Source organism: Zosterops lateralis, assembly GCF_965231275.1.
Source record: "Zosterops lateralis genome assembly, chromosome: 6".
In the NCBI taxonomy this organism is placed as follows: Eukaryota; Metazoa; Chordata; class Aves; order Passeriformes; family Zosteropidae; genus Zosterops; species Zosterops lateralis.
This window is the reverse complement of record NC_139761.1, coordinates 53,893,894-54,152,920: the sequence shown is the minus strand read 5'-3', so window position 1 is coordinate 54,152,920 and position 259,027 is coordinate 53,893,894. Positions and strand designations below refer to the sequence as shown.

Below are 259,027 nucleotides of genomic sequence, written 5' to 3'. Positions count from 1 at the left end.
AGGAATATTTTCCCCAAAAACTCAAGGCATGGCTGATCCAATTCAATGCTGGAGGTGCCCAAGCCCAGCTCTAGGGCCCAAAGTTGCCCTAAACTTCCCTCCCAGCTGTCATCCAGCCCCTGTCTCCAAATGCCAGCCTTTGGAATCACCCCACTAACCTGCAGTGTCCCATTGATCTCTACTTTGAGGTATCAGCATAGCTGATCATCTCCCTAAATGCATATTCAGCATGTGGGACATGGACTTTGCCTATGGGTACATTCTCTGCTGGACAGAAGGAGGCTGGTCACACTGAATCCCTCTTGCACTGCAAGAAATAATTGGAAAAAAAGCCATAAAATTCAAAAAACAGTGAAAAGCAGGAGCCTGGGCACACAGGAGGTGGGTAAGGATCTTCAATATCCACGTCATGCTCTGATAGAGCCACTCCTCTGTGTGATCAAGTTTATTTTTCTTCCACAGAAGCCTGCTTCAAATACACCTGGAATTCACTCATTTTCCCAAATATACTCAAAAGGTGTGCTCTTGCTACCTGGAAACCACACACAGCCTCAGGTGGGAGAAGCATTGCTCAGCACAGGAGGTGGCCACACGCAGCACCAAAATTATCCTGGTAGTTTTCCCCGAGATTTAATTTTTTCATTAAATACAAAAGTTCCCCTTGGGTATAAGCTGATGTTTGTTTATCTCCTGGAAAATCCTCTCTCTGCCTCCCTGAGCGTGATGCCAGGGGCCTGGAAATGCTGGATATGCCCACCTGAAAACACACACACAAACATTTCACCAGGAAAACCCTGGAAAAAAAATGCAGCATTCAGTGTGGATGGATGTTGGTGGCAGAGCCACTATTTTGGGATAACAACGAGTAAGAAAATTCAGACGATTTCTCCTGAAATTTAAAAAAACAAAACCAAACAAACGAAAAAACCAACAAAAAACAAAAGGATCTTGGAAATGTGCAAAGAGGCTAGAAGTCTGAGGGGAGAGCAAGTGCCTGTGGCCAGCACTGCCCTTGGAGGTCTCTGTCCCAGAGCTGCCCAGCCTGGACTCAGGAGGTCTTTACAAACACAGGCACCTCGGCCAGGCTGGCAGAGTAATTCCTGAGGGTGGTGCCCCCATCGAACACTCGGGCAGTGTTGGTGTCCAGCCAGAGGTGCCCCTCTCCTGGAAGGTAGATATCCCTCCACGTTTGTCCCTTTTCTGTTATTGGAGCAACCAGGACCTGCAGGGAAAAGGAAAAAGAACTTCAGCAGAGGGAGGATTAGCCAGGATGTACCTGTGGAGATGAGATGGTCATCAGGGAATCCTGGAATAGTTTGGGTGGAAAAGGACCTTAAAAATCTTCCAGTCCCACCTCCTGCCATGGGCAGGGACACCTTCCACTGGTGTTTTCCACCAGTTTTCCAACTCACATCCAGCCTGGCCTTGGACACTTCCAGGATAGGACAGGCACAGCTTCTCTGGGCACCCTGTGCCAGGGCCTCAGCACCCTCACAGGGAGTTCCTTCCCAACCCCATCTATCCCTAACTTCTGTCAGTTTAAAAACATTAATGCAGTGCAGTGACATTCTTTTGACTGGAATTTGGATCATCCCTGCCTGTAGCTGCCCCAAGATTCCATTGAGTTTATATTTTTGAAAACCAGAACGAAAAAACCCATCAGAAATTTGTGTTTCTTGCAAAACCTTCTCCCCAATGACAGAGCCAATGTAATCTCACCTTCAGGGAGCACTTTTCCCCCTTGTTTTGTGAGAAAAGCAGTTCCCAAAAGTGGTTCACAACATTCTGAGACTACTTATTCCTGCTAAATCATTTCACTTCCAAAGGTGATAGAGGGTTTTGGAACCCTAAATAAGAGTTTCATGAGGAAAGCCAGGCTTCTCCAAAAAAGTAAAAACCCCAAACCCACAACACTCAGCTGCTTTGGCTTGGATTTAAATCTGCTCAAACCCAATCCCTGGTTTGTACTTGTGCAGAGCTGGATTTACAGGAATAATGCAGAATTCCCACCTCATCCCCAATGAGAAACTCATCCTCTATGGAGAATGCAACTGGATCCGTGGGGCTGAGCCACCAGGCAGGACGGAAGATGGGGTATCCCAAACTCTGCCACTCCTCACTGTATTTTAGGAGCAGCGGCACAACAAAGTCCCGGTGCCTCTGGATGCACTGCCGGGTCAGATTCAGCACCTGCAGGTGAGGGACAAATCCATGAGAAGCCCAACATCCAGGAAACAGCAAAGCAGGCAGAGGAAAAAAAATTTAAAAATTAAAAGCAAAAATATATACTCCCTTGAGAAGAGAAATTACTTAGTTGGAATGTCCTGATCAAGTTATGGTGCAAATTTGGCTGATATTGGATATTATTGATTTGACTATAAATCTACTGGTAATACATTTACATTCATTGATAATGGACATAAATCAATTTGCTTTAAATCCATGGGTAATTGTTGTAAGTCCACTGGATTTAAATCTATTGATAACAGATACAAATACATTGTATTTTAACAGATTTAAATCCATTGTTAATTAATTTAAACCCAGTGGATTTAAATGAGTCTAAATACTCTGCTAATGGATACAAATCCATTGGATTTTAATGGTTTTAAATACATTGATAATTATTATAAATCCATTCCATTTAAATGTATTGATAGTGGTTACAAATGCATTGGATCTAAACGGATTTAACTACCTTTATAGTAGATATGAATCTATTAGATTTAAATGTATTTAAATCCATTTATATTGAACAATAACCTAGTGGATATAAATGGATTTAAGTCTACTGATAATGAATATAAACCCACTGGATTTAAATGGGTTTACATTCATTGATAAGGTATATAAACCCATTGGATTTAAACCCATTGATACTGGATATGAGTCCATTGGAAGTGAATTTAGATCCATTGACAATGAATTGAACCCATGGATTTACATCTACTGATAATAGTTATTAATTAATTGGATTTAAATGGATTTATCAATGGACATCCATTGATAAAGGACCTTATTAAATTTGATTTAAATTCCACTGATAATGCATATGAATCCAATGAAATGAAATATAATTAAATCCATTGATAACAGATACAAATCCATTGGATTTGAATCCATTGGTACTTGAATCTAAACCTGTAGATAATGGATTTATTCCCACTTCAATGCAAAGCTGAGGACAGCAGCTAGAAGGCCTTCCATGGCTTTTGGGGCATTGGGCATGTCAGAATCCCAGTGTCCTCCCAGTGTGGGATGCATACCCAGGTGTCACAGCAGAGCCAGGGCGGGGTCCCAAAGGCCATCACGGGCAGGAATGTCACAATCTGCAGCCACCTCACAAACAGCTCTGGGTCCCCCGGGGTGGCTCCAGCCACACTCCCTCCTGCAGGAACATGGGGATGGAGTGAGGGCCTCACATGGCATGAAAGGTTCTTGGGAAACTCTAGAGCTCCTTCCAGTGCCTAAAGCACCCCTGGGAACCATGGCTCTGAAAACCTGGCACAGCTTCCCTGGAAATGGCACAAACCCCCCAGAACCGAGGGCTCACCCAGCCATCCACAAATTCCTGTTTCCTCCAGAGGCTTTTCCCAACTCTTGCAGCTCCTAGGCTGTTGGGACAACCCCTGGCAGCAAACTGCCCAGCTCTCTCTATGCAGGAAGATCTGCACTCCCATCCATCCAAGTCAAGGGCTCCAGCACCTCTTTGGGAAGCAAACTCCCATGATGGGATTGCTTGAGCCTCATTTTCTAAGGAAAACAGGCTAAAAATAGAGGCCAAATTGAAATATTACTCTTGATCCCTATTTCAGGGCTGTTGTTTAGCTCAACAGTCCATGTTTGACACTTCTGCACGGCCCCTGCACACTCAGGGTGTGTTTTAACCACCACTAACTCCATAGCTCCATAAAAAAAGGGCAAATGCATCCACTTGGCCCTGATTAAAGGTTGTTTCTTGCCCTTCTATAATGCTTTTATTTAAGGATTCCTGCAGCCATTTTGCTTTGGAGCAGGGGTGCTGGAGTTTTAGGAACATCCATTCTCCAGCCAGGAGATGCAGCCTGGGGATGCAGATCCTGGTTGTGCCAGGTGGGATTTAGCCCAAGCCAAGCCCTTCAGGGGTAGGCTGTGGTGGAGCTCTGGGAGGGGCATCCCCAGAGACCTGGCTGCTGCTGGAGTTGCCTGGCAATATTTACAGCATATCCTTTTGGTTTTAATTCCTCACTTTTTTTTTTCCCCTGGTAACATTCATCCCAATCAAGCCAGAACAACTGAAAACTGAGGAGAAAAAGTCTCCAAGCCTCCCCACAGCACAGATAAGGTGCAGATGTACCTCCTGTGCCTGGAAAAAGGCTGCAAATCTCACTGCAGAGAAACAGGTGGGGGGAAATGGAAAATCCTTACCTACTGCATCAGGGATGAAGAAGTTGTAGCCCAGGAGGCTGTAGTGCAGCACGGAGGGGATGAGCCCCTTCAGCCCAGCGTGGCTCCAGTCAGAGTGCAGGGGCCTCATCTGGACAAACAGCGGGAGGTGACTGGATCTGGAGAAACAACACAAACCCTTCAAGGTGTTTAGAGGGTTTCAGGAGCTGAAATTCCATGATGCCCAGCTGTTTTGGGACTCACTGGGGCCAGATTATAGTCCCAGAATGGTTTGGGTGGAAAGGGACATTAAAGCCCATCCAGTCCCACCCCCTGCCATGGGCAGGGACACCTTCCACTATCTCAGGTTGCTCCAAGCCCCATCCAACCTGGCCTTGGACTCTTCCAGGGATGGGGTGGCCACAGCTTCTCTGGGCAACCGATGCCAGGGGCTGCACCACCCTCAGATCCCACAAGGATAGTTGTCTCCAACACGCTGCCCTAGCCCAACTTCCTCACCACTTCCCTGGGTGCCAAGAAGCATCTCAGAATACCAAGAATGTATTCCAAGCACCAGTTCAGCCATCCCCCAAACTCCTGTGCCCATCAGCTCCAGCCAAGCCTTTCCCTGGTGCCCACCTGGTCCCGGCACTGATGATGGTGCCATTGCCCAGCGTCGCCAGTGCCGCCGCCAGCACCTCAGAGTATCCATCACCCTCCAGCTCAGCGGGAGCAGGGACATCCTGCTCCAGGAAAGAATTGCCCTCTACTCCCTCGAAGGCCACGTAGGTGGCCCCCAGTGCCTGCTGCAGGTGCCGGGCACGAGCCAGGTACCATTGCAGTGCTGCCTCGCTGGTGACGTTCAGGCGGGCGCAGAGCTGCCCCTTCCAGGTGGTCAGCAGCGGGATCTGTGGAGGAGGAGGATGCAAATCCCTGTCAGATCCATAGGATACTCTGCTGACCCCAGGGTGCACGGCTGGGGGATGCCATGCTGCCCCCATCCCACCCTGCACTGTCACGGTGCAGCGCATCAAGGTGTAAACTCTCCCTGAACCTCCCCAAAAATCCCTGAGCTGGTGGCAAAGGGGTCATTAAAATGACCGCACAAAATGGAGCTGGGGAATCTTCTGGACACTGGAAGTGGAAATTTTAAAGCTGCTTCCATAGGAACGAAGAGATATGCTATGGGCAGTGGGATTGGGCTGTGTCCCTTGATAAATAATAAGCCTGAGGGGGGGTTATTCAGCTTTAATTTTGGTTTGGGGGCGGAGGGGGTCCCGTACCGAGCTGGCCCCGGGTCGGGGCTGGCGGCTGAGCCAGTATCCCTCGGCCTCGCCGCCGCGCAGGGAGCGCAGGAAGAGCGGGGAGGTGACACTGGCGTAGGGGGACAGGGTGATGGAGAGCTCCAGAGGTTCCACCAGCGCCGGGACCTGCCTCCTCCTGCGCCCCGAGGGCACGAGCTCCTGCGGGCGGGAAAGGCAGGAATGAGGGGTTTGTGGGAGAGCAGCACCACCCTCCCCGTGTCCCCGGGGGTGGCAGGACGGCCGTACCGAGGCGGCGAGGACGGCGGTGCCGCGCTCCCCCAGGGCCACCACGCCCTCCTGGAGGCGATGCCGCTTCAGCCTCCGCGCCAGCGACCTCAGCCCTCGCTTGATCCTGGCGGCGGAGCCCTCCGGGCCGTGGTACCGCCAGATCGGAGCCCTGCGGGGTGGGAAAGTCCTCGTGAGATGCTTGGGGCGGTGAGCCGGACGTTTGGGAGGGTTCCCAAGGAGGAAGGAGGAGGAGGGCTCACCCCAGGAGTGCCGTGTCGGGCGGTGTCCGAGCCGCCCCGGCCGGGGCAGTGACCGTGTGCCGGCGGGCGGCGGCCACATCAGCACTGACACACAGCCGGTACTGCAACGGCTCCGCGCCGCCCGCCCGCGCCTCCAGGCAGAACTGCCTCTGGCTCTCCACAGACAGCAGCAGCGACACGTCCTCGGCCACTGTCACCGTCACTCCTTTGGGGGAAAAGTGGGGAAACGCTGTCTCGGCAAGCACCTGGCTGCTCCTGGGAGCCACAGGGATGAGCAGGGCAGAGCCTGTCTGCTGCCAAGTCCTCTTGGGTTGATCCCACCAGGCATCCAGCTGTGCCAACCATCTCCACCCTGCTCCTGCTATTCCCTTGTAGAGTCCAAAATGCCTTTCAAGGGCTGGATTTCTCCCTTGCCTGGCCTTTTCACTCAGCATTCAGCAGCCTCAGCCATGCAGCACAGCTGCGGGTCAATTGGATTAATTTGGGGTAATACCTGTAGTTTGATGTTCTGCTGAATAATCCAAATATGCCCCAGAAAATGACACCAGCAGCAGAATTCCTGCCTGAATCCAGCATCCCACAGCAGCATCAGGGAGCCACAAAGCCACTTGAGTGGAGCTGGGGATGCAGCAATGGGCACAAATCTGGGCTTAAAAACAAACCAGGCACACCGAGAGCACGGGATGTCCCTGGAGTGACTTGGGCCACCCCATCCTCAGGCACTCAGCATCAGTATCACAGCCTTTCCCACAGGGATGAGGCAGTGTGGGATCCCTCCCATGTGCCCTGCTGCTGCCACATTTGCAGGATATTTTACTCCTGGATACATCTACACTGCCCTTAAACCAGCTGCTTTAGAGGTGAGGAGAGGGGCAGAGAAGCACAGGGATTGAAGCTGCTGGGCACTGGGCAGGGAAGGAGGTGGTTACCTGTGGATCCCAGGAAGTACCTCTCCAGGACGGGCCCGAAGCCGTCGGGGTTTGTGCTGAGGTCACCACTGACCAAGGGCTGTGCGGGGCTCTCGGCGCCGTTCAGGGGCCAGTGCTGGGCATGGGTGCTTGGCCCTCCATACCAGGACACATTAGCCATGGAAAAACAGTCCTGCAGCAGGGAAAGCATCATCAAAGAGCAAGAAATACTCAGGGGGAGCAGGAAGGCTATGCTTGGAGAGAACTGTGCTAGTGGAAGGTGTCCCTTTTACAGCGTAAAATTATGGGTTTGTTTTTAAAAAAAATAATAAAAAAAAGGAAAAGCAAGAGATGCTTCCCAAAGCCTGCCAGTTTTTGCTGCAGGAGCACAAATAAAATCAAACTGCCTTGGCAATCACACCTCTGCACCCCATCACAGTTATCAAACACCTCTGAGTCTCAGGTGAAAAGAGGCTGCAAAGGTTTGAGCAAAGAGACTCCTGCAGGTGTGAGTGGCTGTGGGACAGGAAAACAGAGGGGGAAACTCAAGGAAACAGCTTTAAAATGCACTGATGGAACTTTCAGAAACCCAGCTGAAAATCTTTGTATTTTGGTTTGTTGGCTTGTTTGGGGCTTTTTTATTGTTTGGGGTTTTTTTTGGTTTGGTCAGGTTTTTTATTTGGTTGGTATTTTTCGTTTGGTGCTTTTTTCTCTGGGTGTTTTGTTGTTGTTGTATGTTTGTTTGTTTTTCTCTGTTTTACTTTAAAAACACATTAAGCTATCCAGCTGCCTTTCCCAGAGTTTCTGGGGTGAATCTGCAAGCACAGATGCCCCCACATGAGCTCTCACAGAGAGCTTTTAGCCCCATCTTCAGCCCTTACCCTGATGGCACCAGTATTCTAAGGGCAACACATCCTCCCTCCCAAGGCACAGCTTCCCTCTCTCCCGAGGGCTGATAACAAGAATTTCCCTCAAGAGACTCAGTTTGGAGATTTAGGGCACTTCTTATAGGCCTGACAGGGCCCTGGGATGAGGGACATCCCTATCCTTGACCTGCCCCCTGCCAGAAATCATCAGTTTTCACTTCAGAGCTGCTCAAACTTTCCCCTTTCTGCCAAATCGTGGGATCAGCAGGACTTAGAGTCCTCGTGACTTCCCGGGCAGGATGGGCTTCCCCGAAAGCCCAGAGTTCTGGGGCCATGAAGGGGGCCTGAGGTGGTAGAGAGGACTCCGAGACCCCCCCACTCAACCCACCCCATGTTTATTCCCAATCCCAAGGCTTCAGAACCTCCTGGAGTGCTGAGCTCGGGGGCACAGAGAGGTTAAGTCTCTCCAAGGGGTGGGGAGAGGAGATGTAAATTATTAAAGTGGAAACCCTGGAGGCTCGGAATAGCTGTACCAGGTGTCAGCTGAACTCGTTACACCAGCTGGGAAAGAGGGAAAACAGTCTGTTCTTAACTCAGATTTCACTGGATCATATTTTCCAACGGTTTGGTTTTTTTTAAAAAAAGTGAGGGAAAGCCTATCCTCTCTCACTCATCCTCTCAAATGCCTCACACCAATGGCAGTGGAGGAGACCCAGGGTTTGTGCTCAGTCAACACGTCCCACCCACCCCAAACTGTGCCAGCAGGTGATTTATGGCTAAAGGGGGACAATCCTCCATCCCAGAGAATCCCATCCCGCTTCCCTTCCTGTTCTGAGGGCTCCCCACAACTGGACACCCTGCTCTGACAGCGTTTCTCCTTCCCCTCCTAAGACTCCTTCCCAGAGTCTGCTTCTATTTAACTGAGGGAGAAAACAGGGAATGGTACCAAAAATGTTTGCAGCAGCGGACACGGATTATTCCCATCCCGCGGGAGCTGCCCATTGTGTCTGTGCTGGAGGTTCTCGCCAGCATTGTCATCTCCAGTGGGTATTTACTCCGTCTCCATATAAACACAGCTCTCCCACCCCGGGGTCACCAACGTGGCACCACCACTGATTTTGGGGCTCAGCATCAGAGCACGACGCTTCCAAAAGGTTTTTGGAAAAACCCACCCGGCTGTAGAAGACAGGGAGCCACGGACACAGCGGGACCCCATAACTGAGCTGGGGGATTGTGGTCAGGCCAGACGCCCTTCCTTGCGGGATCCCAAAGGATTTGGAGCGGGACAGAGGGGCCCCCGTTACCTTCAGGGTCACGTCGGGGCGCAGCGGGGTCCAGCGGACGCCGTAGCACTCGGTCCCGGGGGCTGCCGGCGGCTCCAGGGAGAGCCGGAGCTCGGCGTCCTCCTCCCAGGAATAGCAGAACTGGCCGCCGTCGTGCCAGCAGCGGTCCCGGGGCGGCGGGGGCTCGGTGGCGGGCACGCTGCCCACGGCGATGGCCAGCACGGGCCGGCCGGCCGGCAGCGCCCGCAGCAGCAGCGCCCCGCGGCCGCGCTCCCACAGCATCCCCGCGTCCCGGCCCCGCAGCACCCACTCCTCCGGGGACTGCTCCAGCGCCTGCCACGAGATGATGCCGATGGTCATGGCGAAAAAGACGGCCACGCCGAGGCAGCCCACGGCGCCTTTCCAGGGCTCCGTCATCTCCCTGAAGCCCAGGGTCCAGGTGGACTCCGGGAGCTGGCCGGTGTGGCGGGAGAGGGGCATGGTGCGATCGCAGGGATGCCGTGGCTCCGCTGCTCTCCCCTCCTGCAGCAGCACAGGAAAGAAAACCCTCTGGGATAGCTCCAGAAGATCCTCTGGGATAGCTCCAAAAGATCCTCTGGGATAGCTCCAAAAGCATGCACAAAAAAAGTAATTAAATTTAAAAAAAATAGTTTAAAAAAAGGAAAGCTGCAAGTCTGTTCTCTCTGCACTGATCCCGAGGTAAAGGGAGTCCCCCCTCCACAGCCTCCTGCACGGCAAATCCCACTGCTGGGCTCGGTGGCGGTGGCTCAGCCCCCAAACCCAGGGGCTCGGCCCCTTGGCACAGCCAGCAGCACCCAGTGACACCGGGGAGGAGGAGGAGGACACACGTGGCCCGGAGCCCGGCAGGGAGATGGGACCATGGACAATGGGAATCGACGCTCCAGCCTGCGCTGCTCTGTGGGGTTTGGCATCACTTCCCTCCTCGGTTTGGAAGCAGCAGCAAATAGCCAGGGGTGCAGGAAAACATCCCAGGGTGGGTCGAGAAAGGAGGGGGTGCCACATCCTCTTTCCATCTCCTCTCTCTATTCCCTGGGAAAGCGTTTGGATAATGCACAGAGCAAAACCGCCTGTGGGCAGGGTCTGGGCACCTGCTGTTCCTCCTGGTGAGGGGTCACCTGTGGTGACAGCTTCGTGGGGTGGCACTGGCTTGCCCCTATATCCCAGGCCCTATCCCACTGCCCGCTGGCAGGTTGGGAATTGTCCCACCTCCCCTGGCACAGCACAGCAACCCCTGCACCCCCCGCCACCCCCTTACCTAAAAGCAGGTTCGGAGATGCTGTCACAGCCCCTGAAGTGTCCTCAATGTTTTTCCCCGTGGTTTTCCCACCAGCAGAAGGTTTTCCTCCTCCTTCCCAGGGCAGTTTTCCCTCCTGGCCGTGTCTGAGACCCGTGGAGCCGAAGGAACTTGATCCAGACTAACCCAGGAGCGTTACTTAAGCCAAGCTCCCTCCCTCCCTCTCGCTCCCCTGCAGCCTTCACGTAGCCACAGGTGGCTGCAACCCCAGCAGGGGCAGGACATGAAAAATATTAATTTTTAAAGGCTTTTATCTATAGGGGGATAATTATAAGGTTGGGTATTTTGGGGTTTTTTTGTGTTGTGGTTTGTTTTTTTTTTTTTTTTTTTTTTTTTTTTTTGCCATTTTGCTGAGGTGGCTCTGGTTGAGTCTTTACTCTACACCTATGAATCCATATATGAAGCCCTGGGAGTGCTGAGCTTCCTCAGACTCCTGCTTTGGATTTTGTTGTTGTTATTATTCAGACTTGGGGGATTTTGTCCCTATTCCTGCTTCACATGAACCAGTGGACCCTCCCTTAGATAACTCCAGGGCTGCCAAAATGGGTCCTGCAGCTAAAGGTGCTGCCTGTGCCCAAAACCACAGGGAAGCCACTTCCCAGGACACTTGCAATCCCCACCAGTGCAAAAACTCTGGAAATCTGAGTTTTTGCATTGACTTTTCCATGCTCCAGTCCCCATTCACACTCATCTCACCCTATCTGCAAGTGATCAGATCTGGATTTTCCAAGCTATATTGCAACCTGTTGGCCGCCAAGATATAAAAAATTGGGGATTTAAAAGTGTTTTCCCGTCCTGCATCCAGGCAAAACCCCAGCAATCTCAAGGCCAAAGGCCTCCTCACCCCAGACTTCAGGAGAGTCCCAGGACAGCCAAATTCACAAGGAAAATTCTCATCTGTGGCCCAAATAAGCCCCTGGTTGGGGGCTTTCCTCTCCAGGATTAATTTTTCATTGCAGGTGGGGCAATATCCAGTGTTGGATGGAGGGGAAAACGGTGGATCACATCAGGATGAAAAAAGCTTGGATATGAGCTAGGAGACTGTGATGTCCATCCCAAAAGGGCTGGGGATCCCCTTGGGACACAGTCAGGAGAGGTTGATTGCAAAACTGTAGGTGATAAACCCATGGGACCCCAAATCTAGCTAAAGTAAAGGGAAAAAAAAATAAAAATAAGGAAGAAGGGGTGTTCTTTCCACCAGGGGTGTTACAGGCATTTGAGTGCCCAACACTCCCCATGACCTGGAAAAGGGGAACAAGTAGGAGTGAATAAACACTGTGGTAATTCAGAGCTGTTCACCCACGGCATCAGCCAGAGCCAATGGAATTACTTGTGAGGCTTTATAGATCCATGTGCCTTGGGAAGAGCTCTGCAAAACCTGCAGAAACGGGGCCGAGGAGAGAAAAAAGGGAATCTTTGGGATGATCTGGGATCCTGATACACTGGGGAGGTTTATTCCTCTGGTCCAAGGGAGAGAAAGAGATGTGGCAGCAGCACCCAGAAGCCACAAAGGCTGCCCAGGGATTGGCAATTCCCTGTTTCCCACCACAAAATGGGCTGAGAGAGGGGCAGCTGATGAGGTTGTTTGGCTGCAGCAGCTGAAGGCAAAGCTCTGTCACATGGCACAAGATTAAATCACATCCATGGAATGGCAGAGGGGCCCCCAAGGTGGGATTAGGGAAACCCCGGGATGGCGTGTCCAGTGGTGTGGATGCAGTAGGATAGGCAGGGACAGGAGGCCATGCCTAGGCAGAACAGCAGGAAATGGGGATGGCTTTAAAAACCTTTTCTTAAAAAGCAGCTCAAATCCCAGGGAAAGATCCTGCTGGAGCTTTTAACAATTCAATATTTGGCCAAGTTTGGGCCCCCCCAACTCTGTACATGGCCTGGGGGTTTGGGCTGAGCCCTCTCCCACCCTCCCAGAATTCCTGGGTTTTGGGAGGAGGAATGGATCTATGACTTTCCTACACATCAAAAATCTCAGCATGAACTGGCTCTCACACGCAGAGTGAAAGCTCCCTTCATCTTCCTCCCACTGCCAACAAAAACCACTTAGCCTTGACTAGCCACAGGGAAAAAAAATATTTCGGGGTGGCTCCCTGGATTCCAGAAGGGTGTCCTGCCCCTCTGCTTCCAGACGGGTCTTTTTATACATTTTTAAATCTCCTCCTATGCAAAATGGAGCATCTTTTCCCTCTTCATGACTTTTCAGGGTTGAAAAGACCTTGAGATTGCTTTTTTTTATATGCAATGGGGCTTTCCAAGCTCCAAGATTGCTGAGGGACCTTGATCAGGTGGCAGGTGTCCCTTCCCATTGCAGGGAGTTGGAACTGGACAGGCTTTAAGGTCCCTTCAACCCAAACCATTCCAGGATTCCGGGATCTGCCAACCCTCCAGGTTCTCTGGGCCACGTGGGACGTGGCACCTGCGGGTGGTCAGCGCCCCGGGAAGGGATGGAGTGAGAGGCTGGAAACACTTTTAACTCACCAGCATCCATAAGCAGAGTTGGAGAATCTGAGCTTTTTGGTGAAACACCCAGAAAACAGGGACCAAGGGTTATTCCCACTGGGATTTAGGATCACTGTCCCCTAAGAGAGGCTTCCATCACTTCACAGCCTATGGATCACACTCCTTTCCAGAGTTCTGTCATCGCCTTTCAGGCTGGTTGGAAGAAGGGAGAGCACAGAGAGCCACAAGGATTTTCCACTTTTGTGGGGTTACACTTGGGGAGGCCCAGCCCTTTCCATCAATATTTTCCTACAGCTTTTTAAGCACCAGCAATTACAGCCACAGCTTCCCAGCCAGACCCTCCTGGGGTTTCTGGTTTGGGGTTTCTTAAATATTATGATTTTAAAAAAATACAGGAAAGCTGTGTGGGTTGGCCAAGAGCAAAGGAAAACTGGTGGGAGCAGCAAAGTGCCTCCAGAACTTGGCATTTCTCCTCCATTTTCCCCAGTGGGGAGCAGCCTCATCCCAAACCTCTCCCCATGGGGATGGATCCCACAGTACCTCAAAGTCTGCACCAAATTCTCATTTTTGTCCTTTTAGCCATGATATCTATAAGCTGGGAGACACAGTGATGAACCAGAGTGGATTCCCTGAAGCTGGCACCATGGATAGACATGGATATTCCATCTTCCTGCCCTCCCAGAGTTTATCCAAAGGGAAAAGATACCATGAGAATCCATCCTCAAAATAAATCAGCCAATGTGCCATGGTGGGTGTTCTCCTTGGGTTTTCCTTCCTCTTGCAGTTCCCAGCCTTGCCTTTCAGGGCCAGCAAAAGCCTTTGGCTGTGCTGGAATTCTCCGTGCCTTAGAGAGCTTTGGGCTCCTTATTGAAGCTGAACTATTGCTCAGTTCAAAAAAAAAAAAAAAAAAAAAAAAAAAAAAAAAAGTGATACAGTTCCTAAATCCCCAAATCTCAGCCCAGATTTCCTCCTGGAAAGCAATCCCAGATTTCCATGAACTCCCCAGCTATTTATAAAGCAAAAAACGAGCAGCAGGGTTTGCACTGACAATGTGGCTTTATTAGCAGAAGCAGCCCTTGGAAACGACCATTGTCCCTTCCCATCCCAATTCTGAACCAGAATTGCCTGGATTTGGGAGCTCTTTGAGTCCATCCACAGCCCATCTGAGTTTTCAGGAGGGTCTCATGTCAAGCAGGAGATTTTGGGCAGAGGGTGGGCTAGGGGACAGCCTGGAGCACCTGAAACAATCCATGGATAGATAATTTTCTAGCTGGAAAGTCGCCAGCTCCAGCTGCCAGTTTTGGCTGGTACCAATGGGATGGAAACAGCCTCTGTGTACCCCTTGCCCCCCTTTTCTCTTCAGGCAAAGCCTGATATTTTGGGGACACCAAACTCAAGTTCCTAACACACAACTTTCCATAAAATTTGTAATCTGGGGAGAGAGGAGCCCATTGTGCTGAGGAAATCCCCCTTCATGGGGCACTCACCCCCCTGCATCTCCAAACCCAGTCCAGGTACCTTAAATCCAGGGAATGTTGCAGCAGCTGGACACCCTCAATGTTCCTGCTCCAAGCTCAAATCCCTTAGAGGGGGGTGAGGGTGCTGATTTGGGATCTCCGAAGGCAGCACCTGCTTGGAAAGGGCTGTTGGCAATTCCACTCTCCCCACCACTCCCAGGAACAGGGCTGCAGTGAGGCCAGATCCAGGTGCTGCTCCTCCAGGAGAAGCCTTCAAAAAGCCTCAAACCTCTATTTTTTAAATTTTAACAAGGCACAGCTGATGATAAAAGCTGTGGCTGTGAAGAGAGAGCAGCTGCACCCCACAACGTCAGCCCACGATTTTGGTTTTCCAGGAAACCCCTTGGCAGAGGGGACAAAGGGGGACAATTGGAGGGCTTGGCATGCCAGGGAGCTGCTGGGGGTGAGCACAGCGAGGGAGCTCTTGGAAAGGACCCTTCTGCTTCATCTGCCTCTCCCAAGCTTCCCAGAAATCTGGTGAGCAGATTTGCAGCCTGCCTGCTGCCAAATTCAATCCCAGCCCTGGAGATGCTGTTTGGATAATGATGAGACCAAAATTCTTCAGCTTCTCTCTGTAGAGCTGAGCCACTGCAGACTGGAAAGGTGCAGGACAACCTTCAGGACAGCCACCTGTCCCCAGAGAGGTGGCACTTCCCAGCTACACACAGCAGCATCCACCCAGCGGATCAGCACTGGCTATCCCAGCTCCATCCATCTCTGTTCCCTGGGGGAGTTCTTAGCAGCCCTGAGGCCTGGTGCTCCCCAAGGACAGTTGTGGTTCTTTTGGGAGGGCTCCAAGGCAAACCAAACCCCAGCCCTCATTCCCCTGGCCTCCATTCCCAAACCTCCCTGAAGTGTGGTTTTAGTGGCATTGCCCTGCAGGTCCCACATCCCCATGGAACTATGTGTGCCTCCAAGGGGCTCCAAGGAGACTCTGGGCACCTCTTTTCCAGGGACCTGCCTTGGACTCACCTGCCTGGGGCTCTGAAACTCCGGGCTCGGCTCCAAGTAAGGCATAGACCTTCCTCTTCATCTTCTTCCTCTTCTTTTTCTTCTTGTTTTTGTTCTTCCTCATCCTTCTCCCTTTCCCAACCCGTGCAGACCTCTCACCACAGGAATTTAGGATTTGTGCCCCCCAGAATTCCCCCCTTCCCAAAACCTCTCCCCACCCCAATGAATGCTGCATCCTCAAGACCTTCCTTTATAAGGGAGAGGAAACTGCCCCTGGAGAGCCATTAGAGGCTTCCACTAATTAGCAATTACCAGTCCTGAAGAGCTGCCTCTGCCTCTCCTAATGAAGTTTGGTGCTAATTATAGCAGACAGGGCCAGGAGCCCTGGTGAGGGGCTGAGGCAGCAACCACACGGAGCCTTCTGGATTCCTTGGGATATTAAAAAGGGCCAGGGTTACTCCAGGACAGTGATCCTGGCCGTGCCGAGTGCTCCTCCATTGCCAGGAGCACTGGGGATGCTGTTCCAGCGCTGGCCTGGCTTCCTGCTCATGAGCTGGTCCTGTCTCATCCATCACTTGGAATAATTCCTGCTGAATATTGCGGGATTCCGCCATGCCTGGCTCCAGCCAGCAGCTAAATCCATCTCCTTGGACAAGCCTTGGGGAAATTTGGGAACTGAGCAACGTGGAATGAGAGCACCCAAATCCTTAATTTGACAGGTTCAAGTGTGTGTTCAGTGTCCCAGTGGAGTCCAGTCCCTCCTGAGCTCTTCTCTCCCCATCCCAGCACTTCCCAAACTGGCTCTTTTCCAGCCAAGGCAACAACACCCACCCCAGCTGCTGATCACAAACCCCCAGCTCCCAGTGTTCGACTCCCTTGGAAATGCCATAAACCCCCTAAAAATAAACAAATGCCACCCCCACCCTTGTCCAGCCCCCTGAGGCATTTTAGCCCAATTTGGGCTCTACCCACACAGAGCCCTGAGCGAATTTTAATTCACTAAATTAAATTTAATTCAATTAAATTGAGATTTTATTGGAGGTGCTGAGAAGGAGCAGCTCCATTGCTTTCCCAGCCCTGCTCCTTGATGGGGCTCATTTTCCCTCCCACAGGAGAACGTAGGTGTATGAAGAGAAATGGAATATAATGAATCCCCTTCCTTGAAGGGAAACCCCTGGGACAGACACAAGGAGCACCAGGGAAACATCCCTGGGAGTTGTAGGAGGGAAAAGGGTGCCTGAGTGGGTTCTGGAGCAGGCTGGGGAGGTGGGATAAGTGGCTTCCCAGGCTGTGGTCTTCCAGGGAAACCTTTTAGGGGTGGAGGAAACCTGGAGGGTGCATGGTGCCAGGGCTTGGGGGCAGGATAAGGGGGATGCCCAGTCCTAATTTAAGGGTGATCCCACACTGTGTACTCCTTTCCTTAGGCTCCCTAAAATAACCTATCCCAGGAGTGCCACAGGAAGTTGGGAACTCGGTTTTTATTGTCACAGGACACGGCAGCAGACAATGGGGTCAGTCACAACAGGGGGACAGGGGAGTCACACCACAGGGTCCCAGCACAGCCACACAGCCCCTAACATCCAGAGGGAGGGAAGGAATATGAACCATGAGCCTGGCTCCTCCCCACACCTTTCCTGCCCCATCCCTGTGCAAAACGACAAGTCCTCAGCCCACGGTGATTTCCCTCTGGGAACAGGGCAGTGGATGAGCAGACAGAGGGGGACCTGCAAACAGCTTCTGGAATCGGCTCCGTTGTGTCCATGCTACTGAGCACAGCCAGGATGGGCTGGAAGGCTTTGAGGATCATGGGGGTTTTACTCACCAGCCACACTGAGGAAGCCACAGCAAGGCTCCATTCCCAGGGAATGGCTGGTGCCAGTCTGGGAGGCAGCACGGCCCTCAGGGTCACCCAGCATGGTGGGTGCTGGATTTGGGGTACAGACACACCAAGCCAGCTCAGGGGAAGGGGAAAGCCCCCCCACACGTGTCTATCCTGGGTCTGAGCCCCACCAAAACATGGCTGAGCCTCCCTGCAAGGGTTGTCCCACCACCACTGGAGTCACCAGGGCCACCTTGGCTACACTGCAGCCATGCCAGAGGGGGAGGAGGGAACAAAGGGATCAGATGGATGAAGAAAACCTTCCTTGCTGGCACAAAGCCCCTTGTAAGAAGAACCACAGGCTTTTGTGCCCCAATGCCACCCTCTCCACTCCTGACCTTCCCCTTCAGAGAGCCAGCACAGCCCCAGCAGCTGCCCCCATCCCGGGCTGCCGCTCACTCGGGAATGTAGTCCCTGAAGGAGTTAAAGCTGAGGCTCCGGCCTGTGCAGTTCAGCGTGGAGCTGGCTTGCATCTTGGGAATCTTTTCCATGAGCTTGGACACTGTCCTCCTCTTGAAGGAGCCCGGGGAGAAGTGCCCCTGCCTGAGCAGCTCCTGGTAGAGGCTGCTGAACACCGCCACCGGCTCCTCGTAGCTGTCCCGGGTGGAGATCTCATAGAAGGGAATCTTGAGGGCTTTGGAGAGGTTCTCCCCGTCCTCGGTGGACACCATCCTGTCGAACTGCAGGTCCTTCTTGTTGCCCACGATGACGACGGGGGGCTGCTCGGTGGCGCCGCTGCGCTTGGGGCTGGCGTGCAGGTGGTTGATGAGGAAGCAGAGCCGCATCACCTCGTCGAAGCTGCAGCGGTCGGTCACCGAGTACACCACGGCAAAGCCATCGCCCCACTTGATCTTCTCCTCGATCTGCAGAGAGTCCTCCTCCTGCCGGGGCACACGGGCTCCTGTTAGCACTGCTGGAATGCCAGCACTGCTGCATGCAACCCCGGAAAACCTCCCCATCTCCATGAAGGGTTTGGGGACAGCAGCGGTAACACCGGCAGCCCAGGGCAGGGATGGGGTGGCTTAGGCAGTGTGGCAGGTGGGGACAGCCATCAGTTCTGGCCTGGTGTGGATATTGGGGGAATCAGTGCTCACTTGAGCTGCCAGGATGCTCCACTGGCACAGGAAGCAGAGCTACGCCCTACACAGAAATGGGGGAATACTTACCCAAAGCCACACTGTAACTGAGGTTACACATAAATTCACCCTTTTCTCCTGAGGTGACCACCACAATGTTCAAGACACCAGGAATTAGGGCAGTGGAAGAGCAGGGACTGCCTTCCCTGGCAGGCTACTCTGTTCCGATGGTGTTTTCCCAGCTGTGCTCACCTGTCCGGCCGTGTCGAGGATCTCGAAGTGCACCATCTCCCCATCAATGACAGCCACATGCCTGTAGATCATTTCTGGACAGGACACACAGGGAAGGTGTGTGAGAAAACCCCCAGGGAGCAGCCACAGCCCAGGTGGCCTCAGTCACCTGGGTGGCCAAGAGGACAGCAGTGACCAAAGTGTGGGAGCAGCAAGGGAGGGAGAGGGGCTCCACTGGAGAGTGGGAGTAGGGGATATTTCTGGGACATTCCAGAAGAAACATGGCTTCAGTGCTCAAAAAATAACTCAAATGCAAAAAAACCCCACCAAAATCCTAGAATTCAGGAGAGCACGGGCTCCAGGGGCTTAGATGCCTCCTGTCCCTTAAAAGCCATCTCCCAGCAGATTGGGAAGGAATTTGAGGAACTGAGGAGGAACTGTTCGTTTGATGGTTGGAATCACAGAGGTCTTTGCCAACCTAAATGATTCTGTGTGATCCTACGATTCTAAATGATTCCATGATCCTATGGCTGAGCCTGCAGCACCTCCCTGTGCAATCCAATGGCTCATCCCAATAGATTTTGCATAAACAACACCAGACAGGGGAAGAAAGCATGCAGGAGCCAGGGAGGTGTCAGGATGTCCATGGGCTGCCTGTCTGGTTGAGGAGGAAAAAGAGGTAATATGGCAAATTTGAGAGTAGAGTTGGCTCTGCCATGGTGACAGCACCAAGGAAAAGGAGTTTTCCTACCTAGGGTTGGGTCATAGTCTCCAATGAATCTCCTGGTGATGAATCGTACGGTCAGCGCTGGAAGAAAACACAACAATCCTGTTGGAGTTGTCAGTCCTTTGGACTAATTTTTCCTCCTTGCAAGGGCAAAGGAGCAGCAGGAGCAGCCACAGCTCAGGCAATTAAACCCCCTCATCTGATTACACATCTCCCTGCACCAGAGCCAAGATCAAAGCCCAAATTGCTGGCAAAACCCTCCCTGGGGCCTTTGGCCCTAACATCTTTCCCAGGAAGCTGCTTTGGAAATGCAGTGCTGATGCCTGGAAAGGGAATTTCTGGACAAAGCCATGGTTGGGAGGGTGAAGAGAGTGCAGGAGTGGAGGGTGGAAGTGGTGCTTGAGCCCTTCAAGGCGTTAATGATGATAATGGGGATGGGAGTGAAAGGTAGTGGAGAGGCTGAGAGCTGGCTTGGAAAGGCAACAGGAGTGGAAAGTGAAATTAGTGGAACAGTGGAAAAAAACAGGGTGGAGGGAAAAAACCCAGAAGAGTGAGGCAGGAGCACAGAGCCAGGAGGGAGAGGAGGAAGGGAAAACAGACCAGGAGTGTGACAGGAGGATAAACCTCACCAGAACTAGGATTTGATGAAAAGCCATCCAGAAACAAAAGGCGAAAAGAGAAGCCAACACCAAGCTGGGGCAACACTCGGAGCTCCCTTTCCCTTGCACCCCAGGGTCAGTTTGTCCCAGCTGCCCAGCAGCAGGTGTAGCTGGTGTCCTGCCCTCACAGACCACACCAAGCCCATCCGGATCTGTGTGTTTATCCCAGGAATGTGGCACTCCACATGGACCAGGCTTAAATAACCACAGAAAGGGAAAGACAGATGCAGAAACTTCTCCTGCCTCCCACACCTGCTTGGCTCGTCTTTGGGGGCTTCACCGTCCTCTCTCCCTCCCTGTCTGTCTCTGGGTTTTAAACCTGCCCAGCAGGGAAGGGATTTGAAGAAAAAAGCAGGTAATTTAGCCAAACTGCTCTGAGGAGATAACCAGGGATCCCGCAGGAGGCACCTACAGGCACCTTCAAAGAGGTGAAGGAATTATCAGGGGGAGCAGGACTCGGTCTCTAGAAAACACCTGATTGTGTGTCATATGTCAGGCAGTCACCCAAAGCTGGAGCACATGGTGTGGGATGAGAAGAGGAGCCAATTAGATTGATTAAAAATTGGCTGGAGCGCAGGAACACGAGGGGAGCTGCCAGTGGGGGGAAGCAGCCGCAGGCGGAGCAGCCGCAGCCACCCAGCCTTATAAGGAGCTTTTTCTCCCCATCCTGAACATCAGTCACCTCGGGAAGGGCTTTCCTTGGAGCTGAAAGGGTTAATCGTGCTTTAAATGTGGGCTGGGGGTCGGCTGCGGGCTCAAGGGGTGATTTACCTGCCAAGGAGTCGGCCGGGCACCTCGGGATGGCACCGAGTGCTGCCCACGTGCTGCCCTGTTTATGCCGCTGCCGAGCGGCTCCAGCGCCGCCGATCCATCTTCGCTCCACGTGCTGCAGGCAGAGCTCTGCTCTGGATTATGGCAAAGTTTACGCTGGCCAGCAGCAGCAGAGGACAGCACAAGCCCCAGCTGGGCTGGATTTCCAGCCCCCGCTGCTGATTCACACAGCTCTGATCTTTAAACCACACGGCTGCACCCAAACCCATCCCTGCTCGGAGGGTCTGGGACCTCGGCTCACCAGATCCTGAAGGTTTCCAAACTGCTCTAAAAGCACCCAAACTCTTGCTGAGAAACAGGTTTTTTTGGGGTTTTTTTGTTTGTTTTTTTTTTTCCTTTTGCAGCTGCCCACGTGGGATTTGCCCTTTGGTTGTTCCCGACCTGGCTCTGTACCCCCGAGATGCTCTGGAGTGGGGCCCACTCACATCCTGCCGGGATGGGAGCTTGGCAGCTCGGGGATGAAATTCACCTTCAGCCTCCCCTGCTTCACACCCTGGCCAGGAGGGATGTCCCCTCCACCTTGGGGACACAGCTGCCTCCTCCATCCTCCCCATAGGAGCTCAAGCGATGATGCTGCTGCTCTTGGCTCCCTCCTCACCTCTCCCACTCTCGATCCATCACCTGGGATGTCACCTGCCAGCCGGGCAGGGACAGCAGGACAGGTGTCCTTGTCCCCAGTGCAGGGGCTGGCAGGCAGCAGGACCCAGCAGCTCGGACACAGCCCCCGGGGAAGGTGACACGCTGTCCCCTGGCAGGGGAGGACGTGCAGAACAGCGCCCAGGGGACACAGATGGGGAGGGACCCACTCAGGGGGCGATGCATGCCTGCCATTCCCGGGGGCTGCTCCCTGTTCCTGGCACGCTCCAGCTCTCCTCTGCACCAGCCACTATTGATTACCTCCCTGTCCCTGATTCCGTGCCCAGTGTCACTGTCACAACCCCCGCTGCTGCAAGGCACGCACGCTGACAGCCGAACTCACCTGGAGGAACTTTTATGAACCCTGGGCAAGATCCCACCCTAAGGAGGAGGCACAAAAACCCCTGCACCTGCCCACAGGAGGGGCCCAAAGCTGCCAGGAATCTGCTGTGTGCCGGGTGGGATGCCCAGCAGCAGGGGGACACACGTGTTTGGGGTGAGGGTGAGCCAAAGGATTCCTACACCACGTACAACCATCTGCTCCATCGGGGCCAAACGCTGCCAGGGATCCCCTCGAGGCTCTGGGTACCCCGGAGCTGAGCCCCATCCCGTGCTCCAGCATTGCTCAGGGAGAGCTGGCAGTTGCTTCCTTCAGTGTAATCAGGGAATTAGGATTTTTCGTTAATGCCTGTTGCTGTACATGGAAACACAATTCCAGTGGCTCTGACAGCCCGGCACAGGTGCCACTGCTGTGGTGCCTTCCCTTTTCCAGAGGGGCAGGACATTCCCTGTCCCCAAGGGCACGGTGGTATAGCTGTGCCCTACCAGGCTTCACATGGATCGTGGATCACTGCAATGTGGATCCATGCAGATCCACGGTTTTCCCTGCCTCTGACCCCAGTCCTGGCACCCTGGGCGCTAGAGGGAACACCTTTGCCCCCAAGTGCTCACAGCTCGGGATGGAGGAGCGGGAAGCAGGGAAGGATGATCCCCAGGAAGGAATGGGGTGAAGGAGGGAGCTGAGGTGCTCCCAGCACAGTATCCCAAACCCCCACCGCAGCAGGCACAGACGGAGAACGCTGAACAAGGCACAGGGAGAGGGAGTTTTTCCTGAAGGAAAACAGCCCGGCGCTCTAGAGGAGGCTCCACAAAGCTGCTGAGGGCGCTGGGAATGAGCAGCGAACTCCTCACAGCCGGGAAAACCCAATCCCGAGGCTGGCTTTTAGGAAAGTTCTCCCGGTCAGTGGTGAGCACCCCTGACCCCCACGCAGCCGGGGACCCCTCGGACTTAAACCCCCCCCGGTTCGGGGGGCACCGGGAAAATGTCCCTCGTCCCGGCTTTCTAAGGGACTCGGGAAGGCTGGTCCCTCTGGCCGGGAGAGAGAACACCGGGGGGATGCTGGGGGAGGCCGGGGCGATGCCGGAGGGGCGCCAGGGCATAGCAGAGGGATGCAGGAAGATGCCAGAGAGGTGCCGGGGGGATGCCGGAGGGATGCGGGCGATACCGGGGGACACCAGGGAGCCCGGTCCTACCTGTCTTGCCCACGGCGCTCTGTCCCAGCACGACGAGGCGCAGGGTGCGGGCCGGGCTGAGGCTCACGGAGCGGCGCAGGGGCCGCGGGAAGCTCATCCCGGAGCCGGGCCGGGGCTGCCCCGGGATCCGCCGCTCCCCGCTCCGCCGGGCGCTGCTCCGCCGGCTCCGCCCCGGGGGCCGGGCGGGGCTCAGCCCCGGCGGGCGCGGCGGATGCCCTCCTCCTCCTCCTCCTCCTCCTCGGCCAGCGGAGGCGGTCCGGGAATTGTGCCTCAGTTTCCCTGCACGCAGCAGTGTCGGGCGGCGCTTCCCGGACCTGGAAAGCTGCTCCCCCCATAAAGGCGCAAAGCCACTTTGGACGGGGCTATGGAAGGTCCCTGTGCATGGCAGGGGGTGGCACTGGATGGGCTGTGAGGTCCCTTCCATCCCAAACCTTCCTGGCATTCCCTGAGTCTGTGAGTGAGGAAAGAGGGAGGTGGTGGAACACCTCTCCAGCCAGAGTGCTGCCTGTCCCCAAACCGCTGCCTGAAACCATCACTTTCCCCATGTTTGTGCACCAGACAAGTTAGTAAAGACAAGAGGAGCTGACTTAGCCCCGGCCTTCCCCCTTGTCCCACGAGCGGGCACGGAGTGAATCCTGGCTCCAGCGACTAAATCCCCATGGATATCCAAGAGCAAGGACTCCACACCAGCCCTGGAACCAAACTTTGTGTGTTTTTGTGCAGCAGCACCACCAGGCTGATAAGCAGCAGTGTGAAGGCGTACCCAGGTGTGCAGGGAATGTGTAACAGCTTGGAGCAGTACTTGGAGCTCACATGGATGTGCCTTGAGCATCCTGGGAAGAAATAACAAGCCTGGCAACACCTTGAGCAGCATCTTAACTCTCTCCACCAGACCCCAGAACGCTTCTGACCTGTGGACACAGATCCCAGGTGACACCAGTGCTGCAAAAAAAGAAGCTGGGAGAAGGGACCTGGCCAAGGGTTTGGAGCCTTCAAACACCCACAACAGGGAGTCAGCCCCTTTTCCAAAGGCTGCAGTCATTTCTCGGGCACAGGGATCTCTCAGCCGGACCATCTGGGGTGACTTGGCACAGACCACTTGGTGCTAGAGGGAACATGAACCCACCTGGTATTTATAGCCCCTATCAAGTGTCCAAAGGGAATGTCCTGGTGCCTACAGGGACATCAGCACTCAACCAGCCACAGGGTTATCGGGATCGCAGCTGCTGCCAGCGGGATCAGTGCTGGAGAGAGGCCCCTGGATAACACAGGGATTGTTGTGGAGGGCCTGGAGAGCCAGCAGACCTCTCCCAGAAACCCATCTTGCCATCACGTGTGTCTTCCTTGTGCATCAGCCCCTGGAAACAGCCCTGCTCCGGCTTCTCCAAAGCCAAAAATCAGGCTCATGGCTACATCTGGACCCCAGAAAACAACAGCAAGGCAATAAACAGATTTTGGGACAAAAGCTGATTCCCAGCTGGGGAAAGGGGGGCTGGGGGCAACAAGAAAAAGAAGCCTCCGTTACATTCCTTCCCTATTTTTAGCCCCATTTCCTACGGAAATGAGATGTCTGCAATCAAGCCCTCTTCTTGCCTGATCCTCTCCAAGACCAGCTTTAATGCATTGCCTGATTCCAGGCAAATGAGGAAGAAGGCACAGGGAAAACCGTTTCCCTGAGAGTTGTGTGACAACAAATGGGCAAATTTCATGGAAAAACAACCTTTGCACTTTGGAAGGCAGGAACTGGCTGGGGGAATGCAGAGTAACAATTCCTGCTGCTCCAGGTTCCTATTGTGCTCTCCTCAGGTGCAGCACAACCCTGGCAGCTGGGCAGTTGCACTTGCCTTAATTCCAAGTGTGTTAACAGCACATGGATTTTTAGGGATGGAGGAACAAAGGGACAAGAAGGATAGAGTTGAAGTGGAAGCACAGCTGCACTCATGCCACAGACTTCCAATGTCACCTTGGGAAAATCAGCTCCCTTCCCACCACCCCCATGACCACTGTGACATTCCAATCCCATACCAGCTGCTCCAGAAAAATACACCCCTGGATTCTTTAGGAAAAGGCCAGTGGGGAATCCTGGAGCTGGGGAGTTTTGTCCCTGACAGCACAGCTGGGAGAAACTCCTGCTCCTCACGCACAGCTCCCCTTGGCGTGGTGGAAGCCACATGCGTGTTCCCACAGGAGCACTCAGCACCACATCCCACGTTTGCCAGGGAATGTTTGGCTGGATGACAGTGGAAACAGGACGTTATCACCAGTGATCGCTGGATGATCCACCTCCAGCACTCTGCAGCAGAGCCAGGTGGGAAAGGTGCAGGAGATATTGTGTCCTGGTGAAATATTTGTGGTCAGGCTATTCCATACCTGCCGGTCCTTCAAGACACGGAGTCTGCTCTGGGAACCAAGCCAGAGGCTCCCATGAATCACATCCCTGCAAACAGAAAATCAGCTGAAATGAAAAGCTGGGCTAAAGCAAAGAGCCAAATCCCCTCAGGTCGTAGCCTCAGATCTGAGGGGGAGGGTGATCCTGTTCCATGGTCCAAACCACTTCCCTACTGGATCAGCAGCTGTTTTGAGAGCTGCCCAGAAACTGAATTTTGAGGCTTTTTAAACTGGGCAATGGGGTTTTTTTCACTTAGGAAAGGAAGATAAAACCCTAACACCAGCCCCTTTTTTGAGATGATCCAAATGCATGGAACGCCAGCAGATCTATGGAGGAGCCAACTCCAGTTCAGAAATGATTGAGGTATCTCAAACTTTGGTTCCCAAAGGTTTAGCTCATCTCCCGAGCCTCCATTTGAAGGGCTCAAACCCTTTTCCAGCTCACTCACCATATTTAATTGCCACTCCTTAATTATTGCACAGACATTCCCATGTGCAATTCCATCAGGGAATGCTTTCCAAGGATCTAACTAAAGCCATACTGCCCTGTCCACAAACATATTTTGGGTTGCTGCAGCAAACCCAGCATGCCCAAGAGTCCTCCCAGCCTTCAGCTGCTCACCTTCCTTGATTCACTCTGCTCTTTCTGACACCAATCTTGCTGTGAAACCCCTGCATTCACATCCAGGAGAAGGCACAGGGACATAAATCCCAGTTGCTCCTCCATTTGCTATAAATAGGGAGAGGGAAAACAGATGAAAGGCCCTGTGTCCATGGCCGGACTTCTCCGTGTGGGATTTGCATCAACACGGACCCACTGGGAACATGTTCCCTTTCTTTTTTTAATAAAAGGCTGTTTTTGAGGTCACAGGAGATAATAAAACCTCTAGTGCAAGAGAAATCCAACCAACACAGCTTCTTGATGTCCCGTTCCTGTCTGCTGCTGAAGCGGATTCCGACACGCGGCCGGATCATGCTGAGAAAACAAATCTGGCTCCACGTCACAGCTCAAAGACTCCTTCCCAAAGCTGTGAGGGATAAAAAACACAGGGGAAGGGGCAAATTAACAGCATTTCCCTCCCGCCCCAGGGCCTGAACAACATGTCCTGAGAGCGTTCCGAGCCGCTTTGCCACTGGAATAAACGCTGGCAGCTCATGGGCTGGCAGAGCGCGTGATCCCAATGTCCTGAGGGAGCTGCTAAATCCCTCTGCTGCCCCGTGGGTTCCAAAGAGAGTGTCCTGCACTTTGTTTTCCCGCAGGAGCTGGCTGTTGGGAAGGAGGACACTGCCACAGCCCCCGTCTGTCAGGCTCCAGCAGGCTCCACAAACAGCTCCTCACGGCAGGAAGCTTCCCCGCTGCGGGAATGGATATGCTGGAAGCTGATTTTAGAACACAGTGCACTGTGCTGAGGGAAGGGAGGCAAATCCCATCGTGGAAGTAACTTAAACCTCCAGAAAGGCTGCAAAAAGCGATCCTGTGGGATGACCAGGATGGGGCTGTTTTACCTTCCACGACAAGAAGGGTTTTATGTGAAACACGAGTCCAAGCCCCTCGAAGCTGAAACACCCAGAGCATTAGAGGGGTTTGGAACAGCACCAGCCTTTGAAATAATGGAAACCTCTCCCCAAAGCAGCTGGAACTAAGGGAGAGGGGAAAACCTGGAGCCACAAAAGGATTCCGGTGCCATAGGCCACTCTGGAAAGGGCAGAGGAGGAGGTCAGGGCTTGGACACAGAAATTAGGGATTCAACCTCTCCCGGAGAGGGGAGGGCAGGGACACACACGCTCAGGGGACACACACCTGGGATCCAGAGAGAAGCAGGGCCAGGGATCCTCTTGGTGCTCCTGCCCAAAACAAGGGATGCAAGGGCACCTCCCGAACCATTCCCGCCAGCTCTTCCCGAGCAAACCTTGCAGCTGGCGAGAAAACAACGCTTCCTTATGATGGGAAATGTCAGGGAGTGCGGAGCCAGTTGTCCTGCTGCCGCGGAGCCCTGCCGGCATTCTTGGAAAGCACAGCGGGAGCAGCACAGGCAGCGGCTTTGTGGCCAGCGGGCAGGGATCAGCGCTGGAATTCACTCCCCAATTCCCAGCACATGCCCTCTGCTCCGGCTCTCCAGCCTCCCTCCCGCACTGGGGAGGGGGGACAGACGCCACAGGGGTGGCCGGAGCCCAGGCCTGCTTCTTGTCTAACCCACGTGGAGCTTCAGCTTTGGGCAAAGCAGCTCAAATTCCACCCGGATCTGTTTTGTCCTGGCAGATAAATTTCCACCATCAATCAGTGCTTAAGGAAAAAAAAAAAAAAAAAAAAAAAAAAAAAAAAAAAAGCCCAAACCTGTTTTGTTGAGAAATTCCTGCTCTTAAACTGTTTTGGTGCTATTTGGCGCCAGGAAGGGTGACAAGGATCATCCCCCTGACACATGAACCCCCTGGAGACCTGTGACTTCACCCCTGAGAGCTGGGCATTCCTGCTTCCACTTGGAAGGACAAAAAGCTTTTGATTTCAATTCTCCTGAAGAAAACATTAAAATAATCCCTTTTTTTTCCTTGGTCTGAAGAAATAATTCCAACAAAACCTGCCTATTTTGCATAATAAACTTTTCAAACCCAAAACTTCTCGATACTAGTTGGATTTTTTTCCCCTCCTGAATTTATGTCCCCCTCAATATGCTGTGAAACCACCCTAATTTTGTCTAGTATCTCACTTTGATCAGAACTACATTCCCAAGGGCTTTTGGGGGGATCAGACTTGCAGAACTTAAGCCCTTTGCTTTTCCTTTGACTCCACAGCAGCCTCTGCCCTCCGTATTGTTGAGCCCTGAATCTCGTGTTATTTCCAAGTGTTTCTTCCTATTTGGGAAGGACAGAACATTCCTGCTACATCCCCTTAAAAGCCAAGACATGCTGTTTCTTAGCCCCAGCGCTCAAACACAGAGGGACTGAGGGTTTCCAGTCCAATTCCTTCGGCTGGCAACGCCGCTTCCGCTGTGGACCAGGAACAGCCTGCATCCGGAGGCTGCGGTCCCTGTGCCAGCCCACAGCACACTCTGCCTGCTGCTGGGATCTGCTGGTCCCAGCATGGAACTGCAATCACCTCTGGGAGAAGGGGAAGAGGTGAGAGATGATTTTTGGAGGGGCCTTCCCACCCCTTCCATTTGGAAGAGGTTGGCAACAAGGATGCAACAATCCAAGCTGTCCCTGCCTCCGTGCTCCATCAGCTGCTAAAAACTGTGTTTAACCTCAGCAGCAGGGAAAGAGCAGCATTCCCAAGGGCTATTTGTGCTAGAGGGTCTGAAATGGGAAGGGCTGAGTCCACCCCTGCAGATCCAGCTGTCTCCAGCGGCTGAAGAACCAGCTTGACCCTGGATCCTTCTCCAGCTGAAGGTGAAATGCAGCCACAGCCGCCACAGCAGTGCCTGAAGTGATCTCCCAAAGGAATTGTGAGATTGTACAGCAGGGCCAGCACCAGATGGAACAAAACTCCCATTTCCCTCAGCACAGGGTTGTGGCAACCTTTGTCCCCCCAGGAGGCACCATGGTGGGAGTCCAAAGAACACCCAAACGTGGTTTTACTGCTAATTTGAAGCAGGGTACTCCCTAGGGAAGCGAGAAGGTGAGCAGGGCCTGTTTTCCCTTCCCATGGTGGCTATCAAGAACCCCACAGTACAAGAAACTCCAGGAAACTTCAGGAAACTTTCCTCCTGGTGGATATCCAGCCTGGAAACACCAGCAGACCTCAGCTGGGTCCACCTGGCCTTGTATGAGCTGCTCAGGAAAGGACAGTGCTCAACGTGCAGCCATAGAAGAGGGAAAAGACCAGGATCTAAATATGGAATACACTCAGCAGGTCAAAACTCAGCTCTGAAATAAGCCCAAAATCCCTCCTGAGCCACCAGTGTCTCATTTTGATGGTGTTACACACGCACGGTTTATTGCTGCTCACCTTCAAGAGGGGAATTTTTCAGCTCCACTTCCCAGTGCTAATTGTTAAGAAGGATTTTCATGCCTTGGCACGATTTAGGAGTAGATCTGAGACCCTGCAGTCACCTGGTTTCACTGCTCTCTTCAGTCCTACAGGCTGAGGGCCTCGCTGTACCCCAGGATATTCCCTGGAGCCACACAATGCCAAGAATTACATGACCAGAATTCCTGAATTCCTAAAGTTCAGAGAGGTGGGGAAGCAAAAAGATCCATAATGCATGAAAAGGCTGGACAGCCAGCAATGGATCCTGGGTGGTTTAAAACTCCTGGCAAATAAACACCAGCAAGGCTGAGGCAACAGTTTAAAAAATATTTCATTATTTTAAAAAGAAAGCACATAGAGATTTCCATTTCCCACCACAGGAACAAGTCCAGAACTTTGCAGTGCCGAGGCAGTTTTATTTCCACAATTGCCTGGAGCCACAATGATTCCCAGGCACACTCCCTCCAGTTAGGACAAGCAGGGGTAGATTTCGATGGTGTTGATCCGGAGGACGGTCTGGGGGTTTGCAATGACTGAAAAAGAAGGAAAAGGGAAAAAAAAAAAGGATCAGGAAACAGCATAAACCTTGTGTCTACCTCATGCCAGGGCTCCTGGAAGGCTGTGCTGGCTGACAGTGGCATTCCATGGGGAATGCCAAGGACAGCAGGTCCCAGAATGGCACTAGGGCAGCCTGGTCAAGGCTTTACCATCCATCCCATATAAAAATAGCCATAATTCTTCCCTCTCTCAGAGAAGGAAGAGTCATTTGGCAACCAAAACCTGGAGGACCCTGTTCGGGCTTGCTGGGAGTTGTGATGATAAATCCAATGTTTAAGGCTTTGGGAAGAGACTGGGATTGCTTTCCTGCCCAGGAAGTTTGGGGAACACAGAAGGAATATTCAATCCTGGTGCTCTGTGGGCACAGCTGGGAGTGGGGCTGGCCCCTGAGGGGCTCTGGGGACACAGAGAATGAGCCCCTTCCTCGGGTCCTTGTGCTGGGATACCTCTCCTCCCACATCCAGCAGGGAAGGAAATGTGTCCTTTCTCTCTTACTTTTCTTCCTCTGAACGTTGTGCCTCCTCCAGAAGCGCATGTTGACCTTGGGCCACGACTCCGTCTTCTCAATCACCGTGGCCTCCACACGGACCAGGTCCTTCCTTAAAAAGGAGTGTCAGAAACATCAGATTTTAGTTATTTACATCCTACTCCTGGGCAGCAGCTTTCTGGGGGAAGAGACAAAGGGATAACACAGCCTGCCTGACAGAGGCAGATGCTGGGAACTAGAGATCCTCCGTGGGAGGAGGGCCACCTGCTCGGGCACAGCCAGAAGCCTCCAGGTGCTGTACCTGGATCAGGAGATGTGACAGGTCACAACTTCCCTGTCATGTGAGGGATGAGATCATTCCACCAGAGCAGGCAGCAGAGACAGAGACCTGCAGGAACTTGTAGGACTGAGGCAAGATAAACTGCCCTGGCACCTCCAGGTGATCTGACGTGCCCTGTTTTGGTTTCAGCATAGGATGAGCTCATCCCTGCTCTAGTCACCAAGAAATCCTTCCTCCTCCCATCCTGCTCCCCACCCAAGTCCTTCCTCCTCCTCTAAAGCATCACAGACAGTTAGAAGAAAATCTCACCTTGTTGGAAACACTGTAACTTTCCCAATAATTTTCCCAATAATTAATTGTTTTAATGAACCATAAGCAATTTTCAATGCTGTAGCCAGCATTCAGCAAGGCTTGCCAGAAGCTGCTGCCGTGGAAACACAATTTTTGGGAAAATTACAGAAACTAAGTTTTGTTAAAACAACTGTAATCAACCTTGATATGCTTCAAGGGTCTCAGAAGGTGAGAACTCCCAGGCAGGATCCAGACTAAAGCTTTGGATAAGGGGGGGTTTTAGTCAGCAGCCACAGGGAAGGAGGAGGAGCTGCTCTTCCATGCACAGCACTGCAGAATTCCATTAAAAGCTCGTTAAGTTTGCCACAGGAAGACATTTAAAGACCATTTTGCTGACAAACGGCTCTGTCTGCACTTGAGGGGGGCAGAGGGGGAAGCCCATCCAGCTGAAATTGTTCCAGCAAGGTCACTGGGAGGCCAAAGGCTTCAGACAACCACCATCTCTTAAAATCCACCCTGGGGGTGTGATTGAATCAGAGATTGGATCCTGGAGGAAACCGATTTATCTGCAGCTAGTGACCAGGCCAGAAAAAAAGAGATATAAAATAATATAGATTTTAAGAGACCACACTGTGACCCTGACATCCCAGCTCCAGGATTTGCTCCAGATCCAACACACTGAACCACATGCAAACCCTGCAACCCTGAGGGAGAAGCCAGAGAGCAAACTGCACTCCAGCCGTGGTTTACCTCTAATTTGGGACTAAACTTCCTGGATTCAAGGCCCTGATGAGTTCTCTGTGGGACTCAGCTCTAGGAACTGCTGGTGGGAGGCTGAAGCACGACAGAAACCGACTTGCTACAGAAGAGCTCGTGGGTAGGACAAATTCTCAGCAAAACAGAGCCCAAGGAGAAAAAATAAAAATCTCTATCAAACGTTTTAGGTATGACTGGAATGTCCATAAAAATAAGAAGGGGGTCACACATTTCCCAGAGCCCGACACAGCTGGGCCTGCTGCCTCCAGCAGCAAAATGTTCCATGGATTAGATTTTTGCAGGAGGTGAGAAAAACTCAGGCTGGAACCTCATGGATCTGAGCTGGGCTGAAAGGTGCTGTCAGGAGGCAGAGAAAAAGATCCAGACAAGTTACAAGCCCACAGGATCATAACTCTTGGAGGTCATAACTCCAGCTGCCAAGCTCATTCCCCACAGGACTGAATCCCAGCCCAGCTGTCTGGGACAAGAACAGGTCCAAAGCCTTTGGCACTTCCACTGCAAAAAGGGGCAGGTAGCAGGAGAAACAGCGAGGTTTCCTAGAGGGAAAATTCCCATCAGCTCTATTTTGTCTAGAAATAAGGCAAACTTTCCCTGCACTCATGCCTAACACAGGCTCCAGCCCTTGTGCCAGCCGGGGCTGGCAGTGACTTGGACAAACACGGAGCCCAGTAGATTCCAGAGCAGGAGCCAGCCAGAAGCTCCCAGAATAGCCTCCAGCATGCAGATGTGGTGTTTTAGGATTTAAAGAAGTGTTGTCTCGGGAGGTACGAGAGGAACAAACCCTGTCCAGCTGTCCCAAACAGGACACGTTTGGGAGCCGACGGGAAGTGGCTCCGGTGAAGTGTCCAGGCTGCGAGCGCTCACTGGGTGTTTATTTATACAACAACAGGAACACAGAACTGCTTCTGTTCTCATCCAGCCTCTTCTCTCCTCCCCAAATGTCTGTGGGTTAGGGGACTGTGTGAGAGAACTGCAGAGCACTTTGCTGGTGACACCCTTTTCCCTTTTTCTTTTCCTCATCCCATATCAAAGAGCTGGGATTTGGGTTATTTCCCTGCATCTCCCCCTCAGCCTTCACTCTTCCTGGCCAGCCTCTTCCTCCTCCCACTGATTCCCGTCAGCCAAAGGCCCTTGGAGTCCAGGCCAGATGTGCAGCCTGGTCTGCCTCAAGCTGCTGCCAACACTTCCCACACCCTCAAAGCACCTGCAGGAGCCAACAGCTGGTTTTCTTCCTGTCCTGGAGCTCCTGGCTATCCTTGTGCCAAATCCAGCACAAAGAGCTGCAAAGAACCACCCACCAGGATCAGCTGGGGAAGGAAGTTGCTCCTCACCTGCCCGACATGGCACATCCCAAAACTAAAAGCCCCTTTCTAATCCTAAAAATGAGATTCCCCTTCCTAAAACCTTCCCCAAGGGCAGTATCTGGCAGTAACTCATAGAATCCTGATTATCTGCTATTCCAGATCCACTTCCAGTGCTGTTACGAGGACTGGCAGCTCCCAAAATCCTGTCCAATGCAGCGACCCAAGGTAGGTACCAGCAGTGCCACTCAAGCCATGTTATCACTGCACAAATAACTCCTAAATATCACCAGCAGTAACACCTGGTCCACATCCCCATTCCTTTTGGGAAGGAAAAGGCTGAGGAACCAGGGGTTCTGTACAGCAAGTCCTACAGCACTGGGATGGAGGCAGTGCCAAGGGATAAACTTCTCCCAAGTTCTGTGACTGCTGGATTGCATGATTAAGAAGAAGGGAAAGATTAGGAACACTGAAATTAGGGTTAAAGCCTGCTGGAGTGAGACAATGGCAAAGGAAAGGGGTTGAAAACTCAATTCAAGGGACTAAGGAAAAGGATTTCTGGCTTATTTCAAGATGACCACCACCAAAATCAGGGTAAGAGGGTAGAGATGTTGAAGAGCAACACGTCCTGCTGGTTTGTGCAAGGAGGAAAAGATCCAGCTGAGGTGAACACCCAAGAGCTACCTCAGAACAGAGACCTGCTGCTCTCCCAGCACTGGGGTGGGGGAGAGTCACCAGAGGCTGATGAGCTGTTTTATTGGTGATTCTTCCAAAAGCCGCAAGGCTGGGATCAAAGTTAGTGCTGATAAATCCCAGTTTCAGGGACTGCAGAGCCCTGAAGCCACAATTAAACACAAAAATGTCATATAATTCCTTTATGAAGCATCTTACCCCAGCAGCGGCCTTCCAATGAGCGTGAAGTCATCAGCACCAACCAGCAAAACCTGGGGGAAATAAATCAGGCACAAATCATTGCTGATTGTCCTGGCAGAAATGCAAACAAGACCTTTCAAATTCTACAGCCATAAAGGAGTCAGACTGCTTCAAACCAGGCCTTCCCACATTTCAAACCTGACGCTAACTGGAGGGGTAGTGGGGAAAGCTGCTAACAGGCTGCAGACAGAGTCATTACTCTTCCAGAGAGCTCATCCCACTAAAACAAGACTGCAGAAGTATCTTCCTCCATGATCAGAACACACTGAACCTCTCTGTCCTGGCTTACCAGAAGCCATAAAAAAATCATGGAAAGCAATCAGGGAACAAGAATAACCTGCCTCGTGTGGGATCTGGACAAATGGCAGCTCCTAAGGCACCAGACTTTTACAGCAATTGGTACAAATCCCATTGGGGAAACAATTCCCTCATTCTCCTCTGTAAGGCCTCAAGATGGGAAATAAAGAAATGAACATCTGGGGGTCCACCAGCCCCTGATGTTTTGGGGCATTTCAGCTGCATCTAAAGGAACAGGCAGGATAAGAGAGGTTACGGTAGGAAAAGGCTGCATTTCAACTGAAATCATCGAGTTTGGAAGAGACCTTCAAGGTCACGGAGTCCAACCATCAAACCCAGCACTACATAATCTTCCCTAAATCATGTCCCCCAAGTGCCACATCCGGAGCCACTTCTCCCAGGACTGCCTCACAAATCCTCTGGCAGCACTTAAAAACCACACAGAAATGGTCATGAGAAGTCCTGGCTTTTGTTTCAGACAGAAAAAAATCCCTTAAAGGGCTCTGCTGTTCAGGCAAATTTTCTCCTTCACTCCCATCTAGACCTTTGCATTCCAAGCTGGCTACACCACAGAAATCTCTGCTGGACACAGGGATGTGGGACACAGCTGAGGACATCCCTAAAAAGCTGTTTCAAAACTGGGCTTCAAAGCAGTGGACAAGCACAAAAACTCCACAGCTCTCCTTAATTACTTGCTTAGCTCTAAAACCAACATGAAGGTGAAGCCAACAGCAATCCCACTCCATAATATTTCCCTTCAGTCCGGATTAACAAGCCTCTGCAAGTCCCTGCTTGTTGTCGAAGCCTGAGGATAAAGATATTATTTGGATCTTGGCAATTCTCCCCTCCATGCCCCATCCCTCTGCCTTCTACCGGCCCAGCATGATAAGGATCTTGCAGAGCCCTGAGGAGTTTACAACCCCTCTGGGAGACCTGCAAGGAATTAAGAGGTTGGACTCGATGATCTTAGAGGTCTTTTCCAGCCTAAACGATTCTGTGATCCACAGTGCTGGAGTCTCAAGGCAAACACAGGCTTTTGCTGCTGGCTCTGGAAACAACAACTGTCATTTTCTTTTTTTGGAAGGAGTTAGGACAACAAAAATCTGTCTCCCCACAGAGTCTGGCAAGACTCACTCCAGCCCTGTTGAACAGAAATCACAATAATATCTGAAACTGAATCAAAACCAAGGGAATTGGAACAAAGGAAAGGGCTGGGATGAAGATGGGAGACCCCAGGAGCGCTTTGGGACGTGGCGTTAAAACCGGTGATGGGTTTTGCCTCCAGGAACATTTGCAGGGAATCTGCTCTGGATTTTTCACCTTTTCCATCCGGATTCGGTCTCCACACTCGGCCTCCAGGATATTGTCCATCATGATGAGGTCTTCACTGGTGATTTTCCACTGCTTGCTGGCAAAGTGGACGACGGCAAAGAGCCGCCCGTACTGCCCCGCGGAGATCAGCCCGTTCACCTTCCGCACCACTTCTGCCGGCAAACAGCGGGGCAGGGGTCAGGGCAGCACACCCAGGGAGCTGGGAAGGGCTGGGAAAACTCCCCCAGCCACCCTGCTCTCCCCCCAGCACTCTTATCTCCTGGGAATCTTTAAGCAAGGATCAACAGCAGCGTTGCTTCCCAGATGTGCGAGCCTCCCTTTGTTAAAATTAATGATTTATTTGTATTTTAGGTGCTGGCAAAGCCACACATAAGTAAACATCTTGTATACACTGTGCAGCTTCTCTACACTGCTGACTCTCAGCCCATTCCTCAGGCATCCCAAAATATACTGTAGTTGGATATAAAGCATTCCAGAAAAGAGCTCTTGTCCATGCATCCAGTGTTGGGAGGAAACTCCCTCCATTTCCAAGTCATATGCAGACAGCCCAGGAGTCTAAGTGGTGCCTAAAGCATGCAGTAACATCGGGAAGGGCTTGGCAAAATACCAGGGAAAGGGCTTCCAGCACATGGCAAAGCCTGGCCCAAGGACTTGTACCTGACGGAAAGGACAAGAGGGACCTGTCCCTCACTCTTTCCCAGAAAAACCTCTTCCCACTTGCATGCAGCGTGGTGCCAGGAGCAGGACAGATCCCAGAGACCAGGTCCTGCACATGGACAAACTGCATTCACTGTGATCAGCTTCCTGGGCAGTCAATCCAACCCCAGTTTTTATGAGAACACCAAAGGTGTTGCTCCCTGACACCATCCCACTGCCAAACAGCAGCTTCCCACCCTGCCGAGCTGCTCAGAAAAACACATTTTCCTCGTTGTCCTAAAAAGTGGCTGAATCATTTTTGGTTTTTTTTTCTTGGAATGCAAACAGAACATCCCTTTGGGACAGACAGGAATCCAGCAGCAGGCAAACCCAACCCAACCTTACAGGAACACTCGGAAAAGGTCCAAGCTTCAAGCCCCAGGATACAAACTTAAAGGTAGAGGTAGGAACACAAATTATTTACAGGGCAGGAGCTGCTGGAGTTCCCACCAGAACAAAGAGCTGTTGATAACTCTTCCAACACCTCCAGTGCCAGGAAACATCAAGTGCTTGCTGACTTGGATCTCAGCACCATGTGGAGAGACCCATCCTAAAATATCCAGGGTTGTTTCCACGGCCAGCAGGAGACAGCAGGCAGAACTGAAATGCTCCCACTGCTGTTCCCTTTGGATAAGCACAGCCAGGAGATAACGATGCAATGCTCAGCTGCAGCAGGAGGGAAGGGGATGGGAGCAGGATGGGACTAATCCCTGAGGACGGGACCCTGCTCCCCACAGGGCTCGCAGGGAGCAGTTTGTGGTTCACTGCTGGGTCATTTCACACGCAGGGACAGGCCCCCATCTGTCACCTGAGCAATCCCGTGCCCTGAGCACGGGGCAGATAAAAAGCAGGATCTAAACAGCCCAGGAGGAGACACAGAGCAGGAGGCTCTCTCCAAAGCACATCCCTCAGTCAGGGACACACTCTAGCCACATGATGGGGGAGATCTGCAGGAAGGTGAGCTCAGCTTGTGAGCCTTGTCACTCCACCCAGAGCACTGAGTGTCCCAGGGGTGGGGACTCCAACACCCCCTGGGCAGCCCCTTCCAGCCCTTTCCAGGAAGAAATCCCTTCTGATGTCCAACTTGACTCTTCCCTGGCACAGCTCAAGGCCATTTCCCTTCACCCAGCAGTCCTGACAGGCTGAGGGGACAGGGACACGACCACCAATGTTCTGTCACGCTGTTCCCCACCTCGGCAGGTCTGTCCTGTGCCCACCATCCAACTGCTCCTGCTGGCTGGATCTTCTGTTTTATGCTCCAAAATACACCAGGCTGTCCGTGTGCCCACCATCCAACTGCTCCTGCTGGCTTTGATTTAGCCAGTGAATGGAAAATAACTCGTTTCTCCTGCCCAAAATGCTTCTCTCATGCTTTAATATTTTTAATGTATTGTTTCATGCCACACATCGTATCACATCAGGTAAGGTTCCTCTGGGAGTGTGACAAGCTGACATAAACTAAAGAGAAATCATATTATATCCAAATCTCTCAAAACCTGGAAAGCAGGTTTGAGCACAGTTTTGGTGGAGCACAATTCCAGCAACACTAAAACACATGAGAAATGAAAAAAAAAAACAACCCAACAACAAAAAAATGAAACACAAATGTCCAGCTGAAGACATTTATGCTCAATCAGGCCTCGAGGCAATGCTGGAAGACCAGATTTGAGACTTTTACCTGCATGATACTTGGCTTCTTCCACTGGATCTGGAAGTTTCACTTCAGGCCATGGGGGTGAAGTCAGGGAAGTTTTGGCAACAAGTCTGTGAAGGACAAGGTACAATTCACTCCAGCAGACAGATACTGCCAAGAGATGGAAAACAGGGAGAGGAAAGAAGGAAAAAGGAGATGGAGTAGAAATGGGTATTACTTACAAACACCCAACCAAAAGGCATCAGGTTACAGTTATAATATAATAGCACAAAACCAATCTTAGATATAAAGAAGAGGGAAATTTGCCTCAGAAAACTCCATGAGGTGAACACAGTGGTTTCTGAAATCTGAAAATTTAGATTTTGTAAATACCATCTCAAAATAAAAAGCAAATACCACCTCCCTGAGAAGGGGGCAGTTCAGGTTTTCCTGCATGCAGAAATCCACACTTTGCCTAAGCAACACAGGATGCACCAAATGCATAAAATATTCAAGAATAAATATGAGATGTAGTGGAAAAAAGCAAAATTTACTCAAAATCCTTTGCAACAATTGATTTTCTCTGTAACCCTGAGCCAAACATCCCAAAGGGCTTTAAATTAACAGGAACTGCAAGTACCTGTGAGTACATGACCACAGGCTCCGAGGCCTCATGGGATTCAGTGAGGATTTTGGGTGCTGCATCACCCAGGCAGAGATCCAAGGATCTCTGATCCTTGAGGATGAGCAGGAAGAGGGAACAGTTCATCCTGCCATTCTCCCTGGCAGGAATTCTCTGCTCCTGCAGCGTCCCCTCCTGGTCATAGCCAGCAGCAGGAGCTCCCAGCACAGGGAATGCACTAAAGGCACAACAAGGGGGCCCAAAGTGCTGGGAAAAGCAAAGCCTGAAGGTCCCACTGGAAGAGGTGTCACAGGATTCCAGAATGGTTTGCCTTGGAAGGGATGTTAAAGCTCATCTAGTCACAACCCAAGGTAGGGACACCTTACACCAGACCAGGTACCCCAAGCCCTGCTCAACCAGTCAACCAGGCCTTGAACATCTCCAGGGATGGGACAAAAGAAAAGGAAAAAAAAAAAAAAAAAAAAAAAAAAAAAAAAAAAAAAAAAAGGAAGGGAAGCATCCTTCTGGGTTCTGGGAAAGGTGACTGAAGTGACTGAAGGTAGGACTGAAGGTAGGCAGAGTCCAAAACATTGGGAAGCCAAGTGTCCTTCCCAGGGGAAAATCAGCTGCCCTCCCCACTCTGCTGAAGCAGGGCAGCATTCCAGGGGGAAGAGGCAAAGTGATGTGGGGCATTACCCTGGCTGGGGGGATGAGCTCTGGGAACTCTGGTGTCGGACCACGGCTGAAAGGAGGGAGGCTGAAAGGGAAAGAAAAGAGAATTAAACACAGGCAGCAGCTGCTGGGCTTCTGCAGAATTCCAGAGCCATTCAGGCTGGAAAAGTCCTCCTAGACCATAGAGCCCAACCTGTGACAGGTCACCACATTGTCACCCAGCCCAGAGCACTGAGTGCCACGTCCAGGCATTCCCGGGACACCTCCAGGGATGGGAGCTCCACCACCTCCCTGGGCAGCCCCTTCCCAGCCCGAGAAGGAGGAGACTGATGAAGTCCCTACTCCCTTCCATCCCATGGATTTTGCTGAAGGGTTTACACCAAGGTGGAAAGAACTGTGTAAAGCTGATTCTCCTTTCTGTTAACATTCCTCGGCTTTCGGGCTGTGGGAAAGACCCGAATCCCTTCTGCCTCTGTCCAGGGCTCATCCTGCAGGTGCAGGGCAAGGATACAGAGGGGCCAGGAGGCAGCAGTGGAGAATCTGGCCTGTTGTCAACCTCCCTCCTTCCCTCCCTCCATCCCAGCAGCAGGAAAAGCACAGCCCTTCCCATCCTTCCTTTCTTCCCAGCAGCTGGCACAGCATCTTCCTTCATCCTTCCTTTCCAGAGCTCCTTCCTCTCCTTCCTTCCCTCCATCCCAGCAGCAGACAGAGCATTTCCCTGCCCTTCTCAGCAGCAGGAAGGGCTCCTTCCTTTCCTTCTTTCCTTCCCAGCAGGAGGCACAGCTCCTCACTTCTCTCCTCCCTCCCTCCCACCCCATCAGCAGCAATAGCCCGCTCCATCCATTCCTCCTTCCCAGCGGCAACCCTGCTCCTTCCTTTTCTTCCTTCCCCACTTCCTAGCAGCAGGCAGAGCTCCTCGCTTGCCCTCCTTCCCTCCCGGCAGCAGAGGTAGACACTGTCCCGGTCCCGTTCCCGGTCCCCGCTCACCGCCCGCCCGCCGCCATCGCGCCACCGCCGCCATTGCGGTGACCTCGCGCCGGAGGCGGAACCGCGGGGGCGGGGCCTCGGGGCAGGGGGCGGGGCCAGCGGGGGCCATGGCGGCCGAGGCGGCGGAGCGGCACCTGGAGCTGCTGAGGGACGAGCGGGAGGCCGAGGTGGCACAGAGCAGGTGCGGCACACGCGGGACGGGGACACGGCATCAGCCTTTGCCGCCGGGGGGTTACGGGGCGGCGACAGCCGGGGGACACGGGAGCGCTGACACGCGTGGGGATCACAGAGGGACCCTCAGCTGGGACCTCTGGAAACCCTGAGGGATCCTCCCCTGGGACCCCCTGTCACCTCCAGGAAACCTTCCTGTCACCTGTGGGAACGCTGTGGGAATCCCACCTTCCTAACCAGCCCACCCCACTAGGACACCCTCCCCACAGGGCTCTGATCCGTGGGGAATCTTTCTGAACGAGTCACCCTGGGTGTCCCTTGGTGAGGGGACAGACACTTGGCCAGCCCTGAGGATGGAGGTGCCAGGAGGCGGGATAAGGTCATTCCGCCCTGTCCCCTGGAGCTGTGACCCTCGGCCTCACCCCGTGGTGTTCCCGCCTCTGTGTGGTCCCCAGGGCATGGCAGGAGAGCGTCTCCCTGAAGGAATTGCAGCGGAGAGGGGTCTGCTTGCTCAAGCTCCAGGTGGCCAGCCAGAGAACCGGCCTCTACGGGCGTCTCCTCGTGACATTCCAGCCCAGGAAGGGGGATTCGGACACCGAGCTGCCCTCCAACAGCTTCGGGCCTGGTCAGTGACACTCCTGTCTCTCCAAAGGAAGATCATACCGTCCTAGAATGGTTTGGGTTGGAAAGGACCTTAAAGCTTATCCAGTCCCACCCTCTGCCATGGGAGGGACACCTTCCACTGGCCCAAGTTGCTCCAAGCCCCATCCTGGAACACTTCCAGGGATGAGGCAGCCCCAGCTTCTCTGGACAATGACACATTTTCCCCACCTCACCCTCTCCCCCCCTTTGCAGGGGACATCGTGGGGCTCTATGAGTCAGCTGGGCAGGGGGACCCGCTGTGCACGGGCGTGGTGACACGTGTCACCCCCAAGGCGGTGACGGTGGCCCTGGAGGAGCCCCGGGATGGGGAGCTGGCCGTGGACCACGAGCGCTCCTTCCGCCTGCTCAAGCTGGCCAACGATGTCACCTACAACAGGCTCAAAAGGTGAGGGCTCAGCCAGGCTCACTCCGCCCAGCGGGATGAGAGGGGCCGAGTTTAGTCTGGAAAAGCTCTTCCCAGACCCTTCTCAGTCTGGATTTGTTGTTCTAGAGCCTCACAGCAGCCTCCGTTTACCCACCTGCTGTCTGGTCCTGCTCTTGCCTCTCCCAGCTGTGTTTTGGTCTCTCTGCATGACCCCTGGGTTCTGTGTAGGGCCTTTTCCATCCTGGCAGGAGGAGTGAACAGCTCCTTGCTGGATAAGCATCATGAAAAAGCACATTTGGCTGTACCAAACAGGGGCAATGGGAAGCAGAAGCCTGACCAGCACAGGGATGTGTGTGCAAGGGTTGGGAGATGCAGGAATTGTGTGGGATTAGTCTTGTAGCATTGTTCAGCTTTGGAAGAGTTCAGTCCTTACTCCTTACAGCCTGTCTCTGGGCACTTGGGAGTCTCCAGAGAATTCCTGCTGTGCCTGTAACCTGGATATTCCCTCCTTTGGCAGAGCTTTAATTGCACTCAAGCAGTACCGTGGTGGCCCAGCCTCTGACCTGATCGACGTCCTCTTCTTTGCCTCTGCTCCCAGGGCCTTCCCTGAAACAAGTAAGGATTCTTTTTTATCAGGCTTGATGGGCATCCTTGAAAATTGCCCACGAGAACACATATAGTTCTGATCCCTGTTTTTATCCACACGTGCAGCCACTTTGCTCTAGCAAAGACCCCAGTGTTCAATGCGAGTCATCAGTGGTGCTGCAACTGGTAGTATTGTGTTCATACTGGTTTATACTGGGCACACTTCCTCATGGGAAGAACCTTGACAAAAACTTGGATATAAGTACCATCCACTCTGTTGTGCTTCTTTGGAAAAAACAAAGATGAAATTACACAAAAGCCACAGGGAGAGCAAAGCCTCTGATCAGCAGCTGTGTCAAATATCAACAGCTGTGTCAAATATCAACAGCTGCTAATGGATATTATCCCTTGACAGAAGAGAAGGATGCAAAAATCAGGGAATGAGAGCTGAGGGTGGGCTGAGGGTGCCCAGCAGGGTGGGCTGTGTCTAAGCCATGTACAGGGCTCGGGTCTGCTCTCCCCTCTTATGCCATCCATCCCTACCAGGGTTCTGCCCCTTTTCCTCCCCTCCACAGCTCCCTGCACTGTTTGTCTTTCTTGGATTCCTGGATTTCGCTGCCCACCATAGTTCATAGTTTGCCTCTCTCCCATCCCCTCCAGCCAGGCTTGACTTCCAATAGGATGTGCCAGGGACAAAAAATGGGTGTTAATGAGTCTTATCCCCATTCCTCTAAGCACTGATCTCAGTCTGAGTCAAACCTTTTAGCCCTTTGGCTGCCTGGGGACCTTGGTGCACTCAAGGTTTTAATATTAAATAAAATAATTAAATTTTAATCAACCAACTTCCCTCAACAGTGCTTTTTCTCCTGAGGGAGCAGAACAGCCTCTAATGAAGGAAAACTCTATTTCACCACATCACTCAGCTGAGCCAGGCTGAGCAGAGATGAATTTTCCATCTCCTCAGCACTGGGAATATTGATGGATAGATTGAGCCACGTTAGACAGACAGAGGAGGTGCAGTATGAACACAGAGGCCTTGCAGTTACCTCCTCCCTTCAGAGCTGCTTTCTCTCTAGCTAGAGAGATGTTGTACCAGCCTGGAATTAAGGGATAATAACTTGGAATAAGCCTGCCCTGACCTGAAGGGCTCTGCCAGACAAACCTCACAGCGCTCAGGCAGCTTTTCCATGTCACAGCCTCTCCTTCCATGACAAAGCACCCATTAGCCTGATTTCTTTGGGGATCTGTCTCATCCCATCCATTACCTGATTTCAAACAAACTTATCAGCAGCAGGCTCTGTCAATAAGCCCTGGACAGCTCATGAAATTGGCTGTCTAGACACACAACTGTGTCAACACCGTTCGGGGATGCGAGACGAGCTCGCTTCCGTCAGAAACCTGGGAGCCACAGGTGGGAGAGGGGGCAACATCCACTCCAGCAGGTCAAATGTGCAGAAGCCTGAATCTGATTTTTTTTTTTTTAAAGTATGAGGGACAAGGTGAGAATCCTGATTTTTCAATCAGGGAATCTTGCAGGTGGGTTCTGACACCACTGTGCATCTCAGTAATTAATTACCAGACAGCAGCAGCCTAACACAACACATCAAAGCTCGAGTCCCTTCAAAACACTTAAATATGCAACAATAAATACACTTGGCATAACACAAAAACATGGGACAGGCCATGAGAAGAATAACCTGAGGAACAGTCAAAAGGAGAGGAAGTGATCTCCTTCCAGTGGGCAGCTGGGGTCTGCAGCAAAGGTTGGGACTGGCACAAAGCACTTCCACACCTCACCTTGCTACATACAGGAAGGTTCCAAGTGGGAGAACAATTTCTCCAAAAAGGGCAGAGTCTGAACTGAGCAGGAATTTTGCCCGTATCAGGTTCCCTGGGAAGCAGAATCCAGGTGCTCACCCATCAAAAACGCCCTCCTTGTCCCCCTTCCACTTTGACCTGCACCTGTGGCCCTGCTGGAGCTTCCACACCTGGAATTTCTTCCAGACAATCCTCCCCTGCTCCCAGCATCCACGTGGGATCCCTGCACCCCTACATTTCAGGAATGAGGAGGAGTGGAGAGGCTTTGCTTGCCAGCAGAGGCCAGCATTGCTCTGCTTGCAGTGCTCCTCCTGGCCATCCAAGAGGGACACGTCCCTCAGGTTCTGCTTTACTTGTGCAGGTCACTGATAGCTGCCAGCTCTCTCCTGTGCTGGAGAAAGTCAGGAATGCTCATTTTTGTTCCTGGCTCCAGAAGGCCTGACTTGTGTCCAGCTCTGCCCATGGCTGTCAAAATATTTGAAAAGGGAAAGAAGCAATTAAAAGTCCTGGTGAAAAGGCAGGAATGTCCTCAGAAAAAGTCAACCTGGCAGCAGAGCACGGGGGAAGCACCAGGGATTTTCAGCAAGGCTTTCTTGGCTTTTTGGCACAAGTGACTTGCAAAAAAACCTGAGATGCTCCTCATCCCTCTGCCTTGTGACACCTCTTGTCATCACAGAGCCATGGAGAGGCCTATGAGATTATTAGGGAAGTCTAAGCAGTCCAGACAACTCAGCTGCCAGATATTTCCTCTGGAGAACAGGGAAAGTTTTAACCCAGGCTGAAGTACCCACCTAGGTTTTGTCCAGCAGCGTTGGCTGCAGTGAGGTTGTACTGGGGAGGAGCTGCAGGTGGCTCTGGATTGCTCTTGGTCAGAAATATACCTTGGAAAGGGCTTCCAGCTCTGGAAAACCTGGACTCTTCCTCTCAGGAAGAGCTGTTCTCATCCATTTTTGGTGCAAAGACCCCTTTCCTGGTCTTGGATATCACCCTCCCAACCCACTGCCCCACCAGAGCTGCTGGGACTGTGCAGAAAAGCATCTCAGTTCCTGGGAATGTTGGGGCACCAACCTGGCCGAGGTGATTCAGTTTCTAGCACTAATAAATGGAGTTGTGCATCAGGGCACAATTACCTGGCCACCAGCAAGACACATTCCAGGGATCTCTTCAGGTGAGGATACCTGGAACCCAGCTGCTGCAGGGAGAAGAGTTTCCATAAGAGGCTCTTCCCTCTTCCCCACCACTGTGGCCAGCCCAGAAGAGGCACATTCCCAGCCTTCCCACACAGCAGCTCCTGGCAGCATGTGGTTAGGAGGGATGAGGGTGGGCACAGGCCTGGAGAAGTTCCTGAGCTCATCCTTGAGCAAGGAAGCATCAATGACTCCCACATCCCGGCTGTTCCTCACTGTGGGAAAAACCTCTCAGGTTGGAAGATATTCTTGATTTTTTCCCCTGGCCCATGGGATGCTTCCTGGTCTTGTGTTAGTCATTAACACACTCACCCAAAATTTACCTATAAACCAAGAGGCAGAGTGACAGCAAAGAGCACCTTTAGCCCCGTTTCTCTCTTCATCATCACCTTCTCAACGAGTATCTTTTGTTTAAGCTCATTTAGTGGTGCTGCTTCAAAAGCCACAGGCCACACACAGGTTCACCTGCTTAAAACCAGAAGAAACTTCCATGTTTTTAATCCAGCCCTTAATGCAAAGAGAGGGATGAACCACATGATGCCCAGCAGGGAAGGATGCCCAGAGACATGTCTTATGTAAGCTTTTGTGGGAACGTTATTTTCAGGAAACCTCGGTGTAATGAGTCATCATCCCTGCTGTAATTAACTCCCATAATGAACAAGGAGATTAGCATTAGGATTAGGGGGGGGATGAGAATAAATTTGGGCCTAAATGAGATAAATCTAGGAGGTTAAAAATCAGCTTTTGAGAATTCAGTCTCCGCAGTGAAACCAATTCTCTTCTAATGCGATTTGCATATTCTTTTCTCTTTTTTTCCTCCCTTTTTAAAGCAGAAACTAATTTTAGTTTTATCATTTAAATTGCTCTTTGTACCTTTTCCTGCCTTCATTCCCAGTCTGGGCTGACCACCACAGGGCTGCTCACAGGCTCTGTAGGTTTTTCTGCTTTTTCACTGGTTTCACTGGCAGGGATTTGTTTGCCAGTTCTGCTACTTCCTCCCCAATTTTCATTGAAGATTTCACTAAAGATGCTGGTTCTCCTGCAAAACAAACCCAGCGCTCCCTCCAGAGCCAGGTAAAACCTACCTGGTTGATGCTGGAGCAGCTAAATGCCTCTTAAATTCTGGGAATTCCTCCACTGACTAGATGAAGGCCAAGTATCAGGGCTGGGGAGGGGATGGGGAAGCATGGATGCAGGATGGGGAGAGATCCTGGGTTTTTTGGAAGCATAAAAAGCTTATTTTTACCTTCTGGGGTCTTCCAGCCCCCCTGAGTGCTTTCCTCCCAAGGTTCTCCTCATTATCAAATGGATTTGGGCTGGCTGCACAGAGTTCCCTGTATTTCTGAATTTTGTGCTTCTCAGCCCCTTCCCAGTTGGGGCTGATGTCCCAGGGACTGTCCTGCTGTCTCCCCAGAGCCTCTGGAGTTCTTCAATGCCAACCTGGATGAGTCTCAGAGGGAAGCTGTGTCCTTCTCCCTGGCTCAGAGGGAGCTCGCCATCATCCACGGGCCTCCCGGCACGGGGAAAACCACAACCCTGGTGGAGATCATCCTACAGGCTGTGCAGCAGGGCCTGAAGGTGAGGCTTGGTGCCAGGGCTGTGGTGACAGAGACAGGGACCACCTTGCCTTGTGTGGAGACCTCAGAGCAGCCTTCCAGTCATGGCAGGGGCCTACAGGGAAGCTTTGCAGGGATTCTTCATCAGGAGCTGGGGTGAAAATGCAAGGGGAAATGCCTTCAAATGGGAAGAGGGGAAATTTAGGTTGAATATTTGGAAGAAATCTTTCCCTTTGAGGGTGGTGGGGTCTTGGCACCCAGGTTGCCCAGAGAAGCTGTGGCTGTCCCATCCCTGGAAGTGTCCAAGGCCAGGTTGGATGGGGCTTGGAGCAACCTGGGATAATGGAAGGTGTCCCTGCCTGTGGTGAGGGGGACCTGGATGGGCTTCAAGATCCCACCCAGACCATTCCAGGTTTCTGTGATTATTTTGCACACTCCTGGGCTTTGTGGCAGCTGGAGCAGCTCCCGTTGGATCTGTGCTAATCCGGAGCCTGGCTTGGCTTGCAGGGACTGGAGACTTCCCCAGCAGCTCTAAGGAGGTGCTGACAGAGCTCAGGTTTGGTGTTCTCTGGGGAGATGAACACCAAACTTCACAGACATGCTGCACTGGGGAGGTGAACACCAAACTTCACAGACATGCTGCACTGGGGAATGAATACCACATAAGTGCTGCAAACCAAGGAGGGAATTACCGTGGTGATGCCAGTGGTTTATTCCCAACAGAAGCACGCTGGTCTCCCTCTGTCTGCTTCTTGCTGCTTGGACACCTCTGGTGCAGCCTTTGGGTGGGCTCAGGGGTGCTAAGGCTGTGTCTGTGCCCTGGCAGGTGCTGTGCTGTGCCCCGTCCAACGTGGCCGTGGATAACCTGGTGGAGCGGCTGGCGGGTGGCAGGGCGCGGCTGCTGCGGCTGGGACACCCGGCCCGCCTGCTCCAGCCCATCCAGCAGCACTCCCTGGACGCCGTGCTGGCCCGAGGGGACACCGCCCACATCGTGGCTGACATCAGGAGGGACATGGACCAGGCCTGGGTGCGTGGCATCCCGCAGGGGTGGGGATGTGCACGGCCTGGGGTAATCGATCCCAGCAGGAGGTCAGATACTGGGGAGAAGTTCTTTCCTGTGAGGGTGGGAAGGCCCTGGAATGGATGTCTCAGAGAAGCTGTGGCTGCCCCATCCCTGGAAGTATTCAAGGCCAGGTTGGATGGGGTTTGGCGCAACCTGGGCTAGTGGAAAGTGTCTCCACCCATGCCAGGGGGTGAAATGAGGTGATCCATGAGGTCCCTTCTAACCCAAACCATTTGGGGATTCTCTGATCATCATGTGCTGGAGGGCAGAACTCTTCCTGCATGAATCCCTCATGGAAGTGGGAAAATTCCAGTCCCTGCTGCTGTGTGGGGAGCTCCTGCCCCTCACATCACCTGTCTGGCCTGATCCGTGCCCTCCTCTTTACCAGAGAAACATTCCCATCATTAATTCACTTCCTAACAAGCTGTCTGCCTGTCCTGATACTCCCTCCCACTCTCAGCCACCTCAAGTAGAAAGCAGAGCACATTTAAATACGCATCCTTAATTTCTTTTTTCTCACCCTAATTTTCCTAACATTCTCTTGCTACATAGCTCTGGTACTTGGGGTGAGGATTTGATGCTGATTAGGTTCTTTTCCTTCACGTTTCTGGTGGCAGCAATGTCCAAAAGCCTTTTTTTTTTTTAACTACTTAAATTATTTTCCATCTTTCTCACTGGTGATTAATTTTCCGTTTTATCTCCTTGGGAGGAGTGTGTCACAGAAGCTGCCCTTGGCTGCAGAGACCTCATCTCCAAGGTCCTAACACATCTTTTCTTCCTCCTGCCTGTTTCTCCACTGCCACATTCCCTACTGTTCCCTGGAACAATTTCTCCCTTTGCAGCTCCACATTTTGATTTTTCTCTCCCCTTCACCCCAGCCCACAGAAAGAGCAGTAACAGAAATGAAAACCTGTGTCCTCTTGAGGCATTTGCTACCCCTCTGTGCCTCCTTCCCTCACCTGGCTTTGAGATTCCCAGGACCTCAGCTTTGTGGATACTCCTTACCCCAGCAAGGTTTCAGCCCCACAGTACCTGAGAAAGAAATGCAGCACAAGTCCAGGGACAGTCCAGCTCCAGGGATGCTGGGCAGGATAAGGGGACAGTCCAAGAGGACAAGGCAGGGAATCCAGGAAAGAACCAGGCTCACGCCATGAGCTGGCCTTAAATAGACTTCCAGACCAGCGAGTGGATGAGAGAGCCCATATGAGGCAGGTGGGGATGATCAGAGCTGATATTCCTAATTCCCAACTAGGAATAGGTGGCATCCAGACTGACCACATCCTCAGGGCCTCTGATCCCGCCCCTGGGGTTCTTGAGCCAATTTTGACCATAGCTGAGAGACACATGGAGATGTCACAGTTTTAAATACCTGTGAGCTCAGCCAAAACAGGGGCCTGGGCTGGTCCATGTTAGACCCTGGAAAATCCATCCATCCATCCATGAATGACATGACTCTAGGAACCAGCAGGTCTTACTGTTTTGGCTGCACATAAGAGCTCCTGTCTGCAGCCTTCTCATCCTTCCCGAAGTCATCAGCCTTACCTCCAGGGAAATAATCCCAATTTCCATCTGGGATTGCTCAGTGAGCTGTAGCTGAGCTGTGGTCCCATGTTTGCTGCTCTGGCAGTGCTGGTGGTTTGGGCTGATAGATACATTTAATACCTGCTAAAAAAAGCTCTGGGCCTGTCCGGATGCTGCTCTGGATCCTTTCCAGCAGCTCAGAGAGGCCAGTTTGAGGTGGCAGAGCTGCTGCTGGGGCCTGGGGAGCCCTCCTGCTTCCAGAAAGGCTCTGCTTTCTCAGAACAAGATAGGAAATCCCAGTCCCTCCCCCAGCAGAGGAACAAGACCCCTCTTCCCAAACATTCCTGCCTGCTCCATGCCAGATGCTTTGGCTGGTCATAGACATGGCCAGAACTGAGTAGCAGCAATTGGCTCTATCCCAATTTTTCTCTTTTCTAGGCAAAAACCAAAAAGGCCCAAGACAAGGGAGAGCGAAGCCATTTTCTGAGTGAGATTAAGACCCTGAGGAAGGAACTGAAGGAGCGAGAAGAGGCTGCCATGGCTGCAGCCCTCAGCCAGGCCAGTGTTGTCCTTGCCACCAACACAGGTGGGAAATCCTCCTGCTTGCTGTTTTTCCTCCCTTTGCCAGGTAAACCACGTGCTCTGCAGGGCACCATCCTGCTGGGATACTTGCTCCAAGCTCCTGGGAGCTCAGCAAAGTCTCCCAAACCTCTCCCCAGTGGAATTCCCCTAGCTTCCACTGTGGCACAAGATGTTGTTGAGCAGAGAATATGGATCTGGAAGGGCCCCTGTTAGCTCTGAGTAGGAGCTGGGAGTGCAGTGAGTAAACAAGTGCTGCTGGAGGTGTCTGCTCCTGATGGCATAAATCACATGGGATTGCTTCCCTGCCTGGACCCTTTCCAGGAGTGATGGAATCAGCACGTGTTTCCAGAGCCTGCTCCCAGGCTGCACATGGCTGGTTCTGCACTCACCCAAATGATGTGACACAGGATTTTAGGGAGCAGTTCCAGGTGTCCATGAGGCATCTGCAGCTGCAGGTGGGAAGGTTTGGCACATGTGGAAGGGCTTTACTGGCTCAGGTTTTTCATACTCCAGGGCCCACTTACAATCTTCAGATCTGGTTGCTCAAGGGTCATTTGTTGAAAGGAAACATCAATCATTTTAGGTCATAAAAAAGCAAGTTACTGGAATGAAGGTTAGTAGAAAGATAAATCCTTCTGTGTCTTAGTCCCTGGGAGTTGGCCTCTCACTTCTTTTTACTTTCCTGAGAGAAAGGGGGAGATTTCCTTCTCTCAGTAAAACTGGTATTTTTGTTGATCGGCTGTGATTCTCCCTGGAACTGGAGCTTCCCAGCCAGCTGGGCATCTGTGCAAGTGGCAAAAGTCAAGTTATAACTGTTCAGCTCACCAGATTCACATAGGCTGGAAAACAGTTTTGGAAGGGAAACAGTGTCTTTGATGGAAAACTGGAATGTCTGAAGTGATGCAGAGCTGTAGAGGCAGCAGGATTTACAGTGACAAAGCCAAATCCCCGCTCTCAGAGCTGCAATAGCACAGGTGCTTTGGAAAAAAACATTTCTGTGAATAAAAATCCCCTGAGCTGGGAGACTGGCTTCTTCACCCTGCCTTCCTCCTCTTTCATCTTTCTTCTTTGTGAACTGCAGGGAGATTTGGATGCCCCTGGGATTCAGATTTCTGATCAATGTATGGATCAGTATCCATCCGTAGGTCTGGGTTAGAGCCGGATGTCTGTAAGGAGACAAATGTTACAAATGGACTTCTGATATTAAAAATTAGCCCTTGCTGTGGCTGTCTGGTTCCAGTCTCCTTTCCCTCTTCCCAGTGCCCTGAGGAGGAGCAGAGGCAGAGGGGTCTCAGCCCATCTCCCCTTCTCAGGGTGTCCCTCAGTTACCAGACAGGTGCATCTCCAGCCAGTCCCTCAGTTGGGGATGAGGAGTTTTGTTGGCACTGGGAGGCAGCAGGAAGGTGGGTGTTCCTTGATCTGCTCCAGATGAAGCACTGGAGCATATTGTTCTCTTTGGCATCTGGGCTTCACTGCTGTTCCCAAAGATTCTTGGAAGCTTCTGGGCCCAGATGCCAGGGAAAAAAAAGACAAATAAGGACTGGCAAAAACAATCCTGACTTACACATATCAATGGATACGTGTTTGGCAGGGCTGAATTCCTAAATCCCTGCAAAGAAATGTTGTTTCACTTGCCTCAATCACTATTACAGCTTATGAGGTTTGTTTCCAGAGCAGGTTCCCCCCTCTTCCTTGCTTCCCTGCTCACTTGGGAACCTTCTCCTTCCTCCAGGTGCTTCCTCGGATGGCCCCCTGAAGCTGCTGCCCGAAACCCACTTTGACGTGGTGGTGATTGATGAATGTGCCCAGGCTCTGGAAGCCAGCTGCTGGATCCCTCTGCTGAAGGCGCCCAAGTGCATCCTGGCTGGGGATCACAAGCAGCTGCCCCCCACCATCATCTCTCACAGGTAAAAATCCTGGCTCCTCCTCTTCCTTGTATAGTTTCTGAATCCTCGTGATTTGAGACATTTCATGGTAGACATCTGTGCTGCCTGCAGGCTCTGTGGAATGCATTTGGGCTCATCCTCAGGCTAATCCAAGTCTTTGCTTTAATTCTGCTTCTGTGGTTCCCACATTTATTTATTTAATGTATTAATACGTGAATTGGCCCTGTGAGATGCTGCATTATCACACAGCTCAGGGATTATAAAACCTCCCAGTCCCTACAACGTGGATAATAAGAACAGTTAGTTCATGGAATAGATCTGTGGATAGTGCAAATTGCCTGTGCTTCCAGGGGGATGCTGAAAAGAGTTCTGAGGAATCTGAGTAATTTAAAACATAAATGTCCTCATGTTTATCTGGTTTAGGCAGCTCCAGATCTGGAATTACTGAACCACAGAAGCAGAGAAATAGGGCTGACTTCATAAACATCCTCTCCTGCTTCCAGAAAATAATGAACAAGACACATATCTGCCATCTCACTTGGATTTTGAACACAGGAAATGAAAAATCCAAGGCAGGCAGCAGCTCCCAGCACATGGCTGAGAGATAGTGAGAACAACATTCAGGGGCTGCAGCATCCTCTCATTTTACCTCCCTCAGATACCCAAAAGCTTGCTGTTCTGCAGATCTTGGCAGGTGATAAACACATGCTCAACTGCCTGGAAGTGTCCAGGCTGGTGAGCTCCAAAAGCCCCTCCAGAGCCCTCCACTCTTGGTGTCCTGCTCTTTATTCCCTGTGAATTTGCAGGCCGGCTCTCCATGCCTGGATTTTCCATCAAGGCATTTTCCGGAGCAGTATCTTGTTGGTGGCAAGAAGAAATTTGCCATTTGGTCCTTCTGATTTCAGGGTTATCATTATTTTCTGTAAGTGGTGCATAATGTTCCTCTTCTCCTCCAGAAAAATTGCATGCTAGCTCCATAATGCTCCATAGCTCTGTAGTGCCCATCCAGCTGGATCCACCTCAGTAGCCTCAGCCTTTTTTTTTCCCAGACTGTCAGATTAAGGGCAAAACACAGTAAAAATCCCAGCTCTGTTACTCTGGAGCGGGGCTGACGCTCAGCTGGTGTCACTTTTGGCTCCCTCTTTTGAGACAAAAGCAGCTTTTCTTCACTCCAGAAACATTATAGCAGCTGCTTTTTTTCTGCTCTGTCATGGTGACTGCTGCCAGGAGCCTTGGCTGGAGCTGGCAGCAAAAAGCTCCTCACGTCCTGCAGAGCTCCTGGATCTCCTCCTGCTCCTGCCTGAGGAGTTGTGCTTTTCTCTCCATCAGCTTTTGACTTGGTGGCCTCGGCAGTGCTGGGGGAACATCAGAATCCATGATCTTACAGATCTTTTCCATCCTGAACAACTGTGAATCAAATAAATGGGATGCTGGAGAGCCCCGTTTTGGGCTTTCCACCTTCCCTGCAGGCCCAGGAGGCAGTGCAGAGGCAGATCCTTTCCACCTCCTTCCGTGGGTATTTCCAGTGTTCCCACAAAGGCCCTGAGCCACCTGCCACCTCCTCTATGGTTCAGGGGAAGCAAGGAGCTATTTCCAGGGATGATTCATGCGGAGGACTCCAACCCTTCCACCCACCTTCCCCTTCTCCATTGATGACAGCGAGCCTGGAGTGGGTGGGCTCCTATTTTTGGGGCCACGGGGAAGGGTCTGAAGTTATCCGGGATGAATCCAGGCTGGCAGGAGGCTCGGCTGTTACTACAGCAGGGGAAGTCAGCCCTACTGAGGCAGGAAGCCTCTGTCCAAGCAGGAACGCTGTGGGACTCTATCCACCTTCCTGTTACCTGCTTTTTCCTCCATGGAATCAACATTTACGTGTTCCTATCAGCAGTGACCCCCCCGTGAGGCCTAGGGAATGTTTGACAGAGGGTATGGAAGCTGCTCCTCTTCCCTGCTTTCTGAGACACCTGGAGCTGTCCCAGGATGCAGAGGGCATCCCCACACACACCTTCCAGTCCATGCTGGCAAATTCCAGCCCCCTCTGATTCCCCCTGAGCAGTTCCAGCTGAGGCTCACAAGCAGCAGGTTCCATCTGGGAGGTCCTCCTCTATTTCATCCTTGTCCCTGTGGGCATCTCCATGCCAGGGCACTTTCTGCAGTCTGACAGGAACATTTGTTTGCCTTGTTGGAGCCCTCATTCCATCCTTTTCCTGAAGAATTTGTCTCCACATCAGGGCTCTGATGTATTAATTTGGTTTTACTCCCCTCAGATAGCGGCAGGTGCTTATCAAACCTCTTGCTCTCTACTTGTTTCCTGAACCAACACAGGGATATTTTGCCATCTTGTTTGTCAGTGGTCAGTCTGGATGTCTGCACCATCCCAAATCCACGTGCTGGTTCCCATGGCAGGTCTGAATGGACTTCCTTTCACTTTGTCACTGAAGTGCCAGGCTTTGGGTTTCTCTGGTAGCCTCCACAGCTGGAATGTTCCAGTGCACATCCATTAATTTAATGTGGAGTTCCTGAGGCGTGAAAACACAGTGACTTCCTTCTCCAGGCTTTTCCAGCCAAATCCAGTGTGTACTGCAGGGACTGTACACACCAGCATCTTCTCTCTCAGGGAGGAATAAGGAAAGATATGCCATGACTGAGGACACAGCTCCAGCCTTCCATGGAAAACAATTCCTGTTTTTCTCCTAGTACTGATCATTCTGGACACGTACAGGGCAGGCTGGCCAAGCACAGCATTTCCTGCAGGCAAAACAAGGTGAAACCATGTTAGCAACAAATCCTGCTTGTTGTGGGCTGGGTTTGGGAATTCTGCCTTTCCCAGCTGTACTTTAGGTACTTTGAAGTAGATATTCCCAAGCATCCCATGCATGGTTTTGTCTGTTCAACATCTTATCCCAGTTTTATTTCTCTAATGCAATCGTTAGGTAAAAAAAATCTGCTCAGGGCACTCAGGATTTCATTGGCAAAGAAATCAACCACCATAGGAATTAATTGAGTGGTAAAATAACAGAAAATTATTAACAGGTGAAATATTCCCGAGCAGATTAATTCCTCATTATTAATTCAGCATATAACCTCCTGCGGTGGGAATGGTGCTGGAAGGGCAGGGAAGAGCATCATTCCTGAGGCTTGCTGTGAGGTTTAATGGCTGTTTCAGGCATGTGCTTGCACCTGAGTGCCAACAGCTCTCCCTGCTAAATTTCCTTCCTGTCCAGGAGATCCAGGCTCCATGGGCAGAGCAGAGCTGGGAGAATCAAGTTAATTCCTGATAACTGGAATGCATCCCCCAACCCCACATCTCCTATGTCCCCTTATCCCATCTACCCCAGCTCACCTCTGGCAAACTGCTGCCTCCCACATCCTGCAGCCCCTGTCCATCCAGAGGTTATTCCTTGTTTTTTTGCCTTTGTGCTGCATCCTATGATTCAGCCAGGAGGAGAGAGCTAATGAAGCCTGGCTTCTTGGAAAGATTTGTCCTTAATTGTCCCTTCTGCAGGTTTAATGACTTGGCAGTCTCTCGTCACATTTCCCAAGTGCCTGTGGTGAGCGTGGCAGGGCTGGCTGGTGCCACAACAACACACGCGCTGTGGGGCCGTGTAGTGCTGGAATTCCCCCGGCAGGGATTGGATGCGTGCTGTGCCCCAGGGCTTGATGGAGAGCATTTTCCTGAGCTGTTCCCTGTCATCATTCCCTCATCTTCGTGCTGCTTCACTGTGTCTGGCAGCCGCCAGCACCCCTCAGTGTCAGCCCCAGTATGAAAAATCTCCTTACACTCACAAAATCCGAGCGCAACGACTTCCATCCTTCTTCCTCAGACGGTGCCTCCCAACAAACCCTCCCGGCCAGGAGAAAGCAAATAGGCTCCTGAAAGGCTGAATTCAGTAGGAATTTGATTCATTTGTGCCACATATATAAAAGAGGGGTACTGCTGGATGTGATGGGGATTTAACGGATGAAAAAGCAACGCGTGCAGTGTGTCCACGCGTTAGTCCAGGGTGAGTGGCCAGGGAAGGATGGAAATGCTGGAGCAGCAGGGCTCTTGATGAAACCAGCAAGGGCTGGCTGTGTGAGCACCAGGCATTCCAAAATTTGGGGCAGAGCTCTGATCCTAATGCAGTGGGTGATGCTGATGCTGTGACTGAGCTTGCAGTAACACCAGTGTCATCTTACACTGATGGATCGCAGAATCACTGAGGTTGGGAAAAACCTCCAAGACCACTGAATCCACCCTGTGACCAATCCTCATCTTGTCAACCAGACCAGAGCACTGAGTTCCAATTGTTCCTTGAACAGTCGTTCACAACTCTCCAGGGGTGGTGACTCCACGGGCCATACCGTTGGCATTGCTTGAGTTACAGGGGCAGGATCCGTGTCCAAGCTCCTCTGATCTCATGGCACGACTCTGTCCCTGAGATCCTGACAGACACACAGGTGGAACAGGGGTGACAGTGCCACCCCAGAGGTGCTGAGCAGGGCTAGAGTGCAGTTGCTCCCAGAGCATTCCTGACACCCTCGGGCACCGATGGACTGTGTCGGGCAGGGCTGGCTGAGTCCCACCCCGCCCTGGGCGGATGGACACTCCCACTCCGAGGTGCCTCTCTCCGTGCAGGGCGGCGGCCGAGGGGCTGTCCCTGAGCCTGATGGAGCGGCTGGCAGGGCACTACGGGGAGCGGGCGGTGCGGATGCTGACGGTGCAGTACCGCATGCACCGGGACATCATGGAATGGGCGTCCTCGGAGCTCTACGGCGGCCGGCTCAGCGCACACCCCTCCGTGGCACAGCACCTGCTCAGGTGGGTCACTGGTACAGGAGCTGAAATGGCCTTTTCATCCCGGTTTGTCCCTTCCCCACAGAGTGTTCCGCTCCTCCTGTGGCTGGGGCTGTGTTTTTGTTTCATCGAGTAGACATTTACTGAGAGGGTTTGTAATTTTTGCTCTGTAACCAGAAGTGATGCAGAGTTGTCTTCTGTGTCTTCCTTCGCTGTGATAATCATGGAATCCCAGAATGGTTTGGCTTGGAAGGTTGGAAGCCCACCCAGTCCCGTGCCACGGGCAGGGACACCTTCCACTGGACCAGATTGCTCCAGATCCCATCCAGCCTGGCTCTTCCAGGGATGGGGCAGCCACAGCTGGTGTGGCTATTGCTGTAACATCAGCGTTGGTGACTGGCCCTTTCCCAAATACCTTGTGCAGGGACCTGCCAGGCGTCTCCTCCACGGAAGAGACCAGCATTCCCTTGTTGCTCATAGACACCGCTGGCTGTGGCCTGTTTGAGCTGGAAGTGGAGGATGAACAGTCCAAGGGGAATCCAGGTACCATTGGCCAGAATGGATGGACTGAGCTGCTCAGCCCACCACAGGCTTGGCCGCATCCCAGAGATGTCTCCCTGGGGAAGGTGGGGTCCCAGAGAGCCTTGCTGAGCTGAGAGATCATTCCCTCCATAAATCCTCAACCTCCAGGGACTCTGAGCTGTGTTGGAGCTCTGGTGACAGTGTCCAGCTTGAGGGTGGCCTCTCGGGCTGCCGTGTCCCCTTGCAGAGACATTTCTCAGTGCTGAGGACTGGGATAGGGTGGACAATCCCTGTGGCAGGTGCTTTACACCAAGGAAGGGCAAATAGCAGCAGGCAGAGCACACGCCTGTTATGGGGAGCTGTGGATAAAGCTCAGAATTACCTCCCAGTCCTCTGCTCTTCCATGAAATCCTGTCTGGCTCTTCTCCATGGATTTTCCTAGGACACCGAGTTCTGTCGCTTTTCACCTGAAAAAATAGATTTCATTATGGAGCTTGAGTGCAAAGTCAGGCTGGAAAACATAAGGGCAGTTTTTACCAGTTTAAATATCTTTTACCTTCTGTTTGACCCCCATCATCAATTGAGTGCCTCATTTTTCCATGCACCATTCCCAGGGCCCTGCTGAACAAGGCTCTTGTTCCCTCACGGGGAGCCAAAAACCCTGGTCTGAGAGAACTCAGGGATTTGGAGCAGGGGATTAGAAGCACATCTCCCCAGATTTGGGAGGCAGCCTTTTGGCACAGCTCACTGCAGAGTCTTGATGTTTATCGCTGTGTTTTGCTGCAAAGCAGAAGCCCAGCCAGTAAACCATGAAATAATTCATACAGGATTTAATTTTTCCCCTTAGATCCCCCTGAACCAGGCACCATCTTGGATAACCAGTTCATGGCAGCTTTTCCTAATGTTTTGGGGGAGGTGGGGACATTCCTCCGGCCTCTATTCCCTGTCACACTCTGTTCCTGTCCCAGGGGAGGTCCAGCTGGTGGGGATGCACGTCCAGGCCTTGGTGGACGCTGGTGTGAAGGCCAAGGACATCGCTGTGGTGGCCCCCTACAACCTCCAGGTGAGCTGTCCTGCTCCTGGCATCCCCCCTGTCCCTGCACACAGAGCACCACGAGATCCCAGAGACCTGCAGAGCCAAATTTAACCAGCATTTGGGACCAACTCCTGCACCTTTGAGCAGCTTGAAGCCATGGAGGGAAGAGCTGTTAGTGAGGTGTTCCACTTGCTGCCTCAGGAGATGCCTGTGATCATCCTTGTGGGTTTGGGAGAGAGGGATTTTCCCCAAAATCGTGCCATTTTAATCCTTTTCACCCATGTATTTCCTTTAAAAGCTACCCTTGGCCTGTTTCTCAGGTGGACATGCTCCGACAGCACCTTTGCCACAACCACTCCGAGCTAGAAATTAAATCAGTGGATGGTTTCCAAGGAAGAGAGAAGGAGGCAGTGATCCTGTCCTTTGTCAGATCCAACAGGAAAGGTAAGATGTCACTGCTGGAGCATTGTTCCCTGGGGAATGGGGAGGAAGTTGTGTAGCCAAGTGCTGTGGTTTAATTGCAGTGCTCTAACACTTGGCTCTGGATGGATTTACTGGCAAACACTCCCTTTTCTGCCTTTTTTTGTTTAATTAATGAATGTATTTGCTGGCAGGGCTGCAGAGGAGGCTCCCATGGTACAGCAGGTTCAGGACTGCTTGATTTGAAGGTTTCCTGGCTCTTGAGGCCTTAGAAATGATTTAAACCAGAGCCCTAAGAATGTCACATCCCATTAGCCCCACATTTAGGGGAGTTGGGGGGTAATTTCTTGGGTTTTGAGCCCACTGTGGGTCAGTTCCTTGCAGAAAGTGAGCAGGAGCTGGCATCCCAGTCCATGCACAGAAAATGCTGCTTTTGGGAGCAAAATCTAGAGCGGAAAATCAAGTTCTTTGCTATCAGCAGCTGCAGTGAAAGTTAATAGCTGGAAAAAAGCTGCTGCCCCGGGGGCACAAGGCTCCTGTGCAGGCAGCTGAAAGGTTTTTGTGGAGCTGGCTGAGCAGGATCGCTCTGTGATCACCTCTGTTCCATGCTGGGATCAATTCCCTTTCCAAACCCACAGCCCTGCGGCCCTACCTGTGCTGCTGGAGGTGAAATGCTGAGTGCTGAGGGCTGTAAGGGGAAAAAAATGTGTAGAAGGAGGAGGTGCCTCTTTTTCCAAGCCTAGAGGAGGAAAAGCAGCCTTGTGGGGAGAATGGAGGTGGGGACAGCACTAAGAATAGTCCTGATCCAGGAGTGACTCACCCCTGTGCTGGTGGGAACTGGTGGCCCGGGAGGGTGAGTGTCCCACAGCCTCTTCTCCTGCACAGGGAGAGGCCAGAGCTCAGGTGTGGGGCAGGATTTGTTTTCTTAGTGGCACAAGGAGGCTTCTCCTTGACCTGTCCCTTTGCAGCTATTCCTGATCCAGCAGGAAACCTTCTTTTAAGAAGAAATTTTTCCCTGTGAGGGTGAGGAGATGCTGGCACAGGTTGCCCAGAGAAGCTGTGGATGCTCCATCCCTGGAAGTGTCCAAGGCCAGGTTAGATGGGGCTTGGAGCAACCTGGGATAATAGGAAGGTATCTCTGGAAGGGGGTGTAACTGGATGGACCTTAAGGTCCTTCCCAACCCAAGCCATTCCAGGATTCAAAGGAACTGGATTTGCCCCTGCAGCTGGGTTAAACCTCATCAAAGAAACTGGGAATTGTTCTCCGAGCTGCAGAGCAGGGAGAGGGGCTCCCCCTCACCCTGCCCCTCAAAGGCAGCACCAGTGATGCTGCTGAGGCAGAGCCAGGCTGGGCACTGCTCCGGCAGAGGCATTAGTCTCTTCCCAACTGGCCCCTCCTCGCTGTTCCCTGGAGCTCGGCAGCCACCCACGCTCCGCTCTCGCTGGCTGATCCTGAGTCATCCCGGCACTGACGGCTCTCGCTGCTGTCTGTGAGCAGAGCAGAACCTCCCCGAGTTCCCAAACGGCTGTTCCTACAGACCCTTAGAGAATTTGGGAGCAAGGGGGATTTCTGTAGGACAGGGGGGAATTCTTTACCTGCAGTCCCTCCTGTGTGGCAAGGTGAGCCTTTTCCTCGCTGCTTCATCTTGGGTTTGCTCCCAGCTCCAAGCTGAGCTTGTGTCGTGGGCCAGGCAGGGAGATATTTCCCCTTTCCACATACCTTCCATCTTCTTCCCAACCCCAGGAGCTCAGTGTGGAGCCTGTGGAACAGAGGTAGGAAAGGGAACAGGTGTGAGCAGAGACCAGAGCCCTGTAAATTCCAACCCTCACCCTCCAGCCAAGAAATCCTTGGATCACTTGGACCAAACCCCTACTCAGAGGCAGCCCATCCCCTCTGGCATCCCTTCCCTCCTGTGTTCCCAGGTGAGGTGGGTTTCCTGGCCGAGGAGCGGCGGATCAACGTGGCGGTGACGCGGGCCCGGCGCCAGGTGGCCGTGGTGTGTGACAGCCACACCGTGGGCAGCCGCCCCTTCCTGCGCCGCCTCCTGGACCACCTGTCCCAGCACGGCCTCGTGCGCTCTGCCTTCGAGTACTTGGATGACCTCGTGCCCCAGAACTACCCCGGGGAGGGCTGTGCCCAGCAGCGCCAGCAGGGCCCCAAAGCCCCGGGCCCCAAAGCACGGCCGGCCCCAGCTGGGAAGACCAAGGTGGCGGCAGCCGGAGCAGGGAGCCAGAAACCAGGAGCACGGAGCTCCCTGAGCACTGCTGGAGCTGGGAGAGATGGCTCGGGGCCAAAGGAGGGTGGGGACAGGTTCAGGGCCATGCTGATGGCCTTCCTGGCGAGTAGCGAGGCACAGCTGGATTTCCCGGCGTCCCTGAATTCCCACGAGCGGATGCTGGTCCATGTGCTGGCAGAGGAGCTGGGGCTGCAGCACCTGAGCTCTGGGGAGGGCCGGGACAGGTACATCAGTGTCCGCAAGAGACTCCCCAAGCAGCCCCCGCAGCCCTCCAAGCCCACCTTGCCCTCTGAGCCCCAGCCCCAGCATCCCAGCAGGAACAGCCCTGACTCTGAAAAGCCCCTTCTCAAGCCCCAGCATCCCAGTGAGAACACTCCGGACCCTGCAGAGCCCCTTCCTGAGCCCCAACATCCCAGTGAGAACACTCCAGACCCTGCAAAGCCAAGAGAAAACAGCAAGGGCTCTGGGAAAGTGGACCTGAAAGCTCTGCACCTGGAGAGAGTCCAGAGGGAGAAAGCCAGGCGGGAGGAGGCAGCAAGGAAGGTGCAGGAGCCCAGCCGTGGCAGCAAGAAAAAGGAGAAGAGCGAAGCCAAAGGTGGGTCAAGCTTTTTCTAACCAGCACAATTAATGCTCTTCCTTGATTGGATCTTAATCCCAGTGGGTTTGCTCCAGACCTTGGGATTTGGGCATGGAGCATGTGACTCTTGGAAAGCTGCAGGGAGGTGGGAACTGGCTGCAGATCCAGGTTTGAGGGGTTTGGATATCTAGAGGCGCACTCCTTAAGTCAAAAGAAAAACACTGGCCACTCTTTCCCAGGAGAGTCTCAGGAATCACATGAGTAGGGAGAGGAGCTAAGGAGAGTACCTGGCCCACACCGAAGAATGTAAAAGCAGAGGCTGCTCTGTGGCTGCAAGAGGGTGGGTTTATTCCCAGGCCCCAGTCCAGGTGTGTGCTCACCTTTCCCAGGAAAACCAGCGATTGGGAGCGTGGCCGAAGAGGATTTTGACGCTCTGATCTCGGCTGCTATTGAAGCTGACAGGATGTGTGGCTTCCCCCGCTGCAAGGCCTCTGTCACCACCCTGGGCCAGCTCTGCCACCACTGCCAGCAGCTCTTCTGCCTCAGCCACCACATCCCCGAGGTAAGGAGGGACAGGATGGGCTTAGCCTGGGATTTTTTCCCTGTGGAGCTCCCCAGGCAGGGTTTCCTTGCAGGGAGTTTGAGCAGAGCCCTCCTTGTCAGAGCCTGTGCTGAGCTCGGGTATATAGGGCTGGCAAGAGCTGACACCTGGGCTCTGTCACTTCTTCCTGAGGGCTTTTCTGTTTTCCTCTCATTTTGTGTCCTTCTTTACCATTTTCTGGCACTTAACACTCTGAGGCCATGTGGATAAAGTGAGGCAGGGACCAGGAATGGAGAAGCACAATTTTCAGGCTCAAGCGAGCCTGGACTCAATTCCCAGCTCTTTGCACATTCCCTCTGCATCCTGGGGACAGGTCAGGCACGGTGCAGTGCTGCCTGGCCAGCAGTTCTGAATTCCCTGTGTCCTTGTTTCCCATCCTGCCGCTTCCACGCCCTCTGGAGCCTCCTGGACCTCAGCGGCCCTATAAATCCTTGGCAAGCTTTTCCCTCTGTCAAGAGCTATCTGTTTCCATGGCAAGGAATAGTTGTATTTATGGTCACTCACCAGCCAGGAGGATGGAGATTTATTCCTTGCAGAATGGCCTCTCCCTTCTGAATTGTAATGAGGCTCCAACAATTGTAAGGATTCAAATCCATGTCAGCCCCAGGAAGGGCTGTCACAGCTCTGAGGGAACAGGCTGGGACCCCACTCCATGGAAACATAAATGTCTTTGGGATGGGCCAAGGAAAGGGATCAGATTTTAGCATCTCACCTGTGAGAGATAATTCCAGTGTTGGACTTGGCTCATTGAAGCAGCAGATTCATGGCTAAAAAAGGTTGCCTATTCCCCAAAACACCTTTCCCAGTTCAATGGAAAGGAGGTGGAAGGAGCCACTTGAACCATCCCAAAGGATGATTTGCCTGCTGTTCAGAGCCCGGGACCTGGATCTTTATATTTCATTCTGTGTGAGAGGAGCTATAAATGATGGTTTAATAAAATACAGAATAATACATATTAATTCTTAATTTTAAACAATAAAAATAAAGACTATATATATATATAAATACAGAATCTAAATATAAAATTAAATTAAATACAAATGAAATTAAAATAAATAGAATAAATAGTAAATAATGATAAATAATAAAATAATTAATTGAAATTATAAAAGTATGTAAGCATATAAAGTAATATAACAGCACAATGATATAATAATATATAACATAATGATAATGGTGGGAGATGACTTCAGGGGGATGCAAAGCAGACAATAAAGGAATTCCAGGCTCAAGGAGGGAAAGCCCCTGGTTCCCACACGGGTGATCCCTGCCCCACTTCCCGGTGTCTGTTCTCTCCCTCCAGGTCCATGGCTGTGGGGAGAAAGCCAAGGCCCACGCCCGGCAGCGCATCAGCCGGGAAGGGGTCCTGTATCCCAGGAGCGGCTCCAAGGACAAATCCCTGGATCCTGCCAAGCAAGCCCACCTCCAACGGCGCCTGGACAAGAAGCTCAGTGAGCTGACGAGCCAGAGGAAGGGCAAAAAGAAAGACAAGGAGAAATGAGGGACCTGAATCTTGCTTTTTTAACCTCAAAGCTGCAGCTCACCCCCCCGCTCCAGGGCAAAGCTGCTGTGCTGGTCTGGGTGGAATAGGGGGCTCCATTCTGGGGGGAAAACCTGGAGCTGGGAGCCTTCCCGAGCTGCAGGGCTGAGGAGGGAGAGCTGCTGTATTGTCCTGGTTATCCGTATGGACACAGTGATGGATGCACTCAGGGGCCGGAGCATGCTGCTAAAAAGTGGCCATTAAACACCCAAAGCTGTCACTGTCACTGTCACATTGAAATGATGGATGCCCAGGAGCAGGAACGTGGGAGGCACTGAAAGCCCTGGGTGACCCTGTGCTCCAGGAAGGATGACTCAGGAAATGGATGTGTCCCAGCCCAGCAATCCTCTGGCACTGCTCAGAGCTGGAGGGACCTGGCCTGTCCACACTGCAGCCATTCCCTCCCCACTTGGGCTAGGGGCTCAGGAGGGGGCTCAGCCCTACTCCAGATGTGCCTGGGGATGGGAGTAGGGATGAGGAAGGGGAGGCTTGAGCCCAAACTGCTGGCACCATGAGGAGCCACTCCAACACATGGAACCATTATCCTGGGAGAGCCATCCTGTGCCACTGGGAGGTCTCTTCCTCCTCTCTGCTGCCTGTCCCTTCCCTGATGCTTCCCAGACCTATCCTGCCCTTCCCAGAGAGCTCCTTGGAGGCTGATTGCCACTGGGAAAGGCCGTAGTGACAGCAGGTGGAGCCATGTGAGCTTTTCAGGTGGCAGGGAGCCTTGTGTCCATCCTGGACCTTTTCCTAATCCTTTACACAAGGTCCCATCCATCCCACCCCCAAAATAGCTCCAGCAGCATTTTTTGTCCCCAGGATGAAGGAGAAGGTGCAGAGGTGCCTTCAAATAGGAATGGCTGGGAGGAGCACTATAAAAATCCATAACCACACATTCCCCATCATTTTGGGGCTAAACATTACGGATTCCAGCACCTGTGGAAGTCACTCACCTCATCCCAAGTAAAGCTCAGCAGTTGGCAGGAGCTGCTGGACAACCAAGGATTTCTGTGTCCATCTCTTCCCAAATACTTGGCTGGGACAGCTAGTCAGCAAATTTTCCCCCAAACGTCATGGTCTGTGAGTACTGGCTGTGAACAACTTCCCACAAAAACTTCCATATCCTTCAGAAAACCTGATTCTTAAAACCCCTCCATCCTTGGCTCATGCCTTGGTGCTGTGCATCACCCGTGGAGGGATCGCAGTGGCTCCCCTGGCAGCAGATGGGACAGGGATGCTCCTAGAGGGAGACGTAGGGAGGAGGAAGTGTGGGAGAAGGGAATCTGGGCATCAATGAGTGGAGACAGCCTGGGGAAGGAGCAGGAGGGGATGATAAATGGGGACATCACAGCCATGTCCCAAAGGAAAGGCCAGATGGGAAGGGAAAAGTGCCACTAGCTCAGAGGATAACTCACCTTGAAGTTACTTTTTAATCAGGGAAAAACAGATAAATCGCTCATTCACACATTTTTCCCTGCTCAGATCATCCAAGCAGCCACATCCCAGCCCATGCTCATCCCATGGTGCCAATTTCATGGCACAGGCCCCCAAACACCCCCAGATTTCCCAGCCTGGCTTCCCAGCAGCATCCTGCTGGCAGGGAAAAGTCAAGGCTCCAGGCAAGGAGGGAAGTGGCCCCAGTGCATCCTCTGCTCTCCAGCCTGTGCCATGAGGGGATCCATCACCCTCCACAAACCAGAGTGGGAATTAGCTCCCCAAAAATCCCAAACCTGGCTTGGGCCAGAGCCCACCAGCAGACAGGATCCACACAGGCTTTTCCCCTCCCTTCTTCCTGAAACAGGAGTTGGGCCTGAAAATTGTGAAATTAGGGGCCTTTCCTGGCTGCCTTGGGTCACAAAGCCAAGATGTTCCTCTCTGTCCCCAAATCTTGGATAAAATGAGTTGTAGGGTAAGTCACAGCCCAAGTCCAGGATTAAGGGCTGGAAACAGCAACCTCCAGTTGTGAGAATTGTGTTAAGGAGCAGGAATTTGCAGTCCTGTCCTGAGCACTCTGAGGGTGTGTTCAGGTTGGAAAAGTGTCTGCTGGGAAAAGCTGCCCCTGATCCTACTGGACCTTTAGGGGATGATTCCCAGCCTGGATCTGACCTCAAACCCAAGAGGTTGGAAACCAATCCCTGCCTGTGCAGCCAGTGGGGATGGGCTGGGATTTACTGTGGGGGGGGGAACAGATGGGAGGAGAAGCCATATGTAACAATTGATTTTCTGCTGTTATTGCTCCCTTTTTCCATTCTCACTGGAAACCTTCCAACCCTGGCGCAGCACACCAAAGTCAGTACAAAAGATCCCCTCAGGATCACCACCCACGCCAGGCTGGCTTTTATCACTCCCCTCATGATTCCCACCCAAAAACCACCTTCCAAAGGATTCTCCCCTGCCTCTCCCTCGCTCAGAGTCCCCATTTGACGATTCCACAGATTTCGAAGCCGTCGGGAGCATGTGGAACGCTCGGGAGCCGCGGTTTGGGGAGGTTCCTGCTGGTTTTGGTCCACATGGGCTCCTCTCTGCAGGGGGAGGTGACCCGGAATGTGCCCACGGAGCCACTCTGTCCCTGCTCCTGGTACTTTGGGCCCCTCAGCGCCAGCAGCTTGGCCTTGTGGGGTGCCACCAAGTCTCTATTCCAGACCCACTGTCCCCAGGCTCCAGCCTAATTCCTGCGGAGCGGGTGCCACATGGAGACAGGCTTGCGGAGCGTGGCCAGCATCTGGTTCCAGTGCGTGGTGCCCATCCCGCTGGCCGCTGGCCCAATGAGCACATGGCCCGTGTTGTCACCGTGCCCGTCCTCACCGCTCTCGGCCACTGTCACCCGCAGGGACAGCTCCTGGGGACAACGGGGCTGTCACCACACACAGACCCCATGCCCCCAGACACATATCCTTGTGCCCTCTCCATGGGCATGTGCACCCACGATGGCAACACATCCATGCATCAGTGCCCAACCTGCCCCCCCAAATCCCTCTGTACCCACCCTTGTGTACCCCCCACACTTACACTTATCCCCTAAATCCATCTTTGCCCCTGTCCATATACCAAACCATCCCTGTGGACCCTGCTATATCCCAACCCACACATCTGTGTCCTCCCCAAGAGTCCCCTCCACACATCCCCCCTCCAACAGTCATTTCCACACATCCACACCTCTCCAAACAGCCCCCACACATCTGCCCCAAACCAGACCCACACACCCACAACCCCCACAGCTCCCAGGATCCCACACCCCCAGGAGCTCCCTACTAGTGGGTTTGGGGACCTTGAGGAGCACTGGGATGTGTCCCCCCTTCCCAGCCCCCCCAGGCTGGGCCGGACCTGGAGCACAATGGCCGGCACGGAGAAGATCATGGCCTCATTGAACACAGGGTTGGTGTCTCCCCTCTTCACTGCTGTCTTCTTCTTGCTGATCTTCCTCCCATCCTGCAGCAGGTACACCTTGACGAAGGGATCTGCTCAGAGGGCAGGAGAGGGATCAGCCACACGGGTCCCCAGCAATGTGAGGAAAGCAGGGGGACCCTTTCTGGTGGCCCTTCCCGGCAGGTCTGTTCTCACAGAGAGCCACTCCCACGTAGCAAATGGGATAAATCAGGACAAAGCCCACCATGGAGCCCCCCTCACCTGCAGTCACCTTCCCGTTGCTCCACACGAGGTTCTTGGCTTTGACCACCACCACGGTGAGCCTCTCAGCCGTGGGCAGGTAACTCAGGGAGAGCAGGATCTCCCCCACCGTGTCCACCGCCTGTGGGACAACGTTCAGGACAAAATACCCGGAACACAACAACGTCCCAAAACCCAGCTGGGAGACGGGACACTTGTGGCTCACCTTGTTGGTGTCCTGCAGGTAGAGCCAGGCGTTGAAGGGGCGCGTGGCCAGGTCCAGGTCAGAGAGTTTGAGCTCTGCCACGCCAGTGCTGACGCTGCGCTCGTCCTCATCGATGCCGAAGACGGAGAAGCGCAGGCTGTTCTCCTCCAGCGCCGCCGGGTCAAGCGGCACCGAGAAGCGCTCGTCGAAGGCCACGGAGTAGGAGCTCCTCTGGATCTGCCATGGGAAAGGGGGATAGTCCTGGCATCCATGGGGCTTGGGGCTGCATCCCTGCTCCACTCCATTCTATGGGAATTGCGAGAAGTGCAGGGAGGGCGTCCCCAGAGCATGTCCCTTCCAATCGGGATGATTTATCCCCGACCTGATCACAGCAACTGCTCAGCCATTGGGGTGAAAATCAGGGCTGTGACCTGCCACAGTGGCTGTTAATTCATTTAATTAGAGAATCAGCGTTGGTCCAGTGCTCTCAGATACATCCCAACCCCCTGGGAGTGTGGATGAACATCCAGCTTGGCCGTATCAGGCAACAAGATTTATGGCTACAGGGTGTAACCCCCAGCCCTTCTCCAAGCAGAACCAACTCCTGAGTGTGCACACTGGGAATGGTGCTGTTTTGCTGATGTTGTCCCTGTGTCACATCGTTCCCTGGGAGCAGAGGCAGAAGCAGCTCCCACAGCTCATCCTGCAGGTGCTGATCCCAAAGAATAGGCCAAGGGGAAATGCTCTGAATTCATGGATTTAGGGATGGGTTTTTCTCCTACTCCAGCTTTGTTTCAGCACCCAAGATGTCACAGGCAAAATAGAGGTTTGTCCCATGAGATGGAAAGCTGCAGCCTTGGATAGCATGGAACAAAGTGGAACCACCAGCTCCCCAAAGCCACCCAAATCTGGGTGGAGAAGGGACCTCTCTGTGGGGCTGTGTCACCCCCAAAGCCCCCCAGGAGAGGATTCATCCCAAGGACTCTCCTGTCTCCTGCCTCTCCTGTCTCACTGTGCTTCTAACCCTGCTCCATCCCTGGGATGAAGGACACAGGCAGCACTTGCCACTCCTCCTCTCCCAGTGGATACCAACAACCTCCAGAGTCCCCAGGGGATTGAAGTTCCTCTGTGTGAAGAGCAGATTTCAAAGCCCTACAGATTTTACAGACTGTCTGTCTGCAGCCCACGCTGTATTTTGGGAGCTCTGGATGAAGTACAACCAAACAGGAGCTGCTATTTAAAATCCCTTCAGAAGCACTGGGAAAAAAAATGCGGCTGGGCCTTTATCCATGGCCTTGGGGCAGCCGAGGAGGTAAATTGTGCTGGTGAATTATAAATAATGACACTAAATAATAAATATCTCCAGAGCATAAATAAAAAGCCAGAGATTTGGATGGAAAAATGGTCTAAAAGGGCACCGTGGAAATATTTTGGAGGCAGCAGCCGGTTCATGTGGATGGAGCAGCACCTCCACCCCAGTGCAGAGGTGCCTTAACAGGATGCAAATTCCCACTCTTTGCTCGAATATCCTGATTGAATCAAACTGGCTCTGCAATAAAGGAGGTGCTGTAAGAAAACAGAGACTCCTGCTTTCCAAAAGCAGCTTTTGAGGCACTTAAAAAGGGAGGTTTTGCCCCAGATCCAACCCTGGTTGTGGCTGCCAGTGCTGCCACATGGATTTTCCACTGCCACATCCTTTGTGGGGAGGGAAAAGGACTGGGGCTGCTGTGGGAAGGAGAGAGACTGTGGAGCCAGGGCAAGACACCAGTAGCACCTGCCCAAACTGCCACTGCCACCCAAATCCCACCCCATCCCACTTCCTCCAGATGCCACAGTGTCCTTTCCACAGCAGGGACAATCAAGCAGGAAAACTTGCCACCAGCCATGCTCAGAGGTCAGCCCAAACCCCAGCCGAGGAGAACACATTCCTGCCTCTGCTGTTTCTGATGTGCAAACCCTCCTGGGACACCTCTCAAAACCCTGTGCCAATCCAGAGCTCTCTGCTCCCAGATCCCATCACTATTGTGGGGAGCTGACACCCACCCCAAAATCCCATATCAACCAAATCCAGCCTTGAACTTCATGCTCCCAAACCCACCACTGGAGCTCCCTGCTCTCAAACCCCACCACTTCCTTGGGGAATGGATAGAAAAATAGTCTGAAAGGGCACTATGGAAATATTTTGGAGGCAGCAGCAGGTTTGTGTGGATGGAGCAGCACCTCCATCCCAATGGAGAGGTGCCTTAATGGGATGCAAGTTCCCACTCCTTGCTCAAATATACGGATTTAAATAACGGAGAAGCAGCGTTGGAGGCAGTTAAAAAGGGAGGTTTTGCCCCCTCATCTAACCCTGGTTGTGACTAATTTTTTTTTTTTTTTTTTTTTTTTTTTTTTTTTTTTTTTAATGGATGCTGCCACCCAAAACCCCAGGGCCACCCAGGTGTGCACGGGGCTCTGTGGGGAATGAGGGGCTCACCCGGGAGATGCCGACTATCTGCTCGGCGGGGAGGAGGCTGATCCGCATGAAGCAGGACTCGAAGCGCGCGTCCTCCTTCTCCAGCAGGTCCTTGCCCTGCAGCAGCGTCACGTGCAGGGCGGCCGCCCTCCCGTCGTACTCCATGGACACCTCCACCTGCCCCACCGTGAAATCCTGCCCGAAGTTGTTCCCGATGGACGAGATGGAGTTGAGGGAGTCGGCCGAGATGGATTTCCGCAGGGGGCCGTAGTGGGCCAGGCCCAGGTCTCTGCCCATCAGCTCCAGGCTGCCCAGCTCCTGGATGCTCTCCAAGGTGTCCTCTGCCCTCAGGCTGCTCTTGCGGGACGAGGAGCTCCGGCCTGGCGCCCGCTGCGAGCCCGGGGCCAGCCCTCGCTGCCAGGGGAAGGAAAGCAGGCTCTGTTATCCATCCATCCCTCCCATCCCAGCCCGGACAGCTGGGCTTCTCCCGCTCCTCCTTGGATGCATCCCGGCCCCTGCCTGGCCTCAAGCTGCCGCGGCAGCGAGCCCGGAGCTTCCCGCAGCTCCCAGCTCCAGCCATCCCCCACAAAAAAGCTCCAGCAGCACCAGGTTGCTGCCTGTGGCTGTTCCCCACGGCGAGGGGATCCAGGAGATATTCCCACCCTCCAGCATCCCGCGTACTGCGAAGGGAAGGAGAAGAACGCAGAAGAATCCCCGTTACCTTGTTCCTGATGTCCGGGCACGCCGCTCCGTATTTCTGCTCCAGGTAGCGATAGTCATAGTTGGGGAACGGGGAAGGGGCCGGGTAACTCCCGGAGCGCCAGAGCTTCCACAGGTTGATGGCTGCGATCCCCAGCAGCGCCAAGGCGCCGGCGGCGTAGAGCCCGATCTCCCACCGCGGCGGGCTGGAGGCCACTGCAGGGGACAGGACAGGGGGCTCCGTGAGCTGGTGACAATCCCGGGAAGGAGCCTTCAGCCCCGGCTGCTTCCCCGCCGGGAACTCGGCTCCAGGCTCCGAGCTCCGAGGAGGGGACAAACCGCAGCTCCCACCAGGGTGGCTGCAAACGGGTCAGGCAGAGGCTCTGCCAGCCAAAAAATGACAGCCCCGGGTCGGCTTTCCCGGGAGATGAAGTTCTCCTGTTTCCCAGCCAGTGGCCGTGTCCCTCCCGAGGTGCCGGGGGTCCCTCTGCCAGCTGCGCCTCTGTCCCGCTGACAGATGTGCCCGGCGCACATCCGCATCGCCCGCGGCCCTGCTGCTGCCCGGGGATGCCAGGGAAAGCCGGGACAAGGGAAAAACCAAAGGAGAAGCTGTTGGAAAGGGGCAGAGCCCCGCGGGTGCCGGCGGAGCGAGCGGGGAGGGAGCGCCGGGCTCGGCTGCGAGCGGCTCCTGCTGCATTGCACCAGCCTCCATCGCCTCCATCACTCCGGCACCCGCCGCCCCGTGCGGCCCGGGAAAAGGGGGAAAGAGAGGATTTCTCATCCCGGGGCGCTGCCGGGGAGTCCTGGGCATCATCACGCCGCAGCGCTCCCTCCTTCGGAGCCGGAAAAAGCCCAAAGCCGGGCTGAACTCCCACATCGCATCCGAGCGCAGGGACAACCTGCTGCTCCCCCCAGCCCTCCTCCAGCGGGAACGGCAGAAGGAGCTGAGTATTCGCATCCAAAGCACCTGCTTTGGGTCCCAGGAGAAGCCCACAGGGATCTCCGAGGTTAAACATTGGGACGGGATCCGGGTCCTGCTTCATTCACCCCCACCCAAACCCCTGAAGGGCTCTGCTGTATCCCTATATAAGGATACTGTGGGAAGAGGCTGGAGGCTTCCCGTGCCAGAGCTCCCAGGCTCCTGCTCCCCCTGTGGAGGGGCAAAATTGGGAATGAAAATAAAAACAGCAGAATATTCTTTTTACTGGCTCCTACCTCTGAGGAACTCCAAGTGCAAATCCCAGCTGAACTGGAACCTGCTTCCCCCTCATTCCTGCCCATTTCCAAGGGCTGAGCACTCACGTTGGAAAACTTAGATGTTTTAAGGGTTTTACCCTTGTTTTAGGAAACAAAACCCAGCGGGCACATGGAGCAGAGGCTTCTCCCCATGAAAAGCAGTGAGGAGCAGCCAATCCTTCCCCCAAAAAACCTCAGTGTGAGCGCCAGCAGCTCTGCCCCGAACCTTTCCCGGGCTCCCTGGGGAGGACTCACCACTGAAGCGCGATCTGCTTACGTGCCCAGTGTCCATGGCAAAGGCTCCCTGCGAGCGGGACAGCCTGGAATGCGCAAGACACAGCGTTAGGATGTACGGGGAGAAGTCAAAAATTGAATGCCTTGCGATTTTCCAGCGGGGATGGTCCATCACTGCCCCCCCTCCATGGCTCCCGGCCTTGGCTCCTCTTCCAGGCGCTGAGCAAAGGCGCTGAAGCCTCTCAGCCCCGGCAGGCGCTGAAGGAGGGACAGGAACCCTCGGCAAGGGGCAGAGCGGCCCGATTTACCTCGGGAGCCTTTAAAGAGGCGACATTCCCAACCTCTCTGTGTGTGGACATCCCCCCTCCAGGAGCCCTCAAGGCCCTTTGCTGCTTTTCCAGCTGAAATCTTCCTTTGCCTCCCGCAGTTTTCCCAGCCTCTCATAAGGCCTGGCCCCAGATGAGGGAGGCAGCCTCATTCCCCCATTTTGGGGGGTCACTGCAGGTTTTAGGGGATGTTGTTCCCCAGGAATCAGCTCCTGCAGCAGGAAAGCTCCATCCCCTTCCCCCCAAAAAGGCTTTTTCCCAGTCAAGTCAAAACAAAGCTGGTCTCCCAGGCAGATCCTAGCACAGACACCACAGAGGCTGAGGGTGATTTATCCAAGCCAGCTAGTCCTGAAAAGGGGGGTTTGGGATCCCCAAAAACACCCAACAAGCAAATCCAATGGGAACTAACCAGCACCCTCCTTTCCCTGGCATCTATGCCAGAGAATCACAGACCATGGAGAGCTGGTGGGATCCCACAGAGCCCCACAGGGACACAACCTCAGCACTGCACCTAAACTCCCCTTACACCCCCCTCAGAGCCCCCCAACCTTTTTCCAGAATTCCCAAAGCCCATTCATGGAGCTGGATTGGCCTCAGATGGTTCTGCAATATTTGGGGCCCACCTTCCAGCTCCCCTTGGGTGTTCACAGGCTCAGGCATTGGGCAGGTGATCAACTCCCCCCAAAACCATCCAGGCTTGGATTTTAACAGGCAAAAGTGGGAGCTTCATGGCATGGAATATTAGCTGTGCTGGCCTGGACCCTTCTGCAGGGGCACACAGCCCATCCTTGGGATAACAGGAGGAAGGGGAGCCTTAAATGTAACTCAAAGTGATGCTGGGATGGGGCTGGGAGATGCCCAGTTCCTGCCCACCCTCCTCCCTCTGGCACAAATCTCCCTGTGCAATGGATAAAACAGTCCTATCCTGGCTGAGAACGTGCTGAGCTCAGGTTATGGGCTGAGCTCAGCTCAAAGCTCACTTTGCTGTTCAGTGCTGAAAACTGACATCTTAACAGAGCAACATGATGGAGATTTACCCTAAACTGCCCCTTTTTATGCCCTGAAAAGCTTCTGTGCCCAAGCAAGGTGCTCTATTCCTCTCCCGGATTCCCAATTATTTTCAATATGAAAATAGCAAAGTTTTCAGGATTGGCTTTCCCTGCAGGAGGACAAACATTGCCTTTAAACTCCCTCATCTCCTCCCAGTTTCTTCTGGAAGCTAGAAGGAAATTCAAATTTTTCTTTCCTTTCAGAGCTTCTCTCCCCAAACCCTCCCTCTCTAATGAGCTGTAAGCAGCCAGTTAAGTAGATTTCTAAGGCATCACCTGGAAAGAGACTGCAGTGCTCAGCACTAGGATGAAACCCAGAGGTATTTTCCTATTAGGAAAACAGCATCAATCTCTCCTGAGCGAGGAAACGGGGGTGGAGGTGCTCGGGGAAGGATTTATGGCTTTTTTTTGTTAACTAAGCTCATCCCTGGAGCATTGCACCGAGCTGCTCTGACATCCCCCTGACCTGCCGCTCAAATCGCTGAGAAATCAAGCCCGAGGCATTGGGAAGGGAAGAGGCACTGCTCTCTCACTGCTGGTAGCACAGGGATTGATGGATTTTTCACCCACAGACCTAAAGATCAGGGTGCAGAGCTCTGGTTTGGGGTGCAGAGACCCAGAAAGGGGTGCAGAGTCCCAATTTGGGGTGCAGAGCCCTCTCCATCCATCCCAGCATCCCAGTGCCAGGGCCAGGGCAGCTTTATTTTCCTTGAGAGCTGCTGCAGAGCTCAGGTCTCTTTTCCTGCTTGGAGGGACAGTAAAACAGCTCAACGAGGGGGAGAAAAACAGCATCAAAGCCACCTGTCCCCCCTGGAAAATGGGGCCCCCAGCCTTCATGGGGTTGTCACCTCACTGCTGCCGAGGCCACAGGCACAGCAACCCCAACTGCTGGTCCCAAAGCACCCGGACCAACGTGCCTATGAGCCCCCCGAGCACTCTGCAGTCCACAAACGTCCCAGTCCAGGTTCTAGCGATCTCCCCTGCTCATCCTCCCTCCCTGTCCTGCCCTGTGGCCGGTGTGCTAAGCCCGGGCTAACCTCAGCTCAGCGGTGGTGCTGGTCCTGCAGCGCTGCTCTGCCAGCCCCTTGCACCCCTCTCCTTCCCTCTCCAGCGCTGCCTGTCCTCCATCCGCAGGGCACAGAAGCGGGATGGAGTTTGCTCCTGGCACAAATAAAGACGCATCCCAAACTTGCCAGAACAGAATGATTTGGGCTCTGCTCTCACCCATCGCTCTCCCCAGTTCTGCAGAGGGAATACATCCCACCCAAACCGGTGTCCCCAGCGCTTTACCTGGATAGGTACAAGTCCTCAGGGATCTGCGGGGAGCGCGGGGAGCCCCGGGCGGCCCCGGCATCCGCCGAGCCGTGTCCGCTCCCACGGAGAAGGGAGGACCCTGCGACCCCCGGGGCCCGCTCGGCCGGCGGTGGGGACCGGGCAGAGCCCCCCGCGCCGCCCGGGGGTCCCCGAGCTCAGCCCCGGGATCCACGGGTCTCCCCCAACCCCGGGAGGCTTCCTGGCCGCGGGGACCGGACAGAGCTCGGGGGCCGGTCCCTGCGGCTCCAGAGCGCAGCCCCGGGATCCGGGATGTCCCCCCCCAAAGCCGGGATGCTTCCCGGCGGTGCGGGACCGGGAGCGGCTCCGCTCCCTCGCCCAGCCCAGCCCGGGGCGGAGCCGCCGCTCATCCGTGCCATGAGCTGGGCGGTCTCTGCGCCCGCCAGACCCTCCCCGGGGCTCGGCTCAACCCAGCCCGAACCCCCCGGCAGAGCGTGGAGACCCGGAGGTCTCTCACTCTGGTTTTCCTGCCAGGCTCCCAGCTTTCCTGAGGAAGTTTCCATTTAAAAAACCCAACAAAATTCATCCCAAACCCCTGCAAACGCACCTCAAGTTCCAGCCAGGAGTGAGGAGGGACAATGCCAGATCCCTCATTCCACACCAGAGACCCTCTGCTGTTTTCTTGGCTATACCAGGCTTCCCCAGTTTCCACTTCCCAGGGACTCCCTGATCCATCCCACTGCACCTCTGCCTCTCCAGCTGCTCCTCCCCATGGACCCTGATGAGTGTTTCTCTCCAAGGGGTCCCATGTCCCCTCCCCTTATCCCTCAAAGGGTGCAGAGCCCCCTGGGGTCTCTGGATCGCCACCCCAAAGCTGAATCCTTGGGTTCTCTCTTGTCCCAAAAAGCTTCCAGCTGTGTGTCCCTCGTGACCATGGGACATCTGGGGCTGTCCAGCAAGACCTTGCCTTTGGATGTTCCTAAGAAAAACCATCAGACCCTCTCCCTCTACAGCAGAAAGTGGAACCTTTTGGGATTTGGCCCCAAAAGCCCCTCAGACAGCTTAGGTCCATGCCCACCACACCACGACCATGGGAAAGACTGTTCCTTCACTCCCTCTAGTGGGATCTTACCTTTCCTGGCCTTCATGGCCATGGCTTCATCCACCTCACCTTGATGTCAGACGACTTCCAGGGCAGCAAGGAAAAGTTTCGGACAGCAGTAAAACACTTTGCTTGGAGAATATGGAATAATTGCTATTTTGTGGGGAACAAACACCCACACAACCTGAGAAAAGGTGGGGTCAGAGGCCACGGAGCAGCGTGACATTCCAGAGGACCTGTAATTCCCAGGGACACCCACATCCAGCCACAGGGGCAGCTCAAGGCTGGCTGCAGGCTCCCTGCTCTGGCAAGATGCAGGGAGGGCAGCACTGGGAGATGCTCCCATGGTCTTCCTGGTAGGAAGTTAATTTTCAGGGAGAAAACACAGCAAGTTTTGACTGTACCAAAAACGCTGCCTGGGTAGGAGAGCTGCCTCCTCCTGCAGCCAAGGCTCCTTCCCATGAGGCCTCCCGGCTCTTCCTCTGGGTACAGCTGGAAAAGAGCAGGCCATGGTCCTTCCTCACTTCCCAAAGCTCGTCTGCATTCTCAGGGACGTAGCAGGATGTCCCTCTACAGGACAGCCGGGGACCCAGCATCCTTCTGCAGGGCACCTCAGAGCTCACCACTCCAGACTCTGGGCAAAAGTGACCCCAGAGCTGGAGTTCCAGATGGGATTGGATCAGGCTGAGGTTTGGAAATCTCCAAGCTGGGCACCTGAATTCATCCAGCCACACACAGACACCAACTCACCTATTAAAACCTCCTCCTTTTTAAAGCCAACACTTACCTTTGGCCAAGCTCTCCATGGAATCAGTGTGACCACAGGTGGGAGACCTGTTCCAGGTGAGCTGGACATTCCTGTGTGTGGAAGCAGGAGCCGGCCACCTCTGCCCTCTCCACAGGGAGGGCCCCATTTTAGGCCACACCAAATGCTATTCCCATGAGGACTCTTGGCTTCTTTCCATCTCATTCCCTATGAGGCTGCTTTGAGCACTGCTCTGAGATGATCACAAAAGTATTCCTAAATCCAGGCAAGTTTGCAATGACCAGAGCCCACCTTTTTCCCTGAAAACTTGGACACATTCCTTACCTCAAGACCCAGTATATCCACCCACCCATCCTGTGTGCTGGAGGGGACAGCCCAAGCCCACTGAGCCCCCTGGCTCTGTGTGTGAGGTGTCAAGAGGATCCACAGACACTCATTGTCCCAAAGAACAAACTAGCACAGCACACAGAACCACATGGACAGGATCCAGACTATCCCTGGGATCCCTTGGATGCAGACAGTCAGTGGTTCATGTATGAGGTCAAAGCTCCAGGATCTTTCTGAATATTCCTCAACAGGTGTCATTGCAGGTAGGTGGCCCTTTGGTGGGAAGAGAATGCAGTGACAAGTCCCCCCAGGTCACCTGGCCACCTCCCCAACTGGAGATTCCCAGCTTCCAGACTGCCCATTGCCCACTTTTTATAGACGGAAAGTATTTGAGACACTAAAGCTGGGGATGTTGGCTGTCATTCCCATACAAGACCAAACCGGATGAAAAACCCAGATGTGTGCTGGGCAGCAGCTCTGCAAGCTCCTGCCACTTCAAAAGTTTGGGGTTGCGCACTTGAGATTGTACTGTGGTGCTTACGACATTTTGTTCTGGATAAACACTTCCCTGAAAAACAGGCAGATTGGATTAAGCAGTGACAGGGTGACGTCAGTGCCCGGGACACACACGAGGGCTCAGAGCAGAGGGTACAGAATCCATGTGTGTGCATTAGTGGAGCTCTCACATTTTGGAATAATAACCTGGGGAAACAAAGCAGCCCAGGCTTCTAATTCCCTTCCCAGGATGCTGAGTCACCAGCAGAAACACTGCCCAGCTCAGGATGCTCCCTGGCTGCACTGTGCCAGGGATGTGCCTGGCCTGGGCCTGCTGCTGGCAGTGCAGACAGGGATGGGGACAGTGACTTCAGGCATCAGATTTCCCAGGAACCCCTTACTCTGGAGCTATCCAGGAAGGAACAGGGCAGAGTGGCAGAGCCCTGTGAGACCCCAGAGCAAAGCCTCTGTGGTGAGGACACAACCCCAGCTGAGGATAAAGCAAAGAACTCCAGACTGATGGGACACTCCCAGTTTCTGCTTGTGACACATTTTACTCCGCAGAGCAAAGGCAGGTTGACCTTTCTCACTTCACCTTCCCTTACATTTAAGAGATGACCAAGACTAAAAGAGAAATTAAAAATAAGAGCTAAGGAGAAGTTGTCTGTCTCCCCAGAGCTGGGACACAGCACCCACGTGGCGCAGGCCGCTCCAGGATGTTGGAAGTCAGTGGGATGCCCTGCGGGAGGGCAGGAACAGCAGTGTAGTGTGGTACATCCTGTGCAAGGAACGCAGCTTGGCCACATGTCCCCGTGTACCCGCAGTCACCTTGCTGAACACAACACCCAATCCTCCTCCACAGCTCCAGGTAGTTCCAGCAGAACAGAATTCATTTCCCGTGCCTGGTCTCTGTACACTCCAAAACAAGTGTTCCTAATGCCCAAACGCCCCGCGGAGCTCCCAGTTTCCTGGGAATGGAGCAGCAGATCCCTGTGTGCCATGCTCTGAGCCCCCTGTCTCCACACCTGGTTCCGAGGAAGACACACAGCAGCCGGTAAAGGCCCCGCCCTGTATGTGGGGTCAGCACTGACCTCCCTCCACACAGACTTCCTCCCCCGGTGACACGAGGGGAGAGGGGGGCTGTGTCAGTGTCATCCTCCCCCGAGAGGATTCCCACACGCTGGAACGCTAACAATGACAATTAGGAGTTAGGTAGGATAAGGGTGGGACTGTGCACCAGGCCCTCTCGGGCACCACGAGTTCCTGTCAGCCCCGTGTCCGCGCTCAGAGCTTCCTCTCCCGGAGTTTGCTCGCGTTGGGCTCATCCAGCAGGGCTGAGTGTCCATCCCCGTTGCTCAGGCACTTGTCCTTCTCGTGCCTGTGCTCCTGCTTCTGCCGCCGGATCTCCTTGTACCGCAGGGTGATGTCCCTGCAACACACACAGCACACAATTCCAGCCTGCAGGAAGAACGGCAAGGGAACCTCTCTGCATGGAGCTTCCTGGGGATAACATCTCACTGGAGCCTCTGGCTGGGCATTTCTACAGTTGCTGATGGCACTGATTCACTGGCAGTTTGTGTTTTGACTGGTGGCCTTGCTCTTCCCACCTCTGCCAGAGCACAACAGCCAATCCTGCAGGAGCAGCCACTGCTGCCCCCTCCACACAGCACGGCACTTCAAACAATTGTGGGATGGTGTGGGTTGAGAGAGATCCTAAAGCCCATCCCATTCCACCCTCTGCCGTGGCCAGGGACACGTTCCACTACCCCAGGTTACTCCACCCAACCTGGCCTTTGACACTTCCAGGGATGGGGCAGCCACAGCTTCTCTGGGCAACCTGTGCCAGGGCCTCAGCACCCTCATTTCTCCCCATACCACATCTAACCCTCCTCTCTGTCAGTGTGGAGCCATTCCCCCTTGTCCTGTCCCTCCAGTCTCTGATATGCAGAGTCCCTCTCCAGCTTCCTTGTGTGTCCCTTCCAATACTGGAAGGCTGTTAATTCCTTAGGCCCTGCGCAGCTGCTTTCCATGATCCTGACAGGAAACTAACAGGATCAGGCCCAGAGAACTCCCTGTTTATTTCAGAACTTGCACCCCCCACTAGGAGAGCTGCGCTCTCTCCCCAGGCACTCCCAGGGATCACATTTGAGGATGGGAGTTGAACAAATCCCCCTAAAACCCTGGCTGGCTCCAAGTGCAGCCCCACTCACCGAATGAAGAAGCGCCAGGCTGTCCAGGTGAGCACCAGGATAATCCCCAGGATCCAGCACTGGGTGATGTAGAAGGGCAGGGAGAGGGTGAGTGTGTAGGGATCGTACTTGACAACGATCAGGAACTCCGTGGCAGTAATAGCAGCAACCAGCCAGGCCTGCTGGCCCAGCTTCTTGTGGAACTTCCTGCAGGAGAAACACAGACAAAAACATTTCATCACTGTAAAATTAGGGATGTGGAGAAATCTGCACAAAAAGACAGCTGGGGCAGTGATTTCATTCAGCTTTGCACAGCCCTCTGAGTCTAGTTCAGATCAGACATGCACTAAGGCTCTGCAGGATGACACCTTCCCTTTGGAGTTACTTCAGTTTCCTCTCAGAGGCTCTAAAAGCAAGAAAAGTTAAACTTCACCAGACAATGCAGGGGAGTGTCCCCATTCCCAGGTAAATCCACATGAAATGATTCTCTGATGAGCCTGAGACCAGCTGATGTTCAGGGTATGGTTCCAAACAGGAGCTTCTCACACACAAGTCCCAGAGCCATTATTTGACACCAACGTGTAGTTTGAGCTAGACCAAACCATCCAAATACACTGGGAAAAAATATGGAATAAATCAAGTGTAGGTGATTGCTGATGCAGAGGGGATGACTGCATTCCTTCTTAAAAGGTATCCTGCCTGGATCAGCTCGGATGAAAGGGCTGCAGAAAATGCTCCAGGTGGTGACAGATTAAATGGGCAGAGACCTAACCCACAGGCAGAGAGATGAAAGGAAGCAGCAGATCTCTCACAGGGAATTCCATTTGCTGGGATGATGAGGGCACTTTCTGCTCTGCTGGGCTGCTTCCTCCTCTGCCATCCTTCCCCTGACAACAGAATCAAAGACAACCCCAACACAAGAGCTGGGCAGCCTCTAAGGCTGCCGAGGAAGAGAGATGGTTTCCTGCCCTAATATTCAGTCAAGATGCAAGAGATTTTTCTTGTGACGGAGCAGATAAAAATTCATGGCCTTGATGCAGACTCCTTGGAGGTGACAGGAAGACTCCAATCAGGAATGTGTGAGTGACTAGGTCAGATGCCACAAAGGCATCAAGACACTCCTGGTCAGGAATATTTCATACATCCAGTCCTTGGGAACTCAGAGGCAGCATGTGGTGTGTGAGGGCTGGAGAAAGCTTCACCTCTCTTTTGGGGCTATTGGAATTTGAGGCACTACATTGTCACCATGTTCAGCTCAAGATCCTGCAAGCAAAGCCTCAGAACTGCCTGCAGATACTCAGAATGCTGAATGGGAAAAAGAATTCTTCGCATTGGAATTTCGCTGCTTTCTAGACCCAACATTGCAGGGCTGGCTGAAGAGTCCTCATCAGTTCATCCCAGACAATCCCATCACTACCAGACAAGGCAGTGAGCCACATTTTTGTCAAGGAAGGGCAATGGAATATTCCTATCTTTGAGCATTAAGAGTTTCCAAAATGAAAAGGTCAGCAAGGTTTCCCATGTGATGTAAACTGGGAGCCTCTGGTACAGCCTGCTCTTCCCAGCAGGAATAATGCACTGACTTGTAAATGCAACCATGGAGCAAATCATGTTTCCCCTGCTCTTCCCTACAACACCATGGAAAGAATCCTGAAGAATCCTTGGCTTGAAATGATGCGCAAGTGAAGCTGGTAAATGAGGGCAGATCCTCTCTGCCTGGATGGCCTGGAATGCAGGAAGGAATTACAGAACCCTCCACAGAGAAGGTGCCAGGTAAGAGTGGGTGCTCAGCTCTGCCCTTCTGCAGGAGCAGCCTGATGTCAGCTCTGGGGGGCATCAAGCAGAGCCAGGAACCCCAGGATGTGGCGACAGTCACCTCCCTCAGCAGGGAGCACAGCAGGAGGTGGTGGCAATGACAGGGATGTGCAGCTCGGGATGAGCTGCTCCGGCTTGCGGAAAGAACGAAAATCGGAACCAGGGATGAGGAACTGGCGAGGGATGGTTCTCCCAAACTCTAGTGTTATGCCATGTGGTTGAGAGGGCAAAGGAGCTTTTCCAACCCCAACACAAGAAGATGAATGGTGCTAAGGAGAGGAGCCAGCAGCAAGGCAAAGACTCTTCTTACCTGTGAGTTGGAGGCACGTCCCAAACCAGTAGGTCCAACACCAAGGGCAGGGCATCCTGCCCCTGTGGAATGTCCTGAATTCCGACTAAGCAATGTGGGCTGGCCCTTCTTCCCCGTTCTAGGAGTCAAAGCCTTGCAAGGGAAACTGATCTTCAGATCATGTTGGAACCCTAAATTCTGAACACAGACACTTTTTTGTGTTGGTCAGCGACACACAATGAACACCCCTGGAAACCAGGAGGTGCCTTAGGCTGAGGATGTGGGCTCAGGCAGGTTGTGATATTAAAAGAAAAGGTGATTTTGAGAAAAAAAGCTTTCTCAGTTCTCACATGGTCTGCAGAAACAAAAGCAGCAAGGACAAATATGATGCTGAGGTGGGAACAGTCTCAAGTACATGCACTGCTGTGTGTGGTGCCTCACCTACAGCCCATCCTGCTAACGAGGGCCTCTGACCTGCAAGAGGATGCCAGGAGAGCTCCAGAGGGCCAGGGGGAAAACAGCTCAAGGAAAGAAGTGCCTAAAAGAATCACATTTTTTTACTCTGGGCCCCGATGTCCCCAGAGGGCACATCCAAGGACTGCAGTTCCTGGCTCTCGGTCTGGAATCAGAGCGCAGCGCTCCTCTGCCCACGAGCCAGGGGCACTCCAGCTCATTTGCACATTCCCTTCTCCACAGAGAGATCATTTACCAGACACTGAGGTTAACACAGTGCATACACAATGCTCTTAACAACAGCTGCTCTCTGACCAGGGGAGTGAGAGTGGTACCTCCAAACAAAGGAACGCGAAGCGGATGCTTTGGGATTAGGCCTTTTTTGTCCCTGACAAGCTGAACTGGTGCCCGAGATGGATGCCAGCAAGCTGGAGCAAGTTCAGAACAAAGCACGTGGAGCTCGACATGGGAAGTACAGAGAGGTGGGGCTTACGGGTCATCCATGAAGTCGTAGATCTCCCTCATGGCCACTCCTCCCACGTTGACAAAAAACACTAGGCGTAGCAGCACCAAGTAGTGTTCGGGGGGCATCCACAGCACAAACTTCAGGTAAAACGTGTTCAGTTCTGCCAATAAAAACTGGGAGAAGGGACACTGGAATTACATTTGGAAAATACTACTGGACGATGCCTGGAATGCCCCCCTCTCTCTGAATGGCTCCCCCTGCACATTTCTCAGCCCTGCTCAGTACCACTGAGTGAAGCAACAGCGCCAACCTGAAACCAATTGGGTTTTTAAACATTTCGTCTACCTTGGAAGAGGCACTAAAAATCATAACAAAAAGCTGGATAAGTAGCACCCTCAAATTTCAAGCAAGTTTTTGAACTTCAAACCAAGAGCCCAAAGTACCTGCACAAACACTGGGGACAAATCCAAAAAGCTGAGTTTTTCCTTTCCCTTTAAAACCCAGCTGAGGGAGCCCCACCATAACAAGAGGCACGAGCTGCACATCCTGGAGGGCTAGGCTTGGTTGTTTTTTCCCAGTTATGCAAACTCACCCTCAAAGCCAACTTGGGAACGTTGATTATAAATTAAGAGCAAAATGTTCTCTCGAGCAGCTGCCCTGGCAATGTGCTTAAGAGAGCAGAGACACATCAGACTGTCACTTCAAAAGAGGTGATAACAAAGGGCATTAAGCACTGCTGAAGCCCAAGCAGTGAGCCAGAACCTGAAGCTATTTACAAACTGTCAGCTGAAGCTGGGATGTGCTAAAAGAAAAATAATCCCACAATCCAGTATAAATTTGCTGGGATCTCTGTTGCAGCAGCACCTAAACCCCAATTTCTTCAAGGTTGCAACCAGCAGTCTTATGGGGAAACATCTATTTTATTTATACTCTCTTAGTGCTCCCACAGAGCAGGCCTGGTGTGCCACGTGAGCTTGGCCAATGTGTCCTGCAGCGGCAATCAGGTGCTAGGAGCTTGTTCTGGCAAAACACAGAGTTCTGTCCCGTGCCACTGAACCTGGTTCATGCCCAGTGCCTCTCGATCACCACAAGTGTCACGGGGGATGGATTTAGTTAAATTTCACAGCTGCTGGGTCGAGATAAGTTTGAGTTGCTCAGAGCAGAGCCAAGTGACATCCCATGGATGGCACAAAGGCCAAAGTCCCCTGGCTGGAAAAGGGGCAGAAGTGGGAACAAAGCATTTAAACTGCCCAGTTTACCCTCCCTACCAGTGTCACGTGGGCAACAAGTTCAGTTTCACAGGCACAGGTATGAATTTCAGATGCAGCATTCCCAGCATAAAACAATTCCACCCACTCAGATGCTGTGTGTGCAGCAAAATGTAGGGGAAAAAAAAAAATCTAGGAGAATTGAATGATTGAAGCAGATCTGTGATTCAGGAGAAAGCTCAGAGGAGCCCGAGGCCTTGGATACAGCCTTTCCAGCTGTAATGTGACCTATACCTGCATAAAACTGAGGGATTTGAGCTACTTTCATCCACAGCCAGTGCTTTGGGAAGCAGCAACTTGCTGAAAACCCGAAGATCCCAGTTTGTATTGCTCCCACTGCTAGTAACAGTGGTCAGCAAGCAAGGGCAACCCTTTCTGCAGTGCATCTGTCACCCGCCCCAGAGACGTGGCCACAGCCCCCTGTTCTGCAAGATTGGGAAGGGATCCCTCCTGGCCTCAGCTTCAGGAACATCCCCAGAGCTGCAGCCTGAGTTACAGAACCTGGAAGCAGGGGACAGAAGGGCCAGAGAGGTGTCCTCACCACGAAGATGATGCCACAGACGGCGAGCCACCTGCGCAGGCTGGAGGCCGGCTTCCACTCGAACTTCACCCAGCTGTACGGGGTGAACTGGAACACGATCCTCTTCATCTTGCCTCTGGAAAAAACAAAAATAACCACTGCAGCTTGGGGGAAAGGCAGGCCAGAGGCATCTGCCAGCGTTTCCATTTGAGACACCAGTTCAGATATGCAAAATGCCTCCGTTTACTCCATTAAAATCACAACTTAATGAGATTAGCTCTGAGCTTGTTATTTTAATTATCAATTTAAGCTTTCATAGACTACACCCGCTGTTTTAAGCAGTTCTGCTCTGCTCAGCAAAGGCACTACAGAGCACGATGGGTCATTACTGGTACATGACTACAACGGATTTATTAAATTTTAATTCCCACTGTCCCAGTTCCTGTGAAGTTCTGGTTACTAGGGAATGCAAAAAGACCAAACAGATCCTTGCTGTGAATGGGAGGGAGTATTGATGCCAGCTTGGATTCCTGCAACTCCTTAAATAACTTCATCAAACAAGCTCACTTCCACAGGATGCCCTCACTCCCAGCCACCAGGCAACGTTTGGGACACACAGGTCTATTTCCAACAATCCCATTCATAAGGTGAATAAAACTCTCCAACAAAGCTCCCTGCAGCAATAAGTCACTGGATCCTGGAGTCACCTGAACACCCAGGAATTTTTTAGTCCATATTAACCCAAACAGAACAGTCGAGCTCTTGAACAGGGTCTCAACCTTTGTGCTGTGCCTGTGGAGTTCCCCTCCTCCCCAACTTACTTGTAGGTTGGAATGTTCCAGAGTCCTTGCCACTTGTAGGTTTTCAAGGAAAGCCAGGACAGGGTCTTCATCCCACAGTAAATTCCTAATCCGTTACATAAGATCACATCCATTATCCACTGGAAGGAGAAACACAGGAATGATGCTGGGGAAGGAACACTAGAGCTTGGGAAAGGGAATCACTACAGGCAGACCTCTTCATTCCAAGGAGTGGGACAGAGTGTTAATTCCACAGGTTTTCTGAAGACTAAATAGCTTGGCTTGATGTCTCTGACAATGCACTGACTTTTGGAAACACAACCATGGAGCAAATCATTCCAAACTTGGGTCTTTCCCAAAATCCATCCAAACACAGATCCAGAGCTGTGTGCCCTGACTGCAGGGAATTCTGATCACTCTGGCATCAACTTACACCTCATAGGAAAATAAAACACAACTTTAAAAGGGTGCCCCTTTAAGCTCCAAGTTTTCCTTTCTCTAAATTTCAAGACTTTATTGCTTTGCACGATCAGCAGATATTTGAAAATGTTCAGATATAGCTTTAGATTCTCCCTCTGGTGTGCAAGGAACCCCAGCAAATACTCAACCATCTCCAAGTGTTTGTAACACACAAAATTACAGAAACAGTGATAAGTGTGTTTCAAAGTGATACAATTCAGCTCTCATCACTTCCTAGCTCTCCCTGTAAAATTTGTATTCCCAAATAAACCCTGATCCCTGCAGTACGTACGTGATCCCACCAGCATTCACTGAAGTTTGGGAGCTGGTGCTCCAGGCTGTACTCCAGGAACTCAAACATGACACTGATGATCATGCACATCCACCAGTCCCGAATCATCAGAGTCTGAAAAGGGAGAAAAAAGTCCTTTAAACAACTGCTAAAAATCATCTACAGTTGTAGATCTTGTCTCCAGTAACCAGAAAAGGATCAGGAAACTCAGGACAATTTTATTTTCATGATGTGATGGTCCAAATGCTCACAGGCCTCTCAACTTATCAACATTACCAGCACAAGAGACAAGAATGACACTGGGGAAAATCTCCTCCACCCCAGCCATTATTTTCTGGGAAAATTCATGGAAAATTCTAGTAAAATTCTGGTAAAACGGGATTCAGCAGGAGGGAAAGGAGTTAAATGCATGGAATAACTGGGTGCTCAACCACCACAGGCAGCATCGTTCTAACAGTGCTCAGAAAAGATTTTTCAGAGCCTTTTATGGGCTCTAAACGACTCCAAAGCCACAGTAATTTCTGATGAATGAGGCCCATTCATTCTCAATATTGCCATCCTGGTGCTTTGAGATTTGGGGAAAAAAATTCAAACACAAGCCCATCTCTATTTATTGAGACAACACACTCAACCTCCAGCTTTTAATAGAGAAATAGGTTAATATTTAACATATTTAAGAGAAAAATATGCTATGGTCCAGAGGAAATCCAGCAGCCAGTCTCCTTCCAGCTGGGCAGCCCAGTTTCTAATGTAATTCCCTTGGAAGAAAAGGATTCAAGTTTCCCAAATTTAGAATTCAGTTCCTTAACAGAACAAGCTGAGGTCCAGGCCTCCCCACACCAAGCAAATTCACTTCTGGTTTTGAGGGATCCCCCAAACCATTCACAGAACATCTACACTTTTAAATGAAAATACAAACCAACAGTTCCAGTTTGTCTTTTAAACAGCTCAGCTCTGTCAGTTTGTTACCTAAATAACAAACCTAAACAAGGTCTGCAGGGGGCAAAATCTCCTGAGTTAGTCAGTCTGCTTGGGTTAAAAAAGTTAATATTTAGACCAAAGTAATCAGCAAAACACTGTTGAATACTCTGCCAGAGACAGGCACAGCTGGAATTCCATCCACAGTTGGTTGATACTGACTAAAAAGTAACAAGAATTAAATCACTGCCCATTAAATCATTTAAAATCCTGATCTGATGCCACTAGGAAAACAGCAGCAACATCTGTGTTTGGGGATATCACTGTCACTGCCAGCCCCACACTACACTTCCAAAGGTTGTTCCAGCATTTCTGTTGCTACAGGAATTAAGTTCTTTATTGATCTGACCTCAGGATGAATCCCTGTGGAGGAAGGAAGGAGCCTGTTGATGTAACAAAGCTCTGGAAAGAAACAAGATGGCCTAACATGGGCAGGAGACAGAAAAAAAAGGGGAGAAAAGGCTTTTCACATATTGAGATGTATTGTCATGTACTATAAGCAGCCTGGTTTAAATCACCAAGGCCTAGCACCACAAAACCAGCAGCAGTGAGGCTTTGGGAACAGAGTCTCCAAGGTGAAATGAGCCATTCTTACCTTTAGGTACCACCCAAAAAAGTGAGCAGGAACAAATCCATCCAGCTTGTCCTATAAACCAAGAAGAGAGTGAAGGTCACAGCCTTTTTTTTTTTTTTCTCTCCAAGAAAAACGCAGCAATGAACTTCTCTTTTTCCCCACACACGAATAATTCCATTCCTTCATCAGGAAGGAATTTAGCAGAGCTTCTTAAATCTTACCAGCTCTGCCAGTCCCTGGGCCTTTCCCTCTACTTCTATAAGATCCCAGTTATTCCAGTTTTTGATGCACTGAAGATTTACAGGGCACACCCAAAGGATTCGGGTGCTCCTCTCTCCATACAACCAGAGAGCTGTAAATAATTCCTTTGCCCTGGAACTTCTTCTAGTGAGAAACCTGATGGGTTTTAGGACTCTGGAAAAGTGCTGTTGGAGCAACCTGCACTAGTGGAAGGTGTCCCTGCCCATGGCAAGGGGTGGAGCTACATTATATTTCCTACCCAAACCATTCTGAGATTCTGTGATGCAGCTTTAGGGCTTTGTGCCTCAGGGTGACTGAGGAGAAGGCTCCTTGAGCACTCGAAGAAATCCAAACTCTGAGGGGAAAATTTGACACCAATGACCTGAGAAAGAAGAGCTGTTGAACAGTTCAGCCCTGGGCAATCAGGTAATTGGGATCCAGAGAGACACACCCCCATCTGATGGACAGGAAAGGTCAAGAGAAGAGAAATAAAGAGGCTGAAGAGTCAGTCACAGGCTGTGCTCTGATTCAGCACTCAGCCAGACTCACAACTGCACTTTGAAGCGTTCAATTAAGCAGCTTTTTACCCAAAAATAGCCTCATTAGTGAGTTTGTTCCTTACCCAGATGTTGTGGAAGGGATCAGTTTCATTGCCAGGGTCATAAATCAGGCAGTTGCCCCCGTAGTCTCTCTCTGGCAGAGGAACCCCTAAATGGGGGTCAATGTACTTCATGAACTGCCTCCCGTCCTGCACGGTCTGCAAGGGAACACAGAAACCCGGGATCCCCCTGAAGGATTCACACACAGGAGGCACAAACAGAATTAAGGCCAACACTGATCTTCAAATCAACCTTTTTTCAAATTTGTTGCGGAACAATTCTTGAAATAAAGCCAGGCCTTGAAGCACCTCACACACACACCCCTGACTTGGAGCCTCTAACCCTAAATATTAAGGGAAAAAGTGGCTACAGAATGATCTTAAAGATGAAAAATCAGTGATCTTTAACCCTTTACCCCAAGCCACTGCTCTGTACTCCCCATCTTTCCCACAGCTCATCCTTCCCAACACCCATTTCCAGTAAGGTCCCATGCAAACAGCAAAAAGAAATGATCACAATGACCAAAATGTAAACACCTCTGCCACTAAATCAGCCACACATTTGCTGAGCAATTATTTCCCAACAGAATCACTCAGTGTTGTGGCCAAGGCTTGATCCTGGAACATCTGTGACAGGCAGCAAAACTGGACAAAACCAAAATCAATTAACAGAGTAATTAAATAATAAAATTATAGAATAAACTGCTGAAGTCACATGAACTCTGGGACAAGTTTCAGCCATGAGCAAGCTTAGATTTTCTGTCAGGAAGTTCAGCCACCTGCAGATTCAGCAGAATTTAACCTTATTTAAACCTGGGCAAGGCAAAGATGTATTTTTAGTAAAGAGCTGAGCAATAGCAGGGAGTTCCTTAACCACTAAATCTCTGCTGACACCACACGCTGCCACAGGGAAGCAAAGCCATTCCAGGCTTTTGGAATTCAGAAGCTCACCAGTACAACCAATAAAAATTACTCAGTCTGACTGCAACTACTCAGGAATATCATGCTTAAGGATGGCTGGAAAAACCCAGGGTGACCAGCCCCACTTCTTCAAGCTCACATGGCCTTTAGAAGGAAAACTTTTTTTTTTTTTTAAAAAAAGCATTTCTCATCCTTCTCTCATGCAAAATGACTTCAGAGTAGCCTGATGAGTACGTTCTCTCAAAATATTTAATCTTAACTTCTGAGAATTGTAGAAGTCAGGGGCAAGTGCTCACTTTACTAAAGAACAAGATATGATAAAATGTGGTCAAAAAAGAACATGGTAAAAACTGTTTAATTTGGAAGCACCAAGGGCACGTCTTTCTATGAAAAACCTCCTCCTCAGCTCCTGCCACCACACAAAGCTGGGTGTGAAATTTTGGTTAATTGCAAAACCCCCACATCTACAAAGAACAGGCCACTCCAGGTAAAAAGTATTTCCAAAGGTGAAACCAGGTGAATTCTCCCCGAGTCACACATGGCCCAGCAGGGCAGAGACTGGACTGTGAAACACCAGCTCTCAAACATGAACTGCCTCATCAGCTCATCCAAAACCACTTCAAAATGGTGTCTACCCTGGGCTGAGGCTGACTGGAGGTCAGAGCAGGTGAAATATTTTTGTATTATCATTTCCCTCAGCCTCATAGTCTCATTAAACAGCCTAATGATTCCATCTCACAAAAATGAGCATCTCCTATAGTCAGCAGGAAAAAAACCACCACAAAGGAGTTGATCTCCACATGGAAGTGGCATTTAGGAACTGGTGGCGTCAGTCACTTACCTGGAAGAGGATGAAGATGAGGAAGAGCTCATAGACCACGCTGACACACAGCCAAAACCTCCAGTAAGCTGCAGAGAGACACAGGGGATGTCAGCAGCTTTGGAGCAAACCGTAAGTTAATTATTCATTTATTCCAATATCACAGGATCCTGAAATGCTTTGTGTTGGGAGGGACCTGAATGTCCATCTCACTCCACCCCCTGCCACAGGCAGGGACATCTTCCACAGTCCCAGGCTGCTCCATGCCCAACCTGACCTGGAACACTTCCAGGGATGGGGCAGCCACAGCTTCTCAGGAAACCAATTCCACTTCAAGAGAGGCTCCCACCACGGTATTAAAATTCCCAGCTCCCAAGCACAGTGCTCCCCACCCTCCCTCAGGAATACAAGCAGAAAGGATCTTCACCTCCCACACAAGCTGCTGTGTAAGTTTGCTGGAATTGCTCAGGCACTGGGAGAAGGAATCCAGATCCAGAACACTTCAACCCAACAAACTCAGCAGTTAAGAAGTGGAAGGGATGTGCCACCTGCAATGCTTTCCAACAGTCCTTGGAGGAGAACCTGATCCTTCCTGAACTTTCTCCCTGTTCTCAGGTGACCTGACCTGTCCAACCTTGGCTACACCAGACACACCCAAGGCAGGCCAGAGTCAGGTTGGGCAGCCCAGCTTTCGGCCTGAGAACAAGGTCGTGTCCCCACGGGGCAGAAAGCATGTCAAAACCCCAAAGATAATTTCACTTTTACTTGGAATGAAATTAAAAGCAAGCAGACCAAAGGTTCAGCAGGTGCTGGATGCAAGGCCTCTGAGATCACCTGGGATTCTCCATAAGAAATGCCATGCAAAGCTCAGCTGCCTCGGAGCGTGTGATTACAGATCTCTGCACACCCCAGCGACACCTGAATCCAAAGGGTGTCCAAATTACAGTGTCTGCACACTTCCAGCTCTCCTGACAGGCTCAGCCCTTGGGTCACAGGCCACCCTGGATGGGGGTTTTGTGCTCCATGAGCTCATCCATACCCCTGATCCATCCCAGAGCCTGGCTGTTGTTCCATGCAGTGACTCCCGGGCTCTGAACTCCCTTAGTGTTTCTGTTTCCTGCCCTGAGGCTGATGCAGAGCCAGGGTGGGTACAAACACAGCTCCAGCAGTTTTCCCTACCCAGGTCCAAGGATTCCACACAAGGGAATTCAGGAAAACTTGACACATTCTGGGTGGATACTGAAACTCCAAAAATGTCATACATCACTCTTGAGATGAGACCTGCCTTCAGGTGTTTCCTGGTTATAAATGGAGCTCTCCTTCCTCAGGTGCATGGGGGTGATGGAGAGGAATCCCAACAAGGTTTGCCAGGAAACCAAGACCCTCACGCCTGACTTGGGAATTTCTCTGTTAATTCCAAAGCAATGTAGGCACTTTGATGTTCAAAGCAGAGCCAGGCATAAATTACACAAGAATGAAACAAACAGAGGATTGCAAACAGAGTTATCAGCTCAGAACCCCAAATCAACTCCCCATGGAGCTCCTCAGGAGATGTTTTCTCCCAAAACATGTCTTTTTCCAGTTCAGCCTCAAGCAGGAAATAAATTCTTAAAAAAAACCCAACAAAAACCAAAACAGCAAAGAAACAATAAAAAAAAGCACAAAACCAAAAATATCAACAAGCTCCACACATTTTTAAAAGCAGCCCCTGACACCATCATTAAAAGAGACCACAATGTGAAAGGTGGGACCTTTTTACAGCAAAGCTGCTAAATTAATTTCATCAGAATAACCTATTTTACACTTCTGGGAAATAAAAAAGAAAAAGGGAAAAAACCCAAAACAACCCAGCAGTTCATAGCTCTGTCACAGCTTTCACCCTCTCGTCTTTCCAGAATGCAGCTTAGGAAAAAAAAAAAAAAAAAATCATCACCACACTTTTCCCACCTTTAAATGTCATTGCCAGACCTAAAAATGTTGTTTTTCTAACCCACAAATCTCATACCAGAGATTTTTACACTGCTCACAGTCAGCAGTGTGACAGACTGGTCCTAAAAGTGATGTAGACACAGAAAGCAGAGAAATCTAAATCCTCGTCTGAGCTTTTATTCCCCTCTGTACACAGGGCTGTGGCAGCTGCTGAGCAGGCTCAGCAAAAAAAGATCATTAAAAATTGAGATCTGGTTCTGATTTAGTGCTGTGGTTTCTCCCCAGCTCACAGAGGCTCCTGAGAGGTTCTCAACATACTCAGTACCTGCACCCCAAATGTTTTCAAGGCTGTACAAACACTCTTCTCTCTCCTCCTGGGTCAGGCTCAGCTTTAGCTGTAAGGTTATTTTTGACAAATCTCCAATACTTGTTTTCTTTTAACTCATTTGCCATTTTGCCTCCCTCCAATCAGGGCTTTCCTCCTGAGCAAGGTGGTCTCTACTAATCATTGACACACCTGATAATTCAGTGATTCCTGTGATCAAACATTAAATTGCTGCCTTGCAGGGATTTGGGAACAGGGCAGGAACATCCCAGAAAACTGAATCCAACCAGCGTCTTTCCCTACTTCTGCTCAGAGTTTGGCCCACTCTGCCTGAGAGAGTAAATTAGTAAAAAATACAAAAATCTGTGTTATTTGCCCAAGGAAAACACTAGTCCTGGAGCTGCTCCTTCCAGTGTCACCAGTGCTGCCCTTGCCTGGTCCCTGCATGAACATTATCCCAGCCCTCAACCCCACAGCTTACTCCAGACCCTCACAATTTACTCCCCGAACAGCTCGTCCTCTCACACACTGCACATTAAGTCAGAATAACTCCTGGCAAAGGCTGGGAATATTAAAAGCTGCTTCTCAAGGCATTAGTAACTGTCATGGAAAATTTCTTTGGAATGACAGCATGGATGTGTTATCTTGACAGAAGCTATAAAGCATCCCTGGGCTCCTCCAACACCAGGCTCCATAAAGGAGCTGGCAGGGAGAAAGAAGAGTATCTCTTATCTGCAAATCCTAAGGAGACAGGCTACTGATGCTGACTGTATGCAGGATTGATTCTACCAGGAAATGCTCCCCAAATTTGGCTGTTCACCCACCAATAAATAAATGGATCCTCAGGCAGTTTAAGATCTCCTGCAGTGTACTGTTCCCGGGCTAAAGTGGTGCCTGCCCTTTGCCTGAAGGTTTGGATGGAACTGAAGCCAGTGGAAAATGGGATAAAAGCAGGGCAAGTTGGTGAAGTCTTGCCTGAACAGTCACACCAACTTATTTCCATGACAATCCTACAATTTTGAATTACAGAGAGGCAACTGGTGTCTGTCCATGTAACAAGTTATTAAACTGAAGAAAACAGGGGCTTGTGCGGAATCAGTAGGGAAATGGCAAAGCTGGATGAGCCCCTGGCTAAAGCTGGGAATGCTGAGAAGGAGGCCAAAAAAAGAAATAAAGCCAGCAGTCTGGACAGGTGCCACTAAGGGGGTGGCTGGGATCAGTTTCCTTAATGGCCTTAATGAAAAGTAGGTTAATGACACACAGCAGGAGCAACAGGGAAGGCAGGGACAGCAGAGAAGATGATCCTAAGGGACTGGAGTGACAGAGGAGCTCCTAACACAGCTCCACATTCTGGAACCAGGAATTTGGGAAGTATCACGTTATCACAAAAATCCCCAAAATAACCCTGCAGCTCTGGAGAGGACGTTTGAAAGCAGAAAGCTCAAAACAATGCCAAAATGTTATGGGGAAATGTTACATTGAGGGCAAGACTAAAACCCAACTTCCCTGCTTTGTTCAAGGGAATAAAACCAGCCCAGACAAACCTCCAAAACCTGGGGCATCCAAGTGTCACTTGGTGTCTTCAAAAGGAGCAACTGATTTTACAGAAGGAACCACAATTAAGGTGGAACAGAAGGAAAGACTAAAACCCGCTATTTAATAAGAAAGGCAAGTTTACTAACCCCCAGGTTTCCAGAGGTGTGCTGAGGGCACTGCTCTGGAACCACACCTGCTCTGGCAGAGGGTTGTGTGGGGTGGCTGCTGGGTTAAACTTCTGGCATAAAGGCCAGCTTTATTTGGCTGTAGGAGAGCCCAATGTTTTCAGAAATATTATTTAAGCCTATATTAATTCCTTCAATTATTTCTCTTTTAATGACTTCACATCTAAAGATGTGAAAGGGCAAAAGATCAAAGCCTTTTAAATATTTTCATGTTTCATCTGCTATTACGTTACCTGGAAGAGGTTTGTGTTGTGCTTTCTAATGTTTTCAGGACTTCCAGTCTTACAAGAAACCTTTAAAATCATAATCAAGGGACTCTAATCTCCTGTGGAAAATGGACATGGAGCTAAGGAAGTGCTCCAGCACCGGATACATTGATCACAAGTGCAGTCCCAGCAGAGAGAGGAGAAAAAAACTAAGGATAAACAGGGGAAGTTCAGGTTTAAGAACCTGGCAGTTCTCACAGAGCTTTTAACCAACAACAGGAAGCCAAACCCGGGAGATCCAAACAGATCTCCAGGCTCCATAGAAGCCCAGCAGGATGGTTATGGAGGAGCCTCCATGATCAGTGTGCAGTGCTGAGGCACCTGTGATTACTGAAATTACAACTTACCTGCTCTCCAGGCAACACAAACATTTACCTTCCTCACAAACCAGGCAGCTCCTCAGGAGTATTTGGGTGAGCCCAGCAAGGTGAATTACCTGGGTGAGGCCTTGAGAATGGTCCATCTTTAGCTTGTGTCACCCCGAAACACAAGAAAACCAAAATACTGGCGACGATTCCTCTGGAAGGAGAAACAGAACACTCTGGTTTATTGCCTCATTCTCCTCCTGAGACTGCAAATTACATTCTTTGATGTAGAAACGTCTGGCCATTGTTTTTTAACTGCTAAGTGTGTCCACCTTAAGTGTATCCAGACACCATCCATAAAAAACAACCAAAAAAAGGCTGGGGATCACAGCAAGCCAAGCACCTCCCTGTGTCTGGGAGCAGCTTTTATTCCCACTGGCTCACAAAGACACACAGGATTTAGCAGTGAGACAGCCCTCACTGCTCCACTAGATTTCCATGGAATTTAAAAAGGAATTGTCAGACTTGTCACCACTCCAAAACAGCTTCTTAGCCAACTAAAGACAAGCAGGAGCTTTCCAGACCACACCAGCACTGCTGCTATTTCAAGAGCTGGAACCATAACACAGAGCCTAAGGAACGTAACAGAGATTTTAAATAAAAATAAATTATTAGACCAGAAGCCCAAATATACCAAAGAACTACGACCCTGGGCATGTTCCTTTAGTTTTAATGGATTTAATGGAATAAAGCAATCCAAATAAGCTCTTTTTACTGCACCTCAACTCCCACTGGATCCTGCTTGCTGTCTCATATCACCTGCTTAAGAGCTGGCTGAAAGGATGGACAACTGGCAAAGAGCTCATTTCATGTTTGCAGAAAATGATGCAACCCCTGACTGCATATAAAATGGCTCAGTCTGCAGAAATCACAAAAAATACCCGGTAATTTTGCTGCCAGGGAGAAAATGTTACAAACCAGAAGCAATAGGAGACTGTTCGTGCTTTAAACATGTCAAAAAAATCTTTCAAAATAGAAGAATAAAGAATTTACAAAAACTATTTTGTAACATTCATCTCTGAGTATAAATGTTTGTGCTTCCTGAAAATAAAAATAGGGTTTACTTAACAGATGTAATTCAGTAATTTTGCTTGCTTTAAACAGTGGGAAGCACACCAGAATTAGGTGCTGAATGGATCCGTGAATAGACAGTTCCATGGGGATTTCCAAAGATCTGGAGGACAAAACCCTTTCGGCTGACCTCCAATAATGAGAATATTCTGCATTTTGAGTCCCTGGCTGCATCTGGAAGCTCCAGTCCTGTGTGGTGTGACAACTCCATCCCAGCTCAGACATGAATTGAGAGGTCCAAAGTATTGCTCTGGGCTTGGGAGGGTTGTCTTCCCAAAGCTGGAATTCAAATCCAAATCACCACAGGAGCTTAGCTGTGCTCCTTCCTCTAAAACCCACTCTCAGCCCAAAGAGCAGCTGTGCTGAAATATGCTGGGGATCCAGATATATTCATTTACTTCAAGTTCACCACAGGAAGTTTGGAAGCAAATCACAAATTTGCATAAATAACCACACTAGCCTTTTTTTTTTTTTTTTTTTTTTTTTTTTTTTTTTTTTTTTTTTTTCCCTCAGTGGTAACTAAACTTCCCTCTTATCATCATTAATCTACCTCCTTAGGAAGCTTCCAATGCCTGAGCAGCAGCCTGGACTGAGGCAAGAATGCTCCAGCACCTGAGAGGGGGGTTCTCTCCTCACCTGGCTGGACACAGCCAATGGATTTTCCTTAGCAGCAAATCAGGAAGGCACAAAATAGCAAAGTGTGCCCACAAAAATCATTTTAGCACTTAATCAAATTAAAAAAAAAGAAAAAAAAAAAAAAAAGAGAGAGAGAGACCCTGGCAGCAGCTCCATCAGCACAAACAAACTCTTGTTTGTGCTGGGAGTTGATTCAGACACACAGGACAATGAGGAGCTGTGTATGGCCCTTTGTCCTGGGATTCAAGGAGGCAGCTCCCACTCCCTGTCCCTTCCCGGGCTGGATCCATGCTGGTACAGCTGGTACAAACCCCTCAGGCTACCACAAGCCCTGGCAGAGGGCTCTGGCCTCCTTTTACCTCCATTTCCCTGTGGGTGCTCAGCCCCAGCAGCACAAGATCAGCATGCAAAGCCACATATCCCCGGATCTGTCCCTGTGGAAAGCAAGAATTGCCTAGAGCTGTGTGAAAAGGCATCTCAGGAGAGACATTTCCCAGCTGGAAATTCAATGTACAACCCTGAAGCACACTGGTGTTTTTAAACCTGAATATGGTTTTTATGGAAGAAAACAAACAAACAAACAAACAAACAAACAAACAAACAAAAAAAAAAAAGAAAGAACTTTTTTTCTCCAAGACACCCTCAGCATTCCAAATATTTGGCAGCTGTGGATTTCTTCCGTGGTATGCAGTGGAGGTTTTTATTTGGCTACTACACTCAGGGCTGGAGCCCAGTTTAGGCTGAACAGAGGAGAATGTCACAGCTGTCAGTCAGGATGAGTTATTCCATGGTTGGAAGAACTGTGGATCAGTTCTCATGGATCAGACAGGTTCACAGCACAATCTCTCCTTGTCTAACAAAGGAAATGTTCCACTGTTCTTACACCGGGGGCAGTTTGATCACGTGTGTGATCCCAGTGAACTCTTACTACATTTACATATAAAAGGCTCCTGCAAGCTTATCTTAAAAAAAAAACAGGAGAGAAGTCATCCTGCAACAGAGCAAACACCAATCTCAGCCACAGAGACCACACCCTGTGAGCTCAAAGGTTCCTGCTCTCACTTGCGTCCATCACTTCTCCTGTGAGTGATTCCACAAATCCACCTCTCACCTTGCCAGTGACTGGATGGAGCACTTTTATAGGGTGATATAATCCTGATTTTATATGGGCGAAGGTGGGACCGTCCCATGACTCCAGTCAGGGAAACACAGAGCCAGCAAATTCGGGAAGTTCACTTCAATTTACTGCTCTGAGCACCTACTGCAACTCACAAGGGCACCTCACGGAAACAAAGGAGGCTGGAGCCTTTGGAAGTGTGTGTTTAGGCTTTGCACCTACCCCAGACAGTGCTCCACTGTCAGTGTGCAGGAGGTGGAAATAAAACCCCATGACAGCTCCAGACTCTGCTCCCTGGTGACAAAACCCCACCCGGTCATTAGGCACCAAGTGTTCCCAAGGAATACCGGCACACAGAGACAGCCTCGTGCTGGATGGGGCTGGGAATCACATTACAACACAGCTCCACACTAGGACTAAGGTCTCAGGAGAAGGGATTTTAAATTATGGAAGCAAAAATACAAAATCTGTGATAATTTAGGCTGTGGATACACTGATGCACACTGTGCCCATCTTATCCTGCTCTGAAATGCCTCCTTTTGTTCAGAGATACGTGAAACCTGGAATATTTGAAAGATGTCCAAGCCTCAGGATGCTGCTTTTCAAGGATTTTTGTGCCAAGACCTTGCAGAGCTGCAGGAATGAGCAAAGCCCATTTGCTGCCCCTTCCCTGGCACGATGTTGTAAAATGAATTTAACAACTGGACACTGGATAAGCAGACAACACTTGTTTCCTGAGAGAAAGATCCACCTGCTGACTAATCTTCCCCGGGTTTGTTTTGATTAAGGCAGTGGAGGCTCTAAGCTCAATAATAAGATATTCCACTGAGTCACCTTAGCTCTGTATTACTCCCTAAGGATGTGTCATCACTTCTCTTTCAGCTTTTCCCCTTCCCAATTCTGAGTGGCCATTCCAGGCCACACCACACCTCCAGCCTGGCCTCTCTCATTATGACTGGGAATAAAATAGCATTTGTTCACACAGAAACCTTCCAGAACCTTTCCCAGCTCCAGACACCTTCCAGCTTGTCCCATGTCACCCCCACGTGTGAAATCCCAGCTCTCAGTGGGGCACAGTGTGAGTTCCACTCCCCCCAGGCATTGTGTAACTGCCAGAACAACAGCCAAGATTATCTCAGGAAATATCCAAATTCCTGCATCTCCAGGACAATGGATGCTATATCCTGAGTCACTTCAGAAACGTACAAAAAGAGGGGGAAAATTTCATCATATTGAAGAAACCAGACCGGTAGAAAACAATTATTTTCTTGCTTCTAGCAATGATGCTTTGCAGCATATTTTTAAAACATACTCAGATTTTTAAAACACCATTTTCCTACCTCTTTTTTCTTCCCTGTTGTATTTTACAAGGGGAGAAATTCAACCACATTGAATCAGTTCAAATTACAGTAGGAATTGACCAGACATGTAAGATTCATTCTTATTTCCCCAGAGCTTCCTTCTGGGCTACACGTTCTCACAGCAATTTTCAACAACAAACAAGGATTTGTATTGAAATCTTGAACAGAATTTTACAAAAAACACTTGAGCCAGAAAAATTTAGACACAGCTCCCAGCATCTTGAAACAATGGTTATTTTAAGGAAAGGTTATTTTTAAGAAAAGGCTGTTTTAAGAAACAGAGGCGGAACCCTTGCCAAAGAAACCCAGCCAGGAGGCTTTAGCAAGCTTTTTGTATTTTGCTTTAAATCACACCACAGAGCAGCCACAAAGCCTGACAGTGACACTAAACTGATTAGAAATTGCATTCAATGATCAGCATCAGAGAAGCTTACGGACTTATGACTGGTTTTGTAACTTCCTAAGGGAACAGGCACTTCCACAAGGGAGTGCAGGGGTCACTGGAGGTCCCTTTTCCAAAACACATCTGGGAATATTCAGATACTGCTCAGGTAATTCACCTCTTTGTGTTGTAGGCTGTGTCCTGGGGAGTCTCTTCCAGCAGAGTTACGTAGCCCAGCGCACACGTGAGGATGAACAGGACTGTCAGGGTATGAGCTCTCCTGAAATTCAGAACAGAAAAAATCAACATTAAAAAGCAGGAAAACTCACATCTCCCCCGACCAGTGCAGCCTCAGGAGGCCAAAACCACAGCCAGCAGTCAGGAATATTGATGTTTTCTGTATTGCAGAGCACAGAGAGCAGAACTTGCACTGCATGTGATCAGCAGCAGCTTGGAAAAAACCAGCAGCCAGTGCAAACACCCGGATCTAAAGAGCTCCGGGTGTCTCCCCAGGTTTGGCAGGTCCACACCTGACAGTGCTGCTCTATTTCACAGCTTACTAATCAAAATTGCAGCTGAGGGAACAGGCCCTTGAGAACAACCAAAGGGAATTCACTCCAGACATGGGTATTACACAAGAAAAACTAGTCATTAAATTAAAAAAAAAAAAATCTCTAAAGGAGAACAGTTGCTGTTGTAAGAACTCTGATGCCACCTCAAGATGTTGGATTTCCAGGGATATTCCTACAGTTTCAGTGCACTTAGCACAAAGGGTTTCTGTGGGAACAGCCATGTCAGCAAAGCCAGGTGGCTGCTTAATAGCAGTAAAACATCCCCAGAGGTTTATATGGATTTTGGTGAAGCACTCGGGGAGAAATTCTTCTGGCACAGGGTGCCCACAGAAGCTGTGGCTGCCCTATCCCTGGAAGTGTCCAAGGCCAGGTTGGACTGTTTAGAGCAACCTGGGCCAATGGAAGGTGTCCCTGCCCTTGGGGACTGGATGAACTTTAAGGTCCCTCCAGCCCAAACCATTCCAGGATTCCATGATTCTATGCAAGCAGAGCGAGCAGAGCACACCCAGCCAGGTGACACCCACACCCTACACCCACTGATCACCACACAGAGAATGTTAATATTCAGTGTCCACATCTCTTCTTACTTCAAGTTGAAAATTCCTAAGGGGAAGCCACTTTTTGTTTTCATTGGAAAACTCCTCTGGCCCCAGCTGGGAAGCACAGGAACTCTGTCCATGTGAGGCCAAAGGACATGCCATGAGTTTTGGTTTAGAGGACAAAATCTCTTAACACAAACTAATAAAACAAACCACGTACAAAGAGGAAGCTTAGGGAGGAGAAAACTTGTAAAAGAAACTGTCTGTACGTGACATATTTGGCTCTATTTCCATTTTCTTTATATATTCTTTTGTAGCAGCAGCTCCTCTCTCCATGTCATGCCAAAGTTTGTATATTCAGGTTGCTCAGTGCACAATAAACCTTGGAATTTCCAAACCATCCACTGACTCACCTTGAAACAACCCTGCAGTAACCCACCTAAAAGTGCTCTGAAAGTCAAAGAAAGGGTGCTGTTGAATGAAAATCCCATCCTACTCCAAATCCCACATACTCCACAGCATCCCTGCAATCCCACTGAGAATGCACACAATACCTCATAAGCAGACACAATCCTCTTCTGCCCCTGCCAGAACTGAGTTTGGCATTCAAGGCTCTCCTTCCTTGTGGTCCTGAGGATACGGACCACCAGCTCCAGGAGAAAAACACAAGGACCCACGAGTACTTCAAGAATTAACAAGGAATCAGTGCGCCAAAACCCAGGGAAAAGCTTGGGAGCCAAAAGCTCCTGCTTGGCAGCTACATCTTCCCAGTGCCAGGAAAGGTGATTCAGCCATCAATGCTCACGTGGGGCCTGCCCTGGATCCTGCAGGAGCTGGAGATCTAAACCCCAGCCTCACCCAGGAGGCAGGACAGCAGACAGGGAACCCACGCTCCAACCACACCACGCTCCTGCTCGCTGCATTTACATGTGGATATAATGAATGGATTCTATGGCAAACACCAAAAAAGGTTACGTGAACTCGAGGCTACTTTGGTATCTCACGCCTTGTTCCATTGTTTGGTTTTGAAACTTATTATTGTACTGTTATATTGTAACATAGCTATACATGTTGTTGTCGAGTTATAGATATTATGTATTATATATAATTGTTACATCATTGTTTATTTTTGAAGAGCCTACAAAAACAAATCAAGGAATCCCACCTTACCCTTTTACCACCTGAACACCCACATCAAGTCAGCTGCTTTTTCAATGTGTTCAGACCCCATAAACTGCAAAAAAATCAGTTACTGCAAGTCCTCCCTTGGACTCCCTTGCATTCCTCCCTGTGAGGATCTTGTAGGACAGTGAAGGGTTTCCCCATGCATCCCATTTCCCATTTATTTGTGGTGCCACAGCCACCAGCCTGAAACCCAACCAGCTGCCCTGTTTAAGGAGAAACAAGAGGCTGCTCTTTCATCACTTCCCTTGTGGCTCAGCTTTCATCTCCAGATGCTGCCAGATTCCCCCCTAGCAGGTTTTCAAGGCAAAGGTGCTTCCAGCACAGCGTGAATTCCAGGAGCTGGGATGAAAGACTCTGGAGATGGGCTTGACTTCTTGAAAGAGCAAGTTGGCAGCTCTGCCAGAGAGCTGTGAGACACAGCAATGAGAGAGAGCACGGCATCACACAAATCCACTTCAGAGAGGAAAAAAAGCCAGGAAATATGGATGCACACCATGTCTTCTCACAGCTCAGGAGTTTAAAAATAAAATAAAATTCCACAAAAAGGAGCAGACTTCCTTAAGGAAGGACTTGTCTGAGAGACCAGGATTAATTTAACGGCACAAGGGGATTGTCTTCATCTCCAAACACACTTCAGAATAACACACCAGGGGAAGGTGAGCTAAGAACAACCCAGCAAGGTAAGCAAGGCAGGAATTATATGGAAAGGCTTATGTTCTCCTGGCCTGGAGCCTGGGAGGCTGAAAAGAGCTAAGCTGGGAATCTTCCCCTTAGAATTACACACAGGAGTTTGGGCAACATGCCCGAAGAAAAGGGGGTACAAACTGCAGCCAGATCTGGAAGATTTCACGTCAAAAACTCTGCAAAGCAGTGCCTGATGTACCTGAGCACAAAAATATCTAAGGCCAGGGAGAGAACTCACAACAAATCCCAAACTGCTAAAAAGCTGGAATATTAAGTGGCTTATTTTTTCTGCCTTTCTGCACCACACACTTGGCTCTTTCCCCACTTAAGCCCTGGGAGACTGAAATGAAATAAATCAGGTTTGTTTTCACACAAGCCCTTGCCCTGCTAATTCAAACACCAAGTGAGAGCAAGTGAAACTCTGCTGCACTGCAGATCACAAAAAAGTGGGTTTTTTTTCCTAGTTAATGGGATTAGGTTCGATCCCAACTTCTCTTTTTCATGCTAGGTCACTCTCCTGTCACACTGAGATGCTGCAGGTCTGTCAAGGAAATTACTAGGAGCACTTTTATTTTCCAGCCGAAGTCTATGACAGAAATGATGTAAGAAAAATGTTTAAACATGTAATTTTTGGGGGAGATTTTGGCAGATCCTTGGGTGAAAAGGAGAGAGTAACACCCAGGAGCAGACAACCCACGGCCTCATTCAATCTCCCACAAATTAAAATCAGCTTAAGCAGGGACCGCACCCTTGTTATCCATGGCTTGTTTGTCACCAGTGATGCAACACCCCCATTAAACACAATAACAACCACTGGAACACAATGCAAAGAATTTATTTATTAACATTTTGGTCAGTCCTCTTAAATGGAACAAAATTCCAAAGGAGAACCAGTCCAGTTTGCCCCTTGGATTAAAAAAAGTTGCATTAATTGCGGCTGCTGGTGAAAGGATCTGTCAGCAAACCCAATTAGTCCCATCAGTGACTTTTTCATGATTTAATTCTTAATCCCAAATAATGGCAAATAAATTAAACCATTCCTGAAAGAGATTTTAAATGGATGTCAAAGCTCTGTACCCTCCATAAATCAACGCATTACCTGGGAATTCTAAGAAAATATGGCAAACAGTACAACAAACCCTTTTCTCCAAAAGCAGCAGAGGGTTTGTATAAAGAATAAGACACAAGAATATACAACAAAAATTAACACTAACTTAAAACCAACCACATTTGAAATAATAACTGTAATTAACAGAAAAACCATTGGGGACAGACAGAGGGTTTGGAAAACTTCAAGTCAAACCCAACCATACAAATACCCCTGTAGGTTTTAAGCTCTAAGTTGTGTTTTAAAATCTGTTTAAACTCTCAGAGTTAATAAAACAGTCCCTATTCTTAGAGCAGTCGCACATCTCCGGCACATCCCTGAAGTCACCCGACGCCGATTAAATTTCCGTGCAGACTTGTGACACTCCAAAATAGCAACGTGCCTTTTCCTTGCCATCTCCTCAAAGAAGCGCAGGAACACAGAGCTCCAGAGACCCAGAACTACAGCAAAGCTTCGGCAAATCTGGGGGTTTCCTTCCAATCAGGAGGAAAGACCGTGTTCCCAAAGTTTCCATCAGCTCTACAGAGCTTGCAAGTTCCACAAGTGCCCTATTTCCATTATTAAGCATTTTTCTGTTTAAACCTATGGAAATGTGTGTCTCAGGAGTTAGTTTAGGGCAGTTCTACTGAGACAGGTGACGGGGGATTACAGGTAACACTCTTTGAGCACATTCTTCCCTATTCGCCTTAAAACTTTGGGAATGTGTTTACAAAAACAAAAATAATATAGAGAACTGGTATCGAAGCGGGGCAGTGAACTCTGACAGGCCCTCTCCACAAAGATATTCCTTCTGCATTCCCAGCTTACTTGTCAGAACCATGCAACCCCTTCCTTTGAGGAAAGGGCAATGCCAATCCCACAGCACAATTCCCAAGGCACAGGCCCTCTCATCCCTGACCAGCTGGCAAACGTGGCTTAGTGGGATTGCACAAGGCCTGGATGTCCCTGCTCCCTGCCCTACCCAGGGCATTCCCACAGGCTGGAAGAGCATGGCAGGGTGACCCAGGACTCTGGGGCAATGTTCCTTTTCTCCAGCACAGTGAATCCTGAGTGGCTTGGCATGGCCCCATTAAAGCAGGGAAAAACCCCATGTTCAACTCCCAGCAAACTCAAGGAATGCTGCCTTGGAAGTGCCACAGTCATCCCTCAGGAGAGGGCACAGAGAGCAGCTCCTGCCAAGCTGCAGATATTCCATCTCCCTAATCTCTCTTCCGGATAAATCCCCACCTCTTCCTCCAGACGGCCCTTAGCAAATCCCGGGTTCTTCAGAGATAAGAGCAATCTCCACCAGGAATGGGTAAGGAATGTTTTGGGTTGAGTACCAATCCCTTCTTTCCAACACCAGCTGGTTTGCCCACACATATCCTCACTTCCCAGGCCATCTGCGAAGAGTCACAACACCAAACACACCGAGAGAACACGCCAGCAGGGACTGCCTCTTCCTTAGCTGCAAATTTCACACTTTTTTGCACAAGAAGGTAGAAATAATTCCTACAAGCACTGCCACTAGCCTATACAATCACTGCCATTCCTTCTTTTTTACTTCTTTTCTTATTAATTTTAACGTCCTGAGCTCCACAGATCTCTGCTGCCACGCCATGACCTCGGGAATTAATATCACATCCACGTGCTGGCAACATGAGATTATTAGTGTGAGAGATAAAACATCTTAATAATCAAAAGGTGACATTAAAGCTAATGAAATCCAAATTAAAGTAAGGCTTTGAAAAAGCAATTAACCCACTGAGTCACATTTAGGGGGCAAAAGTGCATCTGGCACCTCCCAACACTGTCAAATCCAGACTGCATGGACGTTTTCCTGGAAAATCTTCTTTGGTTAAAGACAAGCTACGAAATACCTACAGAAATTTTAGGGAACATCATACACAATATCCAACTAAATGACCCCAGAACAAGCAGGGCTTTGTGTGAAAGTTCCTGCTGGAGGCACACAGACAAGAACAATCCCAGGTGCTGGAAAAAACAGGGAACATGTTCCAGTGGCTTGCCAGGCAGGCCTGGCATTCCCAGCTCTCCGCTAGAAAAATCAGTACAGGGATGAATGATACAGACACCACAGACCTGCCTCAGAAAGCTTCCTCCTGTTCCCTTCCTTTGGCATTTCCTAATGGCAAAGGGAGCTGCCAGGCTACGCTGACTGAGCAGCTTCCCACAAGGGAGTATTTTCCAGTTCCAAATCATTGATTTGGAGTAAGACCAGAGATATTAGCACATAAGTGGTTTTCCAAAGTTTCAAACAGGTTTTAAAGAGCCAGGAAGCCAGCTAGGAAGCTCCAACTTCCCCAAGGACCACATTTATAGCAAGAAAATCACCTCTGCAAATTAAACTATTCCTAGAATGATTTCTGTGTCCACAGATCCCAAATAATTTCATTTTCCCAAAATGAGTGAGCCACACAAGTAACCTTATCCCTAACTCCTGAACTCCAAAGAGAAGGTACATTCTGTATTTTTCCAAAGTCAGAGGGCAGCCACTCTTAAAAATTTCCCTTTCCAGTGGCCACCTCCACAGCACAAAAGTAGTCCCAAGGGTCACAGGAAGGAAATCATTCCTCTGGATAATCTTTATTCTTGGACATGATGGGAACTGAGTCGCTGCCAAAGGATACTCTAACACGTACAGGGCAAAAGTAACACGAGGAAAAACCTTGGGACTTTTCCAGATGTTTAAACCCCTGGCTGCTAGCACGAGCTACTAGGGAAAAGAAAACTGAATAAATAGGAAAGTTAAGGAATACAGTTGTCCCCACCACCCTCCCGGAAAGGACCACCTGACACAGGAAAGCTCCTGAGAGAACAAGGCACATCCAGATTTCCAAAGGAACAAACCACATGGGCAAACTAACTGCATCACAGTGTTTATCCTGTCACCACCACAAAAAGCTGACACGAGGCAAAATTATACAGCAAAAACAGGTATTTTAAGGCTTCACAAAACAACTGGCAAGAGCCACCTTAAAGACGGAGTAAGGAAAGGACAGCTTTACCCATTTTCCATTTAAAGGTTGGCACCGGGATCCCTCGATTCGCTCAGCCTACACGTGGTGTGCCCGCCAGGAAAGGTCCTTTTGTCCCCGAGGCCACCACGTCCCTCGGCTCCACCCGCGTGTCAGGGCTCCGCAGAGATCCCGCCGGGACACAGCAGCATCCCTGTGCTCCTCTGCAGCTTGCACTGGCAGGAATGTCACCTCCTTCATCGGGATCAACACCCTCGGCTCTGCTGCTGCCCAGATTGGCAGGGTGAGAGCCAAGTGCCCTCCCCTCCCACTCCTCCATGCCAGGCTCCAGCCAAATCCCATCGCCCTCGGCTCCTATTCCAAACGCGCGTCTTCAGTGTCAGCTTGGTTTTCCTCATGGAAAGGAACGTGTGTTTAACACACGGGAAAACGCCTCTACCTACACACACGCGTGCTGCTGAGGGATTTATGGAACAACTCAAGCAAGGCCGGGATTTAGGAGCACTTTTACAGGTACGAACACACCTCTCCCTGCGAGGACTGGATTTAACAAAATGCTGATTTTCTCGGCTGGCCCGACACCAGGAGCCCTGGGTTTCTGCACCCCTTTTATGGATTGAGAGACACAAAAATACACAACACCTGCCCAGCAGGAGGGGGGCACAACTTCAGCTTTCTGCCAGCATCACTGGGAAGAACATGGATGGAAGAAGCCTCTTCCAAGATTAAGCGAGAGGAGAGGATGAGGTGGAGTCCATATAAACAATGCTGGTAACTGGAATGAGGCAGGAATGCTCGCCCGAACACAGGGGCACTGGGAAACACCTCCAGAGCACCTACCAGGCAGGAACAAGCCGTGGGGCTCAGCCCTAAGGGTCCTGCTGCTGGAAAGCCGGGGACCAGCACTGGGAAAAGAGGTGCCACCGCCAAAACCCAGCCCTGAATTCCCGTTACACTGCCAGGAAATAATTAGCGGTAGGAAAACACTTGCAGCTGGATTCCAGCACTGGTATCAGCGACTGAAGAGGCATGCAAAGAGCAGATAACAGGGAGCAGATAACTCGGATATCCCGTTCCTTGGGGCCCCCTCTGTATCCCATTCCTGAGGAGCCCCACATCCCATCCCTCAGCCCCTCCACACCCCATTCCTTACGGCCCCCCCGGCCCACGCGGAGCCCCGGGGGGGTGGGGGGCCCTGCCCGGCGCCTCTCACCAGAAGAACGTGTTGGTGCCGTCGTCGTACACCTCGGACTCGGTGCTGCGCCGGGGCCCGGCGCCCTCCCGCTCGGCCCCGGGGGCGCCGCCGTTGGGCTGCGCGGGGGGCGGCGGCGCCGGCGGCTGCTGCTCCTCCAGCGCGGCCTTGCCCGCGTTCCCGCCGTGCGCCCGCCGCTCGCCGCGCCTCATGGCGGCGGGGGGGACCGGGCGGCGGGGACGCGGCGGGGCTGGGGAGGGGACGGCCCGGGGGACAGCCCGGGGGACACGGGCCGGGGCCGGGAGGGGCGGGCGGGGACGCGGAGCGGGAGGCGTGACGCGGCGTGCGCGCGACCCCGCGTCGGCGCGTGCGCGGGGCGGCCGGGGCGGGGCCGGGCGGGGCGTCCCCCCCGTTGCCGTGGCAACCGCGTGGCCTCCGCCCCCCCCCCCCCCCCCCCCCCCCCCACCCCACACACAGCCCGGGCCGCGTGACCGCCAGGCGGCGCCCTGCGGAGCCACCGCCTCCCCTCAGGGCGGGGAGCCCCTCAGGGCACCCAAAGCGCGATAATTAAATAAAATGTCTTCATCCTGCGCACTCTCACCGCAAGAGTGCTGGGAAAAGTGTTGTTTGCCAGGCTGCCGGGCGGCTCTCGAGTGCCCCGCGTTGGGTACCCCATCCCTGATGCCGTCCTGTCCCGATTTCCACATCTTTGTGCAATGAAATGTTAAATATCTGTTAAATATGTGCGTTTTTCTGGCAAAATGAAAATGTGTTTTGCTCGTCAAAAGTTTTCGTTCCCACCCGGAGGGTCTGGCCAGGGCTGGGGGTGATTGCAGGGTGCCCCTGTGCCCTTGGATTTGAAGAATTCTAAAATTCCTCAGCCCTTCCCACATTACCTTGGTCAGGCCCCTCGTCCGGAATGTGCCACGCTGATCCCGGATGGCAGGCAGGGAGCTCCGGCCCTCTGGAGAGATCCCGGCACGGCAGCAAGCTCCAGAATACTGACTGTGGAGGGAAGGCAGAGTCCTGCGGGAGCAGAGAAATTAAACAGGGAAAGAAATTAGAGGAAACGTTTACAGGACGGTAAATGAAATCAAGATGGCCTTTAAAGGTCCCTTTCCACCCAAAGCTATTCCACGGCTCTATGAAATAGTGAATGGGAGCAGGGTTAGATGGGATATTGGGAAGAAATCCTTCCCTGTGAAGGTGCTGAGGCCCTGGCACAGGGTGCCCAGAGAAGCTGTGGCTGTCCCTGGATCCCTGGAAGTGTCCAAGGCCAGGCTGGACAAGGCTTGGAGCAACCTGGGATAGAGGAAGGGGTCAGGGCCCATGGCAGGGGGTGACACTGGACGGGCTTTTATGTCCCTTCCAATCCCAACCACTCCAGGATTCCCGGATTCTGTGGAATAACGGAGCTGGCCACAGGAGGGCAGGAGCGGGCTGGGCGAGGAGCGGGCAAACCCCAGGAAAACTGTCCTGGGATAGAGAACGGACACATCTGCCTGATGCACAATTCCCCTCTCCAGTCTAAAGCATTCTCCTGCACATCCCGCGATGCTTTGTGAGACCTGGAGGCATTCACTTTGTTCCAGGAGATCACAGAACATCCCGAGTTGGAAGGGATCCATAAGGATTAGGCAATCCAGATCCTGCCCTGCACAGACACCCCAGCAATCCCACCCTGTGCCTGAGAGCATTGCCAAACGCTCCTCAAGCTCCGGCAGCCTTGGGGTCTGTTCTCTGGGGAGCCTGTTCCAATGCCCGACCACCCTGTGAGGGAAGAACCTTCTCCCAGTATCCAGTCTAAGCCTTCCCTGCTTGGAATGAGCACCCACTACTTTAATTACAAGCAGGGCTTCACCCCAAACCACGTCTTCTGCTCTAATGTATTGACTGTAGCTCCAGTCCAAAAAAAACCAAGATTTGGATGAAAACACCCTTAACTTTATGAGAGAACACAGACATCTGCTGCCATTTTAGCACCATCCTGTATCAGTGCCTCTGCACCCTCAAAAGGGGAGCTCCCTGTTCAAAAGCATTGCTGCCAGGTGTGAGGTGGACAGGCAGCCTCTATCCAGCCACAGTGGTTTCACACACAAAACCATTCAGCAGCCTCCTCAGGTGGGAATTGCCGTCTCCACATCCAGCCAGGACTAAGAGGTCAGGGAGTGCTCCTGGCGTTTCCCTGTCAGCACACAGTCTGGTCAAACCACTGCCCAGGGTGGCTGGAGTCCAGTGGGTTCAGGTGTGTGACCAACCCAGCACCCACAGATCACAGGCTAAATAATAGCAGATCACATCCTAAATAATCTCCTCTGCTCACACAGGGTTCATGGCTCCCTCCCCAATTTCAACTTTTCCTGCTGCCTTCCTCAGCCCCGGTCACCCGACAGCAGCAAATGCAGGAGGGGCAGAAAGCACTGCAAGGAGGGCAGCATCAACTTGCACGCCTGCCTTGCTGCAAATGCAGCTAAATCCTGCACCCAGATAAAACCTAATTCCTTTTAAAAAGGAACAGCAGCAGCATGGTCTCCTCCCAGTGCCACAAAAGATGCTGCAGGGGCTGGATATACCTCAGCCAAAGCCAACCTGCAGGCACAGACTCGCCTTCCTCACTGGCTGGTGATTTCCATGGGCTTTGGGCACTGCTGCTGGGTGCATGACCTCCTGGGCTGTCTGGAGAACTGAGTCCTTCTTAGGAAGGAGAAGCAGGAGGGTGGGAAGAGTGCCACAGCTGATCCTCCCACAGGTAACCCCATTTCCTCAGAGCACGGCAGCGCTCCCATTGCAAAGGCCTTTGCCCTGCTGTCAGGTGGAAAGCTTCACTCTCTCTCTGGGTAAACACACACACTCTCCCAGAGATACAGCCTGTTCCCCGCTCCCAAGCCCATGGATCACCTCAGGTTAAAGGTCTGCCCGCACCTTGGTTTCACACACAGCAAGACATTGTGAAGACAACTCTTTTGTTCCCCCAATAAAATCCCCAGGCCTGGTTTGGCACCCGTTCAAGGCACTTGGCAAAGCCACAGGGTGATGGTGGCTTAACTGGGAGCATCACTCTAAAAATGCTGGCTGCCTTTCCTAGCAGGACACAGCTGGATTACCACTCTCAGGACTTGTTTATTTTATAGCAGCCCACAGGAATGGGGCTGTTGGAGGGCATAAGGGAATCCAGAGCAGTTATTGACCCTCTGATATTCCCAGGAAGTGCTCTTCTTATTTGAAAATAAAACAGCAAACCCACCTATCCCACCCCCCAAAAAACAGGTGTAAGGCAAGATCTGGCTTACACATAACATTTTCACTCACTTTTCATAATAAGATTATTCCCAGTTCCAAGCCATAGGTCCAGATTGGAGTTGATTCTTTCCCTCTGCTCTGCTCAGATGAGACCCTGCCTGAACTTCTGCATCCAGCTCCAATGTCCCCAGCACAGGAAGGACATCACCCTGTTGGAGAGCGTCCAGAGGAGGGACGCCAAGTTGATCAGAGGGATGGAGCAGCTTTGCCATGAGGAAAGGCTGAGAGGATTTGGATTATTCAGCCTGGAGAAAAGAAGGCTTCAGGGTAACCTGATTGCCCCTTCCAGTGTCTGAAGGGAGCCTACAAGGAAGCTGGAGAGATGCTTTGGACAAAGGCCTGGAGTGACAGGATAATGGGGAATGGCTTCCCACTGCCAGAGGGCAGGGTTAGATGGGATATTGGGAAGAAATTCTTCTCTGTGAGGGTGATGAGGCCCTGGCACAGGTTACCCAGAGAACTGCAGAACTGTTCAAGGTCAGGTTGACTGCACTATTACACGTGGAGGGAAAACAGCACACAACTCCCACAGCTGTTTTACCAACCAGTGAGGTGTCAAGAGGAGCTTTCTAGAGCTTTCCAGAGCTTCTGTTAATAGCTCCTTTTGGCCAGTTCATGGCACCTCCTGGGGATGTCACAGGGTACAGCACACGGCCCTGGCACCACGAGGGGCAGAGGGGAAACAGCACCCTGGAGCTGGCAGGAGGAACTCGGCACTGTTACCTGTTCTGGGCGGTTCTGGGCTTGCCACTCCTCTGGGCGAGGGTGAAGGGCAGCTCCCTCGCCTCCTCCGGATATCTGCCCGCTGCCAGGCAGAGGCTGCTCCCTCCCAAGGCAGGTGCAAGTGCCACACGGAAGTCAGAGCACCACTCGGCTCACATGAGACCTCTGAGACCTTGGGCGAAGGAGCTGGGGAAGGAAACCACAACGTGACAGAGCCCAGGAGCCTCCAGCCCATCCTGCCCGCCAGCCCTCTCCTTAAGGATTTGCCCTGAGGGGCTCTGGGAGACCGAGGGGCACCGAGGAAGGCTCTCTGCTTCACCATGCAGGTAGGAACAGAAACTGCCCTGATATTCCCAGGATGCTGCTTTTCAGCACCTCTGAGCACCTGTGGCTTGGAAACACTGACCTCCAATCTCTACCACTCATCTGCTTTCAACCTTTAAGGCACAAAATTCCTACAACAAGTGTGTGACAGGGAAAGCAGGATGTGCTGCCGGTCCCATGCACCATCCCAAGGTGCAGTGGGGTCACACTGGCCCCACATGTTGGCCCCAGATTTCAGAGCACAGATCAGAGAAAGATGGTATGGATGGAGCTTATGTAAACCTAGGAATGAGCACTGCAGAGGTAACAGCCCCAGGTATTCCAGGAGTACCTGGAATATGGCAAGGGCAGAGGGGGAGCTGCGATCTTTTTCTTCTCTAACTTGGAAGAAAAGATGTGGGTTTTTTTCCTGGGAAAAGCCAGGCAAACTCTTCAAAGTCAGGGCAGGGAGTAAAGGTACAGGTCTGCCTGTCTAAGCCGTGGCTGTCCCACTTCTCAGGAAGCCATGCGCTAAGGTGGAAGTGCTCCAAGGGAAGCCGTGTAAGAAACATCCTGGAGATAAGAGCAGTCTGATCATCTCAGTGTGGGTGATGGGAACCACCCAACCCCACACCAATCCATGACTGGAAAGGAAAACAAGGATGCCAGATCCTATCTAGGTCCTTGTCCTGAGTTACTCACACGGGTGACTCTGCACACAGCCCAAGCGTGTCTGTGGCCATTTCCCGGAAGGAACACTCAGGGCAGTGGGGTACCTGGCCAGGGACAAGGACCAGTGATACACCTTGGAGGCATGGAAACCCTTTTCAACATGGAAATTCCTGCTTCTCGCTGTGCTGATCACTTTTTGCACCTTTGCACAGCAGCACCTCCAGATCCTGTTCCAACCACAGGGCAGGAAGGAGTGAAACCAAAACTGTCCTTCTCAAGAGCAGGGACAGAGCCCAGGGTTCATACAACCACTGCAGAGCCCACATGGCCTTACCTGTGCCTGATCCCACTGCCCTGTGAGGCCAGATCACAGCAGCCACTGTCAGATAGCGTCCCTAATCCCAGGATAAAAACAATGAGTTGTGAAAGTAGCTATGACCCACTGAGGCTATCCCTGCCCACACATCCCTGCCTTCCCATCAGGAGCTGCAGTGACAGGACAAGGGAGATGGCTTCAAACTGCCAGAGGACAGGGATGGGATATTGGGAGGAACTCCTTCCCTGTGAGAGTGGAGAGACCCCGACATGGCTTGCCCAAGCTGTGACTGTCCCATCTCTGGAAGTGTCCAAGGCCAGGCTGGAAAAGCTTGGAGCAACCTGGGCCAGTAAAAAGTGTCCACACCCATGGCAGAAGGTGGAACAGGACAGGCCTTAAGGTCACTTCCACCCAAATCACTCTGGGATTCTGGGATTCTATACACACCCCATATGGCCCCAAAAGCAAGCTGGGCACCTGCATGGCAGCCTGAGCTCCAGCAGCCACTGGGATGAATCCAATATCCCATTTGTGGGTAACTTCTCAGCCTCTTCCCAAGGAAGTGGACGTGCTGGCTGGGATGCTCAGATGCCCAAGCAGGGCCGTGCCTGGTGTTGGAGTTGGGAGCCACCTGGGAACAGAAGGTGTGATGCCAGCAGGTCCCTTCATCTCATCTTAAACTTTATTAAGGACAGCAGCAGCAGGAAAAGTGTGCCAAGGTGGCATTAGGAATACTCCAAAATGGTCCCATACGCAAAGGATGGCTTTCCCTCCACATCCATCCACATGATCAGAGGTGGCACTGGCAATGAATTGCTGCAGGATGAGGCTGGTGCACATGGAGGCTGAGAGAAACCAGCCAGGCAGGAATGAGCCAACAGGACAGCAGAGAGTGTGCCAGGCCAGATCCATGCCAACATCAGAGCACTGGCAGTGGGCAGATCCCCACTGAGAGGCTCCCACTCCCTCTCCTGTGCCCGGAGAGGGGCTCAACTGGGATACAGGGAACTGCTGCACCCAATCCTGTCCCCCAAACCTGGTTAGAGCAGATGACACCAGAACCCTCCTTCTGCCTCTTGCCATAAGCTAGGGTACCTTTTATCCAAGACAAGTTTTGGCTCTTGTTACAACAGCACTTCTAGGGAAGAGCATCCCTCTCCTCAAGCCTTCCCACTTCTCCCTCTTGTCAGTCAGCCTCCTCATGGCTCTTGTGCTTTGGCTGATCCATGTGAGCGAGCATCTGGCAGAATATTTCAGCCCTTTCCTCATCGCAGCTTCTCTGCTCCCGTGGCCTCATTCTCCAGTGAAAACTCGAGATGCAGATCTTACATCAGGGCACAGTTGCACCACCATGGCTCTGCTGCCAAGATCACAGCTGGAGGAACTCGTCTAGCTGGCCGCTCTTTTAGGTCACAGTGTCTCTGGTGACACTGAGTGACAATATTCCCATCCCCATCTCTGGCAGCTCCTTCCTGCTGCTGTACTGCGACACTTTCCCTCAGGAATAGCAGTGTAACTGTTTGTGGGGACACACTACAAGTCACATCAAAGGGTGGATGAAACCCCCAGAGGAGCAGCTGATGGCTTAAGCTGAAGGAGAGCAGGGTTAGATGGGATACTGGAAAGAAATTCTTCCCTGTGGGGGTGTGAGGCCCTGGCACAAGGTGCACAGGGAAGCTGTGGCTGCCCCATCCCTGGAAGTGTCCAAGACCAGACTGGAGCAACCTGGTCTAGTGGAAGATGTCCCTGGGGGACTGGATGAGTGTGAAGATCCTTTGCAACACAAACCATTCCATGATGCTTACTTTGTGCTCCCCCACATCTGCTCCCTTGGATGTCTGAGTGTAATTACTGGTAACCAGGAAGGTTGGAGCTGCACAGCCACTGACACACGGGAGGGGACCAGGGAAAAGCCAGAGTTCAAGCAGTGTTTGGACAACACTCTTAGGCACATGGATGCTTGGAGTGGTCCTGTGCAGGGCCAGGAGCTGGATTCAATTATCCTTGGGAGTTCCTTCCAACTTGGGATATTCTATGATTTTATGATCAGCAGTTCATCCTCCCCTCTCTGTCCCTTGGCTGCAGCCTGAGACATCCAACATGTTTTCCAAGGACTTTTTTCACCTGCTTTCCTGTAGGGTTGTGCCAGCCTCTAAGTGTCCATGCTCCACTCTCCCTTTACCAGAATTTAAAACTACCTTCCCCACCCTCCCCAAAAAGCCAACAGTGCTTTATCTGATAAGAACAATTGACAAATGGAAAAGGCTGATTAAAGCCTGTAAAATCCACTGTAGCATGGAGAGAGAGGGTGAAAGGTGAACACTTCCCCAGTACAAATGTCAGGGCATCAGGTGAAAGAGCTGAGGGAGGTTTTTTTCTCTTGGTTCAAATCCTTCACAGCCTCAGGGCACTGTTAGGTATGATGAGTTCTAGGGGAGGCTGCGCACCCTCCCAGGGCAGCAGTCCCTACAGCATTCCTAAACACAAATCCCCTGGCTTGGGAAGACCCCAAACTGGTGATCAGGAGCATGTGGGAGAAGGTTTCACACAAGCCTCCTCTCACTTTCCTCCCTGGGCATCTCTCCAATGCTGCTGGAAGAGGAAAACATGGGATCTCCCAGGGATCCTGCTGAAGCCTTCCTTTCACTGGTTTTCTTTTCACCAGGATGAAATTCTGCTGACTCCCTGCAGGGAATCTCCTTATGAGGACGGGGACTCCTATGCCTCCTCGACAAGCTCTGCTCCTTCTGCATCTGCAGTGAGTCCAGCCCAACTCAGAGAGGAGACAAATCCCCATTTCCCTTGTCCATTCCCAGTTCCCCTCTACACAGCTACAATGAGGGTCCAAACCTCTGAGAGGTTGGAGCTGGGAAGGAGATCTCTCAGCCTTCCATCCCTAATAATTCCCTGCTGGTTTTATGGGCAGAATGAAGAGTGGGATTTTGTCCTGGTGAGTGACATCCATGAAATGGGCAGTGAGAAGGAGATCAAGAGGAAGAACTTCCTGGAGGAGCTGAAAAGGAAGGGCTTCACCATCAAGGTGAGGGGCTGTGGGAGGAAAAGGCAGCAGATACTTGGCCTGGCTTGGGCTCCTGCATCCGAGGAAATGGGAGAGGCCTGAACCATTGAGCTGTTCACCACATCACTGCTCAACCAGTGGAGAAAGACCCCAGCCCCAGGACTCACATAGCCCCCAGCCCTTCCAGGTCTGTCTCTTCCTTGCCCCTCTGGCTCTGTTTTAACTTCTCTTTCCCTCACCAGAAAATTGAGGACACTAAGCTCTTTTATGGAATCCGTGCCCCACAGCACATCTTCTGGAAATACCAGTGTCTCCTGGCAAATCCTGACAGCAGGCAGCAAAACTCCAGGGCTTCTGCCCAGCAGGATGTCCCAGAGACCACCAGGTGAGTGCTGAGCTGATTTCCAGCCTCCTGCACTCACTGTTCTCCACACCAGCATCCATTTTCCAGCTCAATTCACAGCTGTGCCAGGCTTTTAATTTTCCACAGAACCTTCCTTCACCTCCCACGTGCAAAGCTGATGCGTTCTCACTGCCTACATTTCTCCCTCCCTTGCTTCCCTGGATTTTAGTGCACACCTTCTCCCTTCTCTGCCCTGTTTCCCTGAGCCTCACAACACAAGTCTGTATCCCAGAGCAGCCTTTAAGCAGAGTTTCTCCTTGTTCAGGATATGGGTCGTGCACTTCATCCTGCAGAACACTGTGACGTCTGACTTAGGTAAGGGAACAGGGATCCAGGGGTGATGCTCAGCCTGGATCTGCAGGAAGAATCCTGCCCAAGAATCCTGGGCACTGACATCCCAGCTACCTTGCCATCCTGGGGAGAATAAAGAAGGGGGGAGCTGAGACAAGTCGATTTGCTGCTGCATCCAGAGGCTGGGAGATTTGGACTGCAGGAACCAGCAGTTCCTCTGCTCCATCTCCTCAAATCCCTAAGCCTAGCCCTGTCCCTTCTGCTCTGCTCCCAGAGAAGCTGCCTGACCTGATGAAGAAGAAGGTGTTTGAGGCAGCCTTTCCTCTGCACAAGGTGAGGCTGAGCCTGGGAGAAAAATCCAGGAGAGATGGAGGAGCAGGATGGGGTGGGGGGGATCTGTGAGCGACTGGGGCTGCACCAAGAGCTCACTGGGTGAAGGGCACAGCAAAGCTCCCAGCAGCTGCCTTGGAGCTGGGCAGGTCATTAAGGGTGCCCTGATGTTCCTGCATCCAACCAACTTCTCTGCTCTCCAGAAAGAAAAGATAACGAAGATACTAGAGAAGAAGTGGGCTCGCTGGGGAGTTCTATTTAAGGAACAGCCAATTGATAAGATCAGGTAACACAGGCACAAGAGGCAGATCTTTCTAACCAAGAGGTCTCACCTGAAACCCAGAGAGCTCAATGCCCTTTCCCAGGCTGCTGCATTGTCTTAAGAATCATTACTTTGAACCTGGCTCTTCTCACAAGCACTGGGCTGCCTCTACAGCTTCCGAAGCTCTTAGCCTAAGGGTTATCCCTGTGGCTCCATCTGCTAATCCTGCAGCATGAAACAATCCCCACGTCTGTGCGGACTTTAATGAACCTGTTTGGTTTCCAGCCACATTCAGAAGGCAGGAGCTGTGGGAATGGAGCATCAATGATGCACAGCCAGCCTAAGGCTGACCTTGGGGCAGTAGAGGCAACATGGGGCTCCTACAACCACATGAAATCCCAGGAAAGAGCACAGCTCTTGTTTTTGGAAACTAACTCCATGGGCAGGGGTGGGAGGGCAAAAAGAACATGTTACTCCATAAACCTGCCAGGGGGCTCTGGTAGAGAGAGGAGATCTTAAAATAGAGGTGCATCTCTGACAGCTGGCACAAAGTTAATTCCTCTGGGATGCAGGGCTTCCAGTCCCTCAGTCAGTGGGTCATTTCTTATCCATGACTCCAACCTGCTCCCCACACCATAAAAAACTGAGATACTGCCACCATGGGCATTTTCTAGCGACTCCCAAAATCTGATCTCCTTTCTGGCTGCAACTCCCACCTCACCCTTCCTCCTAGGGACTATTTTGGAGAGAAGGTGGCCTTGTATTTTGCCTGGCTGGGCTGGTACACCTACCTGCTGATTTTCGCTGCAGTGGCTGGGCTGGCAACTGTTGCAGCTGGAGCTACTGTTTTCAGTTCCAGCCAGGTGAGGTAAGGCCCTTGGGAATGCCAAATGCACATCCCATTTAGTTCTGCAGGTGGCTCTGAGGCACCCTTGTTCCCCCTGGCTTCTCTCCTCCTTTCTTCCAGCAAAGAGATATGTGATGCCAACAACACCATCATGTGCCCGGTCTGCGACCAGAATTGCTCGTTCTGGGTCCTCTCTGACACCTGCACCTACGCCAAGGTAAGGTATCTCCTTTCCAGAGCAGGCTTAAGGTAAAGGATGAGGAAACACTCCCAGCTCATGCTCTTCCTGCACCATTGAAAAGAAACACGCCCCCCCACGCCCCCCCCTCCCCCGATCACAGTCTCCATCACCACCATGGAATATTTTATCAGTAACAAGCTCCAGTGTCTATCACCTTCCTGCATTTTGCCCTCCTGTAGCACCTTTACCTGTCTCAGGGGCGATGAGCATGGCAAGACTCTGAGGTGCCACAGCCCCTGCACCTCAGTGCCCCATCACATTCTTCCTTCATCTCTTCCAGGTCACTCACATGATTGATAATGAAGCCACGGTTGTGTTTGCCATGTTTATGGCCATCTGGGGTAGGTGTCCATGCCTGGGTGCCCAGCACATGTGGTTGGGAGAGGGAGCAGAAGGTGGAAAATGGGACACCAACATAGCTTCACCCACTGGGGGAGTTTCGTATCTCCTCCTCTTCCAGAGCTTTCAGCTCCCCTTCCAGATACAGCAAGAGACAAAACTATCCTGGTGATATCCTCCAGCTCCCCAAATACTCCTTACCTGAAGCTTGTCCTACTTGAAGCTTCTGCTCAGCGTATCTTCCCCAAAGGCACCCAGCAATTTTCTAGCAGCTGCCTATAAATGGCCACAACCACAGGAAGGAGGAGCCTCCAGACTCCTCCTCCCCCTTCCCAAATCTCTGCAGGGTCTCTTTGCTGTGGGATGATGGGATCCCACCATTGCCTCCGTTACACGCTGATTTCTGTGGCCCTTTCCTTGACCAGCCACCTCAAAAGTGGGCCAGGTGTCCTACCTGCAAAGCCATGGCACAATCCTGAGTGTGTCTGTGGGCTGAGTCACACAGTCAGGAGTGTTGATCCAATTAACAGAAGGGGTGGTTGGAATTGGAGTTGGAGAGGTGTAGCCTTGCCAGGGTGCAGTGCAGGACACCCATTCCACCTGGAAAGTGACTTATGCCAAATTCCCTACAGACACTAGACCAGGCCAGTGAAAGCTCACCTGCACCATCCCTATTCCCTCACTGCTGCCTGCCCAGGACCCTTCCAGGGACCAAGGTGCAGAGGGGACTGCCTGTCCTTCATGGGCCAAGGGCAGTCCAGGCTGGTTTGCCATCAGGTTGGATGTGATGTCACTCTCTGGGAGACAGAAGGGTGACTTTCAGAGCCTTTCCTAAGTGTCACCGCACTTTCTCCTTCCCAATCCAGCCACTGTATTCCTGGAGCTGTGGAAGAGGGAGAGAGCCACTGTGGCCACCAGCTGGGACCTGTACGGGTGGGATGAGGATAAGGTGAGGACATCATCTTTCCTGCTTGGTGCTTCTCTTTTTAGGCCAGGAGTCACCTGGATCTCAAAAGAAAACACGAGGGGTCCCTTGCCCAGACTGAACTCAATCATTGAGTTCAGTCATGCTCTTGTGGGTTGGGTGCTCACCCCATCCTTCTCCAGCACTGCTCATCCCATACGTCCACTGACTCAAGGGGCACAAAGCCCTCTTTGGTCCTTTCTTTCCCATTTTTTTTTTTTTTTTTTTTTTTAAGGAGGAGCTGGCTCTGCAGCTGATCCATAACCCGCAGCACACACCCCGGTGGTACCAGCACTCCTACTTCCGCAGCACCATCGTCCTCATCTTGGCTGTGCTGATGGTGCGTGCCAGGTGACAATGGGAACATTCAGTTTAAGGGCACATGGACCAATGAAACAAAGGCACAGACCAGGTTTTTAGGGCAGTTTCATGCCCATCACAAGGAATCCAAGGCTTCCTCATGCTCACACTTCACTGTGCTGATGGCCAGGGGCCACCCACCCTTTGGGGACATGGGCTGAAGGCTCTGCTCTTGGAGTGAGGATCAAGGCAGTGACACAGAGGGCAGGAAGAGGCAAATTCCAATGCACTTGTCCCCACTGTGGGTCAGTGGAGACTGCTTCAGGTGGAGACAGAATCCTGGAATCACAGAATGTTGTTAAGGGTTGGAAGGGACCTTATCTAGTCCCAAGCCCCGTGCCATGGGCAGGGGCATCTCTCACTACCCCAGGTTGCTCAAGGCCTTGTCACACCTGGCCTTGAACATTGCCAGAGTGAGGGCATTTGCAACATCCCAGGGGAGCCTGTTTCAGTATCTCTGTGCCCTCACAGGGAAAAATTCCTTTCTAAGATCCAGCCTAAATTTCCCCTCTTTCAGTCTGTTCCCATTACTCCTTGTCCTATCACTACACCCTCACGAACTTGCCAGCCTCCACTGAAGGGCGCTGTTTTGCGTTTGAGGCCACATCCAAGGCCCTACTGAGGGGACCATCAGGTGTGATGGAGCAAGTGCCCTCGGTGGCTCCTCACCCCTCCTCTCCCTCCCCACAGATCATGGTGCTGATCGGCATTGCCCACGCACTCGTCATATACCGGGCGGTGGCCATGGCGCTGTTCATGCAGAGTGAAGTGAACCTGCTGAGCAAGCATGCCGACACCATTGCTGTGATGACAGGGGCCGTGCTGCACTACCTCACCATCATCATCATGACCAAGGTGAGGAGACACCAGGGGTGCCTGGCAAGATTTCTCCATGGCCAGCCCCCCCTGCTCATCGCATCCCTCTGTCTTGCAGGTCAACTGGCAAGTGGCCCTCTACCTCTGCAAGCTGGGTAAGGGAAATGGGGTGTGTCCCACCTGCAGTACCCTTTTGTCCCTGAGCACAGCCAGCCTCCCATCCTCTCCCTCCACCAGCACAAGGCAGCTCCAGACAGGGAGGCCAGCAGCCCCCCAGCACACACTCACCTGTGGTCCACATGCTGTCCCATAGCCAGCTTTGCAGGGACAGTCACCCTATACAGCTGAGACCAGGCATGAGCAGGAAGCCACCCCAGCTCCAGGAGAGGTCACAACATGCATTTCCTCCCAGCTCTAAGGCCCCTTCTCCCCCAGCTAATGGCTCTGAGGGACCTCCCTGTTTGGCTGAACTCACCTCCATCAGATAGCTCAGGTGGAGGGCAGGAAAGGCTTCACAAGGGGCAAAGACACCCTTTGAACCTTCAGAGCTGTGGTGGTACCCATGGGGGAGCAGGGCAAGGTCTTACTGCTCTGTGACCAAGCCCCTGGGCATTGCTCCCATTCCTAGAGAAACCGCGGACCTTCTCCCAGGGCGAGAACAACTTCACTGTGAAGATCTTCATCTTCCAGTTCTTCACAAACTTCTCCTCACTCATCTACATCGCCTTCTTCCTGGGACGGTGAGTGGAGAACACAGGGCAGCCAGGGTTTGGGATGGATGTTCCTGACTCTCCCCAGGACAGCTCAGCCCCTCTGCCCTCCCCCACCAGGCACAGGGACCCCATTTGGGACTCAGGAGGGTCGTGACCTCATGGGTATCACTGTTCCTTCCTTGCTCAGGATCAATGGCCACCCAGGGCACTACGTGCGCATCGCTGGCCACTGGAGGCTGGAGGAGGTAGGTAGAGGCACCCAGTCTCTGACCCCCACAAACAACTCCTCCTCTTCCTTTCCCTACTGCCCAGAGAGCCTCTGGGAAGCTCAGCTTTCTCCCATAGCACCTGCCAAAGGGTCCCTCGGGTCATCTGTCTTGTTGTCCCCTGTAGTGCCACCCCAGCGGTTGCATCACCGACCTCTTCATCCAGATGGCTGTCATCATGCTGCTCAAACAGACCATTAGCAACATCATGGAGTATCTCATCCCGTAAGCTTTCCACATTGACACTCTCCAGAGAGGAACCCTGGTCTTTTTCCTTTTCTTCATCCTCCAGTGATTTGCTGGCAGCAGCCCAGCCCTGCTGCTCTCTGCAGGCAGCCACACAAATCCCTCTCTCCCACTGCAGCTGGATATCTCACCAGCTACGGAAGAAGAAAAAGCGCCCCAAGAAGAGAAGTATGATGTTAGGAGAGGAGGAGGAGGCAGAGGACCCCTGCAAAGAGCAGTGGCTGAAAAACTATGAACTCAACGAGGTTGATGTCTTCAGCTTGTTCAACGAGTACTTGGAGATAGGTACATGAGGCAGATCCATGTGCACTTCTTGGATGGGGAGTGACAGATGCTAGGGAGTCCATACACAGGCAAGGAACCGCAGCTCCCACCTAGCCCCTCTCTTAGAGCCATGGGACACCAAGACCATTCCCAAAACAGAGAGCAGGAAACTGTGCTAGCCTTTAGCCCTGCCTCAGACTTTCCTCTCCTTCCAGGGCCATGGCTTGTAACCCCAGGGTGTGCCTGAGCCTGGCTGGCTCAACTCCCCACAGATCCCACTCTCTGACAGGCCTGTGAGAGCTGGGCATCCCCAAGACGTGGCTATCCCCCACTTCCATCCCTGCAAACCCCTCTGACCCAAGCCACAAAGCAGAACAAATCCAGGCAGAGAGGGACAGGGACACCCCCTCTGCAGTGGCTTCACACCAGCACCTGGCATCTCCCCCTCCACAGTGATCCAGTACAGCTTCACCACCATCTTCGTGGCAGCCTTTCCCCTGGCCCCGCTGCTGGCCCTCATCAACAACGTCATCGAGATCCACATGGACGCCATCAAGATGATGCGGCTGCGCCGGCGCATGGTGCCCAGGAAGGCCAAGGACATCGGTGAGAGGGGTCCTGCCAGCACCAGGCTGAGCCCCTGAGCACCCCATGGCCGTGGGACAGCACAGGGACAGCCAAGAGTCAGACAAGGACAAGCTGCTTCAGACTCTGCCAGAGGCTGAAGGGCAGCTTGGAGGCTCCTTCCTTGACCTGGCCATGCTAAAGGTGTCCCTGAGCTAGAATGGTGGCAGTGAGCTGGCAGAGGGACCTCACCAGCTGCTCCTCTCCCACAGGGATCTGGCTGCAGGTCCTAGAGGCCATTGGCACCCTGGCTGTCATCGGGAACGGGCTGGTGATCGCCATCACCTCCGACTTCATCCCTGTGCAGGTCTACAAGTACATGTACAGCCCCTGCGCAAAGCAGAACCACACCAGCATGGAGTGAGTTCAGTTCCAAGACAGTTCCTGCCCACAGCATCCCCATGGCCCTGTCCCCACAGCCATGTCCCCTCTTGCTTCAGTGCCACCACTGCAGGAACACCAGACAGCTGAGCTGTACCCCAAAGAGAGGTGGGGAGCAGGGCAACATTCCCACATGGCATCATCACATCATCCCTGTGGTGGGTAAACTGACTGGAAAGGGCAGTGTGTAACATTGGAGAGCTACAGGATTCCCAGGATGCAGATATATGCTCTCTCCTACCCTGTTTCTCCAAGCCTTGGCTGACTGACCCAATTCACTCAAACTGGACAGAAGCCTCTGAGCCCTCCATTTCCCCAGGCTTTGTGAAAGTGGGAAGTGAGAGCCCCAGGTGGGTTCTGCTTACCCAGAACAGGGTACAATCTGTGCTCAACCTGGTCCTTCCCCCACAGCTGCTCCACCGGGTACATCAACAACAGCCTCTCTGTATTCCACATCCGGGACTTCGAGCCCCACACCAAGGTGCTGCCAGAATTTAATGGGGTCCAGATCAAGGAGTGCAGGTAAGACCAGCCCCACTTCCACCCCCTGCCCCTCAGCATGACACCCAGGCCAGAATGGAATGTCCTGGGCTGGCACCAATGGAGCTGTGCTGCAGGTACCGGGATTACCGGAATGCTGACGACTACACCTACACCATCCAGTTCTGGCACATCTTCGCAGCCCGGCTCGCCTTCCTCATCCTCTTCGAGGTGAGCACCCAGGGAGGCAGGAGAGGGCTGGGAAAGGGGTTGGACCTGTGCTTCATGCCCGGGCTGGGAGCCCCTAACTGCCTTTGCTTCCCACAGCACGTGGCTCTGTGTGTGAAGCTGATCGCAGCCTGGTACATCCCTGATGTTCCCCAGAAGGTCAAGAATGACATTCTGGATGGTAAACACGATCATCTCTGTAAGAAACTGAGGTGAGTGATGCCCTGGAAGGTGCCAGAGGTTGCCAGGTTTCAGGATCCATCTGCTCTGGAGCCCCTTTTCCTTCAGAAAAAGAAAAACTCTAAGTTAAAAGTGATTTTGATTTGCAGTGATTTTGCCCAGGGAAGGACTTTGCCCAGGTTTTCCATCTAAACTTCGCTTAAAGAGCAAGGATTAAGTATTTCAGTGGGAAACAGAACCACTGTAGTTTCCCCAGTGCTGCTGTCCCATACTGACTAAGCCCTGCTCTGGGAAGGGCTGACACCCTTCCATAGCCACCTTGTCCCAGCTGCCACCCATAATCCTGATGGGAGGAGATAGCAGGGTTCAGGAAACACCTGCCATGGTTTGACACTGGCCAACCTCCAGGCACCCTCAAAAGCCACTCACTCACCCTCCCCTGCCACAGCTGGACAGAGGAGAGAAACAATTAACAAAGGGTTCATGAGTTGAGATAAGGACTGGGAGAAAACACTCCGAGGGCAAAACAGGCTCATCTTAGAAGTACAAAATGAATTTATTACTAACAAAATCAGAGAAGCATAATGAGAAGAAAAATAAGCCCTTAAAAACACCTTTGCTTCCCCAACCTTCCCATCAACAGTGCAGGGGACAGGGTGTAGGGGTTTTGGTCAGTTTGTCACCTGAGGTTTTCTTCCACTGCTCAGGGAGAGAAACCTTTCCTCTGCTACACCATGGGGTCTCTTCCCAGAGGAGAGAGTTCTCTGCAACCCTCTCCACCATGGCTCCAATATCACAAGCAGGAGTCCTCTCAAGACTGCTGCAACGTGAGTCATGGGCACGCAGTCCTCCCAAAACTGCTGTGGTGTGGGTCACACTTCCATAGGGTCAGTCCTTCTAGGACAGGCTGCTCCAGCCTGGGAGCAAGGCCCCTCTCTCCAGATCTCCCACTGGATCACAATCTCCTCCAGGCATCCACTCACTCCTGCATGGACACCTCCCCCAGGGGCTGTGCATGGATCTCTGCATCCCTCATTCATCCCCATAGGCTGTAGGTGGATCTCTGCATCCCCATGGATCCCCAAGGGCTGTGCATGGATCTCTGCATCCCCCATTCATCCCCATAGGCTGTAGGTGGATCTCTGCATCCCCATGGATCCCCAAGGGCTGTGCATGGATCTCTGCATCCCCCATTCATCCCCATAGGCTGTAGGTGGATCTCTGCATCCCCATGGATCCCCAAGGGCTGTGCATGGATCTCTGCATCCCCCATTGATCCCCATGGGCTGTAGGTGGATCTCTGCATCCCCATGGATCCCCATGGGCTGCAGGGGCACAGCTACTCCACCATGGTCATCACCACGGCCTGCAGAGGAATCTCAGCTCCAGTGCCTCGAACACCTCCTGCCCCTCCTTTTTCACTGGCCTTGGTGTTGCCATCTTGTTTCCTTCACATGTTCTCACCTCCTCCTCTTCTCTGGCTAGCAAAAAACCGATGCCCCTTTTTGTTTTGATTTTCTTCTTAAATACTTTAACGAGAGGCGTTACCAACATCTCTAATTGGCCCACCAGCACGTCCATCTTCCAGAGCCATCAGGGATTGGCTCTGCCAGACACAATGGAAGCTTCCAGCAGCTTCTCACAGAAGCCACCTCTGTGCCCCCCGCTACCAAAAACCAGGCTGTGCAAAACCAGCACAACACCACACTATCACAGCTTTCCATCTCTGCCTTCCTGTTGACTGTGGGATTTCCCGTACACAGGGGTTTCCCACAAACAGTCTGTCATTCTTTCTCCATCTGTTTTGGGGAAGAGGCCCTATTCCTACTCGGAGTGTTTTTCCACACCTCTTGACTTAGACAGTTCCCTTCCCAATGCCTCTCTCCTCTCTCCCCAGCACAACAGAATACTCCACCGAGGTGTAGCCACAACTCACCAAGGAGAAGGAGAACATGGACTCGAGCCCCTTTCCCAGCCTGGCAGTGCCAGGGGTGCCGGATGAACCCCACCACACAGCACCACATGTCCCATCTGGGACCGAGCTGGGCTTGAGCTGGGAAGTGATGACAAGACAATGGCTTCACAGGCCACTTTCCGACTTGGGAAGGAAGGATGCTGTGGCCAGGATGTGCCTCCCCATCACAAGGAGTGGCTGGGACAGAGCTGAGGTGCAGGGGACAAACCCAGGGGCAGCACCCAGCTGTTGGGCTGCAGGAGATGACCTGGGTCCCTGTCACTCACTTCCTTAAGCACAGGAAACACCACTTACCTCATTCCAGGCTCCCTCTCCAGCCCTTTTTTTGCACTTGGGCCTCTTTTTCCACTTCCTTCTGGGACCTCCTTACTCGAACCACTGGGGATCTTGAGTCCCTCTTTCACCAAACTCCTCCCTGGCGTGACTCCTACAAGGCTGCAGCTCTGCTGTCTCCATGGACACAGCTCCACCCTGGTGTCTCCATGGACATTGGAAAAATGCCGTTGTTATCTCGTGTTTAGCTCTGGGCTCAGCTGGGTCCTGAGAGGTGTTCCTGGTTCAGCTGCCACCAGCCATCAGTAAATAAAACAATACCCATGTGGAAACAAAGACTGTCACCTGCTGCCTGGTATTGCTCCTGCTTTCCTCCTCTGCCATCCCAAATCATCCCCAAAAACCTCTCCTTGTCTTAGTGGGGACAATCATAGCAGGTGAGAACTGTAGTGCTCACTCTGAGGGCTGTGTGGGAGCTGGCTGGTGGGACACCAGGATCTGGTCATGCACAGTGGGAACACAGCCTGGTAAATGTACCAGGGTAATGGAAACACCTGAGGAAAATAGGAAAAAACACAGCAAATCTCAAATGAGAGGGTTACCCACCTTTACTGTTAGAGACACCAGTACTGGCTGTCCCCCCTACTCCAGACATAACGGGTATGTCTGCAGCAGGAATGGGATGACACCCCAGGACTGGACAGGTGCCACAGCTCAGGGGGGGTCCTGGGGGCTGTGCCTGGAGGTGACACACCCCAGTCAGGACTGCAGGGAAAGGCACCAAAGTTAACTCAGCCCAAAACTTTGCTCCCAAGAGCATGGAAATCCACTAACAATCCCATAGGGAATGGAAAGGAGCTTGTTGAGCCCTCAGGCTTGTCCTATTTTTGCACCACTATGACTAAAACCACCTCTGCCTTCTCCATTTAACTTATCTACCACGGGGATAACCCTGATGAACAAGAAAGGTCTTATCAGCTTTTGATTTGCTCCCCAGATTCCCCACACCCCTGCCATTCCCAGGACCTGGGCTTGTTCCATGCAATCCTTCACCATCCCACAAATTCACTGAATTTTACAGCTGATGCATCATAGTGTCCATGACAAGTGGTCAGCCCTCAAAAAAGGGCTGCTCCAACACCTGCTGCCCCAAACACACAGAGCCAGTGGCTGTGGGACCCAGGTGCAGGGGATTCTCCCCAGAGATCCCACAGGATTCCCTCTGTCCCTTTCCCTCCCACAACAAACCAACAGCACTGGTAGATTATAGCCTAAACAATGAGGAGTCAGAGTTGGGGTGTTTCTCCATGGGAACAGGCCCACAGACCTACCTGTGACCTCTACCTGTTTATTTATATAAACATAGTTATTCAATATCCATCTACATATATCTATATATTATTAAATATAATACTATATTATTATTTTAGATATATAAATACAAATATACATAAATACATACACTGCACCCGTGGGCCTCTTTGTCCCTTTTTGGCCTCAAATCACGTGCTGGTTGATGCTTTTCCTGCTCAGGCCGGTGTTTGTCCAGAGGCTGCTCGTGACCACATCCATGCCCGGGGCATGCTGAGGCTCCAATCACCTCCATGGTAATTAGCACAGGGGATATCTGCTGTCCACCAGTGGCCACAGCTGGATCCTGCTCCCCACAGCCAGTGCCAGCTGGAGCAATCCCCTCCAGCACCAGCTTCATCTGGCAAAAAGGCTCTAAAGGCACAGAGAGGCAGGGAAGGAAGGAGAAGGAACAGCTGATGGCAGGTTCCTTCTCGCCCTGACACCTCTGTGGGCTCTTCCAGCCATGGAAGATCAGGGGGGCTCCTCCTTGGCCCCCAAGCCTTGTGACACCTGCTGGGTGTGCTGCTGTCCTCCTCTTCTTTTCTCTTTTTTCCTCTCTTTTCCCCTTCCCTAAAGCCGGAGTTGTTGACTTTCTCCTCGACAGGTTCAGGTGGAGGTGGAGCAATGGGAGGGAGGAACAGGCAGCCCTTCCCAGGGCCTGGCGCCCAGGGATTGGGGCAGCGGGAATGCCCGGCCGAGGGCAGGGGCTGAACTGGGAGGAGAAATAGATAAACTATTAAAACAGAAAGGAAAAAAAAAAAAAAGAGAGAGAGAGAAATTCCAAGCACTGATCTGGCCGGTCGGGTCGGCTCAAACGGGAGGCGACGAGCAGGAAGCCTGCGGCTGGGGAAGCTCCAAAGGTAAATGCAGCTCTGTTCTGCTTCCCTTTCCACGCTGAAGCCACCCCAGATGAGGTCAGCAGGGTTTCATCCTCACCCTGTTTCCTGTGCATTCCCATTCTGTCTCTCCTTTGCTCTCCTTTAGCTCTCCATCCCGCTTGCTCCCTCTGCACACCCACCCCACAACTCCCTGCCCATGGTGCCTCCCTGCCCTCTGCGCTTTCCCCATGGCCGTGCTCTAGGGAATGCCACGCCCAGCCACCATTCACCACCCCACAATGTCCACACGGTCCTCTGCCTCAAATCCAGGGTGTCCTCATGCCAGGATGTGGGAAATGGGAGCCACTGCTGCCCGTTAGCTGCTGCCCCTCTCCCCCTGTCATCCAACACTGTTGTTCCCTGGAGTAAAGGGCTCCGGGGGTTTTGGGGCCTTCCCACACCCCCTGTCCAGGCTGCAACTTGTTAGAGCTTCCTTATTCCGACCATCAGAGAAAATGTCTTAGCAGTGACCCATCCAGGGGCAGAGGCAGCCCTATGCCACCCTCATGAGTGTCTCCCACCCTTTCTCCATGAGAAATCCAGGTGGGCTGGCTCATCTCCATCCTGTCCTCTTCCTTCCCTGGCCATGGAGAAACTCAGTTAATCCTTTAGGTATAAATCACTTCCAGCTGGTCAAGCTGAACATGTACTGGGCGTCTCTCGTGTACCTTGATCCCTGTTTTCACCCCACGCCTGGCACTGGGCTGTTCCAGAGGGAAGAACCATGCTTGCATCCCTGCCCCAAGCCAGGCAGCACCACAGGCCTCCCCTTCCCATTCCACCAACAAACACAGGAGGACCAGCCCTGCTCCCAGCCAAAATCAGGGTGCATCCAGGAGTGCTGAAGCTCCAGAACAAAGAGGAGCCCTGAGAGAGGCTTTCACCCCTCTTGACTCCCAGAGCTGGGCCGAGTATTTACCATGGAAACACTGGCACCGTCACACCCCTGAGACTCCCACCTCAGCCCCCAGCACCCGCATCCCCCGCATCAGGACGTGGGGACACAGGAGCCCAGCCTTGCCAGGCTCTGCTCTGCTGTCTGCTCCCAGTATCCGCCTCCTCCCATGGGGCCATCCCAATGACATCGCTGGTGATGCCAGCTTGGGGTGGGGGGGGGGGGGTGTCCCTGTGTGCCATCCCTGTGCTCCCCGCTTGCCTGGAATGCCGTGCGCCTGTGCTAATCCCTGGGCACAGCCAAGGGGTAGCAACGCGTGAGGCTCCCAACACACCGGGAACACCGCACCCGCCGGGGAGCTCTCCAGTGGGAGGCTGCGTTTCCATAAACAAACCAGACCGCTGGTAATTAGCAGGTTCAAGGGCATGTCAAGCTGGAGGCAGCTCTGCAGCCCCGGCAGGGGGTTGTGGCAGGTGAAGGAGGTACCACTGAGACCCCCAAAGCTCTGGTTTCCCATGGCTGAGCTCATTTCCCCACCCTGGTTTTGGATTTGGGCTGAAGCCACATTTTTTAAATCCTGCAACCCCCAGCTAGCCATTAATCATCTCCCACGCATAAATTCACGGTTGGGAAAGCCAGGCTGGGAGTCAGTGCAGGGAGGGCAGGTGACACAGTGGCCACCAGACCGTGGGTGGGACGTGGCTTTGGCTTTACCGGAGAGCAGCACCCACCACCCCCAGATGGAATCGCTGCGGGGGCAGATGGGGGTGGCCGGGCCCTCCCTGTGCCAGCACTCACGGCGCTATTCCCGGTCTGTCCCCGGCCCAGCCCGCCCTGTGGCGGAGGCAGGTGGACTTTGCCTCCCCCGGAAGACGCCGCGTGAGATGCTGGCAGCGCCTGTCACCTGAACGCACCATGGCAGGTAGGTGAAATCCCAGTTCTCCCCTGTTCTCAGCTGGGAAGGATCCCTGTGTGAGCTCAGCTGGGGGTCCTGCTCTGATGTCACCTCTTAGGGTGCCGAGGGTCCTTCCCAGCCCCCCAAACCGGCTCAGCCTGTTGCTAAACAGCCACGAGCACCACTCAGTGCTAGACCCCCAAGGCAGAGCTTGTTTTTCCGGGATGGCTACAGCAGTCACCTGCCCTGGGGGGAGCTGGATCAGCTTCCCCATCCAAACCCCCTCCCCTCTGTGCCCCCAGACCTTTGCAGTGTGCCCCCTGAAATCCTGGTGCCGGCTGCCAACGAGACACTGGACCTGGTGCTGGGGAGCCAGGTCGAGCTGAACTGCACCGTGCGCTGGGCGGGCACCGAACGCTGCCAGCCCATTCCCACCTGGAGCAAGGATGGGCAGTGGCTGGGCAACGGGAGCAGCCAGGACACTGTCTGGTAAGGAGCCTGCCCTGGCCACCTCCATCCATCTGCTTTTGGGGGTTGTCACCACACGGCCCGACCCGCAGCATCCCCATGTTCTGTCAGGTCTGGCCAAAACTCCTCAGAGCAGTTCCTGGCCAGCGTCCTGCAGCTCAACCTCACCCACAGTGCTGATTTTGGGGTGTTTGCCTGCTGGATCAGCAATGCCACAGCCACCTTCACCCTGCAGCAAGCAGGTAGGGACCTGCTGGGGACAGGGAGGGGGCATCCCACAGAGAGCCCAGATGCACTGGGGGATTGAGGAGAGTGATGGAGGCCCTGCTGCCTCTCCCACACTGGGGTGCAAACCTGCACCAAACCCAGGTATGCTGCTCACCATGCCCTTCCCTGTCCTGGCAGAGGCAGCGGGGCACGTGCCGGCGGTGCTGGCAGCCCTCCTGGTCCTGGTGATCCTGGTGCTCCTGGCTGTGCTCTACATCCAGTGCCGCCTGAATGCGCTCCTCTGGTACCGGGACCGCTATGGAGAGCTGGAGATCAACGGTGAGCCAGAGGTGACATCCCACTGGGAACAGCCTCCCACGGTCTGGGGCTCACACATGTTATCCCTGCTCCATGGATCTCCCCAGATGGAAAGCTGTACGATGCCTACATCTCCCACGCCACTGCCCCAGATGACCGTAAGTTCGTCCACTTCATCATGAAGCCGCAGCTGGAAAACCGCCACGGATACAAACTCTTCCTGGATGAGCAGAACATCCTGCCCAACTCAGGTGGGCACCACGCAGGGTTGGACAGGGGCTGACACAGGGACCTGGGGGCTTGACACCCTTTCTGCCCACAGAGCCATCAGCTGACCTCATCATGAATGTCAGCCGGTGCCGGCGCCTCATCGTGGTGCTCTCCGTCGCATACCTGGAGCAGGACTGGTGCAACAGCAGCTTCAGGTAGGAGCAGAGTAGCCCCCACAGGAGTGGAGAGGGGCTCGTGGGTCCTTCACCCTCCTGTCACCCACCTGTCTCGCAGGGAAGGGCTCTGGAGGCTGCTGGAGCTTTCCAGGAAACCCATCTTCATCGTCTTCGAGAGCCAGTACCGGGAGATCACTCACCCTGCCATCACCCTGCTGAAGCAGCACCGGAACACCGTGACCCTGCTGGTGTGGAGAGCCAGCTCCATGGTGAGTGCCAAGCAGGATCCTGACCCCCAACCCCACTGTGCCAGCCTCCCTGCTGCCCTTTGGGGCTGCCCCATGGTGGGAGCTGAGCAGGACCCATCCCACCAGCACCCCCTTCCATTCCCAGCTCTGCATTTTGGGTCAACCTCCCTGCTGCCCTCTGGGGCTGCGCCCTGGGCTCCAGTGCTAAAGAGCAGGTTGGGGCACTCATCTTTTTGGAGGACATTTAAAAACCCAACAAGAAGAGCCCCAGATTTGGGAGCTCACCCTCCAAACCTGCATGGTCAGGACCCCATGACACTCCAGGGCCTCCCTATCGTCAGCTCCCAGAGCGGAGCTGGCCCAGGGCCACTCCGGCCCTCTTGGGGCCAGGCTGGGAGCCGGAGCCCTGGGGAGCGTTCAGCAGGTCGGGCCGGTTTCTCCGCCGGCGCCTGGGCACGGTGCCACTGGAGCACAGCCTCACCTTGGCCCAGCTCCCGGCGCCGGGGAGAGGGAGCCGAGCCCGTGAAACCGTGCGGGGCCGTGCTCCAGTGCTCCCTGCCCGGCTCATCCCCTCCCTGCAGACCCCATCGTCGGACTTCTGGAAGGAGCTGTGCCTGGCCCTGCCGCGCAAGGTGTCCTTCCTGGGGAGCGTGGGGGACCCGCAGACCCAGCTGCAGGAGGACAAGGACCCCATGCTGATCCTGCACAGCAGCTACCTGAGCAGCGGGGGAGACTTGGACCCCGACGGGGACCTCGGCACAGGTCCATGTCCCTGCTGCTTCTCCCGAGGGGACAGATGTGCGCTGGAGGGCTCTCCTGGGCTTTGCCTCCCGCTCCTGTGGCGGCGGGGTGGGTCCAGCCCCTTCCCCCTCCACCTAAACCCAGCTCCCTGTTCCTGCCAGGCCTCCGAGGGCGCGTTTTCGGGAGCCCCCCGCCGCCCCGCCTCGGCGGGCGCAGCGCTCCCGCGGCCCCGGCATCCAGCGGGATGGAGGACGCGCAGCTGCGGGACGGGCAGCGCTCCGAGCTCGACGTCTCGGATCTGGGATCCCGTAACTACGGCGCCCGCACAGACTTCTACTGCCTGGTGACAGAGGATGACATCTGAGCGGGACCACAGGTGTCCCCCATCCCTATGGGGACATACGGACCAGGTCAGGGCCGAGGAGCCCGGGAGTTACGGGATCAGAGCCATGGCCATGCTAGGAAACGAGGAGCTGGCTCCAAAGTGGAAAACTGGAAAACCAGCGCCAGGAGCACCCTGCCCATAATACCTCAGTACCACCCCTGGGTTCCTCCCGGGTGGCTGGGCCACGTCCCTTGCAGTGGGTGGCAGAGATGTTCTTCCTGCGTGATGGACAAGTGCTGGCATGGGTGATGCTCTCCAAGGAACAACATGCCCCAGCCCTAGGGAGTGCCTGGCAGGAGTGGTGGCAGCACGTTTGTCCTGTATGGGAACCCCCGTGACAATAAAAGGCTGCTGCACCCACTGGGTCTGTCCATGATGGGGACACAGGTGACATGGGAGGGTCTCCCCACCACAGGCAGTGCTCTGGTCTATCCTTCCCACACCAGTGTCCCACTAACTCAGGACCATGCCAGGCAGAGTGTGGTGTGGCACCACGGGGTGAGCTCACCCTGTGCTGGTGTCCCCATGGCACTGTTGTCACTGGTGTCACTGTTCCCTCTCCCAAGTGCCATCCAAACACAGGTGCAGGTGGGCATCACTCAAGGCCTTTATTTCAGGGGTACACAGGGCTGGGGGGTTGTACACAGAGAGCTGCAGAGCCAAACACCCCGTGACCCCGAGCTGTGACTGCACCGGTGCCGCTCAGCGTGGGGGCCACTCCAGCCCCTCCACCTGCTCCCCCCATCCTCTCACCCCTCTACCTACTCTACATCGTGCCCCCCGGGGTGCCCTGAGCCCCCCAAGCATGGGGACTCCCCCAGCCCCAAATCCACCGGCAGCCCAAAGCCACCCCTAGCCCACCCACATGTCCCCTCCTAGCCACCACCATGGCACAGAGAGCTTTGGACCCGTCTGCACCCAGCACTGGGGACACCAGGGGCATCTCCCCACCCATGGGGTGACGCTGCTCAGCAAACACGACCCGGACAGCCCTGCCCGGATCCTGCTCCTGCTGTGCCAGCAGGGCCCAGCCCTGGCAGCAGCTGGTGAGGAGCGACAGCAGCGGCTGTGCCACCCTGGGGCAGTGCCCACAGGGTGACAGACGGAGCCCTGCGGCCCTCCCAGGTTTCCTGCAGTGAGGGCACAGGCAGCCCCATCAGGCACAACTCCCTACCCACCCTCCCTAGCAAAGGGGAAGGCAGCGCTGTCATGGTATCACTTCCCAGCTCCCTGCAGTGCTGTGCCACCCCATAAACTGTGGGAAGCCACCTCAGAGCCCTCCAAGCCCACAAGCCATGCAAAGCCCCATCCCCACCCAGCCAGGGCAGAACAGAAGTGTAACCCACAGCACATCCCACACTGGTACAGGGCACAGACACCTCCTAGCCCTGCAGCTCAAGGAGCTGGGATGAAGCACCCCCAGAAGCCCCCTTGCCCCAGAATTGCTCTACAGGAACCTTCCCAACTCCCTGCAGCTCCTGCCCCCATCAAGCTGCAGGACAAGCCAAATTTTGCAGACAGCTGCCTAAGAGGTGCCATGGGGCAGCCCTCCCCTAACTAGGGTCCCAGTGGGGCCCCACAGCAGAGCCAAAAGCAGCTGCTGGGTTTAAGGCTGGGCAGGAGAGAGGACAAGTGTCCCCCAGCCAGGGAAGGGACCTGGCAGAGGGGGAAGGCACGTGGGATGCAGGGATTAGGCTACAGAGCAGGGGTCTGGCGGTGAGCAGCCTGCCCATGGCATGGCCGGCAGCACGGAGCATCCCAGCGAGGCATTCCAGCTCTCAAGGTGTCCTCACAGGCTGAGGAAGTCCTCCTTCCGGTACCCCTTCTGCAAGGAGACAGCCCCATCAGGCACATGGAGCCCCTCTGCTCCGGGACTGATGGCCACACTGTTCCCACCCCACCTGTTCCGGGATGTGCCCACACCTGAAGAAAAGCAGGTGTGGAGTGGGGCCCCACCATATCCTGGGAAGCATTTAGGCAGTGTGGCTCTCCAGGATGAACCCTCTGGCCTTGATTCCCTAGGGATCCTCCCACTGGCTGTGGGAGGCTGTGGAATGGGTACGTACCATCTTGAAGTCCCGGTGGAGCTTGGTGTACTGCCACATGTTTCCCAGGAGGCTGGCGGCAGCTCGGGAGGACTTCTCGTTGTCTGAGCTGGAAAGGGAAAGGATGCAATGAGGTTTTGGGGACCACTGAGCACGGGACAGTGCTCGCCAGCCCCAGGCGATCACCCCAGAAGGGGCTTAGTGTGGGTGGGGAGAGACAGCAGGTGAACATCTGGATCCCACCATAATAGACAGAAGCAGAGAGAGGTTCCCTGATGGGAAAAGGCAGCTGTGGCAATGGTGGGGTGTCCTCATGGGGTGACAAAGGGCTGGAAGGTGGCCACGAGGCTACTCTGAGCCAGTGTGAGGACTCCCAACACCAAGGTATGGGAAGGGAAACATGACCCTGTTCCACTGTGCTGGAGCAGGAACGAAGAGAACAGGACAGGAGCCCAGGTGTGAGTTGGGACACGGCAGCTCCCACCTGTCCCGTCGCTTCTTGATGAAGAAGAGCTTCCTGAGGCCGTCAAAGTAGACAATGTCACGGGCAGCCATGGGGCTCTCCACCACCAGGTTGTTGAGCACCGCGATGATGTTCACGATGACGTCGGCAGGTGGGGCCTTGTCCCCGACACTCCCTGGCAGCTTCTCGATCAGGTGGCTCACCACCTTGGTGGCTGTGGGCAAAGGGCATATCTGGGCTGGTGGCCAGGGACAGAGCCATGTCTGGGAACAGGGGATGGAGCAGCCCGCAGACTCAGCTCCAAGTGAGGATGCAGCAAGCAGGACGGGGTTGGGATGTGTCTGGAGATAACAGGAGGCAAAGGAAAAGGTTGGGAAGCAGCCCCCCAGCCCTGGTCCGCCCCTGGCACTCACACATCTCATCCTTATTGCGGGCATGGCGAGACAGGTTGCGGATGAGGCCAGTGAGGGAGCGCAGCTGGTGGTGGTCGGCGGTGCGGACACGGTCCAGCACGGGATTCAGGATGCGCTCCTGCTCCAGCGCCAGCCGGCTCAGCACACCCGCCCACTGCAAGGCAAACATCCCCTTAGAGACCCTGCCAGCTCCCTCCTCCTCCTCCCACTCACTGGGAGCAGCTCAGGGTGAACCCTGCCCAGGTAGGTGCCCCCTTCCCAGCATGGCTGTGATGGGCAGGCAGTGGGGACCCCCAGGCTGTCCCCAGGCCTCACCCTGCGGTCCCCGGCTGTGATGTTCTGCAGAGCACCTGAGGCCGCCTCTGTTGTGTGCTTGTTGAGCTCGCAGCGCTGCAGCAGCCGGTTGTAGATGCCCACAATCTGCGGGTTCCAGAGCCACTCCATGCCCTTGGGGTCCTTGGAGACCTCCGTGAAGGTGACGATGTCTGCGTTCAGGTAGTGCTGAGGGACAGGGGCATTGTTAGATTCTGAGGGTGTCCCCTCTGCAGTGTCCCCTTTTCCCTGCCTGCCTGGCCTAAACTGCTGGGCAGGGAGCTGGCAGGTCACCTTGGCTGCATCATGCCCAACAGCATGGAAAAACAGGGATTCAGCACCCTGATTCACCCCAAACACCTGATTCACCTTCTGCTGAGCTCACCCCTGTGTCCCACCCACCAGCTGAGGCTGGCGTCCACCTCCACCCTGGCATCACCGCTGCTGCCAGCACTTCCCAGTGCCAGCTCCACCCTGGTGACACGGCCAGGATGTGCCCCCACTAACCTCCCGGGCTTTCTTGCTCTGGGGGCTGAAGCAGCCCACCAGCTCTCCCGTCACCGTGCCGCCAGCATTCCTCCGGTGGCCCTCGAGGCGCTGGAGCGAGGACGGGGGCATCTCATCATACAAGCGGTAGGAGAGGTTGCGCAGGACACAGACAGCATTCTCCACGCTCTGGGGGGCACAGGGGACACAAGGGTGTCATCCCTGGGCCACCTGCAGGGTGTGTCCAGCTGCCACAGGTGCTCCATGGCAGAGTGATGTCACCGGCTGTACCCACTGAGTCGGATAGAGCCAGGCCGGTTCTCCCAGCATCACATCAAGGTGTGCCTTTGCACAATGGGACAGGGGAGCAGCGCCTCAGCTCCCCCAACACCAGCTCGGGGCTCACCTTGTCCTCCGACTTCCCCACCTCCAGGGAGCTGTTCACATAGTGGATCATGGAGTCCACCAGCCCATGGCATTCGCGCATCTTCTGCCGGGTCTGCTGGCTGGCAGAGCTCAGGTTCCTGCAATGGGAACAGGGTTCTGTCATGGAGAGAAGGGGATTCCCCACAGCCACCCTTGCTGAGTCCAAAAAGAGCACTGCAAACAGTGCTCCTGTCTCTTCCTCCCTCCAAAACTTTGCTCCCAGGGGGAGGACCTGGAGGAGATACCTGAGGAAGCCTGTGGAGTTGTAAAAGATCTCTGCCTCTGAGGGGTTCTGCTGGATGACACCCGAGCCCCCCAGCCCAGAGAGAGGGACCAGGACCAGGTCCGTGAGCTGCTCCAGTGTGTCCCGGGCCAGGCGATCCTTCAGGTTGTCACTGGAGGAGAGATTCCACAGGATCCCTGCACAGAGTGGGACCCTCAGTAGCAGAATGGCTGGAGAGCACATCCACCCCAACTCCCCTTCCTGGGGGACTCATGCTGGTGACAACCAAGCAAAAGGATCAACCCCGTGGAGCATCATCCCAGCTTTGTTCACATGAGGGCAGTAGAGAACCACCCCTGGGGGAGGGGGACCCCTGCCCACCCCGCCAGTGTCCCCAACCTGTGACATTCTTGCGGAGCTCGTCGTCGGGCTCCCGCAGGGTGCGCATGAGCTCGTAGATGCCGTTCTCCTCCACCAGCGCCAGCTTGTTCTCGGCGTTGTCGTAGATGAGGTTGCGCATGGCGCCGGTGGCGTGGCGCTGCACCTCCTGGTTTGGGCTGTTGAACAGCTTCACCAGCTTGGGCATGGCCTGCAGGCTGCGGGCCTGGGGGACAGCCCGGGGGGGTCAGACATGCTGTGCTCCAGGGCTCCCTCCAGCCCCTGCACCAGCCTGGGAAACCCCCTCCTCCCACTGGGAAACCCCCTGCTCCCACCCTTCCAGGGGCTCACCTGTTTCTTGGCACTGCTATCACTGTAGCACTTGTGCTGCAGGTAGGCAGCACCCAGCACCTGCAGGTTGGGGTCACTGGCAATCAGGTACTTCACTGCTGAGGGCAGGTCAATGTCATCGAACCTGGAACCACAGCCAGATGAGTGTCCCACATCTCCAAAGAGCCCCACCAACCCATCTCCTTCCCAATGTGTCCTGTGCAGGGGACTCCATTTCCAGGGGGATAAGCATCATCCTCCTGCCATGTCTCAGGATGTGTCCATGGAGGAGCTAAGGTCAGAAGCAGGACACACTCAGAGGTCAGCCTGTGCTGTGGTTCATCACCACAAGACCAAGCCACATCCACCATCCCACCGCTCTTCCCAACATCCCTGGTGCCCAGTAGGAGCTGGAGGGGTCTGCCCTCCCCCAGCAGGTGACCACAGCGGGGACAAGGACTGAGACACCTTGGAGCAGCCCCCGGTCCTCACCCTCCGGCGTGGTGTCCAAGCAGCGTGCCATGCCCGTTGTACATCTCCATGGCGCGCGGCTCTGCCAGGTGGTGGCCGGACTCGGCCAGGCTGCGCACGGAGGGGGCACGAGAGCTGTGCTCCCCCAGACCCAGGAAGGCACCGCTGCCTCCCGCCGGCATCGTGCCGAAGGAGCCGGTGCTGAGCCGGGAGCGGTTGTTGCTCTGGAAGCGCTGGAGCGTGCGCATGGCGGGCGCACGGATGGTGCGGCTCGGCGGCCCCTCGGCGCCGTCCAGCCAGTCACAGCCGGCCTTGGAGGCCGTGCCGGAGCTCAGCTGCCGCTCGAAGGCGAAGGAGCGGCCGAAGCCGCCGGCGGCCTGGCTCTTGTAGAGCTGCCGGTGCCCCGGCGCGTCCAGCTGCTCCGACAGGACGCTGTAGCGGTCGTCGGCGAGCGGGACGGGCCCGTCGGCCAGGCGGAGAGAGCGCAGCGACAGCGTGTCCAGGTTCTGCCGGCAGCGGAAGTTGCGCTCGTGGAAGGAGCTGGGCCGCGGCGAGGTGGTGGCCACCTGCGAGGCCGCGTAGCCGGCGGTGTAGGCACGGCCCTTGGCCAGGCCCCCGTTGCTGATGGTGGCCACGCGCTTGTGCGGGGTGAGGTCCACGGCCGAGCGCGAGGACCAGCCGCTGCCCCGCAGCGTGCCGAAATCCTTCTTGGCCAGCGGCTGGTACAGCTGCAGGGGGAAAACGGAAGGTTAGGAGTGCATCTCTCTGCTCCCACCAGGGGAGCGCAGAGCTGTCCTCGGCACAGCCGGGGTGGTGGGCAGGGGACAGAGCCCCGGTACGTACCGAGGCTTTGGGATCCACACCATTGCTCTGGGAACGGGAGCTGAAGGAGGAGCGCAGGGTCGAGCTGTACTGACCACCTGCAGGACAGCCCAGAGGAGGCAGTGTAAGCATGGGCAGGGCAGGAAGCGATCTGGAGATCAAAGATCACCCCAGCTCATCCCAGGGGGACCTGCTGCGAGAACCATGGCAGGGCAAGCAGAGCTGGGGGGACAAAGGGGTGGGAGGAGGCCACCTGCACTTGCCCGCTGGCCACGGGGAGCAGAAGTGGCCTCCCCGCCCTGCCTCATGCCCCGACGGCGAGGGCACTAATTGCCACCTTGGCGGGGACGCTGCGGCTCAGCCCGGTCCCCCCTGAGCTGGATCGGCAGCCCAGGCATCCCCCCCACAGCCAGTCCCGGCTCCCCGCGCTGGGATCGGGACGACCCTGGCAGGGATGTGAACACCCCAGTGCCCCTCACGGCACCTCACGCTGCCCCATCCGCCCTGCCACCGCCCCGGGGCCGCCGGCGGGACGGCACAAGGACGGGACAGGGACGCCGCCAGGGCTGGCGGTGCCAGGTGCGTGACTCACGCCCGGGGCAGCCCTCGGGGTGTCAGGGGGGCTCTGTCCCCACCCCTGGGGTCCCCAGCGCGGGTGTCGGGGCTCGGGGGATCCCGGCGGTGCCGGGCGGGGCAGCAGGGCGGAGGCCGCCGGCGCAGACGTTAAATGGAGGAGCTGGAGCCGGGCCAGCGCTGCCGCTCAGGGCTGGGGGGGCTCTGCCAGGGCGGGAAAATCCTCCCCCCTGCCAGCCCAAAGCAGCGTGTGGGACCCCACCAGCCCAAAGCCCTCCGAGGGCAGGTGGGGAAACTGAGGCAAGGACCCCGAGTGGGGGGAAATGAGCCCAGGCCGGGGCTGAGCTACCCCTGCCCCCAGCGCCGGGGATGCTCGGGGGCGTTCGGGGAACTCGCTCGGGGTGGGGGGCAGCCCCCAACCCTCAGCCAGGGAGCGCCCAGAGCCCAGTGCCGGCGGAGGGGCTCCCACCACCCTTCCCACCGCGCGTTCCCAGGGGGTCCCGGGGGGTCTCCCACCTCTGGTGCCGTCGGGGAGATCCTCGGGGCGGGCGGGCGCTTGCCCCCGCAGCATCATGCGGATGCGGACCTGCTCCTGGACACGGGCGCTGCGCAGCCGCTGGGCCTCGGCCGCCTCCCGGCCACGCTCGTCCAGCTGCCGGTCCGAGGGCAAGGCCAGGGAGCAGACGCCGGCCTCGGGCTGCAGGGCCGACAGCAGGAACGCGTTAGTCTCCTGCATGGCGACGAGGGGCCGCGGCCAGCCCGGCCGCCCTGCGCAGGTGAGCGGCGGCAGTGGCGGCGTTCCGGCGTTCCCCAGCCGTAGGGAGGCTCCGTCCCGGCCCGTCCGTCCCGCCCCGCCGCCACGCCTCGCCGGGAAAAGGAGGGGGCCCCACCGGGGCCACTGTCACCGTTGATACCATCACCATTGTCACTGACACAGGTGGAGGTGCCCCGGGGTGACCTCGCGGGGACAAGGGAGACGGGTGGTCCAGGGGTCTGGGGGTCCTACCTTGGGAAAAGCCAGGGTCCCCTCAGACAGTCACCCCCTGACTGTGGGCAGCCACACCAGGGAGCCCCAGAGCCCCACACTGTCCCATCAATGAGCCCAAGACCCCCAGGCAACCTCCCAGGAGAGCCCTGGGCCGCCCAGAAGGCTCCCCATTGATCCCTGCCATTGAACCAGGGACACCCACATTGTTCCTCCAGCGAGCCCTGGAGTCTCAGGTGGTCTCTTGGAGAGCCCCAGACCCTCGGAGAGCCTTCCCACTGACCTCCAGAGACTCACATGGCCCAGTCCACTGAGCCACAGACCCCTACAGTGTCCCTCCAGTGAGCTCAAGACCCCCAGGAAACCTCCTAGGAGAGTGCTCTGGCCTCCATATGATCTCTCTGTACAGCTCTGGACCCTCAGATTGTCACTCCAGTGAGCCCCAGACCCCCACATGGGCTCCCAGGGGTGGCACAGACTACCAGGGAGACCCCTCAACCAGCCCTGACCACAAAGCCCCAACAAAGGCAGCCTCAACAAGGACCCCCAGACCACTCAAAGCCGCTTTCCAGGAGTACTCTGGGCCCCCATCTGGCACGGGGGTCCGGCCTGGAGTGGGGGCTCCCTGCAGTCATTCCTGGCCGGGCCCTCCCCTGCTTTGCTTTTCAAATCAGCCGGGGAACGAAAAAACAGCAATAATAGAAAAGGGGCGGCTGAGCGCCGCGGGCCGGCGGTGACGAACGCGGTGACTCAGGGCCCGCTGCCACCGCAGGTACTAATTATCCTCGCCCCACCTGCCGAGCCGCCCCATCGCAGCCGGGCTGGGGACACCACGGCCCCCCGGCCCGCTGTGCTCGGGGTCAGCTCCCCAAATCCCCCCGGTGCCCCGCAGCCTCGGCTCGCCGACCGAGCGGGTCATTCCCGACCGGAGCTGTGGCCCTTCTCAGCCCCCGCTCGGGGACACGGCGGCTCCGTGTCACCGGCCGGGTGGTGTGGGGTGAGCGTGGCCAGGCGGGCCTGGCTCTGTGGCCAGCCCTGGCTCAGCGCTTGGCGTCACCGCTGCAGCGGCGTGCCGGGCTGGGCCGGGTTTACAACACCCGCCGGTGACACCGGGCGCGCTTCGGTCGGGGGTGAAAAGGGCGGCTGTCCCCGAGGAATGTGCCGCCGTCAGCAGGAGCCGGGGCGGGGGCGGGGTGGCAGGAGCTGCGGGCCTGCAGTTTGGGGTGACAGTCCCCTGCCGGGCCCCCAGGCCCCCCTGGGTGGCACCACCCCGATGTGCCGAGGATCAACCCCTCCAACCCACCTCCCCGGCTCTGGGGTTTGTGGGAGGCCCCTTTTACCCAGGGGCCACCCCTGAGCATTTTGGGGTCCAGCACCCCGGAAAACCCCCGAGGCCCCCCCTTCTCCCACCGCGGCACCACCCCACGGGCGCACGGAGCTTGGCAGAGCTCGGCGGGCGCTCCCAACCCTCGGAGCCCGGATGAATCACGGGTTCCCCCCGCAGCGGGCGGAGGGGGTGGATCGCTCCCTCTACAAGCCGACACTTGCCCGCCGTCCCCGTGCCAGGATCCCGGGGGATCGGGGCCATCCCGGGAGCCCCCAGCCCCAGGAACAGAGGGGCTCTGGGGGACAACCCTGAGCCCACTGACACCCCCACCTTCCCCCAGCTCTGTCTCCCTCCCAAACCCCCATTCCCCCAGCATAACACCGCCCTGCAGCTGACAAATGGGAATTTGGGGGTCCCGGGGGATTCAAGGAATGCTTGGAGCTGCAATGGGCAGCGCCGGCCTCATCAAGCAGCTCGCTGTTAATTGGGGAAGGATAGGAGGGGGATACATCCACCAGGGGGCTTTAAACCAGCAAATCAGCACAAAGAAAACATTTGAAGCAAAACTGAGGGATTTCCCAGGGGATCCGACCGCAGCTGGAATGACACAGAATCAAATAAACCCAATGTGGGGTCCCTAAAGCAGTCTCTGGCCGCCCCCCAGCCTGCAGGCACCGCTCTGTCACTCCCTCGCGGGGTGACACAGCCACCACATTCCCGAGGGAGCCCCGCGTCCTCTCCCACCCCCCGAGCAGCACCGAGTGCCCCATTCCCCACGCCCAGGTGGTCCCCCGGGGCTGGCCGTGCCCGCCGGGGCCAGCGGCGCTGGGCAGGGAGTGGCCGCGGTGGCTCCGCGCGCACGTGCCGGGAGCCACGCTGGGGACACCGAGGCACAGGGAGGGACAGAGGGACAAACCTCGGGGCCGGAGCTGGCCCGCGTTGGGCAGCCACCGGACACACATGTTGGAGCCCCAGACCCCCGGCACCACCCCGGCCGGTGGATGGGGACAGGGCGCGCGGCAGGGCGAGTGACACCGGCTCTCCCCGGGGACCCGCGGTGGGGACAGTGATGAGGATGGCCGCGGGAGTGGCCGGCACGTACCTGGGTGGGTGGCCCCGGAGGGCCGTTGTCCTGCAGCATCCTCGGGAGGGCAGGTGCACCCCTGGGTGCTGCGGGGCGCGGGTGGGCGCCGGCGTCTGCGGCGGGCGTGGGGCGCACGGGCCCGCCCCGCACCTCGCCCAACCAGTCTCCTCGCCGGGGTTTTGCATGGAACCCGCTCGCCTCCCCGCCGAGCCCGGGATCTCGGGGCTCACCGGGGCTCCTCAGAACCTTCAGCACGGCCAGGGGCCTGTGGGGGACAGCCCCCACAGTGGAGCCACGTCTTGGCCACCTTCATGATGCTGCAAAGAGTCCCCAGGGATCCCCACCGCCACCATGGCCATGATCCAATGTGTCCTTCCCCCCACATCCCACTGAACATCCAGCTCGGGGCACCCATGGGTGCAACAGGGAGGGTTTGGGGGTGCCAGAAGGAGAAGATGGAGGAGAGGCAGAGCTTGGGGGGCACACATATTTTTTGGGATGCAGGGGGCTTCCCCCGGTTTGCAGGGAGCGTGTTTGTGTGCGTGGGATGGAGCAGGAGCCCTTTGAAGCCAGATAAGCTGAGAGGGAGCGTTTGAAACGGGCCAAACCAGTTTGGGGGGGTCACCACCTAGCTCCTACCACCACTAACCCAGGCCCCCCACCACACCCCACACTCACCAGGGGACACCAGGAGAGAGCCCCCTGGCAAAGCCCAGTGCAGGGCAGGAGGTGCCAGGACCCTTCACATGGCCACTGCTGTTGTCATGTGTGGTCCATTCTCAGCCCAAGGGTGTCAGGAGGTTCCTGTCCTCCCCCCAGCCTGTACGACCTCCCCTCTCAGGCTCCTGGCTGGGGCAGCCCCTCAGTGAGGGAACTCCAGGCTGGAGTTTGCCTCCATCGCCACGGACAAGCCCCAACACCTTTGCAGTGTCCCCGCGGGGCAGGGAGGGCCAGGGCTGATCCTCCAGGAGTGGGGACCTGCCCGCACCCCGCTGTCACCTGGGGCTCCAACACCTGGCCCAGGAGAGGCTCGCTGTGGCTCCTGCAATCCCCATGATCCCTGTGTCATCCTGTGGCCACATTTCAGCCATCACCAGAGAAACAAACCCTCTGGCATTGTGCTGCTGGCCCTGTCCCAAGCAGACACCATCAGCTGCCCCCAAACTGTCCCCAGCAGCACTGGGGATGGCACTGCTGGCACCGGTCTCTCCCAGCACCAGTGGCAGCTCTGGATTTGGCTGGGCCCAGTGCCCACTCTGATGATGGTGGCTTTTGGAGCACTCCCAGCTGGGAAGCTGCTGGAAAAGCTGTGCCTAAGGCTAGGCTGGTTTTGGAATAGGACTGGTGGCCCGGGGGCCGTGGGGCCACCCGCTCTGCCCAGCCACAGACCAGCTCCCGGCGCAGCGGGCACAGCCCTCACCCACAACAAAGCATTTCCAAAGCTGTAAAAAAACAGGGAGCGGGGCAAGGAGAGGGGAGAAACAACTCCTGGCTGCCAGGATGGTCCCTTCCCAGCAGAGCCTGGGGCCACAGGTACCAAGTTTGGGATAAAAAGCCCCCAGCTGTGGCTGTTTGCTGATGGCACATGGGTGGCTGAGCCCTCCTTGTCCATCCTCACCTCAAACTCAGGATGCTTGGAGTAAGCCTGGGGGATGCAATTGGGGAATGAAACACTTGAGGGGAAACTCCAAGACTATTTCAGGGAGGAGTCCAGGGAATTTGAGAGACAGGGGACCCAGCTGAGGAGCAGAAGCCCATGGCAGGTGGGACAAGACAGAACCCTTAAGACCCCCACCACAGACAGACACAGGTGAGGGGAAGCACCAGCACAGAGCTGGGACAGGGGTGGGCAGGGACAGTGTGCCAGGACATGCAGGAGCACAGGGAACCAGGGCAGCCCCCCACGGAGCTGGGTGGAGCCCAGGTGTGGGGCGGAGGCTCAGCAAGCCTGGACGTGTGGCTGGGCATCAAACAGGGTGCTGCCTGCTCCTCCTTGCATGGAAACAGCACGGAACACTGCTGCTCACTCCCACCAGAGTGGGGTCCTAGGGGACCAAGGGACAAAGGCCAACCTGGTGCCCATGCCCTGCATCCCTGTCCAGGTGTGGGGGTGACAGAGTGGAGGGAAATCCCAGCCAAGACATTGATTTTAATTTTTTAAGAATAAAAAAAACCCAAACCGAACAGACAAAAACTTCCTGAAAACAGCTTCCTACCTCATAATTTCACAGAAATTAGCTTGGAAACATCATCTGCCCGTACCTGCTCCAGGCTCTGCCTGTCCCCCCCAGCCCAGCCCCCCTGGCATGGGCAGTGCCAGCCCCACCCACAGTGTGTCCGGAGTGCAGGGCACAGCCAGACCCCCCCTTCCCTCCATGGGTCCTGGAAGGGGAGCAGGAGAGTTTGGGCAGCCCCAGTGGGTTCTTAGCCCCACCCAAAGCTCAGCTCCCCAAGCCTGACACGGGGACGAGGTATTGGGTATTTTAGGGAGGAGCAACGCAGGAAAGGGGCCGCCAAGGGATCCTGGATGCCACAATTCCACCTCCGGTATCCCTACCCTGGCACAGCCCTCCAGGACCCAGCAAAGCCCTCGGGACCCACCAGCAGTAAGGAGCTAATGAATTCATTGCTGACTAAGAAATTAGACCCTTAAGAAAAAAAACGCCACCAGCACCCACCATGGCCCTCCCCACTCCCCCATCCCCAGGAAAACCACGGTGGGTGTCGGGTGCCCCCCGTGCTGGCACTGGGGCATGGCAGGGGACAGGCAGGTGCCAGGGGTCAGTGGCTACAGGCCGGGCTCGGGCACTAGTCCTTGGAGGGCTTCTTGCTGCGGGCGTTCCACATGCCGCGCTTGGAGTGGTAGTAGTGGTAAAAGTTCCTGAGGCGCAAGCGCTCCACCTCCAGCCCGCTCTGGAGCACCCTGCGGATGGAGAGACGGAGCTCAGGGGATGGAGGAACACAGGGATAGGGCTCGGGGGATGGAGGGAGGGAGCAACAGGCTCAGGGGATGGATGGATAGTGGGATAGGGCTCAGGGGATGGATGGATGGATGGATGCATGGATGCATGGATGGATGCATGGATGGACGCATGGATGGACGGACGGACAAGGGTCAGGAGATGGATGGACAGAGGGAGAGGGCTCAGGAGATGGATGGACAGAGGTAGAGGGCTCCCTGTGGATAGGATGAGGCTCAAGGGACAGAGGGATGAAGGGACAGGGCTCAGGAAATGGAGGAAGGAAGTGATGGGCTTAATAGATGGATAGATAGAGAGCTCCGGGTGGACAGACAGATGGACATGGCCTTCCCAAAGGGAAGTTTTTCCCTTCACCACCCCATCATCCAGCCCTCAGCCAGCTTGATGGATGTGCCCAAATCCATTTGGCCAGTCCTGCCCCTGGGGGGTTTAGGGGCTGCAGGACCCCAGGCTCACCTGTCCAGGAGCTCCCAGTCCTCCCCGCCCCAGCGGTCCCGGAACTCCTCCGTGTTCATCCCCCCCACACGGTCAAAGTCTGACTTGTAGATGCCGAAGAGGCCGAAGCCGTTCACTTCCCAGTAGCCTGGAGGGGGGAGGGAGTAACGAGGTGAGGGGTGGGGGGAACCTCCAAATGCCCATATCATCCCATCTGTGCTCTCCCCACCACCTGGGAGCCGCAGGGATTCTCCATCTCAACCCCTCTTCCCATCACGGGTCCATCCCCATCTGTGCCACCTCCTGCGGTGGTGCACCAGGTGATGGCCTGGGTTTGGGGTGTTCCCAGCTGGAAAGGGGTCCCTGCTCACCATTGGGCTCCCGGGGGGAGCTGCCACAGCTCAGCCTCATGACAATGGGAGCGTAGGCCAGCTTCCCCTCCACGCAGTGCTTCCGGATGCTGTCCAGGATGTTGGCAGGGAAATGGATGTGCAGGTCGCACAGGAACACGATGCTGTGCTCGTCCTGGGAGAGGACAGACACAGGTCAGGGGAATCAGAGAGGAACAGCCCCGGGAGAGAAGCCACAGCCAGAGTTGGTCCCTGTTCCTGCTCACCTCCACCATGTCCACGCCAGCCTGGAGCCCGGCAGAGCGCTCGAAATTCCCCGTGCGCCGCAGGTATTGAAACCTGGGGAGAGAGGACAGGGCAAATAGCACTGGGGACAGACAGGGACACAGCCAGGAGGGGACAGGAACCACCAGCATGGGGAAAGATGCCTTCTCAGGCAGGTCCAGGTGCTACAGCTCAAGCTGAGGGTCCCCCCATGGAGTCAAGTTTCTGCACCCCCAAATCCACATGGAAAAGTAGTTTAAACCCCTGAAAATGAGGAGGGAAGGGGCAGCGAGACAGGGACTGTGCAGGTGGGGAAGGAGCAGCAGGTTATACGAGCACCTGTCTCACCGCAAGGACCCCCCAGACCCCGAGGCTGCAGACTGGGAGTTACCGGGGCAGTCGGGCATCCTGCAGGGCCTTCTCCACATCCATGTCCTCACTGTCGAAGTCCACCAGGATGACATTGAAGTTGGCGTCCCTCGTGGCCCCATAGAGGCTGGCCATGTCCGAGATGAACTGCTGCACCCAGCGGGCCTGGTTCTTCACTGCCAAAGACACATCCCTCAGGCTCACAGGGGGCACCCACAGCACCCCCTCCCAGGAAAACCAACCCCTTCTCAGGACAGGTAACACCCTCATCCCACTGGAGGATGCTGAGGGAGCAGCACAGACCCCGGACAGCCATGTCCTGCTGTTAACCTACCCGGCACCACGAAGTGCACCATGACGTCCTGCCTCCAGCTGAGCCGCAGCGGCCGGCACAGGACAGATTTTCCATAGAGGATGCTCCAGGCACTGGGCTGGGGCTCAGTGGCCCCCAGGGCCAGCCCGTCAGGGTTGGCCTCAGCACTGTCATCCTGCTTGTCCTGGTGCAGGAGGACGTAGACGTACTCGGAGAGCCGCACCGTGCGCTGGCCCCGCTCCGCCAGCTCCAGCTCCAGCAGGTACCGGTTTCCCCGCGCCGTGTCCCGCCGCTTCTCCACGTTGATGATCCTCAGGAGGGTGTAGATCCTGCAGGGAGAAGAGAAGCCTTGAAATCGGCATCATCGTGAGCTCTGCTTCCCACCATCCAGAACCCACTCCCACTGGATTCCTGCCAGCATCCCACTCCCTCCGTACCCTCCGTTCTTCTCGTTGAGCCTCTCCATGTACTGGGCCACCACGTCCACCACCTCGCTCTCGCTCAGCTGCAGGTTTCCCGACACGTTGCAGCGCAGGTCGTTCCAGTCGGAGCGCAGCAGCTCGAAGTCCACGGAGCTGACGCTGAACGTCCGCTGCCAGTTGATGGAATCCTCCAGCCAGCCCTGCTGCAGCTCCCCTGCCTCATAGGAATAGTCCGACATCTCTTCCTCATCCTCCTCCTCCTCCTGGCCCTTTCCCTCCTCCTGCTGTGATGCCGTTGTTTCTGACACCTTCAGAAAGGATGTCACCCGTGTCCCCTCGGAGCGGGTGGCTTCGGATGAGTTGTAGTCGGCAGTGGCTGCTGTCCTGCCCGGAGCAGGGGTCGTGTCCTCATGGCTGAAAAGCCCCTCGGTCCCCAGGGCCAGGAGGCCGGGCAGCACTTGCTGCCTGGGCAGCCGGTCCCACCTTCTGCCGCTCTTCCGCTTGGCAGGGTCCCTCTCCTTGGAGATGTTGCTCAGGAGCCAGGGGCTGCGGCGGCCAGGGATGGTCCGGAGCTTGTTGGGGGTGATGGGATGCTTCTGCGGGGTCCTGGAGCGTAGGTGGACTCTCTTCACAGGCTTTGGATACAGGAAAATGCCGGGGAAGGCTGGCTGCTGAGCCGGAGCTTTGCGCTTCCCAGGCTGCAGCCGAGTCACATAGACCTTCTCCTGGGTTTTCTGGGGCTTCTTGGCCTCGCTGGGAGCTGCTGGCCTGCTGGGACTTGGCGTTTTGGCTTTGCCACCAAAGATGGGCACAGAGAGGTGGGGCTGGAGGCCCAGGGCCGTGCCGTGCTTTGGAGACGCCGGCAACCCCAGCTCATCCTCCTCGCCCTCGTCCTGGGGCAGCCAATGGAGTGTTCGGCCTGGGCCCCGCTCCGGGGCAGGATCCTCCTGGAGAGCAGCCATGGGGCTGGATGTGCCCCACATCCCCGGCTGCCCAGGGGTGCCCACCTGCGCCCGGCCCCGCTTCCGGCGGAAGCTGTAATAGTCCAGGTCATCTCCGTAATCCCCGGTGACCGGCGCGGGATCCTTCCCTTTGGCTCTGGGTGCCGGCCCAAAGCTCTGCTCCTTGGCCTCCGGAGGGGGGTCTGTGGGCTCAGGGCTGTCCACTCCTTCCTCTTCCTCCTCCTCATCCTCCAGGAAATCTAGGGAGCAAAGGCAGCAATTAATACCCTGAGGCTACAACAAGGAGGCAGAGCCTGATCCCAGCAGGAGAGGAACCTGTGAGTGGCTGAGGTGAGGGAGCAGAGCTGGGGCAGCAGGGGATGCCCACACAGGGATTCCCACCAGGGCTGGCAGCTCCAGTTGCTGCCACTTATCCCCACCTCAAATCTTGGCACCAATTCCACTCCACCCAGGAGCAAAACTGACCTGCCAGGGCTTTGCCAAGCTGCAAACTGACCAAGGCAGGCTCTGAACAGCCTCTGCTTCCCCAGGTGCACTCCCAGGCTCCATGGACATCCCCAGACTCCACACTGGGTCTGGTTCTTACTGCCCACTGCTGAGGCCAACCCAAGAGATGTTGGAGGGAGAGCAAATCCCAACCCAGTGTCCTGCTTCCCACATCCCACATCACCCTGTTGCCATGCCAAGCAGGATGCTTGGAGGGGTGCTCCGAGGGATGCTGCTCTGCACAGCCCAGCCCTCCTGCAGCCTCTGGCACCACTGGAGTCATCCCAATGAGCCACAGATCCAAGGGGATGCCGGGAGCTTGGCCCCGTGCCCAGCAATGCCAGTGACTCACTGTCGGGGCCAAGGAAGAGAAACGCTCGGTGCCGTGGATCCTCCTCCTCCTCATCCATCTTCATGTACTTGTAGAACCCAAACCTGGGGATGGAGAGGGAAGGTGAGGGCCCGGGAGAAGGGAGGTTGAGGGGATGTGTGCAGGAAGGAGCACCCAGCTGCCAAGGGAGCCGAGCTCCCAAATCCAGGAGCACTGCCAGCACTCAAGCTGCTGCATGCCTGGGAGATGGGGATAGAGCCAGCCTGGGGTGGCCCTTCCATGGGGGACAGGGACCCGTGGCTGAGGATGCATCATCTCAGCACTGTTGACATCAGTCCCCTCTGCACAGCACCCCAAAATCCCGGCCCCCAGTACCTACTTTTCCAGGTAGAGGGGGGACTCTCTGTAGAAGCACTTGTTCTCTGTCTCCATGTGAGTGAGGCGCGTGAAGTCGTTGGGATACACGAACGAGAGGTAGACCTGGGGCGGTGATGGTGCCGTGTCACCCTGAGGAGTTGGCGACTCAAGACCAACACCCAAGTGACTCCCAGCACCTCAAACACAGGGATTTAACCCCCGCTCTCAGGCTGAGCTGTGCAAGCTCAGCCCGACCCTCCAGCAAAGGACACTTCCTCCTGGATTTTACCCAGGTGGGAGCATCCCTGCCCTGGGCTCCCCCGTGTCCCTGTGGGAGCCTGGCCCTGTCCCCAGGGTGACACTTACAAACTGCAGGCCCTGGTAGCGGGCGATGGGGAAATCCTTCACCACGTAGGTGGGGCTGTAGGCACAGGGCACCAGCACGTTCTCCACGCGGGACGCCTCGATGGCAGGGGCTGTGGAGGAGCCCAAAGCATCCCAACGTGTTCCCATAGACCCCAGCAGAGATGCCTCCGCTCCAGAGATGGGCAGAGGGTGGCAGGGATGACCCAGGTGCCTGCAGCAGCCTTTTTCCTCCCCCAAACCCCGCCAAGGACAAGAATGGATGCGTTCCCAGGCACTTACTGAGGAAGAATGTGTCCCTGGGGTCAGCCTTGAGCATGTCGGCCCCGTGCTCGTCCTGCTGCGCCTCCCAGAGGTGGCTCCCGCTGTGGCTGGCCAAGGTCTGCGGGATGTGCTCCACATGGTTCATCTTCAGGGATGACTCATCTGTGGGACAGGGCCGGGGCTGAACCCCCGGGCACACCGGGAGCATCCTCCAAGGAGCATCCTTTCCCATTCCCCCCAAGAGGGCTGGGAGCACTGTGGATTCCTCCTGCTCCCAGGGAAGGCAATGTTGCCCTCCCAGGCATCTCGAAGACCCCGTGACTAATCAGCCTAATGATTATTGCATCGGCTAATGAGGACGAGGGCACGGCTGATCCCAGCCAGGCCGTCCTGCTCTGATTACCACAGCCTCAAAAACACGGGAACTCTCAGGGCTGCAAGTCCCAAGGACAGAGGGATTAAATCCTTGGATATCCTTCCTGCAGGTAACTGCAACACGAGCTGGTTTGCCTCCTACCCAGGGATGAGGGTGGCACGTCACCCTCAGCCACCAACCACCCCCCAGGCTCCCACAGGAGGTCACCCTGCTCCTGTCACCTCGGCCATGCTCCAAGCTGTTCCCTTCCCAGGAAGCCCTGCCTGCTGCAAAGCCACAGGGAAGCAAGATCCCCCTTCCCAAGCCCCAAATTATTATTCTTGTGGCAGGGAAAGGCTTCCCTAATGTGTCCCTGCAGCTGGCTGGGGTTGGGCTGAAACCCCTGGAAAAGTCTAGAGGGAGGAAAGAGGGATGGAAAGAAGGAAGGATGGAGCTCTGCCTGCTGCTGGCAGCCCTCACCAAGGATGGGCTCCCCAGGGATGACATGGCTTTGCCTCAGGGTGCTGCTGGGTCTGAGGGAGCCAGGAAGCAGAAGCAGGAACAGCTGGTACTGAGAGACAGGGATTTATCTGCACATCATCCATCTCACAAGCACCTGCATCAGCACCACTGGCACCCCTCATCCCTCTTCTCCCCACGGATCCTGCCTGCCCCCTCCTCCTTATCGACACCTTCCAGAGCAGGAATGATGACCGCTCCCGCTCCGTGCGGAGCGCCAGGGCAGGACCCATCCATCAAGCCCTTTCCTGCTGCCAGGGCAGGGGCAGGAAGCAGAAGATCTATAGATTTAATTAAACCTTGTGCCATCCATCCCCACTTCCACGACAGCTCCTCGTAACTCAGGGCCAGGCCCTGGAGCCAGAGGGGTGTTGGCAGGCAGGGCGAGGCTGGAGCACCAGCAGAGCTGTGCTTCCATGATGTGTTGACTCCACATCCCATTTTTAGCAACGTCTCATCTTGCTCCCAGCATCAATCCTACCCACTGCAGCCTTTGCATCCGTTCTCACACCAGGGGATTGGTGTGATCACACTCAGCCTCTGAATCCCCACACTGGACTGTGGTGTGGGGGGATTCAGAGGCTGAGATGCTGCCCCAGGATCCAATTCTCCAGGTTCTGCTTTTGTTCCCATCTCTCCCAGGACATGCAGCCCTTGGAGTGCCCACTGGCTGTGGCTGCAGGAGGCACCTGGCCCTTACCTGTGTACAGGGAGATGTAGGAGGAGTCAATCACCTCAAACTTCAGGCTGGGGAGGAAAACTCGCCACTGGGAAAAAATAAAAGGAGATGGGGAATGAGCAGGAGAGTGGCAGGGGTCAGGATGCAGCTGCCCAAACCCAGCACCCCAGGATGGTTCCTCCCTGTCCACAGCTCCCAGAAACTTCCCTGCAGAAGAGGATCAAGAGAGAGGGCTGATCCTGCCCCATTTCCTGCAGGGTTTGGGATTAGCAGGGATCTCTGTAGGGTTAGAGAAGGAAAGGCTCCTGTAGGTAGGATACAGGCTCATGCTGCTTCCCTCTGGGACTGTCACAACTCCTGTGACCAAAGGCCTCCTTTCCTCACTCCAGTGCTTGATAAAGAAGAATTTGCCTTGCTTTAAGAGGGTCTCCAGAGCTGCCTGCCCCGATTTAACTCCAGCATTTTAAAAGCCAGTCTGGAGCCCTTGTCAGGACAAGCCCTTCAGTGCCCCGAGGGCGAGACACATCAGGGTCCTGCTTTTGTTGTGGATGTTGTTGTTGTCTCTCCCTGCACAGCTGAGAGGTTTTTCTGCACGGCTGAAAGGCTTTGCTCCCTCCCTCCAGCAAAAACATCCCATCTCAGAAACATCTCCCCCATCTATTTGTTTTCCCCACTATTTGTTTTTTGCCTGAAGAAATGCAGACCTTATCAGGATAGAGGGGATGGGGAGGAGGGAGGCAGCCAGCAAGGAAGGGGTGTTGCCGGCCTCCCTGATGCTTTGCTGGCACCGGTTTGACTCCAGTGATTAATGAGTTCTTGGGAGAAAGGAAACCTTTGCTAACGAGCCAACATCTTCCCCTCAGCCAGCCTGAGCCCCTGACACATGCTCCAGGCTTTGCCAGGGCTGTGCTGCCAAGGCAGGCAAGTTCAGATTCGAAACTCATGGTAATTCCAAGGGGGGATAAAGAAGAAAACAGGGAATTGCTCCATCGCCTTGGCCACTTCTCTCCCACTGCTGGGATGCAGCCAGCAAGGTGGGACCTTCCTGCTCTGGGCTCTTCTTGCCCATGGGAGTCCGATGGCAGGGTCTTCAGCTGCCCAAAAACCACCAGCAGGAAAGGAGAACAGCACTCCATGTTCCCCAGTGCTGAATAACCAGGGAAACAACTGACTTATCCATACTGGCAGCCATGGGAGGGGGAAACCGTGGCTTTGCTCCAGGATAAAGCACTTGAACACACGTGGGAAAAGCCCTGGCACTGGCATGGGGAGGTGGGTGTTTACTCACCCCAACTTCCACGTGGTCCGAGCCCCGGTCATCCTGCTTGTGGAGCAGCTCGAAGTAGTAACGTCGGGAGGACATGAGGCTGCAGGGGAGGGGACACGGCAGTCAGAGCCCAGGGCCAGCCTGGGAAAGCCTCCCTGTCCTGCCCATGGGTGGGTAAAACCTTCCTGAGACAAGGAGATGGAGCTGAGGAGGGTTCCTGCTCCCCCATCCCACTGCTGAGGGGTTCTGTGGGATGGGGAGGACATTGGGACATCCCCACCTCATCACCTGGGGTCCAGCCCAGCCCCACGTGCCTTTTGGGAAAGGACCATGACCCAGGGAGGCCAGACCCAGCAACTCCATGTCCCAGACTTCATCCCCATGTGATAATCCCCAAGGACACACTCACCGCAGGGGCTTGGAGACTTGGGAGCTGAACTTGGTGAACTCTCCCGGCGCCGTCCACTCGGTGCCCAGCTGGGAAGGATAGAGGAGCATGAGAGCAGCAGGACACCCCACCAAAGCCCATCAACTTGCTATTATAGGAATTAACCCCAAGAAAATGCAGGAAGAAATATTACATCTCCTGGTCGTTGGTGCGTCCAACCAAGAAGGGACCAAGGGGCTCCTCTGGAAGCCAACCCAGGCCTGGCCAGGGATGGGAGCAGGCTGAAACAGCCTGGCATTCCCAGAGGAGCAGAGAGGCAGGAGAGCTGCCCCCAGCACAGCCACACATGGATCCTTCCCCCTGGAGCAGGGCAAGGCAGAGAGGTAATGCCATACCTTGCCCACAAAAGCAACCAGGCGGGAATTGGAGGGACTGTCGTCGGAGCTGAGCCAAAACTCTGAGTTGTCATCCGATGCCACAGAAAACTGGAAATCCCCTGCAGAGAGCCACAGAGAGGGTCACCACTGAGGGACACAGGGACCCTGGTGGCGTGGGTTCGGTCCTGCTGCCTCGTGCTGAGATGGGGAAACAGGGATAGGGCCACCCCAGATCTCATGTCATGGCTCTGTCATGGATGGGATCAGGGCTTTGCCTCCCTTCAAAGCCACAGGAAAAGGGGGGTTTGCTCCAGAAGGACCCTCCTGCCCAGGAGCCAGGGTTTAGGAACCGTCTCCCAGAGCCTTTCTGTTCTCCTGTGACCAGGAAGGGGAAGGACACAGTGTCTCCACATTGCTGCATGGGGGAAAAGGCCACGCTCCATCACTCACCATCTTTGAAGGGATGGATGTAGCCAAAAATCCTCAGCCCATAGTTCTTCCACTTGGGAGACACAGCCAGCTTCTTCACCGTGGTGCGGGTCTGCCGAGGAGACGGGCACGGATCACCTCCTCCATGTTATCCCAGGCTCCCACACCCCCAGCCCCATCACCACACACCTCTCCTCCAGCTGGGAATCACCTCCCCAAGCCAAACCCTGCAAGCCAAGGTCTCGAGGGCCAGTCTTGGAGACGAGGGAGGGATGGGTGGACCCTCCAGCCAACAACCCCTGAGCACCTGTCCCAGGACTCACGTGGGGAAAAAGCGGGAAGTGGAGGTTCTTCCTCAGGTGCCGCACGGCCCCGCCACACCAATCCTCAAAGACGTGCAGGTTTGCCTTCCCCTTGTACTGTGGGGGAAGAGAAGGAGCTGAGTGGGGCTCCTCCTCCTCCATCCCCTCCCAGGCTGCTGCCTGCCCACCCACCTGCTCATTCCAGGGCAGGGCCTGCTTGGTCAGGTTGAGTTTGGGCTGGGTGCTGGCTCGGTCGGAACGCTGGCCTCTGGAAAACCAGCCATCCACGTCCTGCCCGTCATTCTGTGGGGGAACAGAGGGAGAGATGGGATGGGTGATCAGGGCCAGCACATCCTATGCTTGTGAGATGTCTCTGTGCATCTGTGGTGAGGCCCTGGCACAGGCTCTGCCCAGAAAATCTGTGGCTGTCCTATCCCTGGAAAAGTTCAAGGCCAGGCTGGACAGGGCTCGGGGCAACCTGGGCTAGAAGAAGGTGTCCTTGCCCATGGCAGTGGGTGGAACTGAATGGGCTTTAAGATCCCTTCCAACCCAAACCAGGATTCCATGATCTAAATACCTCATTTTGAGCGTTGCCAAACCAAGGCAAAAGATTTCACAGCTCACGGCAAAGGAAAGCAGGAGGAGGCACAAAAATATTGGCAAGGTGTCTCAGGCAGCAGTTTCAAAATGTTCCAGCTAAACTTGTTTCCCCTCCACTGCCAAAACTTCTCCAAAACAGTGAGTTTTCTGTTCATCCAAAATGTTTGGCCAGTCTTGAGGGCTGCTGGAATTTGGGGCTCTCTAAAAGCACAGAGGTGATCTCTACATCCTGAGCAGAAGAAGTGGGATGACTCTCCATTCTCCCTCTTCCTTTAAAGGGGATTAGGTTAATCCCATTGCTTGTATCTTGTAATTTAGAGAGATTAAGTGAGCATGCACCTGCCTCCAGCTCCATGTCGGGTGACAAGGAAGAGCCAGGTACTTCTGGAGCCTCTCCAGAGCATTCCCCTGTTCCTCAGCTTCCCCAGAGCATCATCCCCCTCCTCCTCCACCCCCCAGGGCAGACACAGCACTGTCACCACAGCACAGTCCATTTGGATGCACAGTGCCAGGGAACTAATTAACAAACTGCCTAAACAAACTCATTAGAGCCCCTGAGGAGGGAGCAGTGCCCTTGGAAGACCTCATGAGGGAAGGTTTTGTGCCAGGCTCACTGGAAGTATTCTCCCTCCTCCCAGGGAAAGCCAGGCTGCAATTCCTGCTGTGCCCTCTGTCCTTACCCAGCACCAGCCCGTGCCTCCTCTGGGCACTTGAAGTTCCTCCTTTGTCCATCTGTCCCTTATTTCTGAGGAGTGACCCCACTGTTGGGATAGGGCAGGGAATACTCCCTGGCTTCCCCCTCCTGCCTTCCCACCTGGCTGCCCTGCTATGAGGCCTCTTGGTGACAACAGCTTGGACAGGGACAGCAGGGCCTTCAACAGGGGCTTGGTGACCTGCTGGACAGGGGACAGCAGGTGTCCCCATGATTACAATTCCAAGTGCCTCCTGCTTGGAGGCTCCACCTGGGGTATAGTGGCTCTCCAGTCCAGGACAGAGCAGAAGACAGGAGCAGGTGGCTTTGCCCAGAAAAGCAGGAATTGCAGAGCAGATGAAGCTGGGCCCCTCTCAGGGAAGCTGAGACAGGGCACATGGAGCAGTGTGGGATATTGGGAGGGATATCTACCCAGTTCCAATGGGACATTAGAGGGTTTATCCACTGTGAGGGCTGCTGGGCAGAATCAGAGGTTCTGATGTACCCCTGGAACCCTTGGATCCCCTCAGCTGGACAAGAACCTGGAACACTCTGCTCCCAGAGTGACCTCCAAGACCCCATCCCACCCATTACCATGGGATCTTCCTCGCGGCTCTCGCTGGAATCCTCGGCTTTCCTGCGCCGTGCCGGGGCTGCCGCCGGCCGCCGCCCGGGATCCGTCACCTCCCCCGGCCTCTCTCCATCTGTAGGGGAGCAGACAGGGGTCAGACCACAGCCCCCTCATCCCACCACCTCTTTTGGGGACACCTCTCTCCCTGGCACCGGGAAGGGGAGGTGTTGGCATCACACCATTGCTCCCAGGGGACAGGGACATGGAAAGGGGGGGTGACATGGGGGAGCCCTGGCTGCAATTCCCCTCATTCCATTTGCACTAAGCAGCTTTGCAGCAGCTCATCAGCAGCAGGTTTAATTACACCCCCCACAGCTCCTGGCCCTTTACATAAGAGATGCTGGGATAAGCTGTTGGGGTCTTGCTCCCCACTTCCATCCTCAGGGATGCATCTCTGCTTCCTTGCCCCTCAAAATCCCAGCTCTACCAAGAGCACACAAGCCTCAAACCCCCCAGATATCACCCCCTCAAACCATGTCCCTCTTCAAAATCACACTCACATCAAAACCTTGCTCCCAGACCCATCAGCTTCATTACTGTGCTGAGTTATCCCCAACCTTTGACTCCCCTCTGCAGCTCCCTTTCCTTGGGCAGGGAATTTTAAACCACCCCCACTTCCCCCAAAACAATGGTGCAGACTTGGAAAATGTTATTCTGGGGGAGGAACATCCTCTTTTTCTGCCACCCCAGAACCCAGGGGGACAGGGGGAGCTTGCAGTTTAGTCATCACTGCCGGTGCAAGGATCCACAGCTCAATCCAGAGTCAAGGGGAGCTCAAAGCAATGCTTGGAGAGGTGGGTGTCCAAGAGCCACCTCCACAATCATCTGTGGATCCCCAAAAACCAGCCACTCCAATATAACGAGGGGGAGCCCCAGGTCCCATCACAGGAATTGCAGGAAAAGGGTCACCGAGCCAGTCCCAAAGGTATGGAAATATGTCCCTGTCCCTCCACACCTCCTTCCCACCACCAGCAAGTCCTGGGGCCTCCCACTCCCCCAGATGGAAGAGCCTCAGTGAGTACCACAGCCAGGGAAGGGCTCGGCATACCCAGAGCCACACGCCTTCCACACCATTAGTATTCCAGCGGCCGCGCAGCCGGCGTCTCCTTGGAGATGGCAGCACAAATCCCATCCCCACGGCAGGGACAGGAAATTAAGCTCTAAAGCCCCTTCTTCTGCTCTCGGCCATTCTTCAGCCCCTGGCAGCTCCCCAGGCTGCCTCCTCCCCTCTCCCAGCCTTATTCCCGCATCCATCCCTCTTCCCTCTGCGAGGAGGGTGATGGGGAGCAGCGGGACCAGAGCCAGTGCTCGGCTCCTGCACTCCACACACGGACAGCGTCATTCCCAGCACACTGATCTGTGCGTTCATCATGGACACGAGGGGCTCAGCGCTCCCAAGGGACCTGCCCAGGGATGGGAGGCGGGAGTGGCTCTGTGGTTCCCACTCAGGGAGTCTGTCCTGACCTTGGAGGGGATAAACCTGTCTCCCATGGGATCTGCCACAGACAAAATTCCCTGTATGGCAACCTGAGCCAGCAGCATCCCTGGCTGCATCCACAGGGATGGCTGGATGTGGCCAACCTGCTTCACTCTCCTCCATGTCAGGACTGTGAACTGGTGGGAGATTATTTGATATAAACTGGAGCAAAGTGGGGAGAAAAACAGGAGTTAATCCAAGCTAAGCATACTCATCCTTGGAACTCTCAGGATCCAAAGCCACGAGCCCCCTGCTTGCTCCCTATCCCTTCTGAGGGGCTCCCCATCCAGGGGTGAGCAAAAGCACCAGAATGCTCCAGAAAAGGCTTCTGGGATTCCATGCAATTCCCTGGCAATTTAAATATCAGAAAGTGACTTCTGGTCAGGGTGTGAGGAACTAATGCCATGGGGATAAGGGGTGGGGAAGGGCAGTGCCTTGTGCCAATGAGCATCAGTGCTCCCAAAAATCCTGAGTTCCTTTGGTCCCAACCACAGCCCTGCAGGAGGAGCAGCTCAGAGGAGAAGAAGAAGGAGAAGGCAGCACTGGGAGGGGTAAGGATTCCAATTCCTCCCAGCATCCAACTGGGATGCACAGCAGCACTGCTGTGTCCATTCCCTCAGCCAGTCTTCCTCGAGGACCAGAGAGGGCAGGACAGGAATAGGGGAAGGTCCGAGGACAAGCAGGAACCCACTGCCTGTGGGATGGAGATGCTCAGGGAAGGGATGGAAGCACTAAAAGCTCTTCCCTGGAGCGACACTGATGCTTTGTGAGCAGCAAGGAGGGGGCAGGAAGCACAAACCATGGCACTAACCAGCTCTGAGTCACTGCAGCCTCCAGACAGGGAGCCAGGATCCTCATCCTGGGGAGGAGGCCATGGATATGAGGGACCCACGCAGGGCACGGAGCGATGCCTCCCATGGGAGAAGCATCTCCCGGTTATCCCGGCCCTGTAACTCTGCTGGGAAGCACAGAGAGCCTTTCACATCCCACCTCCCGCCTCCTCCTCCCCAGCTCCAAACACAGCCCCTTTCTTCCATGCTGGGGTTTCTCCTGGCCCTTTTCCAAGCCCTGCGACGTGGAGGGAGGGAGGTGACATTTAAACCCGACACAGCTGCAGCAGAAGTGGTGGTGGCACCTTGGTTAAACCCAGAGGTTTTATTCCCAAATTTTCCTGGTGAGGACACGGTCTCTGCATCCCTGCAGGAGCCTCCTAAACAAGGTGTTAAGTGATTATAATTAGCCAGAAAGGAATCAACACCACAAATCCATCCCCCTGTCAGTGCCACAGAAACACGGGACAAAAATCCTGGCCACAACCCCTGGACAGAGGGTGGTGGCACGGGCTGGGTGACAGCCGGTGACACCAATGGGGCCGAGGGGAATGGGGTTTGTGACCACCATGGGGACATGGGACATCCCTGCCCTGCCTCCCTCGGGCAGTGCTGCCTGCCAGGACCTGTCACTGCCTTGCTGAGGGAACTGGAGGAGCGAGGGGGATTTTTCCTGCCTCCTCCATTCCTTTGCTGCTGTTTTCCCACTCGGTGACAGCCCTCTCAGCTGGAGCCATGGAAATCGATGCGGAATCGCTCTGGCTGGCAATGGAGCTGCCATGAGACCACTCCAGCTGACAAACACCCACCAGGAGAGGCGGCTCCGACACTTCCATGCTCATAATCAGGATCTCAAATCCCTCCTGGGATTGGACAGCTCCCAGACTTCCTCCATCTCCCTCACTGTGCATCCAAGTGCCCTTCAGTCCCACCTGCTCCAGCCCCAAAAAGAGCTGGAACAGCTCCCACGAGACCCTGCTCCATCCCAATAGGGATGATGCTCACTCACAGCCCTCAGCACAAAGATTTGGCTTCCTGAGATGTGGCCTCTGGGGAAGGTCACTGTGAAACACTGGGAATTTTAGGGTGCATTTCACCCCAGAAACATTCCAGCCTCTGAGCTGTGCATTGCCTGTGGGGTCACCATCCCAGTTCCAGCTTTCCAGCCTCTTCCAGCAGCTGGCTCCCACCTGGCGCCTCATCCAGCCAAAATCCCTGCATCCTGCCAGTGCTGGGGCCACTGACACCTCAGGGGGCTGCTCAGCCCTTCCCAAGGAGCAGCTCTGGAGAGGCCCAGCTGCAGGCACAGGGAAGGGATGGAGGGGAGATCCAGGGCAGTGCTGGGAAGGATAAAGGTCCCACCAAGGCAAAGAGCCCCTGGTGCTTGGGGAAAGCCATCCCTCCCCTCCTCTGGCTTCAAGGGACAGTTCTGGGGACTCTCCGAGTGCCAAGGGGGCAGGTGCCACTCTGGGGTGGCTCAAAGCCACTTTGTGCCTCTGGAGAGCCTTTGAAAAACCCAAAACGGGCAGTTGCCGATTTTTTCCCATTGGGCACCCTAGAGGAGCAGGGCATGGAGCCTGGGGCAGTCTGGGAAGGGTTTCCCATATGGAAAAGGGCCCAGTGACACCCAAACCAGTCTATTCCCCCAGCTCCAAATTCCCTTTCGGCAGCAGGGATGGGACCTGCTTTTCCTGGCACTGGGACCCCACGTGGGTCCGTCCAGGGAAACCAGCCTTTCTCAGCAGGGATAGGGGTGATGCCAGAAGGAAAAGCAGCTCCCAGCCCAGTCCCAAATCCCAGTGCCCTTCATCTTCAAAGGGCTCTTCTCATCCCCTTCCCTACCTGCTCCCGGCATTCCCAACAAAATGGACGAACCCCACAGCAGACTGCAGCATTCCAGCCTCCCAATTAAAATCAAAGGATCTGCTGAGATGCATCCCAGAGGGACACATTATCCCAAACCTTCTCCCCTCTGCTCTCCCCAAAGATGGGTCCCTGGGGGAGGAACAGCCAAGGACAGGACACAGAGCATCCATCCCATCACTGGCTCGGGATCAGGGGGTTTTGGGAGCCCTCTGGACTATGGCAGAGGGGTGACCCAGGCTATGCCACATCCACCAGGCAGAGAGAGCCCCATTTCATCCATGAACTGGCTTTAACACCCTTGAGCACCCATCCCGTGCTCCCATCCCCGCAATCCCCCAAAACCTCCCTCCAGCACTGCCAACACCCTCCACGCTAAATCCCAGCAAACCCCAAACCCCACAGCGAGCCACTTTTAGGACTTTATCATCATTTTTTCCCAGTTCTTTTTTGCCTTTTCATCTTTTTCCATTCCCTTTCCACCTGGCGCATCCGCGTTTCCACCCCATTGCCTCGGCGCGGTTTCCAGCTGGGAGAGCACCGTAATGGCCTCATTATTTCCAATGAGGAATCCGTGTGTTCAATTAGGCAGAGGAGGCTAATTATCTACTTGGAGAAGATGAGGAAAAGGGGGGGATGTTTTATCAGGGACCAGCACAGCTCCCAGCCCAGCCCCTGGATGCTCCAGCTCCAGGTATCACCAATGGCTGGGCCAAGGGCACACAGGAGCCCTGGGATAATCCCACTGTGCTCCCAACTCCACCTGGCTGGGCCTTCCCCACTTTACACCCCCAAAACTACCTAAAATCCTCATGCCCTTCACCTGTAGCCTCCAGAGCGTCCAGCTGCTCACTGATGCCCTGTTTAATGAGCAATTAACCTTTTTCCTTGTTAATTAACCAGGCAGCACCCCTGGCACAGACACATAGGTCCTAACTCATGGTAGCCAAATCCAAAAGTCATCTCCAAACTCCTGTTGGTGCACAGACCCTTGGGGTGATGCTCTTCCCTCAAACCCTTGCAACAAGTTTTTTCCTTAATATGATTTATTTCCTATGATCTATTCAGGGTTTTTTGGTTTGTTTTTTTATTATTACTTTTTTACTCCATTCAACGTGATTTTCCACCTAAACCGCTCCCTGCCTCACCCACTCTGGCAGGAGCAGGATGAGAGTCCAGCTGTGCATGGCCAAACCCTTCCCCAACCCCTTTCCACCACCTCGTGTCCAAAAAGGCCAACTGGGACCTACATTCTGCCTTTCCCACTCTCACTGGAAAATCCCAGTGCAAGGAGCAGTGTCTCCCTGGAGTCCTGTCCTGGATAGCTGGATCCAGCTTTCCCTGGAGAATCACCCACCTCTCCACACCTCAGCCAGGGAAGGTGCCCGTGTTCCCCATGGCAAGGGGTAACACTTCCCACACTCAATGTACTTTTCCCATTTCTCTCTTCCCACCTCCCAGAGGTTCTCCACCAAGCCCAGCACCCCTCATTCCCAGTTTGCAGCCATTCATACCCAGAGTGGGACTGGGCACCCCCTCCCTTCCACAGCAAAACCTATGGAGCATCCCGAGGAGCCGGCTGGGATGCAGGGCACGCAGGGATAGGCACCGCCAGGCTCAGCACCTGGGACCATCCTGGCACACAGGCATCCATCCCTGTAGGAAAACCACGGCTCACCCTCGCACCGCTGCACCCCAGCACCCCGGGAGGGGCCCATCCATGGTTTTCCCAAGGATAAGGACAGCGATTCCATGCCATTCCCCCCTGCCCGAGGCTGCTGGTCCAGCCAGAGGCCAGACTTGGCCGTGCCCAACACTGGGATAACAGCGGGGCCGGGGGAAAGAAGCGCCTCGGGATGGTGGTGGGAACACGGGGAAAACCCCCTGGGGAACACGGGGCAGAGCCTGCGGCTTTCCCAGCGTGGAGGATCCCGCAGGGAGCCCCCGGTGTCCCCCCCCTCCTTCCCTCGGCAGCCTCATTTCCTGCCTCGCTCATTCGCATTACCCCGATTTTACCATAAGGCCCAAAAATTTGCAGGATCATGCTGCTGCTCCGCTCGGAAACTTTGGGTTTTCCAGCCGAGAGGCTTTGCCGACCTCCGGGACGGCTCCGACCCCCTGGGGAAAGCCTTTCCCTCCCTCCACAAACACCAAATCCCGACCCCTGCTCATTTTTTTAGGACAAAACGCGCTGGGCGAGGTCAAGTCCCAGCAAGAATGTAACAGCTCAAGTTTCACCCAGCAAATATTCCGAGTGGCTTTGTGTCTCCCCGGGCAGCCCAGGGGGGTCTGGCACGGGAAAACCGGGAGCGACGGGACACGGAGCCGAGCCCTGGGGCACCTGTCCCTCCGGAGCATCCCCGCATCCATCCCCGCATCCATCCCCGCATCCATCCCCGCATCCATCCCCGCATCCATCCCCGCCGCTGTCCGGGGGCGGGAGGAGAAAGGGGTTTGGGGTGTTGTGGTTTTTTTTTACAGGTTGAGAAAGTGTTGGGATGGGATGAGGAGGGTTGGGAAAGGATGGGGACGTTGGGAAGGGATGGCAAAGGAGAGATCGCCCCTTCCAGCAGCGGCGAGCGCCTGTAAATGGTCTCTTTGTCATCGCAGCCAAGGCGGCGGGTGGAAAAATGAGGACGGAGCGGCTCGAGGGGGGACAGGGAATGTCCCGGCCGGTTTGGGGCCCTCCGGGGTGTCCCTTCTCCCGAAAATCCAATGCCGGGCGCGGAGCCCACGGGGGGTCCCGCTGGCCCCAAACCCGAGCGGGGGATGCGGGACAGACAGACAGACAGACAGCGCTGGGAAGGGGGGATCCCACCCCTGGGGGGGCGCTCCGGGTCTCCAGCGTGGCAGGAGGACCCCCAAACCCCCTGGGGACCCCCAGACCCCCGGTGCTCCCAGAGCGGGCGGGAGCCCCGGCACTCCCTGGGGACTCCAACCCACGGATACTCCGGTACCCCGGAGCGGCGGGGGGGACCCAGCGCCCCTTGGGGACCCCCAAAGCCGCCCGAGCCCCCGCCCCGACGGCTGCCGAGGGCCCCCCCCCGCCCCGTTACCTTTGCCGTAGGCGAAGGGGAGGCGCAGGGCGCGGCCCTGGCGCACCAGGCTGATGTGCAGGTAGGTGAACCAGGCGGCCGAGGTGAGCAGCGCCAGCAGCAGCAGCAGCTTCAGCTGCTTCCGGAGCTTCTTCACCGGGAGCCGCGGCATCCTGCCGCCCGCATCGCCCCCGCCGCCGCCACCACCGCCGCCGCCGCCGCCAGCGGGCTAACCCCGGCCCATGGGGCCCCCCGCCCGTCCAGCCGGCGCGCTCCGGGCCGGCCGCGGGGCGGCTGCGGCTCGTGGGGCCGGGGCTGGGTGCGGGGCTCGGCGGCCCCGGGCCCGCCGGTGCATCGCCCCCCCCGCGCCGCGCCCGCGGGGGGAATGAATGAGCGGGCCCTGAGCGCGGCCACGCCCCCGCCCAGGAGCGACGGCGCCGCCGACCAATCGCGGTGCGCCCGCCGAGGGTTCTCCGCCAATGGGCGCGCTGCGGGGGCGGGGCCCGCGGAGGCGCCGCGCGTCTCCACGCCAACGGTCCGACATCCCCGCGGGGCGCCTCGGGCGCGGCCATGCGGGGCAAGGGGGGGAGCCGCTTCCCCGGGCCTGTCCCCGGCCCCGCGCGGCGGGAGAGCGGGGCGGCGGCGAGGCGAGACCGAACGGGGTCTCTGTGCCGAGGGGACGGAGGGGTCGGCGCGATTGGTGACGCGGGCTTCGGCGGGGCCGACCCCCGACCCTCCCCCCGCGGCGAGGATGGTACGTTCCCGCCCGGCAGCGGCGGGGGCTGCAGCGCCGGCCCGGCCCGCAGGGGGGCGCTACCGGCAGGCAGGACCTCCTGGAGCCGGGGCGGTCCCGCGGGATCAGCGGTGCCATCCCCGGGGTCATCCCGGTGATGAGTGCGGGCATCCCTGGCATCATCCCCCCACTGGGGCGGGGATCGCATGGGGGCTGCCACCCCCCGACTCTCCTGCTGGCTGCGGGACTCCCATGGGGGCTGGAGTCCCAGGACCCTCCCTGCTGGGCGCGGGATGCCCCTCGCTGGGTGCAGAGACCCGGGAGACCAGGGCTCTGTGCCCGCCTCTGCTCAGCCGGGCTGAGGCCGCCCACAACCCGCTGCCCTGATGTGCGGGCTGGTTCTTCCCTCTGCGGCGCAGGGCTGGAAAACGACGGGACTTTTTCCCTCTTCTCCCGTTCCACAGGTTGAGGCAGTGTCCACTCCTGGCCACGGCTCAGGCTGGGGGCAACAGCACGGGAGAAATCCGCTATTAAAGGAAGAAATACACTCACGGCTGGGAAAACTAGAGGGCACCAACGCCCCGGGCTGCGGTTCCCAGTAATAAAACCCCAATTTCCAGGGCGGGGCCACGCTTGTTGGGTTTATTTAATCAGAAACATTCCCGGAGTTGCCTGTAGAAGGTTCCGGGACAGCGTGTCCTGCGGATTCCATGCGTTTACACAGTTCAAGCACTCTCACACCGTGGAGCCTGAGAGGGGCATCCCTTTAAGGGGGTGCAGCCCTCCAGGAGCTTTCCAGGAATCCCAAATGGCATCCCCAGAAAGTGGCACCTCCTGGCCTCAAGCCTGTGTTTGTGGGAGATGGATCAGGGCTTGGGGATCCAGCAGGATTTGGGGATTTCACAGGGCTTAGGGCCAGAGAAAGAGGGAGGAGTGGGAAAGAAGGGGAAAGAAAAGGGGGATAAAGAAGGGGCCAAGGGAAAAAGGGGGCGATGCGGGGGACAAAAAAAGGGGAAGAAGTCATGGGAAAAAAGAAAGGGGAAGAAAATAAAAGGGCAAAGAAGGGACAAAGCAAGGGGAAAGGGAAGAAAGGGACGACACAACTAGTTAAAAAAAATACAGGCGAAAGAATGGGGTAAAGGATGAGGGGAAGATGGGGGGAAATTATAAGGAAAGGGACAGGGAAACAAGGGGGTAAAGAAAGAAAGAAAGAAAGAAAACAGTGAAGCAAATAGGAGGTAAAGATGGAGACAAGGAAATAAGCCAGCAATGAAGGGGCAACGAAAGAAGCCAGGAAAGGGGTAAAGAGAGGTTACATAAACAGGGAACAAGGAAAGCGGGTCCGGGGCTCTCCCCGCCGCCGAGGAGGAGTGTCCTCTGCCCTTACAGGGGAGTCCGGAGGGGCGGCCTCTTCCCGCTCGCCCCTGAAATTCGGAGAAACGAAACCATCGCCGCTGCGCCCGCCTCCGCCGCCCATATCACCGCGGGTGCCCCAGGTGCCTCCGCCAGTGTCCCGGCACCCGCGGGATGCACCAGGCTCTCCCGCCCTACGAGGCCCTCCCGGGGGAAGTGAGCATGGAGGAGTTGCCCGGGAGCAAGGCGGAGATGCCCCCGGGCACCACGGTGATGACCCAGAGCACCACGGTGACCGTGGAGGAGCCGCCGCCGCCCCGGGACCACCTGGTGTGGTCCCTCTTCACCACCTTGTACGGCAATTTCTGCTGCCTCGGCCTCCTGGCGTTCTTCTTCTCCGTCAAGGTGGGGAGCCCGGGGGGACACGGGGGGTGGGGGTGGTCCCGGGGACCCCACTGAGCCCCTGACCCCACTGAGCCCCCAGCCCGGGATGCCCCATGGACCCCACTGAGCCCCCAGCCCGGGATGCCCCATGGACCCCATTGAGCCCCTGACCCCACTGAGCCCCCAGCCCGGGATGCCCCATGGACCCCATTGAGCCCCTGACCCCACTGAGCCCCCAGCCCGGGATGCCCCATGGACCCCACAGAGCCCCCGTGGACCCCACTGAAGTCCTGGCCCCAGGGTGACCCATGAACCCCACAGAGCCTCAGTTCAGGGGTGTCCAATGGACCCCACAAACCCCCAGAGCAGAGTGTGCCCCATTGACCCCACATGGTCCCCTCTTCATGGGCCATTGACCCCACGGAGTCCCCGCTGGGAGCTCTGGAGAGGGCAGGGGTTTGGGGTGGGGGAGGCGGGGGGCACCTCAGGGGTGTTCTGGGGGGATCCAGCCCAGTCTGGCACCTCCAGCCCCTCTCCCACAGCCCTGAGCTCCCCGAGGTGCCTCGCTCCAGCACCCCTGACTCTGCCTCTTCCCGTCCCCAGTCTAGGGACCGCAAAATGCTGGGTGACAACAGCGGGGCGCTGAGCTACGGCTCCACGGCCAAGTGCCTCAACATCACGGCCCTGGTGATCAACATCGTCATCGTCATCATCACTGTCATTGTTGTGACAATTTTGGTCGTAAGCGCACGTCATTACTCCCACCCTTACGGGTAGAGCCCTTTCCCCGGCCGCACTCGGTCCCATCCTCGCCCCGCGGGCTGTGCTTCCCTCCCGGAGCTCTCCTCACCCCTCGGAGCCGAAACTGCAACCTGACAATCCACGTGCCTCACCCGGAGCCTGCTGCTGTCCTGAACCTCTTCCCTCCCCACTGGGAGCTTTTGTGGAGCCCTTGCTGATGGCTGTCCTGGCTGGAGGTATCTGGGGATGGACACCACTGCCCAGAGAGGAGCTCAGCATCCCCAATCCTGCCATATCCTGCTTGCTGCTTTGCTCGGGCTCTGGAGCCCCAACTGCTTCAAAATAATTTTGAGGAGAAGCACCTGGTTCAGAGAAACCCTGGTCCCTAAAATAAAGGTGTTTTTTTCACTTTTGCCTCGTCTTAGTTTCGTATCATGAGGAAGTGGTTTGGGGTTTCCTCCATGACAGCTTGGCTGGATGGAAAACAAGATCAGCCCGTGGCTTGTGCCTGGGGGAGAGCACGTGTGTGTCCCTCATCACAGAGACAGTGCTCAGGGGGCACACATGAACCTGGATACTGCATCCATATAGGGCGTGAAGCTCTTATAGGAGTCACACCAAGGATGCAGGGCCAATCTGATCCTTGCCAGGGTGGCACCAGGAGCACCCCTGCCCTCTCTGGCTCTCAGGAAGGGCTGGCAGCAAGCAGAGCTGAGGGCACGGTGGCTTTGGTGGGGCGGGATGTGCAAAGGGCTTGAGCAGGATGAGCTGGAATGAGATCGAGTAGGGTCAGCAGGGCTGGAAAGACTCCCAGAGGGAAGGGGCTGGTGTCTGCTGCGGCTCCATCCCGAATCGCCCCACCAGGGCTGGATTCCACATCCCTCCCCTGCAGCCAGGCCATCTGGGATGCTGCTGTGGCTCACAGCCCCCCTCCCGCTTGCCTGGACCCGGGGTTTTCCCGGGGACAGCTGCCCATCTGCCTGCCACAGGAAGCAGGGAATGAATTCCGTGTCTTGCTTCGCTGGCATGCGAAGCCTTTGCTTTCGCCAATTTCCTCATATTACGCCTCAGATTCTCTCGTCACCCCACAGGGGAGGGAACCGTGGCCAGAGGAAGCCACACCTAGCAGCAGCCATGCCTGTCCCTGGGCTGGGAGGGCTGGCAAGGCAGTGATCCTCGCACCTCCGGGCTGCCTCGTGTGCCACTCCCTGCCCAGCTCCGGCACAGTCCGGAGCGACCCCGGCAGGGACGTGGAAAATCCTGGCCACAGCCCATCTGGCAGAGCCTCAGCTATGCAGCTGGCCTGGCTTCCCCCTTCCCCTTCGCACTGCTCACCCTGGGCAGGCCCCAGTCCTCGGGGCCCCACAACGGGAACAAAACTGTGTTTTTCCCTCTCCCCACGAACATGGGGCTCCTGCCAAGACACCACACTCCTGAGATGTCAGAAATCCTACTCGTTAACAAGCGGATATTTGTTGCAGGGTGCTTGGCACTGAGCCTCTGATGAATCATTTTTTTGCTCTGCTTTTTTCCTGGAAAACACGGGCTCCTCGCTGCAAACAGGATCTGCTGCCTGCCCAGCCCTAGCCTTGGCCTGCCTGAACCCCAGCGCATCCAATGGCAACTCAGGACAACAAAGGCCATCGCTCCAAGATCCCTTCTTCCTCCTTCTCCTGTTGGAGCATCCATGGACAGCAGGGAGAGGGAATTCTGCAGACCTGAGGCGTTCTAGGAACACGTGGGTTTTTTGCAAGGATAGTGGGTAAAGAGGGCCTGCTTTCAGCCACCAGCCTCGGCTGAAGGGATGCCCCAAAGAGAAAGGGAGAGAGAGAGAGAGAGCCAAAGGGTAAGAGGGATAAGAGGGTAAGAGAGGTGGCAGGGGTAAGAGAACAAGGGTAAGACAGCAATACATTCTACATATACAATACATTCTATCTCCTTTTGTGTTGAATATTCTAATTTATAGTGACCAACCAGCCCTGAGATACAAAACCTACAGACTTTGCATGCAGCCTATGAGAACTGCTATATTACCATATCGTTCTGTATTCTAAACTCTAAAGGCTACTCTCTTATCTACCTTGGTGGGGCTACACCCTTGGGTCCCTTGGTGTCCCTTTGTTTGTTATCACTCAACCCATCTTCCAGTTAATCATCGACTTCCTGCCTGCGGTGCCTACATCTCAAAGCTGGCTTTCACTTTTATTTCACTCACAGGTTTTATCTTTTCAGTATTTCTTGCCAGGCAATCACATTTGTAAGCTTTTCCTGTCTCATCTTTCCCAACATCTTTCCCATTCTGTTGAACTACTAAGATACTAGAAATTGTCTTATTCATTAATTTTTGCATACACTGGAGTATACAAGGTATTGCTACTGTCACTACAATCATTACTATCAAAATAATTAAGCCTATTTCACAGAGTTCCTTTAGCCAAGGTGCAAAGCTCAAATTGTCAAAAAAATTGTCTAGCCAATGTTGTAATTTGGTTAGCCAGATTTCTTAAGTTTTGCAACTGTTCATGAATAGAAACAGAATGATTGGATAAGTTTATATAGCCAATATTTTTTAAAAGTAAAATTACCAAAGCCTTCCGGGAAAGGTACTCCAACTAAACAGGTTGAAAGGGGTTTGTCAGGGCTCGTGTTGGATAAACAGATGGTGTCAGAGCCTGCAGACTTGGCTGAAGCAACCCTGACATTCGTCTTTGGTCGATTTACGGGTAAAGCTTCACTACAAAAACTAAAACAAAAGGGTAAAAACAAAACACATTCACACAAATAATAAAAGTCCAGACTTTTCTTGGGCTGTTTCTGGCAGGCCACCTTCTCCTGATGATTCTGTGCAGTTCAGGTCTGGGTGTTTGCTTCCTGGCTTCCACCTGTGGGGTCACTGGCTGCTCTGGGGGTGTCAGCAGGTTTTGATATGTGATACGGCTTCATGTTCTTTGCTGGAATCCACTTGAGTCCTTCACCTGTGGAAACACACACATACCCTTTCCCCCACATTATAAGACTGTATAATCCTTCTATCTTTCCTGATTCTAAATTTCTGATCAAAACTGGGCGGTGTTCTTTCAATTTTGCCTTTTTGTTGTTCAAAAAATGTTTGTAAATGGGGGGATCAGGCTCTTCTGCAGAGCTGTTCAAAAAATTATAAACGTACAAGGCTTTACTTAACTTTCTTTGAGGTGTAGCCTGAGCTTCTCCCCCTTTCTGATGATCTAAAATACATTTTAAAGTCTGACGTGTCCTTTCTATCACTCCTTGACTTGTGGGAGAGTAAGGAGTGCCAAACGTATGGTGAACACCCCAATCATTTAAAAATGCAGCCAATTCTTGCGAGACATATGAAGGACCATTGTTGGTTTTGATTTTCTGGGGGATCCCTAAATAGGAAAATGCTTGTGAAAAATGCTGGCAAACATGTTTAGCTGTTTCTCCTGTATGCACAGAAGCAAAAACTGCATTTGAAAACGCATCGACAGAGACATGGATATTTTTAAGTTTTCCAAAAGAAGGGTACTTAGTGATATCCGTTTGCCATTTTTGCAAGCTTTCCAACCCTCTTGGATTGGCAGCTCCCAAAGAAGGGATAGGCTGAACAAACTGACAGTCAGGACAAGCTCACACAATACTTTGGGTTTGTTCAAGGGTGATGTGAAAGTCTCATTTGAGTGCTTGTGCATTTTGGTGAAAAAATGCATGACTCAATTTGGCTTGTTTAATAGTGTAAGGCAGTGGAGTTGCAGCAAGCACTGAGATAGAACTTTCAATACCTGCTGCAGCTTCTTCATCAGATGCTGTTGATGCCAATGCATCAGCTGGTGCATTTCTCTCTGCTGTAAATCCTGGAAGATCAGAGTGAGCTCTAAAGTGAGAAACAAAATAAGGATTAGTCCTGTGTGACAAAATCTGATAGAGACAGGTGACACAAAGAAACAATTTGTCATTACTTACATCTTTCAGACTAGATCTCTCAATTCTTTCAAGAATATTGGCGACATATGCCAAATTAGTGATTAGATTAAAGGGTTCCTGGAAGAGCTGAAATGCTCTTAAAACTGCTCCCAATTGAGCAATTTGAGGAGACCTTTCAGCTTCTTGAACGTTTTCTTTCCAGGCATTAGTTTGTTTATTTTTGCCATGTAATTACTGAATTGTGTGTCTGCCTTGCCTACATCTCAAAGCTAGCTTTCATTTCTATTTCACTCACAAGTTTTATATTTTCAGTACTTCTTGCCAGGCAATCATATCTGTAAGCTTTTCCTGTCTCATCTTTCCCAGCATTGTCCCTGTCTTTATCAACAGTCTCCAGCACAAATCCAAAGGGCAGCCTGACACAAGACAACATGGAAAATACTGACCCTTTCCCAGCCCAAACCAGTCACCAGCAAAGCCACCCTCCTTCCCTCACACCTGTGACCACTTTGGGCTGCCATGGACAGCTCCCCCCAGCCCATCTGTCACCGAGACTCGGGAAGAGAACAAAACCCCTCCAGTACGATGTTTGTAGTGACAGAGAATGAGGCATTACTTTGTTCTGGCCAGGACGTGCCATGGAAAACATTCCATCCACACATTCCATCCACCTGATGTTTCCCATATCTACACAGACAAAAACCCAAAGGAATTCTCATCCACCAGTCTTAAATGACACAATTCTTAGTATTCGATCTCCTATCGGTTCTTGATCCCTTTGCCTTCGGTGCTAATTTTGGTCCTCATTTTTCGGTTCTCTCACCGATCAGTTTCCCAGCCCGGTGTCTCTAACCAAACCAGGGAGGTGATGCTGGCTAATGTTCTCTAATGGTCGCTTATCTCCTCTGTGTCTTCTGGCTGCTCCCAGTCTGTGGATGTTCAGATCATCCTCGGTCTTTCCCGGCCAACAGAGTCTTCCGAAGAGAAACTTGGATTCCCCTCCCCCTGGGCAAAGCCAAACAACCCCCTGACTAAACTTACATAAAAGAAATTAAAATTTGTATCATTTCCAACATCCCCAGCCCCACTCGAGTCCTTTCGGAGTCCTCAAGGTCCCCTCAGAGCCTCCCAAGTCCCCTCAAGCCCCCGGGGGTCCCCAGAGCTGCCCTGCACCCCCAGACTGGGCGGGGTGGGGGTCCCGGAGGGCCGAGCCCCCCCTCCCTCTGCGGGGCGGTGCGGGGCCGGTCCCCCGCCCTGAGAGCGCTCCCTTCCCCTTCCAGGCGTTCATTCCCGCTGATGGAGCCCAGGCAGGCGGACGTGTCCATCCCACTGCAATCCTCCAAATGGGATGGGGCCGCCCCCGAGCCCCGCTCCGACCCGCAGCCCCGGGACTACGTGCTCTGGTCGGTGTTCAATGCGCTGCTGTGGTGCGCGGTGTGGGGGCTGGGCTGCCTCGGCTTCCCCGGGATCTTCTACTCCATCAAGGTGAGAGGGGGACCGGGGACCCCCGCCAGACGCCCCAGCTCCAGTCCTGATCGGCCCCGGGACCACCACCCAGACTGAGCCCGGCACGGGATCCCTGGCATGTCCCGACTCCCTCCCCAACTCCGGACCTGCCATTCAACCCGACCCGGGACCCCCGACCCAGCCTGACTGGGACCTTCCCCTCACCCCGGGATCCCCTAGTCCCCTCTCCCCACCCCCAGCCCTCCCTGACACCACCCCGCTCCCCCCCGGTCCTTTTCCCCCTCCAAACCCCCCTCCCATTCCTGGATTCCCAGATCCACTCTCCCATCCTAAATCCCCAACCCGGTCTCCCATCCCGACGCCCCGATGCCACCCCACCCTGAGACTCCCACTCCCGAGTGCCGGGACGGCGGGGCACTGCCCGGTGGCCTCGCCCCGTGCCCTGAGTGACACATTCCCGGGGTCCCAGCACAACCTCTCGGCCCCCCCCGGGTGGGCTGCCCCCCCAGTCAGTGCCCCCCACACCCTGAGCCTCCCGTTTGCCCCCCAGGCCCGTGACTGCAAGTCGGTGGGGGACCTGGAGGGTGCCCGGCGTCACGGCGGCCGCGCCAAGGTGGTGAACATCGTCTGCTCCGTGCTGGTCACCGTCGTCTTGTTGCTTTTCATCTTCGTCACCGTCCTCCTCTACTCCATGCTCAGGCCCACCTGACCGCCGCCTGGCCCCACCCGCGGGGTGCTTCCCCCTCTCCTCCTCCTCGCCTCCAAAATGTGGTCCCCTGGCTGGCACACCGCGGGTGTCCCCGTGTCCCCGCAGAGCCGCGGGAGGGGCGTGGGGACAGCCCCCACCTCTGCTCTGCTCGCGCGCTTCCTGCCACCTGTGACACACCTGTCGCTCCCCGTTGCCGCCAATAAAGTTCGTCCCGCCAAAGCCGCTCGTTGTCACCTCATTGACGGCGGGACGCGGCAGAGGGTCCTCGGGCATCTCTGTGATCTCCTCCTCCTCCTCTTCTTCCCGCTCCTCTCCTCGCCTCCATCCTGCCGCGGAGCAGAGCCCTTCCAGCTCAAATCCCACGAAAGTTTCTTCCTAACATCTTGGGCGGGGCATAAAAAGGAAATTAAAGCCCCTCCGAGTGTTTTGGCTGCCCACGCCCCCCACCCTGCAGCCCTGTCCCTCCCCCATGCCGGGAGCCCCATGGATGTGGCTCTGACACCTTCCCATATTAACTTCCCATTTCATCAATCCGACAGCCCCAAAAGTGCTGCCGAGGGGCTCAGCCCTGCCCAGCACACCTGGGGGGTGGGGCTGGAGGTACCTGTGCCAGCCAGCCCCGCGGTGTCCCGGGCTCCGCCTTGGAGTCACCGTCCTGCGGTGCCAGAGTCACTCCGGAGCCACCCGTGCTCCTCATCCCGGGACCAAGGCTGGCTATAAAAAGCCCCTGGGCTCGCCATCCTAGCTCGGAGTGTGGGACAACCGCATCCCTCAGGGCTGTAATTTCCCAGGTTTATATTTAGCGGAGCGGGGATATAAAAGCGGCGCCGGGCGCTCTCCCCGAGGCTGCCGGAGCCGGGGGTGCCGCTCTCCGTGGCCATGGACACCTCGTACCCGCGGGAGGAGCGGCCAGCCTCCAAGCGGGGGTCGCCCCCCGCGCCCCGCGACCACCTGGTCTGGGCCATCTTCAACACCCTCTACATGAACTTCTGCTGCCTGGGCTTCGTGGCGCTCGCCTTCGCCGTCAAGGTACGGGAGCGGCGGCACCGGAGCGTTCGAGAGCTCCGGGAATCCTTCCCCATGCAGACACCGAGGGAGGGATGCTCAAGGAGGCACCAAACACTCGGGATAACTCCCGGGCATCCTGGGGCGGGCACATCCCAACACTCTCCATAGGCGGGTGACACCTGCCGCTGCTGAATCCTCCCTGCTTTTCCTGCCGCTGATTCCGGAGGTTGTGGGACAGCCTTGGATAACCACAGTCCACTGCCCACCACCCGAGGAGCAGCTGCTTGATCCTAAAAAATGCCACGGGGGTCGCGATGCCTCCCCCCCGCCCCCGGCAGGAGCAGCTCCAGCTGTGGAAAGAGGCAGACAAGCAGGGTCTGGAGTCAGAGAAGCTCTGGAGGAAGCAGGAGGGAAAATCCCAGCTCCAGCTGGTCTAGACTGGGATAGAAAGATGGGGAGAGGCAGGGGCTGGAGCCAGCGAGGTTCTGGATTAAGCAGGAAGGAAAACACAAGTGGGAAAGGGTGCAGGGCCAGAGAGGTGCAGGAGCAGCCTGGGATGGATGGATGGGTGGATGGATGGATGGATGGATGGATGGATGGATGGATGGATGGATGGATGGACGGACGGACTGTGGGTTGCAAGGGGGACAAAGCCCTGGAGCAGGATGGGGCTGCAGGAAGGGGCTGAGGGAAAGGTCTCCCCTCGGCTGTTGCAGGCTCGGGACCGGAAAGTGGCCGGGGACGTGGAAGCTGCTCGGCACTTCAGCTCCAAGGCACGGTGCTACAACGCCCTAGCCACGGCGGGCAGCGTGGTGCTGCCACTCCTGCTCGGTGCCCTCATTGTCACCGGGGTCATCCACCTCTCCAAGCTGGCCCAGGAGTCCGTCGGCTTCTTCACCTACCAGTTCAGCGGGAGCGATGACGAGGACACGGGATGAAGGGCTGGTGGAACCTCCTCTGCATCACTGGCCCTCCAAAAGGGCCACCACCCCTCTCTGCCACCCCATTCCCCAACCCCACTCTGAGGGCACAGTTGTTTTTGTTTATCCTGTGGTTTTTTTTACCTCCTGTTACCGTGTGGAGTCCCAGCTTCCGTGGTTGCTATTTAAATCATTAAACGCTTCACACAGTGCAAGTTTCTGCGTGTGGAAAGGGGCAGGGGGGTGCCAAAGGGAAAACATAAATAGGGATTTTTGGCTCCAATCTGGGCTCCATGCAGCCAAGACACGCCGTGATTCCCACAGCCTTTAGAGCCACCTCTGGCCACTAGGATCCCCAGGACAGAGGAGGGGAGGAAGCAGAGATGCTCCTGGGCCTCGTGAGGGCAGGATGAAACAAATGGGGTGTCCCGTCCCCACCCCAAAGGGGAGCTGAGACCTGCAAACTCATTACAGCAACCCAGACATCCCCAGCCGGGACAGGGGAGGAGTTGGGATGCACCCCCACTGCTCCCTGCTCTCTCTGCCTGGGCTGGAGACAGCTCATTCTGGGACTAAAGGACCCCTTTTTTGAGGATAAAGCCCCTATACTGCCAACTAGCCCTGGCTCAGAGTGGGGCTGTATCCCAGCCCCATCCAAATCCCAATCCCGGTGCAGTACACAGGGCTGGGGACAGCACGGTCCCTTCGCGTGCCAAGAGCTGCCGCTAATTAGCGGCTGGCGGCTCTGATGAGGCCGGAGCAGGACCCAAGTAATTACACGGCAGCGGGAGAGTCCCTGCTCCAGCCCTAAGCATTCCCAGATGCTTCGGGGCACGGAGCAGCCGCGGGGCTTTTTATAAACCGGGCCGAGATTCCTGGGGTTGGTTTGGCCAGGACAGACCCCTCGGGGCAGGGAACGCCTTCGGCATTCCCAGCTCCCACCCACGGCTGCTCTGCACAGGCCCCCGGGGACAGGGAGGGTGTGGAGGGGAGGATGTTGTGCAGCCCAGAGTGAGGGGCTGGGGGAACCATGCCCGCCCTGTGCAGGCACAGGAATTCCTTGGGATTTCTGGGATGCCAAAAACGCCCTGAGCAAACCCACAGCAGCTCTTGCTCGCCCCGAGGCTGCTCAGGCATGGAAAAATGCTGCCCTTGTCACCATCTGACAGGATAATAGTACAGATCACTGATGTCCAGGCTTCCTGCAGCCCTTCAGACGCCAAGCGAGAAAGGATTTAACTCCAGAACTGCTTGAAAAGAGAGGGAAGAGCGTAGATAAGGGTTTAAAAACATGTGAGGGATGTTACACACCAGATAACAGGAAAGGAGCTGTGTGCTGCCCACATGGGGTTAAAAGGCTTTCGACTGCATATTTTGGAGTAATATTTAGTGCCAAAACATCATCCATCTGATTAAACAGCACTGGCTCAGCCTCCACAGGCCCTTGAGCCCACGGAGCAACCCATGGGGAAGGCGAGGACCAGGGCAGGACATGCTGGTGGAGCTGGAGTCAGGATCCTGGAGTCAGGAATGTGCTTCCTAACAAACACGAACACGTTGAGAGCATAAACAACTCCCGAGTGTCTAGAAAACATGTTTTAAATGGCCATTTTCAGGCTTGGTTTCCTCTCCTGTGCCGAGTAAGAGATGTGTGGAGGGAGTGAGGGGCTCAGACATTGTGACAGCTCCAGCCACTGAACCCCCTGGGGCCACAAAGAGAGGTGGCACACAGGGACAGGTGACACATGCTGTCCTGATGGGGCAAAGGCCTCCTGGCACAGCCTGGCACCCTCTTTCCACCCACTGTCACCTTCCCCCTCCACCAACATCCCGGATCTGCTGTTCCAGTGGGCAACACCCGGATCAGCCAGGGTTTAGGGGGTCCTGCTGGGTGACCTCTGGATCCATCCAGGTGCTGTGGGGAAGGAGATGCTCTGCCCTGCAACAGAAAAGCTTGGTGTGAGATAGTGGAATGCTTCCTCCCCAATTTATTTCAGGGAGCAGATCCAGGCACTGCTCCCATACCTTCCCACAGGGGAAAGCGCTGTCCCGACTCCAGCACAGCTTCCAGGGGAGATGCTGGAGGGTCCCGGGAGGACTCAGTCACTTCCATCCTCATCTCCTCCCTGGTGATGGTGACCTCCAGTTTGTTGCCCAAGTAGGAGACACTGGAGATTTTCAGCTTGGTGATATTGTCTGGAAAGGCGGGATCAAAGAGGAGGCTGGACCTTGTGATCCTGGAAAGGCAGGAGTGTGTCAGGGTGAGAACAGCAGTAGCCACAAAGGAGCCCAGCTTGGGGAGCAGCCACCTCTCCAGGCATCACCACCTCGTGCACACCAGAGCAGTCTGAAAGAGCTCTTGGTGCATCCAAGGATCTCTGGCCAAATCCCAAACACACTGATGGAGCACCTCATGAGGAGGAACTGGGGCCATGATTCCACGGCCCACCCCAAGATATTCCTGTCCTATTCCAGTTACACAGCTGGGGCCTGGGATCTCCATAGGGTTAGATTCCATATTTAAAAAAAACAAACCTGCAGCTCAATTCCCTGCTCCAGTTCAGAGCTTGGCTTCAGCAGCAGCTGTGCTGGCAAAACTTTGGGAATGCCCTTCTCCTCTCAGAGCAGGTGCCCCTCAGACACCCACCTCAGCTCCCACTCCCGCAGGATGGAGGGCTGGAAGCTCAGCACAGCTGTTCAAGCTCCTTCTCCAGAAACAATGGAACAAACATCCTGACTTCTCCCTCCATCCCTGAGCCAAAGCCAAGCTGCCTGTGTGGGAGCTGGCTTTGGGTGAGGAAAAACAATGGCCCCTCTTGTCCCCAAATCCTGGCACATGAGAGCTCTCCACCACCAGCTACAGAACACTGAGAGAGCCTGAGGGGCTAGAGAGGGCACCAGGGAGGCTTGGGGGCCTGGGGAGTTCCAGTGCTACACAGGATCCATGTCCTGTATTGGGAAAGGCAGGAGCGTGGCTGCACAAAGTCACCGCCACCTCTGGAATTTGGCCAGAGCCCCAAAGCTGTGGCTTGAGCCTGTGCCATGAGGGGCCCAACACGGCACACACTGGAGACCTCCCAGCCTGGCCAAAGCAGAGATCTCCATCTGGGAATACAGCAGCTCACACCCAGCTCCACTGGGGAATGGGTGGCTTTTCCAGCTGGGAATACGGCAGCTCACACCCAGCTCCACCAAGGAATGGGGTGGGTTTCCCAGCAGCTCTGGCCACACACATGGAGTGAAAACACATAGTTAAGGCTGGAAGTTTTCACTGGGAATCAAAAGGCTTGACCCAGCCTCAATTAAACCAGGAATAGGCTGAAGAGACGGTGGCTCCAGGGTGGAAACCACCACAGCTCTGAAATTACATGAACAGCTTCATGTTCTCCCAGGATATTTTCAAAGCTGAGGCAATGCCAGGGAGGCTCCTGAAGCCACATGTGAGCAGGGAGACACCACAGTGAGGCTGCAGGAGGTGTTTCCTCACCACATCCAAAGGAGACAGGATGATGTTGCTGCTGAACCAGAGAACAGGCTTAGGGAATGGCACTTTGCTTCCCAAATGTGACCTGTAATGAGCCTCTTACCTGTTCCCAACTTCATTCCAGTCAAACAGGGACATTTTAAGGGACATGTGGTTGCTTGGGAGTTAAAAGTGAAACAACAGGTCTCACCTGAACCCTGTGAAGCCGAAGAGGATGACCTGCAGGAATCCACCCATTCCTGTCAAGAAGTTCACAGCTCCTGACCCATCCGAGTTCTCCACCCAGACCTGCTCCAGCATGAGAAAGATGGTGCAGGAGTTGATTTGGGATGCTCCAGGCAGTTCTGTGGGTTTCAATCCCATTGTCACCTGCCTGGGAGCAGGAGGGATCTGCAGCCCTGCCATTCACCTTGAAAGGCTCTGTGATGTTGCTGAAGCACTTTTCCAGCTGGCTCCAGGCTCTCTGCGGCTCCTTCAGCTCCAGCCAGCCCACAGCAAACATGCTCTGCCGGAGAGGGAAAGGTGACAGTGTGGGGGAGCAGCAGCACCTCCGCCACCCCTCCGATCCAGAGTGAACATTTCCAGTGCACAGCCCAGCTCTGCTGGATGGAGACACCTCCCGGGGTGAATCCCAAGCTGGACTCTGGCCTCTCCTCACCCAGGTCATGGCTGGCCCAGCCGGGTCAGTGACAGGCTCGTACATCTCCAGGTCGTTCCTGCGGACCTCGGCACTCATGGGATGCATCAGTGGGAACCCCAGCAGGACCACATCTGCCTGCTTCACTGGCTCACCTGGGGACAGGGCTGGTCAGACAGGGAGCTGATCCCAAATTTCCTAAGTTTTTGAGCCCACTGATGAGAAACAATCCAGGAAGGATTGAGGCAGGACAACCACCCCAAACTCAGCTTGATGCACTGCAGCAACAGCAGGGACTCTTCTTTTGCCATTGCCAAGTCTGAACCAGTTGGAATTCTGATCCTTCCAGGATTAAAAGTGTGATCCATGGCCACCTCCATGGGCTTCTGCCACTGCCTCGCCACTCACCTGGGCTGTAGCCATCGTACTCAGGGTGGTATTTCCTCTCCTCATCAAAGGGCACTTTGATTTTCCTGGCACGGTCCTCCCATTCCTCTGGCACCGGGAGCAGCAGGTCCCGAGCCATGTCAGTGGCAAAGTTTAAGCTGGAAAGAAGGAGGAACAAGATTTTATGTCAGGGATGACTGATGGTGAGAGAGAGGAGACAGAAGGAGTTGCAGAAAAAGCTGCTGTGGAAGAAGAAGGGGCAGAGATTGAGCCAGGGGTAACAGCTTCCATCACAGAGCTGGGAGCCCGTTCCCCTGGCTGTGGATGTCTCCAGCTGGCTAACAGCACAGACACCCTGTGAAAAGCCAAGAGAGAAGCCTTGCTGTGCATGGAGATCCCTCTCAGCCTCATGTGGGCACTGAACAGGTTGGAGGAGCCATGGGAGCCCCCACTCTTCCTCTGACTGCTGAGGGGTGATAAGGCGAGGCAGGAAGGATCCCCTCTCAGGAGCCCCAGTGCTCCCATCCCTGCAGAGTGCCAGGTGAAAGAGCAGAGAGCCAGGCTGTGCTTCCAGGTGCTCCCAGGAGTCATTCCAAACGTTACCTGCGCCGTGCCACGGCATTGGTGTAAGCGGAGTTATCCACCTGGCTGTGGTACTCGTCTGGGGGCATGACACCTGGAGGGACACGAGGGGACACTTGGCACCTCAGCACACCCCGGGGCTGCCGTGGCCCTGGGCCCCTCCTCAGGGACACAGCTGGAGGAAAAGGACCCTCCTGCCCATCCAGATCCTGCTGGCAGGACCCCACACAGTCCTGGGGGATGCTCAGTGGAGAACATGGACGGTGCTGGTGCTGAAGCAGGAACAACCCAGGACACAGCTCTGGCTGGTGCATGCAGACACCTCACCCTGAGGGCACCTTGAAGGGGACCTTCAAGCCATGGAATCCCAGTGTGGTTTGGGTTGTCTTAAAGCTCATCCAGTTCCACACCCCTGCCATGGGCAGGGACACCTTTCACTGAACCAGGTGGCTCTGAACCTTTGCTTTCCACCCCATCCCTATGGCAGAGGTACCTCTGATGTGGTAGAGCTGCTCCTCCTCACTCCACACCATCCTGCTGCACCAGTACTGAGCCACGGCTTCCACCAGCTCCCAGCCCCCATCCTCCTGGAATAGCTTCTGGTCCTGGGGGAAGAGCAGGGGCATGAGGGAGACTGCATCAGACCCAAAGTCAGCAGGAGGATGGAGAGGAGCTCTGAGGAGATGGAGGGAGCATGAGGAAAGACTGGCCTGGTTGGAGCCAACAGGATGCTGAGACGCCCACAGGAGCAAGGACAGAGAAGGCAGGGCTGCAGGAGGGAGCCTGCGGAGCAGAGAGAGCAGAGTTCCTCAGGGAAGGGACAGTGACAGTCTCCAGGTGTCCTGCCACCGGGCCATCAGGTGGAGCACCCTCCCTTTACCTGCGTGGTGCAGTAATACTGCTCGAAGGCCATCAGGACATCCCCGGTGATATGGATTTCCTGGGCTCCGTAGATCTCCTCAGGACACACTTCCCGGCCAGTGGCTGCGCTCTCCCACGGGAACTTCGCACCCTGCAAGGAAAAGTCAGCCATGAGCGCATCACCTTGTGCTGCGCCCCGCTGAAACAGCCCGGGATCCTCTGGGGACAGGGACAGCTGCCACCCCGGCCCGGTGTCCCCCTGGGGACAGGGACAGCTGCCACCCCAGGCCCGTGTCTCGATCCCACCTCGTAGCCCTGTTCCCGCGCGTTGCGCCTGGCGCCCTCCAGCGTGCGGATGCGGTACTGCAGGATGGCGCGGGCAGCCTCGGGATAGAGCAGCAGGATATTCGGGAACATCCAGGTGTCCTGCGAGGCGGCGGGGCGGGGTTGGCTGCGGGGGAAGCATCCAAATGCTCCCGCCAGCACCGCCTTTCGAGCACACCCTCATCCCGATGGAAGGATGGAGTCTTGTCCATTCCTGTTGAAGGACAGCCCGCTCCATTCTAGTGGAAGGATGAAGTCTCTTCCACCCTGCTCCAAGCCGCCAGGCCAGCACGGCCCCTCTCACCTGGTCCCAGAAGACGTGTCCCCAGTAGTCCTCGCCGCGGGTGCCGTTGGACAAGCCGCCGGGGCTGATGCCGTGGAAGGGGACTCCAGGGCTGTCCCGGGGCGGGACGGCGCTCAGCAGGTAGTAGAGGCAGCCGTGGAGCGCCTGGCGCAGGGCCAGGGGCCCGTCCAGCTCCACGGAGCAGCCCCGGCGCAGCGCGGCCCAGGCGCGGACGTGGGAGCGGTGCAGGGAGCCCGCGGCCAGCAGGGACAGCCCCGCGCTGTAGCTGCGCTTCGCCTCCTCCTCGCTCCCGGCCACGGCCACCAGGAATACCCAGCGCCGCTCCCGCTCCTCCCCGCCCAGCGTCAGCCACTGCGGGATGGGGGTCCACAGCAGGTGGACAGTGGGACGGGGGCCCCCCTCCACCTCGGGAACCAGCGTCTGCCCGTAGATGTAGCTGTAGGAGATGGGAAGCGACTGAGGAAGGTGTTTCTCCCCGTCTAACTCTACCCTCTGGCAGTGGGAAGCCATGGCAAATTGTCTCTGGTCCCAGGAATCTTGTTCTAAAGGTCATCTCCTACAAATCGCCCGTTTTCCCCAACTTCACTTCTTTGGACTCACATCTCGCCCCTGTCACCTTCACTGCTCTCACACATCAGTGTGAGGGATAATTCTGCAGTGGCAAGTAATAAAAATGTTTCTATGCTTAATTTCAGGGTTTTTTTAATACACCTGCCAGGATGAAGCAGGTGTGCAGAAACCTCCACATCCCTCACCCTTCCAACCCCGCTCCAGCCTTACATCTGCAGTTTATTCCTCAGGGGAGAGCAGGGCACTGAGCCACAGCCCACAGAGGGCGGGCTCAGGGCAGGAACCCCCATTCCCCACACTTACTGTGCTCCCTGGAAGTCTGGCCCTGGCCTCAGGTCCAGGTCCTGGCTCTGCGGCACGAACAGGCTCTGGAGCTGGACGGTGATGGGATGTGTGGAGGCATCCAGGCGCCGGATGGTGATGCTGGAGGCCATCAGGTGCACCAGGGAGTGGTGGGCGTAGAGCTGCTGGGTGGCCGTGTAGCCAGGGGACTGAATGGTGTGGCTGAAGGTCCCTGTAAGAACAGCCAGAGCCACCAGCCTTTGGGAACACTTGGATTCCCACCTCTGCACTATCTACTGGTTCCTACTGGCCAAGGAATTGCTTTTCCGGGGTCCAGACCCGGTTGTGGACTGGACAATACCGCTGACAACGAGCCTGGCCAAGCTGCTGAGGAATGGTCTGTGCCATCAAACATTTTACCAGACTCCGTGACTAAAGAGTGTCTGCCGAGCCTGGCGCCAGCAGCGATAGAGCCGCAGCCTGAAAATCGCTTATCCCCACACAAAAGAGGAATTTTCCGCTTGTTCCAGAGGAATAGTGCCTCGAGGCGAGGGGAGAACGAGGAGAAGGAAGATGTGCCTGAGCACAAGGGGCAGCAAAAGCAGAGCAGAGCCCCCGGGGAAGGTGCCGCTCCCTGCTCACCTGTCCAGGTGTTGAGGGTGAAGCTCTGGGGCGGGCTGTGGGTGCCGGGCGCTGCCATGCGCAGCCCCAGGGGGCTGGGGACATCGGCGCGGTGCGTGTCCCCCGCGGCCCCGCTGAACACGCCGGCGGCGTGCAGGATGTCCCGGAACACGCGGGTGCCCAGGAAGGCGCTGGTCACCGTGGGCAGCAGCCGCGGGTCCCCGGGCAGCGCCGTGGCCGAGAACACGCCGGGGTCGCCCTCGGCCATCGCCGCCGGGCACACCTGCGGAGCCGCGGGGACGGGACGAGGGCTGAGGGGACAGAGTGCTGCCCCCGCAACCCCCCCGCCTGCCATCAGCGGTCTCTGCCCCTTTAGTGTCCCCTCTGGTCACGTCCAGTGGTTTTCCCCCATCCCAGCTTCTTCCCAGCCTCGGGGTGCATCCCCTCCGCTCCTTCACCCCATCTCCAGCTGTCCCAACTCCTCACGGGCTTCATCACTTCTCAGCCTCTTCCCTCTTCCTCTTCTGCTGCCGCGATGGGATTGTACCGGTTTCTCCCAACACACAGAGCCACCTTCCCCATCTGGCCTCCTCTTCCTCCCAGGGCTGTTCCGTGACACTTTGAAAAGTTCTGATACTTCCCCTTCTCCCAGCTCACTGCATCCCCTTCACTGCCGCACCTCCAGCCCAGCTTCCTGGGGCAGGACCTTTCTATTCCACTGATTTACACATAAAACTAGATTTATGTGTTATGTACAAACATAAGTATAATTAGAGACTAAAGATATGTACAGATACAGACAGGCGTGAGCAGCCCCTGACAAAAGGCAGCTGCAGCTGGCTCCTGGCAATGCCGGGCACAGGAAAAACACAGGAATGACGAAATGAGGCTCTGAGAGACTCTGGGAATCCAGCCAGGGTGACACCGGGACACGGAGGGTGCCCAGCCCCCAAATCCCCCCCTGACAGCAACCGGATGCAGAAACGCTCAAGCTCAGCTTGGTTTTGTCACTGAGACTGAACTGAGAGGAAAATCCTGCCTTGGGGAAAGTGAAAAATCCCGAGGCAGCCCAAGCCCCAGGGTGCGGGAGGGAGGAGGGGGGTCTTGCCTTCTGTCCCGAGGCCGGGCTGAGCCTGTGCGGGCGGAGAGAGGCTGCTCCAGGGAAGGACGGAAGTTGACCAACCGAGAAAGAAGGAAGGAAATCGCTTTTTTTTTCCCCGTCTCCTTAAAAAGAAATAGTTGGAAAAATGATCCTGGACACGCGGGTGTTTGTCCAGCTGAGCCCAGTGCCCGCGGAGGGAGGGCGGCACTCCTGAGGCTGCCCTGTGCCTGGGAAGGAGGAACTGAAAGAGGAAAACCAAAGTCGGATGATTTACGATCCCAAAGCCGCTGGCAGAGAGCCGGGTTAGCAGCACACCCCACCGACCTCCCGTGTCCCCAGCCACACTCTGACCCCTCCCCTCGCCTGTTTCCAGGGAGGACAAAAATTCCGTCTGGACTTTGGCTTTGGCGTGCTTTTCCAAGCCCCATCCAGCTGGTCCCGTCCCGGTGGGTCAGGGATCCAGGGATGGAGCTGCAGCCAGGCGCCACCAGCCTCTCTGAGCAGCCACCGGCCCCGGTGCTCACCGGGATTATTGTATTGCCCGATTGGCATAACACATCTGTCCTCCTCTGTAAATCCATGGAAAAGCCCCTTGGAGCCTGGCTGGGCCAGTCCTGCAGCTGCCAATGCCCCCGGGATGCCTTGGGGACACCCTGACAAAGGGCAGAGCCCGAGCAGTAACACTTGCTCCCGGCTCTACTCCTTTGGTATTCCAGGGTTTAACCCCAACTGTGCCCCAGCAGGATTAATTTCCCCTTTGGTTTGTTCCTCACAAGCAGCTGCTGATTGCAGCACAGGCTGAGCCCGTGGCAAGGGCAGGAATATCCATCCCTGGAGAGGGGCTGGGCATCCCTAGGGGTTCTGGGGCACTGGATTCCCCCTCCAGCAGCCACCAGCACACAGGGAGAAGCAGTTGCTTCCCCAGCTGATCCCAGTGGCACGCACCCCACTTCCTTCCCTTTAAAAGAGGAATTTGGAAGTAGCCCTTTCCAGAAAGCCCTTTCTCACTAAATGGTGTTTTGAGTGTTACAAAGTTTCTAAAAGCCCACAGAAAAGGAAGTCAAAGGAGAGAGGAGTTCTGTTCAAGGGAAGAGTTCTGCTCCAAGGGAAAATGCCACTCCAAGAGGAGGTCTCTGCTCTTCAGCAGAGGATCTCAGTGTCGCCCTTTGCTGACTGGGGACAGTTTTTGGTCTCAGAGTCCTGGGCAGTGTTGAGATGAAAAAATCCCAAAAGAATTAAGGGGAGAAAAAATAAGCAGAGACCAATTTGGGCTGAGCCTCCCTGTGCCCCTGGAGCTGTGCCAAGGAGTGGCAGGGGGGTGGTGGCAGCAGTGACAGTGACAAGCTGGGCAGCTGCAGCGTGAGGAGCAGCAGGATCGCCCTGACAGCGCCATGAGGGGTTTCCAGAGGGGCTCCCAGCTCCTGGCAGCTGCACTCCGGATCAGCAGGGTCCCCAAGGCACAGATCCGCTCCCACCCCCCCGAGAGCCCTCTCTCCCCTGGTGTGAGTATTCTGGGGGGGCTGAAAAAGTGGAAACACCTCGGTTGGAGGGGCCCAAACCCTCTGTGTCAGGGCCAACTTATTTTGGAAGGGGGTGGTAGCGAAATGGGAGGGGGAGGAAGAGAAGGAATGTGACCCAAGGCTCCAGCCCACACCCCCACGGTGTCCATGCCCTGCTCCCCATCTCTGGCTCCTGCTTCAATTTGCTTCTGTCCTTTCAGCCCCTTTTTTTAACCTTTGGGATTTGGGGGTTCCCTGCAGCCCAGGGCAAGGGGCAGCAGTGACACTGGTGGTCCCTCAGGGACAGACCCACACCCTGTCCCCATATCCTGGGACAGTCACCCCAAAGGAGTGTCCCCACGGGCAAGGGCAGGGGCTGCTGTCACTGCAGACCCCGAAATCCCTCTGACACTTTTCCTGTGGGGATAGTCCCCCCCAAAACAGACCCTCCAGGGGTGGGTGAAACAAGCTGGGAAAAAGGAGCTTTCCACCAAAATCCTGCCTGGTTCCCCCTCCACTCCTTTTTTGGGGGTTTTCCCTCTGCTGCCTTCCCAAGGTCTTCAACAAAGGAGCTGCAGGAGCCTGGGGAGGCTTTTTCCAGGCAAATAAATCGAAGAAAGGTGCCAGTGTGGGGGGTAAATGCCATCGTGGTTGTACTGGGGAAACGAGAGGCTGCTGCTGGCTGCAATTCCCATCCCAAAGTCATCTGAAAGTCAGGAATACTGCAGGCCCCGGCCACAGCCTCAAGGTCATGCACTGCTCCAGTGTCCCAGAGAAACAACAAACCTGGAGAGCTCCAGCTCAATCCACTGCTAGTGGGAACAACTTTGCTCCCCAGACCTCCCTCCCCAGCCCCAGGGCAGGTCCAAAGGACTGGGAAGAGCACAGGGAAGGCAGCTGGGTGTGTGGTGTTGGACAGCACCAGCACAGCCATCCCAGGAGCCCTGTGCACCATGGCTGTGGCACAGCTGTCCCACTGATTCCCGCTCCTTGTCCCCCTCAGGAACAAGCCATCGCCCTCACTGTGATGTTCTCATCCTTCCTGATGCCCACAGCCTGGGTCCTGGCCAACATACACTACTACAGGAGCAGGTCGGAGTGAGGAGCGGCAGGAGCAGCCTGCTCCCTGCTGAGAGAATCCCGAGGGAAGAGGCCTTGGGACAGAGCCTCGCCTGGATGGAACCCCCCAAGCCTGCTCATTAAAATCCACCTTTGCATTCAACAATGGCTCACTGGGTTTGCTCCATCCATGGCGGTGTCTGTAGGGAATGATCTGGACCTTCTTCCCTCTGTTCTGATGGCAGCATTCCCTCAAGGGCTGGTGGCAGGTTCCAGTGGGAAGTCACATTCCTTCTGGAGCCTCTGCCAGCTGCAGGGCTGTGTGCACCCAGTCACCTCTCCCAGCACAAGCAAGGAAGCCAATCCAAGGTAAATTCTTGGCAGGAAAATACTAAAAGGTTGGAATTGACATTAAAAGGGTGCCCTGGGCTGGGACTGCACATCTGCTCACTCCCCTCCCTGCAGGAAGGGTTTCTCCACCCCCACATCCCAAATTACCTGTGCCAGGGAAGCAGTCAGCATGTAGAAGGTTTGGATAGCAAGGGATACTTCCAGGTATCTTGGAAAAGCCTCTGGAGCTGTCACAGTTCCACAGATCTGACCCTCATTCCCAGGAGCAGCTCAGAGCTCCACAGCCAGGAGAGTGCTTCCACAGCATGGGAGCTGTCAGAATGCTCCCGGGAGAAGCTGTTACTGTTTCCCACAGTGACATTCCAGGTTTTGGATGCTGATCTCAAGCAGCAGCAGCCCTATAACTCCAGTGGAGTTTCCTTTATTCCCTAAAGTGCAGTGACAGCCATGGGAATGAGCGCTGGATCTGACACGGCACTGGGAAGGAGACTGTGCTCCTTTAAGCATTCTCCTGTCCTCAACTATAAAATAAAGGGAATATTTTCCCCCATCAGAACACTTACTTCTTCCACACACTCTCCTGAAGTCAGTAAACGTGGCACTAGGAATAAGCCTTAGAAGACAGGATGCAGCAGGTATTGGGGAAGTCAAACCCAGTGGCTGGGCAGGGAAGGGGCAGGCACTGAGCAACCTCCATCCAGGAGGGAATTTCAGCCAGAAGGGCCTGGAGAGCAGCAGGAGGGTGAGCAGGTACAGATTCCAGCAATTCCATTTTGCCCTGTTTTCCAAAGTTTGTCTCCCTTGTGTGAGGCAACTCTGCACCAGTCTGGCATCAGCCACATGCTCCCTTCTTTCTCTTGCTGGATTTACACCCTCAGTCAAGGCAGGAAAAGTAAAAAAATATTCCAGCAGTGCCATTTGTTAATGACACCAGAGAACGAAATTGGTGAGGAAAGCTCCTGAATCCCAGCAGTGGCAAGGCCTGACCGTGGAAAAACATTTTTAAAGGAATCATGAGCAGCTCAGCTGCCAGGGATGGAGACAACACAGAATTCCCAAAAAGGGAAGGCAGAGACGTTTATTCCGGCTATGCCACTGCACCTCACCTGAGCACAAAGCGTTGGTGAAAGACAACCACCCCCTCAAGGGTATGGACACACCCACTAACCAGGAATCCCGGGAAGACCCTTGGATGGAGCAAACACTCCCTCTGCTGCAGATGAGGAGGGGTGGAGGGAAGGGGGGCCAGGGGAGGAACAGGATTTGGGGAAGAAGATTTGAGGAATGCTGCCTCAGGCTGCTGCAGGGGCAGGGGGAGAGGGCAGTGGGACAGGCTGTGTCCCCTAAGGCCAGGACCCCTTGGATCCTGCACTAGGATCCTTCCTGCAGCAGCTGGAGGCAGGAGGGATCAGGAGCGATCCATCCCCCCAGGACAAAGCTCTGGGATCAGGGATCAAAGCCTCCAATGCCAGCAGAGGGAAAGCTTGGTTCGAGCACCAAAGGGTCACACAGCAAAAGGCCACGTCCTCGTCCTCCTGCTCGCCACATCCCAGGCTGCTCCCACTCTGCCCACCCACCCCTCCATGGATTCAGTGCAGTCAGTGGTCTGAGTGCTGCTGGCCTCAGGAGCAGCAGGAATCATTCTCTCATCTATGTCAGGATGTCGTGGGCTTGGTGCTCCACCAGCATCTCCATGCTCCGCACGTCCGTGCACCAGAACTCCAGGCGATCCTTCATCCCCTTGATCTGCAAGGCAAGGCCACAGGGACAGAGTGTCTCAGCTCCTGGGAATGCCCACAAGCTCCTTCTCACACCTGAGAGATCAAACCACTCCTCAAAGCCCCACACACTGAGAAAGGGAGCTTCCACATCCCTGGAAGTGTTCCAGGCCAGGTTGAATGGGCCTTGGAGCAACTTGGGATAGTGGAAGGCATCCCTGCCCATGGCAGGGATGTGGCACTGAATGGGCTTTAGGGTTCCTCCCAACCAAAACCATCCTGGGATTAACAGCTTCTACCAGCAAATCAGCAAGGGTTAAACTGAAACACATCACAGGAATTGTCTGCAGCTGGAATTCCAGGCACTCTTTTTTGGGTTTGAAGGTAAAGAAACCCTGCACAGTCTCCTTAAGTGTTACAAGAATGAACTTGAGAAGCTCAGCAGCTCATAATCATCCTAGACTTCTCTCTTCCAGAGGAATGTGCCTCCTACATCCTTGAAACTCCCAGAGGTTGTTTCATGCATTTAGGAATGAGGCCTGGATCCTTCTAGAAAACCCAGCCATAGCTTCTGTGTTCCTTGGTGTTTGTGTGGCTTTCACAATGCCAGCACTGTCCTATCCCAGCTCCTGGAAAGTTTCTGGTGAAACACTCTGAGGCCAAAGCCAAGCCTCCAAGGAGGCTCATTCCCAAGCCATGACTCATCCCGGCTCCAGTATCACTCCCAGGTCACCTCATCTCAGCCCAGCAGGAGCTGGTGGCCCTGGAGCTGGTGGCCCTTACCTGCTGCAGGTCCAGCACCCGTGGCTGCACCCATGTCATGTGCACCCTCTTGTCCACCTCATCGATGCTGCCCTTCACCAGCCCCACTGAGAGCGCCTTCATCACCAGCAGCTCCACCTGGGAACACAGATAATCCTGGGAAATGACCCAATTCACCCAATTTTCCCCCCTGAGATGAGTAAAACTCGGCATCTTCACATGAGGTCCCCTCAGAATGCAGGGCAGCAGCTCTCACACCTGTCTCCTTTCAGGTAACAAAACTGCCTCAAGACTCAGCACTTCAACATAGAGTTCTTCTACTTAAAACTTTTCCCTAAAACTGGATTTTAGGGGGTTTTAGTTCTTTTTTCCCTAAAACGAGAATTATTTTCTTTTCTCTGAAATCCAAGGAAGAATAAGGCAATTGGAAAAAGCCAAAAGATCCCAATTGTCCCCCAGCAGCAGGTGGGAGAGTGGTCTCTTCTCCCAGGGACCAAGTGACTGGACAAGAGGAAACAGCCTCAAGCTGCACCAGGGGAGGTTCAGGTTGAACATCAGGAAGAATTTCTTCATGGGAAGGGCTGTCAGGCACCGGAAGGGGCTGCCCAGGGAGGTACTGAAGTCCCCATCCCAGGAGGTGTCCAAGGAATGATGTGGCATTTAGTGCTCTGGGCACAGGCTGGACTCAATGATCTTGGAGCTTTTTTCCAGCCTAAATGGTTCTGGGATTCGTGTGGTTCAGGTCCATCCAGGCACTCTCAGATCTCCAGAACCTGGACATTACCAAGGGTGTCTAACCCCAAACTCACCTCGTTGACAGTGACTTTGGCACTCTTGGCAATCTCCTCGAAGGTGAGCTGGCGGTGGTTGGCTGGGCGGGTGAAAGTCATCTGGATCCAGGGAACAGACCAAAAAAACAACCCCCACAGGCTTTTAGGAATTCCCACAGCTCACAGAGCCTCCCCCAAGATGCCCTCCCCAGTCCCACACTGCATTGGCAACTGCATTTCCAATGTTTAACTCATCCCATCTCAAAATAAGTCAAACAAGAATGTTTTACACCAGTGTGGTGTGGTGACAGCAGAGCCTTCCAGTGATGGGAAGGGACTGTTTCAGGTTATCCATCAAGGAAAGGACCCTCAGTCCTTGGGAAATAAAGATGTTTAATTGTGTTCTAAAAGTCTTATGTTACACTGGAATATAGTCCAGACACCACCTGTGAAGGATTGCTCTCCCTCTCCTCCACAGCACAGAATTGACACCTTCCACTATCCCAGGTTGATCCAATCCCCATCCAACCTGGCCTTGGACACTTCCATGGACAGAGCAGCCAGTTTCTCTGGGCAAACTGTGCCAGGGCCTCACCACCCTCACAGGGAACATATTCTTCCCAATATCCCACCAAACCTTTTGTCAGAGAAGTCATTCCCCCCTGTCCTGGCACTCCATGCAAGAGCACCCCTGGACCTAGGGACAAGCAGCCCAGCACAAGGGTGTCTTCTCTCATGGCACCTGCCTGTGGCTCCATCTACAGGCAAAATCCACACTGAACTTCCTGTATGCAGGAGTTCCTGCAGGCGAGTGACCAGACACACTGAGCACATCCCAGCTCACCTCCATGAGACACAACAGCTGGATCTTCTGCAGCAGGAGCGCTTCGTTTGCAGCCAGGTCGGGCTGTGAGGGGAGAAAAGGCACCAAATCAGGCCAGGATTACATTGTCTCCCCATCCTGGGGCAGAACAGCTTTACACACAGGAATAAATCCCTGGGAGAGTTCATTTAGGAGGAAGGAGGCCACCACAGCCCATCCACCCGCCAGGAACGGTTCCACAAAACAACCCAAGTGACAATGAACTCACAAATCCACTGCTATGCCAGTGATTCCTGGTGTAGCCAGTGCAGGTAACATCCATCACTGTTTTCCCTCACACTTCCCAGAACAGGAGGGAAAACCACAGCTTTCCACTGGAAGCACTCCAGCCAAAAGGAACTAATTATGCTCTCAAGATGGAATAACCACTCCTAGGCTCCGACCAGAATTCTACCAGTGCTCCAGAGCCAGGAATGAGACAAAGGTGATTAAGAAAATCAGACTCCAAGTGGCAGGTGGAAATCCCAAGCCTGGGCCTTCAGCAGTCCCAGAGCCCTCACCTGTTGCCCCCAGGCCGACTTGAGGGCCTGGAAGGTCTCCACGTTGCCGCTGTTGAAGGCGAAGAGGGTGTCAATGAGCCATTGCCGGTCTGTGCTGCGCAGGGACTCCAGCACGGGGTGCATCAGCTGCAGGGGACATGCAAGAGGCTGTCAGCAGGGGAAAACCAGCTCCTGGGGCTCCAGGGGTGAAGGGATGTGGCAGCACTCACCAGCTCCCCAAAGTTGTAGACACCTTCTCCCAGCAGCCCAGCCAGCCCAAGGGTGAAGGCTCTCTCCTGCTGCTCTGATACTGGGAAAAAAAAAAAAAAAAAAAAATCAAACCAAACCAAAATTAATTTGGATGAAAAAAACCCCAAAACAAAACTACTACGGATAAAAAATACCCTAACCAAAAATAAATGGGGTTAAAAAAAAAAAGCCAAAAATAATTTGGATAAAGCACTACTTTAGCTCCATCAAGCCTTCCCTCACCTACAGTAAAATATTCCCAGCCCTCATCTTCCCCTACACCACCTGAAATTCAGGAGCCTGCAGTAACCACAGCACAAAAGGGCTGCTTTTTCAATCTAGTGTGAAGATTTTGGGGAATTGGAACAAACTTGTCCTTCTGGCAGGGCCATTCCCCTTTTCCCCCAGTGCAACTCAGGAGCAGATCCTCAGGGGTCACTGCTTAGTCCAGCCAGGATCCACCACGGCACACCCAAAACAACACAGAGGGAAAACCTCAGCCAGGGCACTTATTTGGGTTAGGGGGATGAAGCTGAGTGTGGAAAGTGGGATTTCCCCTGGAGAGGAGTTACCTGGCAGGTCCTTGACCTCAATGCAGCCCAGGAAGCGCAGCGCATCCTTGTAGTAGGCAGCGTGGTTCCCCACGGTCTGGTAGTACTTGCTGGAGAGGTCGTAGAAGCGGCTGTGCACCGATGTCACCCCGGGGAGGGTGTTCAGCATCTCCTCCACCTCCTCAATGGTCTCCTGGGAAGGACAAGAGCTGGCTCTTACAGCTCCCAGCTCCAAGGATGGCAGCTTTCCCTAGGCAACATCCTGGGCAAAGCCACCATCACTCCCACACCCTTCCCTGTGCTGAGGCCCTGGCACAGGAAGCTCAGAGAAGCTGTGGCTACCCCATCCCTGGAAGTGTCTAAGGCAAGGGTGGAGCAACCTGGTCTAGTGGAAGCTGTCCCTGTCCATGACTGGGTGATCTTCAAGATCCCTTCCAACCCAAACCATTCACCCAAACCCATCCCTCTGCACGCTGCTCTAAGAGAACTAAAGCTGCCCTGTCTGAAAAACATCACTTTGGGTTTAAAAGACTGTTTTAAAACCAGCCAAGGACGACAAACCCCATGTGCTTTGCTCAGGCAACAACACCACAAGTCACCATGAGCTCCCACACCCTGGTGAGCTCACAAGCTCCAAGGGGCTGGGAGCTGAGATAACCAAGGAATGTCACAGCACCCCAAAACTCCCCATCTCTGGCCAACCCTCACCTTGGTGACCTGCAGGTCCCCGATGTTGAGCTTGAGGGCCCCGATGGCTGTTTTGCACAGGATCACGGCCTCGTCGCTGCTCTTCACCTGCAGGGACAGAGGGACCTGTTCAGAGTGTCACCTGCAGCCAGGTGTGCTCCAGGGGCTGGATAAATGTCACTCGTGAACATATTCCTGCATTCAAATCCCTGTGTAAAGGTGCTGTTCTCCGGCACGGGTGACACATGTGCCTGTGACTCTTGGCCTGCTCGGAGGCAAAACACACCGAGAGCAACTTCCAACATACCTTTTCCCGGGTCTTCTCCAGAAAAGTCAGGGCCACATTGGGATCTGGAGTAGAGGGGAAAACAGATTTAAATGTGCAGCGCTCATGGGGTTAAATCTCACTGGCCAAGACACCTTTTACAGGATTCCTGAAGGCTGGAATATGGGTTTCCCATGGTGTACCCTCAACCTGCAGCAGGTGCTGCCACTTAAGCCAGCCTTTTCCCCACCAACCACCTCTCCAGGGAAACTGTGGACTCTCTCCTCCAGGGATCAACAATAACTTAAGCTTTTTCAAGCCAGCACTTTCCCTTCCTGACACAGCAGAAACACAACAACTTCCCATCCAAGACTGCCCCATCCCTGGCCACATTCCAGAGGTAACAGCAGGACAGGGAAGAGAGGGGAGGGAGGACACGCACCTGTCATCTGCCGCACCACGTGCAGGATAATCTCCACCAGGGACAGGGGGTTCACCCTGCAGGGAGTAGCTCAGAGTCAGCACAGGGCCCCCAAGACCCCCAGTGACCCCCAAGCCCCCCCAGGTGACCCCCAGTAACTCACCTGTGCTCAAACTCGCTGATGAAGTTCTCGTAGAGCTGCGGGGACAAGGACAGGGACACTCAAGGCAAAGGACACCCCAGTTCAGAGCTTCTCACAGTATTTCCTCTCTGTTCCAGCTCATTTGAACATCCCTGGAAGTGCTGGACAGAGCTCTGAGCCAACTAGGCTAGTGGAAGGTGTCCCTTCCAGGGAGTGTGGAACATGATGATCCTCAAGGTCTTTTCCGACCCAGACCATTCCAGGATCTCATGATTTTTCGGGAAAATCGGGCATCCCATACAGAAATTCCAGCACTGTTCAGAACCCAGAACTGCTCATTTTATCTACTTCTATCCCCCCAGGCTTCTTCCAGGGAACACTCATGCTGCACTTGCAAACCTCTTGCTAAAATGTGGAATGAAAAAAAAAATCCCCCTGCAACTCCCAAAAATAAAAACTTAAGGTGAGTGAAGTAGAGAATCACTTTGAAGCTTCTGAAGCCGAGACATTTGACTTCAGCAGAATTTTCACACAGTCACCAGTGCAAAGATCCCGGGGCGCTGAACCCACCCCGGTTAGTAGGAAAGAAAGAAGCCACAGGAGGAGCTTTTCCTGCTACAAAAACCCAGGAAAGCTGGGAAGAGTTCGCTCACCTTGATGAGCCCATCTCCCTGAGCGAAGCAGGGGTCCTGCACGAAGTCCAGCACCTGCAGAGTGAGCTGGTGCCACAGCCTGGGGACACAGAAGAGCCCGGTGAGCCAAACGGTGCCGCATCCCGGGATGTGCCGAGCGCCCCGCGCGGGGACCCACGGGGGCGGATCGGGGGAAAAACCGGGAGCTGGGACACCCTGACAAGGGCAAACACCTCCGGAGTCACCTCCCGGGCCACAAAGGAGGCGGCTAAAGGGACGCGGCTCCAGCCGGGCCCGCGAGGGCTCCTCAGCCGGGACGGGCGATCCCCCCGCTCTCCGTCCCCGCTCACTTCTTGTTGTAGAGCTCCTCGAGGCGGTGCCACACGGCGGCCTGGCCCGGCCCCGCGCTCTGGCTCTGCTGCAGGAAGCCCGGCACGTCCTTCATGGCGGCGGCGGGGCCCGGACGGAGCCGGGGCCGGTACCGGGACGGGGCCGGACGGGACCGGAGCAAGGAGGAGGCCGCGCCGTCCCCGCTGTGCGCACTCACTTCCGGCCGCGCGGGGCACGCCGGGTACCGTAACGCCCCGCGCCCGCCGCCGCCGCGCACTCGCTTCTCGCCGGCCCCGCCGCGCCCCGCGGTCCCCACGGCAACGCCGCCCACCCCCGGGCCTTCCTCCGCCGCCTCTCCCCGCGCCCGCCCCGCCGGAACCGCCAGACCGACGCCGGGCGGGGTGAGCGGCGGGGGGCGGCGGGAGGGCGGGTGCGCGCGCGCTCGGGGCAATGCGGTAGCGGCGATGGAGCGCGGGGCGCGGGCGCTGCTGGCGGCCGGTGAGCGCCGGGCCCGGGGGGAGCCCCGGGAGCAGCCCCGGGCCCGCCCCAGCACCGCTCTGCTCTCTTGCAGCCTGGAGGAGCCTGTGGGAGCGCCGGCCCTGCCATGGCGGCAGCGCGGCACGGGCCACACGGTGCGGCGGGGACGGGAAGGGGCCGGCCGGCGGCGGAGCCCGGAGGTAGATGGGGAATGCCGGGCTGGGGCTGGAGCATCCCTGCGGGAATCGGTGTTGGGATGGGATGTGCTCCCGTGTGTGATGGAGGATCTCTGGGAGCCAGGGCTGGCCTGGGAGCCTGCCAGGGAAATCTCTGCTTTTCCAGGATTCAGCTCCCCAGGAACCCGGTTGGACAGGGCAGAGCCGTGTCCTTGTGACAGCAGGGAAAGGCAGTGTGGTGTCACGTCCCTGGGCAGTCACTGTCACACATCCCAGGGAAGGCAGTGTTACATCCCTTGGAAGGTAGAGCCACGTCCCTGTGCCTGCAGGGAAAGGCAGTGCAGTGTCACATCCCTGGGAAAACAACGTCGCGTCCCTGCAAAGGAACTGTCACATCCCAGGGAAGGCAGAGCTGACCACCCTGAGGCCTGGGGACACTTCCAGCTCTGTCCTTCCTCCTTGGGCTTGCCAAGCTCTCCTGGCTCTCTCCATTCCTCCTCTGCACTGTGCACAATGCCCTGCTCCAGCAGCACTAATTTTCTGGGAGAAGCTGTTCCCTGCTGATAATGACTGTTCCCGAACTGCTAATGATTGTTCCCAGATGATAATGGCTGTTCCCAGCCCAGCTGGGCACAGGGCTCAGATTCCTTTGGACAAGGACACACAGAGCCCAAGGGGGGAAGAGGAAAATGACAGTGTCTGTGCTCACCTGGGCCAGGTGACACATTACCCTGAGAGAAACTTGTTGAACGCAGGACACAGCAGGCTCTCCTGGATCCCAGAGAAGCGTAAATCAACACTGACACTGGTGATTGATTCCCAGTGGGTCCAGCCTTGTGCTCATCCCTGTCCAAAAAAACCCTCTCACAGGAATACCAGTGATTTGGTATTTTAGAGACCCAGATAAGGAATTGCAGAGGGACGTGTCTGCTCCAGGGTTTGGGTCAGACTAACAGCCAGGCTTTCTCCTAGTGAGGCCCGAGCACAATCCTGCCCAGAGAAGAGCTTTCCATGGAATTTTTGGGTGAGCTTCTCCCCACTGAGCCAAAGTCACTGTCAGTTCTCTGAGTGCTGTGCTTCCCCCTGTGCCGAGCAGGATCCAAGGCTCCAGGCCCTTCTGTCTGAGCACAGCTGCCAGATCCATTTTGGGCAGGTGGGGAGGTGACAAGGGGAAGCAGAAGCTCACCTTGAAGGACGTGGCCGAGCTGCTCCGGAAGAAGGAATGTCGTCGTGTGGTGGTGATGGCCGGCGCCGGGATCAGCACACCCAGCGGCATCCCAGACTTCAGGTGATGCCTCCGTCCTCTGTGGTCTTGGAGGGCTGAGGTCTTGTCCAGGGAAAGGGCGATTAAACATTGGAAGGGGCTGCCCAGGGAAGTGGTGGAGTCACCATCCCTGGAGGAATGCCTGGACAGGGCACTCAGTGCTCTTGTTGACAAGGTGATGATGCATCACATGTTGGACAGGTTGATGATCTTGGAGGTCTTTTCCAACCTCACTGATCCTGGGATTCTGTCTCCAGCCCAGGTCCCACTGCAGCCCCTCTCAGCTGCCTCTTGTCCCCACAGGTCCCCCGGGAGCGGCCTGTACAGCAACCTGGAGCAGTATGACATCCCCTACCCCGAGGCCATCTTTGAGCTGGGGTATTTCTTCACCAACCCCAAGCCCTTCTTCACCCTGGCCAAGGAGCTCTATCCCGGCAACTACCGCCCCAACTCCGCCCACTATTTCCTCCGCCTCCTGCACGACAAGGGGCTGCTCCTGCGCCTCTACACCCAGAATATCGACGGCCTGGAGAGAGGTGAGCTCCCTCTTCCCATCTCCAGCAGCAGCACCAGGAGTTGGAGGGAGGAGGACTGGGGAGATGCACACAGGGAGGCTCTGGTTCAGTCCTCTCCCACACACTGTATTCCAGTGGCTGGGATCCCTCCCGACAGGCTGGTGGAAGCCCATGGCACCTTTGCCACTGCCACCTGTACGGTGTGTCAGAGGAACTTCCCCGGAGAGGACTTCAGGGTGAGTGGGCCCAGTCGGGTATCAACACAATTAACACAAGGAGACATTAATTATTATAGTAATGACAGGTCCAAACCTGTTCCTTTGCCCTCAGGGACAAGAGGCTTTATGGAGGGGACCAGGTTTGGGGCTGGGCATTGCTCTGAGAACATGTGGTGGTTCTGAACCCCTGTGACAGGCAGTTTTGGGGTCTCTCCTTTCAGGGAGATGTGATGGGGGACAGGATCCCTCGCTGCCCTGTCTGCACCGGAGTCGTCAAGCCTGACATCGTGTTCTTTGGCGAGCAGCTCCCGCAGCGCTTCCTCCTGCACCTCACAGACTTCCCCATGGCAGACCTGCTCTTCGTCATCGGGACATCCCTGGAGGTCTGGGAGTAAGGGATACCCCTGGGAAAAGGCACACAGAAAACAGGGCCTGGAGGGATTCCAGAGGGGAGAGACAGCTCAGAGAAAATGAGTTAGGGAGGTGCAATTTGGGGTGGAGGATAATAAATACAATGGAAGTGCTCTGACAGACCCTCTGGAAACCAGGTGGGCACCTGGAGAGCTGAGGAAAGGCCACCAAGTAACCAGTGACACTGTGACCTGTTCAGAGCTGGGGTGGCTGAGCAGTTCCAAGCCGAGAGTGCTGGGAACTGGTGTCCCTGGCAGGGTGACTGTCCCTGTGCCCCCTCAGGTGGAGCCCTTTGCCAGCCTGGCAGGAGCCGTGCGCAGCTCCGTGCCCCGGGTGCTCATCAACCGGGAGCTCGTGGGCCCCTTTGCGTGGCAGCAGCGCCACAACGATGTGGCCCAGCTCGGGGACGTGGTCGGCGGTGTCGAGAAGCTGGTGGAGCTGCTGGGCTGGAATGATGAGATGCAAACACTGATCCAGAAGGAGAAAGAGAAGGTGGGAAGAGGCTCAGACCCCCAGCTCTCCCCTCAGCCCCTACATTCCCTGGAGTTATGCAGGGGAGTGGGTTTGAGTTTGCTGGGGTCACACTGCACAGAAAAGTGTGAAAAAAAACCCAACCTGAGTGCTGTTTCACAACCTATGTGTCAGGGCAGAGCACTGTGAGCTAAATGTGTCCGTGGTAGATGGGAAGACATGGACCCGCCAGTCCCAGATGAATTAGGAACATGGAAAAAGATAGGATTTGGGCTGAAAGTAGTGACCCTCTCAGGGACTGAAAAGCTTACAGTCCAGTTACAGTCACCTGGTGTGTGATCTGTTCTCAGACAAGCCCTGTAGCTGTAGCTGGAGGTGCAGATTCCAGGGGTAGGAGTAACCAGACAGGAAATCCCATTGACCACCAGTGCCAGGCCGTGAGGCAGCAGAGCCTCAACACAAAACTGGGATATTCCACAGGCAGCACTTCCCTGGGCTGTGAGGGGCTGGAAACTCTCGCTCCCTACAGTCCCTTCATGGCTGTGCTTCCACTTCCAGAGGTTCCTCTGGAGCAATAAGCAGTAGGAGAGAGGGAAGGGTGGCTACAATTATGCTGAGACCCAACCAGTGCTGCCATGGCCAGACAGAGAGTAGGATTCCTGCTCCTGCTTCACATGGCAGTGATGAATCCTTAAATAGACCTTTTTCCCCCACTATTCTCATATCTGTAACCTTCTGGGATCTTCAGGAGTGAGAAATTGCAGGGGAACAAGTTTGTAATTACTTGGAGCTCAGTGCTGATGTTAATTACTACATTCCTTTAGACCACTGGGAGGTTTTTTCCACATTTGACATCAAACACAGCTGTATTTTTTAGGCATACACTGTCCAAATGTGACTTCATAAAATCTGGCTTCAAGATTCCAATTGTAACATCTAGATTGTCCTTACTTCCCTCAGATTATGTGGCAGGAATGAGTAGGAATTCTTTTCACCAGGTTTTTGATTTTTCACTACCAACATTTTGGGGACCAGGCAGCCCTTGGCTTGATGCTTGAGCTGCTCTGATTCCCTCAGGGATAATGCTGATGCAACAGTGATGGAGGAAAACCAGTTGCTTGGAGCAACCTGGACTAGTGGAAAGTGTCCCTGTCCATGGCCAGGGGTGGGACTGGATGAGCTTTAAGGTCTCTTCCAAGCCAAACCATCTCAGGATTCCAGGATTCTGTGAAACCTGTGGGGATGGTGTTGGGGCTGGAATATTTGATGCTCCCTGGCAAGCACTGTGGTCTCTGTTTCCAGCTGGATGCTAAGGACAAGTAGCAAGGTGCTCCTGTCACCCCTCAGCACGTCACTTGAGGACATCCAGCCACGAGTGTCACCAGCAAGTGTCCAGGGGCCTGGGGGCTCGTGCCAGCACGTCTGATGAGCTCCGTGTCTGTAGTTGGCTGTGTGGATCTCCCTCCTCCTGAGCCATCCATCCAGGAGCCCCTCAGAGGCACTGGTTCCATGGAGCGGGAGCTGGAATGCTGTGAAGGTCAGGCCAGGACAGACTGGAGAGTGTTTTCCAGCTCCCACCGGGATGAGCATCCAGTTCCTGTCACAGCTCCTCCCCAGCCACTGTTCCCTTGGCCATGATCCTCAGCTGCTACAGGCTGTGTTTAGTCTTCTGTGAAATTTCTGCTAATCAGGGGACAAGCCAGGGGCGGGGGGCTGCCCCCCATTCCCATTCCAGCTCAAGCTGCTGGGGAATTTCTGAATCACTGCAGTGTTAATTATTTAATAATAAAGAGAGATAATTCATTTCTGGATGTCTCCTGAGGGGTTTTCTGTAAAGTCACACCTTCTATATGCACCATGGCTTCTTTCACCTGCTTTTTAGTACCTTTTTCCCTCATACAAGTGCCTTTCCCTGCTATAGATGCCATCCTGGGGGCTGGCAGTGTCACAGTGCTGCAGCCACATCCCTCTCTGTCCCACACCTGCCACAACACAATGCAGAGCCTTGTGGCACATCCACACTGGAAATCCACAGCGGTGGGGAATTAGTTTTTAACCATCCCCTGCTTCCCCCCAAAACAAAGTTCCATGATTCTATGAACACCTCCTCCCAAAACGCCCAGTGCAAGCTCAGCCCCTGCTCCAGGGCATTCCAGGCCATGCCTGGCAGCTGTTCTTAGCGATTTAAGCACTCTAGAAAATTGAAACAATATCAGAAACAACTGCATTACAAGCACCAGACACGCCCCCCCCCCCCCCCCCCCCCCCCGCTTTTCTTTTTGCCTGGAAAGCTTGGGAAGCTTCAACAGCTGGGAAAGGATCAGGGGTCTGTGTCTACACACAGAAGGGCTGGGAAGAGCGAGTTTTGCTAGTTTTTAAAAAAAGAGAAAGATGCAATTTGCCTAGAAGCTTGCCCTGTGACAGAGCAGGGCTGTCCCAAGCCCAGCAGCCTGGAATGGCACTTGGAAACTGTCAGGAACTAAACGGAAACACAGAATCATCCAGGTTGGAAAAGACCTCCAAAATTATTGAGTCTAACCTGTGACTGATCCCCACCTTGTCACCAGCCCAGAGCACTGAGTGCCATGTCCAGGCCTTCCCTGGACACCTACAGGGATTCTCTCCACTGCCTCCCTGGGTAGCCCTTTCCAATGCCTCACAACCCTTTCCATGAGGAAATTCTTCCTGACATTCAACCTGAACCACCCCTAGCAGAGCTTGAGGCTGTTTCCTCTTGTCCTGTATCTTGTTCCCTGGGAGCTGCACCCTCCTGTCAGGGAGTTGTGTAGAGCCAGAAGGTCCCCCGTGAGCCTCCTTTTCTCCAGGCTGAGCCCCCTCAGCTCCTTGTGCTCCAGACCCTTCCCCAGCTCTGTTCCCTTCCTTGGACATACTTCAGTCCCTCAATATCCTCTTTGCCATGAGAGGCCCAGAGCTGGACACAGCACTCAAGGGAAAGCACTCAGCAGTGGAAACTGTAAAACCAAGCAAAGCCCCCCTCCAGCTCTTCACCTCCTAGACCATGTTGAGGAACACCCCAGCTCCTAAGGACACATGGGCAGGAACACCTGGGATCCTCTGCCACAGGGAGAGCCACAGGGATTTCCTTGCTTGGAGGAATCACAGCCACACTCCCACGTGTCAGGCTGGCTTTATTCTAGCGTCACTTGTGCATTCCTACTCGTGACAGGAGGTTTGGGAACTTGGATACATTGGACAAATGGGAAGATTTCCTTTCCAAAGAAAACAGGAATAAAAATAAAGACAAATCTACACCAGGCCTGACAGCAGCCCCCGGGGGACACAGCGACCTGGGGAGAGCAAGGAGGAGACAAGGACAGAGCACAGGTATTGGCCTTTTGTCTGGAAAGCAGGAGGTGGGGAGAGGCAAATGCCCAAACCCAGCTGGGTGGTGACAGGGACAGTGCCCAGTGCCAGGGAAAGGGCATTGGAGCGATCCCGGCAGTCGCCCATGCGCTCTCTCCTGCCGCCAATGGAATGCTGGAAGCTTCCAAGGCCTCACCGGCTCTGCTCTGCTCATCCACACATTCCGGGTGTGCACAGACATGGATACAGCCACCTGCACCATGCCCTGAGGATCCCGCTCCCACTGGAGGTCCACACCCCTCTCTGGCAGCCCCCTTTCCCACAGCATTCCTGGGGAGCAGCCCCCACTGTGGGGCCGGGCACACACATGGCCACACGCACACAGGAGGCTCCATGGATCACTGAACGCTGATGAAATGGCAGGAAGAGCCTCCCCCTGACCCTTCTTCCCAAACAGCACATATTTGAAAACCAAAAATCCTACTGGAGAGTCCTGGAAGCAATTTGGAGTGTGAAATCCTCAAGGCTGCTGACAGGAGAGACCAAGGTGGAGCCAGGTCACGGAGACCTCTGGAAGGAGAGGTGGCTATGGAGCTGGGAAGGAGGCAAGTGTTCCATGTGGTAGGCTGTGAAGGGTCCAGGCTGGATCCGGATCCCACAGGGAGAGTCCTGGCACAGTGCCAGCCCCTGGGTGCAGCACCAGTTCCAAGGGAGAGCAGCTGGAGCTGGGCTCTCTGTGGCTGGGGCGGGAGCCGGGTCAGTCCAGACCCAGGTCCGAGTCGGAGGATGAGCGCTCGTCGGCGATGTTGCGTATGGCGTTCTCCATGGGCGCCAAGTTGCCGCTTGGAGTGATGCCCATGGGCTGGATCACCTTCTCCCTGCAGCCAGGAGGAGAGGGGGAAGGTAAGGTAGAGCTGCAGCAGAGCATAGGAACAAAGCAGGAGTATAGCAGGAACGTGGGGCTTGTGGAAATGGCCTGGAACACCCCCCGCACCACTAAAGATCCTTTCCGAGAAGTGGGGACAGTCCCAGCCCTAGAACTCCCAGCATGACAAAGCAATGGCTTGGAAGCACAATCCTATTCCCTGGAATAGGCTCCTTTCCAGAGTCCTGTTCTGTGTGGTTCAAGATTCTCAGAGGAAAACTAGCACTGGTGTCCATGTTCCTCTCCCTCCAACACACGATGGAGTTACTTCCCTCCTACTCTTGAAAGCCTGAACTCAGTTGGACTCCTCAGGGTTAGAGGTAACTGGAGAAGGCACTCCAACAGGGAAAGTGGCTAGTGGCACTGGCTGCCATCTATCCCCCCCTCTGTCTCCAAAATGCTGCTTCCCCCTGAGCAGCATTGCCAGGACAGAGGCTGCTGTCCTTCCCAAGCACCTGGACAAAGCTAGTGAGCAGTAAGTGCTTGGGAACAGTGCAGGCACAGCAAGGAATTCCACACTGTCCCATCATGCCAAAGCTGGAGGAGGTGGCAAAGCCTTCCCTTTCACATCATGGGGCCATGTTGAGGGAAGAGTTTCCCCACATATTCCCTGCCACTCGCTCTCCTAGATCCCTTCAGGCTTTGGGAACACAGCCAAGGGAAGGTTTGTGACAGATGTACCCCCGACACACACCATATCCCAGTACCTGGACAGCTTGTCAAACATGTTGACCAATTTCATGGCTTCATGCTCCTTCTGCTCCTCTGTCATCCCTTCCATGGGGTTGGGCAGCTTCTCTTCCACGCGTCCCGTCACAGGGTTGATGCTGCACAGAGAGCAGTGAGGCCAGGGCTCAGGAGGGGGACAGCAGGTGACAAAGGGCTGTTTGGAATCCTTCTGAGTCTCATGGAGCAGAGGAATGGCATAATAGGAGTAGCTGTCACTGCTGCTTGTGCCCTGAACCCCAAGTGCCATCACAGTGCTACGAGGGCTTCTGACCTATGTATACCTCCCTCTACTCTACCATCCCCTCCTGCCAATGTCACAGTGCCACTGGAAATGAGGTATATGAGGGCTGGTGACATTTCTTCCCTCTCCTCAAGGCAGAAGACAAAAGCTAATGGAGAAAATCCCAACAAACCCAACCTGCAGGGACAAGAAACAGGTGTGTGGGGGATGCATGGGTGGACCCCCCACCCTCAAGATACCACCCACTGCAGAGGAAAGGTGAGTGAAAGAAGGAAAAAAAAAAAAGAGAGAGGGCAGGGAAAAAGGAACAAAAAACAGCTGAGTGTAGCAACACTGAGCTCTGGAGAGGGATAGGAGAAACAGGCACTTCACCCCTGCTGCATATGGAAGAGCAGGAGGTACATGAAGAGGGATGAAGAGGGATAAAGCAGAAGCAGGAGGAAGATGTGGGAGAAGGGGAGCTCTAGAGGGAGAGAGGATCTCTTTACTTGGGCTTTGCCTCTTTGTACTCCTCCGTGTCCGTGTCTTCATCCTCCGAGTACTCCCCCTCTTCCCGGCCGCCGGCCATGAGGCCCCGTGCTGCCAGCAGCCCCGCGGCGTTCCCGTAGCCCGTGTACTTCACAAACCGGGACACTGCCAGGAGAAGAGACAGAGACCACCCTGTGCTCCCCTCCTGCCTCCAGCCCCGTGTTCCCACCAGCCCCAGCAGCACGGTTGTGCCATATCTCCAGGCCACAGAGACACAGAGATGCTGACAGGGAGCAAGGCCCACGTGTGGGAGTTGAACGTGGGCCAGGCTCTGTGCAGGGTGCTGGGATGTCCTCCAGCACAGCTTGTCCCTCACTGCTGGCCTGAGAGACACCACCTCCTTCCCACAGAGCTCCCGGAGCTCTCCCCTTTTTCCCACTCAGCGGGGCTGTCCCGAGGGAAGGCAGATCCCTGCAGAGGGATCCAATCTCAGGGTCTCCCTGTGGAAGCCCCCCAGGACTCACCGCTCTCCTTGCAGAGCACGAAGAGGAACTCGGCAGCGCAGTGCTTGACGTCGGTGTCGATGTGTGTCATGAGCCTCACCAGCTTGTTCCGCAGGGAATTCCCCACCTCTGGCCGGTTCCGCACGTCCCGCAGCGGTGGCAGCACCTGCAGGGCCACAGCGAGGGTGACAGGTCACCGTGGGTACCAAAGGCCTCAGCCACCCACAGCAGAGGTGTCTGGAGGGCGGCCACAAGCAGGGCTTGGCTGGCCTCCCCTCAGGGCAGCCCCCTGAACGTGGGGCTGAGCACAGCATACCCTGGCCTTCAGGAACTTCCTGGTCTGCCGGTGGACTCGGGCACTCTCCGTCAGCAGGTTCAGCACAGGAGTCAAGCTCTCCTTCAGCTTGTGGCCCTGCAGAAACATCCCAGAAGGAGCAGCATGTCAATCATGCTGAGCTCAGCTTGTCTGGCTCATGCTGGAGAACACAAGCACAGACCATCAGGGAGACGGATGGACACGGAGCTTCCCAACCTCCACCAGAGGCATTCAGTGCCTCCTTCCTCCCCACACCACTTGCTATGCACAGGCAGTGTCAGAAATATTTAGGCAGGGCATCCAGGGCAGAGAAGTGCAGTGGTAAAATTTGAAGGCTCTTTGGAACAACTCCAGAGGCTGAAAACTGTAGTCAGCTTGAAAATAACCTGAACTCAGATTTCCAGAACTGCCCACTGTATCACTGCTAAGTGTAACAGAGCTGATTTGTCAGTCACACAGTTAATTATCAGCTAATCGTTCACTGTTCCACTGATCTCACTGCCTGCAGCCCTCAAAGGCAGTCACCTTCCCAATTCAGGGATGCTGGTTTAGTCCCACCAACCACAGCTCTGCCAAAAGCTGTCCCTCCTACCAAGGGTTAACTTCAAACCGAGCATCGTGCTCCTACCAGGCTCTTCCAGGCTGAGGGAAAGGTGGGAAGAAGCAGCCCCACCACTCACCCTGTCCAGGCGCCGCTCCAGGAAGTCCAGGAGGATGCTGACTGCATCCATGTTGACACCCATGTACTCCAGCGAGCCCGGCCGCACTTTGGGAGTCAGGAGCACATCCAGACACTTCAGGGGCAGGTTGCCCAGCAGGTTGACTGTGTGACTGCACATATGAAAGAGAAGTGAATACACAGTGATGGAGTTTTGCTCACAGTTTTTCAGCTCTGCAGAAATGAAGGCCTGTCATTAACTTGGAGTGTGAGGACCCTGCGATCCAAGTTTTCCTGGAGCAAATCAAGCTCCTCGCACGACTGAAAGGGGATAACTTAAGGTGCTCTTTGGGCAGCTAACTGTATGCTGAAGAGTCCAGAGATAGTTTAGTGACATCTGAGAACCCACAGATCTTGACACAGAGCCAAGCAGGATCAATCTGGGTGGTCCAAGGTCTGTCTCTGGAGTTTCTTGTATCACTCCTAATCCTGATGTTCCATGCCAGCACTGCTTGGGAAACCCCTGACTGTGTATTCTTGGGGACAGGGTGGTGTCACCTGCTCCAAGGTGAAACCCCTGCACCAATAATGCTTGGCAACATGACACAGCCAATTTCTCAGCATGGCTTAAGACTAATTAAGGCCACCTCATGGACGTTTTAAAGCAGCATACATCTTCTCTGGCCAGTTGCCAACTGAGGTGGACGTCACTGTTGGGATAGCCTGACACAGGACACAGAACAAGATCTCAGGGGCCAGGAGGCCACGGCATTCCCACATGGCACTCCCAGGGCAGGAAAGGCTGTTTCTGTGTTCCAGCAGCGTGAGGGATCCCTGGGCTAAGCCCAAGAGCTGATGGTCAGCAGGGTCCCTCCCAATCACTCAAGGTGAGGCAGGATGTGCCTGGGGGAGCTGGTGAAGCTCCAGGTGAAGCTCTTCCCAACACAGACCTGTGGAACTCCTCGGTGCGGTCCTCCCCGTCAGCAGAGATCATGAGGCAGTGGCGCAGGAGGGCACCCAAGTGCCGGTACAAAGCAGCATCTTCCTGGCCCCAACATGGAGAAAGGAACACCTCGATCAGCAAAGGGGATCCCACACATCCCAGGGCTTGCAGCCTATTCCCCCCTCCAGCAGCCTGATCATGGACTGCAGGACATTCCAGGGAAAGCAGATTCTCAATTCTCTATCTGGGAATGCTCTAAAAGCACAGGTAAAATAGGGAATAATACTACACTGGACAGAGGCAGTGCCCTAATGACACCCGAGTCCCTCACTACCCTGAGGGTGCATAAGGACCAGTCTGGGACATAAGAAAATGCAAGGGAGGAGAAAACCTACAAAGCCAGAGCCCAGAGACACATGAATGCCACGGGCCCAAGGCGCTCACCTCGTCCACCTCCCTCTTGCTGGAATCAAAGGTGATGTTGAAGAGCACTTTGAGGATCTCCATGGCTCGCTCCGTCTCCTGCCGAGGCAAAGGTGGGAGAAGTCCCTCCTCGGTGGCAACTTCATAGGGGTCCAACCACTTGACCCCGAGGGTCAGCTCCAGGGTGTCTGTCATGAGGCTGATTCCTCGGAGCTCCTGGGCGAGCTGCTGCCGGATGTCCACCCTGAGGGCTGTCAGCAGGAACAGCAGGCGCAGGTCGAAGAACTTGATGTCGTGGGGAAGACTCCGCTCATTGTAGAGCTTGATGCGCCGGGCCAGCCCCACCACCAGCCGCCCCTCTGCCGTCAGCTCCTGTGCCATGGCGCTGCTGAACACAATGTTGCACAGGCATTTCAGGGATTCCAGGATTACATCCAAGTCTGGGACCTCCCGGATGAGCTCCTCCGAGTAATCGATGCCAGCGTGCCTGGAGAGGGTCTTCAGGCCTTCCTTGGTGGTGAAAGGGTCAAGGCAGTGCTTGTCCCGTGACAGGATGCGGATGCTCTCCAGGCAGGTCACCTGGCAGGATGGCTGCAGCTCCCTCTCCAAGAACTTAATCAGCAGCTGGGCCATTTTCTGTGCAGTTGGAAACAAGCAATGCCTTGGATACTGACACTTCCCAGTGCTCCCTATGGCTCTGGTATGCTCTGCCCTGGACAACAGCAGTGTCACCTGGGCCTGCTAAGGTGTGTACCCAGCAGTGCTTAGGAAGTGCCTGGCTCTGGCATTGATCCTGACCAGTTTGGGCAAGAACAACCAGGAAAAAATGCCTTGCAGAGCGTATTGGGTGCAAAGGGAGAACACAAAAAGGTCACTCTTGTAGCTCTGCCCTGGTGAGGATGGTTCAGGCTGACAGGGCCGACCTGCCCACTGCACAAGGGACGGACACAGGACCCAAGGGAGGTGAGGACATCACCTGATGCCTTGGGAAAAGAGGTGAAGAGACCTCAGGAGACTCAAATAAGCAGCATCACCTTAATTTCACTGCTGTCTGGAGACCTACTGGCCCAGATCTTCTATGGGTACAGACTGGCAGAGCCCCACTAACACAATTCACGGGAGCTGCAAAGCCCACGGGGAATGATGAGTCGTGGAGCAGCGCGAGAGCACGGGTAAAGCCTCACAGACATGGGCAGCTCAGGCTGAACCACGTGTGGCAACACTTCATGTCACACCAGTAACCCACATACACTGCTGGGGGACCCTCAAGCATAACACAGCTCAGAGCACGAGTCTTTCTGTGATGTTACAAGAATGAAAGAATCAAAAAAACGAGGTCTGTAACTGGCTTAACAGCCCCATTGGTTACACTTTGAAATAATCAGAGAATCATTAAGATTAGAATTATTATTCACAATCATTAGTCATTAACCATAATCATCCACATTGGAAAAGACCTCCAAGACCATCAAGTTCAACCTCTTACCAATCAGCACCTTCACCACCAGACCAGAGCATGGAATGCCATGTCCAGTTGTTCCTTGAATACCTCCAGAGATGGATGATGACTACATCACCTCCCTGGGCAGCCCCTTCCAATGCCTGAGCACCCTTTCCATGAAGAAATTTCTCCTGATATCCAACCTGACTCTCCCCTGGTGAAATGAAACTGCTGAGGGAAGGAATGAAGAAAAACTGAACTTCATTTATGAGGCTCACGGTGTGCCCCACACTCACATCCTGGGGAAATGATGTAATACAGCTGTTCCTCTTCTCCTGCCTCACAGGGAAACAGAGTTCCAGATTCAGTCCCAGCAACCAAAGCCTTAGGCTGGCTCAGGGGAAAGAGATCTCGGGGTGTGTGCCTGAAGCTGAACCATCTGAACACCCAAGCAGCAGGAACTAGTGGTGATGTTCATGTCATATTTCATGGCATACACCCCAAAAGTGGGACACTGTGCCTGAAGCCACATCCTGTTTGACTGTTGCAGCTCAAACAGCGGATCAATGCAAAGCAAAGAGCTCAGATCTCATCAGATCCAGTCCAACATTCAGGCTGTGCCTGGAACACTCCATGTGGCAGCAGCTGGCCCTGGCACAGACAAAGGAGGTCCCGCTCTCCACCCGGGTCACCTGGCCTGCACTTGCTGTGCTAACACAGGCACTGGCACCATCCACCAGTGAACAGATCACAGAACTGAGCCAGCTCGAAAATAATCCAGGGAAAACAATCATTCTTATGGCAGAACAGCCAAGCTGAGGCCTGCCCTGGCATGAAGAGCTGAAGAAGCAGGAATGAGCAGGCAGAGTATTCCTTTCTCCAAGTGCCAGATTACACCAGCTCAAAGGATCTGCTAATACACAGCTCCTGACAAATCCTGCTGCTGGCTTCCAGGGGAGCCCCTCACCCTGCCCTGGTGATAAAGCAGCACTGCTGTGATCCCTGTCCAGAGGCACCAGAGATCACATCCATGGCTGGGACTATATGGATCACAGAACCATTACTAGTGTCGGATGGATGCCAACCTTTACCCAAAACCACCAACTACTGATGGAAAAAACAGAGCCAGACACTCCAAGCACACCATTCCCTAACCAAGTTAATGGGAAACTCTCATTTCTTCTCCTGGGAGCTGCTTGCCAAACCCAGCTGGGCATGACTACAGAGCACAGATTTACACACAGACCAATGGAGGACAGCAAGCAGTGTGTGCCTACCTTCCTTTCTTCCCGCTCCTCATCCTCGAAGATGAAGCACTGAGATTTCTGTGGGAAAAACCAAAATCAGTCAGAAAAAGGAATAGGTTAAAACTCCATGGGACTAGGGCAGAGCCATCCAGCTGGAAAGCAGTGGGTCCAAACATGCTGCAACAGCAAACACACCATCTCCTGACAGTCCCCCCCCCACATTATGGGAATCACCCCTGGATCCACACCACCAGTGGAATGCCACAGGCCAGCTGACAGACGGATTTAGTTTAAATACTACAGCAGCACAGTGGGTATTCATCCCAATCCCAATATCCCATAAGAGCCGGTAATTCCCCTGCTCAGTGATATCACTGAGCTGTGCCTACACGTCTCCCCTTGCTATTTATTATTCCTTTTCCTGACCAAAAGATGTCCTGTCTCCTTGCTACATGGGAATGGATCCTTGTGGTTATCCAGGTCATTCTTTAAACAAAAGGGACTTGATCACCACACCTCATCCTGTACCCAAGCTAAAAAACACTCCTGATCTTCATTCACTGTGTTTCTCTTCCTATTTTGATTGTTCTTCACTGAGGGTCTCCTTCCTGACCAAACCTGTTCCCATGGAACTGGAGAGCATGGGAGATCACAGGGGCCTGGGGAGAAGCAGCACTTCCCAGTGACTGAGGCAATCTTTGTTCATCCCAAGAGAGCATTTGATCCCAGCCCAGAGAAGGAAAACATTAAAAATACATAAAACACAGATTATGTGTGTGCAGTCACCAAGAGCCCAGGGAGGGAACTGGTTCTGTCCAGCCTGGAAGCAACGATGGACACAATGCCTGGAGCAGCCCCAGGTGTGGGGGCAGACAAGTGTACTCCAGCCACGTTACCAGGAGCTGATAGCTCAGTCCTGCCACCGGCATGTTGCACAGGAAGGCTGCTTGTTCTTCCCTCAGCACATCCTCTCTTCAGGCTGTAACCCCATTTGGGGATATTTTGGCCACACCTGGGGTTTTGCTTTAGCTGTAGTTTATTCCCAGCAAGCAAAAACTGTGCGCACAACAGTGAATTAAAACAAATCTGCAGGAAAATGATACAGAACCATCAGTCTTGCAGCAGAAGCAATGCCAGGCTATGCCAGGTTTATCTGCAGTTTCATAATCCTCTTTGACTGCTCCATTTCCTCCAGACAGGCCAGCAAACCCTGTGGTTCCAATTCCCTAGGCTTGATACCCTAGGAACGACCCAGCTGGGGGAATCCAACAGGAAATATGGTTTGGGGGCACACAGACACTGTTTGCACCCTGAGGATGCTGGCACTGCACCTGCTGCTGGTGCTGTTAATCCTCAGTGCTGTCCTTAACAGACACCTGCTCCTTCTTGGCCAGTATCTCCCCACTCCAAATCTGACTGCTAGGAATAGTTCCACACTCTCTCTCACACACACTCTTGCAAAATATTCCTCAGGTTTTCCCTGCTGGCTTCCACCTACTCCAGCCTGGTGCAGAGTGAGTCAGAGTGATCCACAGAGCCAGCCCCTCCCAGGGGAAACCTCCGAAGGAAATTTCCCTGACAACCAGAGTCTGTTTCAAACAGGATTTCACAGAGCCATAGAATATCCTCAGCTGGAAGGAACCCACAGGATCCATTCACTCCAGCTCCTGGCCCTGTGCAGACACCACAACAAGCCCACCCTATGCCTGAGAGCATTGTCCAAATGCTCCTGGAACTCTGGCAGCCTTGGGGCTGTGCCCACTCTCTGGGGAGTCTGTTCAGTGCCTGAGCATCTTCTGGAGGAAGAACCTTTCCCTAATATCCAGCCTAAACCTCTCCAGCAGTCCCCTTGGCTCCTGTCACTGGTCACAGAGAGCAGAAATTGGAGCTGCCCCTCTGGAGGAAGCTGTAAATGGCTGAGGTCTCCCCTCAGCCTCCTTTCTCCAAGCAGAAATTTACCACCATGGATAATCTTTTCCTACTCTAAGGCTAGAAATGGTCCCATCTCTGCTTCCAGATCATTGGGGTTTGATATTCTATATTCATTATTTACTGCTTTCAGAGCCGTGCCCATGTGAGATCCCAGCAGTCACCTCGGATCATCTTTGACTTGCAAATCCCAACATCATTTCACCTGCAGCCCCTCCCTGGACTCTCTCAGCACCTCCAAAACTGCCTTAACATAAAAGCTCCTTCTACTCAGTCCTCACACTGACTGTTACTCCCTGGCCAGGTTTTACTTGGGATCTGGATAATAATTTTTTTAGGAGTCCCTGCGCTGAGGGAGGGGATGATGCTCACTCACCTCTTGGTTGTAGACCTGCAGCACCTTGAGAACCGTGTCCTGCTCCCCACTTTCCAGCGTGGATACCACAGCCTGGAGCTCCATGATCCCAACAGCTCAGCTATGGCACAACCCGGAGCAAGTGGAGAGAGGGGATTTCCAGGGTGATGGAAAAGCAGCTCGGCACACAGATCTCTGAGAGGGAAGTGAGAAAGGGATGAAGAGAGCAAGGAGGGAAAAAAACGCAACACAAAAAAAATCCCAAGTGATACTGCTCACACTGCTGCATCCATAAAAGTGGAGCAGATGGATAACCCGAGCAAAGCCAGCAGCCAGCTTCCTCTCTCTCTCTCCTGCTAATCCTCTTCTTCCTCGCTTTGCTTTTCAATGTTTAATATATGCCCTCCCAGGAAAGCACTCAGGGAAAACCTTCCCCCCACCAGCTGGGGATTAACGTGGAGCAGATAACAGCAGCTCCCTGAAATAGCTCCCTGCCTCCTCCTCCTCCTCCCCGCCTGCCCTGATTTCTGCTGCCGCACAGGGGGGAAAATAACAAAGCCAGAAACATTCTCGTCGAGTGACAAGAGATGGAGCGGCGAGGCAGGCGGGCGGGAGAGCATCCCCCGGCTCCAGGCGGAGCTACCTGGGCAGGTGGTGGGGAGCAGACCCGGGAGGCTTTGGCGGCGGGCTGGATTATGGCCGATCCCTGCAGGCGCAGCCCAGAGGCGCGTCCGGAGCCGGCACCCCCGGGAGAGGATGTCCCTGCCGGCACTGCCAGCGAGCAGATGCGCAGCGCCGCGGGATTATTCTGGACACGGCACCGCTTTAGCGGCTCCCGGAGCCACGCCAGCCCACGGCCTTAGGACGTGACTCCCACTGGGGGGAAATCCAGCAGATTTGGGCTCGGGCATGTGTTCGGCTTCCATGTTTCCGTGAGGATGAGGCTGAGCTGGTCACACCAACCTCAGCAAACCCCAGACCCAGAGCTCCTGGGGTTCGGGAATCACACGGGTTGTGCCCTCCTGCCCACGCAGACCCAGAGGGGCTTTTTGGAGGGACCAAAAGAGGCGGATCCGGCATTTTGGAAGGCAAAAAGCTGTGGAGACAGGAGGCTGGGCTGGCCCGGGGCAGGGACAGCATCCCCATGCGCTGGGGCTGGGATGGAGGGGAGCCACCTCTGCTTTTGTGGGGATGACAGGAACCAATGGATCACTGGGCATATCCCCCTCCTCCATACTCCTACTGGCTCCTCGCATTGCCACCTCCTTCCCCCACCATTTGGTTAAATTCCAAATCCCCTTTTTTGTCCCCAAAATCACATTTATGTCCCTAAACCCCTACTTCCCCTACAAACCCCCCTCTATTTTTGTCTCAAGCCCCTATTATTTCCCCAAAACCTCTATTTTCCCCCCCAATCCCCTAATTATTTCGCTAAAACTTCTTTTTGTCCCCAGACCCGTACTCTTGTCCCCAGAGCTCTATATTTGTCCCCAGTTCCCCCCCACTCCTCATTTTCCCTCCCCGAGCCCTGTTTTCTCCCCGAGCCCCCCGTCCCGCCCCTGTGCCCGGGCAGGGCTCCGGCCGTACCTGCGGACCGGGATCCCTCGGGATGGAGTTCCAGCCCTTCCGCCCCGGCCCGGGCGAGCGGCCCGAGGGTCCCGGTGCCGGGGGGAAGGAGCAGCAGGAGAAGGAGGAGAAGGAGGAAGAGCGGGCGGACATTTCGTGGCGGCTCCGCCCGGCGGGGCGGGCCGGGCCGGGGCAGCCATGGCGGAGCGGGGCCGAGGTGAGGGGACAGGGGACAGCCACACGGGCGGGACTGGGGGGCAGAGGGGCTGGGGAGGGTCAGGGGGAGGAGGAGCTCCCCATCCCACTGAACCTCACGGGGGGTCTTGCAGTGCCCCGATTTCTCCCCTATGGCCCCGGAATCGCCCCCCCCGTAAGCCCTTAATGCTTACCTGGCCTCCTTTGGGGACCCTCCCCCAACCCCTAATTGCTCCCCCATACCTTTAATTGTTCCCTTGAATCCCTAAACGCCCCCCATAAACCCCTTTGTGCCCCTAACTGCCCCCATAGCCCCTAATTGCCCCGGAACTCCTAATTCCCCCCCCGGACCCCAAACTGCCCCACAATGGGGGGCGATGCCGAGAGACCCCAACACGGCCGAGGGGCAAAAGGAGCCCGGATTTGCCGGGTTTCACCCAAATCGCACTCCTGGATGTCACTGGCCATGGAACTCCCACAGCTGCTGGTGGCAACTCAGGGTGCAAGTCTGGCTTCTTACCCTGGCCTGTTTGGGGGAAGTCTGGGGTGTTTTGGTCACATATTTTGGAGGGTTCCATGGCACAAACCGCGCAAGGAGGGGCTATGATGATGTGTGCTCCTGGTTCTTCTCCCCAGGGCAGAGTCCGAGCGCCATGGAGGACCTGCTGGACGTGGAGAACAAGCGGATGGCCGACAGCCTGGCCAGCAAGGTCACCAGGCTGAAGTCGGTGAGTGCCGAGGTCACCTCAGGTGTTGAGGTGAAGGACAGGCTCTGATTACCTGGGAGTCCTACAGGGGATCACAGAAGCATGGAAAGGTTTGGATGGGAAAGGACCTTAAAGCTCACTCAGTCCCATCCCTTCCCATGGGCAGGGATGCCTTCCATTAGACCAGGTTGTTCCAAGCCCTGTCCGACCTGAACACAAGGGTGTTGCTAAGTTCACCTCCTCAGGGAAAAATTAATGAAAAAAAGGCAGATAGATTAATTTTTGAAAATGCCTGTGTCTCTGTGTAACTGGTCTTAAAGCAGCTTTAAGCTCTAAATTATTATTAAAAATTTAGTACAAACCATGAAAGAAGTCAATGACTCACTGTGTGAAAGGGCAGGCTGAATTCCTGCCATCCCAGGGATTAAACTCCCCTCTCTACCTGGCAGATTTAGACAGTCAGGCTTTATTTTCAGAGCTGGAAAAGTTCACCTGCCTGACAGGGAAATGTGAATCATTTTCCTTGTTCCTGCACCGGACAAGCCCCTGTGTGTCTGTTGGAGCTGGGAAAGCAGTGGCTTGTTTTAATAATTTGCATTTCAGATTTTAGAGGTTCTCTGGACATTAAAAGCTCATTAATGCCCATTTCCTGCCTTGCCCTGCAGCTGGCTCTGGATATTGACAAGGATGCTGAGGAACAGAACCGCTACCTGGATGGCATGGTAAGGACCTGGGAAATGGGAAATGGGGCTTTCTGTGCAAATCAGGGAATTGGGATGAGAGGTGGGATGGCAAAAGCCCTTAAGGGAGAAGCCCTAAATCAGCACCAGGATTGTTGGGGTGTCCTGTACAGGGCCCGTCCTTGTGAATCCCTCCAATTCGGGTTATTCCAGGATTCTGCAATGTCTTTTCCCCCAGGACTCGGATTTCCTGAGCGTGACAGGGCTGCTGACGGGCAGCGTGAAGCGCTTCTCCGGCATGGCGCGCTCTGGCCGGGACAACCGCCGCCTGCTCCTCGCCGTGTCCGTGGCACTCGTCCTCATCTTCTTCATCCTCTACTACCTGGTGTCCCGGGCGGGGACCTGAGCCCGGGCTGGAGGTGTCACAGGGCCCCCAGCAGGGCAGGTGTCACAGGCCACAGCCCACCATCCACAGACCTGTCCACACCTTTTCCAGAGGAGCCTCCAGCCGCGCCTCCACCTTCCCAGTGACTTTTCCTCCCTCCAGCTCCTCGTCGTCGCTCTGGCTGGGCCCAGACAGCTCTTCCAAAACAAGTTTGGCTCCAAAGGGATCTTCGTGTCTAACATGATTTTGGGGTCGTGGCTCAGGCTGTGACCTCCTGCCTTGTCCACATCCCGTGGGCTGTTCTTAAGGGCCACTTCCACATCACCTCCCTTGCTGAAAACCAGGAACTAACAAATCTGGGGACTTGTGGATGTTCCATAACTCAGCTGAGCTTTGCAAGCTGTAGGATTTAGCATGCTGATTTACAGGATTTTGGGAGTACCAATGTGTGACTTACATTCCGTGTGGCCGCTCTCCGTTTCCCTGGGACTTGCAGACCATATCCCTGGGCTGAAAGGAAACCTGTGCTGCTTTCAGGTGGAATTAGCAATGGATCTGGGCCTGGATACTCTCAGACTGTGGCAGAGAAGGGATGCAGGGGAGCAGGACTTTGATTAAATCTTGGTTTGGTTGTCTTTATCATCCTTGTGGGCAAACCAGGCTGGACCCTGTGGGAAAGGAGGGCCACAGTCCATAACTACATGGATTTGCACTTGTGTGGAACCTTCCAGAACCTTCCCACATGTGTGCAAATTAGGTTACCAAATCAAGCTCCCCTGGTCTTGGAGCACTTTGGAGAGATGTTGTGCCAATAAAGCAGAGATTGAGGTGAGGTGGAATTCCCTCTGCAGTGCTGTCAGGAGTGGGGGGAATCAAGGAGGGATTTGCTGGTTTGTTTATGAATTCAGAAGGTGCAGAAGGAACCCCTTGCCTTGCCTTGGAGGGTGTCTTTGCTTATTTCCTTCTCTCTTCCTGTAACAGCCAGGGCTCAGCCATTCCTCCTCCTCTGATTCAGACTCTCCAGCAAACCCACTTCATGGATGGCTGGGTGTTCCTTTACCTTCTCCCTGTTCCCACTGGGAATTCCTTTGCCCTGGCTAATTTGGGTCCACAGCTATGAAGGGAATGTTGTTCCACATACCAAAACTGCTCACAAAACACACCCTGGCTGGTGTTCTTTTCCACATGTGGGAACAAAAGGTGCAGGGAAGGCAAAGAGAAAGGAGGCAGCAGGAACTTCCTCTGGCTCTTCCTGCTTTCCTGGTGCAACGTGGCAGCTCTGGGCTCTTTCCTTTGGGAAGAATCAATGGCCTGTGATTCCTGGAGCAGGTGACTCCCAACGAAAGGCCCCTGGAGCAGCCCGGCCCTGACCCTGGTGGGGTTTATTTTGCCTTTTCTGCTGTAAATAAAGCTGATTTTAGACCTTTTAGCCCAAATGTTTGTTCCATATGCGAGGTGCAAGGTGGATCACCTGGTTGTACCTGCGGGCTCACAGCCCAATTCCAGCGTCATTGGGAGCCACCCCGGGGCTGGAGTGGGACCCTTGGGTGCGGTGGGGGTCCCCAGGGCCGCACCCCGTGTCACAGGGAGATGAGCATGGGGATTCACCGGGGCAGCGGGGACTCACGGGGACAACATTAGGGAGGCCTGGGGACAGGTGGGCAGTGGTGAGAAGGGACAGTGAGAGACACGTGGCCAGGGTTGGCGGTGCCACCGGCCTCTCGAGGGTCGGTGTCTCCACCCATATCTGCGTCCTCACGGGAGTCCTTGTCCCCGGGGCGCAGCAGGACACGGGCCGCGGCGGCTCCGCCCCAATCGCGGCCGCCCCCAGCCCCGGTAACTGGGCCCCGCCATGTCCGGCGCCGCTTCCCCGCCGCCATGGCAACCGGGCGCCGCATCGGAAGTGACGTAAGGAGGAGCCGGAAGCGGCGGCTGGGGCGGAAGTGGCGGCGCGATGGCGGCGGTGACAGCGGGGAGCGGGGCCGGGAGCGGGCCCGCAGGCAGCCCCGAGGCCACCGGCGGGAGCACCGGGGGCGGCGGGTGGCGGCGTCCCCACGGGCCGCTCCAGCGCTACTATGGCCCGTCCACTGCCGAGGCGGCCGAGGCGGCCCCGGACCCCACCGACATCAACGGGCCCCACTTCGACCCGGAGGTGTTCATGACCAAGGTGAGCAAGGAGACCCTCCCGCGGGCACTCCCACCTTGGCCAGGGCTCCGGGACTCCGGTGGGCCCCGGGAGGTCCCCGCGGGGCCTCGTCACGAGGGATCTCGGTGGGTGGCGCCAACCCTGGCGGGGGAGGACCGGGGGGTCCCCAGAACCTTCGGACCCCCGCCATCCTGAGGGGATCCCTGAAAGGGCCTCTTCGGGGACCTTATGGATGTGCTTCCCTATGGACACTGATTCCCTGCGGCCATGGTACTGAAGTGCTCTGGAGCAGCTGGATTGGGGCAGTTAGCATTGCTCAGGGGGGATCCTTGGATGGCAGGGGAGAGGCTCTTGGGGAAGACTTCCATATCCCGGGAGGAATGCAGGGGGGACAGTTTAGGGATTCTGGAGGGCAGCTGAGGGTCCCAGACTGACTATGGAGGGCAGTTGATGGTCTCAATTAGGGGGCTCCAGGGGGGGCACTGGAGGTAACCAGGGGCAGATGTGCATCCTTTGTCCCCCCCAGGTGCGCAACGAGTGTCCCCTGGGGCAGCTCCTGGCCCGCGAGGCTGCGCTGGGCAGGGAGATCCGTGCCCTGGACAGTGACATGCAGACCCTGCTCTACGAGAACTACAACAAGTTCATCTCCGCCACTGGTGAGCTGTTCCCTCTGGAGCCTACTGGTGGCAGCGACGGGAAATAGGGATTTGGGGATGTTCACTCTGAAATCTACTGATGGCAATGATGGGAAATAAGGATTTGGGGATGTCTACTCTGGGAGCACTGGGAAGCTGCCCTGGGGAATGTGGTGGTTCCCTCTGGAGACCAATGACAGCCAGTCCTGTCACCAGCCTTCCCTGGGGGGTTGGCTGTGGTGTGCTGGGCGGGGCTGGGCAGCCGAGGGACTTGTCACTTGACTCGTGTTCCCCAGACACCATCCGTAAGATGAAGGTGGATTTCCGGCACATGGAGGCGGAGATGGACGACCTGGCGGCCAACATGGCGGCCATCAGCGCCTCCAGCGCCCGGGTCAGCGCCGCGCTGCAGGACCGGCACCGCCGCGGTGCCCAGCTGGCCGGTACGGAGCGGGGCCACACCGGGGGGAGATTTATCCAGGGGATAAATCATGTGGGGCACATCTAGGGGGTGGGTGTCCCCCCATGGGGGGCAGATCCAGGAGATGGTCCCAGCCCTGTGTCTCACCCTGCTGCATTTGTGTCCCCACCCCGTGTCCCTGCAGGGGTGCAGGCGCTGCTGCGGAAGCTGCAGGCGCTGGTGGAGGTGCCGGGGCGGCTGCGGTGCTGGGCGGGGACGGAGCCCGCCCGTGCCCTGCGCTGCCACGCCCGTGCCCGCGCCGTCCTGCGCCACTACCGCCACCTGCCCTCCTTCCGCGCCATCGAGGACGAGAGCCACGCCATCATGGCTGACCTGGCCCGGCGCCTCCGCACGCGCCTCCGGTGCGTCCCCCCCGGAGCCTGCCCATGGCAGCACTGGGAAAGGCAGGTTTGGGGTGTCCACTCTGGAGCCTACTAATGACTTCTCTTGCTTTTTCCCCATTTTCTGCCATGCCACTGTTAATCCTGGGCCCTCCCGACCACCAGGGAGGAGAAGCTGGACCCCAAGGAACTCACTGAGTGCGTGGAGATGCTGCTGCAGCTGGAGGAGCCAGCTGAGGAGCTGAGCGAGGAGTTCCTGAGCCAGGCGGGCGCGCGCCTCGAGGCCGAGCTGGCGGCGCTGGAGGCCGAGCTGCCCGCGGCCGACCCCTCGGGCGTGGCCACCACACCGCCGCCTCCCGCCTCCGACATCCTGGACTTCGTGGACCGCGGCAGCTCGGCCTTCGTGGGCACGCTGTGCCAGCTGGCCGGCTCATACCGTGCGCTCTTCGGCGAGGACACGGGGCGCCTGGAGCCCTTCGCCGCCGCGCTGGCCACGCGCTACTTCGAGCTGCTGGAGCGGCGGCTGGCGCTGGAGCGCGGCCTGGGCGACACGTCCCTGCTGGTGCGGGCGCTGGACCGCTTCCACCGCCGGCTGCGCGCGCTGCTCGAGCTGCTGCCCGCGGGCGCCGACGCCGCCGCTGCGCTGGTGGCCCGGGCCGCCCGCGAGCGCGTGGACCGCTACCTGCGCGCCCTGCAGACCTTCTTCCTGGGCTGCCTGGGGGACGTGCGCCAGGCGCTGGCCGCCCCTCGGCCCCCCGGCAAAGAGGGGCCCGGCCTGCCCGACCTGCTGGCCACGCTGGCCGCCTCCGTGCTGGGCCAGCTCAAGGCCGTGCTGGCCTACGTGCAGCTCTTCACCGCCAGGGACGTCGCCTTCGCCAGCCTGCCCTACTTCAAGGTGGGGCACCACAGGCTGGGGCATTCTGGGGGGCACTGGACAGGCTGAGGGAGCTGGGGGCATTTTGGGGGTTAGTGGAACAATCTGTGGGTGGCATAGGGCAGGTTGGGGGTCACACGGGGTGGTTTGGAGTCCGTACAGGGCAGTTTGGAGGGTTTTGAGGTGTGACCTTCCTCCCCATTTGTGGCACAGGGGGAGTTCTGTGTGACAGCAGTGCGTGAGGGACTGGTGGTGGCCTTCGTGCGCTGGCTGTGCCGCACCGCCCGTGGCTTTGCTGACGGCCCAGCTGAGCGGGGAGCTCCCGCCGCCCCCCCGGCCCTGCTGCTGCTCCTCGCCCGTCTCTGCCTGGACTACGAGAACTCCACCATCAGCTACATCCTCACCCTCACCGATGAGCAATTCCCGCCCCTGGTGAGCCCCTAAATGGCCCTAAGGGGATCCTAAATGTCCCCAAGGGATCTTCAGGGGGGTTCTGCGTGGCCTCAAGGGCCCCTGAAGCCCCAAGGACACGTAAGAGGGGCAGTGATGCTGCTTCAGGCAGTGTCCCACCTGTTACCAAAGTCCCTGTGTCCCCAGGACATCAGACACAGAGTCACAGGGAGGGGAGGTATCTCCACATGTCCCCATGCCCCTCGTATTCCCCGCAGTGACAGCACTGCAGAGGAGGTGGGGGGCTGATCCCAGCTGTGTGTGTCCCCAGGACTCAGGGCCAGCAGTGACACCAGGGCCGGCGCTGTGTGCGGAGGCGCGGGCAGCGGCGCAGCGGCTGCTGGACCACTATGTGCAGGTGCAGGGCGCGGCCGTGGCGCAGATGCTGCGCAAGAGCGTCGAGACGCGCGACTGGCTGGGCACCGTCGAGCCCCGCAACGTGCGCGCCGTCATGAAGCGCGTGGTGGAGGACATCACTGCCATCGACGTGCAGGTCAGGCTGACACCAGAGCTGAGGGGGTTGGATACCCCTGGAGGGGTCCAGAGGGTTTGCCCAAGATCCCTGTGTGGCTCTATGGGGATCCTGGAAGGGTGTGGGAGGGTCACAAAGACTTTGAGGGATGCTGTGTGGTTTGGGGGGGGTCCCAGGAGGGGCCTTTGGGTGCTGAGGGTGTGGTGCCACCCACAGGTGGGGCAGCTCTTCGAGGAGGGGGTGAGGCGGGCGCAGAGCAGCGATTCCAGCAGACGCGCCTTCTCCGTCTACAGCAGCTCGCGGGCACCCGGCCGCTATGCCCCCAGCTACACCCCTAGGTCAGCCCTGCCACCCCTGGGTCACTCTGGCACCCCCAGGCTCCCTGTCACCCTCTTCATGTTCCCAGACAGTTCCAATATCCTCCCACTATCCTGACAGCCCTTAGTTGTCCCCATACTGTCCTAATGATGATCCCTGTTTGTCCCAACAATCCCTGGGTTCCTTACAACTGTCCCAGAATCCCCTGGTGATCCCTATAGCCCTTGTGTCCTTCAATTGTCTTGTCTCCCCATGTCCTGGGACCATCCCCTGCTTTTCTGTCCCCAAAACCATCCCTGCATCCTCTTACCCCCTCCATGGCCCCTAATGGTCCCTGTGCCCCTGTCCCCACATCCCTGGCTCTATCAAGTCCCTGACTGTCCCTGTGTCCATGTCCTCAGTGCCCCCATGGACACCCATCTGCTCAGCAACATCCAGAAGCTTTTCTCTGAGCGCATTGACATCTTCAGCCCTGTTGAGTTCAACAAGGTGAGGTCGTGGGGACACCACCGTATACCTAAACATCGCTAGAGGCCCCAAACTGCCCACCTTCCCACTGGCACATGCCCCTGGTGTCAGGGCTCAGAGGGTCCCTGGGAGCTGATGACCAGGAGAAGGGTGTTCCCAGTGTCCCCTGTCCTAGGTATCTGGACTCCGGTGGGAGGAGGGGGATCTGTGTAGTGACCAGGCCAAGGGTGTCCATGTGCCACATGTCCCCATGCTCAGGAGCTCCTGGGGAGTGGCAGTCAGGACAAGGGCCCCCATATCCCATGTGGACACGTGTCCCCGCTGTCCCCTCACACAGGTGTCGGTGCTGACGGGGATCATCAAGATCAGCCTGAAGACGCTGCTGGAGTGCGTGCGGCTGCGCACGCTGGGGCGCTTCGGGCTGCAGCAGGTGCAGGTGGACGGGCACTACCTGCAGCTCTACCTGTGGCGCTTTGCCTCTGACGAGCGCGTGGTGCAGGGGCTGCTGGACGAGGTGGCCGCCAGCGCCGCCCACCGCTGCCTGGACCCTGTGCCCATGGAGCACAGCGTCGTCGAGCTCATCTGCGAGCGCGGGTAGCCTGAGGGACAGGGACGTGCCACACCTGGGGCCTGTTACACCTCTGGGGACAGACCTGGACCCTGTGAGTCCCCACGCACCCATGAGGATGCTTTGTGTGTCCTTCCCAACGTGAGGACACGTCCCCACACCGGGTTACACCATGTTGTTCAAACCCCCCTTCCCCACTGCCTCCCCAGCCCAGTGACACAGTGTCAGCCCCCCACCTGGGTGACATCCCCTCATGCCTGGAGACAGCCCCTTTGTCACTAATAAATTATGTGTGAGTTGAATTGAGTGTTGTCTCCCTGTCTGTGCCTGGGGGGTGGGAGCTGGCTCTGCACACAGGGGTGTCTCATCTGCAGCCAGGCTGACAGCACAGAGACAGGGGCTGGGCACTGAGCAATGTCCCCAGTGGACCCATAGCCAAGAGGGCCCCAAACCTTAAAAATCATTAGGTGCTACAACGTGCTGGGGAACCCCCAGGGATACATTTTCCATTGGAGATTAGAAATTCTCCCCAGACATGACATTCTCTTGCCTCAAGGAATCAGCACAAAAGAGACAGACTCCAAACACTCAATTTCTGTAACAAAAAGCTGTGAGAAGCCCAGAGATGATTAAACTCACTTTATCCAACAGTGTTTGGCCAGCTCAGAAGCTTTTGTACAAGAAATCGCGGTTGCACGGATACAGACATGGAAGCACAGGACAGCCATGGGAACACAGGCCCTCCATGGGTACAGACAGCAATAGCCAGACCTGGATCTACAGAGCAACCCCGGAAGCACAGACGCTCCACAGATACAGATGTGTACATACAGAGCAGCCCCAGAATACAGACACCAGTGTATTTAAATACAAAACTCACATCTTTTGAAGAATGTTTGTTGGCAAACAGTGCATTGGCTACAGAAACACAGACAGGATCACGTTCCTTTACACAAAGCACAGTCTCTACAGGGGTTTTCCAAGGCTGGGTTGGGTGCAGAAGGAATGACTGAACCACCATGGGCTCCTGGAATGGGAAGGCTGAGCTGGAATTTTTGGTTCAATGTAATTGGGTTGGCCAGAGTACGGTTAACAGCGGCTCACTGAACAGGAAGTGCTAAAGAGGCCGAGAAACAACGAGTTGATGCTGAGCCATAGCCAAGGTGAACAAGTGGGATTAAGGTTAAAAACATCCCCTTAATCTCATCTGGCCTCACAGATGGAATTTCACTGAGAAACAAAAAAAGTCTGCCAGAACCTTCGCAGAGTCTCTCCTATTGAGGCCTAGAGCTGGCTCACACACTTGCGGGTCCTCGGGGATATGGTCACACCTTGGTCACATCTCCCCACAGCTGACAGAATGTCACTGAGACCCTCATTGTGCTCCCGCCCCAGCTGTGGCAATGTCAGCCATGCCGAGCTGATGGACACCACCACACACGTGGAGGGGAAACAGAGCAATGACTCCCATTGGGATTGCAGGAGATGAAGAGCACACCTGGGAACACCTTCCTGGGAAGAGCAATGGAGCAGGCCGGACTGTGCCCTGGTGCAGTGGTTCCTGGCTGCCACTGGCCTCGAGGGCAGCACAGATGTACAAATGATGGCAGGCACTGCCAGGCCTGCATGACAGAGAGGGGGAATCACACAGCTTCAGGTGACACCCCTCACCCGATGAAGATCTGAGTCTATGCCAGCTCCAAGCTAAGGGTAAGAGAGAGGCACTTCCCGGGGCAGCACCTCACGGCTTGGCCTGACCGAAACAAGCCCCGCAAAGCGAGGCACAGGAACCCAGGAAAAGCTGCCATTTATTCAACGTTAGAACCTAAATACTTAAAGTGAAGAGTTACTCCTTCCTCACCTGGAGACAGGAAGGCACACCTGCTGCACACCAGCGCTCACCTCAGGGCTTCTTGAGCCCACAGGGCAGCCCCAGGGCTGGCTTGGCCACCAGGGTGGGCGGGGAGTGCCACACGGCCGAGCTGGTGCGCTTGAAGTAGCGGGGTTTGTTCTTGTAGAAGATGTCCTCCAGCTTGGGGCTGGGGATGGCCCCGAACAGCGCGTCCACGTCAGGAGGGTTGTAGTACTGCCGGATCACAGCCTGGCTAAGCTGATTCCCTGCAGGAACAGATGAGGGTTTTGTTAATTTTGTTAACTGGGATTGCTGTGTAGGTTGTTGTATGTGGCATGTCCCTGCCCTGCTCATTTCTCACCACTCTAAGGCATTGGAGTGATAAGCAGTGTATTTGTCCCTCATTACATTGTGACAAGATCCCTACGTGGTGGAGGAGCCCCTGATTCCACATTCCACATTGAATCACGGAACTTGTTGAGTTGGAAGGGATTTTAAAACTCATCCAGTTCCACTAGACCATCCACTTTCCACTAGACCAGGTTGCTCCAAGCTCCTGTCCAGTCTTGGACACAGAAGTACTCCTTCCATGCTGGAGTACTTTACACTCCTCCAGGCAGGAGGAACTGGGCAAAACCACACAGCAGGTTCCACAGTCTGCTGGGGGCCCTGGACACACACCTCCCTCCACCCACACATACCAGTGGCCCAGGCAGGGACAGGCTTGCGTGGCTGGCTCTCGTCATCTGTCGAGTCATCGCTGTTCAGGTCCATCCCGTAGTCGTTGGAGCTTGTCACAGGCACCTTGAGTTCCTTCCTGCTCTGCGGAGTCATCTCATACGAGTTGCAGGCAGGGGAGTTCTAGAAGGGAAACACATTCCACAGGTGTTGGATGCAGCAGCACCATCAGGCTCCAAGCTACAGCAGGACCAGCTCATCGCCAACTCACGCCCTGTCACCTCATAGCAAACCCTGAATCTGGCAGTTCTCAAGTTTGGACCTGAGAGCTTGACCCAAGTTCCAGAGTTGTGACCCAGTGATGGCTGTACATGGCCTTCTCCTGTTTAATTAAGCTAATTAATTTTTCATCTGTGGCATGAGCACAAAGCAATAGACAAATCTAACGGGTCTAATAGAACAGAGCTCCACCACAGTCAAGCCAAGGTTGACTGGAGGTTTGATGTTACTGGAGCAGAGTCACATGCTCTAAACACTCTGCAACTCAACTTCTGGGCTTGATGAATGATATAAAACTGCTAATTGCTGTACAGAGAACCTGCCCAGCTCAGCCAAATTGAGCTCACACTAGTGGAAGCAGCACAGGGGGAAAGTGTAAGGGCAGGAGAAAACCTACAACTGTGAATTTCAGGTTTTTAAACTGGAAATTTTCAGTAAAAATTCAATTTTCAATAAGGAAATGAGTCTCTGGAGAGTTGGACACAATTGTCCTTCCGCACCAGAGACTCCCTTCATGGCTTTGTGTCCAGTGAGATTAACTCCCACCCACTGGTCCTGCATTTAAAGATTAAGATTGTGAGCATTTCAAGGAGACAAGAGCCACTTGTTTGTTGTCAACGTTTAGGACATGAGCACACACCGGCAGGATTCTTCTCGGCCAAACCATCATTCCACAGGCTGTGCTGCCACCTTGTGGCTGTTCCCAAATTTGACCCGAAATAAAACTGAGCACTTTCTGCCCCGGAGGTCTTTCCGGTATTTAAGAGACACTTAAAGACAGCTCCAACAGCTGCTGTTTTATCCACAGCCAGGAACCCTGTCCAATCCCTCCTGCTTCCCTTCCCACCATCATTGAAACATTGGTGGAGTCAACCCCAGATAACCAGGACTGACAGAATTCCTGTGTTATTGGAAAGGCAGATCAGAGCAGACGGTGGAACTGCCCAAGGCAAGAGTGGGTCAGTGCTGGGACTGAACTGTGCCGTCACCTCTAAGGACCAGTTACCTCCTTGTTCTCCAGGAGTGGTACCCGGGCATTGTCTTTGGCCTTTTGCTCCTCTGACAGTTTCTTCTCCTCTTCCTCCTGCCTCTTCCTCTTCTGCTCTTCCTCCTGCCTCTTCTTCTCCGCCAGCATCTGCTGCTCCTGCTGCCAAGAGACACCCATAGGATTACCCTTAGGAACTACACTGTCAACCCAGTCATCCATCTGTATGGCCAGCAAAATACCCAAGCATCTCAATACAGCTGTTCCTTGTGCTGCTGAGGAGTGTTTGGGACATGGTGCAGCCTCCTCAGAAGGGCACACAAACACACTGACCCCCACGCCCAAGCATCAGCTGCCTTTCCCTGACAAAGACAGGGCCTCCTGCCTTGGAAAACTTGCTGCTGACTTTATCTTGGGGCTATGATAGCCAGAAACCAGCTGACCACCTGCAGAAGTATGTGCTACTGATCTTGGCCTCTTTCTAGACTAGTAAACTGTATTTTTAGAGGCCAAGTCTCCCCATGGTAACTGTAACTGTGTCAAACAGGTCCCACTTCCTGCTCAGAAATGCCACAGTAGCTCTTCAGGGCTCCCCACATTGTCCCAGCTGAGCTGTTCCAACAGCAACAGCTGCTGAGGCCAGACTGTGTGGCTCTATCCCCTCCCAAAATCAATCACTTACCTCCTTCTTCTCCATCTCCTTGCGGAGCCGCTCCTTAGCAGCCGCTGTTTCCTTCTGCAGGCGGGCAGCCTTCTCCTGCTGCTCCCGGAGCCTGGGGACCACAGCACAGGCCCTCACTCCCAGAACCACACCAGGGCCCTCCCTCGCTCACAGCTCCTCAGGCACTCCCCACAACACTCCTGACATCCCTGAGCCCAGAGTTCTTCCTTGGCAGCTCAGCACCAGCAGCAGCCCAGAGCTGTGCTGCTGGGTCACTGCAGCTCCCTGCTGCTCCAGCCTTCCACTCCTGCCCTCTGGTATGGCTGCATTTCGATCCCAGCACAGCATTTGGTACATAAATGGGGATTTTGCCTTACTTTTCTGCCTGGATCCGCTCCTGCTCCCTCTTCCTCTCCAGTTCTCTCTCTGCAGCCAACTGTCTCTCCCGCTCCTGTTCTGCCTGCCTCTGCTCAGCGATCTTCCGGGCACGCTCCTGCTCCTCTTCCTTCTTCTTTTGCATCAGCTCCCTGCGTCGGCGCTCCTCCTCCTCCTCCTGTACACCCAGACAGGAATTACTTACCTGACAGGAGTAGGCTCCAGGGGACAGCACCAGGAACCCCTCACTTGACCAAATCCCCATAGCTACATGGCAGGGAAACATCTCAGGGGTTAATTCCCAGGTGAATCCCCTGCCCAGCTCTGCCTGTGGGGCAGAACAGGCCCACACACACACCTGCTGCAGAGCTTTTTGTCTCCTGGCCTCCTCCTCTTGCCTGCGTCGGGCCTCAGCTTCCTCCATCTTCCTGGCAGCCACTTTCTTCTTGATCTTCTCCTCTGCCAGCCTTTCTTCCCGCACCTGGAGCACACACAGACCCAGTCTCAGGTCTCAGGTAGGACAGCACAACAGGACCCCTCACAGGGCAAATGCTCCCTCCTTTTCCTCCAGGAACCAAGGGGGTTGTTTTGTTTTAAAACAAAAACTGTGCTTTGTTTTAAAAAGGTCATATTTAGGGCAATGACATCCATCCTGGCATCCTCCCAGGAAGAGCTGACCCCATCCTGGGGGTTTATACATCCAGTCCCACACAGCCATTGGAATATAAACTCAGAGCCATGCAGACAGGCAGCTGGAGATAATTAAAGCAGACAAATGACCACTAGGCCCCTGCATAAATTGCCTGGAAGTCTGGGATGTGAGGAAAGCTCCGAAGGAAGGATGTTTTCTTTCCCCTGTTCAGCTATTACTCAGCTGGAAAAAACAGCAGATAAAACCTTGGGGCCATTAGGCCACCTTTATCTACTGCAAGTCCTTCTCTCATCTACCAGAGCACTAATAAAGCCCATTTAGATTCATGATTATGGAAAAACAGGGGTTCAGCTGCCATTATCTGTAGCCAGAGAAAGGCTGTCCCTCAGGATCATCATCACTCTGGAAAGTTCTTTATTCAACTACTCTTTGGTTCAGCCTCTAGAATCCAAGCAGCCTCCATGCCCCTCTTTCCAGAGAGCACATTTGTCTGGTGCCAGCTGCCTCAGTGGCTACTGATTGTCCCAAATAAGCTCTGCAAAGGCTATACCTTCTCGGTCTTCTCATCAAACAGCGCAATCTTCTGCTCGATCCTCCTCTTCCTCTCCTTCTCCATCTCCTCTACCCGTTCCCGGGCTTGCAGCACCTTGCGCAGGCGCTCCTCGCGCTTCCTGAGGACACAGCCCAGCTCACCATGGCGTTCCAGCCAGGCGAGCTCCCCCTAGCTCAGCACAAGGCCAAAGAGACACAGCAGGAAATTCTATGGCCCAAATTTCCCATTCATTTAAGCACCAGCCATGTGTAAGCTCTGTCAGAAAGTGGGGACTCAAGAAAGAAAGCTGCAGCAGTGGGCAGCAAGGACAGTCAGTGCTTTGTTATCAGCATTCCAGAGATACCCCAAGGACAAACACTGCCTGTGCCCACAGGAGCTTCTGCTGCTTGCACAGTTCCTTCAAGATAAAACACCTGAACACAGGAACCTACAGGTGCCAAAAGCAGAGTGACCACATCTACTCACAGCTTTGCTTCCTCAAGTCGCCGTTTCTTCTCCTCCTCCAGCTTTTGCCTTCTCTGCTGCTCAGCTTCTTGCTTCTTCCGCAGAGTCTCCAGCTTCTGCCTCTCCTTTGCCTGAGAGAAATTGAAATGTCATTGTACTCACTAGCCAGTACTCTTTCCCACCTCAGCTGCTTTGGGCAATGGGCCCAGAGGGGACAGCAAGGAGCTGCAGGCAGGAATATGGGTTGGTGACAGCCCTGGAGCAGAGCTCAGGCAGCCTGTGACCCGGCCATGAATGGACTTATGCGAGGAAAACACTGCTGTGAATCTCAGGGAGCAAGAGGAGAAGCTGGAGTGTTGAAACAGGACCATCAGGTCTGGAAGCCCAGGCAGCATCCTCAGGAACTGCAGGCAGCCAGCCCCGTGCTTTCTTTTGGTGCAAAGGAGCCACCAAGCAGCGCTAATGCCTGGCACAGCTCCCGCCTCCTGCGGCGAGCGCGGGGACAGATGGTGCTCCAGGAAACACCTTGAGCTCCCGCTGGCGCCTGTGCCTCCCACGAGGGAAGAGCTGGTGGTGAACCACGAGCACTCCGAGAGCTCCCAGCATGCTCCGGCACGCGGCCAGCTCCATGTGCCAGCCAAACAGGGGCTTTCTCCTCCTTTTCCTGACCCAGCCTAGGCACCCTGTCAGCCAGGGGAGCAAGATCCAGCCACTGCTACAACCACAGCAAATGGATTAACATCAACCCACTTTGTGCCAAAGTGGGCCTGGTCTCAGCACAAACCCAGAGGTCAGCATGGGCATTATCCAAGGGAATCCCTTACACTGGGCTCTGTGCTGTAAATGCTCGGTGCTGTCAGCCTCCAACCTGGTTAATATAAAACTAACAATAATATCTTATTGCTCTGCTGCTATTTAGTTATGTTTAGCTCCCACACGGAAAAACTCCCAAGGGGGAGCTGCCTGCACTGGAATGAAACCTAAAACATTCCACAAACTGACAGCAGCAGAGAAAGCACTCCCTAGCCACAAGACTCTTTTCTCATCCTATTAACTCCTTTGTAGCACTGACACTAACATCAGCAGGGACCCAATGAGATTGAAGCTGGAATCCTTCACTACTTCCCAATGGCCTTCCTTGACCTCCTGGAGCACAGCCAGCCTCTGAGCACAGCTCTAGGAAGCTCTGCCATTAGGCTGCTAGATGTAGCAATACCAATTTCTGCATCTTGCCCTCCTCTTTCTCCCTCTCAGCTCTCCTGCAAGGGAAAACCAGCCCCAGAGCTGCCTACTTTGCAGGTGAGTGGTTGGGTATCAGGAGTATGAGTAATCCCTGCTCAGCACACACCTTCCAGCATGGCTCTGAGTGAATCCAGGAAGCTACATCCTTGTCTAGAACAAGCCCTCAAATCCCTCCCTCCCAAACTGCTCCTGGCTTGGAAAACCAGGGGCTTAGAAAGCTCCCTGGGGTAGTGCAGAATCATCTGCCTGCAGCCAGCCAAGGTGTGCTGCTGGTCCCAACAGGATCCATCAGTGATAATGATGCCTGCTCAATCTGGACACCAGCAGTTGTCTGACTGGCCCCACATCCAGGACAGCCTCATGTTTCCTCCTGCCTCAAGGGTTTGGAAAACCTCCAAAGTCTTTAAAGATTTAAGAGGTATTTGCTCTATTCACTCATGAGAGAAGTCCTAGAAAGGAGACCTGTAATCTACAAGCTTCAGTTATCAATACAACTCAACATTCACAATCCACTAAATTTCTGTTTCCCAGTTTTCATTTCTGACTGTTACCTGCCAATAGTACAGGGGAAAGATGCAGGAATAAAGCTTGGAGTTCAGACTGGAATTCTTCAGGAAGCTAACTAACCCCAATTATATTTATTTAAGTGTAAATAGACCAAATCACTCAGTTTCAAATGGGTTGCAAAACTCCTCTCATGGCTGTGCTTTAAGTTAGGCATTTAATGAAACCACTGTGTACTGGCTTACAGCAGAGCCTCCTCTTACCTTGGGATCAGCCTGGAGAGGGGTGTTGTACCTGATGAAGGATTTTATGACCCCATTCCTCCCCATGGAGGTCGGTGTCATGAGGAGCTGGTTCTTCTGCACCGTGTGCAGGAATGTTTTGAACGGGCGCACCACCTGTGGGAGGAACATCAAAGTGTGAGCAGGGGTGATAAAAACAGTTCTTGGTGAGGCATTCCAGAGTTACAAGGCACTCACCTTGCTGGCTGGCAGGACTGGGGATGGGGTCTTCCTCCTGAGAGGAGACAGCCCTCCCTCCTCTGCCTGCTGGTGGTCGTAGCGCTCGTCCACGGCTCTCTTGTAGCTCGGCTTCCTCCTGTGAGACAGCACAGCCCATCACACCGGGAAAATCCTCCTCATGCCTCTGAGTCAGGGCTGGAAAGAGCCATAAACTACCCTGGGCTTAAGAGAGATTCCAGTGTGGGGAGGCCCTGGCACAGGTTGCCCACAGAAGCTGTGGCTGCCCCGTGCCTGGAAGTGTCCAAGGCCAGGTTGGATGGGCCTTGGAGCAACCTGGGATAGTGGAAGGCATCCCTGCCCATGGCAGGGGGTGGAATTTGATGGGCTTTAATGTCCTTTCCAACCCAAATCAGTCTGTGATTAAGATTGTGCATGCACAGTTAGCCAATAGATAAATTCCTAATACAAGAGAAAATAAAAATTAAATCACAGTATCATGGAGGCAGGGAAAACTTATTTGCAGAAGTTTCACAGTCAAAAACATTGAGGCCAGCAAACAACATCCCAGCACTGAACCTGTTTGGAACAGGACCACAGCCTGCCTGAGACACTTTCAACCAGAATATACCTGGCACTCTGGGGTGGCTCCAGGGTCTCCCCATTCTTATGTAAGTTGTTTTCTGAAAGAGAACAGTTACACAGTGAGTTTATCAGGAAAAAATCCTCTCCAACACAGATTTGTCAGCAGAGAAGGGATGCAGCAGTTTACTGAACAGCAAAACCTGAGTGGGCACGGCAGGACCTGCCTCACATGGCACCTTTCCCACCTGGAAACTCCAGATAAAGGAGAGCTGCCCAAAGCTGTCTAGGTTCTGCACAGCTTCAGCAACAGGGCTCAACTGGGCCTCCCACAACCCTCCAGCCTCATTATATCCATCTCCATGTGCTTGCCAGGATGGAAATAACTACAGCACAGTTTTCTCACTGCTAATTGTCTGAAACAAATCCCTGCTCATCAAACATTAATTAATCTTTCAAACTGAACTCTCAAATTAACCAGTCAATCTTTCCAGCTTCCTAGCCAGCCTCCCAAAATGATACCTTCCCAAAGTGCTGCCCCAAAACCCTCTGGAATTACCACTGCTGTTCGTTTCCTGGGGCTGCCCGTTTCTGCTGACTGTGTGAGAGCGAAGGGACATCCGAGGGCTTTGGAAATCCTGCGGGAAAAGCAAAGGGGTTTCAGGACAATCGCACGTGGAAACAGCCCATTCCTGGTTCAGATCGTAGGGTGGTTCTCACACAAGTAAGGTCAGCAGCATTACCAAGGAATTCCAAACCACCTCTTGGCAAAGCCCTGGATGCTGCATCATCAGGAGAGGCAGGAACATTAACACGAGCATCTGCGCTGCTTAAACTCAACCAGCTCATCAACTATTAAGGCCAGGAGCCTTCCAAGCTGTAAATCTGTGCTGCCAGAGCTCTGGCCAGAGCCAGCGTTCCCATTTCCCTGAGCAGTGGTGAATGGGGAGCCTGGAGACAGCGGGCAAATGGCTCATTTCCATGATTTATCTGTTTGTTATGGGATACCCATCGCTGCTCTCTGCCTCTGCACTTAGGCTGGAGCACGCTCCGCTGAGATAACGGGTTGTGGTTCTGGAATTGCTCTCTGCTAGCAGCACCAGCATTAGCTCCTGGTCAGCACTTCACAGTGCTGCCTTGGGAAGAGAGGAAAAGGGATTGATGGAGAATTCATCCTCCCCAGTTGTTTCTGCAGGGCCTAGAAAAACTGACGTTTTTGAATTTCTGCACAGCTGTAAGAGCTCTCCTTGTTTTCACAAGTGCTTCAGGTTACTGCTCTGCTCCATTAATTCAGGCTCTGCTCACTGAAATTTATTCTGGACAAAACACTGACATGATCCCAGGATTACTTTCTCAGTGAGGATTGTGGAGGGAAAGGTGTTGACCTCAACAATATTCACAAATTTCTGTGTGTGTCCAAACTAACAAGTGTTGAATTACCTGCAGGTCTGACCAAAAGGTCAAAAGAAGCTTTAAAAACACAGTGTGCAAAACCATGACATCAGCTGAACTAAACTTTCCTGAACTATAAGGTTTTTTTATCTGTAAAGATTGGAGACTGAATCTCCCCACACTGATCTCTAGCAAGAGGTTAAAAAGGAAGAGCCAAGCTCAGGTCAGGCTCAGGGTGATATGCAACAATTTCAACCGATTTAGGAAAATGACAGAGGAAAGGCCAGGTTTAAGTCAGAGAATCTTGGAAAGCATCCAAGACTGTAACACCCTTCTGACAGAACACCTGCACCCAAAGCCATGGGTCACATGTGCTTCATTTCCCAAAGAAAAAAATTGCTGGTTTTAGTTTTGCTGGTTCTGGAATGCTACGATTAAGATTTTCCCTAGTCTGAGTACCAGAACCACAGAGGCTTGGATGGGCTCACACAGCTCTGAGCCAGATGCTCTGTGCCTTCCTCACCCACTGCTATGGGACAGGTTACAAAACCTGACAATCCATAGCCAGAGCTCCCAAATTTCCCAATAAGGTGTATTCCACACATTTTTCTCCCAAATCCACACAGACACAAGTGCTTTTAATCCCTGTCCAAGTCTTACCATTTTAGGGGGAGTGGAAGGTCCAGGAGGCCTAGAAAAAAAATAAAGACAAAAGAGGCTGTGCTTAGCAAAACTGAGGAAACTGGGAAGCCACTTGTATTTTACACCAAGAATGGCAGTGAAAAAGTCCTGCAAGCAGGGTAGTGAGGATAAATAAATAAATAAGAGAAAGCATTCTCACCCAGTTTTGACAACGGTTTCCTCATCTTCTTGCACACTTATGGAGCTGGAGGCTGTGGGAGAAGAAAAAACACACCTGAGCTGTAAGGTTGGAGTGCAGCCAAGGATCTGGTGGGACAAGGATCTCCAGACACTGCAGAGAGGGTTTGTCCTGTCCTGGGCCAGGGTGGGGCATGGGAGCACATCGAGTGGCACTTGCAGGAATGTGGCCAGCAGTTCCAGTGCAGGAAAGAAGTTTTAAATTATGGATGAGTTCAGGGTGATATTCCACGAGCTGACATTAATAGGGCAGAGCTTGGCCTCGGGCTTATCTGCAGGGCCCTGACTGGACATCAACAGAAGTTAGAGCCAGCCTTATTTACAGTGGGAGTGCTGCTTCCCAAGCCAGCATTCCAGCTGGCTCTGCTGCACTGAGCTCAGAGGCTCCAGCACAGTCAGAACCTGCCATGACTAACCACAACATCAATCACAGACTGGTTGGGGTGGGAAGGGACTTTAAAGCTCACCCACTCCCACCCTACCACTTGAACAGGGACACTTTGCACTTGCCTAAGTTGCTCCAAGCCCTGTCCAACCTGGCCTTGCACACTTCCAGGGCTGGGGCAGCCACAACTTCTCTATCAACACATGCAGGACCTCACCTCCCTCAAACAGAAGGATTCCTTCCATATATCCCATCTAAATTTCCTCTCTTTCAGTTTGAAGCCATTTTCCCTTGTCCTGTCACTCCAGTTCCTGATGAAGAGTCTCTCTCCAGCTTGTCTGTTTAATAATTCCAGCAGTTTAGATGAGATTGTCCTTGCCTAAATCTGCCTCTGCCATCAACTGTAGAACTGTGAGAGACTTCTAATCTACAAAGTCCAGCCTCAAAATTCCCTTCTCAAACAAACTCTAGAACCAGCAGCCAGATCCTGCTAAGGAGAAGGGAACTGGTGAGAATTTCACCTTGCAGGAAACAGGCAGGGGTTTAGGAGAATCCATCACCCCTTTGGAATCCTCAAATCCTTCTCAGCTTTGCCAGTTGTCCTCACAGAAACTGGGAAGACCAGCTGACCAGAGGAGCTGTTGGCTGCCCCATCTCTGGAAGTGTCCAAGCCCAGGTGAGATGGGGCTTGGAGCAATCTGGGTAACCTTTAAGGTCCTTCCAACCCAAACCATCTTGGGATGCCAGGATTAGCAACTCCTCCCAGCAAATCAGCAATGGTTAAAGCTATATTGAAAATGGAGACACTGATGCTGATGTCCCAGGTGATTTACAAGGCTGAATTCAGTTACCTGTGTTTCTGTACTCACGAGGGGCTCCAGAAAGCCAGGGAGAACTTCCATGAGGGATTGCAGCCTGTCTAGCATGGGAAGCTCAGTTCCAACCCCCACCCTGAAGACCCAGCCCCAGCACTTTGCTTTCTTCATCAGCAGAAAGCAGCAGAACCACCCCCACGACACCCAAACTCACCATCCACGGAGCTGCAGGACACGGATCTGTTCCGAGCCGCCTTCTTCTTGCTCGTTGCCCTGGCGATGGATGTCCTCAACATGCTCTCCCTCTTGCTGGCCAGGGAGTATTTCTCTGCCAGGGAAGTTCTGCGGCTCAGGGAGGCTTTCCCCATCAGGCTCCGGCGCACGGAGCGGCGGCTGAGCCGGGAGCCGGTCGGAGTCCCTGGGCTGTTCCTCAGGGGCTGGGAGGGCTCCTGAGCCCGGCTGTGTTCCCCTGGGGAGCCATCCCCCTCCTCCAGCCCAGCCCCTGGGCTCAAGATGACGGTGACATTGGCTGCCCTCGCTGTCTGCAGCTCGGGCACAGCCTGAGGGCTGGTCTCGGGAGTACAGGGCATCACCAGCTCAGGGGCTGTGGGCGCCAGCGGCGACTTGGGAACTCCGTGTTCCTTGGGAGAGCCATTCCCTGAGCTCGAGGGCAGCAGCTCTACCAGATTTTCTCTGCTCCTCTGGGGAAGCACTGCAGTACCAACGTGGTCAGCTTCCACCCAGGGATCCTTCCCTGCTGCCTGCACGGCAGGAGGGGTCTCAGGAACCACCTTGGAACTACAGGCAGAGGCTGCAGCCCGGGATCGTGTCACACGCTGTGGTGGAGAGTTTTCTTTGGCCTCGGCCCTGCTGAGGTCCAGGTTCTCTTTGTTCTGGAGTCGCTGAGAACATCGCACAGAAGGCGCCAGCCTGATGCTGCTGTTCCTCCTCCTGGAGAGTCTGATCACAGGAACAGTGGGTTAGATGGGAACAGGAGTTGGGAACAGCCCCGAGTCCTTCCATGCACACACAGGCATGGAGCCAAAACACCTGGGATGGGCCCAGGAGACACAGAGCTGCACTAAGCAGCTAATGGGGACAGTAATTAAGGGATGTAATGACTTTAAAGCAGATAGGTAATAGACGGAGACAGGGGAACATAGGACCAGCCAACAATAAAAGCACTTCTCGTGAGAATCGAAGTCCAATGTTTTTCGGCCGAGGATGTCCCACACCCGGGGTCTGACCGGATCTTTAACACCAGCGGGAGGCGCGGGACGAAGGGGAACTCCCACTGGACAAAGGAGGGGATCGCCAGGACACGCTCCGTAGAGGGCACTGTTTCCCTGAACCCTTGGCAGCAGGTCTGTTCAGCCTCCCATGGGCTCCATCCCTTCTCCAGGCCCCGAGGACACCCCCTGAGCTCCCCCTTTCCGCGGCCAGCCCCGAACGGGGCTCCCCGATCCCCGCTCCCGCCGCCCCTCACCGCTTCCTGCCGGGCTCCTGCTCTTCCTCCTGCAAGGCCGATAGCCGCTTCCTCCGCTGCCGTTTCTTCTGCGACGGCGTCTTGGGCATCAGCTCGAGCTCCTCAGTGTAGTTGCTAGAGAGGAAGGGGAGATCAAGACGGGACCAGCACGGAGGGCGGCGGGTAGGGGGGCCGAGGCCTAGCGGGGAGCGGGATGCGGGTACCTGACAAACATCCTGACCGCCTCCTCGTAGATCTCATCCAGCCACACCATATCGTTCTCGTCCACCTGCCGCAGGAATTGCGCCAGACGCCGGTCGCACTCTGCGGGCAGCTCCAGAGCCCGCGCGGCGGCCGCCGCAGGCCCCATGGCCGCCGCAGGCCCCATCGCCGCCGCGGCCGCCTTCGCCGCCATCGCTCCAGCGCCAACGGCCGCGCGCGCGCGGCACGCCGTTCAAACACGGCCCCGCCCCCCCGCGGCGGCCAATCACCGCCCGCCGCCCCCCACGGCCCGCCCTCCCATTGGCTGCTAGGGGCGGGGCGAGCACTCGGGGTGCCGCTCTGCTCGCTCCTCTCTATGCTATTGGAGGTCTCGGCTCAGAAGGCGGGGCCTGAGGGGGCGGGGCCACAGGCCGCTCTCTTTAATTGCTGGGATGAGGGTGTTAATTGCCCGGTAACCTCAGGGTAGGCTGAGTTGTGAGGGTGTGGCGCACGGACGAGGCGGCGGCAGAGGCAGCTCTGGTCCGGCAGGGAGCGAATGCTCTGGAGCGCCCCTGGGAGCTTGGGAGGGGCCCCCAAGACCTGTGCCCCGGTGCCCGCCTCTCTCCTTCCCACACTGAGGGGTGCCCTGCCTGCCCACCAGCCTTGTCCTCTCCCTCTCTGTTCCAGGCAAGCCAATGGCAGAGGGTCCCCAGCAGCTGCTGGAAGTGTGTGGGCAGAGGCTGTCCCGCTTCCTCTGCGATGCCCAGCACAAGCACCTGGCCTGGCTGCGGGAGGTGGAGGAGCAGGGCATGAGGCTGCTCAAGAGGTAGGGGCTGCCCTGAGGGGACCCCTCTGAGCCCACCTGAGCTCCCCACTGGGTGTGAGTGGATTTGGGGCCCATCCTTCCGTTGTTTTGGGAGGGTTGATGTGGGCAGTGGGGGAAGCAATCTGTGCTCTGCCTTACAGCAGCTTCAGGGATGAGCCCATGCTCTTGCCCAAAACACCGTCTCAGAGGAGGAAGCTCAGGAAAAGGCAATCCTCCTGGATGAGAGAGGAAAACAAGGAGCTGAGCAGGAGGAGGTAGGTGGGTCAGCTTGCTCTGGCTCTGCCTCATGGTGTTTGGATGAAACAAAACAGTGCCTGCATTCCCTGAGTTATCGAAGGGGCACGTTGGGATTCATCACTGTTTGGATTCTGGGGAGAGTTCGGGATAAAGATGGCTGCTTTCCTTCACTTTTTTTTTTTTTCTTGTTATAGTTAAAGAATAATCAACACTCTATTTTCTTGTCTGTTTAGATTTGGGGTTTGACTCATTGGGTTAGGCTTTTAGCCTGATGTTGCTGCTCATGGTGTTCACTCCCTCTATGTCAGTGCCTGGAAAACTTGGGAAAGGGATCTGTTTCCAGCACCATCTCCAAGTTGGCAGGCAGGGAGACTTCAAGAGTTTATTGAGGGACTGAAGTGGAAATTCCAAGGGATTTGTTTAGAACTCACCATACTTTTAAAAGCTGCCCAAACCTGATCCATTGGTGTGTTAGGGCACTAAAATCATGCTAACTTTTCATGCGGTGAAAAGCCCACAGGAGGAAGAGTTAGAGCTGGGAGACTGTCAGGAAGCAGACATGGAGGGTGGGGAGAGCAGCAGGAATAGCGGGAGCGTGGGAGGTTTGTGTGTGTGCGAGGGAGAGCAGGAAAAGCAGCACTGCGGATCGGAGCGGGGAGAGCTCCCAGCCCTGTTTGGGGTGCTCAGGTCACACCTTCCCCAGGGGAGCGGCCCAGCTAACTCCTGTTTGTGTTCTCCTTAGTTTAAACTTGGCTTGGGAAGAGGTGCTGATGCAGCCAAGCCTGTCAGCAGGAAGGTGACACACAGTGTGTCCCTCTGTAGGTGCTGTCCTCTGCTGTGTGCTGGTCCCAGGGTGAGGTTTAAACCCAGATCTTGGTGTAGGGTGAAATACACCTTTCCCACTCCTATTTCTCCACCCCTGATTCTGGATACCCAGCCTGAGCTGTGTCTGTGTGGCACAGCCTTTGTGTGTGTGAGCTCCTGCCTGGGCTGTGTCCATGGGGGACAGGGATAGGATGGGCTGTGAGGGGGAACGGTGGAGTGGAGAAGCCAGCAGGAGCTTCACTTTTACGCTATCTGCTTTTTCTTCTAAAACTTGTTTGGGAGCAGACAACTCCTTCATCATTGCCTTCAAAATTCTTTTCCCTTAAGGTTATCCCGAAGGAGGAGTGGTGTCAAGCTGCTGTCTTCCAGTCTGAATTCCCAGCAGTGCCTGAGCCAGGAGCAGCCCCGGAGCCCTGGCTGTGAGGGGCAGGCTGTATCCATGCCTGGCTGCACTCTGGGATCTCGGGCTGGCATCACACCCCAGCCCCAGGCTCTGCCTGGGAAGCAGCCTGTGGAAGCACTTGTTCCCATGGTGGATCTGGATTCCCAGAAATGTCCCCAGGATGCTGTTGGGGGCAATGCAGCCCCTCCAGCAGTTTTGGGGGAGCAGCTGCCTGAGGGGGACGCAGCAGCTGAGCTCCAGGAGGTCCCTGATGTCCCTGAGATCCCAGCTGAACAGCCAGGAAGGGATGGGGAGCAGGATGCCAGGAGGGCCAGCACCTCCACTCCCAAGGCCGCTTGGAATGGTGATCCTGCTGCGCTCCAAGGAGATGGATCTCCTCAAGGCCTTGAGATGCAGCTCTTCCAGGACTCTCCCAGTAAAAGTGCAGCAGAGAAATCCAGGTTGCGCCGCCGGAGTGGGGTGGGTGCCCCGCACAAGATCCATAGGGCTTCCCTGGCAGAAAAATGCTCCCTGGCCAGCAGGAGGGAGAAAATGATCCGGAGATCCATCAGCAGGGCCATGGCCAGGAAGGCAGCAGCACGAGAATCCTCCTCGGCCTCCAGCAGAGTGAGCTGTGAGTCCCTGCACCGCTTCCATGTGGGAATGGAGTGGCTCCTCCCTGCCTTTGCCTCCCCCAAGTCTTCTTGTCCTTGCGGGCTCCTGGGGTGCAGCTTCAAGTTTGGGTGTTGGTGCAGCAGGTGAAGGCTGGGGGGCAGGTGGAGTTGGGGTAGACAGGTTGGGAATGGGCAAAAAGCACATTTGTGGAAGGGAGAGCGTGGCCAGGCTGGTTCCAGCTATGTGTGCCTTTGGATTGGGAAAGACTGCCGCATTCCCTGGGGAAGGGCTTTAATTTATGGCATCTGCCAGCTCTCCAAAAAATCAATAGGGCTGAAAGTGCAGCCCTGAAGTTAGGCTGAAATGGGCAGAGAAGCTTAAATGCTTTTTGGGCGAGGATAGAAGAGACTCAAACTAGCTGTGTCACCAGAGGAACAGGGGTCATGGATCCTGGGCTATTCCTGGTAGCTCCGAATCCCTTGTATCCGCTATTCCTGCTGCTCCTGGCAGGGTTGGGCTGTTTGGGCTTTCCAAAACCGGTGCTGCTGCAGGCAAATGGGCTGTGGTGGAGCATGGAGGCCTCTGGAATTCAGCTTTGTCAGCCTTGAGTCATGCCGTATCCAGGCATTTGTTATAACACTTGGAGCGAAGGGGTGTGATGGGGGGGTGGAATGAGCCTGGAATCAGCCCAAACCCCCCGGATCCCCGCACCAGAGCGTGCAGGAAGGCAGGAGCTGCAGCCAATGGCCTGGGAATGCTGCCTGTGACACAGGCAGCTGGAGCAGGCTGCAGGCAGCAGAGCTGCTGCCTCGGTGCTCTGCCTTCCCAGCCCACTCCAGATTCAGTGGCACTCGAGGGAGGTGTGGTACTGGTGGGGAAAGCTGAGCAATCCATGTTCCTGGTAGGAAGCCTGAGCTCTTCCTTGTGCACTCTGTGGCTTTTGGGAGCCTGAGAGTGAAATTCCCAGTTCCACTTAGGCTTTCCTCTCCAGGTCAGAGCTCCTTGGAGGCTTTTGTGGAAGAAGACGTGACCAGCGGCACAAGGTGAGGCTGCCACATAAGGCAGGTGGGAAGGGATCCCACCATTCCCTGTGAGGACACTCTCCAGGTGGATTTTCTGTCACAGATTTTGTCAGGGACCGCTCAGGTGTTGCTGTCTGGGGCTGGATGAGATTTCAAGTTGTGCTGTTCAGGCACAGTGAGATTAAGTCCTTCACTGGGGTGGGCAGTGGCATGTCTTGGGTTTCCTGGAAATCCTGGCTGCCACTAGTCTCAGAATGCTGGGGGTCAGTCAGGTCTGCTCTGGGGAAGGGACAGTCCAAGGCTGTCAGTCCCCTCCTTTCCTGCTACTGGGGCCCAAGGTGGTTATGGGGTGTTCAGCAGCACAATGGAACAGTCCCTCAGAGGAATTTACAGCCCAACCTTGATGTGCCTGGCTGGAACAGCCTCTAGATGTGCTTAGGAAGGTGCACCTTTCTTGAAATCCCATACGCTGCCTCCATCACCTCTAACTCGCCTTCAGAGAGAATTTAAATTATTAAAATAGCTTTTCCTTTACAGGCCTGAGCTGGAGCCAAATTCCCCGAGGGAAAAGGTGAGTTCCAAGGAGCAACACTCAGACTGTGTGGACTCCTCCTTGCTGAGTCAGCACCTTTGCTGAGGTTGTCACTGGATGCAGGGATGTGGCCAATGTCCCAAAATGGGGCAGCACAGCCCCCACTTGGAGGGAAGCAGACCCTCTCTGAGCAAGCAGCTGGCTTTTCCAGGGCAGCAGGTCCCTGGGTAGCCTTGTTCTTTGGAGCAGCTGTGCTTAAGGGTATGGTTGTCCCCTTTCTCTGCAGGCTTCTGGAGATGTCCTTGTTGCAAGCACAAGTCCCAGAGCTGCCAGCCCTCTTGCACAGCAGCTGTCCCCTCTGGAGCAGAAGGCAGGGGATGCTGCAGGTAACTTCCAGGTGGTCTTGTTTCCCTGCATGAAACCCTCAGAACACACAGACCTAGGGGTCAGTGGGGACATTCCTGGGAAATAAGGCATTTGTGTTGGAACAGAACCACCTTTGACCTGTCAAGGAAGTTTTCCAGGTAGAGTTTGGACCTGCTGAAGAGGTGAGACATCAGTTAGGTGGGCAAGGACATGTAAATGTGTCCAAGCTGTGAGACAAACACTGCCCTGTCCAGCTTCAGCCTGTGCAATGGGTGGGGACATTTAGAAAGGAGCTCCTGGAGCTGGAATCTTCCACAGAATGTCACGTCCTTTCTGTCTGGGGTTGCATTATGTGAAGATGTAGAGGTCCTGATTATTTTCTGTGCCTCTGAGCAAGGAGAAGGAGTTGGGGGGGTGTTTTATTCCCTGTGGGAACTGTAGGAAGTGACAAGCAGCTGGAGCTGGAATGGAGGAGAGTCCCTGGAGGGAGCTGGATGCCTTACACGTGGCACTGACTGCAGGTTTCTCCACAGGAAGCCATGTAAATCCCAACAGTGAACCCCAGAAGAGCCAGGAACAGCCCCACTGTGCCAAGACCCGGCAGAATTCCTCCCGCATGTGGTAGGAGACACTGCAAGGAACAGGGATGAGCCAGGGGTCTGGAAGGACTCAGCTTTAGCCTTTTAAGACATTTGTGCTGAAAAAGGGGTGGGCAGGGAGGTTGTTTCCCTTCCTTCCTACCCCAACTTCCAGTAGCTCTGAAATCTCCTTTGTCAAGATCCTGTGTCTTGGAAGTCTCTTGAGGTTTTTGGAGCCTTTTTTGGGTCTGGGACTGAGTCTGGCATGGGGAGAAGCACCCAAAGTCCTGCACAAACCAGCAGAGGTGTCCTACCACAGTTAGCTCAGAGCGAGGAGGCAAATCCGAGGGCTCCTGAGAGAATGGTCAGGGAGTGAGTGACTGACATGGTTATTTTTGTCTGTGTGAGTGTCTGGAATACCTGATGTGTCTCATCACTGCATGTTGCTGGGGAGGTTTTGGGAGAAAGGTGTAATAGCCAGTAAATCCCTCTGGAGAGTGTGACAGCCACTTCGTGTCCCTCCTGCTAATGCCACCAGGATGAAAGGCTGCAAGCAAGCCCTGGGTGCCCTGTGGCAGGGGCAGCAGACAGGGGGCCGAGTCCTTTCCCCTTTGGATGAGAAGCACAAGACCTCAGCAAACCAGGCTCCGTCATCCCCCTCTCCTGCCAGCAAGGTGAGTGGTGCCACAGCCCTGTGCCCCCTGTCCCAGGCAGGCCCTGAGCTCCCTTCCTCTCTCCCCTCAGGCTGTCAGGCCACTGAAGAACATCCTGCAGGGACAAGGGGGTGGCATCAAGGACTTCATCAAGCGCAACACTCCCACCCGGCTCCACCTGAAGGTGCATCATTGTCTGAGGGGCAGGAGGAAAATGGGCTGCTTGTGCTGGGAAGGGCAGTTCTGGTGTTACTTCCAAACCTTTAATTACCTTTTTTACACCCTTTCTCTGCAGGGAGACTTTGTTGTAAGTATGGCACCTTATCTGTGGGGCTGACCACGCTCTCCCCTCACGCCGATGTCCATCAGCCCTCTGGCCACACCAGTGGTGAGGTGACAGGATCTCTGTGCAGGTGTGTTCTGCTGGGACGGGCACTGCTGGGAGCTTCTGGCCTCTGAGCCAGGCTGCATTGTGCTCCCCCTCCACCATTCTGGCTCCTGGGACAGGTGGTCACCTACAGCAGGGGTGTGCTGTTCTTTTCTAAATATATTCTCTGCAGCTGAAGGGATCAGGTTTTTCCCTCCTGTACCTCTGCCTCTGCTTGCATTGGATAATCCCTGTTCCCAAATATGTGTTGTCTCCCTTTCTGCTCACTGCCCATCCTGGTGTCCAGGTGAATGACTCCAACAGTGACTGCGTGTACCAGGCTGCTTGAGGGGAACACACAGCCCTCAGCACCTGGTACAGGCTGAATCCTTCTCCCTTCAGGAGAAAGAGAGGCAGAGACTGGAGAACCTCCGGAAGAAGCAGGAGGCTGAGGAACAGAGGAAGAAGAAAGTGGAGGAGGAGAAGAGACGCCGTCAGGCAGAAATGAAGCAGTGAGTTGGGCCCCTTTCCCCCCTGCTCTTTTCTTGGTCAGCACAGACTTGCCTTGTGCTTCCCACTTGGAATGAGCACTTTGGGAGCAGGCAGGGCTAAGGGGCCCCTCTTGCCCACTCACTGCCCAGGAAGAGGGAAGAGCGCCTGAGGAAGGCCCTGCAGGCTCGGGAGCGTGCAGAACAGATGGAGGAAAAGAAGAAAAAGCGGGTGGAACAGAAGATCCTGCAGAGTGATGAGAAGGTGAGAAGGCTGAGTGGGCTCTGGGTCTCTTCAAGAGCTGTGAGACCAGGAGATGTGAGCAGGGCAGTGGCAAGGTCCATGCATGCCAGAATCCCTTCTGACAAGGGGAGGCTTTTGTTCTCCATCCCTCTGCACATTCCTGTTGGGACAGGCCCTGTTCATGCTGCTCTGCGTTCAGGGAATGTGGCAGCCCCTGCCTACCCTGCAGGTGACAGCCTCACCTGGCCCACGTGCTTAGGCTGAAGTGTGTGACTCAGTAGGGGGTGCATTTGGGTCAGGTTCGGGTTTCAGAGCCTGACCTGGCCCTTTTTGGGGGGGTGGATGGGCTGGTGGCCAGGTGCCAGTGTTGCTGCTGTGTTGTGGCTGTGAAGGGCTGAGGGAGCTGTGCCTGAGGACTCAGAGCATAAGCAGCCTCTGGGTGAGCCCTGGCTGCTCATTTTGGGCTGGACTGAAGCGACCTTGGTAAGGTCAGCTTTGGAAAACAAGGAGTCATGTTCCTTTCAGCACTTCCCAAACCCTGAGCAGACAAATGCATACCCACTGCTGGGTGCTGGGTCCTCTCTCTCTTTGGGACCTGGATATCCCAAGCTCCAAACCTCCCTCCAGGGCTTTGAAGTGTGTCTTTGGAGTGGTGGAGCTTACAGGTGTGGCTTTCCCAGGTGCACAACTCACAGGTGAGGGAAGAGAAGGTGGCAGAGGAGAAGAGCAAGAGGAAAGGGTCCAAGAAACATGGAGAAGCAGAGGCACGGAAGCAGAAAGCCCTGAAATGGGTAAGAGCAACTCAGAACCCTTCTGCACATGGAAAAGGACAGAGATAGAAGATATTTGCTGTGTTGGTGTCACTAGTGGGATAGATCACTGCCTGCTTCTGCACGGATCTTGGGGTCTGGGCTGCCAGATCTCTGTCCAGACAGCTGATGTTGGGTTGGGACACAAGGGAGAAATGTTACAGCTGCTGAAGCCTTACAGGGTTGTCTTCTTGTTTCTTCAGGAGGAAAATGAGCAGCAAGAACCACTGCAGAAGAGAGAGGATGAAGGGAAGGAAAGAGGGAAGACAGTCTTGGAACTGAAGAACCTTCTGGAGCAGCAACAGCTGGGACAAGCAAAGGAGAGGTGTGAGCTGGTGCCTGTCCTGGAGCCGGGAATTGGCCACGGCCATGGGGAAGCAGTGGATGTAAATGTGATGTTGCATCTGGGCTCTGGGACTGCCTGGAGGTTGAGGGAGCAGGAGCAGGAGGCGGTAAGAGGATGAGGAACAGCTGGGTATGCTTCCCTCTCTAAATTCTTTTTCTCCCCAGGGATCCCAAGCAGCGAGGGAAGGAGAAGCCCCCCCAAGCACAGCAGCAGCCAGCAGCAGTGGCTGGCAAGGCCACCAAGGTGGGGTTGGAGTGTACTGGGATCAGCCTCTCTGCAGCACACAGGCTGGGTTCAGGATCAGGTGTTTTTCAAGTGCTATGTTACTGGGATGTCGTTTAGAGATCAAATACAATAAGAGTAATGATTGTTATTGTGCAGACATGCTGTGCTGTGCAGGACTGGGGGTTCCCTGGCTGACAGGTGAGCCCTCAGCCCTGTCATGGAATGGTGACAGTCATGAAATGGCACTTGGAAGAACTCCAAAGAGCATTCACTGATCCTGAAACAAATGTGGAAATTAGAGACTTATTAATGTCTTCCTACCGCATTTCCTCATCAGTCCCGAAGGATGTGACCCCCAAACCAAACCTCAGGTGCCCTGTGGCACTGTGTCACTTCATTTGCACTCACGCAAAGAATGTTAGTGCTTAAAGTCAGGGTTGTTGGTCTCAGAATATCCCACTAACATTTGCTTTCACTCTCTACTCTAAAATTCATTGCTTCATTAGTGAAAAATCAATGCTCCAAATGCTTTTTCCTCTTCAGGATCAATTCTTCCTCCTGTGTGGGCTCCTGCTGCACTCCTTCCCTCAGTCCCTGGCACTTGGACTCTTGTGCTGTATAAATTTAATTTAAGGTCTGAATCCTTCCTGTACTGCCAGCAGCTAGGCCAGAATGAGCCCAGTGAAGCTTTTCCAGGCAGGAGAAAATGGAAGTACCTCCAAGTGCTGAGCAGCACAGGAGGGAAACTCTAGAAGAAATGGTTTGGATCAAAAGTAATTTCAGCAGGTTTTTCTCTTTATTAGGGGAAAGAAAGTCCCAAAGAGCTGCCCCTTGGGCCTGGGCTGGAGAAAAGATATGAGCCACCAGAATCCTTTTTCCCAGCTCTTAATGTCTGGCTCCAAGCAGAGAGGGTAAGTGTGGGCTCCAGGGAGCCAGGCTGGACCTGAGCAGAGACAGGAGTGGCTTTATCCGGGAGGCTTGAATTTGGTGTTATTTCTGCAGAAGAAGCCACAGAGGCACTGAGGGCTGGATGTTGCCAGAGCTGCCGAGAAAGCTGTGTGTCACAGTCTGTGTGAGTGAGGAATGACTTCATTCCCATGTCTTACAGGAGGCCGATGGTGAGCAGCAGCCGGGAATGGAGAGAAAACCCGTTCAACCAGCAGCCCCAAGGACGTGGCTGAACAAAGCCGTCAAGGTGAGCCCTGGGGTGGCCCCCGCCTGCAGTGGCTACTTGCCCCCGCGGCTTGGAGCCACCGCATCGCTGAGCACAGGGAATCCGATGGAAAAACAAGTGGTTGGTGGCGGAAAAGATGCTGGAAGCGGCCACAGGAGGGCAGCAGGTCCTGAGGCGACGTCCCGGCGGGAGCGGCCCTGGGCAGCCGGGCTGTGCCAGCTGCGGCTGCGGAGCTTTCCATGGGCAGAGCGGCAGGAAAGGCTGCTCGGAGATGGGATGCAACGCTGTCGCTGCTGGGAATCTGCTGTGGGGCTGTGGGCTCTGTCCTGGCTGTGTCAGAGCCCCAGCGAGGGAAAACCGACCTGCCACAGAATATGTGGAAGGGTTTAGGTGTAGAGTTGAGTGCTGGAACACACACAGTGTGCCTTTCCCTGGCTTTTCCACAGAAAATAGGAGGGCAGGGTGTGTTAGGAGTGGGTGTCAAGGCACAGACCCCGGTGACAGTTTTGTGTTGGTTCAAGATTTGAGCACTTTGGGGCTCTGGTGGCCATCCCAGCCATGGGAAGTGCTGCTTCCCTTGCTCATCAATGCATTCTGTGTGGTTTCAGAAATCTCTCTCCACCTCCTGCCTCGGTTCCCTGAAGGGTACTCAAGGGCCAGAATCACCCCCAGCCAATGAGAACAGCTACGGGCTGGATCTGAACAGCGATGACTCCACAGATGATGAGAGTAACCCTCGGAAGCCTGTCCCTGCCTGGGCTGATGGTAGGTGCCAGCTCTGGGCTGGCTTCCTCTCCCTCCTGCCCTGGAGCTTTTCAGCCTTGCATGGAGCCATCCCAAAGCGCAGTCCAGGAGTTGTGTGCACCTCTTGGCACATCCCAGCTCTGTGTGCTGAGGGGATCAGCACTACTTCCTGCAAGCACTCATGGGTTGGGGTGAAACCAGAGTCCTGAGAGGAAAGGGGGACAGCCCCAGTTCCTGAGGAGGAGCAAGGTGTGGTGGCTGTGCCACATGTCCTACCCCTCCTGCACAGCCCGTGGGTCCTCATAGGGGAAGGGGAGTGGGGTTCCTGCGGGCTGAGGCAGGGCCTGGATCCGTGCGTTGTTCCCGTTGTTCCCGCAGGGGCGCAGCTCCAGCAGGCCATCGTGCACCAGTACTACCACCCGGTGGACCTGGACGCGCTGTTCGGGGCCATCCCCAGCCCTAAGCTGGAGGACATCTTCTACAAGAACAAACCCCGCTACTTCAAGCGCACCAGCTCGGCCGTGTGGCACTCCCCGCCCGGCCCCTCCTGCGGCCCCTCCTGCTCCTTCCAGAGCTGAGCCAAGGCAGCAAAAGGGGTTTTCAGGGGGAATGTGTGTTCTACTTACCCTGTATTTATATTTTTAACTTCTTATTCTTCTTTTGTACAGAAATAAAGGCGTTTAATCAAGTCCAACAGTCAATGGGTGTGTCTCCTTTCCCATACCTTGGTGACTGTGCCTTTTGCCTTGCAGAAATCAGTTACTAATCTACAACCAGAGCCATTTCCTAGTCTGCCTCATTTCCTATTCACTTAGGCTATTCCCTTGTACAAGGAAGCTTGGAAATTGCTGTAGGGAAGATCAGTTTTTTTAATCATCCTGAGGGGATAATGTTTTCGTAATGCTTTTTTTATATATTTACTATATTTATATATTTATCTATCTTTACTCTCTTAATTATCCGCAATTCCTTTTCCTTCAAAAATTCGTGTGCAGTCAGCTTAGTCTGAGCCAGAATCTTCTTCCTGCTGTAGGAAAAATGTCCCTGGACAATTGAAGCAATGGCTAATGCCTCCTGCCTCCTCACCCTTTTTTTCTAATGCAAGAAGGAAGCCCGGGCTCAGCTCTGGATCCTGTTGTGGCAGGATCAGTGCAACAGTCTGTCTTGAGCAGGAGCTGGGTTGATTTGGGAAGGTGAGGGAGGGGTTGGTTCCTCAGGGGCTCTGTCATTGTGGCAGCAGAGCTGCACCCATTACACTCCTTCCTTCTTCCTTTCCCAAGCCTGAATGCACATGGATTGACGGGAGCAGGGATGGATTGAAAGATAAAAGGTTCTGGCTGTAACATAGACTCAGGGAGCCAGAATCCCTGAAGCCCTCCTGCCACTCCTTCCACAAAAAGGGGCTGGAAGTGCTTTGAGCCTTCAGTCCCAGAGCCAGTGCCCACTCAAGGGGACTTTTGTCACAGAAATGCTTTTTGGGAGTCCATGGGTAAGGTGTGGACAGCCAGGCTCCTTCCCATCTCAGAGGGCAGCATCTCCTCACCAGCTTCCTCAGGGCTGCTGTCCTGCAGCACGATGTCCCCATGGTCACTTCCACAGGGGATGGGGCAAGGAGGACACGAGCTCTGCTGCAGCCCAGCTCCAGTCAGGACAATTTCCCAGTTTCTTTGGTTCCAGTGAAGCCCGGAACAGTGGGGGAGTGGAAAAAAACCTTGGCGCCAACAGCTGCTGGCAGGGATGCGCTGCCAGGCTCCGGGCTGAGCGCTAATGAGGTGTCTGTGCTGCCGCTGGCTCTGCTTGGCTCCCGCAGTTCCTGGAGCCCACTGGGAGCCCAGGCCTCGAGCTCCAGGAGCTCCCAGGAGCTTTCTGGGAGCCTGGAGCAGTGCTGGTTAATGCCACCCCAGGAGAGGCGGCTGTGCCGTCTGCCAGCACCTCACCAGGGAGGATCCATCCCAAGGGATGTGGGGAGCAAAAGGCCCCCCAGCACCGGCATCGGGCTGCCAGTGCCAGCTGGAAAAAGGAACAGCTCCATGAAATCAGCAGGAGAGAATTAAGCAGGGAACCCCTAGACGTGGGCGGAATGGATGTGGAAGTACCTCCTTCCTAGAAATGCAGGAGCCATGGTGTTGCGGCATTCCCAGAGCGAACCCTGGGCATCCCTGTGATCCCAAAGGGCCATTCTCAGGTGGGAGGGGGCAGATGACTGACCCCACTGTGTCCCTCCAAATGAAGAAGGGGAAGGGAATGTTTCAGCTTGCGTGAAGCAAAATAATCCACGTCAACCTGAGGCATTTTCCAGGGCTGTGAGCACAGCAGGAGCACAGGAGGGTGGCAGTGCCCCTCGAATCCCAGCACTCCCTTTGGACCTTAGAGCTCCCCTTGGATCCCGGCTGCCTCGTTTCTCCCCTCTGCCGCCACGTCATCTGTTTCTGTTTTCAGCGCCTGGGAACCCCTGATTCACCCCATCCCACGAGGATGCTTCCCGGGGCTGGGAGAGTGTGGGAGGGCTGGGGATCGGGGCAGGGGAGCAGGATGCCACCCCTCTTCCTGCTCCATCCCTGCCGGCTGCCTGGGCCATGCGGGTGCGGGTCCCCCGGCCTGGGCAGGGGGTCCCTGAGGCGGGGGCACCTCCGCCCGCCGCTGTCTCCCTGGCTCGGCGGCTCCGCATCCCGCTCTCCTGTTGCTCAGAGATGTGGAGGCAGTTGCTAAGAGACACCGACACGTCAGTATCTGGCCCTAAGGAAAAAAAGAGGAAAAAAAAAAAAGAGACAGAGAAAGAGAGAGACAAGGGAGGACGAGGAGGAGGAGGGGAGGAAGGAGGTGGGGAAAGACCTGCTCCCATCGCCGGGCTCGCAGCAGCCTCGGCCACCACTGCCGAAGCCCAGCTCCCGACTTGACGGCCTCCGGGGTGTGGACGGCCACCGGGGACCCCCCCATCACCGTCCGGAGCCCCCCACGTCGCCACTCAGGACCCCCACATCACCGCGGGGAGCCGGGCCCTGCTCCCTCCCTGGCCAGTGAGTACCCCGGGGCAGCCCGGCCCCAGCGAGGGCTCGGGGGATGCGGGGCCGGGGAGCGGCCGGGGTAAGGCGGGCCGGTGGGAGGGGATGGAGCCGGGGGGTGCGGGCGAGGGAGGATGGAGCAGACGCGGTCAGGTGGTGGGGGGCGAGGACAGGCCTGGGGGGACCCCGGTGGGTGCTGGGAATGGGGATCTTCCCCCCGGAGAGGCGGGGAGGGTGTCCCTGGCACCGGGCTCAGCTGGTGGTGGCTGGGGCTGCAGGGGCTGGTGGGGGACCGTGGAGCAGCACCTCTGCTCTGCCCACCCCCAGCCAGGATGGGCTGGCCAAGGTCAGCAGGACTGGCTGGGGTGGGGGGGGGCTTTTTCTGCCTGGAATCCCCGGGGGATGCTCGGAGGAGTGACCCTGGCCCGGGGGCACGGGAAGGGTGTGGGTGCCCCAGAGGCCACCCCGGGCTGCAGCAGCTGCGGCCCCCCCCGGCGGGGCGGGCTCGGCTTCCCCCTCTCCTCTCCCTCGCAGGCGGCTGCTGACGGCCCGACGCCGGCGCCCCCGGAGGGGCGGCCTTTGCCCCCCAGATGCCGCCGGGATGCCGCGGACGGCGCTGTGAGGGCCGCGCTCCCGGCCCCGCGGCCGGCCGGCGGCAGCGCTCGGCGTGAGCGGGCGGGCGGGATGGCCCCCGGCGCCCCGTGAGGGCCGCGCCACGAGGCCATGCTGCTGGGCCCCTGGCTGCTGGCGGCGGCGGCGGCCGTGGCGGCGGCGGGCGCGGGCTGCCCGGTGCTGTGCAGCTGCCGCGGGCAGGCGGTGGACTGCAGCGGGCAGCGCCTCTTCTCCGTGCCCCCCGAGCTGCCGCTGGACACCGGTAACCTGAGCCTGGCCCACAACCGCATCGCCAGCATCCCGCCGGGGTACCTGGGCTGCTACGGGCAGCTGCGCGCCCTCGACCTGCGCAACAACTCGCTGGCGGCGCTGCCGGCCGGGCTGTTCCGCGGCGCCCGGCGCCTGGCGCACCTGGACCTCAGCTACAACAACTTCAGCCTGGTGCCCGCCGACATGTTCCGCGAGGCCAGCGCGCTGCTGCGCCTCGACCTCAGCCACAACCCGGGGCTGCGCCGCGTCCACCCGCAGGCCTTCCGCGGCCTGGCCCAGCTGCGCGAGCTGGACCTCAGCTACGGCGGCCTGGCCGCCCTCAGCCTCGACGCCCTGGAGGGGCTGCCCGGCCTGGTGGGGCTGCGCCTGGGGGGCAACCCCTGGCTCTGCGGCTGCGCCATGGAGCCCCTCCTCAAGTGGCTGCGGGGCCGCATCCAGCGCTGCTCCTCGGGTAGGTGCCATGGGGACCCCCGTGCCCCGTCCCGCCCGGGGCCTGGCGGACAGGCTGACGCCGTTCCCTCTGTCCCGCAGATTCGCAGCAGGCGGAATGCTGGGCTCCCCCCGAGGTGGCGGGGGCCCCGCTGCTGTCGCTGACAGAGGAGAGCTTCCAGGCCTGCCACCTCACGCTGACCCTCGACGACTATCTCTTCATCGCCTTCGTCGGCTTCGTCGTCTCCATCGCCTCGGTGGCCACCAACTTCCTGCTGGGCATCACGGCCAACTGCTGCCACCGCTGGAGCAAGGCCAGCGAGGACGAGGATGTTTAGGGACCGCTGCCACCGCCGATAGACCCCCGCCCCGGCCACCCCCCCGGCCCGGCCGCCCCCGCGGGGACACCAGACTGTGCCTTGTCCGCGTCCCCTCCCGCTGCCCCCTGCGCTGGGGTGGCCCTCGAGACGCCGGGGACACCAGGGGACAGCCCTGCTTCCTTTTGCCCCAAAGTGGGGAGTTTTTGCACCCCCCATCACCGTGAGCTTGGACCCCCTCCCGTGCTGTTCCCACTGCCCAAGACTGGTTGAGGCAGCAATTTGGGAATCCCCTGGGAATCCCCCCACCTCTGCCTGGGAGAGATAAATTGTATGTGTCTTGGGGACCACAGCCACTCTCCTGGGGGCATCGAGGAAATCCCTGCTTTCAGCCCCAAAGCAGCACCGCTGGAGCCCCCCAAATCCTGCATATACTCTCCAGCCTCCCCAAAAATCCAGGGGGGTAGGAAGCGTTGCTCACACCCAGCTCATCACCACCATTCCAGGGCATGCCTGCATCTTGCTGGTGACACCGGGATGTGCTGGAACAGCACCGGGAGCACCAAGCCCAGCAGTGGGATGGGCTGTGACATCTCCAGGGGTTGGGATCTCCTAAGGATGGCACCTTCTCTTTGGGGCCAAACCGGGCACCAGCATTGCCCACCCTGGGGGAGGTTTGGGAGGTGGAAGGAGCTCTAAAAAAAAAAAAAGGGCAAAAAAAGAAAAATAAGCAAAAAGCAGAAAGCCAACGATCCTCTGTCCAGCTGGGATGGCCATGTCCCCATGACACAGTGCCTGTGTCACCTGTCCCTGGTGTGTGTGTCACCCTGTCACATCAGATGGGGAGTAGGGCTGGGGGCTCAGGGCTGGGGTTGCCCGAGGGCTGCTTTGTCCCTTCCCCTGTCCCCCATGGAGGCTGAGTGCATGGGGAGGGGGATTTGGTTTAACCACAACCCACCCCAAAAGGGCTCCAGCTGCACCCCAGCCCCAGCACTGCCCCCAGGAAAGGGAACTTGGCCTCTGCCTTCTCTATTTTGTCTGGGTTTTTATTATTTTCTTTTCAGTGAGTCCAAAAACCCCCTGCTCCACACCCCCTGCACCCCCCCAGAACTCCTGCACCCCTGGACCAGCCACACGGGCATGGAGCATCCACCTGCATCCCACCAGCTCCTTCCTCTGCCCCACCCTCAACTTCTTATTTTTGTATTTATGTTTATGTTTTATTTTCCTTCTCTTTGTTTCTCCTTATCTTTTGATCTTATTGTTTCTCTATTCCTTTCCTTCCGTTGTCTTTCTTTTCTTTTCTTTTCTTTTCTTTTCTTTTCTTTTCTTTTCTTTTCTTTTCTTTTCTTTTCTTTTCTTTTCTTTTCTTTTCTTTTTTCTTTTCTTTTCTTTTCTTTTCTTTTCTTTTCTTTTCTTTTCTTTTCTTTTCTTTTCTTTTCTTTTCTTTTTTCTTTTCTTTTCTTTTCTCTCTCTTCTCCCCGAACCCTGCTCTTTGTACGTTTTGTAACCGCGGGTTTTGTACCACGGGGCACTTTTTCAGCGCCAAACCTCGACAATAAAGAGTGTCAGCGCAGCCGGGGCCGGGACACGCGTGTGGCGGGGGGACACGTGTGTGTGACAGGGACATGTGTGTGACAGACACCCGCGTGCGTGCAGCGGGCACAAGCGACGTCCCACAGCCTGCAGAAGGCATCAGCCGTGCTTTTCCCTCCAGCGCTTCCTGTTATTCCTCCGGCAGCATCTCCCGGCCCCGGTGGGGCCCAGCTGTGGCCGCCGGGTCACCTCCGCGCCCCCCCCTCCCCAGGACCCCCTCCGGGCGGGGGGACGCGGGGCCCGTCCCGCCTGGCCGGAGCCCAGAGGTCGGGCAGCAGCTGTGCCGCGTCCGGCCGCACCGGCGGCCCCTGGGGAGCGATGGGGGCAGCGGCCGGACAGCGGCTCCCGGCGCCCACCCCCAGTGCCCGGGGCACCCCCGAACCCTGCCATTGCCCTGCATGTCATCCCATGTGTCCGTCCGTCCGTCCATCCATCCATCCATCCATCCATCCATCCATCCATCCATCCACGTAATACAATCCTACCTCCCATCCCAAACCTCTCCCGCCCACCCAAACTGTCCCCCCGTCTTTTCCCCCTCCTTTCCTCGCTCTGTCCTCCCCCTCTGTCCTCACCCCCCCCAAGTCGTCCAGGGTCACACGGGGCCCATCACAATGGGGGGGAGAGAGGGGGTTGGACCGGCCCCCCAAGAGGTGTCGGGTGGGTCACCCAGGACTTGGCACGGTGGGGACACACTGAAGTAGGGACCCCCCCAAAATGCCACCCCCGGCGGCCACCGCTCCCACCCCACAGTGACAAAAGTTTCTGAGCCCTGGGTGTAGCGCCAAAGCTTTCCCGCGGCTTTGACAAATCCGAGTTTTCCCGGCACAAACGGGAGCTGCAGCCCCCCCCACCCACGCGGTCCCCCCCTCCTCCGTTTGCTTTGGGGCGGGAGGTGTGAAGGAGCCCGAGCCGGGCTGTAAACATGGAGGTCACTTCAAAGGGGACGCCCGGGGACATCCTTAGCACCAGCAGATTATTTCGGCACCCCCAGGCGGGATGTGAAGCGGAGGGAGGTTGGGGGGGGGGGGGGGGGGTGAACATCCCGTTTGGCAGCTTGGAAAAGCGGGAGGGGGGAGCTGCCGCCGGGGGGGTGAGGGGCTGTCCCCATCCTTGTCCCAGTTCCTATCCCTGGTGCATCCATCCTCCCCGGAGCCCACTTTTACTCCCCGTGCAGAATAATCTCTTTTCCCAGTGTCACATTCTTACGACCACGGTTTGGGGACCCCTGGCCATGCCCCCGGTCCAACTGGGACCTGCAGCATCCCCAAGGCATCGCATTTTGGGGTTTGAGGGCCCCCGGGCTCCCTGAGGATCACACCCACCCCCCATTCCCCCAGCCATCCTTTCCAAGGATGCTCCCCATCCCCCCGTGCCTGCTGTCCCCCTCTATCTTCCCTCCTCATCTTCCCCAGGCACTCTCAGGAAGGCAACACCTTCCTTATCTTCTTCCGACGGGTGGTCCGGCTCTGCTGCCCCTCACCCCCAGCTCCGGCCTTGTTATTTTCTGGAGTGTCCCTGCATTTCTCCCCAGAGACTCTTCAACCAAACATTTCCCTCCTGGAAGGGAAAGGGAAATCTCCAAGACGCGGATAGAAAGTCGGCAGCTCCGTCTCCGCTGGCCGGGCGCCTGCGGCCATTTCCGCGCCCGGCGGCTGAGCCGGATCGGGGGGAAGCAGCAAAGCTGACACCCCCATCGTGCTGGGGTATTTGGGAGTGATGGAGGGATGGAGGGAGAGCTGGGGAAAGGGAGGGAAAGGAGGATGGTGTGATGGAGGGATAGGCAAAAGGGAGGGAGAGAAGGGGAAAATTGTAGAGTCATCAAGGTTGGAAGAGATCTTTAAGATCAAGTCTAACCATCAACCCAGCGCTGCCACTGTAACCACAAAACCATTAACCCTGGGATGGATGGATGGATGGATGGATGGATGGATGGATGGATGGATGGATGGATGGATGGAGGAGGGGACTGTTGGACTGATGGAAGGACAGTTGGATTGTCAGATGGATGGGAGATATGCAGGGGACTCTCCAGGCTGAGGGAGCCTGGATGGCACTGGAATGTAAACACACTTTGGGACATGTCCCTGGATGCAACATTCCCACTCCTCAAGGTCCCCCAGCCCTTAGACCAAACCAGATCCACCTGCAAACTCCCCCAAACCCTCAAGGAGGCCCCCACTCCTCCAGGTGGGGGGTTGTGCAGTCCCCAGCCCCATGGCCGTCCCCTCCATTCTCTCTCTCTGGACAAAGGACTGTCCCCACACGGGGAGACCCGGGGCGGTGGCCCCCAAACACGGTGGGGGCTGGCAGGAAGGCGGAGGCAGCTCCCTTGACGGGAAGCATCCCAAGGATCCCAGTAATGATCCCGCATCCTTTCCAAGAGAGAACAAAGGCTGAGGAGACAGGCTAGTTCATCACCAATAAATGAAGGATGTAAATAGCAAATAGGGGGAAGATTTATTTCGAGCAGAGCCTCAGGAAGCAGCGGGGGCTGGGGTGGGGAGGAAATGGGACAGGAGCCATTTGCTGGCTCATCCAAATCCTGGCTGGGGTGAGATGGGGTCCTGCCCGGTGCCCAAACCTCCCATCAATGCCCAGGGGGTCCTGTGTCCCTCTTCATACCCAGAGGGTCCCATGTTCCCATCTGCACCCAGGGGGTCCCATGTCCCCGTCCCTCAGGTTTGGGTGTTTCACAGCACCAGGTCCTGTTTTCACACCCAGGTGAGTCACGCAGAGCTCGTCCCAGCCTCAGATAAGGATAAAAGCCCCAAAATGGGATTTGGTGGGACAGTGCTGCCGCCTGATACAATCACAGCTGGGGGGGCTGGGGCAGGCAGGTGCTCACCCCACAGTGTCAAATACCCCCAATCCCCATGCTGCAATACTCTGACGGGTTGGGATGGAGGTTTTCCTGCATTTCCCAAAGTGTTGCTGAGGAAGAGACCAGGAGAATCTGTCCCAGGCAGAGATCTCCCCATAGTGCACACACACACTGCGCCCTCGCTCACAGACACCCTAAAACCCAGCCATACCCCCACTCCTCCATCCTCCCTTCCACCGCATCCCACCAGCCCCCCCGAGGGAACTGCGCACACCCTGCTCCTTTTTTTTAACCAAAATTCATTTATTTGTAACAAAACACAAAGCTCTGGGGGTGCCGGGGCAGCCGCCCCCGCCTGAGCCCCCCAGGGGCTCCTCCCCGGCTGTGCCTCAGTTTCCCCTTCCCGCGAGCAGAGCTTTCCAGCGGGGGACCCCCAAAGCAAGCCAGGCTTTGGGGAGAGGCGGAGGTGGGGGCGTCCCCCCGAGTAGACCAGCTCGGGAGGCGCCGGGGGCGGTCGGGGAGGGGCTCAGGCGCGGAAGAGCGTCTCCTGGGTGGCGGGGTCCAGCTTGCCCCCCGGGCCGGGGCCCCCCTTGACCCCGGGGGGATGGCTGTGCCCCGAGGAGTAGCTGGCGGAGCGCTCGGGGCCGGGCCCGGGGGTCCGGCAGCAGAGCAGGGCGGCGCAGGAGTGGCGGAAGCGGGGGTCGAAGAAGGCGTAGAGGAAGGGGTTGAGGCAGCTGTTGATGTAGGCGATGCCGGTGCAGTAGGGATGGAGGTTGTTGAGGAAGGTGTGCAGGGCGCAGGACCAGGGCAGCACCTCCAGGTCCATCAGCACGTAGAGCGTCTTGACCAGGTGGAAGGGCAGCCAGCAGCCCCCGAAGGCGGCCACCAGCACCGTGATGATGGTGAGGAGCCGCTTGCGCTTGCGGGGCCCCTCGGCCCGCTCCCGGCGGAAGTGAGTGGCCACGGTGCGGGCGATGAAGAAGTAGCAGGTCAGCATCACGGCGAAGGGGGCCACGAAGCCCAGGGCGGTGGAGGAGAGCCCCAGCCCCACCTCCCAGGCGCCCTCGGTTCCCTGCGCCGCCAGGTCCCCGTAGTCCATGTAGCAGGTGATCTTGGTGTCCCCGCCGAGGGCGGCGGCCCGCCGCAGCACCAGGGCGGGCAGGGCCAGCAGGGCCGCCAGCAGCCACAGGGCCACGGTGGCCAGCAGCCCGCTGACCCGCGAGCGCAGCTTGGCGGTGGCCAGCGGCCGGACGATGGCCAGGTAGCGGTCGAAGCTGAGGCCGGTGAGGCAGAAGACGCTGGCGTACATGTTGACGAACACCAGGTAGCTGCTGACCTTGCAGGCGGCCGTGCCGAAGGGCCAGTGGTAGCCCAGCCAGGCGTAGGCGGCCCAGAGGGGCAGGGTGACCACGAAGGTGAGGTCGGCCACGGCCAGGTTGGCGATGAAGGTGTCGGCCGAGCGCCGGCGGTCGCGGCCGCCCTTGAAGACGGTCCAGAGGACCAGCCCGTTGCCGGTGGTACCCAGCAGGAAGACCAGCAGGTAGATGGTGGGAAGCAGGGCCAGCGAGGGGCCCCACTCCGTGTAGTCGCAGTCCGTATCGTTGTCGAAGCCGTAGGTGTAGGCGTCCGTCGCCTCCTCCATCCCGGCGCTGGGCTCCTCCGCTCCGCTCAGCTCATCCCGGGCTCGCCCGCTCCTCCGGCCCCTGAGCCGCCCGCGAATCCCACCGCGTTACCTCCCCTTCCTCCTCCTCCTCCCAGCCCTCCTCCTGGAGGGGACGGACAGGACGGGGCAGGAGGCAGGGCCGGCGGGGAGCCCCCGTGGGAAACTTCACAGCTCCCCCCACCTCCATCTGGCCCTGCCCGGGGGGTTTACCGAGCTCTCACCCGCGTGTCAACGCGCCGACCCCCGAGATAACCCCGGCCCGCCACGCCCGGGGGGTTCGGTCGCCCCCCACGATGACGTTCGGAGCTGGGGTCAGGGGAGCTCAGCAACGGGGAGGGGGGTCAGCCGGCATATGGGGCTTCACCTCGGGGAGCCGCATTCAGCGCCCGGGTGTCACATCGGGGCTGCATCTCGCACGGGCAGTGTCAAATCGGGCACTTGGCAGCGGGGGGGGATAGCAATGGGGGGTGGTGTCAC

General features: G+C 55.0%; 22 protein-coding genes and 4 long non-coding RNA genes across 31 annotated transcripts; 11 read left to right on the top strand and 15 right to left on the bottom strand.

Moving 5' to 3' along the window:
- Positions 1 to 1,048: 1,048 nt before the first annotated feature.
- LOC310911151 (SITS-binding protein-like) lies at positions 1,049 to 9,694 on the bottom strand (the record flags this gene model as incomplete). Its single annotated transcript, XM_083864439.1, has 10 exons — positions 1,049 to 1,222; positions 2,011 to 2,190; positions 3,267 to 3,388; positions 4,408 to 4,544; positions 5,005 to 5,273; positions 5,649 to 5,828; positions 5,916 to 6,066; positions 6,158 to 6,362; positions 7,087 to 7,258; positions 9,236 to 9,694. 10 exons carry the CDS (start codon positions 9,692 to 9,694, stop codon positions 1,049 to 1,051), a joined length of 2,049 nt encoding a protein of 682 aa, XP_083720565.1.
- A 7,211-nt stretch (positions 9,695 to 16,905) lies between these two features.
- Positions 16,906 to 23,135, bottom strand: LOC310911065 (ras-related and estrogen-regulated growth inhibitor-like; the record flags this gene model as incomplete). Its single annotated transcript, XM_083864243.1, has 4 exons — positions 16,906 to 18,226; positions 18,674 to 18,747; positions 19,404 to 19,460; positions 23,039 to 23,135. 4 exons carry the CDS (start codon positions 23,133 to 23,135, stop codon positions 17,741 to 17,743), a joined length of 714 nt encoding a protein of 237 aa, XP_083720369.1. The 3' UTR covers positions 16,906 to 17,740.
- A 6,568-nt stretch (positions 23,136 to 29,703) lies between these two features.
- On the bottom strand, positions 29,704 to 40,318 carry MRPL21 (mitochondrial ribosomal protein L21). The gene is made up of 7 exons (XM_083864407.1): positions 40,257 to 40,318; positions 39,294 to 39,354; positions 38,021 to 38,106; positions 35,635 to 35,798; positions 33,976 to 34,028; positions 30,444 to 30,547; positions 29,704 to 29,923 (listed from the first exon to the last, which is right to left on the bottom strand). The coding sequence occupies exons 1-7, from the start codon at positions 40,288 to 40,290 to the stop codon at positions 29,859 to 29,861; spliced, it is 567 nt and encodes a 188-aa protein (XP_083720533.1). The 5' UTR covers positions 40,291 to 40,318; the 3' UTR covers positions 29,704 to 29,858.
- Positions 40,319 to 40,355: 37 nt separating this feature from the next.
- IGHMBP2 (immunoglobulin mu DNA binding protein 2) lies at positions 40,356 to 63,790 on the top strand. Its single transcript, XM_083864344.1, has 15 exons — positions 40,356 to 40,437; positions 40,883 to 41,052; positions 41,283 to 41,475; positions 41,972 to 42,069; positions 46,459 to 46,622; positions 47,427 to 47,627; positions 49,623 to 49,770; positions 51,499 to 51,673; positions 56,271 to 56,453; positions 56,854 to 56,972; positions 57,920 to 58,014; positions 58,308 to 58,431; positions 60,331 to 61,239; positions 61,611 to 61,783; positions 63,126 to 63,790. Exons 1-15 carry the CDS (start codon positions 40,364 to 40,366, stop codon positions 63,321 to 63,323), a joined length of 3,024 nt encoding a protein of 1,007 aa, XP_083720470.1. The 5' UTR covers positions 40,356 to 40,363; the 3' UTR covers positions 63,324 to 63,790.
- A 144-nt stretch (positions 63,791 to 63,934) lies between these two features.
- SYT12 (synaptotagmin 12) lies at positions 63,935 to 75,174 on the bottom strand. Of its 3 annotated transcripts, XM_083864346.1 has the most exons (8): positions 75,052 to 75,174; positions 71,819 to 71,883; positions 70,350 to 70,543; positions 69,650 to 70,042; positions 67,195 to 67,410; positions 66,990 to 67,110; positions 66,687 to 66,820; positions 63,935 to 66,201 (listed from the first exon to the last, which is right to left on the bottom strand). In XM_083864346.1, exons 1-8 carry the CDS (start codon positions 75,096 to 75,098, stop codon positions 66,028 to 66,030), a joined length of 1,344 nt encoding a protein of 447 aa, XP_083720472.1. In that variant the 5' UTR covers positions 75,099 to 75,174; the 3' UTR covers positions 63,935 to 66,027. The 3 variants fall into 3 exon arrangements, with proteins under 3 accessions (XP_083720472.1, XP_083720471.1, XP_083720473.1); XM_083864345.1 differs by lacking the exon at positions 75,052 to 75,174 and having other exon boundaries at positions 71,819 to 71,994; XM_083864347.1 differs by lacking the exons at positions 71,819 to 71,883; positions 75,052 to 75,174 and adding an exon at positions 71,295 to 71,387.
- A 2,485-nt stretch (positions 75,175 to 77,659) lies between these two features.
- Positions 77,660 to 107,476, bottom strand: PTDSS2 (phosphatidylserine synthase 2). Of its 2 annotated transcripts, none has more exons than XM_083864485.1 (12): positions 107,269 to 107,476; positions 99,168 to 99,269; positions 94,494 to 94,576; positions 89,838 to 89,905; positions 88,100 to 88,234; positions 87,259 to 87,309; positions 85,686 to 85,799; positions 84,956 to 85,074; positions 84,156 to 84,270; positions 82,374 to 82,519; positions 79,345 to 79,530; positions 77,660 to 78,563 (listed from the first exon to the last, which is right to left on the bottom strand). In XM_083864485.1, the coding sequence occupies exons 1-12, from the start codon at positions 107,457 to 107,459 to the stop codon at positions 78,419 to 78,421; spliced, it is 1,455 nt and encodes a 484-aa protein (XP_083720611.1). In that variant the 5' UTR covers positions 107,460 to 107,476; the 3' UTR covers positions 77,660 to 78,418. The 2 variants fall into 2 exon arrangements, with proteins under 2 accessions (XP_083720611.1, XP_083720612.1); XM_083864486.1 differs by lacking the exon at positions 107,269 to 107,476 and adding an exon at positions 106,086 to 107,206.
- Positions 107,477 to 107,779: 303 nt separating this feature from the next.
- On the bottom strand, positions 107,780 to 118,807 carry LOC310911185. The gene is made up of 5 exons (XR_014590464.1): positions 118,495 to 118,807; positions 111,271 to 111,456; positions 110,557 to 110,696; positions 108,144 to 108,273; positions 107,780 to 107,954 (listed from the first exon to the last, which is right to left on the bottom strand). It is a non-coding gene; the product is annotated as an uncharacterized lncRNA (long non-coding RNA).
- On the top strand, positions 114,910 to 125,760 carry ANO9 (anoctamin 9). Its single transcript, XM_083864488.1, has 24 exons — positions 114,910 to 115,319; positions 115,488 to 115,601; positions 115,823 to 115,965; positions 116,249 to 116,298; positions 116,549 to 116,607; positions 116,808 to 116,890; positions 117,600 to 117,734; positions 117,834 to 117,930; positions 118,235 to 118,295; positions 119,160 to 119,242; positions 119,493 to 119,597; positions 120,308 to 120,472; positions 120,552 to 120,588; positions 121,062 to 121,173; positions 121,334 to 121,391; positions 121,540 to 121,637; positions 121,777 to 121,943; positions 122,376 to 122,528; positions 122,759 to 122,906; positions 123,339 to 123,449; positions 123,545 to 123,638; positions 123,735 to 123,847; positions 124,523 to 124,642; positions 125,713 to 125,760. The coding sequence occupies exons 1-24, from the start codon at positions 114,981 to 114,983 to the stop codon at positions 125,738 to 125,740; spliced, it is 2,673 nt and encodes an 890-aa protein (XP_083720614.1). The 5' UTR covers positions 114,910 to 114,980; the 3' UTR covers positions 125,741 to 125,760.
- LOC310911184 lies at positions 121,687 to 123,443 on the bottom strand. Its single transcript, XR_014590463.1, has 3 exons — positions 123,293 to 123,443; positions 122,739 to 122,876; positions 121,687 to 121,792 (listed from the first exon to the last, which is right to left on the bottom strand). It is a non-coding gene; the product is annotated as an uncharacterized lncRNA (long non-coding RNA).
- Positions 123,808 to 128,032, bottom strand: LOC310911183. 2 transcript variants are annotated; one of them, XR_014590462.1, is made up of 3 exons: positions 127,526 to 127,994; positions 126,085 to 126,617; positions 123,808 to 123,917 (listed from the first exon to the last, which is right to left on the bottom strand). It is a non-coding gene; the product is annotated as an uncharacterized lncRNA (long non-coding RNA). The 2 variants fall into 2 exon arrangements; XR_014590461.1 differs by lacking the exon at positions 123,808 to 123,917 and having other exon boundaries at positions 125,059 to 126,617; positions 127,526 to 127,788; positions 127,927 to 128,032.
- A 117-nt stretch (positions 128,033 to 128,149) lies between these two features.
- Positions 128,150 to 133,197, top strand: SIGIRR (single Ig and TIR domain containing). Its single transcript, XM_083864487.1, has 10 exons — positions 128,150 to 128,276; positions 130,018 to 130,111; positions 130,387 to 130,573; positions 130,664 to 130,794; positions 130,958 to 131,098; positions 131,185 to 131,328; positions 131,400 to 131,502; positions 131,582 to 131,732; positions 132,293 to 132,473; positions 132,614 to 133,197. Exons 2-10 carry the CDS (start codon positions 130,105 to 130,107, stop codon positions 132,814 to 132,816), a joined length of 1,248 nt encoding a protein of 415 aa, XP_083720613.1. The 5' UTR covers positions 128,150 to 128,276; positions 130,018 to 130,104; the 3' UTR covers positions 132,817 to 133,197.
- Positions 133,198 to 133,447: 250 nt separating this feature from the next.
- On the bottom strand, positions 133,448 to 140,515 carry PKP3 (plakophilin 3; the record flags this gene model as incomplete). The annotated part of the gene is made up of 13 exons (XM_083864435.1): positions 133,448 to 134,662; positions 134,904 to 134,991; positions 135,367 to 135,559; positions 135,759 to 135,912; positions 136,074 to 136,259; positions 136,578 to 136,745; positions 136,963 to 137,080; positions 137,228 to 137,402; positions 137,605 to 137,809; positions 137,935 to 138,058; positions 138,406 to 139,112; positions 139,228 to 139,304; positions 140,296 to 140,515. The coding sequence occupies 13 exons, from the start codon at positions 140,513 to 140,515 to the stop codon at positions 134,627 to 134,629; spliced, it is 2,451 nt and encodes an 816-aa protein (XP_083720561.1). The 3' UTR covers positions 133,448 to 134,626.
- A 4,919-nt stretch (positions 140,516 to 145,434) lies between these two features.
- On the bottom strand, positions 145,435 to 164,687 carry B4GALNT4 (beta-1,4-N-acetyl-galactosaminyltransferase 4; the record flags this gene model as incomplete). The annotated part of the gene is made up of 20 exons (XM_083864235.1): positions 145,435 to 146,098; positions 146,613 to 146,739; positions 146,963 to 147,116; positions 147,208 to 147,280; positions 147,597 to 147,750; positions 147,909 to 148,216; positions 148,325 to 149,510; positions 150,110 to 150,192; positions 150,468 to 150,568; positions 150,812 to 150,921; positions 151,091 to 151,234; positions 152,647 to 152,713; positions 153,914 to 153,992; positions 154,302 to 154,369; positions 154,676 to 154,776; positions 155,108 to 155,198; positions 155,410 to 155,505; positions 155,581 to 155,691; positions 157,274 to 157,383; positions 164,537 to 164,687. 20 exons carry the CDS (start codon positions 164,685 to 164,687, stop codon positions 145,984 to 145,986), a joined length of 3,429 nt encoding a protein of 1,142 aa, XP_083720361.1. The 3' UTR covers positions 145,435 to 145,983.
- A 1,275-nt stretch (positions 164,688 to 165,962) lies between these two features.
- On the top strand, positions 165,963 to 168,116 carry LOC310910769 (interferon-induced transmembrane protein 1-like). Its single transcript, XM_083863778.1, has 2 exons — positions 165,963 to 167,006; positions 167,589 to 168,116. Exons 1-2 carry the CDS (start codon positions 166,776 to 166,778, stop codon positions 167,760 to 167,762), a joined length of 405 nt encoding a protein of 134 aa, XP_083719904.1. The 5' UTR covers positions 165,963 to 166,775; the 3' UTR covers positions 167,763 to 168,116.
- A 6,574-nt stretch (positions 168,117 to 174,690) lies between these two features.
- On the top strand, positions 174,691 to 176,066 carry IFITM5 (interferon induced transmembrane protein 5). Its single transcript, XM_083864187.1, has 2 exons — positions 174,691 to 174,852; positions 175,548 to 176,066. The coding sequence occupies exons 1-2, from the start codon at positions 174,703 to 174,705 to the stop codon at positions 175,767 to 175,769; spliced, it is 372 nt and encodes a 123-aa protein (XP_083720313.1). The 5' UTR covers positions 174,691 to 174,702; the 3' UTR covers positions 175,770 to 176,066.
- A 941-nt stretch (positions 176,067 to 177,007) lies between these two features.
- PGGHG (protein-glucosylgalactosylhydroxylysine glucosidase) lies at positions 177,008 to 185,233 on the bottom strand. 2 transcript variants are annotated; one of them, XM_083862551.1, is made up of 14 exons: positions 184,196 to 185,233; positions 183,825 to 184,086; positions 183,204 to 183,414; positions 182,331 to 182,766; positions 182,009 to 182,128; positions 181,722 to 181,853; positions 181,335 to 181,446; positions 180,863 to 180,935; positions 180,281 to 180,417; positions 179,894 to 180,027; positions 179,645 to 179,740; positions 179,426 to 179,523; positions 177,777 to 177,988; positions 177,008 to 177,690 (listed from the first exon to the last, which is right to left on the bottom strand). In XM_083862551.1, exons 2-14 carry the CDS (start codon positions 184,069 to 184,071, stop codon positions 177,626 to 177,628), a joined length of 2,073 nt encoding a protein of 690 aa, XP_083718677.1. In that variant the 5' UTR covers positions 184,072 to 184,086; positions 184,196 to 185,233; the 3' UTR covers positions 177,008 to 177,625. The 2 variants fall into 2 exon arrangements, with proteins under 2 accessions (XP_083718677.1, XP_083718676.1); XM_083862550.1 differs by having other exon boundaries at positions 184,290 to 185,233.
- Positions 185,234 to 186,101: 868 nt separating this feature from the next.
- Positions 186,102 to 187,629, top strand: LOC310910776. Its single transcript, XR_014590394.1, has 2 exons — positions 186,102 to 186,407; positions 187,408 to 187,629. It is a non-coding gene; the product is annotated as an uncharacterized lncRNA (long non-coding RNA).
- A 1,237-nt stretch (positions 187,630 to 188,866) lies between these two features.
- On the bottom strand, positions 188,867 to 195,890 carry PSMD13 (proteasome 26S subunit, non-ATPase 13). The gene is made up of 13 exons (XM_083863337.1): positions 195,724 to 195,890; positions 195,395 to 195,473; positions 194,763 to 194,797; positions 194,621 to 194,676; positions 194,221 to 194,264; positions 193,935 to 194,021; positions 193,248 to 193,419; positions 192,657 to 192,736; positions 192,448 to 192,573; positions 191,909 to 191,971; positions 191,104 to 191,184; positions 190,316 to 190,432; positions 188,867 to 189,560 (listed from the first exon to the last, which is right to left on the bottom strand). Exons 1-13 carry the CDS (start codon positions 195,816 to 195,818, stop codon positions 189,465 to 189,467), a joined length of 1,131 nt encoding a protein of 376 aa, XP_083719463.1. The 5' UTR covers positions 195,819 to 195,890; the 3' UTR covers positions 188,867 to 189,464.
- A 447-nt stretch (positions 195,891 to 196,337) lies between these two features.
- SIRT3 (sirtuin 3) lies at positions 196,338 to 201,403 on the top strand. Its single transcript, XM_083863802.1, has 7 exons — positions 196,338 to 196,380; positions 197,453 to 197,644; positions 197,924 to 198,156; positions 198,271 to 198,371; positions 198,575 to 198,736; positions 199,047 to 199,256; positions 200,538 to 201,403. The coding sequence occupies exons 2-7, from the start codon at positions 197,598 to 197,600 to the stop codon at positions 200,556 to 200,558; spliced, it is 774 nt and encodes a 257-aa protein (XP_083719928.1). The 5' UTR covers positions 196,338 to 196,380; positions 197,453 to 197,597; the 3' UTR covers positions 200,559 to 201,403.
- Positions 201,404 to 202,371: 968 nt separating this feature from the next.
- RIC8A (RIC8 guanine nucleotide exchange factor A) lies at positions 202,372 to 214,457 on the bottom strand. The gene is made up of 11 exons (XM_083863502.1): positions 214,325 to 214,457; positions 212,759 to 212,932; positions 210,484 to 210,531; positions 207,787 to 208,401; positions 207,350 to 207,444; positions 206,422 to 206,572; positions 205,742 to 205,837; positions 205,447 to 205,591; positions 204,943 to 205,087; positions 204,192 to 204,311; positions 202,372 to 203,437 (listed from the first exon to the last, which is right to left on the bottom strand). Exons 2-11 carry the CDS (start codon positions 212,840 to 212,842, stop codon positions 203,317 to 203,319), a joined length of 1,620 nt encoding a protein of 539 aa, XP_083719628.1. The 5' UTR covers positions 212,843 to 212,932; positions 214,325 to 214,457; the 3' UTR covers positions 202,372 to 203,316.
- A 23-nt stretch (positions 214,458 to 214,480) lies between these two features.
- Positions 214,481 to 217,687, top strand: BET1L (Bet1 golgi vesicular membrane trafficking protein like). The gene is made up of 4 exons (XM_083863504.1): positions 214,481 to 214,520; positions 215,135 to 215,226; positions 215,871 to 215,927; positions 216,124 to 217,687. The coding sequence occupies exons 1-4, from the start codon at positions 214,502 to 214,504 to the stop codon at positions 216,289 to 216,291; spliced, it is 336 nt and encodes a 111-aa protein (XP_083719630.1). The 5' UTR covers positions 214,481 to 214,501; the 3' UTR covers positions 216,292 to 217,687.
- Positions 217,688 to 218,224: 537 nt separating this feature from the next.
- On the top strand, positions 218,225 to 223,293 carry VPS51 (VPS51 subunit of GARP complex; the record flags this gene model as incomplete). The annotated part of the gene is made up of 10 exons (XM_083863812.1): positions 218,225 to 218,437; positions 218,943 to 219,072; positions 219,348 to 219,494; positions 219,657 to 219,873; positions 220,018 to 220,747; positions 220,940 to 221,158; positions 221,448 to 221,669; positions 221,865 to 221,986; positions 222,368 to 222,455; positions 222,772 to 223,293. 10 exons carry the CDS (start codon positions 218,225 to 218,227, stop codon positions 223,030 to 223,032), a joined length of 2,349 nt encoding a protein of 782 aa, XP_083719938.1. The 3' UTR covers positions 223,033 to 223,293.
- A 363-nt stretch (positions 223,294 to 223,656) lies between these two features.
- Positions 223,657 to 237,618, bottom strand: INCENP (inner centromere protein; the record flags this gene model as incomplete). The annotated part of the gene is made up of 17 exons (XM_083862554.1): positions 223,657 to 225,120; positions 225,556 to 225,715; positions 226,818 to 226,958; positions 227,479 to 227,569; positions 227,835 to 228,010; positions 228,191 to 228,313; positions 229,035 to 229,155; positions 229,503 to 229,612; positions 231,491 to 231,625; positions 231,707 to 231,824; positions 232,317 to 232,368; positions 232,827 to 232,905; positions 234,320 to 234,350; positions 234,501 to 234,552; positions 235,953 to 236,698; positions 237,225 to 237,338; positions 237,428 to 237,618. 17 exons carry the CDS (start codon positions 237,616 to 237,618, stop codon positions 224,906 to 224,908), a joined length of 2,655 nt encoding a protein of 884 aa, XP_083718680.1. The 3' UTR covers positions 223,657 to 224,905.
- A 481-nt stretch (positions 237,619 to 238,099) lies between these two features.
- On the top strand, positions 238,100 to 248,498 carry LOC310910803 (inner centromere protein-like; the record flags this gene model as incomplete). The annotated part of the gene is made up of 19 exons (XM_083863815.1): positions 238,100 to 238,230; positions 238,371 to 238,484; positions 239,620 to 240,308; positions 241,281 to 241,332; positions 241,849 to 241,882; positions 242,130 to 242,229; positions 242,743 to 242,830; positions 243,326 to 243,461; positions 243,532 to 243,624; positions 243,736 to 243,747; positions 244,210 to 244,319; positions 244,449 to 244,560; positions 245,220 to 245,330; positions 245,552 to 245,673; positions 245,859 to 245,937; positions 246,723 to 246,830; positions 247,028 to 247,114; positions 247,702 to 247,858; positions 248,216 to 248,498. The coding sequence occupies 19 exons, from the start codon at positions 238,100 to 238,102 to the stop codon at positions 248,413 to 248,415; spliced, it is 2,535 nt and encodes an 844-aa protein (XP_083719941.1). The 3' UTR covers positions 248,416 to 248,498.
- A 3,064-nt stretch (positions 248,499 to 251,562) lies between these two features.
- LRRC55 (leucine rich repeat containing 55) lies at positions 251,563 to 252,488 on the top strand (the record flags this gene model as incomplete). The annotated part of the gene is made up of 2 exons (XM_083862909.1): positions 251,563 to 252,172; positions 252,253 to 252,488. 2 exons carry the CDS (start codon positions 251,563 to 251,565, stop codon positions 252,486 to 252,488), a joined length of 846 nt encoding a protein of 281 aa, XP_083719035.1.
- Positions 252,489 to 257,413: 4,925 nt separating this feature from the next.
- On the bottom strand, positions 257,414 to 258,609 carry APLNR (apelin receptor; the record flags this gene model as incomplete). The annotated part of the gene is made up of 1 exon (XM_083864466.1): positions 257,414 to 258,609. The coding sequence occupies exon 1, from the start codon at positions 258,527 to 258,529 to the stop codon at positions 257,414 to 257,416; it is 1,116 nt and encodes a 371-aa protein (XP_083720592.1). The 5' UTR covers positions 258,530 to 258,609.
- Positions 258,610 to 259,027: the final 418 nt, after the last annotated feature.

What these genes read in the sequence shown, in the direction of transcription:
- MRPL21 (XM_083864407.1), bottom strand. Translation starts at nt 40,290, where the DNA reads ATGGCGGCGGTGGCGCGATGGCGGCGGGCGGGCG. An exon ending in ACCGAATCCGGATGGAAAAG is followed by an intron (nt 34,029 to 35,634) that starts GTGAAAAATCCA and finishes TATTTCCCCCAG; the next exon opens with GTTTTGCTGGTTGGTGCTGA. An exon ending in CAACGTTCAGAGGAAGAAAA is followed by an intron (nt 29,924 to 30,443) that starts GTAAGAGAGAAA and finishes CTTCTTTTTCAG; the next exon opens with TCATTGCAAACCCCCAGACC.
- SIGIRR (XM_083864487.1), top strand. An exon ending in CTTCACCCTGCAGCAAGCAG is followed by an intron (nt 130,795 to 130,957) that starts GTAGGGACCTGC and finishes CTGTCCTGGCAG; the next exon opens with AGGCAGCGGGGCACGTGCCG. An exon ending in TGGTGCAACAGCAGCTTCAG is followed by an intron (nt 131,503 to 131,581) that starts GTAGGAGCAGAG and finishes CCTGTCTCGCAG; the next exon opens with GGAAGGGCTCTGGAGGCTGC.
- PTDSS2 (XM_083864485.1), bottom strand. Translation starts at nt 107,459, where the DNA reads ATGAGGCGCGGCGAGCGGCGGGCGCACGGCGGGAACGCGGGCAAGGCC. An exon ending in ATTCTCAAGGCCTCACCCAG is followed by an intron (nt 89,906 to 94,493) that starts GTAATTCACCTT and finishes GTCTCTCTGCAG; the next exon opens with CTTACTGGAGGTTTTGGCTG. An exon ending in TACGACTTCATGGATGACCC is followed by an intron (nt 79,531 to 82,373) that starts GTAAGCCCCACC and finishes TTTCTCCTGCAG; the next exon opens with GAAGTTCCACAAGAAGCTGG.
- LOC310910769 (XM_083863778.1), top strand. Translation starts at nt 166,776, where the DNA reads ATGCACCAGGCTCTCCCGCCCTACGAGGCCCTCCCGGGGGAAGTGAGC. An exon ending in CGTTCTTCTTCTCCGTCAAG is followed by an intron (nt 167,007 to 167,588) that starts GTGGGGAGCCCG and finishes TCCCGTCCCCAG; the next exon opens with TCTAGGGACCGCAAAATGCT.
- SYT12 (XM_083864345.1), bottom strand. Translation starts at nt 71,969, where the DNA reads ATGGACCATCCCCGCTGGAAAATCGCAAGGCATTCAATTTTTGACTTC. An exon ending in GCCCGGACATCAGGAACAAG is followed by an intron (nt 70,043 to 70,349) that starts GTAACGGGGATT and finishes TTCCCCTGGCAG; the next exon opens with CGAGGGCTGGCCCCGGGCTC. An exon ending in CAACGGGAAGGTGACTGCAG is followed by an intron (nt 66,821 to 66,989) that starts GTGAGGGGGGCT and finishes CCCTCTGAGCAG; the next exon opens with ATCCCTTCGTCAAGGTGTAC.
- IFITM5 (XM_083864187.1), top strand. Translation starts at nt 174,703, where the DNA reads ATGGACACCTCGTACCCGCGGGAGGAGCGGCCAGCCTCCAAGCGGGGG. An exon ending in CGCTCGCCTTCGCCGTCAAG is followed by an intron (nt 174,853 to 175,547) that starts GTACGGGAGCGG and finishes CGGCTGTTGCAG; the next exon opens with GCTCGGGACCGGAAAGTGGC.
- SIRT3 (XM_083863802.1), top strand. Translation starts at nt 197,598, where the DNA reads ATGGCCGGCGCCGGGATCAGCACACCCAGCGGCATCCCAGACTTCAG. An exon ending in TCCCCGGAGAGGACTTCAGG is followed by an intron (nt 198,372 to 198,574) that starts GTGAGTGGGCCC and finishes CTCTCCTTTCAG; the next exon opens with GGAGATGTGATGGGGGACAG. An exon ending in TCATCGGGACATCCCTGGAG is followed by an intron (nt 198,737 to 199,046) that starts GTCTGGGAGTAA and finishes GTGCCCCCTCAG; the next exon opens with GTGGAGCCCTTTGCCAGCCT.
- IGHMBP2 (XM_083864344.1), top strand. Translation starts at nt 40,364, where the DNA reads ATGGCGGCCGAGGCGGCGGAGCGGCACCTGGAGCTGCTGAGGGACGAG. An exon ending in CAGGGCCTTCCCTGAAACAA is followed by an intron (nt 42,070 to 46,458) that starts GTAAGGATTCTT and finishes CTGTCTCCCCAG; the next exon opens with AGCCTCTGGAGTTCTTCAAT. An exon ending in CCCACCATCATCTCTCACAG is followed by an intron (nt 51,674 to 56,270) that starts GTAAAAATCCTG and finishes CTCTCCGTGCAG; the next exon opens with GGCGGCGGCCGAGGGGCTGT.
- BET1L (XM_083863504.1), top strand. An exon ending in AGGTCACCAGGCTGAAGTCG is followed by an intron (nt 215,227 to 215,870) that starts GTGAGTGCCGAG and finishes CTTGCCCTGCAG; the next exon opens with CTGGCTCTGGATATTGACAA. An exon ending in ACCGCTACCTGGATGGCATG is followed by an intron (nt 215,928 to 216,123) that starts GTAAGGACCTGG and finishes CTTTTCCCCCAG; the next exon opens with GACTCGGATTTCCTGAGCGT.
- PSMD13 (XM_083863337.1), bottom strand. Translation starts at nt 195,818, where the DNA reads ATGAAGGACGTGCCGGGCTTCCTGCAGCAGAGCCAGAGCGCGGGGCCG. An exon ending in CGTGGTGCGGCAGATGACAG is followed by an intron (nt 194,265 to 194,620) that starts GTGCGTGTCCTC and finishes CCTCTACTCCAG; the next exon opens with ATCCCAATGTGGCCCTGACT. An exon ending in TGAGGTCAAGGACCTGCCAG is followed by an intron (nt 192,737 to 193,247) that starts GTAACTCCTCTC and finishes TTTTTTTCCCAG; the next exon opens with TATCAGAGCAGCAGGAGAGA.
- ANO9 (XM_083864488.1), top strand. Translation starts at nt 114,981, where the DNA reads ATGATGAGTTCTAGGGGAGGCTGCGCACCCTCCCAGGGCAGCAGTCCC. An exon ending in GATGTCCCAGAGACCACCAG is followed by an intron (nt 115,966 to 116,248) that starts GTGAGTGCTGAG and finishes CTCCTTGTTCAG; the next exon opens with GATATGGGTCGTGCACTTCA. An exon ending in GCCACTGGAGGCTGGAGGAG is followed by an intron (nt 121,392 to 121,539) that starts GTAGGTAGAGGC and finishes TGTCCCCTGTAG; the next exon opens with TGCCACCCCAGCGGTTGCAT.
- PGGHG (XM_083862550.1), bottom strand. An exon ending in CGCGGGAACAGGGCTACGAG is followed by an intron (nt 181,854 to 182,008) that starts GTGGGATCGAGA and finishes TTTTCCTTGCAG; the next exon opens with GGTGCGAAGTTCCCGTGGGA. An exon ending in GTACGATGGCTACAGCCCAG is followed by an intron (nt 180,028 to 180,280) that starts GTGAGTGGCGAG and finishes CCCTGTCCCCAG; the next exon opens with GTGAGCCAGTGAAGCAGGCA.
- RIC8A (XM_083863502.1), bottom strand. Translation starts at nt 212,842, where the DNA reads ATGGAGCTCCAGGCTGTGGTATCCACGCTGGAAAGTGGGGAGCAGGAC. An exon ending in CGCACCGAGGAGTTCCACAG is followed by an intron (nt 206,573 to 207,349) that starts GTCTGTGTTGGG and finishes TCATATGTGCAG; the next exon opens with TCACACAGTCAACCTGCTGG. An exon ending in GGAAGTTCCTGAAGGCCAGG is followed by an intron (nt 205,592 to 205,741) that starts GTATGCTGTGCT and finishes GTGGCCCTGCAG; the next exon opens with GTGCTGCCACCGCTGCGGGA.